This window comes from Lutra lutra, chromosome 9, assembly GCF_902655055.1.
Source record: "Lutra lutra chromosome 9, mLutLut1.2, whole genome shotgun sequence".
Lineage (NCBI taxonomy): Eukaryota > Metazoa > Chordata > Mammalia > Carnivora > Mustelidae > Lutra > Lutra lutra.
The window spans coordinates 97,027,641-97,232,698 of record NC_062286.1 but is presented as its reverse complement, the minus strand read 5'-3'; the positions used below and the strand labels follow the sequence as shown (position 1 = coordinate 97,232,698).

The following is a 205,058-nucleotide window of genomic DNA, read 5'->3' as shown; positions in this document are numbered from 1 at the left end:
AAATACAGAGAACTGGTAGAAGGGGGTGGGGTGGGGAAGCAGAATGGTAAAATGAGAAAAGGGGAATGGGAGATACAGCCTTCTAAGAGGAAAAAAAAAAAAGAACCTTGCTTAAAACTTATTTATTAAATACAACTTTGTTTCAGTGAACTTTCTAAAAACCTAGCACATATTTACTTTTGAAGGTAACAGCCCCGTGACTTAGGTACTGCTATTCTCACTTCCCAGATGAGGACAACTTTTCACACATCTAAATGAGTTTTCAAATGTGCTCAAGGTCACAAGGCTAGTGACAGAAGGAGAATTAAAACCCAAGTGTGACCTGTAGCAGAATCCATGCTACATTTTGCCTCTCTTAGAGTCAACATCCATTACACATTTCCAGGAGCCCAGCAAAGTGCATTTTCTGCATCTAGCTAACTTCAACGCACAAAGAGCTGCTCATCATGAAAATGCGTCTAACCCATCATCTTTTACACATCTGATATCTTTAGCCATGAAGTGAGCTAAAGCAAGCCTACTTTGACTGACACAATAAAGAAAGTTTTGATCCAAAAGGGCAATTCAGGACATTTAATAAAAAAGGTAGGGTGGGGGTTGCAGGGAGAACATGTTCAGGAGCTATAGAAATACCCCCACTTGTCACTAGGAGCAACAGAGGAAGCGTCAGTCTTTTACACTCATACTCATCCCAGTTGTCTGTTGAACTTCCCTTAGTGATTCTGTTAAAAGAAAACAACTCTCAATTCACTTCCCGAGGACATCATGGGCCAGGTTTCCCACAGGCTCACTCCACCTCTAGACACCTAGTGACAAAGGGCCAGTGTAAGAGACTGAATCCCAGAGACTGGAGGGTTGTCCATTCACTGACTACAAACCCACGAAAACATGGGCAAGAGTTCCAGAATCTTCTCTTGGCCCATGTTTCCATTTGTTCCTATTGTCCAGAAGAATGTTAGCCACCTTCTAATGCCTAGGGCAATGCATTATTTTGAATGTCTCTTGGACAACCGGCCTGGCTGAAAATAGAGACTTCTTATCCATCAGGACCTCTCCTCCTCAATTCTCCTTCATTCAGCCTCGGTGAGCTCTAATCTTCCAGCACACTAGAGCTGCCCCAGTTTCTTCTGTTGAGAGAGAAAGAAACAGTTCTCTTATTAATTATCACTAAGGAATTTAAATTCCCTCCCCCTCTTTCCCACTCCACCTCCATCAGGTAGTACTTTGCTTTCTAAAAGAGGGCTAAGTTTGACACAGGAGAATCATCATGTCAGAGGAATAGTGTTTGGGACGGGGAAGCCTTCCAGGAGATCTATTCCAGTCACAAACATGGACATTCCTGCATGTGGATATGTGTGCCCCCTAAGCCTCACTTAGCCTCAGAGGATTTCAGAATTATTTGATTTTCAGAGCATACAGTTGAGGACTCCAGAGAAATCTACTAGAAATGACCTACTGATCTACATCTTAGCCCAGGAGTATATGCATGCTGGTCACTCCTTCTACCCAGCCCTTACTTCTATGCCCCTTCCTTTGTTTTTGCACAGATACACACTGTATTCCCACACTGTACAAAGTGTGGGAAATCTAACATGGATTTTCTGCCCTCAAAGAGCCAAGAACAGGTAGTAACAAAGCGTTACAAGACAAAAAGTGACTAAAGACAAAATAAGAAGTGTGTGTAATAAGAGGTGCCTACAGAATTCAGATGGGGCTACAAGACCTTAGTGGACTAATGTGGCAGCAAAGGCTTTCTAGATGAGGGAGGATAAGAGTATGTCTCAGGGAATTGAATAAGTGCCCAAGGAGTGGGAAGGCATGATGGACAGTATCTTAATCAGCCCACTGACAGTTCTTCCTATTCCTTTACACACATGCAGCTCCTCCGACCAAGAGGAGAAGTCTAATGCCCACCTTGACCTGCCCACCAGCAGACCCTGTGACCTGCTCTAACCAATAGAATGAGATGGAATGATATTTTGAGACTTCTGGGAGCACAGGCCTTAAAAGCACTAGCAACTTCCCCTTCCTCCTTCCTCCTTCATGGAGCCCAGCTGCCATCCTGTAGGAAGGTTCTGGCTGGCCTACTGAATGATTAGCAGCCACACAAAGAGAGGTCCTTGAAGATAAGAGGTCATCATGGTGGTTCCACATGAATAGGCCCAGCTGGCACTCTATGGAGAAGTGCCTAGTAAGTCCTGCCCAAATTCCTGACTCATGGAATTGTGAAAAATAATAAATTGTTGTAGTTTTAAGCTGCTAAATTCTAGGGTGGTTGGTCAAGCAGTCAAGATAAAGGGGCCTATTCAAGTGATGAGATGCATTCCCATGAAAGGACGGCACAAATAAAAGGAAATAAATGCTCATGATATTTGGAGAGCCCTAAATCAAGTACACCAGTCTGGCTAGAGCAGGCACTTCAGATTATCAACTAGAAGAACAGACTGATAAACTGAGTCCAGATACCTTTAATGTAGGAAGGGGAGCTTCAAGACTATTCACCAACACTCTCTGTAGCAAATGCGGTCAGTGTCCTATCAGTAGACCCTTGCCCTTAACTTCAGTTCCTACCAGCTCAATATCCAACTCCAGCACTTGTGTTGCATTGCCTAGGTGCTTTTTTTTTTTTTTTTTTTTTTTTTTTGGTCCCTGAAGCCCACTCTGCCTATGCAACAGGCCAAACAAGTGCTGGGGAAATAATGCCTATGAAAACTAACCCTCAGCTAATGACTGATGGGGGTTGATGTATCAATACTCCAGCTCAGGTGGACTTACTCTATGACAGGTGTTCTATACCGCTTCCCAGAATCGCCTCAATAGAATTAAATCCCAGTTGCTCACAATGGTAATTTGCTTTAAAGTGCACTTTAATGACTGCCTTCCCTTTCCTGTCTGTCAAACCCACTCCTCAACTGGCATTTCCTCAGATCACTTCCCAATAAAATGCTTGCTTTGGGGGAAACCCAAACTAAGACACAGTTTTACATTTAAGAATAATAAAGTCGGGGTATGGATTTACTTTGGGTTAAGTGCTATAGCAAAGTGAACCAAAATATGCACTGTTTCAAACGAAATAGGTATTTTATTTCACTCCTTGTAACAATCCAGGTGGAACTACAGACTCTGCTCCAAGGAGTCATCTTTTTTTTTTTTTAAGATTTTATTTATTTGACAGAGAGAGACATAGCAAGAGAGGGAACACAAAGGGGGGTGGTGGAAGAGGGAGAAGCAGGCTTCCTGCTGAGCAGGGAGCCCTATGCAGGGTCCATCCCAGGATCCTGGGATCATGACCTGAGCCAAAGGCAGACGCTTAAAGACTGAGCTACCCAGGCTCCCCTCCAATGAGTCATCTTATGAACCCAGGTCATTGGGGGAGCTTTGTCATCCTCTATGTGCGGCTTCCATTAGCATCATTTCCAGCCAGCAAGAAAGAACAGGAAGGTGCAAGTATGAGATGACAATTACTCCCATCACTTCTGCTTGCATTTCATGGGTAAGAACTTAGTCATGTGGGTTTACACAACTGCGAGGGAGGCTGGGCAGGCATGGCCTTTCAAGAAGAGAGTAAATCGGTGGTGAGAAGTGGCCGACAGGAGTCCCTGACACAGGGAGATTAGGTGATTGCCCAAGTGCACACAGCCAGTATAACAGTGGACAAATAGAACCCATAAGCCTCTGCCCAACATTTTTTCCCTTATCCCCCAATGTTGATTCCAACCAGACTGTGGCAGGTCTCAAATGTCATGCTGATGAGTCTGATATTCTGCAGGATCCATCTCCTCTCCTCACAGAGTCAGCAAACCAGAATAAATCTTTGGAACCCCTCTCAAGTTCAGTCTACACTAGACTGCTGGATTGAACTTTCTAGCCAAAGCAGATGGCTCAGAGTATCCACAGTCCCCACTGTCTATGACCCTCTTGAAAGAGTGTGCCAGACTCACACTTAACCCATGTTGCCCCTTGGTACACATTTGCTTAAAAAAAAAAAAAAAGAAAAGAAAAGAAATAATAACGACCGTCTTCCTCAACTTTAGTTTACTGCCATACTCCTGAACAGTCTTTAAAAAACATACACATCTACAATGGGAATGGTGTGAACGTTGTCCTTAGAGTTAGGTGAAGGTCAACCTGTCAATTGTAATCATGATTCCTGGGGGGAGCGGAAGGAGAAGAAAGAACCATGAAGCTGGTTGACATCTACGATGACCAGAGACATTTTACAGTCATCTTTGAGGAACTGGGACTTGTTTCTGTGGCTTGCAATTATCCATAGGCCAATACTTTTGAACCCAGTATCCAGGATCCCAGCGCAGCTTATTTAAGTATTAAAACAGGAGAGAATGAGAGGAGACAGGTTTATCTAAGTGAATCCTGTTCATAACTTTTACATACTAACCTATATTTTTCAAACTCAGTTTTTAATGGATTTGGGTCTAAGATGGCCACATATGTAGAAATTGTCTTTCTTAAAAGGAAAATCCAGAATCATTCATTCTTTCAAATGAAATGAAAGAATTTGTTTATTGGGAGAATTTTTTTTAATGTCTCTACACTGTTCTTTTCCCTCAAATTAAAAACAAAGTCTTTTTATCCTTGAGGAAGATAGTAACTTTTAAAATCATTATTGTGCTCCTTGTCCATTCTGTAACTTTTCACAAGAAAGAAGGTTTCTTTCTTTCATGATTAGGTTGGAAATACCCAGGGTATGTGTCATTTAAGTTACTGAATATCACCTAATACCATATTTCTCATATTTTTATTGCAAGTATATGTGAGTAGCAGTTACCTTTGATTTGAACTCTACAAAGTAAAGTGATACTCTGGATTATTTTTGCCAATAATTTCTGGTTGTGTTCAGCAAACCTCCCTCCAATGCAGACCTCCGTCTCATTTAAGAAACTGTGCTGAAAATGTGTGTCTAAACATCAAGAAGCCAAGCATTTATCAAGATAATCCTTCCAAACTCATCAACTTCAACGGCATCCAGACGGCTTTTCTGGAGAGAGCTCATTAGTTTATAAGAAGAAGAAGAGGGGCACCTGGGTGGCTCAGTGGGTTAGGCCACTGCCTTCAGCTCAGGTCATGATCTCAGGGTCCTGGGATCGAGCCCCGCATCGGGCTCTCTGCTCAGCAGGGAGCCTGCTTCCTCCTCTCTCTCTGCCTGCCTCTCTGCCTGCTTGTGATCTCTGTCTGTCAAATAAATAAATAAATAAAAATCTTTTAAAAAAAAAAAAAGAAGAAGAAGAAGAAGAGGAGGAGGAGGGGGGAGGGGAGGGGGAGGAGGAGGGGGGAGAGGGGAGGGGGGAGAGAGGAGGGGGGAGAGGGGAGGGGGGAGAGGGGAGGGGGGAGAGGGGAGGGGGGAGGGGAGGGGGGAGGGGAGGGGGGAGGGGAGGGGGAGGAGGAGTGGGAGTGGGAGGAGAAGAAGAAGAAAAGGAGGAGCAGGAGGAGGAAGAGGAGAAGAAGGAGAGGGAGAAGGAGGAGAAGAAAAAGAGAGACAAAGAAAGAAAGCCAGCCTCAAAATTTCAGTGGTCTGTGGCTTTACTTACATAGGTAAAAACATAATCAAAGTTCCCTGCCTTACTGTTTAATAGCCATTTTCTGCCCATCTACTGCCTTGAAAAATAGTCAAACAAATGTAAAGAAGATAAATATCAAGCATAAACGAACTACTGCCAAAGGGGATAGGTTGTGTGCATAAAAATGAGTAACATCAGAACAGCAGATTAAGAAACTGAATATGTTGGTGTTTAAAATTAGAATGGTTCCCAATTGAATTGATAATGTTCCATTTAAGAAAAGAAATGTTTTCAAATCACTCTGCTGACTGGAAGTCTGAATCAAAGTCAGAAATTAATAAAAAGATGCAGACAGAGACCCCTAACCATAAATAACAGAGACGATTTGTATGCTTTTAAAGCTTGCAAGGCCCAGGGAAAAAACCTAATGAAATGCAAAAAGAAATTTTTTTTTTAATAGAAATGAATGTGCTTCGTTGAAATGCTATTGTTGCATTCTTGTGACACAATGACTTGTTTTCTGGAAAAGTAATTCTTCAATTGAGCCAGGCAAGCATTGTATTCATTGTAAAGTTGTATATTTAGACCTGTAGTCTGAAGGGCTTGCCTGTATTTAAAGCTTAGTGCTACCCCAGGCTCATTAGAGTACAAGGACAAAGCTCGATCATATTGCTGCTTGGACACTACTCAGAACTTCAGGGTAATTTTCAGTGGCTTCAAGTACTTGATTGTCAGCAGCACAGGAAATAGAAAACATATTGAATGGGTGAGGTGTATACATCAAACGTGTAGGAATGTATAGACAGAGATAAGGATCCCGGTCGAACATCCTGTTATAGTGAAGTCGAAGCGGAACAATTCCAGGGTAAACACAGACTTGTCGTCAAAAGAGCTGCAACATACAGGTTGCAAAAATTAGAGCAGTCTGAGCCTCATTCAAGATCAAATGGTTCTTCCCTAGACTTAATGTCAGGAATAGGGTTCTGCTATGGATGGCAGAAAGATAAAGGAACATAATCGCAGCTGTGAAATCTTCACTGTAGAGACAGGAATGGCAAAGGAAAAGTGTCTAAATTCAGGTCTGTATTTGACAACATTATGGCATCATTGTACAAGTGCTTCATTCCAAACTGAGGCCAACTCAACATGTTAGCTTTTGTGGGAAGTTGGTATCAGAATGCGGGTGGAAGGCACGGGCTAGGGGCAGGGTGAGGGTAGGATGGAGGAATGGGGAGAAGTCAGTTAAGGGCTATAGGCAGCCAAAATAATTCAACTCTGCTTTTTGGTAATTCAATTTGTCTTTTATGTATTTATTTTTGGAATAAATAATACCTGCATGAAGGGAAAAATTGAAAGGTACAAGAGGCAATCCAGTGAAAAGTTGGTCTCCCTCTCACCCACCTACCAAGTTCCTCTTCCAGGAGAGATTTGCATACATAGGTGCAATTTCAATCCATGATATTAAAAAAAGCAGCCCCCTACCTCAAGCCCTCCCAACACCCAAATCTTCTTCCCTTCAGGCAGTTCTTCACTCAGTACCCCTCCCCAACAGGTCTATTAATCTCAGGGTCTTTGATACACGACCTGCCGACACCGCGATGACCCAGCCGTTTTTCTTTTCTTTTTTTCTCTCTCTTTTTTTAAAGGGGTAGGGTTATTACTTAATGATAATGACTCATTGTACACATTGTCGTCTGCTGATGTTTAAAAGATAAGAAGACATTTGTCTGGGCGGACGCCTGAGGCCCTCGCAGGACGCGGGGAGACCGTGCCAAAACGTTTCCAAACTGAATAGTCATTGGGCTGCCAGATAATTCAGAAACTATTTGTATGAGCTGTTTATCAAATTATTAACCGCACAGATGTTGTTTGGCTGAAGAGCAGCTGAATCCCCTCTCTGGCAGCCGCGGAGACAAAGGTCTCCAGGAATAATTGGAGATGTGCATGGAATATTAAATTAATTTACTGCTCTTAATTCTTATGCAAATTCTGACCTCCGATGGCGCCTATCAATTACCCCGCGCGCAGTGAAAGCGAAGGCGACAGTTTCTTTTCTTCTCTTTGCTTTTTTTTTTTAAGAACTCGAAAAAGGAAATATTTGCAATAAGCAAGAGGTAGGAGCACCGCGTAACTGGAATTATTTAATTGTTTTCAGGGATGTCCGTGGAGGATAAAACCCCAGGACGCAGGGGAGGGAGCGGTGCGGAGGGCGGAGGAATTTGTTGGTTTGACTGTACACCCCGCGGACAGTGGAAAACTACAGCGAAGAGCAGGGACCGGTCATGGCAAAGAACATATTGCCCTGCAGGCGGTCTCCGGCCTTGGTGATCCAGAGAGCTGAGCGTTGGCGCTTGGCTACTTCGTGGCGAGCGATTCGGTCTAAATACCGCGCGCTTGGCAGTCAGGCTAGGAAGCGCCTTTGCGCTGCTTTCCTCGACCACAACCTGCAAAGTCTCCTTTTGAGCTCTTGCATCCCTTTACTTATCTTTTAGGGGTTTTGACCATCTTTACATCCCCGCTCTCAAAAAAAAAAAAAAAAAAAAAAAAAAAAAAAAAAAAATTCTTTGTTTGAAAAAACAAACCACAGCTCTGCGCGCTCACGTTCAACTCCTATGGAAATCCCGTGTAGGCCGAAATGCGATTTAATTGTCTCTTGCGTGGAGAAGTGACACCCACTCTTTTCTCAGAATTGAGCAAACGCCCGGGCTTTGTCTGCGCTTCTGGCTTAAACTCTGTGCGGTTTCCAAGTCCCAGTGGTGGGTTGTAAAACTGGGGTCTCTGAGTCTTTCATCATCCTTTTAATAAGGAAAACCAAATCGGGCGCATAATGTCATCAGCCCCGGCTCGACCTCGCCGGGACCTCGGCAGCCCGATGATGTCGCCTGCGGCCCCCGGCGCAGTCACGACGCGCCTCCTTTCAGCTCCTCGCGGCCCCCACAAAAGCCAGACAACAATATCAATTAATCATGCAGCCGGCAAACAAGGAGATTTATCCCGCGACAAACAGCCCCACCGAGAGCCGCTGAATAGGTGTGATTAGCATGTGAAAAGGCGAGCAAAACTCCGCGGTTCAACAGCTAAAGAGCAATTTGATGGGGCTGGGATGGGGAAATTACTTGATTAGCGTCCACCGGAGGAGAGCACGGTAGCTGCCCCTCGGCCGGGAATCCTACAGGGGAACAAAACGCGCTGGTAAAGGCGGCGAGGTGGAGGGAGAAGGGGCGAGGGAGGGTGGCGCGGGGTCCTGCTCAGCAGAGTCGAGATCGGGGATGGGGGCGGGAATAGTGAGCAAAGGGGATGACATTCTACCCACGGCCAGAGCCCGAGGCCGAAGATTACAGGAGCTGCGACAACCGGTTCTCTCCGCCCTCATCTAGGGCTCCCAGACCTGGACGGAGAGAACGCAAGGCTTTCTAGTCAGTGCTGGAGGCCGACCTTGAACGCGCTGCCACAGCTCTGGTTGGAAAGAAAGTGAGAGAGGTGCGTGAGGAGGAAAGGCCCACCCACGCGGCCCCAAGAATCCCCTTTGTGGACCCCAAGGCGCAGCTAGCCGCGGCAGCGGCCTTCGCCTGCTCTGGGGCTCCAGCACCGGGACAGAGTCGCGATGACTGAGGCGCTGCGGTTCCACCGATAGCTCTGCGGTTCCATTCTCGCCCGCAGGAAAGACTGGAGCGGGCAAGACATGTTTTCCGGCTCCTCCGAATTTGCGCACCCTGTTCCTGCCTTCTCGAAAAGCTGCGACGTTTGGGCTTGGCATTTAATTAAAAAAGCGTTCCTTGGCTGCGCGCCCACCGGGAGGCAGTGGGAAGTTGGGAGAGAACTCGCTGAGAGCGAGGGGCCGGAGCAAAGAGCGACGCGGGGTGGGGACGCCAGGGTAGGGCCTTAGGGTAGGGACCTGGATGGAGCAGGCTCCGGGGCTCTCCCTAGGCTCCCGGGGGGGTGGGGGGGGCAACCCGGGGCCGGCCTTGGATCCAGACTCGCAGGGCCAGAGCTGGCGGTTGGGAAACCGTGCATCGGGGTCTCGTCCTAGGCTCGGGGGGGGGGGGGGGGGGGGGAGGGGAGGCAGCCTTTCAAAAACCCGAGGCTCAACCCGGCCAAGGGTTTGGTGTGGGCACGCACACTTGGGGCTCGGGGACTGCTCTTTTATTTGCTGGGGAGAAGACTGAAAGGGATGAAATGCTAAAGGATAGCGCGGCTCAGGCTCCGCAGGGCAAGGCCAAGGCCAAGTGGAGGGTGCGGCATGCTCAGACCAGCATCACCCCATCTAGGGTAGGCGCCCGCGCCTTCTCCTCAACCCCAGACACTGTCCCGGAGCTAATGTCTGCGCCAAACCCAGCAAGAGGAATTTAGTTTCTCACTCGACGCGCCAGTAACCTTCGCTCTGGACGCATGCCCACAACCCCTGCTCCCTGGCTCCTCCCAGTGCCTGGGAAGGGAAAAGGCTCCCACCCAGTCCCCCAAAGGCCCAGACTATCTCCCTCCGGGGCTCGGGATCCACTAAAGGGTCCTTCCAGCTCACGCCCGGAATCGGGGTGCACAGGTGAGTCCCCGGGATGCGGCCTTCAATTTACCTGAGGGAGAATCTAATTCGGCCTTCGTGAAGTACATTAGCACAAATGTAATAAAGACTTCAAAAGACAGACTCGCCAAAGCCTGGGCCGTCTTAAATTCTCCCAGCCCCTTGGCACAAATAAAACAAGCACCAAGGAGTCAAATCTTGTTTTACACAAAAGGGTGGGGGGTGGAACGCTCCCATCGAGCAGAATTGTCACCCAGTTGAACAGTGTCTATTAAACCGCAGCTCGTGGCCATCTCAAAAAGCTTAATTCGTCCTGAAACGTCTCTGGCGGCGGGTGTGCAGCGAACTCAAGCTCGTCTCTCCCCCTTTCTCCGTGTTCCTCCCTCCTTCTCTCCCTCTGGACTCCTCGCTGAAGCCACAGAGAGGCTCCCTTCTGTTTCTGTCCCCAGTCGGAGCCCTTGAGCCACAGCTCCCGGCTTGGCACGGGGGCTGAGGTCAGGCGGCTGTCGGGGTGGGGGTGGGAGGGCGGCGGGGAGAGCGGTGCGGCGGCCCGCCTGTCTGCAGCGCGCACGGTTAAGCAGAGCGCGGCGGCAGTGGCACGCTCCAGGTGCGATCCCAAGACCCGCGAACCTGGAGGGCGCACACCGCGAATGCGAACCCCAGACCCTAGGCTATCTCCGGACGCCAAAGCCCTGCAGCAGCGCGGCGGCACGCACGTAAATCTGTGCCTTGTGCACCCGCCCACCTCTCTCTGCCCATCACTAACTCGCGGTGTCCCGAAGCGCTTTCTCCGGGCAGCTGGGGCTGTTCATTTTAATCCCAAAGCCAAGTGGTTGAACCATCCCTAAATTGGCGGGCGGAGGGGGCGGTGGCAGGAAACCGGGTGGCTAAATGCCTTTGCCTGCGGGGTGGCAGAGTTGTTCCCACCAATAGCGGCAGCTCGGGGCTGGCTTTGTAGTTATTTTTACAAGTTCTGCCCGGTGCCCATCATGTTGCCCTGAAAAGCAAGAGAGGCCGCTGCAATTTATTCCAATGGGCGGTTTTTAAGAAGCTGGCAATTTGAACCGGCTGGGTGTTATTTAGTGCAATATGAAATCAAATGATCCTATTTCTCAAATAACAGTGTCTGTGAGGAGAAGTGAATCCTCTGAAAGGGTAATTGTCTGCTGATAGTGTTTCCCATTATACCCGATCTTGGCCTAAATGGTGTTCGGCAGCAGGGCTGAGAGCGAGGGGTGAAATCAATGCGCGAACTCGCCCTCGGGAGGCAGGAAAAAGGCAGCACCGCTCGCGTCCTGGCAGGTTGAATGAACAATGTCACCCCATGCGCCACCGATTTCGACGTCATTTTGCAGGTGTCCGACATCAGGATGTCCGACATCACAGGAGTGATCTTGTGGATGAAAGAAAACGACTCTTCCTCCTTTTTGCAACTTTGGGAGTCGTTAGAAATTGGAGCCGGCCCTCTCCCTCACAGCGTAGTGTCGTTTAGTCACCCTACAGACTAACAAAACAATCTGGGAAACCTAGCTTGGCGCCCCTCATCACAACACGTTCCTCGAGTCCCTCTTTCCAAGGACACACTTATGTCTAGGACTTTCCCAGTCCGATTTGTGGAACCCAGATTTAATTCTTGGGAAAGGCATTGTGTCCATGAGGCGTCTGTCATTTACGTGGTAGGTGGCACTTTTTGGAGGAAAAAGTTGGCCCTGAGCTTTCAAATTGTCCTCCGTGGGCCCATCCGCTCTTTTGGGTGGAAACCAGATAAAGAGGTTCTGCTTGTGTCCGAGCAAGGCACAGAGGAAGAACAAGCTTAAGGAATGTTTTAAGAACAGGGATAAAAGCGGCAGTCCACAATCTCGCATCTGGCTTTGGGGCGTGGCAGTACGCGGGGGTCCAGTGCCAGCGTGCAGGGGCTACCTCTCTGCAGAGTGATTCTCAGATACAGAGGCGGTGGCGGGCAGCATCCTTGCCTATGAAACCTCGTTACTTATTACTCAGACACCTTGAGGGGGTGGACTCCTCCTCAGAGTCTTCCAGCCTGGACCAAGAAGAGTTTGGCCGGAACAAAGCCTCCGGGATTACAGGCCTTTCCAAGGACAGTCGCAGGTCAAGGACGAAAGAAGTCTTCTGGGTGTGTTTCCAACACCACACCCCACCGCACTCTTCAAACTTTTTTCCTAAGGAGCATTTTGTGTGTTCCAAATATCCTGGGTTTGTAGGTACAGCCTACCTACACCCTTTGCTAGTTTAGAGTATTTCAGGCTAAGCCTCCTAGAACAGATTTGTGTTTTGTTTGTGCTTAGGCAGGTTCATTTTCATCGTCTCCTTGGGTGTTATATATACATACATACACACACACACACACACACATATATATATATGATTAAAATATATACTATATATTTCTATATTATATACAAATATATGCACATATTACATATGCATATATGTATATATGCATTTATTACACATACATATATTATATAGATAATATACCCCCCATACTGTGACCCTTGTTTACAAGTCCATTTGGTTGCTACTGATTTTCCCCCTTGCTTGGTGCTACTTCCAAATTTTTAAAAGAAGCCAAGGAAGGGTGGTGAATCTGCATATCCAAGGAACGCGGCCTAGGAAGCTCCTATCCCTTTCTTGGAGGGAGGTTCTGCTAGGGCACCTGGGGCCCAAAGCACGGGACACCAGACGCGCCATTCCTGGAGCTCTCCCGGGCCCTCTAGCTGAAGAGAGGCAGGTGGCCTGGTTTCAGCCTGTGGCATCCCCTCCAGGATTCACACTGCCTGGCTGAAAATCCAGCCAGCACCAGTCCTCCTGGAGGTCCGGAGCATGCCTTGGACACCCACCCTCCGGAGCCCTGATTCGGCGTTTTCATTTCAGCGTCTGAACAGTTTCCTAGGGTCTTCTCGGGGACATCCTCGTCTCTCGGGGGGCCTACCCTCCCTGTGCTGAATATGAAGCCCTTCGATGCGACCGCAAAGAGGGGACGCTCGGTCTGGCCCACTGAGGGGGTTCTCCCTCCGGCCCACTGAGGGGCTTCTCCCTCCCGCACTGTCGTCCTCCGCGCAGACTCGACGCTCTGCAATGCAGCAGGAGCAGCCACCTACCTCTCCCGCCGAGGAACTACGCCATGGCTGCGGGGACTGTGCGGGCAGCCGGCCCCTTTACCCCCGCGGGCCCACGCGGGGCGTTCGCCTCCAAACCTCGGCTCACACTTCCAAAGAAAGGGGTAGCCACGCCCGAACGTGCCTGCGGTCCTTTAAGGAGAAGGGAGTGACAGCAAGGAGTCCCTCCAGTAACCTCAAAGGGGCTTAGTTCGGAATCCCGCACCTCCTCCCTAATAAATCAAGCTGGGGACCCCGGAGACTGTTAGCGTCGGTCCGCTTTCCCGAGACTTCGGGCTCTTGCGTGGCTTTATACTCCCTCTCTCCTCCGGACGTGCCTAAACCTAGGCTGGCGTGGACCCCGCCCGGCAGGGGACAGGGCCTGGGTTTGAGGCTGCGGAGGAGAGTGGCTTTGGGGGCTCAACGCGGCCACCACCTTCTCACCTGCAGGGAAATCCTCTCCAAGTCCACGCGCGGGGGGCGGGGGCCTGGCACAGACCCCGCTGGGCCAGGCCCAGAGCTCCCTGTTTCCAGGGGTCTCGGGGTCCCAAGGACTCCATTAACCACTGTGCCAGAGGGATAGGGGATTTAAGAAAGAGATCTTCCCTTGCCTGGGGCCATCGCCCGGCCCCTCCGCGCCTCTGCCGGGAGAAAAGCCAGCCGCTCGCCCAGCTCTTCCGCTCATACCCGAGTTGCCCCGTGTCGGTACCTCCCGCTTTGGCTCTGCTAGCCACCTTTCCCCACAAACCCCAAGCCCGCCGCCCTCCCCTCCCGAGGCCCACTGACCTTGGGAAGGCGCGGACCCGCCGCTTGCCCAGCCTGCCAGGCACTGAGCGAAGGAAGAGCGCGGTTCGCACTCAGCGGAGACCCGCAGGCTCCGCGGCGTCGGCCCTGGCGGGCGACGGAGCTCAGAGCTCCCCTCCCCCACGCCTTATAATTTAATCACACGCGATATTAAATTATCAAGCCGCTCATTAATCGTCACGCGAGTTACTGGGACTCAGCACGCCGCCGCGTGTTTTGACAGCCCAGATCGGTTCCCGGGGTCTTGGTGGGTGTGGGTTTGGGGGGTGGGGGATGTCGAAGAGCTCTCGAGAAACACTTCGAACCCCACGCGGGCTGATGGGGACTTTTGCCTGGAAAAAGATTAGGAAAAGCGCAGGCTGGGCTTCCGAGTTTGGTCGAGGGTTTGTCAAAAACCCAAAGGCATCCCTCCGGGCCCTTTTTCTTAATATTTAGATTTTGATCACGACGATTAAGACAGCCGGCAGCGGATCAATCAACAGCATCTTAATTTTCAGTTTTTCCGGACCGTGAATCTGACCCGAATCTGCATCTTCATTACCTACTGTGGACGGTGTGAAATTAATGCGTTAGAAATACAGATGAAATCATATCACTGAAGTCATTTCAAAGGACAACTTTCCCCCAACTCAAAGAGGCTTTCTGGCCTTTTGCATGCTGTAGATGTCAAGAAAGGAAAAATAAAGGTTTTTTTTTTTTTAATTCATTTCTTAATTTGAGGCTTTCTCTTTAAAAATAAGATTATTTTTCACTCTAACGCCTTGGAAACTGATTTTATTTCCTAGGTTTTCCTCCCCCTTTCCCTATGTCTATTGGGTGGATCTTTTAAAAATGAATACACCGATTAAATAAAAGTTACTAGTATTTGATTCCATAGAATGAAGAAGCAAGCACTCATAAAAAGTTGTCTCAGTGACACAGAGGAGGCTAATAAGTTCTCAGCATTCAGGATGTAACACACCAGCAGAACAATAAACAAAAGAAAGAACATCCCCTGCTCTGGAGGTGGTAATGTGGATATGAATCTGTCAACTAACATATCTTTTTAAAAATATCCAGTTTGAGATTGATCTTTGAGAGAAATATAATTCCCAAATTAAGTCTTTTCCCACCTTAGCAGAAGCAAAGGCTAGTGTGTAGCACTAGCTAACTGGTAGAAAGACCAGTTCCAGCAGCTGTGGATTCAATTAAGTTGGAAAGTAAAGTTTTCTAAACAAACTATAGACCAAATCAAATTATTTCCCTTAAAAAAAAAACCATAAAAATAGATGTCAAAATAAATCAATAAAATATTTTAAAAATAGATGTCAAACCAAAGTAAGTTCTAAATTCTTTTTTTTTTTTAATTTTATTTATTTATTTGACAGAGAGAGATCACAAGTAGGCAGAGAAGCAGGCAGAGAGAGAGAGAGAGGAGGAAGCAGGCTCCCTGCCAAGCAGAGAGCCCGATGCGGGGCTCTATCCCAGGACCCTGAGATCATGACCTGAGCGGAAGGCAGATGCTTAACCCACTGAGCCACCCAGGCACCCCTGTAAATTTGAATTCTTAGCACCTAAATCTCATTTTACCTTTCAACCAGAAAAGTGTGATCAATTTAGTAAGCAAATAAGGACATACACCCTGACCCTGTGGTTGTTTTATTACAGAACATTATCAGTATTATTACTTGTGTCCAAGACATTTTTGAGATATTCTCTCTCTTATTAATCTGTTCTCTGTATTTTTCTACCCTACTCACTAACATACAAAGAGATAGGTATCAAAAACTCAACACACACACACACACACAGAGAGAGAGCTAGGTGAATTTCATAAATCCTAAAGAAGCTAGTGGGGGGGGGGAAGCTATAATACATGGGCTTTTCTTTTTTAAATAAACCAATGGAGAAAAAAATATCATGACTATCTTTATCCAGGCAGTTCATGCCTATGTATGTTCTGCAATGATAGGAACATTTGTTGTTCAGACAGAGAGATCACTTTCTATCCCTGGAGCCCTTTCTTGTTAAAGTGAGCCATTGACAACTGTCTGCTAAAGATCATAGCTGAAGATTTTGTTTTTTAAAACCAGAAACTTTCAACATAGCCTGATTATCCAGACAGTGTAGAATGATGTGTTGGGTAATTGTCTACTTCTCAAATGTGGATCAGGACTACATGAGAAGCTTACAAGAAAATTTAAAACATAATATGTTATTGAATGAGTCATCAAAATTGAGAAAAATTAAATTGTTCCATTCATTTGCTTATTTTTCTTTCTGATACTGCTGTTGCAGTAGTCATCCATTTGACTCTTACAGGAATGCTGTAATGACTGTGGAATGGGAATTTAGTCTTTCCTGTTCATTCTTGGGAGTTACACAACATATTCACGGCACAGAACAGTGAGAGCCCATATTCCTTGACTCCTACTCCAGTGCTCTTTCCAAGCAACATCTGTTTCATGTAGTTAATACACACTTCAAATTTTTCTTCTATGAGCCCTCCCCCATCACTCAATAAAGTCTAACACTTGATTATTCTGAAATTCTCTCAGAATATAACAAATATGGGAAGTACTCTTGACTGGGAGTCAGCTTAGCCCCTAGTTTAGGCTCTGACCTTGGACACATTACTCTATGTAGCTTCAGTTGGATTCTCCCAGAAGCTGACCTTGAGACAAAGATTTGAGGGCAAGTAAATTTTTCAGTAGGTGATCTCGGAAAGCAACACAGTAGTGAAAGCAGGGAAGAGAAACAACAAAAGAAAGTCAACAATGAAGAGTGAATTATCAAGCAAGTTACCATTGTCTGCAACTGGAACTTCATCCTACTAAAGGAGTTATGGAAGCAAAGGAATTGTAGTATCCAGCTCTTGTCAATTATTGGTTGAGAACTGCAGTGGATAGGTATGAATTTCCCATAGCTGAAGACCTATCTCACAAGAAGCACAGCAGACCCTGGCCACTGGAGAAAGCCATGAGGCAAAGAGTTGCAGGTGCTGGTAGTTGGCTGGCTGGCCAGTGTACATGGAAATGGTGAGTGCCATTATATTTTCCAAAAATACCAACTAAACCTACCAGCCCATATGTTCTATAGTGTGGCCTTACCACTCTCCCATAAAAAGATGGAATCTATATTTCCACTCTCTTGAATCTGAGTGAGCCCATGAATGCCTTGACAAATAAAACATAGTGGAAGTAACAGTGTACTAGCTCCAGGCGAGGCCTTAACTCACCTAGCAGCTTTCATTTCCTATTTCTTGGAATGCTGCCTCCTAGACCATTCCTTCTCAGAACGCAGACACTATGCTGAGAGAATTCCAAGGCAACAGAGAGGGATCAGGCTGACATGGTCAAGAGCCTGAGCCAAACTTCCAGCTGATGGTCAGCACCAACCACCATGGGGCATCCAGCCCAAGAGAGCCTTCAGAAGACATATAACTGTAACCATACAAGAGGCCATATGATGGCTGGATTTTATGTCAACTTGGCTTATGCTATAGTACTCAGTTATGTAATCTAACTAATCCAGTTGTTGCTATGAGGTATTTTGTAGGTTTAGTCAACATTTAAAATCAGTCAACTTTATATAAGGAGATTATCCTCAAATATGTGGGTGGGCCTTATCCAATCATGAGGGCCTTAAGAGAAAACTGAAGAGAAGAAATTCTGCCTTAAGACTGCTGCCTCAATTCCTGACTAAGTTTCCAGCCAATTCCTTAAAAAGCAGATTTTAAAAGGTATAGATATATGATTATATAATATGATAAATCACATATTAATTTATATTTATGTTTATATTTATATGATGACTATATTATTTTGATTATATATTATAATTATTATATTTATATAATTTAATTATATTTATATATTTTTCTTCTATAATGTAATTATATAACATATTATGTAATACAATTTATATAATTATTATGATTATAACTAGAATTATTTATATTTATATTAATTTGCATAATGTATTATAGTGATATATACTATTTATAAATTATATAAATTATAAAACCAATTACATATATAAATATGTAATATATAAGTATTTATATGTTATATAAATAGTTCTGTTTCTTTGGAGAGCCCTGAACTGATACAGACTCCAAGCAAGAACCACCCAGCTGAGCCCAGTCAACTCACAGAACCATGAAAGGTAATAAAGAATCATTTATCATGTGACAATAGGTGTCAGAACAGGAACTGACAGAGCCTACTATTTCTGCTTCTCTGGGGGTCTCAGGTTCATAATTCCTATGGTGAATATCTTCTAGAATTATTTTTTAGATCTTTTCAAAATTTCTTGTTCTCAAATTCCCAAGACTCAGTCATGAGCTAGAATATTTTGCTATCATTAAATTTATTAATACTGAGGCAAGGAAAATATGAAGCACCTAATAAAAATGATAATATGGGTGAGTTATTGAGATATAAAAATTGTAGGACTTAGGGACGCCTGGGTGGCTCAGTTGGTTAAGCAGCTGCCTTCGGCTCAGGTCATGATCCCAGCGTCCTGGGATCGAGTCCCACATCGGGCTCCTTGCTCGGCGGGGAGCCTGCTTCTCCCTCTGCCTCTGCCTGCCATTCTGTCTGCCTGTGCTTGCTCTCTCTCCCTCTCTCTCTGATAAATAAATAAAAAAATCTTTAAAAAAAAAAAAAAATTGTAGGACTTAAAGAGGTTATGAAATTAATTAAATAGTTGATAAATTAACATGAAAGAAACTTTATTCTGCTTTTTCTATAAAGTTGCTTAAGTAAACCTTAAATATTTCTGTGGTTTTATGATGAGAGAATTCTTATTTAATGCTTCTGTAAAACACAATGACATTGACCTTGTCTACAGGCTTTCTTATAGCACAAGAGGTAATCATTTTTGTCAGTAATGTGGCCAAAATATTCCAGAGATGTAGCTGAATATCTCAATGGACATAACATGAGGTCAAATTATTCTCCGACTCTTGGAATGCCAGGTGCATTTTCTGAGATTTGGGACATCATGGGAACTCTTTGTATTCCTCTTCTACTATGATAGCAGATAATTCTTTACCTTTCTATCCTTTTATTGCTCAGAGATAATGATGTCACAATTTCCAATGTGTTCATTAGAAATTTATTGTTATAGAGAGAACCAGCTTTGAAATATTCAAGGAAGCTTGAAAAGGTAAGTAATTTAGGGAATGTTGGAGAAGAAATCCCACATGGTATTGAAAATGGGAAAGTGATAGAGAACCTTGACTGTGCTCTAGGGCTTTCTGACAATCTTCCAACATTCAGTTGGCCTGAGGCCCTCTTTTCATACTGCCGCTCCTAGACCACTGAATCATTTCATCCCTTCTTTTTATTTAAAATTCATTTCATTGATTTAGAGTTTCTGCTTGATAATGTAGAGAGCTGGAAAGAGTGTTGTTCCCAACTTACAACAAAACCCAGAAAATCAACAAATACATAACCAGCAAGTAAACAACTCATTTTCTTGAATGCACTGAAGTTCTTACTATCACAAGGCAACCAACTGGCCCAGGACTTAGACTCAGGATGAGACCTCCTTGAGCTCAACCCCGTCCACCTTCCAGCTTCTGAGTACATCCACCAAGTTCTTCTACCCAAATCATGTTGGGGGGAGGGACAGCTGAACAGTTTCTTTTTAAGCAAGGTAGTAGATGACAGCAGCCTTATAATAAGTCTAGAAATCAGTCTTCCTTCTTCAGCTTTCTTCTTTTTTAGAATTGTTTTGGGTATTCTAGATTCTCTGCATATGGATTTTAGAAATGACTTGTCAATTTCTTTTCTTTTCTTTTTTTTTTTTAATTTTGTTTATTTATTTGACAGAGAGAGAGATCACAAGTAGGTAGAGAGGCAGGCAGAGAGAGAGGAGGAAGCAGGCTCCCCGCTGAGCAGAGAGCCCGATGTGGGGCCCGATCCCAGGACTCTGAGACCATGACCTGAGCCGAAGGCAGAGCCCCAACCCACTGAGCCACCCAGGCGCCCCAACTTGTCAATTTCTACAAAAAAAAGCCTGCTGCAATTTTGATTGGAATGCCACTGAATCTATAGATCAGTTTGGGGAGAATGGACATCTTAACAATATTGAGTCTCCTGACCCAAGTTTCTCTCCATTTACTTAGATCTTCTTTAATTTCTCTCAGCAATACTCAGTTTTCCACTGTATAAAACTTCCACATCTTTTGTCATATTTATCCCTAAACATTTCATTCTTATGTTATTATAAATAGTATTTTTAAAAATTTCGATTTCCCATTGCTTGTTGCTGGTATATAGAAATACACAGATTTTTTAAAAATACTGGTCTTTTGGGGAGCCTAGGGGTGGTTCAGTGGGTTAAGCATCTGTCTTCGGCTCAGGTCATGATCCCAAGGTTCTGGGATCGAGCCCCACATCAGGCTCCCTGCTCATCAAGAAGTCTGCTTCTCCCTCTCCCTCTGCTCCTCCCCTGCCCATGCTTGCACTCTCCCTCTCTTGCTCACTCCCTCTCTCTCAAATAACAAATAATCTTACATTTAAAAAAATTATTTTAAAAATTGATCTTTTATCCTACAACCTTAATAACCTCATTTATTAGTTCTCAGCAAACCAGCAGAAACCAGAGGTCAGCCATAGCCTGGTGTCCCTGCTCCCTGTAGCCAGCTAGAGGACATTGATCATGTAGATGACCATGGGTTGACCTCTATTTCTCTGTGGGATCTTGAACAAGAAAACCAACTTTTCTGAGCCTCAGGATAATAATTCTTTACTTGCCACACTACATTAGAATTGATGGGATCACGTATGTTAAAGGCTTACCCAGGGTAAACACTCAGTATATGCCTGATATTCTAAGCCCTGTATGGAAATTTCTTTTTTTCCCCCAAAGATTATTTGAGAGAGAGAGAGAATATGTGTGTGTGCAAGCACGGGGAGGGGCAGAGGGAGAAAAGCTCTGGAGCAGACTGTGTGGAGCCACCCCTGGGGCTCAATCTCATGACTGTGAGATCATGATCTGAGTGTAAACCAAGAGTTGGTCACTTAACCGACTGAGCCACCCAGGTGCCTAGCGGTGTATTGAAATTTCTTGTGTACCTCCAAGTGCTAAGCAGCCTTTAGACCCAGAGTCAGTGCTCAAAAAGTCCTTACTTGCTGCCCTACCATGACATACTCCATCGAGAAGCTAGGTTGTTAGCTAATGTATATGCTATTTCCAAACTGAGCAGATTCTGTCCAAATCCATTTTCCCTTGGGCCCCTGGAAATGATCTTCACAGTTTCTCTACAGCCAAAGGCATCCTGTATCTCTCTACCTGAAGGTGTTCTTTGGTCCCGGGGTTGCCGCAGAGAGTGCACAAAAGATTGGAAACACCAGGAACAAATTCCCATCAGTGAGTGATGGGAGTAGATAAATATTTAAAACCCTACTTCCTCATCCCTCAGTCCGGATGATTCTGTTCTATTTTACATAGTTGCTGTGGTGTCCCAGTTGAATTGAGTAATAGCTGCACATGGTGGTAACCTGCTCATTAAGGAACCTTATTATCTGCTTCCTTCCCTTCCCACTCTTGCATACCCTCTTTCTCAATTGCTTCCTGGGATCACTCAATAAACAAAACAATTGTGTGAAAGAAACCCTTGCCTTGAGATGTGCCTTTGGGACTCACGCTAAAGCACGTCATTTAACAAATGATTAAACTAGTTAGTAGCTGAACTAGAATTAGAACTCCTTTCTCTTGGCTCTAGATTATGTCCTTTCATTTTACTCAGTGTGGGAATATACACTTAAAACACTGATGATACAATGTTGAGCAGCATGTACTTCGATACTAACAATGCAGTACTAACTCTGCCATGCTTGTCTCCTAAGGCTGTTATTACAAAGTAATAGATCTGACTCTCTGTAGTTTCAGGCAGCAACAGAAACAGCTAATGATTGAAGGTGGGGCTCAGGTATAGGTCACGAAAGCCAAAGAGGTATAATTTCTCTAAGAAAATGGAGTAGAAATGGTTTGGACTATTAAAAAAATCTAATGGAAATTGGGGAAAGGAGCCCTAAAATAGTAGAGCACATCTGTAATTATGACTTAATGATGCAAGTTTCAAAAACACTATGGGTATCAGCTGGCAGCACTTATGGGATCACGTTTCCATAAGCATGGCACGTGTACACATCTGATGAATGACCTACTCATAGTGCCACAGTGGGGTGACAGTGGTGTACCAGAAAGATGCCTATCTCTGTGACATTATAAAGCCAGTTTTTAAAAAGTAAATAGTTACTGCATTAAGTGTCACCAAAGTCAATGTCATAGTATATAAAATAAAAGAGGTCCATTGAGTGAGGAGTGATTAAATTGTTTCATGTAATATCTGTAAAGCAAAACATCTTATAGCTATTTAAAAAGAATGGTATGGATCTATATCTATAGCTCTCCATATACTAATACAGAAAGATTTCCAAGTATGTTAAGCAAAAATGCAAGATGCTCAAGTGTGTAATGAATAATACCATTTATATTTTAAATGATATAATAGCTACATAGATAAAACATACAAATATACATGTAGACACGTGTGTTCAGAATTACTCAGGAAATCTGATTTAAAAAGTGGTAGCAGTAGCTGGTTACCTCTGAGAAAAGAAACAGGAGGGTCTGGGGGCAGGGATATTTTCACTCTATATCTTTTCAGTTGAATTTTGCATGACATATTGCTTTAAAAATAATAAAATATAGGAGAACTCTTTTGGAAGCCAGCTATTGCAGAAAGAAACTACACCACTGAATGATTCAGGACCATACAGAAAGAGAGTTTCAGCCAACAGCTATACCAAAGCCTAGATATAAGAGTGAAGCCGTGTTGGACATTTCAGCCTAGCTGAGCTCCTAGTTGAATGCAGCCTAATATGCAACCCAGATCGCCCAGCTAAGCCCAGCCAAGTCACAGATCCATGGGGAATAATAAGTCATTTTTCTTGAAAACACTAAAAAGCACACACATACACACACAGACACGAGAGGAGAAAGTAAAGAAATACATGAGGGGGAAAAAAAGAACATTGAGTGCAAAAGAGTGACTTTTTCAAAGTAGAATTTTAGCTCACTTTCATTGCTGCTAAGCAATAACAAGTGGTTAACTGTGTAAAGACCAGTTGGTGGATGAGGGTATTCTACAGTAGGGGTCCAGTGATACAGTGGAAAGCATACGGATTTAAGACCTCAGCAATCTCTTTAACCCCCGAGCCTCGATGAAACGTGATGATAACACACACTTTGCAGAGCTCTTGTGAGGCTTGAAGAGGATTCCTAAAGATGATTCTGTGGCTAGAAGATAATGGGTATATAATTGTCATTGACTTCTTCAACCACTGCTATCCACCTCAGCTGTATCAGTTACCTGATGCTGCATAACAAATAACAAGGATCATTTATTACCTCATAGTTTCTGTGGACCAGAATTCAAGAGCAGCTTGGCTGGTCGGTTCTCTCTAGTCAGATGTTGGCTAGAGCTGCAGTCATTCAGGAAGTTACACAGGGCTAGAGGATCCACTCTCACTCACTTGCATGGCTGTTAAGTTGGTACTGGCTGTTAGCTGGAAGCTTCAGTTACTCACCCAATGGCCCCTTCCTAAGGACTACTCAGGTGTCTTCACAGTATGGTGGCTGGCTTACCTCAAAGAGAGCCATTTATCCTCAGATGTCACTACCGTCACACAAGTTAGCCTTGATTAAGTGTGAGAGTGTACTATACAAGGGCACAAATTCCTGTTGGAAAGGAACACCGAGGGGCTGCTATGGGTTGAGTTGTGTACCCCCTCCTAAATTCATTATGTTGAAGCCCTAAGCCCCAGTACCTCAGAATGTAACTTTATTTCGAGATAATCTATTTCAAGAGGTAATTAAATTAAAATGAAGTCACTAGGGTGGGACTAATCCAATATACCTGGTGTTCTTATAAAAAGAGATTAGGACATAGGCTGGTACAGAGGGAAGACTGCGTGAAGACATAGGGAGAAGGTAGCCACCTGCAAGCCAAGGAGAGAAGCCTCAGAAGAAACCAGCCCTGCTGAAAACTTGATCTTGGACTTTTAGCCTCCTTCAGACTATGAGATAATAAATTTCCATTGTTTAAGCCATTCATCTGTGGTACTTTGTTATGGCAGTCCCAGCAAACTAATGCAAAGGTCAATGTGGAAGCTAACACCTATATACTGATTATCTTATTGCATTTAGAAAATAATGGCTTCTTCAGACACAAGGCTACATATTGTATAATTCTATTTATATGAAATTTCCAGAATAGGTGAATCTATAGAGACAGAAAATATATGAGCAGTTATTAGGAGTTGAAGTTCCAAGGGAATGAAGACTAACTGCTAATGGGTATAGGGTTTCCTTTGGGGGGGATAAAATGTTCTAGAATTACAGGGTGGTAATGGTTGCACAAGTTTTTGACTATACTAAAAACCACTGAATTGTATACTTTAGAAGGGTGAATTTTATAATATATGAACTATACTGCAATTTTTAAAAAATGGCTTCTTGTTACTATATCTGCCCATCAGTTGGCCTTTTGGGGTAATCTTTTGGCTGGGTTCTCATCCTGGAGCTGGACTGAAGAACACCAAAGAAATATATGCCAGTCTTCCTCCTTGCAGAAGTCTTACGATTGAGTTATGGTAATGAAACACAGTTTTAAAATACTCCCAGTGCATTATTTAAATAGATGCCAAGATTCCTGATTGAGTCCAGCCCAAGAAAACCTACCACAGGGGAGAAGCAACACCTCTGCCATGCCTCCACAGGCCCACTCCAAGATCTGCTCATGCTGCAGTGGCCAGCCCACCCTAGTCATGCTTTACCTCTCATGCTTCAGTTTCCCTGATCCAACAAACACTTGCCATGTGAGGAGCAGTAGAAGGTAGCAGTTGAGAGTTTGTGCTCTGTACTCTATTGTGTAGGTTATAATACCACGCCTCCTCTTATGAGCTGTGTGACCTCAGTTGGATTGTGTACTCTTGATGTGCCCCAGAGTGTTTATATGGAATATGGGGGTAATACTTATAAAGAGCTAGGAATGAGGTAAGCCTCCATTAATGATAGCTATCTGATGGTATTTATTGGCACATGTGTGTGTGTGTGTGTGTGTGTGTGTGCGCACAACCATTAACAAAATGAACCAGTTGCCATCCTCTTTGGTTACATTTAAAAGTCCTAAGAAATTAGTAATGCTCCTTGTCTTCAGGGAGACACTGGAACCATTTGATTACTGGATGGTTTCTATGGGCCAGGACTGTGCTAAGAGCTTCTCAAATGATACCTTATTCACACCTCACAGTAACTCTGTTAAAAAAGAAAAAATCACTATCCTCATTTTTGAAATGAGCCAAATGAAGCACTCAAGATGTTAAGAAATGTGTTCACACAGCTAGTATGAGGCAGGGTCAAGATTTGAACTCAGATCTTCAGATGTTAAAGTGAGTGATCTTTTGAAGATACGGTGCTACATGCCCCCTCCCGAGTCCTTGATTTTTACTCTTGAGAGGTGGTAAGTGAGGATCCCTCCAACTGCTGGGGCTGAAACTGAATCATGGATTGAGATTCCCAACTGAACACCACCTACCAAGTTCTTGGTGATAAGTTCAAGTGACTTGACTTCTCTGAGAGGGCATGTGAAGACTGAAGAAGGAGGATGGGGGAAAGCTTGAGAAATGCCTTCAAGAGACAGACAAATGGTAAGAAGCAAAATGTGGGCCCTTACCTCTGATGACTCTCTCCATCTCCCAAAGGGATATTCTCCTTGCTTTCTGAAGAAGTGATGGTAACTTATGTTTATTGAGAGCTAATTCTACCAGATCTGATTCTAAGTGCATCACCCAGTCACTGAATTTAATCCTCTCAACACACCTGAAGAATTTGGGGTACAGCAAGTTTAAATAATCTGGCCAAATTTGCGTAGCTTGTAAGAGGAGGTGGTACTATACCATGCAGAGGGGGACCTGAACCAAAATCCCCAACCTCTGGATTCTACCACTTCTCGAGGACACAACGGCAAGAGTTTGCTGGAGAGGGGAGGGTGCTCTGTGTGGTAGCCACCATCCAAGAGCCCCAGGAATGAGTGAAGTCAACATTTCTACAAAGACACATGCTATAGATAATTGCAGACAATGAGAAGTGGAATATTCTTCACCCGGCACCTTGTCACCTTATAAACATAAACACATAGCCATCAAATGAAATGGTATTTATTATGCAAAACCTTTTGGTTTCAACCTGTGTGTGAGTTGTAAGAGTAGGCCCAGAGCATCCCTTTGTTTCCAGTCCTTCTAGTTAGGAGTACTTGTTGAACCCTGATGAGAAGTGCATCCAAGTGCAAACAATTATGAAATCCACCAAATGATTTTTGAGGAGAATCACAGCGTTCAAAGATTGTTCACACATGACATCAGCACCTACAGGGCTGCTGCTCATGCAGCCAGGGATCCACAGTGGCAGAGCAGTCCCTGCCTGGCAGAACCAAGCCATTCAGTCCTACAGGGAGAAAAGAATACATACAAGGATTTGGCACTGCAGGTCTACAGCCTCTGAGGATTCTTCTTTGTCAACAAAGGGATAATCCTGAAGACCTCATGAAAGAAAATTCCAAGGACTTCCATGGAAATCATAGGTATGCAAGAGTTGTGAGACCAAGTGAACCCATCTCATTTAAGAAGTCTCTAGCTAGAGGGGCACCTCAGTGTCTCAGTTAGTAAACATCCAACCCTTGGTATCAGCTCAGGTCTTGATCTCAGGGTCCTGAGTTCAAACCCCAAGCTGGGCAGCACACCCAGCACGGAGCCTACTGAAGAAGAAGAAGGAGAAAGAGGAGGAGAAAGTGGTGGAGGAAGAAGAGGAGGGGTAGGAAGAGGGGAAGAAGAAGAAGCGGAAGAAGTCTCTAGTTAGAAACATTTAAATGGGGGCACTTGGGTGGCTCAGTGGGTTAAAGCCTCTGCCTTCGGCTCAGGTCATGATCTCAGGGTCCTGGGATCGAGCCCCGCATCGGGCTCTCTGCTCAGTGGAGAGCCTGTTTCCCTCTCTCTCTCTCTTTGCCTGCCTCTCTGCCTACTTGTGATCTCTGTCTGTCAAATAAATAAATAAAATCTTTAAAAAAAAAGAAACATTTAAATGGTCTGTTATTCTATATCTGTTATTTATCTTTCATAGAACTTGTATATTTTAGAAACCGAAATATTATTAGCTTGGCTTACATAATAAGTAAAATGAGGAAATCTAAGTTTCACTTTGTTTATTGAACTTTTCACTCAATTCTTATTGTTTCAAATTATTGTTATAAATTCCTTTGAGCAAAATTCTCTCAGTAACCTCATGCTCTCCTGTATTAGTTAAGGTTCTCCAGAGAAGCAGAACCTGTAAGATGATAGGTAGATAGATAGATAGATAAAGAAGATAGATATGTAGCTATATGGATAATCTGGAGAAAGAGAGAGAGAGTGATATATTTTAAGGAATTGGCATATACAATGGTAGGGGTTAGCAAGTCCAAGGTCTATAGGGCAGGCCTGTAGTCTGGACATTTCAGCAGAAATTGATGCTGCAGTCTTGAATCCAAAGACAATCTGGAGGCAGGATTCTTTTTTCTGGGACATCAGTCTTTTCTCTTAAGGCCTTCAAGTGATTGAATGAGGCCTTTCCAATTATGGAGGCAATTTGCATTACTCAAAATCTACGGATTTAAATATGAATCACATCTTAAAAATACCTTCACAGCAACATCTAGACTGGTATTTGATCAAACAACTGGACACCATGGCCTAGCAAACTTGACACATAAAATTAATGATCACAGCTCCCCTCTTGACCACCATCACCTCCCACCAAAGGTGGCATCTCACATTCTAGTTCCTACCTTTCTACCTCCCAGTAACTTATGATCTTCCCCTTATCCATCTTGTCACTTTTTCTCTTGATCTGCACTGTCCAACATTGTAGCTGTCCTACTAATCCATGTAATCACATTACATGTCCCATAAAAATTACATTTTAATTAATTAAAATTAAATGAATTTAAAAACTAAATGAAATTAAAAATTCAATTTCTCATTTGCACTAGCTTCATTCAATGGCTCAATAGTCACATGTTGGACGTATTGGACTATATTGGACAGCACAGAATAGAACCTTTCCATTATTGCTGAAAGTCTCATTTAACAGAGCTACTCTAGATGCTTCTTCCTCAGACATTGACTCTTAACCTCAGAGTTCCAGGTTTGCAGTCTCCTTGACCATCTGGAGAGTCCTATAAATCTTCTTCGAGAATGTTGTGGAAAGGCATTTTGATGCACTTGTGTAATATCGTTCTATGACATTCTTGTGTATTAATTAGGCTAAGTAATGCCAGCTGCTGAAACAAACAACACCCAAATATCAATGGCTTAATACAATAAAGGCTTATTTCTTGCCCAAGTCACATCCTCTGCTCTTTGCAGTCATTCTGTTGTCTTCCAGAGCCACGGAGTTCTCCACTGGAATCTCTGCATATAGTGAGCCAACAAACGGAAAATGGGGAAGAGAGTATAGGATATTTGAGGACCATACCTAGAAGCAGTTGCATCGCTTCACATTTCATTGGCCAGACTGCTAGAAAGGATGAGAAATGTAGTGCCAAAGAGAAAAATGAACAGAATGGTGAACGCATAGTGCTATATCACAGCATGTGGAAAAATGCATTCTGTCAGTGAATACTATTCCCCCAAACAATGACACATGTGTATGTAAAAACCTTCCTGCATACATTATATTTTACATATCTCATACAGGAAAACAAAAATATCAGTAGGTATCGATGAATAGCAAATGGTGAGTTTTAAGGCCATATAAAATGGCAGTTAAGAAAGCAAGGTCTTTGCAACTGCAAAAGGTCTGCGTCTGAATTCTAGCACTACTGCTAGCTGGTCAAGAATACATAGTCATTATCATTGTCATCTACCTAAGACGGCATAATCTTAGGCCAGTTGCTTAAGCTCACGGTGCCCTCAAAGGACCGTCATGAGGTTTAAATGAGGCAATAAATACTTATACCAGTGTAAATGCTTAGTGACAAAGGGGTTATATACATACATATATGTGACAGCTTTTTCTCCTACCTTTTCTTTTTTTTTCTCTCTCCTACCTTCTACTTTCAAGTTCTTGCTTCTTACAAACTGAATTTTCTAATAGCATGGGATGCAATGTTTACTATTTCTGTATAGAGATTGAAAAATCAAATATTTTTCCATGTTTGTGTTTGTTGTAGGTTTAGTTGTGCCCCCCCCAATTCATATGCTGAAGTCCTAATTCCTAGTACCTCAGAATGTAACTTCATTTGGAACTAGGGTCATTACAGATATAATAATTAGCTAAGATGAGGTCATACTGGAGGAAGGTGGGCTCCTAACCCAATATGACTAGTGTCTTTATAAAAGGAGACATTTGGAGACATGCACGCACACAGGGAGAAGACCATGGGAAAATGAAGGGAGAGATCATGATGATGCATCTGAGAGCCAAGGAATGGCAAGGATTGCCAACAAACCAGCAGAAGCTAGAAGAGAAGCATGAAACAGATTCTTCCTCATGGCTCTCAGAAGGAGCCAATCCTGCCAACACCTTGATCTCAGACTTACAGCTTCCAGAACTGTGACACAACAAATTTTTGTTGTTTAAGCCATGCTGTGTGCGGTACTTTATTATGGCAGCTGTAGCAAACAAACATAATATCCAAGCAGCTATTGACTCAAATATATAGGATCTATTTTTAAAATGGCATTTAAAAATAAAATTTAAATCATAAAATTCTAATTTCAACATATTTCTAACACCAATTTTCAATTCATCAACCTGTTTTTGAGTTTACAAAATCAGCAGCTTCTTATGGGTCACCCTAGGATCCATGACTGTAAGGATAAAACACTGGCTTTCCTTGCTATTTGTTTAGTGGGGCTCCTGGGGACCAATATTTAGAACTAAATTCACTGATACCACACAGACTTCCAGCTGCGTGACCTTGGCCAAGTCCCTTACCTACCCTAAATCCTTTTCTTCCTCTAGGAAATAAAGGGGTGACTAGATTCTAACTTCTACTTAAGATATTCTGTAGCTTATAGGAAGCCTTGCTGCTCCAGGCAGACTTGCTAGCCTGTAGTCCAGGTAAGTAAACACAGAGCTGCTTACAGAAATCAGCTCTGCTAATATAAAGGGATTTAAGAACAGTATTAAAAGACAGTACTCCGGCAAATTAAATATTCAAAGTGAAGAACACTGCATTTTGTTAAAAGTGTCAACATTTAGAATGCATAATTTTAGCATGAATACTCCAGAAATATTCACTTAGTTTGTTATGTTTTATTATTAATAAAGAAGGTCTTGCATCTAGATTTGTCATGTCCTTAATAAATCAGCTATAAAATGCAAATTATAATTATTTTGAATTATCTATTTACTGTTTACTTATATTTAAGTTTAGGCTCCCCTAAGATGGTCTAAAAAAATTTGAGATGCTTTAATTTAATTTAATTTAATTTAAGTAATTTAAGTAACTGCTTCATCTGCTTACCCTGTGTATTTGCTGAAAATAATTAGTTATATAAATTGAGGGATATTTTTTCCCTTAAAAAAACTTATCTCTGTGAGGGTGAACCTAAATAAAATATGCTAAAAATATGCATAATTTTTGCCAATGTGGTGGGTAAAATGTACTTTGCAGTAAATTCAACAAAAATAAACCTTTGTACATAACCACGGAATCTATTTGGTATAATGATTTACTATAACAAATAAAAAGCATAACATTAGTACTATCCTTAGACCCAGGCAAGAGGACCCCTTCCTTGGTTCTATATATTGCAGGGGCTGTTTTGGTCCTTTTCTGGCCATGCTACTCCATACAAGGCAAAGAGGCCCCAGGGCCAGGGTACATATTTGCCTGGAACTTACACATACACAGGCCCTTCTAGAACATGTTCCAGGTATGTACAACGCTGACATTCTTTTCTTACAGGGGCCCAAGCTCCTTTCCAAGGCCTGTAGAGACCTCTATCTTGGATCATTCCTTCAGGGGTGACTATCTCTGGTTCCTCACCATTAGACTTGATGTGTGGCCAAAAGGAGGCTAAGGTGGGGATTAGGATAGAGTGGGCACTTGTGGGCTATAGGGAACACACACATCCCTGCCCATGGAGGAAGCTCCTCACAGTGGAGGACCAAGCCAGAGGTGGTAAATAAGAGGGTAAGTAGCAGAAGTAAATTCCCCTGTGGCTTTCCTGGTTCTTACGAAGGCACACTGGTCAAGGTAGGAGGAGAGAACATAGTTTATCTACAGCTTGTCAACATAAGTTATAATAGTTTAATACTTCAACAGATAACACGAAGGCCTCCAAGTACTCTTGCCCTGGACCTGGAAAATATGAAGAACAGGCTGAGTAACATCGTAATTTTATATTGCCAACCTTTAAGGGGTCCATCTATCTTGCTAATGATCAATTATTCACCACCTGAAGTCACACCTTGCACATAGGGATAAGTGAAATTAATGGCTGAGAAAAGAAACCAAGTGAAGAATAAGAGACCCAAGAAACTCTATACTGTATTTCCTTTTCTTCTGTTCTGTGGGTTTTGGAAGATGTTTTTCTTCAGGAAGCTTATTCTCCAAGATGATGATGATGACTATAAAGACTGATGCTTACCATGTGCTGGGCCGTCTTATAAACACTACAATACATTAATGAGTTATAACAATGGCATAGGTGGGTCCTGCACTAACAGCCCCCCCCTTTTACAAGAGGAAGTCTGGCCATCAAGAGGGTGATCTGCCTGCAGTCACACAGCTGGGCGAAGGAAAAGCAGGCTCGAGCCCAGGCAGTCTAGCTCCACATCCCTGCTGAAGAATTCTACAGGGCGATTGCCCACCGAGCCACATCTGCACAAATGTCTGCTTCATAAGCATCTAGTTGGCAACTTTTCCCTCCTCACCAACCAGTGATGTCACCTGCAGCATTTCACCATATCCTTGGGTCAGTACAGACTTTCAAGCGAGAGGTTGTTCTACTGTCAGAGCTGAGAGCAGTTTCTTAGCATCCTGGGTTTTATCTTTTTTTGTGTGTGTGTGGTGTTTTGTTTTACTTCTAAGTGTGGTAGGAAAACAAGTTTAGCATAGTGCCTGCACTCAAAAATCCTGGAAGAAGGGAGGGAGAGGTGGTAGGAAAAAGGAGAGAATGCACCTTGGAAAATGAAAGTAGTTTGATGCCAAAGGCAAAACTGATCAGGTGAATTGCTCCCGCCCAGCGGTGCTCCCCCCACTCCTCCAGCCTCTACCAAGGTGGGCAGCATAATCAGGATCGGCTTCTGATTGGCCTTCGGTGGGGCTCCTTGCCTCGGGGAGGGCCAGGGTCTCTCCAGTGAGAATTCTGAAGGGTGAGGGGAAAGGGAGACGCCAGACTACGGGCGGAGAAGTCTGGGAACCGCGCCCACACGCCCACAAGATTCCCAGCAGCACAGTGAGAAAATCCGCCCGCCTTCTTGGAGGCGGCCAGCGCAGCCTCACAAGACGCCCCGCCTCCTCCCCGCCTCTCCGCGGCATCTGCCCCGCCCACCCACGCTGCCCCCGCCCCTACAGGGCCTCGGTCCCGCCCCCTGCACCGAGGCTGGCGCCCTGTTTACCCGCGGTGCATGGTGGGGCCGTCGCCTCCGACAACCCGTCCCCACATCCCGGGTGGCTGTCCCTTGGCGGTGCGGAACGAGCGCGGCGGCGGCATGCTTCCATCTTCCACATCGGCAGCGCCTTTGGCGAGCCCCGAATACTACGAGAGGCTGGGCCGCCTACAGGACCGGCTGCGGGACAGGTACGGCCTACTCGGGGCGGGGGCGGGGAGTGGGCCAGGCCGACGGTCAGCCGGTACCTTAACTCCGGTTCCTTTCCACTCCCCCTGCGGTGTTTCCCTGGGCCTGGATCCACCCGCGACGCCCCCCAAGCTCCAGTGGGGCCTAGAGGACAAAGTTTACCAAATACCGTGCCCCACTGCCCTTACTGGAGGTCTCCCGCCGGAAGATGCGGCTTCATCTTTGAGTTTGCCCAGAAGTGAGAGTGGGAGTTCTCCTGTCTGTCACTCTCAATCAAGCCTTGTGAATTTCTTTGCTACCTTCTCCACGCCTCCTTCCCTGTCTCTCTTCAAATTGTCATCCCACCCTGACAGCTGCACTGCATCAATGGTGACAGGTCCCGGAACGCAGGCGGGAGTGTGTGTGTGTGTGTGTGTGAACATATGCCCTATTTAAAGAGATGAAATTTACAGAAGTCCAGCTTCCAGAGGGTTCATGATACTTTGAGACATGAAAGATGAGAGCCACTGAAAACAACTAGATCTAAGGGCACAGAGAGAAAATTATAAAGCAATTTACTATAAATAACCACATAAAAGATAAGTTGTTGGAACTATTATTTAGCTGCTAAATTAATTGGAGTTGGAAATCTCATTAGTTGACAAGAAAGGAAATAGATATTTGGATCTCTTGATAAAGCGTTTAATGAATGTTAAAAGTTACAAAATCATTTCAGTGAAGAGGAGAGCTTTGTGTGTGACAATTCTAAGATGACAATAATTACATGTCAGGTAAAGGCAGAAGTAAGTGGTTATGAAAAGGAATTATAGTCATCTTATCCTAGATTTAATTCTTGTCAAATATTTATAGAGCATCCACAACATGCCTCCTTAATTGTCCTCACTATATTTTACCCCTTAATCTTTTTCTGTATCCTATTTTCTTTCTGACACACTGTCACTTACCCACTCCAGGAACCTCCTTACCTCCAACTTTTAAAAAAATCACTTCCTGCAGTGCTTTCCCTATGGCAACTATTGATCAACCCACTTCCTAACTTATGTGATCTCTATTTTTTAAAAAAGATTTTATTTATTTATTTGACAGATATAGATCACAAGTAGGCAGAGAGGCAGGCAGAGAGCTGGGGGGGGGAGCAGACTCCCTAGAGAGCAGAGAGCCCGATATGGGGCTCGATCCCAGGACCCTGAGATCATGACCTGAGCTGAAGGCAGAGGCTTTTAACCCACTGAGCCACCCAGGTGCCCCTGTGATCTCTAATTTTTTTTTTTAAAGATTTTATTTATTTATTTGACAGATAGAGATTACAAGCAGGCAGAGAGACAGTCAGAGAGAGGAGGAAGCAGGCTCCCTGCTGAGCAGAGAGCCCGATGTGGGGCTCGATCCCAGGACCCTGGGATCATGACCTGAGCTGAAGGCAGAGGCTTTAACCCACTGAGCCACCCAGGCGCCCCCTGTGATCTCTAATTTTATAGCACTGTACGTAAATGGCTTAAGTGACTTGCTTCCTGCTTAGAGGGAGAATTCCAGGAGGACAGGAACCATATTTAGCTGGATCTTTAGCTGGTAATAGAGCACCTTAGGAGAGGAGATGCTTGACAAATGTTTGTTGAGTGAATGGCAGAAATCCCAAAGCCAATCCATCCAGGGTCCAGGAGTTACGAATGTCTTGTATACAAAACTGTTGCCATACATTGTCACTAAATCATTACAATTTTCTAGTCAACCAGGGAAAGGGAGCAGTGTGGTATTTCAAAGACAGTATTAAGTGTCTGTACATACCTTATAATTAAAAGACAAGACACTGCTCTGTATATCAGCACACCTAAAGTGCTTTTGACTCTGTTCTGTTAGAAGAGTAGCTTAGTTATCACCAGGCCTTTAGGTATTTGTATGTCTTAGCCCATTTGTATGTCTTAGCCCATTTTAAAATGGGTCCAAATGGCATTCTTTTTGAACTAAGCTCATTATGAGTTATCATTTTTGCTTCCTATGCTAGGAACACCTGGGTGCTTCTAGTACTTATGGTACAGTAACTGTGTAATGATTAACACTCACTTTATGTTTAACACTTAATGTTTTAACTGTTAAGTAAGGTGAGTCTGTTGAAATTATATGAATTATATGAAGAATTCAAGTCAAATTTTATATGAAGAATTCAAGTCAAATTTTTTAGCCTATGGTTCTACATTTGGAGTTTTAAAAAAATTTTTAAGTTGGTATAAATCTGTTGCTGTGTGTATTCATCTTTCATTTTATTTCATTTTATTAAATTTTTAAAGAGATTTTATTTATTTATTTGACAGAGAGAGAGAAAGATCACAAGTAGGCAGAGAGGCAGGCAGAGAGAGGGGGAAGCAGGCTCACTGCTGAGCAGAGAGCCCGATGTGGGGCTCGATCCCAGGACCCTGAGATCATGACCTGAGCCAAAGGCAGAGGCTTAACCCACTGAGCCACCCAGGTGCTCCTTATTAAATTTTTTTAAGAGAGGAAGCAGGGAGGGGCAAAGGGAGAGAGAGAATCCCAACCAGGCTCCCCATTGAGTGCAGAGCCTGACACAGGGCTTAGTCTCACTATCCTGAGATCATGACCTGAGCCAAAATCAAGAGTTGGATGGTTAACCAACTGAGCCACCCAGGCACTCTTTATTTTTCATTTTAAATGTCCATAACTAATGCATAGTAAGTACAGAGGCAGATAACTTTGGATGCAGAGAAACTTAGGTTCTGCTCTACAACAGTTGTGCGACCTTGAGCAGGTTGTTCAGCGTCCTGAACCTTGGTTCTGCACCAGAAATGAGGAGCACTGAATTATATGTATAGTAAGGCCACAGATTTGTTTTTTTCTCTAGTAGAGTAATGAGCTTCAAATGAAGAGTTGAAAGCTGTAGTTTTGCAGAGCAAGTAATGAATATCATTGTTTGTATCCTATTTGAGTGTTTCAATGTACCTGCTTTTTTGTTTAGTTTAGTTTTTTTTTTTAACCAATTACGGTGACCATAAGGAGTCTAAAACTTCAGAGTCATTTTAAAGGCTGCATCTCTGGGTCATCACAGCTGCTTTATCAGTCCAGAAATTTCCAGAGGTGGGAAATAAAAGCAATCTGCTCTTTCCTGGCCTTGTTAAAGCTGGCTCATTGCTGGTCTAATATAGCTGGTCTAATAACGGGGTCTTTCCCTTGTAAGTGGTATTTTTCTAGCCCAGATTGTCTCAGCTATAGTCACACATAGATGTACTTATACATTCTTAATTTTTTCCTCTTTGCGTGTGGTGTTTTCTCTGCACTCTGGTGAAATCAATCAGAATCTTAAAGAGCCTGTTGGAGTGACTTGTTACAGTGTGTGTAGTGACACAAGCATGGTAGAAACATGTGAGTGGAATTGACTCTTACAATTACATAAAAACATCCCTTTAAAAGGCCCATTAACCAGCCCCAGTTCTTTCAATGCCAGTATTGATTCAGAGTGAGATATCATAATAGTCCAGAAATTGATTCTGAGATATTAGTTGAGTAAAGCTGAAGTTGGTATTGAGACAAAAACAGAATAACAAGTGGAAAAGGAGAAAAGCAAATCATTTGGCTATGCTCTTAAGGACCACCCATCTGTGTAAACCTTTAATTGGTCCAGGTGAGGGGTGCAGGTGACAGAAACCATGGTCTATGGGTATACAGCCCAGGGCTGCGTGTTTCAGAGATTCTGAAATAGAGGTTTAGTATGTAGGGGTTGCAAGATATTCCTCCCCATAAACCTTTCTCTGGGTTTTCATTGGGGTAAATATATTGTTTTAAGTCTTACATTTAAGATAGAAAGGAAGGACAGCATTCAGAAGCTCTGCAGTGGGGATGAAGAGGTTGTGAAAAGGTCCTGTGTTGAAGAGTTAATGAGATGAACATCATGTTGGTAGTGGAAGGCCAGGAGGTGTTTGTGATTTTTCACCATATGAAGTGCCATAATAGTAAATATGACCAGCAGATGTGTGTATCTGCTGAAGACAGAGCAGGAACAAAGAAGTTCTATGTTCATGATTAAAAAGAATTTGTAGGGTGCCTGGGTGGCTCAGTCATTAAGCGTCTGCCTTTGGCTCAGGTTATGATCTCAGAGTCCTGGGTTCAAGCCCTGCATTGGGCTCTCTGCTCAGTGGGAAGCCTGTTTTTCCCCTCTCCCACTCCCCCTGCTTTTGTTCCCTCTCTTGGTGTGTTTCTCTCTGTCAAATAAATAAAATCTTTAAAAAGAACTTGCTGTACAGGAGGTGATGGATTCCCAAAAGACATTTTGTCCAGAGGTCATAGGTGGATTTTCAAAATTATTTTGAATTAAAGCTTACAGAAAAGTTGCATGTATAGGACAAAGACTTCTAGTATTCTCCTCACCCAGATTGCCCAACTCTTTTTTTTATTTTTTAAGATTTATTTATTTATTTATTTGAGAAAGAGAGAGAGAGAGCATATGTGGACAGAGGAGAGGGAGAAGCTGACTCCCTGCTGAGCAGGGAGCTGGATGCAGGTCTCCATCCCAGGACCCTGGGATCATGACCTGAGCCAAAGGCAGATGCTTAACTAACTGAGCCTCCTAGGTGCTCCCAGATTCCCCAACTCTTAACATTTCTTTATATTATTTCTGTTTTTGTCTGTCTGCCTGTCTAAAATCATTAGACTTTCCTGAACCATTTGAGAACAGCCCCATTCCTCCTAAAAACTCAAGTGTCTATTTCCAAAAACAGTGATGCTCCCTGACATGGATATACCTTATAGCTCTCCCAATGAGGAAGTCAACACTGATTGATACCAGTCCACTGACTCCAATCAAATTTTACCCCATGCTCATTTTTCCAAGTGTCCTAAGACTGTCTTTTTTCTTTATTGGTTCAGGTTCCCATCTGTGTACCCATTTGCCATGTCTCTTCAGTCTCCCCCAGTCTGGAGGTATTCTGTAGTCATTCCTGACAGTTTCTAGAGTACAACTTTCATTCCAGCGGGTGACCCTCTAGCTGTATCTATCTAATGGTTACTCATGACCAGACTCTGATAACACTTTCTTGGCAAGAAAAGCATAGAAGTGAAGCATGACATTGAGGCACAAAGTCATTGACACACTTAAGGGTCTTTCTGTCTTTGTCATTTAATAACAGCTCACTGTCCAGTCATTCTTTCTTCATGAACTAACTATCCTATTAATCATGAAATCTTAGAAGAGGCAAAAGTGGCTAATAAAAATTTCTAACATGGAAGCAATTGTGCCATATTTCACTTCTCTTCTAAGTTCACTCTTATTTTTAAATTTTCCTTTATTTAAATTCAGTAAATTAACATACAGTGTATTATTAGTTTCAGAGGTAGAGTTCAGTGATTCATCAGTTGCTTATAATACCCAGTGCTCATTACATCATGTGCCCTTCTTAGTGTCCATCACCCAGTTACCCCATCCCCCCAACCCTGCCCTTCCAGCAACCCTGTTTGTTTTCTATAGTTAAGAGTCTCTTATGGTTTGTCTCCCTCTCTGATTTTGTCTTATTTTATTTTTCCCTCCTTTCCCCTATGGTCCTCTGTTTTGTTTCTTGAATTCCATGTCTGAGCGAAATCATACGATATTTGTCTTTCTCTGACTGACTTATTTCGCTTAGCATAATACCCTCTAGTTCCAGCCACATCATTGCAAATGTCAAGATTTCATTCTTTTTGATGGCTCAGTAACATTCCATTGTGTGTGTGTGTGTGTGTGTGTGTGTGTGTGTGTGTGTGTGTGTGTGTGTCTTCTTCTTTATACATTCATCAGTCAGTGGACATCTGGACCCTTTCCATACTTTGGTTATGTGGACATGGATGCTATAAACATTGGGATACGGGTGCTTCTTTGGATCACTGTTTGTGTCCTTTGGGTAAATACCTAGTTGTGCAATTGCTGGGTTGTATGGTAGCTCTGTTTTTATTTATTTATTTATTTATTTTTAATTTATTTTCAGCATAACAGTATTCATTGTTTTTGCACCACACCGAGTGCTCCATGCAATCTTTGCCCTCTCTAATACCCACCACCTGGTTCCCCCAACCTCCCACCCCCCACCCCTTCAAACACCTCAGATTGTTTTTCAGAGTCCATAGTCTCTCATGGTTCACCTCCCCTTCCAATTTCCCCCAACTCCCTTTTAAATTTTTGAGGAACCTCCATACTGTTTTCCAGAGTAGCTGTACCAGCTTGCATTCCCACCAACAGTGTAAGAGGGTTCCCCTTTCTCCGCATCCTTGCCAACATCTGATTCCTGAGTTGTTAATTTTAGCTGTTCTGACCAGTGTGTGGTATTTCATTGTGGTTTTGATTTGTATTTCTCTGATGCCAAGTGATGTTGAACATTTTTTCATGTGTCTGTTGGCCATTTGTATGTCTTCTTTGGAGAAATGTTTGCTTATGTCCTCTGCCCATTTCTTGACTGGATTTTTTGTTTTGGAGGTTTTGAGTTTGATAAGTTCTTTATGGATCTTGGATTCTGGCCCTTTATCTGACAAGACATTTGCAAATATCTTCTCCCATTCTGTAGGTTGTTTTTGGTTTTGTCGACTTTTACCTTTGCTGTGTCAAAGCTTTTTATCTTGATGAAGTCCCAGTAGTTCATTTTTGCTTTTGTTTCCCTTGCCTTTGGAGATGTGTCTAGCAAGTAGTTGCTGCAGCTGAGGTCAGGTTGCTGACTGTGTTCTCCTCTAGGATTTTGATGGATTCCTGTCTCACATTTAGGTCTTTGATCCATTTTGAGTTTATTTTTATTTATGGTATAAGAACCTCATACAGGAATTCAGCAAAGTGGCAAGATATAGAATCAATGCACAGAAACCAGTTGCATTTCTCTACACTAATTCTGAGACAGAAGAAAGGGAAATTAAGGAATTGATCCCATTTGCAATTGTACCAAGAACCATAAGATACATAGGAATAAGCCAAACCAAATAGGTAAAGGATGTGTACTCTGAAAACTATAGAATACTTATGAAAGAAACTGAGGAACACACAAAGAAATGGAAAAACATCAATGCTCATGGATTGGGAGAACAAGTATTGTTAAAATATCTATGCTACTCAGAGCAATCTCCATGTTGAGTACAACCCCTATCAAAATACTGACTTTTTTTTCACAGAGCTGGAACAAATAATCCTAAAATTTGTATAAAACCAGAAAAGACACCCAATAGCCAGAGGAACATTGAAGAAGAAAACCAAAGCTAGAGGCATCACAGTTTTGGACTTCAGGTTATATTACAAAACTGTAATCATCAAGGCAGTATGGTACTGGCAAAAAAAAAACAGATCAGTGAAACAGAACAGAGAACCCAGAAATGGACCCTCAGCTCTATGGTCAACTAATCTTCAACTAATTAAGAAAGATTATCCAATGGGACAGTCTCTTCAACAAATGGTGTTGGAAAAATTGGACAGCCACTTACAGAAGAATGAAACTGGACCATTTTTTTACACTTTACATAAAAATAAGTTTACTCTTACTAATGACAATGTAAATATGTGTGTGGTGTTACCACTTAAAAAATGGTGTCTCTACGATTTCTTTTCCTTGGGCTCTTTTTTCCTTTTTTAAACATAGGCACAGCCTAACTAAAGAATAGATTATGTTCAAGCTAAGATTTGGTGTTTGGAGTTTGGACCCCGTTTTCTCCTTAAAAGAATTTGGTTAGATGGTTGTTTCCATTCTAGATTATGCTAAGCAAAGAAATTTACTTAACTTCTAATGTAGCTAACAGAGTAACTTTTGAGGTTTTTTTAAAGGGAAAATATATTTGAAGAAAACACAGAAACTAATAATTAAGAGCTCCCAAATGAGGCATGGGCTCAGCACCTTTCCCTCAACAGGCCACCTGAGGTCACCTTCTGTTGGACTCCTTGTCTTTGATTCACAGTCTTTTTTTTTTTTTTGCCCCTGGCATTTTTCTTGTAGACTTACATAGTTTTTCTTTTGAAATTTAGTTAATGTTAATTTAGATTAGCAATTTGGCTTCAGTTGAAGCTGGTACTTTGGTGGTGGAGCACAACCTCCTGTGGTTACCCCCACCTCATGGCTAAACCCCCCAAGGGCTCTTTCTGGAACTAGGATGGCTAGTCCCATTCAGCTGTTTTACCCCCTAGCCCCTTGGTTTTGACTGTTGCTACCTCCCCTGCTGCTCAGTTTCCCTTACCTCTTAACAGGCTTGGGTGTACAGATGTGCAGGGTAAGCTTTGTCCTCTAACTCACTGGCAGCACTCGCCTGAACAGCACAAGGTAAGTCTTTATTGGGACTAGCTCCAGGTAGTAGCAGTCAGTGACAAATCATGGTGATGTCACAAAGTTATATAAAGAAACTCCTCCAAATTTGAAGTAGTAGTGTTAGGGGACTTGGTCTTCATTAACTGTGAAGGGAGTTAGGTGCACTTTTCAGAGACTTGGCTCTGCCCAGGCTTGTCTGGCTAGGAGCAGAACAAGCCACCAGTCTGCAGTCCAATGTGGATTTGCGAAGTATGTTGTCTTGACCTCGTGGAATCCCCATCTCTCAAATGCCACTATCTCAGAAAAATCTGGCCATAGTATATTTTACATATTTATCTTGTTTATCGTTTGTTCTTCCCTCTAGAAAGTCAGCTGCCTGAGCAGAGGTCTTTGTCTGGCTTGTTACTATGTTAGTCTTTAGGCCTAGAACGGTACCTGATTCATCACGGCACTCAAGAAATACTTGTTGAATGAATGAATCTGCTTTCTAGTCCTTTCTTAGTGCCTTTCTCCCATTTACTTTGAAAATCTTGTTCTTTTTGCTTCATACTGGTATCATTTTGCTTTTTAGATTTCCATGGCAACTGCCAAATATTTTTGTGTCTTGAGTTTCAAACAGCTGGCTTTTTCTGCTTTTTAGAAAGACCAGAGAAGCATTCTCACAAAGGTGTAATTTCAAAAGAGATCATGTTCTAAATCCAACTGCCTATTACTTATCAGTGTAACTTATTCATAAAATCTTTTCTTTGTATATTATAGTGAAAAAAAGAGACTGGACCTGGAAAAGAAGCTTTATGAATATAATCAATCTGATGCATACAGGTAAGATGTGACAGTGATAACAGTCTTTAAGCCAGTTGGCGGGTGTTAATCAATAAAAATGTAACCCTAATGTATGTTACATACATACATAATTGCAGTACTTTTACTGTTCTCTTATGTCTAATGTGTAATCATTTCCAGTAAACACTGAAATTTAATATAACCACTATCAAATGTAGGAATAAATTTTGTTAAAATTTGTGTAAGATAAAAATTGTTTTACTTTCACTGTTTGGTACTTGTGGTATTTCAGGAATCTATTTAGCTTCCTTAGCTGAAGAATAAGATGCATTATATAGTCTTTTTTTTTTTCATTAAATTTTATTTTTTATAAACATATATTTTTATCCCCAGGGGTACAGGTCTGTGAATCGCCAGGTTTACACACTTCACAGCACTCACCATAGCACATACCCTCCCCAATATCCATAACCCCACCCCCCCAATCCCCCTCCCCCCATCAACCCTCAGTTTGTTTTGTGAGATTAAGAGTCACTTATGGTTTGTCTCCCTCCCAATTCCATCTTGTTACATTTATTCTTCTCCAACCCCCTTAATCCCCCATGTTGCATCTCCTCTCCCTCATATCAGGGAGATCATATGATAGTTATCTTTCTCTGATTGACTTATTTTGCTAAGCATGATACCCTCTAGTTCCATCCATGTCGTCGCAAATGGCAAGATTTCATTTCTTTTGATGGCTGCATAGTATTCCATTGTGTATATATACCACATCTTCTTTATCCATTCGTCTGTAGATGGACATCTAGGTTCTTTCCATAGTTTGGGTATTGTAGACATTGCTGCTATAAACATTCGGGTGCACGTGCCCCTTCGGATCACTACGTTTGTATCTTTAGGGTAAATACCCAGCAGTGCAATTGCAGGGTCATAGGGTAGTTCTATTTTCAACATTTTGAGGAACCTCCATGCTGTTTTCCAGAGTGGTTGCACCAGCTTGCATTCCCACCAACAGTGTAGGAGGGTTCCCCTTTCTCCGCATCCTCGCCAGCATCTGTCATTTCCTGACTTGTTAATTTTAGCCATTCTGACTGGTGTGAGGTGATATCTCATGGTGGTTTTGATTTGTATTTCCCTGATGCCGAGTGATATGGAGCACTTTTTCATGTGTCTGTTGGCCATCTGGATGTCTTCTTTGCAGAAATGTCTGTTCATGTCCTCTGCCCATTTCTTGATTGGATTATTTGTTCTTTGGGTGTTGAGTTTGCTAAGTTCTTTATAGGTTTTGGACACTAGCCCTTTATCTGATATGTCATTTGCAAATATCTTCTCCCATTCTGTCAGTTGTCTTTTGGTTTTGTTCACTGTTTCCTTTGCTGTGCAAAAGCTTTTGATCTTGATAAAATCCCAATAGTTCATTTTTGCCCTTGCTTCCCTTGCCTTTGGTGATGTTCCTAGGAAGATGTTGCTGCGGCTGAGGTCGAAGAGGTTGCTGCCTGTGTTCTCCTCAAGGATTTTGATGGATTCCTTTCTCACATTGAGATCCTTCATCCATTTTGAGTCTATTTTCGTGTGTGGTGTGAGGAAATGATCCAATTTCATTTTTCTGCATGTGGCTGTCCAATTTTCCCAACACCATTTATTGAAGAGGCTGTCTTTTTTCCATTGGACATTCCTGCTTTGTCGAAGATGAGTTGACCATAGAGTTGAGGGTCCATTTCTGGGCTCTCTATTCTGTTCCATTGATCTATGTGTCTGTTTTTGTGCCAGTACCATGCTGTCTTGATGATGACAGCTTTGTAATAGAGCTTGAAGTCCGGAATTGTGATGCCACCAACTTTGGCTTTCTTTTTCAATATTCCTTTGGCTATTCGAGGTCTTTTCTGGTTCCATATAAATTTTAGGATGATTTGTTGCATTTCTTTAAAAAAAATGGATGGTACTTTGATAGGAATTGCATTAAATGTGTAGATTGCTTTAGGTAGCATAGACATTTTCACAATATTTATTCTTCCAATCCAGGAGCATGGAACATTTTTCCATTTCTTTGTGTCTTCCTCAATTTCTTTCATGAGTACTTTACAGTTTTCTGTGTATAGATTCTTAGTCTCTTTGGTTAGGTTTATGTAGGTATCTTATAGTTTTGGGTGCAATTGTAAATGGGATGGACTCCTTAATTTCTCTTTCTTCTGTCTTGTTGTTGGTGTAGAGAAATGCAACTGATTTCTGTGCATTGATTTTATATCCTGACACTTTACTGAATTCCTGTACAAGTTCTAGCAGTTTTGGAGTGGAGTCTTTTGGGTTTTCCACATAGAGTATCATATCATCTGCGAAGAGTGATAGTTTGACTTCTTCTTTGCCGATTTGGATGCCTTTAATTTCCTTTTGTTGTCTGATTGCTGAGGCTAGGACTTCTAGTACTATGTTGAATAGCAGTGGTGATAACGGACATCCCTGCCGTGTTCCTGACCTTAGCGGAAAATCTTTCAGTTTTTCTCCATTGAGAATGATATTTACGGTGGGTTTTTCATAGATGGCTTTGATAATATTGAGGTATGTGCCCTCTATCCCTATACTTTGAAGAGTTTTCATCAGGAAGGGATGCTGTACTTTGTCAAATGCTTTTTCAGCATCTATGGAGAGTATCATATGATTCTTGTTCTTTCTTTTATTAATGTGTTGTATCACATTGATTGATTTGCGGATGTTGAACCAACCTTGCAGCCCTGGAATAAATCCCACTTGGTCGTGGTGAATAATCCTTTTAATGTACTGTTGAATCCTATTGGCTAGTATTTTGGCGAGAATTTTTGCATCTGTGTTCATCAAGGATATTGGTCTATAGTTCTCTTTTTTGTTGGGATCCTTGTCTGGTTTTGGGATCAAGGTGATGCTGACCTCATAAAATGAGTGTGGAAGTTTTCCTTCCATTTCTATTTTTTGGAACAGTTTCAGGAGAATAGGAATTAGTTCTTCTTTAAATGTTTGGTAGAATTCCCCCGGGAAGCCATCTGGCCCTGGGCTTTTGTTTGTTTGGAGATTTTTTTTTTTTTTTTTTGGCAGCTTTTAATTTTTTATTTTTTCAGCATAACAGTATTCATTATTTTTGCACCACACGCAGTGCTCCATGCAATCCGTGCCCTCTACAATACCCACCACCTGGTGCCCCCAACCTCCCACCCCCCACCCCTTCAAAATTCTCAGATCGTTTTTCAGAGTCCATAGTCTCTCATGGTTCACCTCCCCTTCCAATTTCCCTCAACTCCCTTCTCCTCTCCATCTCCCCTTGTCCTCCATGCTATTTGTTATGCTCCACAAATAAGTGAAACCATATGATAATTGACTCTCTCTGCTTGACTTATTTCACTCAGCATAATCTCTTCCAGTCCTGTCCATGTTGCTACAAAACTTGGGTATTCATCCTTTCATTTTTCTTTTTTCTTTTTTCTTTTTTTTTTTACAGCTTTATAAACATATATTTTTATCCCCAGGGGTACAGGTCTGCGAATCTCCAGGTTTACACACTTCACAGCATACTACTACTACTACTACACTACTCACCATAGTACATACCCTCCCCAATATCCATAACCCCACCCCCCTCTCCCAACCCCCTCCCCCCATCAACCCTCAGTTTGTTTTGTGAGATTAAGAGTCACTTATGGTTTGTCTCCCTCCCAATCCCATCTTGTTTCATTTACTCTTCTCCTACCCCTTCATCCCCCCATGTTGCATCTCCTCTCCCTCATATCAGGGAGATCATATGATAGTTGTCTTTCTCTGATTGACTTATTTCGCTAAGCATGATACCCTCTAGTTCCATCCACGTCGTCGCAAATGGCAAGATTTCACTTCTTTTGATGGCTGCATAGTATTCCATTGTGTATATATACCACATCTTCTTTATCCATTCGTCTGTAGATGGACATCTAGGTTCTTTCCATAGTTTGGGTATTGTAGACATTGCTGCTATAAACATTCGGGTGCACGTGCCCCTTCGGATCACTACGTTTGTATCTTTAGGGTAAATACCCAGCAGTGCAATTGCAGGGTCATAGGGTAGTTCTATTTTCAACATTTTGAGGAACCTCCATGCTGTTTTCCAGAGTGGTTGCACCAGCTTGCATTCCCACCAACAGTGTAGGAGGGTTCCCCTTTCTCCGCATCCTCGCCAGCATCTGTCATTTCCTGACTTGTTAATTTTAGCCATTCTGACTGGTGTGAGGTGATATCTCATGGTGGTTTTGATTTGTATTTCCCTGATGCCGAGTGATATGGAGCACTTTTTCATGTGTCTGTTGGCCATCTGGATGTCTTCTTTGCAGAAATGTCTGTTCATGTCCTCTGCCCATTTCTTGATTGGATTATTTGTTCTTTGGGTGTTGAGTTTGCTAAGTTCTTTATAGGTTTTGGACACTAGCCCTTTATCTGATATGTCATTTGCAAATATCTTCTCCCATTCTGTCAGTTGTCTTTTGGTTTTGTTCACTGTTTCCTTTGCTGTGCAAAAGCTTTTGATCTTGATAAAATCCCAATAGTTCATTTTTGCCCTTGCTTCCCTTGCCTTTGGTGATGTTCCTAGGAAGATGTTGCTGCGGCTGAGGTCGAAGAGGTTGCTGCCTGTGTTCTCCTCGAGGATTTTGATGGATTCCTTTCTCACGTTGAGATCCTTCATCCATTTTGAGTCTATTTTCGTGTGTGGTGTAAGGAAATGATCCAATTTCATTTTTCTGCATGTGGCTGTCCAATTTTCCCAACACCATTTATTGAAGAGGCTGTCTTTTTTCCATTGGACATTCTTTCCTGCTTTGTCGAAGATGAGTTGACCATAGAGTTGAGGGTCCATTTCTGGGCTCTCTATTCTGTTCCATTGATCTATGTGTCTGTTTTTGTGCCAGTACCATGCTGTCTTGATGATGACAGCTTTGTAATAGAGCTTGAAGTCCGGAATTGTGATGCCACCAACTTTGGCTTTCTTTTTCAATATTCCTTTGGCTATTCGAGGTCTTTTCTGGTTCCATATAAATTTTAGGATGATTTGTTCCATTTCTTTGAAAAAAATGGATGGTACTTTGATAGGAATTGCATTAAATGTGTAGATTGCTTTAGGTAGCATAGACATTTTCACAATATTTATTCTTCCAATCCAGAAGCATGGAACATTTTTCCATTTCTTTGTGTCTTCCTCAATTTCTTTCATGAGTACTTTATAGTTTTCTGAGTATAGATTCTTAGTCTCTTTGGTTAGGTTTATTCCTAGGTATCTTATAGTTTTGGGTGCAATTGTAAATGGGATGGACTCCTTAATTTCTCTTTCTTCTGTCTTGTTGTTGGTGTAGAGAAATGCAACTGATTTCTGTGCATTGATTTTATATCCTGACACTTTACTGAATTCCTGTACAAGTTCTAGCAGTTTTGGAGTGGAGTCCTTTGGGTTTTCCACATATAGTATCATATCTGCAAAGAGTGATAGTTTGACTTCTTCTTTGCCAATTTGGATGCCTTTAATTTCCTTTTGTTGTCTGATTGCTGAGGCTAGGACTTCTAGTACTATGTTGAATAGCAGTGGTGATAAGGGACATCCCTGCCGTGTTCCTGACCTTAGCGGAAAAGCTTTCAGTTTTTCTCCATTGAGAATGATATTTGCGGTGGGTTTTTCATAGATGGCTTTGATAATATTGAGGTATGTGCCCTCTATCCCTATACTTTGAAGAGTTTTGATCAGGAAGGGATGCTGTACTTTGTCAAATGCTTTTTCAGCATCTATGGAGAGTATCATATGGTTCTTGTTCTTTCTTTTATTAATGTGTTGTATCACATTGATTGATTTGCGGATGTTGAACCAACCTTGCAGCCCTGGAATAAATCCCACTTGGTCGTGGTGAATAATCCTTTTAATGTACTGTGAATCCTATTGGCTAATATTTTGGCGAGAATTTTTGCATCTGTGTTCATCAAGGATATTGGTCTGTAGTTCTCTTTTTTGTTGGGATCCTTGTCTGGTTTTGGGATCAAGGTGATGCTGGCCTCATAAAATGAGTTTGGAAGTTTTCCTTCCATTTCTATTTTTTGGAACAGTTTCAGGAGAATAGGAATTAGTTCTTCTTTAAATGTTTGATAGAATTCCCCCGGGAAGCCGTCTGGCCCTGGGCTTTTGTTAGTTTGGAGATTTTTGATGACTGTTTCAATCTCCTTACTGGTTATGGGTCTGTTGAGGATTTCTATTTCTTCCTGGTTCAGTTGTGGTAGTTTATATGTCTCTAGGAATGCATCCATTTCTTCCAGATTGTCAAATTTGTTGGCGTAGTGTTGCTCATAGTATGTTCTTATAATTGTCTGTATTTCTTTGGTGTTCGTTGTGATCTCTCCTCTTTCATTCATGATTTTATTTATTTGGGTTCTTTCTCTTCTCTTTTTGATAAGTTTGGCCAGGGGTTTATCAATCTTATTAATTCTTTCAAAGAACCAGCTCCTAGTTTCGTTGATTTGTTCTATTGTTTTTTTGGTTTCTATTTCATTGATTTCTGCTCTGATCTTTATGATTTCTCTTCTCCTGCTGGGTTTAGGGTTTCTTTCTTGTTCTTTCTCCAGCTCCTTGAGGTGTAGGGTTAGGTTGTGTACCTGAGCCCTTTCTTGTTTCTTGAGAAAGGCTTGTACCGCTATATATTTTCCTCTCAGGACTGCCTTTGTTGTGTCCCACAGATTCTGAACCGTTGTGTTTCATTATCATTTGTTTCCATAAATTTTTTCAATTCTTCTTTAATTTCCTGGTTGACCCATTCATTCTTTAGAAGGATGCTGTTTAGTCTCCATGTATTTGGGTTCTTTCCAAATTTCCTCTTGTTATTCAATTCTAGCTTTAGAGCATTGTGGTCTGAAAATATGCAGGGAATGATCCCAATCTTTTGATACCGGTTGAGACTTGATTTAGGACCAAGAATGTGATCTATTCTGGAGAATGTTCCATGTGCACTAGAGAAGAATGTGTATTCTGTTGCTTTGGGATGAAATGTTCTGAATATATCTGTGATGTCCATCTGGTCCAGTGTGTCATTTAAGGCCTTGATTTCCTTGTTGATCTTTTGCTTGGATGATCTGTCCATTTCAGTGAGGGGAGTGTTAAAATCCCCTACTATTATTGTATTCTTGTCGATGTGTTTCTTTGATTTTGTTATTAATTGGTTTATATAGTTGGCTGCTCCCATGTTAGGGGTATAGATATTTAAAATTGTTAGATCTTCTTGTTGGACAGTTCCTTTGAGTATGATATAGTGTCCTTCCTCATCTCTTATTATAGTCTTTGGCTTAAAATCTAATTGATCTGCTATAAGGATTGCCACTCCTGCTTTCTTCTGTTGTCCATTAGCATGGTAAATTCTTTTCCACCCCCTCACTTTAAACCTGGAGGTGTCTTCGGGTTTAAGATGAGTTTCTTGTAGGCAACATATAGATGGGTTTTGTTTTTTTATCCATTCTGATACCCTGTGTCTTTTGATTGGGGCATTTAGCCCATTCACATTCAGGGTAAGTATTGAGAGATATGAATTTAGTGCCATTGTATTGCCTGTAAGGTGACTGTTATTGTATATTGTCTCTGTTTCTTTCTGATCTACTACTTTGAGGGTCTCTCTTTGCTTAGAGGACCCCTTTCAATATTTCCTGTAAAGCTGGTTTGGTATTTGCAAATTCTTTCATTTTTTGTTTGTCCTGGAAGCTTTTAATCTCTCCTTCTATTTTCAATGATAGCCTAGCTGGATATAGTATTCTTGGCTGCATGTTTTTCTCGTTTAGTACTCTGAATATATCATGCCAGCTCTTTCTGGCCTGCCAGGTCTCTGTGGATAAGTCTGCTGCCAATCTAATATTTTTACCATTGTACGTTACAGACTTCTTTTCCCGGGCTGCTTTCAGGATCTTTTCTTTGTCACTAAGACTTGTCAATTTTTCTATTAGGTGACGGGGTGTGGACCTATTCTTATTGATTTTGAGGGGGGTTCTCTGAACCTCCTGGATTTTGATGCTTGTTCCCTTTGCCATATTGGGGAAATTCTCTCCAATATACCTTCTGCTCCCCTCTCTGTTTCCTCTTCTTCTGGAATCCCAATTATTCTAATGTTGTTTCGTCTTATGGTGTCACTTATCTCTCGAATTCTCCCCTCGTGGTCCAGTAGCTGTTTGTCCCTCTTTTGCTCAGCTTCTTTATTCTCTGTCATTTGGTCTTCTATATCGCTAATTCTTTCTTCTGCCTCATTTATCCTAGCAGTGAGAGCCTCCATTTTTGATTGCACCTCATTAATAGCTTTTTTGATTTCAACTTGGTTAGATTTTAGTTCTTTTATTTCTCCAGAAAGGGCTTTTATATCTCCCGAGAGGGTTGCTTTAATATCTTCCATGCCTTTTTCAAGCCCGGCTAGAACCTTGAGAATCATCATTCTGAACTCTATATCTGACATATTACCAATGTCTGTATTGATTAGGTCCCTAGCCTTTGGTACTGCCTCTTCTTCTTTTTTTTGTTGTGAAATTTTCTGCCTTGTCATTTTGTCCAGATAAGAGTATATGAAGGAGCAAGTAAAATACTAAAAGGGTGGCAACAACCCCAGGAAAATATGCTTTAGCCAAATCAGAAGAGATCCCAAATCGTGAGTGGGGAGAAAGGGGATCAAAAGGGGTTCAGAAAGAAAAAAAAAAAACGAAACTATTAAAAAAAGAAAGTCGATAAAAAATATAAAAAGGAAAAAATATATATATATATTAGATAAACTATTTAAAAAACGTTAAAAAAAGAAAACGGTAAAAGTTTAAAAAATTTAGCAGAAGAAGAGAAAAAAAAATTGAAAAAGAGAAAAAAAAATTAAATTAACTGCAAGGCTAAAGAATCATGGGGAGAAAGCCATTAGTTCCCTGCTTTGCTTTCTTCTCCTATGGAATTCCGCCGCTCTTCTTGGTATTGAAACTACACTCCTTGGTAGGTGAACTTGGTCCTGGCTGGGTTTCCCTTTGATCTTCTGGGGGAGGGGCCTGTTGTAGTGATTCTCAAGCGTCTTTGCCCCAGGCAGAGTTGCACCGCCCTTACCCGGGGCGGGCTGAGTAATCCGCTCGGGTTTGCTGGGTTTGCTTTCGGGAGGTTTTGTTCCCTGAGTGCTTTCCGTAGAGTTCCGGAGGATGGGAGTGAAGATGGCGGCCTCTCGGTCTCCGGCCCGGAGGAGCCGAGAGCCCGGGGCCCCACTCCTCAGTGCACCCTCAGAGAACAGCGCCCAATGACTCCCGTCACCCTGGCCTCCGGCTGCTCTCCGAGCTGACCGAGCCTGCGACCGGTTCAAGGCAACCCCGAGTTTAGAGCTCACTCCTCGGCTCTCTCTGTAGCCGGCTTCCCTGTTCTAATACCGGTAAGCTCTGTGACACTCAGACACCCCCGATCCTTCTGTGACCCTGTGGGACATGAGGCCACGCTGACCCCGCCCAGGCTTCACCCCAGTTAAGCCTCTGGAGCGATGTCCCTCAGCGGAACAGGCTTTTAAAAGTCCCGATTTTGTGCTCTGTTGCTCCGCCGCTCGCCGGGAGCCGGCCCCTCCCTTGCGGTCTATCTTCCCGTCGCTTTGGATTCACTTCTCCGCCAGTCCTACCTTGCAGAAAGTGGTTGATTTTCTGTTTCTGGAATTGCTGTTCTTCTTCTCTTCAATCTCCCGTTGGATTTATAGGTGTTTGCAATCTTTAGATAAGCTATTTAGCTGATCTCCCGCTACCTGAAGTAGTCTCAGCTGCTACTTCTCCGCCATCTTGACTCCTCCTCCTCAGCCTAGTCTTTTTTTTCTTTTTTAATCACAGTTTAAACACATTGAGCCTGCATATTGATTAAGGCATAATGACTGTAGCTGGCTTTTCAACCAACTGTTGAAAGCATGATGTCTCATTTGTTCATGGATATTTGACAATGCCTGTGAAAATTATTATGAGCAATGGATAAAATACTGGTTTATTCTAATATGAGGAGCCAACTTTTAATATTTTTAATTCTGTTTTACAGAAACTGAACTTCATCCTTAAGCCAAGTGTGTGGTATTACCTCCAATGTTATTCATATGAAAAGTTTCTGGCTATGATAGCACTGATTTTGTGATTTAGTCACATGATAATATGAGTGAGAAATGAAAACATGTCATTCAGAAGCGACAGAAAACCTTAAAACCAAACCGCCCATCAGGTGCATTTGTTTCTTCATATGGTTTTGGGATTTAGTGGACTTCCAAGGATACCAGTCACAGTGGACAGCGATATGTCCCCATTATTTTTAAAAGAGATGAAAAGCCAGTGAGATGGTGCAAGAAATAGCAATGGTTGTAGATGCGATGGCCTCAGAAGTGGGCCCAAGTCTGAGAGCATCTGTGGCAGCTGCCATTTTGTAGCCCTGCAGCTAAGGCGGTGGCCAAAGGGATGGAGACTTTTCCTGCAGCCTATTCCTGGCTTTCTGGGGATCTTTTTCAAGCTATCAGTTGGTCAAGTTGGTTCCCCTCTCTTACTTAGCCTCTCATTTCCTGGAAGACAGAGGGAATGATTTGCTAAAAATGTACTTTTTTTGGACTGCCTGACAGAATAAAAATCCAAACTGTCTAACATGGCTGTTTCAATCTTGTCCCTCCTCCCTGTCCAGAAGGCAGAGCCTGAGACAGGGTTTTGTGTGTAGATGATAGTTTATTTTAGGAAGTGGTCATATAAAACTGGTGAGCTGAGCTGAGAAGAATGAAGTAGGAGCCAGTCAGTGCTGTGGGCATCTGGGGCTCCGTCCTTCTAGACCTTTAGAGGAGGCTTATAGCCTGCTTTTCTGCTCCTCAAGGGAAGGAAGGGGAGCTGTTTACCTGCTGGTAACCCTGCATTGGGCAGGGCTCCCCCAAGGAGTGTTAATGCCTTCTCCATTCATGTTGCAAACTCAGAGGAATAGCTCTGGGAAAGCAAGATACCAGATGCAGCCGAGACAGGTGCTACCAGGTGGCTGCAGCCATGACTGGCAGAGGAAGAGCTGGGCCTAGAGGATGTGAGGAGGGCCTGCAGAGTATCTAGCATGACAGCTTACCAGACCCTCTGTTATCTGCCCCTGGGTAATCTTCATCATCACCCTTTCTTACCAGCCTCCACTGACATGTTACGCAGAATCTTCAGTGTCTGAAGCACGACAGGAGTTTTGTAGTATCGAGTAAGCAAGTGGGCTTTGTTGCTTCGTGCTTCCATTCAGTCTGAGGCCTACCAGCTCGTAGTCATGTGACATTAGGACAGGTCCTTCAACACCTTGTACATCCATTTCTTCATCTGTCACACGGGGGGTAATAATAGTTATGAGAACTTAACAGAGCTTTAAAGCAGTGTCTGACCCAGTGTAAGAGGCAGTAATTTATTATTTGTTTCTTTGGGCCAATTTTACTGTTGTTCTTCTTAATTACTGCCTTTGCGCTTTCCAACATGCTGTTTTCCCTGCTTTGAGTGTTTCCCCTCATCTTCTCACCCTGGCTTTCCCCAATTTTGGGTTAACTCATCCATCCTTTATCATGTCTAAGCTAAAAATTGATTTCCACTGGGAAGGCCTTCCTGACCCCTTCAGCTAGGTCAGGTTGTCCAGTCTGTAAGAGTGCCTGGTAGTTTCCCTCTTAGCATTCATAACACTGTATTGGACTCTCTAATTTCTTGTTTTCCCTGTTGACTGGCTGAGTGGCTTTCCTAGTCACAGCACTGAACACATGAATGACTACATGGCTAGGCAGGTGACTTCTGTGGTCAGCATTGAAGGGTAATGCGGGGGCAGGAATGAAACTAGACTTTGGGTGAAGAAGGCATGGTTACTGTTGTACCCTCTCCAGCTGTACACTGGCCACCATCAGCAGCTTCACCAAGTGCCTGCCTGTGAAGGACAACGCTTTAGGTTCCACCTGCGTTACTGTCGCTTATGTCACAGGTGGCAGACATGAGCAGCAGTAAAACCAATCTTAAGGTTTTTGTTCGAAGAAAAAATGGGGACAGCCAACCAAAGTCAAAGCACAGAATTATTAGCACAATAAAGAATTTCTTGAAAATTTTTGACCTAAGCTTAGAGGTTTAAGGTCTGTTACTGATTAATTTTTAATATCTCTAGCATCTTTGCAAATCTGTTTTTGAGGGTGAATGTTTTTGTGATTTTCAACTTAGTTTTCCTTTATAGAAGAATGTTGAAAAATTGTGAGCACTGAGTCATATATAGAATTGTCAAGTCACTATATTGTACACCTGAAACTAATACAACACTGTAAGTTAACTATATGGGATTTAAAATAAAAAAAGAATGTTGAATTATTGTATTGAACTAACAATAGAAATGCTTCATACCAGGTACTCTTATCATGTAAAACTTGTGAAGAAGAAAGAACTAGAGCAAGCAATGTTGGTTCTGTGGGAAGAGTAGTGTGCCCTTTGTTCTACACTTTGGATGAGAGTCTCTAAAGGTTTTTTTTCACAATTTGAGTTAGATTATAGCCCATATATTATCATAAAATATTTTTAAAATATAATATATTGTGATAGCTCCTAATTAAAATTTTTAATATTCTCTAAATGAGAGCCTTTGGGGTATTTTTAAATTTTGGATTAATGTTTATGGATTGTGGTTTATGGTTTTATTCTATTTCCATCTAAGCAGGTAGTTTTGAAATGGTCTGTCATAAGGAGAATGCTAATGGGCTTTTTATCCGACCATGGCCACATAGACGCTACTCTTGAAATCACATTTAATTTTGAGAAAGAAATCCATATAAATCTTTATTGTGTGAATGTTATAATGTAGTCTTGTATACATTTCTCAGGAGAGTTATGCCTGGATGTGATACTCAGTGATGTTGCATTAATGTCTTCTCTCTAAAAATGGATGTACATTCTGCCCTTAGCTTTCCGTGTTTGGGTAAAATATCTCCAAATACATTGTCTCATTAACAATTTTGTTAAAGAAAATTCTCCTCCTTTGATTTGCCAGAGTCTAACTGCATTATTTAAAAATTTGCCTTTATTTTTCTAGAGTTAAGCTAAAGTATGTTAAACTAAAGAAATACCTGAAGGAAATATGTGAATCAGAAAAGAAGGCTCATACTCGAAACCGAGAATATTTAAAGCAGTTTGAGCATGTCCAAGCTCATGTTGGACACTTCACCACAAATACAGAGAAGCTTCAAGAACTGAAGGTAACATCTTGTTTTGTGCTATATTTCTTTCTCTGTCTCTCTCTCTCTTTTGCTAAAATTAGAAGGAAGTAATAGCAGTAAATGTCAGATCAGTGGTGGTCACTAATGTTCAGATGTTCATCCGTAAGATTAACTGCACATTTTCTCTGTGGATTACTGTGTGGCCAGATTTTGATTGGGGAACTTGAAATTGCATTTTCTCAGATTTCTGTTTTAGCTGAGGAATTAATGGAATATCTGTACTTTGTTACACTACACTAATAATTACCTTGTGCAGGCACAGGCACTAGCCACTACCTGGCACAGACCTGGCACATGGTATTTGTTGGCCTCATGATTGAATTTGAGTAGCATTAGAGATTCCTCTAGAGACTACCTCCTTTTAATTTTTTTTATGTTTTTTTCTTTTTTCTTTTTTCCTTGATCAACTTTTAAATAAATTTTATTTAAATTCTAGTTAGTGAATGTGCAGTGCAATATTGATTACAGGAGTAGAATTCAGTGATTCATCACTTATATACAACATCCAATGCTCATCACAGCAGGTACCCTCCTTAGTACCCATCATCCATCCAGCCATTCCCCCACCCACCTCCTTCCATCAACCCTCAGTTTGTTCTCTGTTGTTAAGAATCTCTTATGGGGGGACGCCTGGGTGGCTCAGTTGGTTGGACGACTGCCTTCGGCTCAGGGCATGATCCTGGGAGTCCCGGGATCGAGTCCCGCATCGGGCTCCCAGCTCCATGGGGAGTCTGCTTCTCTCTCTGACCTTCTCCTTGCTCATGCTCTCTCTCACTGCCTCTCTCTCAAATAAATAAAATCTTTAAAAAAAAAAAAAAAAAAAGAATCTCTTATGGGAATAGTGGGAACAAATTAAAAATGAAAGTTGTATCTATGAAAAAAAAAAAAAGAGTCTCTTATGGTTTGTTTCCCTCTCTCTTACCCCCATCCCCATATGTTCATCTGTTTTGTTTGTTAAATTCCACATGTGAGTGAAATCATAAAGCATTTTTCTTTCTCTATCTGACTTATTTTGCTTTGTAATACATTCTAGCTCCACCTATGTCATTAGAGATGGCAAGATTTCATTCTTTTTGGGGACTACCTCCTTCTTTAAAGGCTTCTTTTTCTGGGGTCTGGTCAGGCAGTGTGTTGGGAAGAGCCTGAGGGTAGAACTGGCCCTGTGGATTTCACCTTTATGCTCCTCCCTGTGTGACCCAGAGCGACTCTTGTCTGTGGCCTTCTCTCATTCTGGGGCCCCATTCCCCTAAGGTACTGGGCAAACTTTGGCTCCACAAATTATGCCAAGTGTGGAGGGCTAGGCCTTTTTTCTCACCATTTGTGCTGGCCAAGGGCTGTTGCTCAGTTTAACCCAATTGAATACCAGTATTTCCCTTTCTTTTTTTCCCTCTAGGAGTTTCCCCTACTGAGCCTTCATTTCAAGTACACAGAAAAATGAAAAGTATTATTATAATGAACATTCACGCAGTGTCCTGAATGTTTTTGTCCTCCTGAAATTCGTATTTTGAAATCCTAACACCCAAATGTGATGGTATTTGTAGCTGGGGCCTTTGAGAGGTGCTCCTGTCATGAGGGTAGAGGTCCCATGGATGACATAGGATGCCTTCTGAAAGAAGCTCCAGAGAGCTCCCTAGCTCCTTCTGCTGTGTGAGGATGCAGTGAGAGGGTGGTGGCTCTGAATGAGGAAGAGGGCCCTCACCAGAATGCAACCACATTGGTGCCTTGAATCTTAAATTTACTAGCCTCCAGCAAAACTGTGAGCAATACATTTCTGATGTTTATAAGTCACCTAGTCAGTGGTGTTTTGTTATGGCTGCCTGAATGGACTAGGGAATCTCACATGCTGTCTCCCCAGATGCAATTTTAGTTGTAAATATTTCACCATATTCGTTGTTTGTGTGTGTGTGTGTGTGTGTGTGTATACATATTTTCCTGAGCCATTGAAAGTATGCTGTGGACACCATGACATTTCTCCCTTAAATACTTGAGTGTAGATCTCTTAAGAACAAGGAAAGTCTCCTACATAATCATACTACCTTTATCACACCTAAGAAAATTAATAATGCCATTTAATATCTACCTGATATTTAAATTTCTACAGTTCCCTCCAAAATTCTCTTTATTTTTCCAGACCAGGAGCCAAATAGGGTTTGCACATTACATTTGGTTATTCTGTCTTTTTTGGTCTGTAAGTCTAATTTAGTCTCCTACTGCTCTTTTTTTCCCCCCGTGACACTGGCTTTTTAAAGAAGATAGTCTAATTGCCTATAGAATGATTTGAATTTGACTAGTTTTTCCTTTGAGGTATCATTTAACTGAGAATTTGGATTGGACCAGCACTGCCCAGTAGAACTTTCTGTAGTGGGGCACCTGGGTGGCTCAGTGGGTTAAAGCCTCTGCCTTCAGCTCAGGTCATGATCTCAGGGTCCTGGGATAGAGCCCCACATCAGGCTTTCTGCTCAGCAGGGAGCCTACTTCCTCCTCTCTCTATGCCTGCCTCTCTGCCTACTTGTGATCTCTGTCTGTCAAATAAATAAATAAAAAATCTTCCGAAAAAAAAAGAAAACTTTCTGTAGTGATAGAAATGTTCTCTATCTGTACTGTTGCTGTCTAATGCAGTAGCCACTAGCCACACATGGTTACTGAACACTTAAAATTGGCTTGTGACACTGAGGATGAAGTTTTTTTAACTTTGTTAATTTTAATTAGTTAAATTTAAGTAGTCATAGCTGAGGTTACATACTTCCTATTGCAGCCCATCAGGAGGCTCATGAGTTGTGATATCAGGTGGTCTGACCCAAGTGAGGTTGAATTTGATGCATTGGTTAAGATGGCAATCTCTAAATCTCTCTATTATATAGTACCTTTTTTCCCTTTGCAACTGAACAGATAATCTATGAAGTGATAGTTTGACATCTTGGAAATGTCTTGTTCCTCAACAGCCTTTTACTTAGTGGTTTTAGGATCCATCAGCGAGGCCTGAATCAGTTATGGTGGAGGTTGTGAAATGGTGACTTTCTAATTCAATCTTCTACTTTATTAGCTGGAATTCTTCTATAGAGAAAAGCTTTTTTTGCCTTTTTTTTTCTTTTTAAGTATCAACATGGACTTTTAAATTTTTATTTTGTCAGTGTACTATCAGTCACTATAATTAGTGCTTTTGTTGTTCATATTTTCCCAAATTTTGCCTGGGAGAGTCTCTTCAAATTGGCTTCTTTGTCCTTTTGACCTGATCCCATTAATTCTGAGCTTTCTTTGCTTTGGGGCACAAGGTTTACCAGGTTTACCAGATATGTCCCTGCCTCAGACATAGAATTAGCTTCTTTTCCAAGGAGCTGCGGTTCCTTTTAGTGGGGAAGGGTATTTAAAAACCAAGATCTGGAGGTTAGATGTGCTCAAGCAATAGCAAGTGTTAGCTGCAGCAGCACGCCAGGTTTTCTTCTCAACATTCAAAAAGCAGTTGTTAGTATCAACTATGTAAATCTCTTTGCTGTTCAGAGATTCCATAGAGAAAATAAAAGCAGTGGACAAAGCGGGGAATTTTTGCCTTCCCAATGGAAAAAATGAAATAATAGAAATTTGCCTTTTATTTTCACATTGATGCTTTACTTCATTGTTGATTTCATAATATAGCCAAATGTGAGAGGGAGGAATTTAAAAGTGAGAATGATCCTTTGTTAATATTTTCATATCAAGAGCAGTTGAATCTTGGGTAAGAAATGCCTTTTGCAAACAATCTTTGACAGCATAGAAGAGCAGACCATGTAGCTACAATTGGGAAAGATGTGAGTTCCATGGAGAATTGTACTTTGGGAGTCACCCTGAGTCCAAAGCTGACTGTTTGAACTGTGCCCATGAAGCCAGGTAGTGATATTTGAAACTCAGCCAATGACACCGCTTAACCTCAGCAAACTGTATAATAGTAAGCAGAGTTTCAGAGAAGGAAATGTTTGTCCTTGCTGTCTTCCCCCTTCCTTTCTGCCTCTTCCTTTTATCCTGATGTCCAGTGGTAGTCTTAGGAAGGCCAGAACGACTTGTCTCCTCTTAAACCCTTCCCGCTCTGGTATCAGATCTTTACTTCCTCTGCTGGCTCACCACGGGTAAGTCTTAGGAGAGAGGTATTCTGATGGAGGGTATTGCCCAAGCACCCCAAAATGCCAAAGATATTTTCCCTTGAATAGAATAAAGTTAATGCAAATGAATTAATAATTGGTAGAGTTCCAGAATGTGAAACAAAATGAAGCAGTGTGTAAGAAGTGGTCATTTGGCCCAAATTGTATTAAGTGCCTTTCTCCCTCTTTGTAGGACTCTGTCCACTTTATTATATAATGTTAAAATCTTTTAAAATGGGATAAAGGCTAAAAAAATACCCTTTCAACTGATTTTATGAATTATACTCTTTTATTTGGGGCCTGTGATCTTTTTCAGGGCTTTTAAAGACTCTTGATCTGTCACGTAGATTTGAAAATATAGTGTTATGGCAGGTTTGCTACTTGTCAGATAAAGAGGCTGACTAAACTCTGTTCAAGCATATAAATATTAGTAGTAGTGTGAGGATCATGTCCTCTCATTCTTTCTGCCCGTCCTTGAGCCTCTGCTCCCTGCATTAGTGCTTTTGTAGAAGAGCCCCAGTTGGTCCTTAGAGCAGTTTTCCTTGGATGCCCTTTGCCCTTATCTCAAGTTGGATTCTCCTGAAGTGGACCCTGAGACAAGTATTCAAATGTAAGTGGTTTATCTGGGGAGGGATGATCAGTAGGGAGGATCGGTAGGCAGGTAGGCAGATGAGACAGGGAAGGACAGGTGGCTGGAACAGGGTGTATCACTAAGCCAACTACTATAGTTGGTATCTGGAACTTAACCCCACAGGGAAACCCTGGTGAGTGGTTCAGGGCATTTGGAATATGCACACATGGCTCCTGATTAAGGACTGATGGGGAAGAGAAGCAGTGAGGGGAAATTAACTATGAGCTCCTTGGGCACAGAAACAGAGATGTTGGGACTTAGGCACACCGAAAAGTGTCCCACGGGCATGTGTGGAGCTTGGCCAGCTCTGTTTCAGCCTGCCCTATTCAAGTACAGGCATGGGACTGGCATATCAGGGCACTCAAGGGGGAGTCCTCGGTTGAGGAGAGTCATCATCTGGTTCCGTCTCTCATCTGCCTGAAAGCCTTGAGTGCTTGCTCAGCCTTTTACGACAAAGCCCAGATGCTGCTTTCTGCCTGCATACCATCCTGCAGCTCAATCTTATGACCCTTAAGACATGAGCACATGCACACGTGTGCACACACACGTTTCTTCTTGCTGTCCCTCTCACGCAAATACACAGACATGTGCACACTTTCTCTTCCCCATGAACCCCCCTCCACCTCCTTCCTCTATCCCCATCTCTGCCTCCTATCTCTGCTCGCTCCCCTCCCCACACGCAGCTCTGCCCACTCCTGTCCCTCCATAACCCCCATGCAATCCCTCACCCCCATGTCTTCCCACCATTCCTCTCCATCTTTATCTCCCACACATGTGTGCTTTCTCTCTCTCTCTTACACACATGTACTCACTCACACAAACCCACTGAATTTTAAACATACGGAGCACTGTGTTTCCTTGAAAGCACTGCATTATCTTCTATCTTCTTCAAGTAGAAGGCCTCTTCCCCTCTGTCCTGTCTTATGTCTGTGCAATAATTATCTCTGTAAGCACTTCCTTTGTGGGATTGTTTACATGTTTTCCCACCTCACTGTGGGCTCCTCATCTTATTTTTATTTCAATGCTGTCAGTATCTGACCTAGAATGTGGCACATAATAAGCACTCAGCGTTGAGGAGCACCTCCCTAGACTTGAAGCACTCAGTGAGCATTGAGACTCCCCCACCTTGACTGAAAATTGATTCTTCTGTATTTTACATCTTTCTCTCTTATGGACCATGAACAACTAAGGGAGAGCTAATACGGTATTGGTTCTGTCCTGTGTTATACCTTCCCAGGAGCATTTCTGTTTAATAGTAGAAGCACTCTAAAGACATAATATCACCATTTAAAGATGTGATTCTTGCTAAAAAATCAGTTCTTGGGTGACATGTGCATACTGGGGATAAAGTTTGAAGAGAACAAATCTTTGCACTCTCATTTGATTCCTACTGAGCATTGTAACAACCACTGTCGACAGGGCATGGCCTTCAGGCTCCTGGAAAACAGCCTGTAGTTTATCCTGTCTTTTATCAACCAGAGTGTCTTACTTGTTAATACGCATTGGTTGCATATAAGTAAGTGTTCCTCTGTACCTTTTTGTAAGAACTCCTCATTCACGAGGAAGCCCATATACTGGGGAAAAAAAAAAAAAAAAAAAAAAAAAAAACAGAAGAGAAAACAAAAGATTGTGAATCGTAGTCCTGAGGGTCAAATCAGACAAGTTTGTGTAACTCTCTGTATCCATTTTTTTTTTTTTTTTTTCAACTCTAACATGAGGAGCCTGGGCCAGTAGATTTTAAATGTCTGCTCAGTTCTGTAACCAAGAATATTTACATAATCCCAAAGACCACTGAAAAAAGGAAGCCTGTTTAAGTAAAAGGTAGTGGTGGCACTTTCAGGGAAGTGCTAATGTGATGAGGATAAACTGAAGTAATTGGGGATACAGAAGAAAAGAAGGAAAGAATGGAAAATGAGACCTGTCATGAGCATGGATATGTATCCTAGAGACCTAAAAGACCCGCCAGGACCTCCATCTCCTCTTCCCACCACCCCAGACCATCACCAACAGATTTCATCAGTTGAGCTGAGATGAAATGTATTACACACAGTAAGGAAGTGAGTAAAAAAGTCCTCTTAAATGGAGGTGGGTAGCATCCAGACCAGTGCTGTGAAACAAGATGGTAACGGACAGAACAAGTTACCTGATACATTGATCCGTGCTCTTGGTTTTATTAAAACAGATTTCTGTAGGGGAATTGGGGGAAGAGGGGACTGTCCTTAGAGAGGCTGTGGATTGGCAGATGCTACCGGGACATGAGAACTTTGGCCCCCAAAGCAGCAAATCTGACAGTGAAGAATCTAGGCCACACAAAGGAAGAACAGGAACCTGATGCAGCACCCAGACAGAAAAGATGCAATAGAAGCCCTGATGTATTTTGGAAATATAATGGGACCTGATCAGAGAAGAAATAGGGACTAAAACATGAAAGACTATTGGTTGGAAAACTAGGACACATGCTATACTGTCTCATCAGACACTGTTAGCTGTGGAAGCTTTGGAAAGATTCATCTATACAGATTTCCAAACTTCAAAAACTGTTAAACATAGTACAGCCTTTTTTTAATATGCAGATAGATTAGGAGGTGGGGCTTGAAAACCCTTGTTCTCCAGTGTTCAGAAGGTAGATTTGGTGGATAGTAACAAAATGTCCTATATAAATAAAAGGCAAAGAAAGGGAGCATTTGTAGGTGCAAGTCTGTGGTCCTAGGGGATGTAGAGTTAGAGTTTGTATCAGTTATCTATTTATCATAGCAACTTTTGATCTCAAATACATTGTTCATTTTTTATTTGCCTCACTAATTTAGAAAAGTACCTATAATTCTGTAAATTTTTTGGAATGCCTGAGAACAGTGTAAATTGGACTTAGTGAAGAGATTTACCTTGTTCTTTATAAAGCCCGAATGCAGTTATCAGTTTTTGCTGCAGCCAAATGAATTAAATAAAACTCACGTTTCCATGAGAAAGTACTCTGCCTTTGGAAGTTATGGCTCTGAAATGATCCCATAACAAGGAAATCACATACAATGCCTGTTGCATGTTTATAACTGATCTCAAAGAACCTAAGAAAATATTTGTAGCCACAGGAATGAAGAATTTTTGTTTAACCTCTAATTAGTTAATAAAGCTTGATGTTTATTTTGTTTATTTTGTAATCCACCCCCATCCCTTTTTAAAGATACTTTCCCTTAGATTCTGTAAAGTATGCCTGTTGAAAGCTCTTGGGGTTAAAAAATAAATATCTCTGAGTCCAAAGGAGTAGATATAGAACAGAGAGACATAAATTGTATTATCTTAATTGCCTTATTTCTTTATCCTTTCTTGGTTTATCGTATGTACGGCCTTATAAAACTTTTATTTAATTAGGAATCTCTTCAGATTATTACTGTCATCTATCATGTGAATATCATTCTGAGAGAGAAAAAAATTCCCTGCTTAACTGTTATTAGAAATGGACCGGTGTATAATACTCTTTAAGATATTTTGAAGGAAACAAATCACTTTTCATCACTGTTTCTTTCTATGTCAAAACAAAGCTGAGGCCAATTTCATGTTCACACTGAGAACTAAGGAAACAGTTTTCTAATTTGATTATCTCACAGGTGTATTTTCTTTTTCTCTCATAGTTGTATTTCTAATTGCAGCGCATCACGGCCTAATTTAGAAAATGTTCTGATACTTATCTGTGATGGACCACCATCAGTGAATTTCTTAAGGCCTTAATTACTAACATGCTGAATCAAAGCCTTGCTTTTAAGAAAAAGTCATTTTATGATGGAATCACTTTCATCAATTATAATTGATAATGAAGAGACATCTTTATGTAGTTATTAGTGCCAGAGCAAACTTCATTCCTATGGTGCTGATCATTGATGTCTACTGTATATTTTTATTCATAGAAAATAGAATTCATTTCAAGTTGATGATCTAGCAAATAAAATACTCTGTTGCTGTGACTATTAGGACCATGATGCTAATGTAGATATCATACAGATAAGAAGTCAGTAGGATTGATTTCTTTCCCTATAGGACAAAAGTTTTCAGAGTAAACACTGTCTAATGCTTTTATAATAAGGTAACTGGATTTTTTCTGAGAGCTTAAAATGCCAAGGTTTTATTCCCTGCGTTGATGAAAGACAGTGAGAATACGTCAAATCTTACTTAAGAACATACTGCATTTTATAGAACTCAACTTTTGACATTTTATTTGTGAAATCATCTATTTTCTAAGATAAGTTGAATTTCTTGGCGACATCAGCTTTTACTTTCTACTTCAATGTTCTTTTTATGCTCTAAAGACAGAAAACTAAGGTGGATACTGGTTGTCATAAGAGCCACCACAAAACCAAAACTTTGTTTATGTTTAGAATGAATATGAGGCTCAAATGAAGAAGGTGCAGCTGCTGTCAAAAGAGAGCCCAGGAACAAGAGGAGAACCAAAAGATGAAGACAGAAGAAAGGTAATAAGTTAAAATAATAAACCTCTGTTGACAGAGGATTTCTGCAGTATTCCTCTTTTACAGTAGTGTTTAAAATAAAATCATCTTATTACAAAGATCTTTTTGATTAACCCTTAAGTATTATTTAAAGACTTTTCCTTATAGTATTGCCTTAATGTCTAATTCAATTAAATGTGCTGAAAGGCCGTCACAGCAGGTTTAAAAGAGACAGATTCCCAAGAAAACCTTAGAGTTGTTAGCAGATGAAATTATGTTTGTCTTAAGAATGCTTTTTAGCCGCTTTTTTTCTTAGTTCCAGAAATATTTTAAGTAAAAGGTAAACAAAATGCTGCCTTTTGCTTCCCTTCTTTGTATATATAATTTTGTACATTTTAACCTTTTCACAGAGGAAGTGGAAAGAAAAGATTGCATATCTAAGCAACAGACAAAAAGACTGGCAAGGAATACTTAAATAAATTCTGCTATGTATCTGCCGTAATGCAGGCTTCTAATCCTGCACCCTATCTCCATATAAATGATTCTGTTCAAGACCATAGATGTTTTCTTCACTAAAAGCAGTAAAGCTCTTTTAGATGAAATGTCTAAAAACATCTTGTAATAACTTGGAGCATGCTGGCAAGAGTAGTCACTTGTGACTATGTGTGAAACCCCCTCAGCCAGTCGATATTGTAATAAGCAAAAATGGTAGCATCACTCCATTATTCAGAGAAGCCAACAGCGTGCTTGTTCCTTAGGCTGCAGCATTCATTAAGAAAAGCTTACTGGGCTGAAAGCTGGAAACAGATGATAACGGGATATGATTTTCATATTTAATGCTTTCCTTGGAAGAGTATGTGTGCTACAGATTGATAGAAGAACCAACTGCTACTTTACTAAAAGACTTTCAGGTTTGCCCTATAGCTACCGATGGAATCATTCAGCCAAGAAATTAACTTTTTCTCCTTTTACCTGCTTTATATATCTGCTAAGCAGGCTGCCTGGCTGCCAGTAAATGTTATTATGCAGTTAACTGTTTGGTATTTAAGACTCTTATCAGAAAAGAAACAGAGGCCACACTATTTTGTTTTTATAGTAGGAGGAAGGTTTTAGTTTTCCTTTTTTCCATGCATTAGCAGGCATTAATCTGAGTTTATAGGAAGTTTTAGTTTTCCTTCCCAAAGATTAAAAAGTTAAAAAACCTAGAATTTAGAGCATTCTTTAAACCGTAAGATACAAAACACCAAATCCCAGCAACCTTGACCTATATAAAAAGTCCTTTAATGATAAATGATTTCTGTGCCATTAGATGTGCACCAAATGTGGTATGATGTGATAGACTTCTAAGTCATTCAGGCAGTTTTTCTGTTTGACATTGGGTCATGAAATAATTGGTGTGTTTTTAATCTATAAACTGGTTTGTTCTTTCTAGGCCATTCCTGATAAACACATTCTTAGTACAGCAGTGTCAATGGCACTTAAGTAAAATGGGAGACTTTTTTTTTTCTATTTACACTACTGATTCCTTACCTTACATACAGTTATGTAGTCTCCTTTTAAGTTATATTTAAAATTAGGACAAGAGACATGCACCTGACAACCCCTTAAAGATGTTACATATAATAATTAGAAGAGAAGTAGTTCCCTTTATACTGAAAAGTGTCATCTCCTTAAAAGCTTTGATTGTTGACTGTACGTAAGAATCACTTAGGTAACATTTTGAGAAATTTATATCTTGCCTTTTTCAATTTACTATTGATGTTCCATCAATTAAAAGGTAAATTCATTTCAGTAAAATGATGTGTTACTCCTTCTTCTATACTAATTCCAGAACAGTTCCTTATCATATGAGCTACTTTCCCCCCCCACCCCAGTGGAAATCCACACATCTCTTCTTTAGACAGTCAAATGAATTCGTCTGTTCCCCGAGTTGTCAGTCTTCGGGGATGGGCTGGAAGCACACAGTATAGTGTTACTGGTTAAAGTCAATAAACAGGTTTTGAGCAAGAGATTTGTGTGAGGAGCCATGGTAGATCTCCCTATGAATTCCACAGTGTTTCCCTTCAAGGAGATATCCTTTCTACGGCACAGGGTAGTATGTGATAAAGGCCAGTGACATGAGGTAGGCATGTGCTTCATGAAAAAATAAAGGTATGCTTCCACTGACATGAGTAGCCCAAGGCTTGATGGAGAAGGTGGTGATTGGCCTACTGTGCAGGATGGGAAGGATGTCAGTCAGTGGGAATATGGTAGACATTCTAAGCTTCGGAGATGTTATGAGTAAAGGAGCAGTAGCAGGAAAGCCCAGTGGTTAGTTGTTTGGCCTGGCTAACATCTAATGTTCTTGTAGAGAAGTGGTAGACAATGAACTTGGAAAGTTACATTATGGAGCTAAATATATTTCAGTAAAATCATGAATTAGGTCATCCTTCATACACTATTTCAAGAATAATTCTTTATCATATGAGTTACATTTTTTTTTCCCAGTGGAAATATCTCTTCTTTAGACAGTCAAATGAGTTTGTCTCTGTTCCCAAAGTTGTTCATCTTCAGGGACTGGCAGTTAATTATTATTTGTACCAGGTTAAGATTTGAGATTTCCTCCTGGAATTTTGTATATGTGTACGTGGGAGTAGGTGTGTGTGTCTGTCTGTGTGTGTTGTGGGCAGGTGAAGGCAGGACTTGTGGACAGAGCAGTGTAATCCCCAGTGCGCAGGTGAGGGAAGATGCCAGCCGTGCAGGAGGTACTAGGGGAAGGAGTTGGTAGAACTGAAGAAATTAGGGTTTGTTCAGACAGGAAGAGTTAAGAACTGAAATTGGGGCTACCACTGAAGTGGAAAGCACTAATGAAGGGGAGAGGATTTATCAAATCGGTGATAATTCTGAATTATAAAAAGGTATGTCTTTTAGATGGTTGTGTACCTTTCAACCGTCGGAATAACTTGGATATTCTACTAAGAAAAGTCATGAAGTAGTGGTTGTCCATCTTCTCAAGGTAAAACTCTAGCTCAGTTTCATACTAAGACATCCAAAGTCTTGATGCATCCAGTGGCTATTCTTCAGGGTCATGTGTTCTCTCTTTTTTTTTTTTTTTAAGATTTTGTTTATTTATTTGACAGAGAGACAGTGAGAGAGAGAGAACACAAGCAGGAGGAGTGGGAGAGTGAGAAGCAGGCTCCCCGCAGAGCAGGGAGCCTGACGTGGGGCTCCACCCTGGGACCCTGGGATCATGACCTGAGCCAAAGGCAGAAACTTAATGACCGAGCCACCCGGGCAACCCAGGGTCATGCATTCTCTTAAGAGAATTAGTGATTGGTCTACTCATTCCCCAAACTTGTTACCAGTATTAGTTTACTTAGCAAACTTTTGTTTCTTGGTTAACAGCAAAAAGACAAATTTCAAGTCCCCATTTGAATCCTCACAGATTTTACTATAATTTAATAATCCTTTTCCTGTATTATACATTGCATTTTTTTAGTTTTTTGGGGGGTAAATTCTAATTCTTTTGGTCTTGAGGCATGTTCTTATTGCTCAGTTTCTTTTTTTAAAAAAGATTTTATTAATTTATTTGACAGAGAGAGATCACAAATAGGCAGAGAGGCAGGCAGAGTGGGGGCGGGGGGAGCAGGCTCCTTGCTGAGCAGAGAGCCCAATGTGGGGCTTGATCCCAGGACCCCGAGATCATGACCTGAGCTGAAGGCAGAGGCTTAACCCACTGAGCCACCCAAGTGCCCCTCTAGTTGTTCAGTTTTTCTTATGAGTGGTGACCAAAGAATATAAATAAAAACATATTATACCATGAGAGATGGAGATGGCATTTATGAATATAAATTCAAGTATAAATTTGGGGTTGTGAAGTTTCTTTGAGCTATTGTCCTATGAAACATATTCTACTAAAAGTAGACATGAACTGAATACTTCACAGCAGGATTATACTGTGCATGGCCTGGGTGGAGAGACATGGAGGACCAGGAAATTTCATCATAGGGCGTAAGTTCAAATTGGGAAGTTCCATTTCACCATCGTAAACCTTCCTGCAAGGGTCATATGGAGAAATGGTTATACAGGTTGTTACTTCTACTTCTGATACTAATAATAACAATGGGTAATGATCATTGCACACTTACTCTGTGCCAGCTGCTAGATGAAGCACTTTATATTCATCAGCTCATTTAATCTTCTCAACAATCCTGGAAGTAGATGCTGTTGTTGTCTTCATTTTATGGGAAGTCTCAGAGAGGTTAATTAACTTGCCTAAGACTACACAGTGAGGTGGAGCCACAACTCAAAACCAGAACATTTTGCTTTGGCATCCATGCTATTAGCTATCTTGCTGTCCCGTCATCTAGGTTGGTATGGGTGAGATGCTCTTCCAAAGTTGGGAGAAATTCCTGATCCAGATGAAAACACCCTAACCACATCACGCAAAATATTTCAGTTACCCGTTTACCTAACCTTGGGAGAGTAAAATAGTCTCAGTATTCCAGCTGCATCAGGTGAGCCAAGGAAAGCGGAGTGCCTGTCTCTGAACTGTTCATGTTTCCATTAAAAGGAGCATCTGCTTGAGTTGGCTTGGTGGAGCTCTACTGAAGAAGAACTTCCAAGTCAGAAGACAGATGTGCACCTGGTGCCGTGTTGGAGCCATGTCAGGAGAGGTGGTAGAGCTGTGGTTGGGAGTAGCCCTGCTGCAGGGGAGGCACCAGACAGGGAAGGCGCCCCCATGTTTCATAGTGGGAATGGTTCCACTCCCAGAGGGCAGACTGCATCTCCCGGGATCTGAGCAGTTTTTATAAGACCAAGGCAGCCACTGTGGGGCCTGGGCTCATCTCCAAGGGGTAAAGTGATCAGTGTCATGGAGGAGACCACGATTGAAATAAACTTCATGGCAAGGGGAAAGGCATCATAAGACTATCCCGAAGTACCCATATTTAAAGAGGAAATAACTTAGGTTGGAATCTCCTGGAAGCAGATCCTGAGATAAGGATTGGAATGTAGGTGGATTATTTGGGAGGTGGTCCCAAGAACCTCAGATAGAGGAGAGAGGAAAGCCACACAGCTAGTGGTATGTGACTGAGTAGGTTATCACTATGAGCAACTGGAACTTGGTCCCATCAGTGAAGCTTGGACGACTGTGTTGCATACACCTCAATGTCTTCACACCTGGGAGCAGGAAAGAGAGGGGTTTATTCCTTAATGCCTCTCTGTCACTGACTGAATGTTGTGTCTGGCTCCTCTCCTGGCTGCTGTACCTCAGTGAGGGGAGCTCCCAGCCCAGGAGGAGCTGTGGGCATGTACTAGGATGGTGAAGTTCCTGCGGAAACAATTCTGGCCCTGTCATATCTGCTACTGGAAAGAGCAGTGCAGGGAAGGGGATAAAAGGGTCGGGTTATTGCTCTAATTTATCTATATAAGCCCCAATTTCTTATCCTTAGGGACCCACAGTGCTTCGTTCACCGGCAGTCTCCTTGAACCACTGCTCAATTAGAAAGAGTGCAAGAATCTCTAAAAAGTAGGGCACTGAGTGCTTGCCCGGGTTTGTTGTACCTTGTTTGGGATGGTGACCCACCCTCAGCTCTTGCCGTCATCGAAGTTGTGACTATATTTGACCTAGGGCAATGACAAGTCCAAAGGTTTTCAGCTGGACCTCTTCGATCTGAATAGTTTTTTTTTATTTGTATGTGTTTCTAGTCGTAAAACAATTAACAATTAAACTGAATTACACAAATAGTTTTTTCAAATCCTGGCCCTAAAACTAGATATGCAGATCTTTTTTCAGGAGAGGCTAGAAATGCTCTTCTCTCCAGGCTTACTAGACTGTGAGCTCCTGCACGGTAGAGTCTAGACCCCATCCACTGCTCTACCTAGTGAGTGGTAGCAGCCTGCCAGTCCACAGTGAGAAACAGGAGAGAGACAATTCTCCTTGCGCAAGATGTGTGCCCCATTCCACTGGATTTCAAAGACAGGTAAAGTTTGAACTCTCCATATCCTACTTTTTTTGAGGATACCTCCCAAGTGGGCAATATGGCTCAGATTAACAGCTGACACTTACATTGGTCTTACTTTCAGGGGCTGTTCTAAGAATTTATATTATATGTCTATAAATATATGTGAATATACAGACATACACATACTCATTACAACAACTTTACAAAGTAAGGTTAATTTTTTTTTTAAAGATTTTTAATTTTATTTATTTGACAGAGAGAGATCACAAGTAGGCAGAGAGGCAGGCAGAGGGGGAGGGGGGAACAGGCACCCTGCTAAGCAGAGAGCCCGATACGGGGCTCCATCCCAGGACCCCGAGATCGTGACCTGAGCTGAAGGCAGAGGCTTTAACCCACTGAGCCACCCAGGCACCCCAAGATTTATTTTTATACCCATTTTACAGGTTAGGAGATGGAGGCCCCCCAAAATTAAGGATCACTTAACTGGTCAGTGGCAGAGCCTTAACTAATAAATATATCAACTTGCTTCTCAGTTACCGGAAGAAAGGTTTCACTTAGGACAGTGGGGGGAAAAAGCCTCTCTAGGAGGGACTTAGCCTCTTTCTCACAGTCAAGAATGAAAATAGCCATATTTTTTAAACTTTCCTTTTGTGGAGACATTTGGCTACACAACTATCTTCCTTTGCTCTCTCTGTGGTATAATTATGTGACAAGTGTGTTATATGTCAAAGACTTTTACAAGTAAGAAAAGTGCACATGTATGTACATATCTTGTGGAGTGACAGAGAAAAGAAAAAGTAAAGGAAACAGGGAAAAGGAAACAGAAGTTGACTTAGCAAGAGGAAGATAAATTTTTGTGGAAAACACTGTTTCTTTTCTCCCTTTGATAGTACAAGGGATTACAGAAATCTCCACAGGAGAACAAATACTGACTTCTTATTCTTTAAAAGATTTTCCAAACTTCATATACTTATATTCTATGAAATACTGTGTTATTAGAAAAAATAGTCTTTTTCATGTAGTCTGAAAAAAATGAATCAACGCTACAACTTTTTTGGAAAGGAACCTGGCAGTAATTATCACAATTAAATATATAGTTGAAAAAAAAAAAAATAAATAAATAAATATATAGTTGACCTTGAACAACATGGCTTTGAGTTGTACAAGTCCACTCATATGCAGATTTTTAAAAATAAATTTATGTACAGTACTATAAATGTACTTTCCTTGTGATTTTCTTTTCTCTGGCTTGTGTTATTTTAACAATGCAGCATATAACACATGTAACATACAAAAATATGTGCTAATCTACTGTTTATGTTATAGAAAAGGCTTCTGGTCAGAGGTCAGTCAATATTAGTTTAGTGTTAGTAGTCTAGTAGTCTAGTCTAGTAATCTAGTCAGTACAAGTAGTTAAAGTTTTGAGTGAGTCAGAAGTTATATACAGATTTTTGACTGTGTGGGGGGTTGGCTGTACACATATGCTTTTTGCCAGCCATCCAACTTTTGGTAATCTATCCTCAAGAAATAGAAGCTCTAGGGGCACTTGGGTGATTCAGCTGGTCAAACATATGACTAGTGATTTCTGCTCAGATCATGATCTCATGGGTCGTGGGATTCAGCCCCAAGTTGGCCTCTGTGCTCAGCAAGGAGTTTGCTTGAGAATCTCTCTCTCCCTCTTCCTCTGCCTCTCCCACACTGCTTGCATGCACACATGCTCTTGCTCTCAAATAAATTAATTAAAAAAAGAAATAGAAGCTCTAGTTGATTTAATAATGCTAATACAGTAAAAAAAAAAAAAAAAAAAAAAAAGATTGAGGAAGGGATGAGCGTTTTAGGAAGAAAGACCCTGCCTGTGGATGGGATTGCTCTTTTAATTGTAGTGTGTGAGTTGCCTCTGTCTTCACTCACATCTCTCAAAATTAGAAACTGGAGGTGGTACTCTGCCTTTCTAATGTAGTTCTGCACATTTCTTTTTGAACAGGAACCTCTAAGAAGCATAGTTATATCTTGAGCCACCCTGTATGGGCAAATACAGGGCATATTACGAAAGGGCTATTGTCTTGATATTCTCAGATACTTGTTAAGCTTCTCTTCTTGAAAAATCATTGCTTTGTACTGTTTTATTCAAGGCACTTGTGTAGGCCTGCAGATAATGGGGGAAAGGATGGTGCTGGTGTGTGTATTTTTTGAAGATCAGCGATTGGTAGCATTTAGGAATGCTAAATTTTGGTTGAAGTTTCTGTCTGCTTTTCTCCTACTTTTCCCATTTACTGTACATAGACTCGATTTATTTTTTAGGTAGAGGTTCCATTTAGAGTCTATTTTAGTACGTCTGATTTTGTACTGGTTGAATTTAGTAGGAAATTAGTTGTAGACTTATAATTTATTATTAGAGATTTTTGTATTTGTTTGTTTTTCAAAAAAGCTGTGGTTCAGGAACACAGTTTGAGTCTCACTGATTTCATTTAGTCTCACTTATTGTAGCACAAGAGATGGGCATTGGAGTCCTCCTGTGAAGGTCTGAATCCTGTGATCAAGAGCAAATTGTTCAACCTTGCTAACTAAGTCCCATAAGAGCAGGGAAATGGTAATCATTGTTGTGAGGATGAAAAAAGGTAATGAATAGAAATCTGCTTGACACCCAGTAAGTGCTTGACAAATGTTCACTGATCCTGCTACCGCTCTCACCATTGTCCCCATCATCTCCATCTTTGGTCTCCACCAGGCTAGCCATTATTTTGTACTGACTTCTTGCCACTCATCTAGGATGCTGTAGACACCATATCTGGGGATGGAGAGGCTACCTATGAATTAAAGAAATGGGGACATAAAGACACTGGGGGATGACAACTTGTAATCAATTGATGTTGCAGTAGTGATTTGCCCAACAAAATTACTTACAGAACATACCTTTGAAGCCCAAATTTAATGGATCCATTTTAAAATTAAGACAGTTCCAACAACTACTAGATTTAATGGCTAGAGATGCCTCTTTGTGGCCTGTTATAAAAATTTGATTGTGAAAAAAAAATTTGATTGTGCCCCTTGATTGTGGCAAAATGAAAGAAGTGGTAAGTATTGGCATGATGTCTTAGGTCAGGTGACCATAACAAAATGTCACAGACTGAGGGCTTAAATAATAGAAATTCATTTTCAGGTGCCTGGGTGGCTCAGTTGTTGGGCGTCTGCCTTCGGCTCAGGTCATGATCCCAGGGACCTGGAAAAGAGCCCTGCATTGGGCTCCCTGCTAGGCGGAGATCCTCCTTCACTCTCTCCCACTCTCCCTGCCTGTGTTCCTTCTCTCATTGTCTCTCTCTCTGTCAAAAAATAAATAAAATCTTTAAAAAAATTATTTTCTCACAATTCTGGAAGCTAAAAGTCTAGGGTCAGGGTGCCAGCAGAGTTGGTTTCTGATAGGGCCTCTCTCTCTTTGGGTTGCAGATGACTGCCCCTTTTCTGTGTCCTCACATAGCCTCTCTACTTTGTGTATTTGTGTGGAGAAGGATCTCTGGTATCTCCTCCTCTTACAAGGACACATCCGATTGGATTAGTGCCCTGCCTTATGAACTCATTTAACCTTAATCACCCTTACCTTAAAGGTCCCATCTTTGAATAGTCACACTGGGAATTAGGGCTTCAACATAAGAATTTGGGGAGGGGGACACGCAATTCTGTTTATAACATAGTAAAGTAAAATAGTTCCTTCAGGATTGTTATTTGTACATTTTAAAAAAGATTTTATTTGAGAGAGTAAGTAAGAGAGAAAGCACGTGAGCAAGGGCAGAGGTTCAGGGAGAAGCAGATTCCTCTGCTGAGTAGGGAGCCCAACGTGGGACTTGATCCCAGTACCCTGGGATCATGGCCTGAGCCAAAGGCAGATGCTTAACCAACTGAGACACCCAGGTGTCCCTGTATGTAAATTTGTATTAAAGGATTTTTAAAAATCTCAGTGTGACTGGGACGCCCGGGTGGCTCAGTCAGGTAAGTGCCTGCCTTTAACTCAGGTCATGATCCCAGGGTCCTGGGATCAAGTTGCGTGTCTGGCTCCTTGCTGATCAGGGAACCTGCTTCTCCCTCTGCCTGCTGTTCCCCCTGCTTGTGTGCTCGCTCTCTCCCTCTCTGTCTGATAAATGAATAAATATAATCTTTAAAAAGAAATCCCAATGTGGAGTGCCTGGGTGGCTCAGTGGGTTAAGCTTCTGCCTTCGGCTCAGGTCATGGTCTCAGGGTCCTGGGATGGAGCCCTGTATCAGGCACTCTGCTCAGCAGGGAGCCTGCTTACTCTCTCCTCTCCCTCGTCCCCAGTGCTTTGCCTACTTGTGATCTCTCTCTTTCTCTCTGTCAAATAAATAAAATCTTTTTTAAAAATCTCAATATGACTTAAAGATTTGCTTACATAGAAATTAAAAGTATCACTGTACTGTGCAAAAGCTGGAAATTGGTCTGATAGCTCCATTTTCATTCTGCATTCATCCTGATACTTCTCAGTTGCCTCATCTATGAAAAAAATAATAATATAGTAAGAAAAAAATTAAGATTTCCTCAGCATTTTATAAGATGTGAAGTATAACATAAATATATTTTTTTAAGTACAATAATGGTTAAGATCTACCTGCTTTGAGTACTGTATTTAGTAATTATTAACTAAGTCATCATTATAGTAATTCATTTAAAATTTTTTAATTTAAATTCAACTTAGTTAACATGTAGTATATTATTAGTTTCAGGGGTAGAATTAATGTGATTCATCAGTTGCACATGCCACCCAGTGTTCATTCCATCAAGTGCCCTCCTTAATGCCCATCACCCAGTTACCCCATCCCCCACCCACCTCCCCTCCAACAATCCTGTTTTGGTTTGCCTTCCTGTTTTAATCTTACTTTATTTTTCATCATTACAATAATTCTAAAGTTGTTGATCTCTCCCTGTATATGCCTCTCCCATTACCCCCAGCAAAGATGAAGTCCTGGTTTAAATGTTACCTTCTGTTCACTCATGAGTATTTTCAGCCATATTCATTTGTTTTGCTATCACTTTCTGCAACTCCTAAAATTTTTAGAGAAACTACAGGTGTATAAAGATTTACCTCAAGCACTGAGCTACAGAAAGTAATAGGAAGGCAGAGAAACTTTGATCATTATGTCAGATCCTTAAATACTGATACACGCCCCTTCTTTTGGCAATAATGTCTCTCTCTCAAAACCTTTTCCATTCCTAATATTATTCCAGTGTCAACAATAATGTGAAGCACAGCATTCTCTCTTCAGCTTCCCTGGCTTAGAAAATGCTTGTGAGACACATAACAATGTTAGAATTTTAAGATTAAAGACCACCCTATTTCCTGTTGCTAAGCAAACAAAATGACAGACTATTTTAAAAAAGAAAGGAGGCACCTGTCTCAATGCCTGATCTCAGCGAAGGGAAAGCTGCCAACATGCGGAAGCACAGCTTGTATTTTCCTGGAGCCACTATTTTACTTTGCAAATGCTGAGCCAGTTCAAATGAAAGGTTGCCTGATAGCAAGCAGCAGTTAATTTTTACAGGTTTCTTGTAATTTTTTTTGGTTATAAAAGTTTGCATAATCGCTGGTAGAAATGTAAAATGGTGCAGTAGATAAGTGGTTGCCCAGGGCTGGGGACTGGTCAGGGAGAATGGGGAATGATTGCTAAAGGGTACAGGGTTTCCTTTGGGAATGATGAAATGTTCTAAAATTGATTGTGATGGCTACACACCTGTGATTATATGGAAACCCCTGAATTGTATGCTTTAATAAAAGGATGAGTTTTATGGTCTGTGAATTATAGTTCAATAAACTTATTTTTAATGGTTTAGGTCAAGTTAAATTTGTTAAATTGGAAAAAGGAACAGTTGAGCAGAGCAATATTCATTTTCCGGGCATAATCTGACACAAACACATTTTGGTTAGTTTCTTTTTCCTATGTTAGATTTATCTTTATGTAGGTATAAGCATACTGAATATATAATTTTGGATTTTTTTTTCACTTGTCATATCTAAGCATTTTCCTTGTTACACCATAGTCTTCATTTATCTCATTTTTGTGACTTCATAATCTTGCCCTATTTTATGCAGTTTGTTTCTTACTTTCATGATTGTAAATATGCTGCAAATGAACTTGTCACACAGTTTTTTTGTTTTTTTTTTTTTCCTATTAGGCTTATTTCCTTCAGGAGTTTACCTGTAAAATTACAGAATCAAAGGCAATATAGGTATTTAGGACTTTTGATACTTGATTCTTTCCTGTTTGCTATCAGAGGATTTTGCCTATTTATTTTGCTACCAACAATATAGGAATTTCTATTTCATATAACCTTCATCAATACTGGGGATTTTTTATTGTTATTTTTGTTTTATTTATTTTTTAATTGAAATATATTTAACATATATTTTATACATTTAAGGTATATAACAGGTTAATTTGATACATTTATATATTGTAATATGATTGCCGTTGTGATAATTAGCACCTTTCTGTCATTACGTAATTACCATTTCCTTTCAGTGGTTGGGATAATTGAGTTCTAGTCTCTGAGCAAGTTTGATGATTGTAATATTGTCTATATTCACTATATTGTATATTAGGTCTCTAGGACTTACTTACTACTCATTGCATGTTTGTACCCTTAAATGGTATCCCCAACACCCCACATCCCAGGGGTTATTTTTTAAGTAAACTTTTTATTCTAGAATAATTTTAGATTTGCAGAAATGTTGGAGACAGTACAGTTTCCTTGGATCCCTCACCCAGTTCACACAGTTATCAACAACCTATGTTACAGTGCCACATTTGTCAAATCTAAAAAAGCTACTTAGGTATATTATTATTAACCAAACTCTGGACTTCATATTTCACCAGTTTTTCCATCACTGTCCTTTTTCTGTTCTAGGACAAAATCCAGAATTGGGTATAATAATTTTAATTTCTAAAATTTAATATTATGGTTTTAAAGTGACATTGTGTTGTTGTCAGTCTGTTTTTTAAAATTTTTTTTTGTTTTTTTTTTAAAGGTCAAGTTTTGTTTGTTTGTTTAGATTTATTTATTTATTTGAGAGAGAGTGAGAGCATGAGCAGGGGGAGGGACAGAAGGAGAGGGAGAGAGGATCATAAGCAGACTCCAAACTGACCTGAGCTAAAACCAAAAGTCAGACACTTAACCAACTGAGCCACCCAGGTGCCCCAAGAGGTCACGTTTCTAAGGGAATATTTCTAATTATTCTGCTTGATAGTGGGAAGATTGGGGGTTAACTCCCATCCCAATAAACTTGCTTTATCAGAGTATTACTCCTGTTACTGAAAAACTAGAAGCATAGTTCTGTGGTCTTCCTGCCAAAAGTGCATAATCCAAACATGAAACATGAGGAAACTTAAGTCAAACACACATTGAGAGATAGTCTGCAAAGTAGCCAGCCTGTATTCTTTTTTTTTTTTAAAGATTTATTTATTTATTTGATGGAGAGAGAGAGATCACAAGCAGGCAGAGAGGCAGGCAGAGAGAGAGGGGGAGAAGCAGGCTCCCTGCTGAGCAGAGAGCCCGATGCGGGGCTCAATCCCAGGACCCTGAGATCATGACCTGAGCCGAAGGCAGAGGCTTAACCCACTGAGCCACCCAGGCGCCCCATCAGCCCGTATTCTTAAAAAATGTCAAGGTCAAGAATGACAAAGACTAAAGAGCTGTTCCAGATTAAAGGAGACTCAAGAAACATGACTCTAGATTGGATCCTGAACCTAGGAGAAAAGGTAGCTATATAAAGACATTATTAGGCCAAGTGACAAAATTTGAATGTGGACTGTGGGATAGAAAATAGCATTTTATCAATGTTAAGTTTCCTGATTTTAATCATTGAACTGTGTCTATTCATGAAGGAGGATGTCCCTATGGATAGGAAATACACACTGAATTGTTTTGGGGAGAGGGACTAGTTATCTCCAATTTATCCTCAAATGGTTCAGGAAAAAATTTTGCATATGTGTGTCTGTGTGTGTATAAACATTCACATATATGTAGAGGGAGAGAGAATGATAAATGGGCAAAATATAAACAATTGATAAATCTAGTTAAAAGATATAAGGGGAGTTTTTCTTATGATTCCTGCAACATTGAAATTATATCAGAAACTAAACCTTCCTCCCCCCAAAACAACAACTAGAGATATAGCAGCAAAAACTTCCTATTGGGTCTCAAGAGATCCTCAAATGTAAGTTGTCTCTTTTGGTTCTACAGGTGAACAGATGTACCAACCCACAGATTTTGATTTTGTGCATAATTAAGGGCCACCTTTTCATAACTCCTGATTTATTATAGTCTACTAAAATGCAATGTTCTTATTAATATCAGTAATTAGTGTATTTGTTGAGGACCCACAGTTCCATATTCCAAAAAGTCTGGAATGCTTGGCAAAATTGGCACTTTATAACCATTTGCTGTTGTAGAGATTTATAATTTTTCCTGTGTTTAGGAAGTACCCTTTGTTTTTTGTTTTGTTTTGTTTTTTTTAAAGATTTTATTTATTTATTTGATAGAGAGAGAGAGATTACAAGTAGGCAGAGCAGCAGGCAGAGAGAGAGGGGGAAGCAAGCTCCCCGCTGAGCAGAGAGCCCGATGCCGGGCTCGATCCCAGGACCCTGAGATCATGACCTGAGCTGAAGGCAGAGGCTTAACCCACTGAGCCACCCAGGTGCCCCGGAAGTACCCTTTGTTAACAGTACTATCTTGAATTGTTGTTGTTGCTGTTTTTCACTTAAAACTGTGGTTCTAGGAGCATTTACTATAAGTTAAATCATGATTACATGCTGCTTTTGTTGATTGTGTGGGTTACTATTTAGATATTGCAGTTTTTCTCTGTTTCTTGGCTCTTGGGGTTCTTTGTTCAGTGGGAATGGACTTGGAGTCTTTGGCCTTTTAGTAGGTCAGAGGACTTAGAGAATTACTGGTTGAAAGGGTTAGTTAGTCAGGGGCACTTCCTTTGGCCCTCCCTAGGTGGCTTTCTCATATCTAAGACTTGCCCACTCCTTTGCTTTACATTTTGGCCTTATCAGACCAACGAAGAGGGAGGTGTGTACTCCCTGTGTTGGGTTAATAACCACTCAAATATTGGTTCATGAACACTCCCTAAGTGGGTCTTGAAAGTGAAAAATCAAAGGCCTCCCCAGTTCACAAATCTGATTATTGATTTGCCTCAAGTTTCACTAAGTGGCCTCAGCATATGGCCAGCTAAAGTTCTTCACAGTAGCCCATCACTTGAAGCCATGTATTTGAAAATGTTTTTTGAGCACATGAAAAATGATAGTAGTTGTTCGATTAAGACAATGGTAATAGGTGATTTTCACCTGTTTTAAAATTTGTCTTCTTATATCAGCTTCTCAATTACAAAAGGAATAGAAGACACTAATATTTATACCACTGAATCAGGATGTTGATTACTATAATTTTGCTGTTTAACCAACCCATTTGAAACATTCTTAATAATGGCATGATGGCTTCTTTGGATGGTGAAATGGCAATATCCTATAAGTCAGCCTTGACCCAATAATTTCAATTCCAGAAAGCTGTCTTGTTAATGTACTCCCATGTTTGCCTAGAGGCATACGCTCAATGATAATCACTATAACTTGGTTTAGAATGGTAGATGGTGGGAAACAAACCAAGGTCCATCAAAACAAGACTGGTTAAATAAATTATGGTATGTTTATAGAATAGGATAATATTCAGCTGCTGAAATTACAATGTAGTCTTGTTTCCGGTCCAACGTATAAGAAATTTGGAAGTCACCACACCACCCTAACAAGTAAAAAGCTGAACAAACCACAAAATCAGCAACTCTTAGATCTCTCAGAGAAGTGAGGTTATAGAGCAATCCACTGCCTCTAAATTTGGAGAGACCAACAGGGAATACAGAGAATCAGTTTATTAGAGCAGAGCTGAAACCACTACAATAACCAGGGCCAGGTTGGAGAAATGAACTGTAATTGACAAATTGCCAGAGGCTCAGCATAGACAAGCCTGAGATAAAAATTCCAGGGAGGGGCACCTGGGTGGCTCAGTGGGTTAAAGCCTCTGCCTTTGGCTCAGGTCATGGTCCCAGTGTTCTGGGATTGAGCCCCACATCGGGCTCTGTGCTCTGCGGGGAGCCTGCTTCCCCCTCTCTCTCTATCTGTCTGCCTCTCTGCCTACTTGTGATCTCTGTCTGTCAAATAAATAAATAAAATCTTTAAAAATTCCAGGGAGATCAAGTCATAGTCCTTCTTTCCCTACTTCTGTGTTTTAACTCCAGGGAGCATTAACAGGTCCGCACAGTGAATATCAGAGAAAAATCCCCCTGTAATTCAGGGATTTCCCCTGAAAAGTAACTGTTTTTAAATATGTGAGAGAGTTCTGTTCTTAACAAGATCTGCCCTCAGGAGAAACTGACCAGAGCCTAAGTGACCTGAGGCAAGGGAAATACCAACCTCAGAAGGCTAGTCTATCTAGCCTTCTATGTGAAGAAAGGGAAATAATCAATTCCAGCCCCTTCTAGCCTTGAACTTTTAAAACTACTCTTTAAAAATGTCTTTAAGAAAGTCAGTAGACTGTAGAGGTATGGATAGTTCTGGGCTCTGAATTCTGTTCCATTGATCTATCTATCTCTCTCTATATATATCTGTATGCCAGTAGAGTCTACAATTACCCTAGTTTTGTAGTAAGGTTTGAAAGTGGGAAATATTACATCTCCAAGTTTGCTCTTTTTTTGGAAAATTGTTTTGCTTATTCTGGGCTCCTTGTATTTCCATATGAATTTTAGTGGCCAATTTCTGTAAAACTGCCAGTTGGGATTTTGATAAAGATTGCATTGAATATATAGATCAATTTGGGAGTAAGATTGGTCATCTTAACTACGTAACTCTTATGTTCCTTGAACACAGAATGTCTTTCCATTTACTTAAGCCTTCTTTAATTTCTTTCATCAGTGTTCTATAGTTTTCAGTGTACAAGTCTTGTACTTATTTTTAAATTTATTCTGGGGTGCCTGGGTGTTTCAATCATTAAGCATCTGCCTTCGACACAAGGTCATGATCTCAGGATCCTGGGTTCAAGCCCCACATTGGACTCCCTTCTCAATGGGAGGCCTGCTTCTCCCTCTCCCACTCCCCCTGTTTATGTTCCCTCTCATGCTGTGTCTCTCTCTGTCAAATAAATAAAATCTTTAAAAACAAATAAATAAATGTGTTCTTTTTTTATGCTATTGTGTATAAAATTGTTTTCTGATTTCAGTTTCAAATAGTTAATTGCTAATATATAGAAATACATTTCTATTTGTATATTGATGTTGTATCCTGCAACTTTGCTGAACTTAGTACCTCTAATTGTTTCTTGTGATTCTTTAGGTTTTTCTTTATATGAGATCGTGTTATCAGCCAATAGAGAGAGTTTTACTTCTTCCTTTGAAATCTAGATGCCTTCCATTTCTTTTTCTTGACAGTACTGTTCTGCCTAGAATCTGTATGTCTTGTTTAATAGAAATGGTGAACACAGACATGCTTGTGTTAATCCTGATCTTAGGGAGAAACCTTTTAGTCTTTCACCATTAACTATGATGTTAACTATGTGTTTCCCGTAGATGCACTTTATCATGTTGAGGGAGTTCCCTTTTATTCCTAGTTTGTATAGTGCTTTTTGTCATGAACATGTATTTGATTTTGTCAAATGCTTTTTCTTTGTCTATGGAGATAACCTTTTGGGTTTTTTTCCCTTTAGTAAGATAGCATGTTATATTACTTGATTTTCATAAGCTGAACAAACTTTTATTCCTGGCATAAATCCTACACCGTCATGGTGTATAATTCCTTTATGTGTTGCTGAATTCAGTTCGCTAGTATTTTGTTGAGAATTTTAACATCTAGGGGCAGCTGGGTGGCTCAGTGGGTTAAAGCCTCTGCCTTCAGCTCAGGTCATGATCTCAGGGTCCTGGGATTAAGCCCTGCATCGGGGCTCTCTGCTCAGTGGGGAGCCTGCTTCTTCCACTCTCTGTCTCTGCCTGCCTGACTGCCTACTTGTAATCTCTGTCTAATAAATAAATAAAATCTTTAAAAAAGAAAGAATTTTAACATCTGTATTCATAAGAAATATTGGTTTGTAGTTTTCCTTTTTTGAGACATCTTTGTCTGGTTTTGGTGTTAGGGACTGGCCTCATAGAATGAGTTGAGGAGTATTTCTTCCTTGCCTGTTTTTAGAAGAGTTTGTGAAGGACTGGTGTTAACTCTTTAAACCTCTGGTAGGATTAACCAATGAAGCCTTCTGGTCCTGGACTTTTCTTTGTGAGAATTTTTTTTTTTTTAACTGCTAGTTCAATTTCTTGCTACACGTCTATTCAGATTTTTTCTTTCTTCTTGAGTCAGTTTTAGTAGTGTGTGTCTTTCTAAGAATTTGTCCAGGGGTGTCCGGGTGGTTTGGTGGGTTAAGCCTCTGCCTTTGGCTCAGGTCATGATCTCAGGGTCGTGGGATCAAGTCCTGCATCAGACTCTCTGCTCAGCAGGGAGCCTGCTTCCCGCCCTCCCCCTCTGCCTGCTTGTGATCTCTGTCAAATAAATAGACAAAATCTTAAAAAAAAGAATTTGTCCAACTCATCTAGGTTGTCTAATTTGTTGGCATATCATCATGCATAGTAGTCCCTTAAAATCCTCTTTATATCTATAAAGTTGGTAACAAAGTACTCACTTTAATTTCTGATTTTGATAACTAAATTCTTTTTTTTTTCTTAGTCTAGCTAGAGGTATGTCAATCTTTTGATCTTTTCAAAGAATCAACTTTTGGTTTTGTTGATTATCACTATTGTTTTTCTCGTGTCTAATTTGTTTACTTCTCTGCTGATCTTTATTATTTCCTTCCTTCTGCTTTCTTTGGATTTAATTGGCTCTTCTTTTTTTAATTTCTTTTTTTGAAATATTTTATCTGGGACGCCTGGGTGGCTCAGTTGGTTAAGCAGCTGCCTTCGGCTCAGGTCATGATCCCAGTGTCCTGGGATCGAGTCCCACATCAGGCTCCTTGCTCATCAGGGAGCCTGCTTCTCCCTCTGCCTGCCATTCTGTCTGCCTGTGCTTGCTCTCTCTCCCTCTCTCTCTCTGACAAATAAATAAATAAAATCTTAAAAAAAAAATTTTATCTGTTAGAGAGAGAGAGAGTGCGTGCACACCCACGTGTACACTGAATATGGGAGGGAGCAGAGGGAGAGGGGAAGAGAGAATATCAAGCAGACCGTGCTCAGTACAGAACCCAACATGGCACTCAATCCCACCACCTTTGAGCCAAAATCAAGAGTTGGATGCTCAACTGATTGAGCCACCCAGGTGCCCCTTCTTTGTTTAATTTCTTAACATGAAAAGCTAGTCTATTGCTTAGAGTTCTTTCTTCTTTTTTAATATAGGCTTTTACAATTATGAATTTTCCTCTAAATGCTGCTTCTTGTAGGTCTTAGTATGTTGTATTTTCATTTAACTCAAACTCTTTTCTTATTTGCCTCGTAATTTCTTCTTTGACCCATTAGTTATTTAGGAGTGTGTTTTGTAATTTCCATGCATTTTTGAATTTGCCAAATTTCCTTCTTTTACGGACTTCTAATTTTATTCTATTGTCATTGGAGAACATACTTTAAATTCCTTTAAATGCATTGAGACTTGATTTATTACCTAAAATATGGGTCTATCCAATAGAAAGTTCAATGTGCACATGAGAATATGGATTCTGCTGGTGGTAGGTGGAGGTTTCTGTATACGTCCATTAGGTCTAATTGGTGTATAATTGTTCAAATCTTCTATTTCCTTGTTGATCTTCTATCTAATTGTCTAGATCATCTGCCTATTTTGTCTGATATTAGTATAACTACTTTAGCTTTTTTTTGGTTACTATCTATATAGTGTATTTTTTTCATTAAGCTCTGTTCATATATCATTTTCCTTTCCTGTTCTTTCAACCTGTTTGTGTCTTTGAATTTAAAATGAGTCTCTTTAGATAGTATATAGTTTGGTCATGGCTTTTTAAAAATCTACTCTGCCGGGTCTCTGACTTTAATTGTAGCGTTTAATCCATTTAAATTTAATGTGATTACTAAAAAGATGGGATTTAGGGGCACCTGGTGGGTCAGTTGTTTAAGCATCCAACTCTTTGTTTTTTGTAATATTCATTTTATTTATTTATTTATTTTAATTTTATTTTATTTTTTCAGTGTTCCAAGATGCATTGTTTATGCACCACACCCAGTGCTCCATGCAATATGTGTCCTCCTTAATACCCACCAACAGGCTCACCCATCGCCCCACCCCACCCCCCAAGAATCCAACTCTTGATTTTGGCTCAGATCATGATCTCAGGGTCCTAAGATTGAGCCTCACACTGGGCTGTATGCTCAGTGGAGCATCTTCTTAAGATTCTCTCTCTCTCCCTCTCCTTCTGCCCCTCCCCCCACTTACCCTCTCTCCCTCTCTCTCACTCTCTCAAATAAATAAATAAATCTTAAAAAATAATAATAAAAAGGTAAGATTTGATTCTGCAACTTTGTACTTTGTTTTCTATACATATTTTTTGTTCCTTTAACCTTCCATACGGCTTTCTTTTGCATTAAACATATATTTTCTAGTGTGCTCTTTTAATTCCCTGTCATTTCTGTTACTGTGGATTTCCTGGTGTTGTAATTAATAGCTTATAATAATCTAGTTCAGACTAATACTAACTTAACTTTAATAGCTTGCCAAAACTTGGCTCCATTCTTCTCCCACTCCTTTTGTGGTATAATTGTAGTACAAACTATGTCTTTATATCTTATATGCTGCTCATCCACATATATTTATAATTATTGCTTGATGCAGTTGTCTTTTAAATCATATAGGAGAAAAAAAGAGTTACAAAAATACATTTATGCTACCTTTTATGTTTACCAGTGTAGTTACCCTTATTAGTGCTATTTATTTCTCTTTTTTTTTCCTTTTTTTAATTTAAGTATAGTTGACACACAATGTTGCATTAGTTACATTGGTTTCAGATGTACAACATAGTGATTCAACAGCCCCATATATTATGCTATACTCATATCCACAAGTACAGCTACTGTCTTTCACCATACAATGCTATTACAACATAATTGAGTATATTCCCTATGCCGAACCTTTCATCCATACGACCTATCCATTCTGTAACTGGAAACCTGTACTTCCCACTGCCCTTCACCCATTTTACCCATCCCTCCATCCCCTTCCTTCTGGCAACCATCAATTTATACTCTATATTTAAAAATCTATTTCTGGGGCACCTGAGTGGCTCAGTGGGTTAAGCCACTGCCTTCGGCTCAGGTCATGATCTCAGGGTCCTAGGATCAAGCCCCGGATCCGGCTCTCTGCTCAGCGGGGAGCCTGCTTCCTCCTCTCTCTCTGCCTGCCTCTCTGCCTGCTTGTGATCTCTCTCTGTCAAATAAATAAATAAAATCTTCAAAAAAAAAATCTATTTCTGCTTTTTTAAAAATTTACTTGTTTGTGCATTTGTATCTTATATTCCACGTATGAGTGAAATCATATGGTATTTGTTTTTCTCTGATTTATTTCACTTAGCATTATACCCTCTAGGTTCGATCAATGATGTTGCAAATGGCAAAATCTAATTTTTTATGGCCAAGTAATATTCCATAGTGTGTATATACACACACACACACACACACACACACACACAAACACACTGCATCTTCTTTATCCATTTATCCACACACACACCACATCTTCTTTATCCATTTATCTATCAATAGACACTTAGGTTGCTTCCATATCTTGGCTACTGTAAATAATGGTAAAATAAACATAGGGTTGCTATGTTTTTGTTTTCTTTGAGTAAATACCCAGTAGTGGAATTACTTTAGCATATGGAATTTCTATTTTTAACTTTTTGAGGAATTAGCCTACTATTTTCCACAGCTGCACCAATTTACATTTCTACCAACAGTGCACAAGGGTTTCTTTTTCTCCATATCCTCACTTGTTGGTGAGATTTTTGATTGGTTTTGGTTTTTGTTTCTAGCCATTCTGACAGGTATGAGGTGTTAGCTCATTGTGGTTTTGATTTGCATTTTCCCTGATTATTAGTGATGTTAAGCATCTTTTCATGTATTTGTTGACCATCTGTATGTCTTCTTTGGAAAAAATGTCTGTTAGGTCCTCTGCCCGTTTTAAATCAGATTATTTGGTTTCTTGGTGTTGAGTTGTAGAAGTTTTTTTATATATTTTGGATATTAACCCCTTTATCAGATATATCATTTACAAATCATCTTCACCCATTCAGTAGTTTGCCTTTGTTTTTTATTGATGATTTCCTTTACTGTGCAAAAGCGGGTATAGGCCCAATAGTTTCCTTTTACTTTTTGTTTACCTTGCCTGAGGAGGCAGACATACCTAGAAAACTCTTGCTAAGGTTCATGGCAAAGAGATTACTGCCTGTATTTTCTAGAAGTTTTATGGTTTCAGGGAGGGACAGTATATTTGAAGAGAAGCAAACCAAGATTCTGTTTCAGTTGTGTGTGTAACATTTTCTCTGTCTTAAAATTTGAGCCTCAGATTTTTCCATCCACAGAGGAGTGATGCAAATACATCTCCCCATTTATTCTGTAGGGCTCTGTGAACTAAAGGTTATTAAGTACGTAGAGATGCTTTGGCCCCTTTAGAAGAAAGGCACTTAACTTCCTCAAGGCTTCATTATTATTACTTCCAGTTTTACTTCCCACTCTGTGTCCTTGATCAAGCCACTGAACCAGTTGCTTCTGTTGCTCCACCCAACACCCCCCACCTTTTTTCCAGCCCCCTCTCTTTTTAAGGAAGAGACAATGCTCATTCTCCCCCCATAGACATGACAGTAAATTTATTCTTATTTCATTTTATTTAAACTTATTTTATTTAAATTCAATAAGTTAACATATAGTTAGTTTCAGATGTAGAGATCAGTAGAGATCAGTAATTCATCAGTTGCATATAACATGACAGTAAATTTAAATTGCTTTACATGTGTTTAAAATTACTTGAAGATGTTCAGGAAAATCTGCTGTTATTTGCAGTTTGACTGGCAATTAGGATTATTTTGTACAGATGGAGTATATTTTAATGTAATCCCGGGTGTGATTATTTGAAGTTTTTTTTAATTAGGCATAATACTAGAAATAGAGTTTTGAAACCTCCTATAGTCCTTTGTATGTATCTCTCCCTCCTTCCTTCTCTCTTTCTTCTTTTTTTGTCTAGTATCTAGCTCTATTAAATCCAAGCTTCTCTGTGAAAAGTGGTTAGAACCTTCAGCTTTTTAAAAAATTGTGATAAAATATATATAACATAAAATTTACCATTTTAACCATGTTCAAGGGTACAATTCAGTGGAATTAAGTACTTTCACATAGTTGTGCAATGTGTACGTCCATTTTTGAAAAATGCAGACTCCACAGTTGCTGGACAATATTTGTTTTGTGGACCAATATTGTTATTAAAATTAACTAATATGGACTGTACTGTGTTTCTGACATTTTGTGGAAGCTGTGAGTTTTATAAAACAAGGTCGGTGTTGATTTCAGTGGTCATACATCCTTTTCCTCATTTCATTTCAGAGAATAACCTAAACAACCTATTTGTTTATCCACAGGATGTTTAATTCACATCTCTTTTGGTGTTGCAGGTTGCAAGGCAGGCGGGAATTAACTTGGGGACAGCCATGTCAAGAGGATTGTATCAACCAGCAACAATCTTTATGGGCCGCCAAATGTCAGCTGTCTCAAGCATTGGAGGTTTCAGTACAGAGCAGAAATCTCCCCAGCCCACAAAGAACTTTTCAATTCCTGACCCACATTCACACCGACAGACAGCCCAGAGCGGTAATGTGACAGACAGCTATGTAGTACAAACTAATAGTGACACACAGCGCTTAAATAAGTCTGACAAAATAGATGGAAAGACATCTCTTCAGACTGGTGAGGAAACGCCAGTCACAGCCAGCACATTGTCTGAGGAGGAACAAACTCATTGCTTGCAGATAGGAAGTAACACACGTCACGGCGAGAGTAGTTTATCTGAAGGCAAAAAGTCTGCTGAACTCCATTCCCCGTTACGGGAAAGATTAAGTCCAGAGAACAGAACCACGGATTTAAAGTGTGACAGTTCCAGCAGATCAGCAGGATCAGAGGGAGAAATACTGACACAGGAACATATTGAAGTCAAGGAAGAAAGAGCCAGACCGCCAGTCTCTCCGATATCAGTCTCAGAATACTGTGCGTTTGAAAATAAGTGTTCTCAAGAGAAGGATTCTGCTTGGGAAGGTTTCTCAGGTGGGGTGAGAGGCTGAGCTTGTTTGCTGATTTTTGTTGGTGTTTAGTTTCGGGGGTGGTAGTGTTCTTATGTAAGAAAAACATACACTCTTTAATTTTTTCTCTGTCAAAAAAGCAAACCAGTGACTTGGCCAACAAATTCCATTCTAATGAATTCTTGAATATAGGCATGGAAATATTTTTGCAAGCTAATTTGCTGACTTTAAAGCCCACTGTGATATTTTTATTGACTTTTCATGTACTACAGTTAGTTGTGGATTGTTTCTACATGTATTTAGCTGAGTAATTCTACCTGTGAGGCAGAACATGTTTACCTCGCTTCTCCCAGAAGTTAGTGATCGGTAATCTATGCGTATCTCCTCTTACAGATCATCTTCCTCCCAGGGAACCAGAGTCACAGAAACCCTTCAGAAAAATGCAGGAAGAGCAGGAGGAGAAAAGTTTGAGCAGCAGCAGCAGTGACCTCACAGTCTCTGTAAGTGAAGATGATCTCATTTTCAAGAGTCCAGAACCACAGCCAAATCCGAGTGACAAGATGGAAGGAGAAGATGGAATAGAGGCCTTAAAATTAATCCACTCTGAGCAAGAAAGAGATGCCCTATCCACCAAAAAACATAATTGTATTTTGCAAAACCTAAGCTCTCCTGATTCAAAAAAGGAATCCTCCACTAACTCACCAACAAGAGAGTAAGCCATTCAATTTTTCTTTTTTTTACTGTTCTGTTTTTAATTATAGACATTTTTAGAGACTATTCCACTGAATGTATTATTGAATCCTCAGCCATGGATGGATAAGTTCCTTAAGTCTCATAAACAGTCTTTTAGATAAGGTCTGATTTTTCTTTTCTTTTTTTTAATGAAATAGCTTTAAAAGTCTGAATATCATTGAATTATGGTGATTGGCAGTTTTTAATTATATCCAAACAATCTCTAGTTAATTTTAAGTCATTCCTCCCACACCCTGCCTTACAGCCTTTTAGAAAAGAAATCATTTTTGAAGTTGTGTTTAACACAGGTGACAAATAGTTAAACTTAGTAGGAGTTCATCTTTAGAGGCTAAGAACTTTGTATCGGATTAATTTGCTTAATCCTTTTATTCCTTGCCATGGTATCATATGGTTAAGTATGAGTTTACAAGTTCTGTTACAAGTATTTCTAAGTCAGCTTTCCTTTTCTGAATGTAAAAATGAGGACACTGGAATCTTTAATGTTAAATAGTAACAACATCCATGTTATGCATTCTGAGCACTTAGAATATTCACCTTATCGGGGCGCCTGGATGACTCAGTCGGTTGAGAGTCTGACTTTTGGTTTCGGCTCAGGTCATGGGATAGAGCTGTCTTAGCATTGGGCTCTGTGCTTAGTAGGGAGTCTGCTTGAAAAATTCATTCCCTCTGCCCCTTCCCCCATTCATGCATGCACATTCTCTCTCTCTAAATAAGTCTTTAAAAAATAATATCTAACTCATTGGGACGCCTGGATGGCTCAGTTGGTTGGACGAATGCTTTTGGCTCAGGTCATGATCCCGGAGTCCCGGGATCGAGTCCCGCATCGGGCTCCCAGCTCCACGGGGAGTCTGCTTCTCCCTCTGACCTTCTCCTCGCTCATGCTCTCTCTCACTGCCTCTCTCTCAAATAAATAAATAAAATATTTTAAAAAATAATAATATCTAACTCATAAAAGCTGATTTATGATTTTTACTACTGACTTGTATAGAGAGCATAGAAACTGTTAGAAAACCAATTCTGCGATAAAAAGTAGCATCACATCTCTTGTAGGGATAGAAGGAACCTAAGTAAACAACCTAAGGTAGATCTCATCTTTTAAAAACAGGGAAACCAAGGCCAGGAACATAGGAATGACATTTGAGCCATTCCGGGAGACCTATACAGCCTACCTCCCCAGCCTCCATGCTACCTCCAGGGCTTTCTTTTATACCGCAATGGTGTCACTCTTTCTTTTCAAGCATCTCAGCAACAGTGAAAAACTAAGTAGGCATTCTTGCCTATCAGGGTATATATTCTCTTTTAGAGCACTGTTATCCTTTTCAACATAGTGCTTTTTACCACTCATAATCTACTTATGTGAAAAAGTTTAATTATAGTCTGATTGGCCTCAAGCTGGCATTCAAGAAATATTTACTAAGAGCACCCCGAAGTACAAAGTACTTGCACTATGGATGGAAGAACTGACAAGTTTCCTGTCCTGGTTTGTTGTTGCAAAGGCAAGCCAAATGGGTTTGTCTAGTCATAATACTTCTCTCCCATCAAAGGTATTACATCATACATCATCAGAAACTTTATTACTAGAGATAAAATGATCTATTTTGGGTTTTGTATTCACAGGCTTCTTTTTATAGCAACTCATTGGCCAAGTTGGTACTTTGGTAGGCTAACCAGGGGGCTAGTGTACTTACTCAGGATTCATTCTTTTTTTGAGATGAAAAACATTGAGTATGTGTGTATACATAAACAATGTCAAAAACATTGAGTATATGCATGGAATTAAGAGCATTCTATCTCTCTTTCTCCTATATGAATGCCTTTTTCCTGTGACCTTAAAGCCAAGCTCCTTGGAATATGGGGATATGGTTTTCCAAAATTTATTGGGAAATATGGGCACTTGGGGAATTTTTATATATTTGCCTTAAAAGAACGCCCCCAGAATGGAAGGTCATTCAGCACTGGTTGATATTTGTGCTATCAGATTTGAGCCTATTGATTTTTTGTGGTGCAAGTACTCCCCATGAATACGCTGAAAGTGGTTTTATTTTTTTTTTTTATTTTTTTTAAGGATTTTATTTATTTATTTGACAGAGATCACAAGTAGGCAGAGAGGCAGGCAGAGAGAGAGAGGAGGAAGCAGGCTCCCTGCTGAGCAGAGAGCCCGATGCGGGGCTCTATCCCACGACCTGGGATCATGACCTGAGCTGAAGGCAGAGGCTTTAACCTACTGAGCCACCCAGGCACCCCAAAAGTGGTTTTAAATGATGCTGGTTAACCTGCTGAGATTCCCACTGCTTTTGAGGCTCTACTTTGTCTTTCTTATTATTTAGCTTGAGCTACTCTTCTTTGCTCTAAGGGTTAATTATTAATCTGGGGTTATAATCATATTTATAGAGCTGACACTGTGACCTCAAAGGTTCATTACCTCGGTCTACTTTAGGGTCTTTTGGGGGCTTAGAGAAAAGTCATTTGAATGAATTTTAGTTAACAAAGATGAGGAGGTGGGACAAAGGCAGACACATAGGAAGATACAAACAGAAAACCATTACCTCTGATGATGATAGTTCTGATGTTTTAGCACATCTCTGTGCCAACTGAATTGCTGTGTTTGGACATAAAACTTGGTCTTTAGCTTCCTGGCAGTAAAGGTGAAAAGAGGAGTACAGTATGCTGAATAGTTTCCATCTGAGGGGAAAAATGAAGCCAAGGATGATTTTTGTGTTATTTGGTTTTTGTTTTGTTCAGAAAAAAATTGAATGGCTCTTTTGAAATATAGTTCACATACCATACAATCCACCCATTTGAAGTGTACAATTCAAGGGTTTGGTGTATATTACATTACTGATTTGTAAAAATTGTGCTATAATATAAAAAATATTTAAAAAGTACCACCTTAAGCATATAATTTAGTGTCAGCACCATATCGTGCAACCATCACCACTATTTCCAAAAGTTGTTCCTCACCCCAAATATAAACTCCATAATCAGGAAGCAGTGACTCTCCATTCTTTCCTCCTCCCAGTCTCTGGTAACCTCTAATCTACTTTCTGTCTATGAATTTGTCAATTCTGTTGGTAATTATACAATATTTGACCTTTTGTGTCTGGCTTATTTCAGTTAGCATAAGGTCTTTGAAGTTCATACAGGTTGTTGCAAATATCAGAACTTCTTTCTATTTTATGGCTAAGTAATATTCCAGCATATGGATATACCACATTTTATATATCCACTCATCTGTTGATGGACACTTGGGTTGCCACTACCTAAAAGCCAAGTGTTTTTGAGAAGCTTCATAACCCAATCCCATGGCTACTTCCAGATATTGAATTCTGGATTCCTTCATCACAGGTTATAATTAACCCTTCTCATAAGAAAGCATACTAAATGAACTGAGGGGAAAAAAAAAATGTCCAAAAGAATCTTGCTATTCTTTAAGAGTAAATAGTTTGCTGCAAACGTTGGTACAAAGCTCCATGATTTAAAACACCAGAAATTTATTACTTTTCACGTATCAGGTGGTTTGGCCCAGTGTCATTTGGGGCCATAGGGATAATTTGGCCATGAGCCCCTCTTCATCCAGGAGAGTAGTTCACCCTGTCACCTGGTGGTGGTAGCAGAGTTCCCAAGACAGCAAGACAGCAAGCCCCAGGGCCCAAGTGCTTTTAGAATGTCTGCCTGAGCCACATTCATTCCTATCCTATGGCTAAAGAAAGTCACAGGCCCCAGCCCAGATTCAACAGGTGAAAAAGTAAAGAGATCACCTCTTGATGGAAATAAGTGGCAGAGTCACATTATAAAAAGTGTGTGTAGTGGAGGAGACACACAGGAAAGGGCAGTTTATGGTCATTTTTTGCAAGCCACCACAGTACCTTAGGACAAATTCAAAGGAAGATAAACTCAGTGTGAGTTCAAAGGGCAGGAAAAGTTTTGCACAGGTGTTCATGCAGCATCTTGAAGGCTGTTGAGGCTTTGAGTAAGAAGGCAGTAGAAAGAGGCGAGTTAGATATGGAGGAAGAGTGCAGAAAGGCACATAGATGGAGAAAGCACAGAGGGCAAGGGAGGGCAGAGCCTAGGGTGTGACTGAGGCTCACTGAACAGGACTCCTTAAAGAAAAGGTTTAAAATGGTGCCTGACATGTGGCCAGGAACAGGCCTAGAATCAGGTTAATGAATTCAGAGTTCATTTTCTACCTTTTGCACAACTGCTGAAGGGTAGTATGGTGTGTAACTTCACTTAGGAAGATTAATCTGACATGATTAGTCTCATCAGAAAACTAATCATCCACAATGAGGTAGGCAGAATTCTGAGGTGGTTCCCAAGAGTCCTGCCTCCTGGGTGCACTCTGTCTCATCCATTTGCCTTGAGTGTGGGTGGGACTGTGCATCTGATGGATTTCCCTCCCACAATTAGTCTATATTATATGATAGACATGAGGATTTTGCAAATATGATAAAGTCCCAAATCAGTTGCTTTTGAGCTAATCAAAAAGGAACTATCCAGAGTGGGCCTGACCTAAGCAGATCAGCCTTTACAAGGGCTTGGGTCTTATGAAGTCAGAGATTCAAAGCTGCTGGATACTCTCCTATTTGCCTTGAAAGAGCAAACTTGCCATTTGCGAAGAAGGCCAGAAGGCAAGAAACAGTTCACAGGAGGTTCATTTGCCAACAACCAGTGAGCTTGGAGGAAACCCAAAGTTAGACAAGATTGCAGACCTGGCCACTGCCTTGATTTCTGCTTGGTGAGACTGAGTGAAAGACTCCACTAGCCTAGGGGTGCCTGGGTGTCTTATTTGGTTAAGCACCTACCTTTGGTTTCAGCTCAGGTCATGATCTCAGGGTCATGAGATCCAGGCCTGTGTTGGCCTCTGTGCTCAGGGAGAATCTGCTTGAGATTCTCTCTCTCCCTCTGCAACTTGCCCCGCTTATGTGCTCACTCTCTCTCTCTCTCTCATTATGCTTATGGTACTATATTTAGGTATAATATCACCTAGATTTTCTCTTATGTTATCTTCTAGAAATAGTTTACATTTAGATCTGTGATCCATTTTGGGTTAATTTTTGTGAATGGCAAAAGATCAGTTTCCAGATTCATTTTGTCTTTTTGCTTGTAGTTGTCTTATTTGTTCCAGTACCATCTGTTCATAAGACTGTCCTTTTTCCATTGAAGAGTTGAGTAGTTTATTTGTGTAGATCTGTTTCTGGACTTTCTATTCTATTGAACAGATCCACTGATCTGTCACCAGTACTAATACCGTCTTCATTATAGTAGTTTTGTAGTAAATCTTGAAGTCATCTAGTATTAGTCCTCTGACCTTGCTCTTCTTCAGTATTGTATTGGCTCCTATAGGTCTTCTGCTTTTCATATAGACTTTAGAATCAGTTTTTCATTATCCAGAAAAATAACTTGCTAAGATTTTGATTGATATTGTATTGAACCCGGAGTTGGATTCAAAGGGACACCTGGCTAGCTCAGTCAATAGAGCATGTAGTTTTGGATCTCAGGTTCGTGATTTCCAGGCCCACATTGGGTGTGGAGCCTACTTTAAAACAAGAAGGAAGGAGGTAGGTAAGTGGAAGGAAGGAAGGAAAGAGGGAGAGGGGGGCAGGGAGGGTGGGAGAGATGGAAAGAAGGGAGAGAGAAAGGGGGGAAGAGAAAAGGAGAGAAATAAAAGATACAGACTTAGGAATTCAAGTTGAGAAAAACTGATATCTTAAAAATCTTGAGACTTCCTATGCCTGAACATGGATATCTCTTCATTTATTTGATCTTTGGTTTTTTTCATCAGTTTTGTAGTTTTCTTCTGGTAGTTCTTCTACGTATATACTGTTTATTTATTCTTAAGTATTTTTCCTCTTTGGTGCTAATTTAAATATTTGTGTTTTTAATGTCAAAATCCAGTTGTTCATTGCTGCTATATAAGAAAGCAGTTGACTTTAAAAAGTTTACATTCAACTTAATTAAATTACTGTATTATTATTTCAGAGGTAGAAGTCAGTGATTCAACAGTTGTATATAACACCCAGTGCTCATTACTTTAAGTGCCCTTCTTAATGTCCATTACCCAGTTACCCCATCGCCCCACCCACTTCCCCTCCAGCAGCCCTCAGCTTGTTCCTATAGTTAAGAATCTCTTATGGTTTGTCCCCCTCTCTGTTTTAATATTTTATTTTTCATGCCCTTCCCCATATTCATATATTTTATTTCTTAAATTTCACAGATGAGTGAAATCATATGGTATTTGTCTTTCTCTGACTGACTTATTTCAGTTAACATAATAACCTCTAGTTCCACCCACATCACTGCAAATGGCAACATTACATTCTTTTTGATGGCTGAGTAATAGTCCATTGTGTGTGTGTGTGTGTGTGTGTGTGTGTGTGTGTGTGTGTGTGTGTGTGTCTATACCACATCTTTTTTGTCCATTCATCTGTCTATGGACATCTGGGCTCTTTCCATAGTTTAACTATTGTGGACATGGCTGCTATAACCAATCGGGTGCAGGTGCCCCTTTGAATCACTTTGTTTGTATCCCTTGCATGAATTCCTAGTGGTGCAATTGCTGGGTAGTAGGGGAACTCAATTTTTAACTTTTTGAGGAACCTCCATACTGTTTTCCAGAGTGACTGCACCAGTTTGCATTCCACCAACAATGTAAGAGGGTTCTCCACATCCTCACCAACATCTGTTATTTCCTTAGTTGTTAATTTTAGCCATTCTAACCAGTGTAAGGTGGTATCTCATTGTGGTTTTGATTTGTATTTCCCCAATATCAAATGATGCTGAGCATTTTTTCATGTGTCTCTTGGCTATTTGCATGTCTTCTTTGGAGAAATGTCTGTTTATGTCTTCTGCCGATTTCTTGACTGGTTTTCTGTTTTTTGGGTGTTGAGTTTGATAAGTTCTTTATAGATTTTAGATGCTAGTATTTTATCTGATAAAACATTCGCAAATATCTTCTCCCATCCCGTAGGTTGCCTTTTGGTTTTGTTTCCTTTGCTGAGAAAGCAGCTGACGTTTATATATTAACCTTATATCCTGCAACATTCCTATAATTATTATTAGCTCCAGGAGTTTTTGTTGTTGATTCTTTAGGATTTTCAACATACATAAACATGTCATCTGTGAATAATAGTTTTATTTCTTTTTTCTCAATCTATATGCCTTTTATTTTCTTTCTTATTGCATTAGCTAAGAATTCTAGTACAGTGTTGAACAGGAGTAGTGAGAGGAGCCATTCTTGCCGTGTTGCTGATCTTATGGGGAAAGCGTCTGGTTCTTTGACATTAAATATAATGTGAGCTGTAGGTTTTTGTTCTTGATCTGTTGAAGAATATCTGTTCTTACCAAGTTGGAGAAATTTCCCTTTATTCTTGGTTCACTGAAAGTTTTTATCATGAATGGGTGTTGACTTTTGTTATATGCTTTTTCTGCACCTAATGGTACAATCATACCATTTTTCTTCTTTACCTTGGGATGTGATGGATTACATTCATTGATTTTCAAGATTTTTTTTAATTTTTTTTTATTTATTTTATTTTATTTATTTGACAGACAGATCATAAGTAGGCAGAGAGAGAGAGGAGGAGGAGGCAGGCTCCCCGCCGAGCAGAGAGCCCAATGCGGGACTCGATCCCAGGACCCTGAGATCATGACCTGAGCCGAAGGCAGAGGCTTTAAACCACTGAGCCACCCAGGCGCCCACATTCATTGATTTTCAAATAATTGAACCAGCCTTCTGTACCTGGTATAAAATCCAACTGGTCATGATGTGTAATTTTTTTAACACATTCTTAGATCAAGTTTGTCAATACTTTTTTAAAAGATTTTTTATTTCTTTATTTAACAGAGAGAGATCACAAGTAGTCAGAGAGGCAGGCAGAGAGAAGGGGGGTGGGAAGCAGACTCCCTGCTGAGCAGAGAGCCTGATGCGGGGCTCAATCCCAGGACCCTGAGATCACGACCTGAGCCCAAGGCAGAGGCTTAACTCACTGAGCCATCCATGCGGCCCCAATATTTTTTTTTAAGATTTTATTTACTTAGTAGAGAGAAAGAGCACAAGCAGGAGGAGTGGGAGGCAGAGAGAGAGGGAGAGGGAGAAGCAGGACCCCATGCAGAGCAGGGAGCCCAGCCCAGGGGCTCAATCATAGGAACCTGAGATCATGACCTGAGTGAAGGCAGACACTTAACAGACTAGAGCCACCCAGGTGCCCAGTTTGCCAATAATTTTTGAGAATTTTGCATTTATGTTCATGAGAGATAGTGATCTATAGTTTCCTTTCTTATAATGTCTTTATCTAGTTTTGGTGTAAGGGTAATTCTAGCCTTACATAATGAGTTAGGAGTATTCTTTGGCTTCTATCCTCTGAAGAAGATTCTGTAGAGAGTTGGTATAATTCTTCTTTAATGTTTGGCAGAATTTGCCAGTGAACTAATCTGCCCCTGGTACTTTCTGTTTTAAAAGATTATCAATTACTAATTCAATTTCTTTCACATATATAGTTCTATTAACGATTGTCGGTTTCTCTTTATGTAAGGTTTGGTAGATTGTGTTCTTCTAGGAATTGGTTCATTTCATCTTTATCAAATTTGTGAGTATAGAGTTATTTATACTGTTCCTTTATTATCTCTTTAATGCACACAGAATCAATAATGATTGTCTGCCATTCATTCAAACATTTGAATATTTTCTTTTTTTCCCTGTGGTTAGCCTTATATTATGGGTTGAATGTTTGTGTCTCCCAAAATTCATATGTTGAGGGGTTCCTGGGTGGCTCAGTCAGTTAAGTATCCGCCTTCCACTTAAGTCATGGTCCCAGGTTCCTAGGTTTGAGCCCGGTGCTAGGCTCCCTATTCATTTGGGAGCCTGCTTCTCCCTCTCCTTCTGCTTGCTGCTCCCCTGCTTCTGCTCTCTTTGTCTCTGTCTAGCAAATAAATAAATAAAAACTTTATTAAAAAAATTCATAAGCACTGGAAATTGAAGCTCCAGTGCTGCAAGTGTGACTATATTTAGAGATATGGCCTATGAAGAGGTCATCTAGGTTAAATGAGGTCATAAAAAAGAGGCTTTAATCCTATAAGACTGGAGCCCTTACAAGAAGAGGAAGAGAAACCTGGATAGATGTTTATCCATTTTGTTGGCTTTTCTTTTTTCAAAGAAACAGTTTTTTGTTTTGTTGATTTCCTCTATTGTTTTCCTGTTTTCAATTTCATTGATTTCTTCTGTAAATTTTATTATTTCTTTTCTTCTGCTTACTTTGGAAAATCTCTTCTTTTTTTTCTAGTTTTCTAAGATGGAAGCTTAGATTGATGATTTTAGACCTTTCTTCTTTTCTAATATATGTGTTCAGTGCTGTAAATTTCCCGTAAGCCCTGCTTTTGGTACATCCCACAAATTTTGATAATTTATGCTTTCATTTTCACTTGGTCGAAATATTATTTAATTTCTCCTGAAACATCTTCTTTGACCCATGTGTTCTTCAGAAATGTGTACTTTTAATGTCCAAATATTTTGAGATATCCTAACTATGTTTCTGTTATTGATCTTTAGTTCAATTCCACTGTGGTCTGAGGGCGTACTTTCTATGAATTCTGTTCTTTTAACTTCTTTGGGGTGTGTTTAATGACCCAGAATATGGTTTGCCTTGGCAAATGTTCCATGTGAGCTTGAGAAGAATGTGTATTTTGCTGTTGTTAAGTGACATATCCTATAAATATGTCAGTTGGATCCAGTTGACTAATGGTGCCCTTCATATCAGCTATATTCTTGCTGCTTGTTTACCTGCTGGATATGCCAAGTTACAGACAGAGGTGTGTTGAAGTATTCAATTGTAATGATTGATTTACCTGTTTCTCCTTGCAGTTCTATCAGTTTTGCCTATGTATTTTGGTTCTCTTTTGTTGGGTACATACACATTAGGGGTTTTGTGATATTCCTAGGTGTAGTTTTTTGAATATTTATCCTGCTTCATGTTCTCTGATCTTCCTGAGTCTGTAGTTTGGTGTCTGTCATTAACTTTGGAGAATTCTTGCCCATTATTACTTCAAATATTTCTTCTGTTCCTTTCTCTCTTCTTCTGATACTCCCATTATTTGAATGTTACACCCTTTGTAATTACCTCACAGTGCTTGGATATTCTGTTCCTTTTTCTTTTTTTTTTTTTTTTCATTGTTCTTTCTCTTTGTATTTCATTTTGGGAGGTTTGTACTAACGTTATCTTCTGGCTCATTGATTCTTTCCTTAGCTAAGTACAGTCTGCTTGTGAGCCCATCACTGATATTTTGTTTTGAATTGGATGTTTATGTTTTTGGTTTTGAAATTAAGCAGACCATTTTAAATTAATTATTATTTTTAAATCCTTGTATGAAGGAATCAAATTGTTGTTCTTATAATTATAGTACCCTAATTGAAAATCATGTTCTATTATTCTATTTTGATTCAACCAGAATATTTTGAATGCCTCTTAGGCCCAAAGCTCTGTATTGTGCAGTATGGGATTGTGGCAACTTAAAATATGGCCACAAATTCTTTTTTTTTTTTTTAATTTTTAATTTTTTAATAAACATATAATGTATTATTAGCCCCAGCGGTACAGGTCTGTGAATCACCAGGTTTACACACTTCACAGCACTGCCATAGCACATATCCTCCCCAATGTCTGTAACCCCACCACCCTCTCCCGACCCCCCTCCCCCCAGCAACCCTCAGTTTGTTTTGTGAGATTAAGAGTCTCTTATGGTTATCGGGATCTCTCCCGATCCCATCTTGTTTCATTTATTCTTTTCCTACCTCCCAAACCCCCCACATTGCATCTCCACTTCCTCAAATCAGGGAGATCATATGATAGTTGTCTTTCTCTGATTGACTTATTTTGCAAGCATAATACCCTCTAGTTAAAACCATGTCGTCACAAATGGCAAGATTTCATTTCTTTTGATGGCTGAATAGTATTCCATTATATATATATACCACTTCTTTATCCATTCATCTGTTGATGGACATCTAGGTTCTTTCCATAGTTTGGCTATTCTGGACATTGTTGCTATAAACATTTGGGTGCCTGTCCCTACATTTGTATCTTTAGGGTAAATACCCAGTAGTGCAATTGCAGGGTCATAGGGTAGCTCTATTTTCAACTTTTTGAGGAAACTCCATGCTGTTTTCTCGAGTGGTTGCATCAGCTTGCATTCCCACTGACAGTGTAGGAGGGTTCCCCTTTCTCCGCATCCTTGCCAGCATCTGTCATTTCCTGACTTGTTCATTTTAGCCATTCTGACTGGTGTGAGGTGGTATCTCATTGTGGTTTTATTTGTATTTCCCTGATGCTGAGAGATGTGGAGTACTTTTTCATGTGTCTGTTGGCCATATGGACGTCTTCTTTGCAGAAATGTCTGTTCATGTCCTCTGCCCATTTCTCGATTGGATTATTTGTTCTTTGGGTGTTGAGTTTGCTAAGCTCTTTAAAGATTTTGGACACTAGCCCTTTATCTGATATGTCATTTGCAAATATCTTCTCCCATTCTGTCAGTTGTCTTTTGGTTTTGTTAACTGTTTCCTTTGCTGTGCAAAAGCTTTTGATCTTGATGGAATCCCAATAGTTCATTTTTGCTCTTGCTTCCCTTGCCTTTGGCGACGTTCCTAGGAAGAAGTTGCTGTGGCTGAGGTCGAAGAGGTTGCTGCCTGTGTTCTCCTCAAGGATTTTGATGGATTCCTTTCTCACATTGAGGTCCTTCATCCATTTTGAGTCTATTTTCGTGTGAGGAAATGGTCCAGTTTCATTTTTCTGCATGTGGCTGTCCAGTTTTTCCAACACCATTTATTGAAGAGGCTGTCTTTTTTCCATTGGACATTCTTTCCTGCTTTGTCGAAGATTAGTTGACCATAGAGTTGAGGGTCTATTTCTGGGCTCTCTATTCTGTTCCATTGATCTATGTGTCTGTTTTTGTGCCAGTACCATACTGTCTTGATGATGACAGCTTTGTAATAGAGCTTGAAGTCTGGAATTGTGATGCCACCAACTTTGGCTTTCTTTTTCAATATTCCTTTGGCTATTCAAGGTCTTTTCTGGTTCCATATAAATTTTAGGATTATTTGTTCCATTTCTTTGAAAAAATGGATGGGATTTTGATAAGGATTGCATTAAATGTGTAGATTGCTTTAGGTAGCATAGACATTTTCACAATATTTGTTCTTCCAATCTATGAGCACAAAACCAATTTTTGTATTTTGTTTTTGTATTCTGCACCTTTACTGAGTCATCAGAATATAAATGCATTTTAAATCATATAACCTGAAAACAGCCCAAGCTTGACCGATATCCAAGGTCAGGAAGATAACAGGAATCAACAAAGGAATCTGAGACAGGCTGCAGGGAAGAACAGGAGAATTAAGAAGTTGTGTTGTAGGTGCCAAGTGGGGTGTTTCAGGTGGTGTTTAGAAAGATTAAGTAACCTTCCCAGGTCACAAAGCTAGTCAGAGGTACAGCTAGCATCCATACACATAGATGCCAGAATTCATGCTCAATTTCTGTGCTTTATCACCCAAATCACAGTCATAATGACAATGATATCCTTTAATAGCACCAACTCTGTGCCAGGCACTGTTATAACACCATTGTAATCCATTTATTCCTAGTTTTTTTAAAGATTTTATTTATTTATTTGACAGACAGAGATCACAAGTAGGCAGAGAGGCAGGCAGAGAGAGAGAGAGGAGGAAGCAGGCTCCCTGCCGAGCAGAGAGCCCGATGTGGGGCTCGATCCCAGGACCCCGGGATTATGACCTGAGTCGAAGGCAGAGGCCTTAACCCACTGAGCCACCCAGGCGCCCCCATTTATTCCTATTATTATCACCATTTTACAGAGGAGGAAGCAGACACAGAGAGGATATATTCAAAGTTACAAATCTCAGTGCATTTTGAACTCGGCTGCCTAGGTCCACAGTCTGCAGTCCTAACTAGTATGCTGGACTGTTTCCCAGTAACACTCTCCTGTCTAAATAACTGGAGTGTCATCAAGGATAATATTTCATAAGGTTGAATAAAGAAGCTCAGGAAGCAAATTAGATTCTTTAATTAGAAAAAGAAAAGAAAACTAATCTGTGGCAATTTGACCTTTTGCTCTGTACACATTGATTTTTGTGCCTTCAAGTTTCAAATGAGCTGCTGAAGTGCTATGCCTTTCCTCACACTTGAACAAAGGACCTGTAAAGTTGCTTTGTTTTTTTCTCCCCGTGGAGTATGACTGAAAGCAAAATGTAATGCTGCCTTTTACATTAAGTCAAATGAAGCCTTGGTTTCTCAAGGACATAAAAATGTGATCACATAGATCGAATCTCATCCAATGATACTAATTTAGCACATCTTCAAAGTTAAACATAGGAAGGAAGTTTTTGTATCTGAGAAAGTTTTGCTACTGGAAATCACATTTTCAGGAATTCTAAGTTATAACTGTGTTCCTTTAGAACTTACCCTAAATTCACTTAAAGAGGAGCTGGAAAATTCAGCATTGCTTCAGATGGGATGATACCTTCAGATATCTCAGTTGCTTTTTTTCTTCACTACTGCCACTTGTTTTTCAGGACATGACCTCTAACCCTCAGTGCAGGTGGCCTCCTGAGTTTTTTCTTGCCACCCCACAGATTCTGCCCTTTGTTCCCAAAGTAAGGTTGTGTGTTACACTTTTGGGAAAATAACCCAGTGCCAGCAGGTGGGGCCATCGGTATATCTTTTTCATGTTCTACTTGGCACGTCATTCTCCAGTTTTGCTTATGCCTCTTGTTTTTAGCTAATCTATTTTGATCTGAAAAATCTGAGACTTCCTTTATGCCTACTTTGGTTAAAATTTGAAAAGTCCAGAATCAGATTTCCAAGAGGGCAGTAATTCTAATACCTGATCATTAGCAAAACAGGCAGTAATCACAGTCATTGTTACTTGCTGTCTGTGCAGGAGATTTTAAAAAAAAAAAACAAACAAAAAACAAATAAACAAATAACTCCATTGGCCATCTTGAACCTGATTCCTTAGTCTTTGCCAGCCATCCCACCCTATCCACTGGCCTGGGTAAGAAGAGGTGAGTGACGTATAGGGAACACAGGCTTGGGAATATTGAGAAGCACTTGTGAAGTTATAGCCTGAAGAACTTCTTTAAACATTTTTCACAAGACAGGTCTATCAGTGAAGATTCCAAAAATATTTGTTTGATTACTTATTCCAGTTCTTAAATGCTCATGTGTATATTTATGTTTTCATTCCTCTCAAGTCAATTTGCAAAGCTAGAAATAGATCCATTTTCTAAGTTTTCAAATGTGTGGGCCTATTTTGTATTTTAGAATTTCTACTGTGTCAATAATTATGCTCCTTTTCTCATTCATAATTTTATGTCTGCCCTACTTTTTTAATCAATTAACCCTGCATGAGATTTGTCTATTTTGTTGATTTCTTCAAATCAGATTTGATCCCACAGATTGCTTTTTTAAAAAATTGCATTCATTTCTATTATTATCTTTACTATTCCTTTATTTCTTTCCTTGGTTTTCTTATGTGGTTCTTTTGCCAAGGCTTTAAATTTCCCTGAATACTGTTTGACTTGCACCCCGCTGGTTATCAATGTCAGTTTTAAATATTTTAATTTAGGGATGCCTGGGTGGCTCAGTGGGTTAAGCATCTGCCTTCGGCTCAGGTCATGATCTCGGGGTCCTGGGATCGAGCCCCGCATCGGGCTCTCTGCTCAGCAGGGAGCCTGCTTCCTCCTCTCTCTCTGCCTGCCTCTCTGTCTACTTGTGATCTCTCTCTCTGTCAAATAAATAAATAAAATCTAAAAAAAAATAAAAAATAAAAAAATAAATAAAATCTTTTTTTTTTTAAGTTTTTTTTTTTTTTAAAGATTTTATTTATTTATTTGACAGACAGAGATCACAAGTAGGCAGAGAGAGATAGGAGGAAGCAGACTCTCCACTGAGCAGAGAGCCCAATGCGGGGCTCGATCCCAGGACCTGGGATCATGACCTGAGCCGAAGGCAGAGGCTTTAACCTACTGAGCCACCCAGATGCCCCTAAATAAATAAAATCTTAAAAAAAATATATTTTAATTTAATTATCTTAATGTTTGTAAATAAGTATTAAACTTTCTTCTTTGACACAGGCATTATTTAGAAGTTTTTTTTTTAAGTTCTTAAACATTGAGAGAAAGAAGGATCATCTTTTTATTTTAGATATCCAGTTTTATCACATTTTTAGCAAAGACTGTATTCTGAACAGCATCTGCTCTTGGCCTTTGTTGATTGGTCACAATAATGGACAGTTTTTATAAATGCTCATGTGTGCTTGAAAAGAATGTATATTCAACTCTTTGTTAGATGTAGAGTTCTATATGTTTCCATTAGCTCAAACTTATTAATTACATAGTTCTAACCTATGTATCCACTAATTTTTGATCTACAAGTTTCTGACCTCTCAAAATCTATTGTTAGTATTTTTACATTCTGGACAATATTTTACATTCCAGTATTTTACATTCCTGGACAATATCAGTACCTTAGACACTGTACCCCCATTTATTCCCTGTGGGTCTATTTTCTTTTGGTTTTTAATCACTGTCTTGTTTTTCTCAAATCTCTAGTAATTTTTTTTTAAGATTTTATTTATTTATTTGACAGAGATCACAAGTAGGCAGAGAAGCAGGCAGAGAGAGAGAGAGGAGGAAGCAGGCTCCCTGCTGAGCAGAGAGCCTGATGTGGGGCTCGATCCCAGGATCCTGGGATCAGGACCTGAGCCAAAGGCAGAGGCTTTAACCCACTGAGCCACCCAGGCGCTCCTCTAGTAATTTTTGAGTGGCTATTATATAGGAGCATTTTCAAAGTGATTTCAGACCTGGGAAGTTCTCCTCCTCTGAAGAGGCAGAATGCTTCTGGCAGGTATCTGGGGCAGAAGCAATCCTGGATTCTTTCATCCAGCTATGAGGATTTTGATGGTTTGGAGCCAGACTTTGGTCCCTTTGACCACCAGACTATTGTTTCACCCTTATCTGCAGGAAGTAGCCCTTTGAAGTTCCAGTTCAGAGTGTGGGTGATTTATTAGGGTTCCCTTCTTTAGTATTACGGTTCCCTTCTTTAGTAAACCTGAACATCAGTTTTTATTCTCTAACTCTGGAGTGTTGTCTAAAGCTCTGTCCAGCTTTTCAGGCTTTCAGCCTCCTGTTCTGGAATTGGCACATGCCCTTCAAAGAAAAGTTGCCCCACATATTAGGTTCATTTCTCTGAATTTCCTTTTTTCTACATTTTGATCCTGTAATTCTTCATTACCTATCTCTCTAATGCTATCAAGGAGATTTTTCAAATAAATATATGTTTTTGTTCTTGATGTAAGGCTTCACCTCTATTACCTAGGATACCATTAGGAGAAGCTAAAGTCCTTGTCAAATGCACTTCTAAAAATAAATGTTATTATTGAAGTATAGCATATACATCAGAAAGTGAACAAATCATAATATTCTGTTTGATTACTTACCACAGAGTGAACACCCCTGTTAGCCCTGACCTGTCAAGAGATGGTATCAGCACCCAAAGCCGACTCTGTGTCCCCTCTCCCTTATCCCTCCTCATTGCTTCCACTGACTTCTGCTTCTTTTCTGAAGACCAGGAAACCAGATATGATTTGGCCCCTTTCAATTTTAATTATGAAATGCATTGCTTTGGCCAAGGCCTTCCTAATTTGGTTTGAGTTTTCCCCTTTATTAATTAATTTATTATTATTTTATTTATTTATTTATTGCCTTTTCCCCTTTAAATCTGTTACATGGAAGGTTTTCTCCCCTTCCATTTTATCTTTTTTCCCCTGTATGAGCCCTCTCAAGTCTTCTAACAATTTGTCTCTTTAGATTGCACACAATACTTTCTTGTTTCTCTGTGTGCAGTTACTAGAGAGCCTTCCAAACTCATGACTGTCGGCTGATATGTAGAATATGCTATTTCAGAATGTTATGTTTTATACACATTGACAAAGAATCATCCAGAATATGAAACTGTTGTCTTACTTTTATTTCTCCCATCAGGCTAATGCTATCTCTAATCCCCTTTCTTTAACTAAAGATGATCTTAAGAAACAAATCAGGAATCCATTTATTCGGTTAAAATGTTCTCTTGCTCTCTGCCTGCTGTAGACATGTTGTGAAATCACAGGAGGAATGGCAGAACTATGACCTCTGTGATTGTCATCTTGTATCTCCTTTTGGCTAGTATTACAATTGACTAATTGAACTTAACTTCTGGTTCTCACCTTCTTCATCAGATTAATTTTTTTCAGCTAAAGAACCTGGTACAGGGGCTGGCCCATGTTGGCATTTGATACTTGGTTAAAGGGAACCTGACATGATGTTTCTAGAAGTCAAGATGCAGGAACATACATGAAATGAAACAGGAATGGTCAGGTTTTTTGTTTGTTTGTTTGTTTGTTTTAAGTTAGAAATGAACTTGGCTTCTGTCTCTCTTACTTTTGACTCTTGGCAATTTGGTAAATTTAGTTTCTAGCATCAAAGAATCCAAATCATGACAAAATGGGTATTTTGTTTTACTTAACTCTTTTCCTTGAGAAGTGTTGGGTATAATGCAGTCACTGTAAGTACAGTTTGTACTTAACATCAGTATATAAGTCACTGCAGAGCCCCAGAAATCTGAGAGTTCACCCAGGAAATTATCATCCATATATGTATGACCAGAAGGTTTCCTAAAAAATGAGGTACTTTCTAGAAAAAAAGATACACGCATACCTCGATTTTATTGTGCTTCACTTTATTGCGCTTCAGATTCTGCATTTTTTACAAATTGGAAGTTCAAGACTTTACTGGGAAGTAACTGCTGATGTGGTAGAAATAACAAGGGAACTAGAATCAGAAGTGGAGCCTGAAGATGTGGCTGAGTTGCTACAATCTCATGATCAAACTTTAAAGATAAAAAGTTGCTTCTTATGGATGAGCAAAGAGTGGTTTCTCGAGATGGCATCTACTCCTGGTGAAGATGCTGTGAAGATTGTTGAAATGACAACAGAGGTGTTAGCATAGTACATAAATTTAGTTGATAAATCAGTAGCAGGGTTTGAGAAGATTGACTCCTGTTTTGAGACAAGTTCTCGTGTGGGTGAAATGCTATCAAATAGCATTGTCTACTACAGAGGAATCATTCTTTTTTTTTTTTTTTAAGATTTTATTTATTTGACAGAGAGAAATCACAAGTAAGCAGAGAGGCAGGCAGAGAGAGAGGAGGAAGCAGGCTCCCTGCTGAGCAGAAAGCCCGATGCGGGGCTCGAACCCAGGACCTGGGATCATGACCTGAGCCGAAGGCAGCGGCTTAACCCACTGAGCCGGAATCATTCTTGAAATGCTTTGAAATGCTATCAAATAGCATTGCCTACTACGGAGGAATCATTCATGAAAGGAAGAGTCAATTAATGCATCAGACTTCATTGTTTTCTTTTAAGAAATTGCCACAGCCACCCAAGGCTTCAGCAACCACTACCTCGATCAGTCAATAGCCATCTACATTAAGGCTAGACTCTCCATCAGCAAAAAGATATGACTCACTGAGAGCTCTGAGGATGGTTAGCATTTTTTAGCCATATTTTAAAATTAAGTTATTTACATTGCCTTTTTAGACATATTGCTATTGCACACTTAATAGACCACTACAATATAGTATAAACATAACTTTAATATGTACTGGAAAATGAGAATATTCTTTTGACTCACTCTATTGTGATACTTGCTTTATTGCAATACTCACTTTATTGAGATACTCTCTTTATTCTGGTGGTCCACAATATCTCTGAGGTATGCCTGTAATCAGGGCTGAAAAGTTATCATAAAGGAAAATCAGAGACTAATCAGCTGTAGGAGTCTCTCTGAAGCAAGAACGTGTGACCAGGTAGAACAGGGTCAGCCTGCAGCCCAGGAAGGGGAAGGCTCCAGGCAGAGTGGGGTAGTTCCATATCTATTACTGAGATGGAGAGAGAGGCACTGAATCCAGGGGATAATAACTTGGGAGGTGTACCCTGGAGTGGGGCAGTGGTGTTTTACCACACTTCACCTGGCCTACCTGAATTCTGTAATATTTTGAGGATTAGGCTTAAGGTGGTTCTACAAACTTGATATGCTAATATTTATAATAATAATGATAATTTCTATTTTGTGCCAACCACTTTGTACACATTAGCTCATTCATGACAGCAGTCCTATGCAGTAGAGGTGTCATTACCTGCATTTTACTGATAAGGGACCCAGAATATCTTCAGGGACTGCGTTCCAGTGCCATCTGCACTCAGGAAGGGCAGGTGAGCCAGGCCGGCTTTCCTACTTTTATGGCTCCAGAGCTCCCTCTTCTGTGGTTCTCCCATAGTGTTCCTAAGTGTGGCTTCTTACTTTCTCAAATCTCTCACCTCTTTCCCCTCTTCCACTTTAAGTGGAAGGATTCTTTCTTTCTTATTATCTCAGTTCAGCTCAACTTAGAGCTCACTTCTAGCACTTTCTTCTTGGGCTAAACTCTCCACTATATGGGCATTTAGACCAGAGAAGTCCTAGAGTCTAGGGCCTGCGACACTGCTGCTCCTACCCCCACTGCAGCTCTCTTCTCACCCTTGAAACTGGACCTGCAGACCCCCTTCCAGATGGGCTGCTGTCCTTCCAGTGTGAACCCTGCTGATGTGGAGGCTCTCATGTTCTGGGGGACATCATATGTCCCTTTGCTGTCCCTCCCCTTCCTTCTGCACAGTTGCAGGTATAATGGGTTGGGTTGCTATCAGGAGTTAAGTCATACTCCCTCACATTCTGTTATCTGATTTTGTAATAGATGTAACCCATGAGTTTTTGGTTTGCTCTCCTAATTGTTCTCTTTCATTTTATAAGGGAATTCTGAGAGATTTTTAAAAAAGACTATGCTGAGGGGCGCCTGGGTGGCTCAGTGAGTTAAGCCTCTGCCTTCGGCTTAGGTCATGATCTCAGGGTCCTGGAATCGAGCCCCGCATCGGGCTCTCTGCTCAGCTGTGAGCCTGCTTCCCCCTCTCTCTGCCTTCCTCTCTGCCTACTTGTGATCTCTCTCTCTCTCTGTCAAATAAATAAATAAAATCTTAAAAAAAAAAAGAAAGACTATGCTGATACTATTTTCTTTTTACCATTTGATACTTCAGCAAATTACAGCATTTTGTGGGAGCTCTCCCTATGGAGTGGTAAGGTGCCATGCCCCAGCTCTCTGGGAGTCAACCAAGAGATGGAGGGGGAGGGGAGGAAAGGAGGGTGGAGACAGAGAAGGAAGGCTAGTGAGATAATGTAGCAGACCAACACTTCTGCCAAGGAGGGAACAGCAGTCAGACCAAATCCTACTAGGAGTGTAGCTAAACTAGACCTTTTTCAATACAAATTTGAGATCTGAAAGTAGTTTATAATGAGTGGGACAAATTTCCCATGGTTTCAGATGTTGGAGAGTAAACTCTGGGAGTCATGTCCTGGTTGTTTAAGACTCAAATAAGGTAGGAGAGACTGGAGCATGGCCAAGTTTCCAAGAAATTAGGGGTAATAGCAAAGGGCCTCGGGGAGAGGTCACATGTAGCCGCGGCCATTAGTAGGCCCAGCTGAGCCTGAAGTCATCCCAGCCCAGACTGTCGGTGGAAGTATAGAAGCTTCCAAGTAGTTAGAGTCTCCTGAATTCCAGGTCACCCCTAGATGTTCAAGCTTAGGTCCCAGACCATGGAGCAGACAAGCCACTTGCACTGCTCTCTGTCCAAATTCCCAGTCCATAAAAGCATGAGCATAGCAGGTTGTTGGTTTTTGTTTTACACCAGTGAATTTGGGTTAACTTGCAACACAGCACTAGATAACCAGAAGACTGGTGGTGATTGGTTCGGCTGGTTGAAGGAAATTAGCCATTCCAGACCATGGGTGGGGGTGTGGGGTGTGGGGGCGTGGGCTAAAGTGTGAGCAAAGGCCCAGAGAAAAGCCAGCACAGCACAGGTCAAGGGAACTGTTAGTGACTCCCACTGAAAGTGGCTCCTGTGGCAGAGTATAGCACCTACTACATGTCAAGGGCACACATTCAAGAGCTGCAAGGGTCTTTTATTTCTTCCAGTTCCAGGGACAGTTTCTTCTTCCCTCCCCTCCAGGGACAGCCCCTGGTCTTATGTCCTATGGCCAGCCGCTCCAAGAACAGGATCCTGCTCTTGCTCATATTTATAAAAAGGAGATGTGGCGGGGGCCAGGGTAACAGGGGCAGGATTGTCATTTTAAGATACCTCCTTAAATTCTTTTCAATCAAATATGAATCTGAATTACTGAAAAGTAATCCATCAGGCGCCAGTTGAGCGGCCGACTCTTGATTTGGGCTCAGGTCATGATCTCAGGATCGTGGGGTCGAGCCTCACTTCAGACTCCACACTTCAGGCTCCACATCAGACTCTGCTCAAAAGGCGGTCTGTGCGAGGCTCTCTCCCTCCCTCTCCTTTTGCACCTCCCCCGACGTTCACACACCGTCTCTTTCTCTCTCTCTCTCTCTCAAGTAAATGAATCTTTAAAAAAAGAAGAAAAGACATCCATAAGAGTTGTGTTTTTTTTCAAAGTTAGTTTTTTGCCTTTTTGAACATTCATCTATAAATTATCTTGATATATCAAGTTGCTGCTGGCTACAAATACCAGAAATGCTGTTTAAAACTGCCTTAAATAATAAATGTACTTATTATTTCTGGAAGTCCAGGAATGAAGCAGGCCCTGGGGTTGGTTGCTACTGCCCTTCGCTTTTGTCCTCAGAGACCCAGGTCCTTTCCCTTTCCTTGCCCTGTCATCCTCAGTGCTGGCCTCATCCTAAGGCCAGGAGCATAATGGCGGCAGCAGTGCTATTAATGGACTGAATTATGTCCATTCAAAAGTCATGTTGAAGCCTTTGCCCCCAATGTGATAGTATGTGGTGATGGAGTCTTTAGGAGGTGTTAGGGTTAGATGAAGTCATGAGGGTAAGGCCCTCATGATGGGACTAAACCCTTACAAGAAGTGACATGAGAGAGCTCTCCCTGTCTCTCTGCCATGTGAGGACACAGTGATAAGGCTTCTGTACAAGCCACAAAAGGGTCCTCACCAGGAACCAAGTCAAACAGCATCATGATCTTAGACTTCCTAGCCTCTAGAACTGTGAAAAATAAATATGCTATTTGAGCCACCCAGTCCATGGTATTTTATTATAGCAGCCCAAACTAATGAATACAAGTACCAAGAACCTCATCTTGACACCACAAAGATAAAGAGATACCAAAGATAGAAAGACACTTACTCTTCTCCAGTCTCTTTGTTAGCAGCAAGGAACGCCTTCAGTAGACATCCCCTAACATCTCATTCACTAAAATTCAGTCACATATCCATTCCTAAGCCAATCACTAGCAAGGATTTTTATAACAGACTGAGATGAGAGAAACCTGTACTGTAAGGCACCAGATAATTAATATTTCAGGCTTTGCTTCTCTTCTTCCCACCCCCATCCCTTTTCTCCCCCTTCTTCTTTTTAAATCTTAGCTCAAGGGTTGTATAAAAGCAGGCTGTGTCTGGATTCTATCACCACTGGCTTAGACTAATTGTGATTTACTCCTGAACTGGTGTTACTTGAGGGGGAGGTTGATTACTGAACAAAACTGAGATTCTGTGAAAGGAAAGAAAGGAGCTGGACATTGAATAGGCAACCACAGTGTTGTTACACTTGATTAAAATAAGAGTTTGTGGATACGGGAAATAGGCATAGGAGCTGTGTCCAAGGCAGAACTCAAATTTTTTTTATAATGAATAAGTACTACTTTTATAATGAGAAAAATAATTAAAATAATTATAATTATAATTATAATTATAACTAATTAATTTCCAAAAAATAACTAAACTGAAAACAAGCCCTCAAAACTACCTTTTTAAAAAATTCTAAAGTTAGATTGAGGTTACACAATTCTATGAGTATATTAATAAAAAACATTGAATATATACTTTAAATGATTTCTATGTTATATGAATTATATTGTAGTAAAGCTGTTTTTTTTTTTTTTAATCTTCCAAATTCCAGAGGTTTAAAATACATGACTTAAAAGTCATGTCTTAGAGCTCTGTGGTGTTTGCGCTGTGCAGGCAAGGGCACCTTTGTTTATATGGCTGGTTTCATAGCTTTCACTGATGGCCTTGAAAATCTTCCTATAGTGGGGATGCTTTTAATGACCACTTTTTTGGACATACGTATTAAATATCCTTCAGGCCGTAGAAAGTATTTTGTATTTTATAATCAAATGCTTAGCTTGCTTATAATAAAGATAAAAATAATACAGGGATGCCTGGGTGGCACAGTTGATTAAGCGTCTGACTCTTGGTCTCAGCTCAGGTCATGATTTCAGGGTCCTGAGATCGAGCCCCACGTTCAGCACGGAGTCTGCTTGGGATTCTTTCCCTCTTCCTCCACCTCCCTCTCTGCCCTTCACACCATGCTCACACTCTCTCTCACTAAAATAAGTATAATCCTTAAAAAAATAAACTGATGCAGAAGCAAGAAATTACTTGAATATTTTTGTCCTTTTAATGTATTTTAAACCTTATTTACTCTTTGTGTCCATTAGGACTCTTTCTGTTGTTCAGTATTTATGTATTTTAAATCGTTCTAAGTCAAAGGGAACTCTATTGGCATATAGCAAGAAGTCCAGGGGTAGAAAGTCTGCAGGCTGGCTTCACCCAACACTCAGATGATGCTACTAGGCTCTGACTCCTCTTTTTCTTGGTTCCATTTCTCTTGGATTGGCTCAGTTCTCAGGCCCTGCATCCTGGTGGCCTTTGCCCTGGCATGCTGAGCCAGAGTCTTTCATTGGCTCTGATCTTGTCATTGGCTCTGACCTCCTCCACAGTCACTGTAGCAAGGGGAGAGCACCACTGGCTTACACCTGGACCCCATGCTTCACCCTGAGCCCCGTCTGAGGTGGGTGGGTTAGGATGGCGGAGTGGTAGTTCATCAGAGCAAAACTTAGATGTTCCAAGCTGTTGGGCAGCAAACCGCCACACTTCCTTCTCTTCATTCCTGACTTCACTTCTGCATGTTGTTGCCTATTTTATTCCTTCTCCTTCAGTTCCTTATGGCCCATTTTTCTTTTTATTCTCTTTAACTTATATTTCTTATAGGCTTCTGGAAAAAACAAATGCATTTTAAGGTGGGATTTGAAAAAGAACATTTGAGGGGTGCCTGGGTGGCTCAGTGCGTTAGGCCACTGCCTTCGGCTCAGGTCATGATCTCAGGGTCCTGGGATCGAGCCCCGCATCGGGCTCTCTGCTCAGCAGGGAGCCTGCTTCCTCCTCTCTCTCTGCCTGCCTCTCTGCCTACTTGTGATCTCTGTCTGTCAAATAAATAAAGAAAATCTTAAAAAAAAAAGAAAAAGAAAAAGAACATTTGAGCCTGATAGCTGAATGGGAAAATTTCCCTTCAGTGAGAACTTTTGTTACGAATTTTATCTGGACAGGACAAGCAGATAAGACAAGGAAAAACTCAAAAGTTAAGCGAAAAGCAAAACTTTGATAAGTTTATTTGTATTCTTATACTTAATCTCACCATTTTGTGTCCTAGTTGGGAAACTGACACCATTGCCTTAACCTACAGGAGAGATGTGAGGAGCAGTTTTGAATCCTGTCTTTTATGGCTTTCAGTTAGCTAACTTTTTTTCTATTTTCCTTTGTCAGTATAAATTTATCTTAATTTGCTTGTCATACTGAAGGACAGGAAGTGTGTTTGAATCTGCGGCTTAAAACAATGCTGTTTGATTTTTTTGTTGCGGTGACGCTCAGATATATTTCAGCACAATTATTCTGCAGTTAAGTAAAATGATCTTTTCCAAGTTGGTAGGGGAATGAATTTTTGTAATTTTGAGAACTTTCTCAAAATCATTTTACTAAAACTTTGGTACCTGCTACTGCCTGCCTACTTGAAGATAAAATTTGTAAGAGTAGCAGATGAATAATAATGAACTGTGTGAGAACAGCTGATCTTGTTAGCTTTGACAGATTGTTTTTTTAATCATGGGTGTATGTACTCATGGTTTGATTTTTATATTGCATACATATATTAATTGCTTATAAAAATGTTTCCAATGTATATGATGAAATTAAATATATCAGTATTTCATGCTGTTTTGCAAAAAAGTTCTGTGTGTTCCAAGTGTTGTGCCACCTTAAACATTGGGAAGCACCACTTTCTAGGACAAGTGAATCCCTGAAAGAATTTCTGGGATGGAATCATGGGGCCAACGGTCCTTACTGATAAGCTGTGTTATGTATTATTACAAGGACATGCTCTAGACATGGTGGTTTGGGAGCATTATTACATCTGTAATCATGAGCACACTTGGAATTGGTTCCCACAGTTTTGAAAAGTATACTTAGCAGGAATCAGGGATGTGCTCGCCCAACACCCCTGAACTCTGACACTGAGGAGATAAGCCTTTTTACGTGGTTGCCAGGGTCTACCCAGGAGGGCCAGTTGGCTTTGCTTGTTTTCTTGCATGCATCCTGCCTCTCCTCCACAATTAACCCATTTATTCATTAATAAGTATGAGCTGGCATCTTCCACTTTCTCATTTCCTATTTTCTCTTTTTGTCTTTGGCTTTCTCTGAGCAGCTTCTTAGGTGAATGCACATTTGCATAATTAATTGACTCAGCTTCTTCATTGTCATATAGGATTGAGCCTGTGAGGGGCCAGCAGCAAACCAGCACCATCTTTGCAGCAGTCCTGCATTTGTCTTCTATCTTACTTGCCCAGCAGAAGGCAAGTGTTAATAGCCAAGGGTTCAGTCTCCTTCTGGCAGGTGCCCCCCCCAACCCAGGGAAGTGCCACTCCCATTTCATTGTTATCACGTCATCCAGAACTTAGAGTCAGAATCCTGAGAGGGAATTGGCCTACTTGTCTGAGCTCTGCCACAGTGAGGGTGACTACACTTGACCCCATTCCTATTCGTCAGTTATTGGCCTCCAAGGAGACTCACCTATCCCACACAAGTGACATCTTAACTTATTACAGAGTCTGAATCTGGCAAGAGCCCTCCATAAGCCCGCCCACCACCCCATCATGTCCTCTCCTTTCCCTTCACCCTGGGTCCCCTCACATGCTGTAACCCTTGCCAGCCCAGTCTAAGGCTCCTCACCTTCCCTTTTAACACATGCACACACTCACATGTGGACACACGGATGCACATGTACGTATGGAGACAGGCGGACATGTAACAGCACAGCAGAAATCTGATGTTTTGTTTTATGGTCCTCTACCAGGCATTAAGGCCCAGCGAAGATGGCTCCACCCTGACAATACAGATGCCCTTTTACCAAAAGCATCCCCTAGAGCTTAGTTATAGAACTGATTGTGATAATGTCTAATATGCAAAAGTTTATTATGTTTATAATATTTTTAACAGATTTTATTTATTAATGGGGAGAGAGCGCACGCAAGCGATTGCGCACACAAGGAGGGGCAACAGGAAACAGAGAAAGAGGGAGAAGCAGGCTCCCCACGTAGAAGGGAGCCAGATGCTGGGTTCAGTCCCAGGACCCTGGGATCATGACCTGAGCTGAAGGCAGACACTTAACCGACTGAGCCCCCCAGGGACCCCTATGTTCATAATATTTCTGAAACTCTTCCAAAATGCAGGGCCTGATTGTATTCCACTTTTGAAAGGCTTAAAGTTTCATGATAGTAAGAGAGTCACCCTCTGTGTTCTTTTTTGCAGCAGACATTCAAAGCCCTAAATCTGTTGTGTGTGCCTCAGACTGGGGAGCCACAGCCAGGACCCTAATGATGACACCCCTTTAGTGACATGTCAATGCTGATTTAAAAGAAACCCAGGGAGCAAGAGTAGATATTTCTGTTCTTTACCCTTCTAGCAAGGATTTTTATCAACGGGATAATGTTAAGTTTGGGATCCATAGCTTAATCAAGGAGAAAATGGACAGGAGTACTTAACGCATTTCACAAAGCCCGTCTGCAGCCATAAGTCATGATTCTCAGCTACTAAAAACTCTTTATAGGTTCCGGCTGCTTATCTCTGTTTAAGGGTAGAGAAAACAGCCATTACAAATTCTCTCAGGCTGTCCAGTGCCTCACTAATAAGGAACTTCGAGGGGAAAAACAAAGGTGGCATGGGAGAGGGAGAAGTTCTGCGAATTAAAGTGGAACAGAATGATGAGGTCTGTTTTGAGGCCGAAGTGGGGGAAAAGGCAAGGGTTTTGCTTGTGAGCCTCTGGTACAATACAGAGGACCTTAACACAGACGGATGGTACCCTACAAAATGTAGCCCATAATTCAAACTGTCAGCTTAATCACACTGTTTCCAGGTAAAGAGAAGGAGCCCTTGTTTCCTGGGTAAAGAGAAGGAGCGTTGTTTGCTGACCCCTGGTCCTCAGCCTGCCGCAGACCGCCCCACTCTGTTGGCCTTTGTGTCGCTGTCCCCTCCTTCCCTCCTTTTTGGTATTGTGCTCCCTTCAAGTGGCCCCCTGGAAGGGACCACCCAGGGGGCTGCACAATGGGGACCGAGGTAGCCACCAAAACATAGGTTTTGTAAGACAGCCCGTTTAAAGAAAAATACTGTTTAACTATGTATGTGTTTGTCCTTTCTACCACTGTTTTGTGTGGCAAACAAAACCGCATATACAAACTTCACTGTGACGGCGCATACAGCTGTTCCAGCCATCGGGTGTCAGGCTTGAGATAGTCGCTTCCAGTTTATTTTCCCAGGACAGTAATTCTTGATGCGGTTTATATTTACACGTTTGGATTTATGGTCAGGAAATTTGATATCAAAGCAAACAAATTGCACTGGCTTTATGAAACTATTTTATCAATAGTCCTCAGAGTTGGCGGTTTGGCATTGCTCTCGGATGAAATTTGTCTGTAATGCTACTTAACAAAGGCTTGCAGCCCGGAATTCGGTTCTCAATAGCCATTTACACCTCTGTAAAAGGATTAGCTCTGGCTGATTGTTACACTGTTTAAATCTTAATTTGCATCTTTATGGAGGTAGAGCTTCTAGAGACCTCTCTGGTTCTCTGTTGTATTTGTGTACCTATGGGTGGGAGGTCACTGGAGGTTTTCTCTTATTGGTGAAGGTGCTAAATTGCTTCAGGATGACCAGTAAGCTACACAAATTGAATTAGCGTCGCAGGTTTTGACTGACGACAGTCGGCTCTGGTTCGTTAGTTAGATTTTGTAGCAGTCGTGGTCTGAGTGTTTGGTACATGAATGTGCACTCCGTTAGTTCTGTTTAAACTTAAGAATCCTTGGGGTTCTTAGGAGGATTTTAAACGTTCACTGTAGTCAACAAATGCCCATGGGAATGAAATGTAAAACAACCAGAACTGGACAAAATGATGGTTGTAAAAAGTAATCTTTTCTATCGAGACCATGTGTTCTTAGCTTAAAGATCAAAGCCTTCTCACATTTAGGAAGGAAGGTGGGTCAGACCAATGAGGAGGAAGAAGTTGAGTTTCCCAGGCCAGTGTTACTATAGGCACTGGAATTGGAAACAAAAGCCGGTTGTATTGCCCCTTTTCCACCTTTCTGGGTATAATTTATTCCTAAATTACACACTCCTAACCTGTGGACCACCTCTTCAAATGATGCCTTTCCATTGTTGCTCATTTTGGAATGCAGATTTCCTTCCCTAAAACTTTGTTCTAGATGTGACCTGCTCGGTGCTTTGTGATCTTTCGGTTGCATTAAAAACACAGTAAACATATACCATGAGTGTTTTGAAAGTAACTGTTGTGTTGTAAGCCACTCATTACCATTTATGGCCATCAATTACCATACTCTTCTGAGACTGTTGTTGCCTAGAGAGGATAGAAATTGAAGGTTGAGCCTGTAGTGCTGCAGCTGCAACACTTGAGTTCTGAGTCCCTGCAAAGCTGACACCCACAGGTGTGGGAGACAGCTACCGACAGAGCTAAGGAATAGCTGACACTCGGTAGCCCTCATGCAGGGTTTTTATTTTTGTTGATGTTTTTGTTTTGCCAAAAAGTAATTCTCAGTTTGCAATACTGACAGACAAAGCATAGCGCTTTTTCTCTCTTCTTTTTTAGAAAATGTGTATATTAATTTGAGTGTTTTCATTAGCCTGGGATGGAGTTGTTTTCTTTCACATCATCTCCAAAATCCTGTGTGACTAAGAAATGAAAATGAAGCTAGGAAACAATTGCTTTCAATTTGACACCCCCCAAATTTTTTGCAGTATATGCTTCAACCATTGCTGGGTAAAATAAAATACACCTCTTTAAAATTCCATTTGTGTTTGTAGTGATTCCTGGTCAACCAGCAAGTTTGTCCATTTGCTTCACAGAGAACAAACTGGCCCGGTGTGTTGATGCTAGGCCAGTCCACACATTCCCAGGAAAGACTGGACCCAGCCTCATCAGACCCATATCTCTCCAATAGGAATTATTTTGGTTGGAATGCAAATGGAAGACACAAAAGCTGAGATCTTGAATTCCAACACAGGCAGTGTTTCTATAAGATGTAGTCTTTAATCTTTAGCTCCGAAGTGTTTGAATTCTTGAGTAGAGTTATTTTTAGCAAAGGACTGACGGATATTTTGTCAACTAAAACCAGGTAAAGCTATTAGAAATCCTCAGCGCAGACCAGAGAAGCTCCTGAGTTTATCTAGAGTAGACCCAAGTGCTGTGCAGACAGTACTTCTTACTGATCACTTGTTGCCTAGCCCTGGAATTGCTGGGCTAGTTTAACAACCACCATGTAAAAATGAACTGTTGGAATAAGTGGGTCATGAATTTCTCTAATCTGGGTTTGAATCTTGGCCTGTCATTCAACACACAGTGTTGTTAAGTGTGTCTTCAGTGTCATGCTGAGTGCTGTGTGAAACTTAAAATAAGATAAAAATCCACAAGTCCAGTGGCTCTTTCCAACAAGCTTTTGGTTTTGTAGAGCAGACTAAGCAGACAGGGCGTAACTAGAGGGCAGTTCCATACGATGAAGAATGCTTTCTATATAGTGAGGGCTAAGGGAAGTCAGGGATAAGAAAGAGCCCTGAATGAGCTAGTCAGAGAGGGGCCTAGACAAGCATGAGATGAGCTAGTCAAAGGGAGCCCGGCATTTGGATTGCTCAAATTGGAAAAGGACCAGGGTTATGTCACCAGACAGTTGGGTGTCATAAAGCACTGGCACACCAGGCTGGAGGGTGGGGGAGATGGCAGTGGCAGCAAGGTACATTGTTGGTAGAGAATTTAGAAACAATAGCCCAAAACTGTCTGCTTTCTCCTACCACCATTGTTAAGAATGACAAATATAAAATACTCCTCCCTGGCGGGAGGTTGTTCCCACCACAACACTCCACACACAGCCTGCCTGGGCACACCAGTATCCCCATGTGTCTGCTGACTTCCACAAGCATGCCTCCATTCTAGAGGAGCTACAGAAACATCGAGCCATGGTCCTTGTTCTGGGTGTACCACCCAGTTCAGGGAGTCAGACTAAAGGCATTCTAAGCTGAAGAGCCCACGCTTGCAGGTGGCCTCTGTTTGTCTAGCATAGGATTTAACATTCTTTTGAATTAATGGCCACATTTGCAAATTTGGGAGATGTCCTATGAAAATAAACCTTGCAATGGTGGATTTCTGGCTTCTGTTAAACACTAGGAAGATCATAGTCTCTGAGAACCACAGTGGGAGCCGTGAGTGACTATCCCTTTGCTGGAAGTGTAACCCCAAGCCTTCCACAGTACCCCCCCATCAGCCCCCACCTTGAGCGCTTGCTCTCTCCCCTGCCACCACCACTGGTGCTCTCACATTTCTGTGCTTTCCCCTTGCCGAAGAGAGTACAAGCTCAGTCTCTTGGTTGGCTTGGGGACTCTGGTTTCTCCTTTCACAAATAGCAGCAGTCCATGGCTGCCAGGCTAACCTTCTCAAAAACGCGGCTTTTAGGAAACCAGCCATAGCTCAGAAATCTGAAAGGTTTATGGCTGTTTTCTCACCAGAGTTTTACATCAAATATTATTTCCCATTTCAGTTGCCCCTTGAACAACAGGTTTGAACTGCACAGGTCCACTTATATGCAGCTTTTTATCAATAAATACGGTATTATAGGGGTGCCTGGGTGGCTCAGTGGGTTAAAGCCTCTGCCTTCCGCTCAGGTCATGACCTCAGGGTCCTGGGATCAAGCCCCATATTGGGCTCCTTGCTCAGTGGGGAGCTTGCTTCTCCCTCCCCCCTGCTACTCCCCCAGCTTGGGCTTTCTCTCACTCTCTGTCAAACAAATAAACCTTAAAAAATTATATTTAAAAAAAAAATGGTATTATAAATGTGTTTTCTCTTCCTTATGATTTTCTTAATGATTTTTTTCTTTTCTCTAGCTTTATTATAAGACTATAGCATATAATACATATGCAAAATGTGTGTTAACCAACTATGTTGGGGGCTGGGAGCAATCAAAATTTATATATGGGGGCACCTGGATGGTGCAGTCAGTTAAACATCTGACTTTTGCTGTTGACTCAAGTCGTGATCTCAGGGTTGTGAGGTCAAGCCCTGTGTGGGACTCCATGCTCAGTATGGAGTCTGCTTGAGATTCTCCCTCCATCTCTCTCTGCCCCTCCCACTTGTGCATTCTCTCTCTCTCTCTCTTTCTCAAATAAATCTTTAAAAACAAACAAACAAAAGTTATGTGTGGCATTTTGACTGTATTGGGCAGGGGCAAGGGGGTTGGTGCCTATAATGCCTGTGTTCTTCAGGAGTCATCTGTACTATCCTTTCACCATCAACAGCAACCCCTATCTGGCCAAACTTGTCTTCTTGCTGGTCCCCACACCCCTCTTTCCTGGCATTTCCTGACACCATGGTCTGTGCTGCTTGGAAGCCTGAAGTGTTATCTCCCCTCTGTCTAAATGCTACCTGGCAGAGGCATTCACCATTCCTGATTGTCTGCCCACTGATTGTGAGCTTCCCTTTACATCTCTAAAATTGGCACTGGTGGGCTTGTCTTCCCCTTCTGAAGAGCAAGTGTTATTATGTGAATCTAGTGGATGCAAGATAAAGCCTTTCAGGAAAAATTAGGACCCAGATTTTGCCCAGAAAACGTATTCATAAGTACTTTAAGTGATATGGGCCAGGAGTCTAGAAGATTTTCTGCAGCAGAGCTCAGGAGTAAAGTTCCCAACTTAGGGTCTTGCCCACAGGGACTAAGAATCCAAACTCAGAGTCTAAACAGGATGTCAGAACTTGGCAAGGAGCTGGGGCACTGACAGTGTGACCCAGAGCCCAGAATAGGTCCCAGATACAGGGGGTCGTTTTTATTTCCTGCCCAGGGTAAAAGCCTGCATCAGAGTAGGGAGATAGGGGGGGAGGGAGGGGGACTATGCCTGCAGTTGTCTCACCCTCCCATACGACAGAGCACATCTCCTTTATCCCTGTGATGTCAGGCATAGGGCTATCAAATGGATCCAGTAACTTAACCAACTATGGAAGTAATTACAAATTAGTAATACTTTGCTAATTAACATATTGCTTCAGGAGTTGCTTCATTTTGGAGGGGGGGTGTAATATATCAAACATTCCCAACTGTGATCATCTCCTTTAAAGTAGAAGTACTATTTTGTTTTTGATTCCTCTCCCAATAGCTTTTTAGAAACATATTTCCCCAAAATAGACATTTTTGAAAAGGAAGTTACTAGCCAATCTCTTTGGAGGCTAATTGTACCATGACAGACCTAACTAGAAACAGTAGCCAAATTATTAGACTTGGCTGGTCCCCAGTGTCCTGGAAGTAGATAATGAAGGCTCAGTCCCTCTTCCCACACCTTCCTGTTCTTACTAAGAATAAAGAAAATTTTATTTTAGTGGGATCCAAGTGGAGAAATAATAGTCATTTTTCTGCATTCAGAAATAGAGGACATAACCTATACTTCAGCCAGCAGTTAGCAATTTCTTAGCGGTGACAATTTAAGTAAATTTCACATGAGTTGTAGAGCTCTAACTTTGTTATGATTGACAATATAAAATTAGCCTTTTCCACTGTTAAGATTATCTAGCATTCCTATCAGTCAGATGCAATGTGGAATGAGATTGCACAGCTGTAGACTGAAACAATGTTGAAGTCTTCAAAGGGTTAAAAGTTGCTTCCTCTGATGGATTTAAAACTGCTACATACACACAAACAAGTTTTTCAAACTGCCCCATTTTACATTTTTGTCAAGAGACAGTCTAGTTGCTGCATTTTTATGTCTAGATTATATTACAGATATATTTCAGTAAACCACAAGGAACCACCATAGATTCTAGAAGCAGGGGGTCTGTGCTTAAATAAACATCTCATGCAGCACCTGTTTTATTTTATAGGATCTATAATCACAGTGACATTTTGGAAGAAGACCTTGAAACCTGCAGAGCAGCTGTCCTTCACCAGCTTCCGAGACCCTTATCTGCGGGTGACAGCAGTGAAAAGCAAGTCAGGTATTAATAGCTGCTGGGGTGCAATAGCCATTCTGTTTGGAAACATCATCCAAGATGTTTCCAAATGTGAAGGGTTACAGAGTTGCAGACTCCGAGCTCACCCAGTGGTGACCGGGGTAGATGCTTGTAGTCATCAGTTTAACCTTTTTACCAACTGTAAATCACAATACTCTTACTTCTTTGTAAATGTATCTGTTCCTGTTAATTGGATATATCTACTCAGTGTCTGCTCATAGCAGTGTTTTAAGGGCTTGTGGGGGTGCAGGGCAGGGAGTGCAGGTAGCCTTTGTCTGGCATATTAGCATACTTTGAGAACAACCCAGGATATGATCCAGTATAACCACCACCTTGAGGGATGCATTCCTCAATGTCCAAGGTCATGCTAGTCACACAGGTCTCTAATTTGTAGGTGTGGTCACTGGACTAGCAGCATCAACAAAACCTGGGAGTTTATTAGAAACACGTGTTCTGGGGCACCTGGGTCACTCAGTCAGTAAAGCATTTGCCTTCAGCTCCCGAAGGGTCCTGGAACTGAGCCCCCCATCAGACTCCCTGCTCAGTGGGTAGCCCACTTCCACCTCCCCATCTGCCTGCTGCTCTGCCTACTTGTGTGCCCCCACAAATAAATGAAATTGTTAATTTTTTTTTTTTTTTAATAAAAGAAAGAAACATGTGTTCTCAGGCCCCACCTCAGACCCCCTTAATCAGGAATCTGGAGGTGGGGTTTGGCTATCTGGATTTTAATAAACTCTTAAGAGAACTCTGCTTCTTCAAGTTTGAGAGCCACCATTCCAAAGATATGCCTTAAATGGTCACAAATCTGGGATGAGAGGAAGTTAATTATTTGCAGGGTAGTTGGTGCATATGAACCATACATAATGCTTGTACATTTTTCCTAAGCCAATGAGAAATCCATCCCATACACTCTACCCACCTTTTAGGCAATGTGGGTTTCTGTTCATGGCCTCAGAAGTTTTGTGACAGTGGGCTACTTACTGAGTTCATAAAATTACAAATATGTAATGTGCGTGACGGTTTGTCCAATACTGTCATCTGGTAGGTACCTAATTCATGTGGCATAAATGTTGCCAGTATTCTAATTCTGATTTGTATTTTGGGGATTGACTGTATTTCCTCTTATAAAAATATGTCCTACCATTTACTAGTAGAAAACAGATTATTGCTCAGGCCTTGTCAGCAGATGGGTGTCTGTGAAAGCCCATCTGCAAGGACCTAGTGTGACTGAGAGCACAGGGCGGGCTTTTGGGGTCTGGTTATCTTAGCTCCAACATCTTTTTCTCTACCTTTAATGTGCCATGTTCACTGTTTTTTGTTCACTACTTTCTTTAGAGTAGAATTCAGCGTAAGTGTAGTATGTATTGGATCCCATTAAGGCATGAGAAGTCAGGGTAATAGTCTCTAAAAGGGCCTTATTGCAAAAGAAGCAAACAAACAAACAAACTTGACCAATTGAATGGTTCCATTTCACAGACCACAGTGAGCTTCCTAAGTCCTGAGTGCGTTTCCTTTACCCTCTGCATCTCCACTAGTGATCCCCAAACTATGGGAAATGTTGGAAATGACCTTCCTAGCCAGTAGCTTTTCAGCCTAAAGTAGTAAAGGCAAAATAATCCTCCTCCGTGTATTTATCATGTGAAATGAAAGAGCAGTCTTAAAATACTCCTTTACAAGGTGGTAGAAGAAGCTGCCTGGAAGGAGTCTTTCTGTGCTCTATGGGTTGTTCAGTGCGCGCGTGTCGTGAGGCTTTTGACTGGGCCCCTATTTCTTTCTCACTGCCTTTTATATCTGTTGATATACTGTTCAGCATAAACCACAGTTGTGGCATGTGGCATGAAGCATATATGCATTTATAATTCTGTGTGCGAACTGACTTGTAGACTGAATGATTCATTGTTTGACTCTCTTAACCTCGGCTGCCAAACTGTGATTGTGGGTGAGAAGATATAATATCTACATCTACTAGACTAACGTTTGTTATAGTTTCTCAACATGCATGATAGAGCATTGATTTCCATTATGAAAGGTTGCATTTTACGTGACTATTGATCTACAGTTGTGTATAAATCAGCCTTCCCTAAGAATCATCCTTCTTTATGACGAACACAAATTTTAAAATTAATATCTGGAGCTTTCAAGACTGTTTGGTTACCACAATCATTTTTTAAAGCCAGATAAAGAAGTCAGGAATGGTTACTAATGTCAGTGTTATGTTCTGTTACAATTAGAATTGTCGCATGTACTGTGGGAATAGTGTGTAACACACACTGATTGTCACTGTTTTGCTGTCTAGCCTTGGAAAAAGTGCCAAGTTTTATAGGACCTGTGAGAGACAAGTAGGTTTTTAAATACACGTTCTTTCTAACGGTTTTAACCATGACATCAGGCTTCCCACTGTCCTCCTTGCTCTAACGACTCCCCTACATCTCTCAACACCCAATAGTTATTGCTGGGTGCGCCCCTAAGTGAAATACTCCTGCTTTTTTGGTGATCTCCCCTGGATCAAACTAGTCAATTTGATAAACCATCCCAGAGACGCAGATTTGGAAAGAATGATCTGCTTTTGTTCCTTGATTGCTAATGATTCTGATGTCACAGAAGTCTAAGCCAGGCAGAGTGGGACGCCTCTAGCAAGTTAGGAACTCCTTAAAGCCTGTTGAATATAGCCATGTTTGGTGTGGCTGAAGTCCTGCTTGTGCCCCTGACCAAACCATGGCAATCAACCTCTTTAATCTCATCTGTAGAATAGGACACCTGCCCCATGGCCTATGCTAAAATGTAATGTGAAGACTTCCAAATTCCTGCCCATAAAGTGAAGCATCAAGAAAAGATGAAGAACAGAAAAGAAAAAAGAACAAGACCATTACTATCATCATTATTGATTTTTGTTATATCAAGGATTAAGTGTTCAAAGACCTTCATTTGAAAGAAAGGCTTTTTATTATGTAGAGGACTAAGTCACTATTTTAAATAATTATGAAATATGATTCGTGTCATTTGGGGTACATGATAAAAAATTTTGTTCATCAATACCTTTGGGAAAAATTTTTTTAAAGATTTTATTTATTTATTTGACAGAAATCACAAGCAGGCAGAGAGGCAGGCAGAGAAAGAGAGAGAGTAGGAAGCAGGCTCCCTGCTGAGCAGAGAGCCCGATGTGGGGCTTGATCCCAGGACTCCGAGATCATGACCTGAGCTGAAGGCAGAGGCTTTATTTAATCCACTGAGCCACCTAGGCACCTGGGAAAACATATTTTAAGATAAAAATGATCACTTAGTAAGTAGTTTTATCTTATATGATGAGCCATCATGCAATTAATTAATTGTCTCTCTTAGTGGCTACTCTCAAATATAGTTTCCCAATTTTGCTCTCAAACTCACACTGAAAAACTGAGTCAGCTTTATATTGTTTGGATTACAGCATATAAAAACATCTTTATTTTATTCTGACTGTGTTCAGAATAAAAATCAAGATGTTTATTAATTTACCTGCATTTAAAACTTTGATCAATTACCAATCTGCTATAAATCAGTTGTGGTTAGGAAGCATAGGTGCATTTGTGTTCATTGCAGTTTTCTGACTGGAAGCCATTCTAAATATATGAAATTAATTATAGATTCAAGGTTCTTCCTTTGTTGTATTTTTAACTAGAGGAGTATATCATTTAACTGACACCAAACTTTGTTTTCTCTCTGTGGCACCGACATTAGAAATCTCCAACAAAAGTGCATGAAAGAAAAAAAAAAAAAAAAACAAAAACATGTTTAAGGCCTTTGTACCACTTTGCAAATTTTCTGATTTGGTGTATTTATGTAGGACCACGGACAACACTTCATGCAAAAACAGCCATGGCTCTTGCATTCCTTGCCCAATTGATCCTGAAAGAAAAGCCCGTTTTTGTGCCTTAAGTCTTGGCTTAGCTTTCCAAAGTCATAGATTCTAGATGTTGTAACTCCTTCAGTAGTTCATTTGCTGTTTGGCCTCATGCAAGTTGATTAGTGGTTTTGTCCTTTTGTGAAGTTTGTACAGTAATTGTAGGAAACATTAGCTAGTTCTTCATCCCAGGACCCGAAGGATGGTTATAATTGGTGGGGTTATTAGTAGCCAGAGTCTTGCCTTGGCTTTGCCTCTGCAGAAATCATGTGTGTCAATCACCTAAGAGACTGGTCTCTGATTGTTCAATCCTTCCCAACTAATTTAATTAATGTAATTCATCCGAATTCAACTTATTTTCAGGTTTAATTCAACCTAACTAAACATGCTGTCAGACCAGAAACACAGTTGATTTACTCATTATAAGAAATGGAACAGCGGAATAGACTAGAATTTGCTCATGTCCTGTGAGTACATTTTCCCAGTAGGGAAATCTATTGTGAAACCAAATGCAGATGGATGTTCCTTCATTTGTATAGAATCAGAACAAAGGAACTGGGTGGCATTATGACTTCAGTGAAGTCTGGAAGAAGTGAAGAAATTCAAATTGCTGAAGGGGCTTTCTGCCAAACCGGCCAGAAACTTTGGAATCATCTTGGGAAGTTTTTAAAGAAGTTCACAGATCCCCATGACACATCCTACTTTAAGCATGTCTTGGTTAAGTCAAGCAAAGATGATAACAATTAAGATTCATTAAAGAAAGGTCTCAATTGTACATAGACTTACTTTCCCCCCCCAAACATTTTATTATGAAAATTTCCAAATATAAAGAAAAATAAAGGAAACTGTACAGTGAGCCCTATATCCACCCCTCAGATCTACCATTGACATGTTATTACACACCTGTATGTCTGTCTTTCCATCCTTCCATCCATCTCTCAATCTCAATCTCTTATTTTCATGCATTTACAAGTAGTTACAGGCATTAATACACTGGGTTGTTTTTTTTTTTTTTAACTTTCTACTTTGAAATTTTAAAAAATTCACAAGAGCAAATATAACAACATAATGAAATCCCATGTATTTATAACTGTGTTCTACCAATTGTCAACATTTTTTTAGTCTTTTTCCTCCCCTGCACTTTTTTCTTGAGTCATTTAAAACAGAAAACATATTTCCTTTATAAATACAAATACCTTTCTAACAGTAAGCATTTAATACATTACTGTGTAACAAGATTCCTTATTTAATACCTATTCTTTGCCAATTGGCCTTGATTGTCTCAAAGTCTTTTATATTTGATTTGTTTGAAAAAGGATCCACATGATGCTACCCATGAACTGGTGGTTCAATCCAGATACAAGATGACAAGACAATGTCTTTGGTGGTGGTCCCTCTGTTACACATCCGCAGGCAGCATGGGATGGCTGGGTTCAAGTGTTGGCACACTGATGCCTTTACTAGGACATTTACCACTAGGCAGTTTTCACAAAATTATCATTTCTTGGATGCATTCATTAATTTGGACTTACAGAATGGTGACTAATTTATTCATTTGTTGTACATTTATTAGTTGGAAGAATTTTGCCCATCAACTTCTTGGTAATCCTGAAATGCATTTTTTTGACTTAAAGGGTGGAACAAATGATTCTGTCCCTTTACTTACCAATTTTCAGAATAAGTTGTTGCCCTAGCAACCTCCAAAAGTTTGTTGGTTGGTTGGTTTATATTATTAATTGTGGTAAAAACACACACAGCAAGAAAACAAAACAAAACAAAACACACACAGCAAAAGTTACCATCTTAACCATTTTCTTAAAGATTTCATTTATTTGTTTGAGAGCAAGAGAGAGAGAGAATGAGAGTAAGGGAGAGAGAGCATGAGTGGGGGGAGGGATGGAAGGAGAAGCAGACCCCTTGCTGAGCAGGGATCCCAATGCAGGGCTTGATCCCAGGACCCTGGACTGTGACCTGAGCTGAAGGCAGATGCTTAACTGACTGAGCCACTCAGATGCTCCCCATCTTAACCAATTTCAAGTATTCAGTAGCACTGAGGGCATTCACATTGTTGGGCACCAGATCCCCAGTACTTTTTCATCTTAAAAAACTGAAACTCTATACCCATTAAACAGCTCTCCATTTCTCCCTCCCTCCAAGCCCCTGGCAAGCACCATTCTGCTGTTTCCATGAATTTGACCATTTTAGGTACCTTATGTAAATCGAATCCTCCAGTATTTGCCTTTTTGTGACTAGCTTATTTACTTTAGCATAATGTCCTTAAGATTTATGCATATTGCCACACGTGGTAAGACTTGCTTCCTTTTTTAAGGCTAAATCCAAAGGTTCTTATTCTTTTCAAAGCTTCCTTACTCTGTCGGTTATTTTTTTTAAATGAACTCATGATTTTCGTATATCTGCTGCAATGTCCATTGCAGTCATTGTTCTTTTTGGTGTTCACATTGTCTCATCTGGGGCCAGTGGGATCCCCTTCACAGTAGCCTGTGAGGCCTTAGACATGACTCAGTAGTCTCTGAGAGCTTCCTCTGTGATGCCAAGGTATTCCAGGCTCATCTTGTCCATCTCCTACCCCAGAGGTGTACTAAATGCCATGGTCTGGGCATATAATTTAGGCTCACTTTTAACTCTTTCCTAATATTATCTTAATGCTTTTTAATTACAAGTAGACCATAGTAAGAGTATAACAAGAATAAACTGTTGTTGAGCATAAAATGTGATCGGTTTTTTTAACCACATGTGAGAGGAGCTTGACCATCTATGCCGTGATTTGAAACCATGGCTATATACTAGAACCACTCTGTCTGTGAGCCTTAAAAAAGTCCTAAAAGCCAGACCACACCCCAGTCCAATAGATCCTTTAGGGGTGGCACCAGACACTTAGATTTTGCAAAGCTCCCCAGGTAGTTCCTCTATGCAATCAAAGTTGGGAATGCTCATTTAGCAGTGAACTTATAACCAAAGTAAATGGGGGAAAAAAAAAAAGATACCTGACCCTGGAAATTATCTTAGTCCTGAATATACTAGGTTCCAGACTTTTCTGGATAAACTGTCCTTTGCTGACTTGACTGTGGCACCTCTAAAAATGAAGGAATCTCCTAGGTAATACAGTTCAGCCAATCTTTAATGTGTCTCCCCTTTCTGTTTTATAGATCTGAACAAGCAGCAGCAGCAGCCTTATTGAGGGCACACTTGGGTCAGCGTGTTGCCACCTTGCAAGAATATGATAATTCTATCAGAGAAGAGGTAGCTAAGCCATCTGAAGTTTTCCCAGTCAAAAATATGGACCAGATGACAAGGGTCAGTAATATTTACTTTTTTAAAAAATAAGTTTAAAGTTTATGCAAAGGATTATTTGTAGAAATAGTCACATTCTTGACAATGGTTAAAATATTTTTTAAAAATATTCTATAATAAGTGAGTTTTTGTGGTTGGTTTTCTTGCACGTTAGGCCTTTTGCGCAGAGTTTTGTGTAGGAATCTCAGCTTCCTCCATACAGTTAATTCAGATCCTGGAGGTGACCTAATTAGACACAACAAGCACAACATTTTTCGAAGAACTTAGAAGCATTTTATAGCATTCTGGTTTTCTTTCTCCACTCCATACTTTAAAAATACTGAACAGTCATAAATGTTAATTCAGCAAATACATATTGATCCATCTCTGTACACAGGTACCAGACCAGATCCATTGGAGAGAAAGAAATAAGTAAAAATGTGGCATCTCCTTCTGGGGAATGGCATATTGGGATGTGTGCAATAAGAGAATAGCAAAGGCTATGGGCCTTCAGAAAAAGGAGCCAAGCCATCCAGAGATCCAATGAGAGCAGACTTTACAGCAGAGGGAGTAGAGAGGTATGAGATGACCCTTAAAAGAGAGACAGAATTTTAATAGACTGAGTGCAGGTGGGTGTATCAGGAAGGTGATGGCACGGGCAACAGGGAAGTGCTGTTGAGAGCCAAAGAACAGACCCAGGAAGTAGAACCGAGCTCTGGTCCTTCTGGCTGGAGGGCAGGCTCCAGGCTGGGGTGGTAGGCGAGAAGGTCCTGGGTGGTCATGGGCCCTGTGTGCAGCATCCATCCAGCACAAGTGGGGAGTTTGTTTTGGTTTAGCAGACCCGGAAAGCCCTAAGAGTTTTTTAAGCAAGGAATCGCCTGAGGGAGAGTGTGAAGATGCTGAACAGATGGAGAAGATCCCCAAGGAAAGCAAGAGAGAACCCAGAAGCCCAGGTCTAGATCATGCCCAGTGTAGTCTTCATGATTCTCTAGAAGGCCATCTATTCAGAGAGATGGCACTTCTTCTAAGTTTAATGTCTTGTCACTGTGTCTTGTTTCAAAGTGTGTTTTCTCATCTTCAATGTAGGGTCTTCTGGCTTTGATCTTTTCTTAAGTTCGTATTTATATCATGTTCAGGGTTCAAGGATTTGACACATGCTCCCTCCTGGAGGCAAGCCTTGCCACCTCAGCACTGAAGTCATACACCGCTGTCACTGTGCAGTTGAGTCTCTGCCATCACTCCCTTCCCCTTTCAGAGTACCTTCAGTCCTTCAAGCCCCCCGTTCCTTGCTTCTATCTTAACTAAAGTAAAAAGAGAGGAGAAGGATTTTTTTAAGGATTTCAAACATACACACATAGAATGATGTAATGAACCTAATAGTCCCATGCCTTTCCAAGTGCATGTGTGTTGTTACCATTGCACCAGATTTGTTTCAAACCTCACCGTCTGCTTCCTTCTTCCTACCAAACCTGCCATCACCTTATGCCTCCCCTCCCTCCTCCTACTTGCTTCCTTCTGAAGTCACTATTGCAGTTACAGATACAGCTCCATGTTTCTCTCATGGATCCCATTTCCCTTTTCACAGATAATCTTGGATGTATCCCCCTGCAAACATTTGCATTTTGCTGCATTTTGTGTGATTCGGTAAATAAAGAACGATATTCTTTAGGAAAAACAGAACCTGTGTTTCTTAGGTCCATTCCATACTTGTTGATAAATGTGGTTTTTTTTTTTTACATTTTTTTTTAATTTTTATTAATTTTATTTTTTATAAACATATAATATATTTTTATCCCCAGGGGTACAGGTCTGTGAATCACCAGGTTTACACACTTCACAGCACTCACCATTGCACATACCCTCCCCAGTGTCCATAATCCCACCCCCCCTCCCAACCCCCCTCCCCCCATCAACCCTCAGTTTGTTTTGTGAGATTAAGAGTCACTTATGGTTTGTCTCCCTCCCAATTCCATCTTGTTTCATTTACTCTTCTCCTACCCCCTTAACCCCCCATGTTGCATCTTGTCATCATCAAGACAGCATGGTACTGGCACAAAAACAGACACATAGATCAATGGAACAGAATAGAGAGCCCAGAAATAGACCCTCAACTCTATGGTCAACTCATCTTCGACAAAGCAGGAAAGAATGTCCAATGGAAAAAAGACAGCCTCTTCAATAAATGGTGTTGGGAAAATTGGACAGCCACATGCAGAAAAATGAAATTGGATCATTTCCTTACACCACACACGAAAATAGACTCAAAATGGATGAAGGATCTCAATGTGAGAAAGGAATCCATCAAAATCCTTGAGGAGAACACAGGCAACAACCTCTTCGACCTCAGTCGCAGCAACATCTTCCTAGGAACATCGCCAAAAGCAAGGGAAGCAAGGGCAAAAATGAACTATTGGGATTTTATCAAGATCAAAAGCTTTTGCACAGCAAAGGAAACAGTTAACAAAACCAAAAGACAACTGACAGAATGGGAGAAGATATTTGCAAATGACATATCAGATAAAGGGCTAGTGTCCAAAACCTATAAAGAACTTAGCAAACTCAACACCCAAAGAACAAATAATCCAATCAAGAAATGGGCAGAGGACATGAACAGACATTTCTGCAAAGAAGACATCCAGATGGCCAATAGACACATGAAAAAGTGCTCCACATCACTCGGCATCAGGGAAATACAAATCAAAACCACAATGAGATACCACCTCACACCAGTCAGAATGGCTAAAATGAACAAGTCAGGAAATGACAGATGCTGACGAGGATGCAGAGAAAGGGGAACCCTCCTACACTGTTGGTGGGAATGCAAGCTGGTGCAACCACTCTGGAAAACAGCATGGAGGTTCCTCAAAATGTTGAAAATAGAACTACCCTATGACCCAGCAATTGCACTGCTGGGTATTTACCCTAAAGATACAAACGTAGTGGTCCAAAGGGGCACGTGCACTCGAATGTTTATAGCAGCAATGTCTACAATAGCCAAACTATGGAAAGAACCTAGATGTCCATCAACAGACGAATGGATAAAGAAGATGTGGTATATATACACAATGGAATACTATGCAGCCATCAAAAGAAATGAAATCTTGCCATTTGCGACGACGTGGATGGAACTAGAGGGTATCATGCTTAGCGAAATAAGTCAATCGGAGATAAATGTGGTTCTTAAGAAGAATTTTGTTCTCAGGTTTTGTTGTCCCTTTTATTCAGTACTATTTTATAACAACATTGTTTCCCATTCATTCCATTCACTGCAAGGACTTCACATTTCACCCACATCAAGGGTGACAGAAGTATTGGTATACTTCCCTTCCCTATGTAATCATCTTGTTATTTAAGTTGTTGATAGTAGAACACATATTCCAAGTTCCAGACTACCAGTTCACTCATAATTTTTCAAATAATGACTCCAGTATTAATGGGAAGGGAGCTGCTTGATTAAAAACTTAGAAACCAAATGATATTCTGCCTCCCCTAGTACACTTTTTGTTCCTTTTTAAATCATTGTTATCTCATCTTTGTGACAATCATAAAAGCTACCAACAAATTAATGATGAAATCTACCTTAAAAGTAGAAGTAAGTGAGAAGTTTCTGTTAGTTTGGGACTGAAGAAATGCAAAGCCCTAAAGAGCCGTGTTACCAAAATGACATGAGCAAGACAAGCCTTGTGAACTTTACAACAAAATGCTTTTGTGAATTCTAGGACTGCTTTGTTTTACACAGTCATCCTGTCACAATGAGCAAAATTTGAAGTGTCTTTGAGTTGTTTCTCTGCATTGAAACAATATACATATTTAGTATACGGGTTAAATATTTCTCCATAGATAAAAATCACAAAACTAAGAGATTTTCAAAATTTAAAAAGCTCTACTAGAAATTACTTGGTGAAGAATCTAATGAAGCTCAGAAATATTTACTTTGATCTCTTGGGTAAATGGCTAATTAAACAGCCACATGTAAATGATGTTTACCTGTGGGTCCCTTTGCTATCAGCTGGAGTCAATCCTGTCTCTTGAGTAAATACATCATTAAAGCCGCGGAAACTCAGATTATGTCCCCTCGAGACCAGATAAGATCCACAGCACCTGCATAACCTATTAGGTAATTACATAATTGAGCTGCATGCTTTTAAATCAGAAAAATTTGTAATTACTTTATGTGGAAAAAAGAGTGAGTTGGGTGCTTCATTAAAACACTAAGTGCCTTAATACTCCTTTTTTCCTATGTGATGCCTCTTTCTACTGGGAGAACTCCTCCAGGCAAAGCAGAGTGGCTTGCTGGTGTCACCCGCAGAGCAGGTCAGTCATGTCCCCCACCACACATGCACTGTCAGAGAGACATGTGACTGGTCACAGAAATCCCTTCACCTCTCCCTAAATGATGGACAGGATTTTTTATCTTATCTCTTGAATACATGTTTGCTGGCTCATATGAATACTTTCCTGTTTCTTTTAATTGCTACATAGATAAAAACCCCCTTTCCCATAACCTTTCCTCTTCCCCTCCTATAACTTAGATATAACCTAAGAGCATTTTGCTTTAACTGGTGAAAAATTACTTCCGGTGTGCAAGAGGAGTGTCCTTGAGGAAGATCAATTAAATCTGTGTATTAGGAGAAAATGTCACCTGATGTTTTTTTAATTTTCTTGTTTTTTTTAATCTGCATTAATAGCACTGATTTATGTATAGAAGAGAATTTAATTTTACTAAATGCTTTCACATTTACCTTCTCTTTATATTTGTAGCACCCATCACAGAAACCGGCCTCTTTTATGGGTAGCATACGTTTAAAAAAAAAAAAAAAAAAACTTGCAGAAAAAAAAAAAAAATCTCCAAATTTGGAATATTGAGATAAGCAAAAAGAATAAAAGATAATTTTCCATTGGAATTGCAGTATGTGGTTTTTAATATTTAATATATTGACAAACATGGTTGGTACAAAGCTGCTTTTTTTCCCACTTGTCACAAGTAGAGTTCTTTCATATCATCCCATGTTCTTCTACATCATTTCAAATGGCTGTACAGAGATCCCCGTATGGATACTCCAATCTCTTTTGTTTTTAATTGTTCCTCTAGTAAAAAATATTTCAAAGAACATCTGGGCCATTCAATTTTTACAGCTGTCCACACTATTCCCTTAGGATGAATTTCTAAATGTGGAATTGTGAGGTCAGAAGGTACGTGCATCTCTCACACTGTAGATATGCACCAGTATGTCTCACTCTGGAAGGGTCATCAGTTACAAGGAATGAATGAAAATGTGATTTCCCTGAGTTTTTTATGAAACTGGATACTATTGACTTTTTTTTTTTTTTTTGAGCAAGATTGAGAAGTACAAATGACATCCAATTTTTTTTTTGTTCATTTGACCTTTATATTACAATTGAGGTCAAATTTTCCCCTACCTATTTGTTAGTCATTTGTATTTCTTCTTTAATAATTTGCAGGTTCATGTTCTTTGCTCATCTTTCTATTAGGTTAGTAATTTTTTTCTTATTGACTTGTAAGAACTTTTTTTTCCCTATAAATTGGTGCAATTTGTTGCAATATTTTGAACAGTTTGATTTCCTCCTTTCACTTATTTTAATGGTGTTTAGGACATAATGTCTTTTCCAGTAATACACTCATCTATCTATCTATGCATGTGAATATCACACTTGATTGTTTCTGGATATAAATTAAGAGATGACTCTCCGGGTTCTAGACCTAGCAGGATCCATACTGAAACTGAACTTTGAGGAAAATTCTAGCACATTGAACCAATAACTCTAGGTGTCCTGCTGAGTATAATTCACGGGATGATTTATCTTTTATGAGATCTGAAATGTGGGGGCGCCTGTGGGTGGCTCCTTCGTTAAGCAGCTGCCTTCAACTCAGGTCATGATCCCAGGGTCCTGGGATCTGAGCACTGCATAGGGCTCCCTGCTCTGCACCCTCTGCCACTCCCCCTGCTTGTCTTCCCTCTCTTGCTGTCTCTCTCTCTCTCTTTGTCAAATAAATAAATAATCTTTTTAAAAAATAAAAAGTAAGATCTGAAATGTAGAGATATCACCACCAGTCATTCTACGAACAGTGTGTGCCTTGGCATTGAATTTCCCTTTTGCCTGGCTCTGGGGAAGGCAGAAAAGTGAGAGACTAGCTTATTGATATTGACTTAAGCATCAGACTTAAACAGTGACAGTCTCCATCGCCCTCCTGGGCTCAAAATATATGCAATCAAAGAGAGCCTTTATTAGCTAACAGATAAGTTGACACCCAAGCATAGTCCATTCATAGGCACCATCAGGAAGCCGATAGGAAAAGTTGTTGTCTGGTGGCATTTTTCACATAGAGAGCTCCGATTTGCAGAGCCCATTCAGTCCCAGTATGAGCTGTGTAAAGCAGCTTGTTCACTCTTCTCTGGGCTTTTGTTCCTGTGCAGGTATGGGTTAGTGTTGTAGCCTGTAGTTAGTGTTGTAGCTCCTTCAAGTTGGGGGCTTCCTTAAAAATACGCCTTTCTAAAAGGTCTGCAAACAATACAGCTTGAGAATGTATTACAGATGTTTCGCCCAACTCTACCAAACTTGTTTTTGACTCAAAACCTTCTGACTATTCCTTATCTGAGGCTGGTGTTTCTTACTGTGCTGCTTATCATTATTCCCTGCTTGTTGGGGACTTATATTGTGGATTCCTTTACAGATGACCCACTGGGCACCTCTGCAGTTCTCTGTTGGCTCCATGGTCCACTAAAGCCAAGCCAGCCATTCTCCTATAGTAATTTGACCTTCTATCAAAATCCTTATAGGTAGACAAAACTCATCTTTGAGAAATTATCTATAGAATTATCTTAGAAGATGAGTCCTTTTATAAAATGTCTCTATCAAAAAAGTAAGAGAAGTCCTAGAGGAAGGAGTATTGAGGAGTGAAGATCATTTATCTTCATTTGTGAAATACACAAAATAAATAAAGACCTGCAGTATGCCCACCGCTCTACTTACCTCACCCTAGTCAAAACAAAAAAGAAAAGAGGGCTCAGTGTAGAACTGTCCTCAGGGCTCATATGGGTATTAAGCATAGAAAGACTTATTATTAGAAAGACATTCAATATTAATATAGCATTTTATTTTGAGGACCAGTTGGAACCCAGCTACAGCAAAAGAAGGTCTCCTATGAAAAGGGATGCACAAAGCTTTGAGATAAATTGTGTGTCATCATTGAGGCCCTAATAAGTAATCTGAGTCACTGGCAACCCCAGTTTCTGTTGTCTGCAAATTCTACAGCACAAAGTGCAGGAAGTTGCAACAGTCCTTGAATAATTTTATTCTTGAGATATATGTGAAGACAGGCCATTATGAAGTCATGCCAAGAAATTATTAGTTACAGCTATTGCGTAAGGTAAGATGTGGAAGAAATACATCTTTGAGGGATATTCAGATGTTTGGAGTATTTTACTATCAGAAGAAGAAAGCTACAGCTTTCTTTTTTTTTTTTCTTCAAGATTTTTACTTATTTAGTTCAACACAGAGAGATCACAAGTAGGCATAGAGGCAGGCAAAGCAGGCTCCCTGCTGAGCAGAGAGCCCAATGTGGGGCTCAATCCCAGGACCCTGAGACCATGACCTGGGCCAAAGGCAGAGGCTTAACTCACTGAGCCACCCAGGCGCCCCAAAACTACAGCTGTCAATATAGACTCTGGGCCAATTCTCTTTGTTCATATTCTTCTTCTTCTTCTTCTTTTTTTTTTTAGATATTTTATTTATTTATTTGACAGAGATCACAAGTAGGCAGAGAGGCAGGCAGGGGGTGGGGGAAGCAGGCTCTCTGCTAAGCAGAGAGCCCAGTGCGCGGCTTGATCCCAGGACCCCAAGATCATGACCTGAGCCAAAAGCAGAAGCTTAACCCACTGAGCCACCCAGGCACCCCTTTCTGTTCACATTCTGAAATGCTTTTCACATAGCCAGGATTATTGGGCACAGAGAATTGGAGCTTAACTCTCTGTGGGAACAGACTAGATCAGAATGGGCGGAGATCTAGAAATGAGACATGCCAGACTGGTCCAGAGACCATACTGACAATTGAAAGATGGCAGTTCAAGGACGTGGTCCTCCTACTCTTCATACCTCTCTTCCTGGACAGATTCTGGAAGCAGATGCGGTACAGTGGTCCATGTGGGCAGCTGGGATTGGGGCATTGTGGCAGCCAGTGACGGGAACCAGCCCTAGCCCAGGCTTCAGAGGCAGGACTTTATACCCGAATCCTAGTCTGCAGGGATGCTGTGCAGATCACCCCAGGACAGAGTTATCACCATTGGAGTAAGATTCAGGACTAATTTCAACAAATGGAGGAAAGCACCTGGTTATTAGAAGTGGACCACAGACAGGTCTTGGCTGCAAGTATAACTTGATGCCACATCCCTTGACCAAGGAGGCTAGAACTCCTTTATTCCCCTCCAGTCAGCTGCTGAAGCCCCTAGAATGGGTGCAAATTCAAGAGGCCAGCTAGTCCTAGGGAGGGTAAGAGCCTTGCAGGGATGTCAAGGCCCATGGCAGTGACCTCAAACTATGTTCCAGGCAAACTCAACAAGGCTAGATCTTCCATATTCTGCCTCAGTAATTCTCCCTGTCAAGGCATCTTCACCTGCTTTCATATTAATCACAAGGAAAGATTATTGTCTTCCCTCTTCTTCCCCAGATAATTACGGTGTTACACTGCTTTGTGCTTAGACTAAAGATAGGACCTGTAATGTTCTGTCCGGACCCACTCTTCATATTAACTTGTAGAGTCTCATGTTTGTTTCCCATGGATTGGGTTGGACACTGCCCTGTCGTCAGATACCAGTGATAGGTCAGCACCACCATCTAGGTTTTCTCTGTGAAAAGCCTGGGCAAATCACCACTTACAAGTAGGAACTGAGAGAGAAACCTACACTCTAGAAGGACGCGATGTCTTCATTGGTTACCTCTTGTTACCAGTGTATTCGTATTTCTCAGGAGGAGAGTACTGACCTGGAAATGAATAGACGAGAGTATTAACTTGTCCTGTTAATTGCCATTTGTTCTCTACCTCTCAAGTTGACTGTGATGAAATCTGTGCTCACCTGCCTGCCCACGAGACATGAGGTGATATGGGTAACACAGTTCAGGGCCCTTTGAAAACAGATAGGCAGTGTGGCAGGCCAGTTTCCTGAGCTCCCAGCAGACTGAGGGGCAAAGTGCAGAGTTTCTTTATCCTTAATTAAAGATGATGATTTAGAATAAGGTTAGTTCTCTTTTTGCTTTCATGTATCCTCCTCAGCCATGAAGTTTTTCTGCAGTCTTCCCATTTGGGGAAGTTCAGGGTCATTTCTAGAAAGATAGGGATACCTCAAGGTCACATTCTTCCAGATCTCTTTCTCATTCCAAATCAACCATCTTCCGTGCCTGAAAAATAGATTCATGCAGTGAAAGATAAATCTTGGATAAACCAGCCCAGATTAATGGAGGTGGTCACATCTCATATACATACTTTACGAGTCAAAGAACACTTCTGCATTCCATAAGTCCTCAAAGAAGGTATCACAAGTGCAAGTATTGTAAAGAAATTATGCTGGAAAATAATCAGATGTTGTCTCATCTTGAAGATATTTTAATTTCAGTTAAATGTCAGGAAGCAAATTAAACCCCAAGTAAAGCTTAACCTAACATTACTTTTGAAGGCTGGGTTTTTGAGACCAAGGGTAATGTGGTTAGAGTTTGTTTTTATTTCTTTGTGCTTTCTTTTAAACACTCTAGGCAACAGCATTATTGAAAAAAGCCCTTACAGATGAGTGTGACGATAGGTCAGCTATTCACAGTAATGAATCATCTTGCAGCTTGCCATCTATTCTGAATGACAATAGTGGAATAAAGGAAGCCAAACCCGCTCAGTGGCTCAACAGTGTTCGTACAAAGGAACAAGGTAACTATTGCTATAAATTCTGTCCACAGAAAACATGCATTCAGAGTCAACCCAACACCCTCTTTCTCAGGGTATTGCCTATAAAATTAAGCTGACTAGAGAATACTTCTGATTTTAATATGCATGATATGTTCTTTGTTTTATACCACCTCTTAGGAAATATATTTGTTTTCATTTAGTCTAACAGGAATGGAAGACCTAACCATAGGTCTGCAGTTCTGCTGAATATCCAATAAGGGTTTTTTTTTTTTTTTTTTAGATTTTATTTATTTATTTGAAAGAGAGATGGAGCACAAGGGGGATAGGGAGAAGCAGACTCCCCACTGAGCAGGAAGCCCAGTGTGGGTCTGGATCCCAGGACACAGGGCTCCATCCCAGGGCCCTGAGACCATAACCTGACCCAAAGTTAGAGGTTTAACTGACTGAGCCACCCAGGCACCCCTCCAATAAGTTTTTGTAAGTAATGAAATGTTAGCAAAATGAATCTCTTGGCAGTAGATCATTTTGATCATGTCACAAAGATGAAGGTGATTCCATTAAAATGATTCCGTAAAATACTCTGAAGTTTTTTATATCACTTAATAAAATCTACTCATAATTTGTAAACATTCTTTTTAATTATAATGGAACCTTATAAAAGTTTTAACAGATGACTAAGAATCAATGAGTTTATGCTCCCCAAATTTAAGAGGCAATTTTTAGTATCTGGGAATTGTGATTATTTTAGTAGTACTGTTAAGGCATGCCAGGAAACTGCTGTAATGTCATTTCTGAGAGCCATAAGTTGCTCAGGATATGCTTAGAAGTCGATATACATGCACAGGATTTGGAGCTCACTTGTTCTAAGACCTATTTGAATTTGAAAGATGTTGCACTATAGTATTTTGCTTCAAGGCAACATAGAGATACCTTAGATTTAGAACAGGTTTCCTTTTGGGCACCTAGGTGGCTCTGTCAGTTAAGCCTCTGCTTTGGGCTCAAATCATGATCCCAGGGTTCTGGGATTGGGCCCATTTCTCTCTCTCCCTCTGCTCCTCCCCCGCTGCTCACGCTCTCTCCAGCTCTCTCAAATAAATAAATAATCTTAAAAAAGAATAGGCTTCCTTTTAGAAATGGTACAATTTCAGACAAAAAAATAAACTAACCCACAGAAAGGGACAGGGTGAGTCAATGAAAATAAAAGGAACGGCAGTTAAAAAAAAAAAAAAAGGCAAACAAAGGTCCACTCCATAAATATAACCTTGAGATACACTTTTATCATCGCATGTTTTGTTTTTAGAAGTTTCCAGTGGCTGTGGAGATGAGAGCAGGGAAGAAAGCATGGCAGCGAAGATCCCAATCACAGGTAAAGTTACAGTGACCTGAGAGTTTCAAAAGGAATTCAGCCTTATCATGTAATTGGAATCTTCTAGGTTAGTGGTTTGTGAACTCCACTAAGAGCAAGGATATTCAGCCGCTGCATACTGGAGCAGGTGATTAATCGTAAGAGCAGAACATGTGAACTTACGTTGACATAAACTAAGGTGGAAAATACTTCATAATCATGTCATATATTTACACGTGTGAGCACCCCCGCCCCACAGCCTTTCAGCACCTGCGTCTGGGTGACAAGGTCAGTCTCCATGGGGAACACCCAGTTATTATACGGCAAACTACAGATGTTTCTGTTGTGACTCTTTTCTTGCCTGTGATAATTGAATGTGTATCATTAAAATAAGAGCAAGGGTGGGGGGAGTGCCAGACAAGAAGCTTGCCCTGTACCTCTGATAACTTAAAACTAACCAAAATAGGAGGTGATTAGCTCGTCTGATAATTTAGCAATTTTAGCAGTAAGGTTTCATCAAGACCTATTAATATTTCTGCACGTATATTAGGCTTGTTTAGATGCAATCTGAATATTATCACTTTTTTTTAGTTTTAGAACATCAACAGCAGCAATTAGTATTCTGAACAGCGTTCTATTTGTCGTACATCTAAATTTACTAGTACCTTATTTTGTAAAGTGGTGTACTACTTCATTAGAAATTCAAAGGTCTGACTTTAAATATTTATACAAGTAAATACACCATTGCACCGAGGTACTGAGGCATGCATCTGCATATTTGGTAGTTTCGTTGTTTATAAGCAGAAAAGAATGGCTTTCTTTTATGGCAGTGCAATTCATGGCCTGATGATTAATTTTTTAAACCCATGTTTCTGTGATGAACTCTGGTTTTGAAAAAGGAGTTTATAGTAGAGCAATTATTGTATATATTCTGCATCAGATAGTATTTCACTCCAAAATACACAGGTTTTCTTTTCAACATTTTCCCAGTAATATAGTTTATTGCATTTTTATTCTTCATTTTGAGAAAACTCTGTTAGGGTCTCTTCTTTATTTTCTTTTTATGAATAGAAGTGTAGATGATCCCAAGCTGCAAATAACCAAGAAGTTATTTGGATGCTTTTCCTTTGCAGTTTACCTTTGAATGCAGAAGTATCTAATCACCTCTGAATTTGTTTCAGTGAAAATGACAAAAGCTAATTGGGTGGAAACCAGGAGATGACCCAGTTGCCCATTCTTACTTCTCCAGTATTCTTTCCAATCATCCCTTGCCAGTAGACGACTCTCCCCCAAATTAATCCAGATGGCATTTTCCACAGACTTTTAGAGTAGAAGAGAGTTAAGTACTGGACTTTCACATTTTTCTCCTCCTTGTGCAGAAAGAGGTGTAATGAGCCTAACAAGGATTATTTGCCATTAGGATCTTCAAAGAAATTGCAATTCCAACAACCTGCCATTGACCCATCAGTAGTTGGCAGTTTAAAAAAAAAGTACTTTGTGCTTCTTGTATGCCAAAGTAGTAGACATATAAACTAACATGGGAAATACATAAGAAGAAAAAAAAAAACTAACATGGGAAAATACATAAAACATATAAACTAACATGGGAAAATACATAAAACATATAAACTAACATGGGAAATACATAAGAAGAAAAAAAAAACTTTCAAAGCCAGTGACTTTGTTTGAGTCTTGCCATTTCTGTCCTGGCTACCAACTCTCTTCTGTGCTCCCCACCCACCAGATCTCCCATGAAGTTAATGTTTGAGGGCCTCAGACACCTTGGCCCTGCTTAATACTGTTGTTGCACACGTCACTGAAGTTACAATCTTAAGTTCTTTTTTCCCCCCACTTTTTTGCAAGATATAATTGTCATATAACATTGTATTAGTTCAATCTCCAAGTTTTTGATCATCATATTTTTATTTTTTTAGAGATTTTATTTATTTATCTGACACAGAGAGATAATGGGAGAGAGAGAGAGAGAGCACAAGCAGAGGGAGTGGCAGGCAGAGGGAAAGGGAGAAACAGGCTCCCAGCTGAGCAAGGAGCCCAATATGGGGCTTGATCCCAGGATCCTGGGATCATGACCTGAGCGGAAGGCAGCCGCTTAACTGACTGAGCCACCCAGGTGCCCCAACTATCATCTTTTTACTAAGTCTTTGTGTCTTTTGTCATAATTACTTGGAGATTTGGCCCTCGGTAGAGTTAGGGCAGATGTATCATCTGATTTAAGATAGAGTTCGCCTCTCCATTCATAATAATTTTTTGAGGTTTTTCTGTTGTATGAGCTGCATTCCTTTTAGAGTATTCCAAAGAAGGAATATTCCAGAGGCTATCCTCTGGGAGTTGAGGAGATATGGTGGCTGTCCCTGGGCTTTGGCATCAGCCATTTATGTCACCTCTTTACTCCCTGCTCTGTTTCCTCATCCCTCTGAGCATTTCTATTGGGAAAGCAGACATATTACCTGGCAAGGTTGTCTTAAAGTTGAAATGAGATCATGTGTGTGAAAGTGCCAAGCACTCACTACACACTCAATATATGAATGCTACCTCCAGAACTGCAGTAGGCACTTGGGACCAAGACCCACCCAAGCCCTGTGCTGCCATAATTCCTCATAGACAGTACTTCCCAGTAGTACCACTAAATTAATTTCTTCAAGAAATTTACACTTGAAAACTCAATGGATGGTTTGAATCTATAAGGATTTTTACCTTATCAAAAAGGAATCTTGAGGAGAGTTTCATGATATTTTAGGAACTTCTAATTACTCCCATGAAAAAACCATTTAAGAGGATGATGAAGTGATTGCTGGAGGTCTTCTTGGTGAAGGCCGCATGTCTCTGCTTGTGAGTTCTCATGTACCACATGCCTGACATATCCACAGTTGAGGAAATTGCAGGGTACCTGATCACCAAGCGAGTGTTCCCGTGGTGTGCTCTAACAAATGTTGCTGGGCTGATGCAACATTTCCCCCCATCTGTTCTGTGCAGTACTCCACCCAGAAGATACTTTGAGGAACATGTATTTTGGGACCAAACCCTACATGACCCCTATTTCCCTCTCTAGCCAGCACAGTGTGCCGAGGCATATTAAAGAACTTTTAGAATTTCCAATAAATGAAACATTTAAAAGTGTGAGCTTGGAGTTTCATATAACTTATCTCCTATCTGAAAATGGAATCCTTCCTATAAATGGCCAACAAAGTTAATATTCTGTGGGACACGTTTTGGGAAATGTAAATATACACACATACACATGGAATGTTTATTAAAACCTTAAGTCCAGGGGCACCTGGGTGGCTCAGTTAACTAAACGTCTGACTCTTGATTTCAGCTCAGGTCATGTTCTTAGGGTTGGGAGATAGAGCCCCACGTTGGGCTCCATGCTAGGCATGGAGCCTGCTTAGAATTCTCTATTTCCCTCTCCCCCTACCCCTCTCCCCCTTTCTAAAACAAACAAACAAACAAACAAACAAAAGCCTTAAGTCTAATGAGGGCACCAGTATTCTCAATAGTCTAAATTTATCTTCAACATTTTCCTGTGGTTCTCTTTTGTGGGAACATCCCTCATAGATGAGATTACTTTATGATATTATATTATAATATTTAGTGTAACTAAATCCAGATGACGTCACGACTGAAAGCTATATGTTAAAGCTGCTCCCTGAACTGACAACCAGCAGGTTACAGTAGTAACTTGTGAAAGTCCAAAGTGCTCCTCTTCCGAATGTGTCCTCTGTGTGACATTATGTGCTTTACAGCCATCTCAGGAGAGACGTAGTAAAGAGAAAGGCTGAGGTGAAATGTAGGACAGGCCCCAGGAAGCTGGGCAGGATGGGTGGGAGGCCCTGAACTTACACCGTTTTCAGAATGATGAGGGTCCTGGGTAAGTTTAACTCAAAAAGAGCACAAAAGCTATCTGTAAATATTTGTGGGGCTGCTACATACCAACATTTATCAAGCGTAACTGCATAGTGTAACTCAGTTTGTGAGTGTTGCAAGGAAGGAATTCACAGTGGAGTTGTAGAAGAACTTTCTAGCTCTTCATTCCAGCAAAAACAAGGTGTCTTTCAGCTGCTAGCTGGTTGCACTATGGCAGGAACCCACTCTAGAGGGGCGCCATGGAAGGAATTCTTGTTTCTGGGAACCCCAGCATGCCTTCAAATGCTGGGAGTCTGTGATTCGCAGTCCGTAGCAAAGGAATCAAATGCGCCAACATTCTCATTTCTCTTTTTTCCCTTTATTTGCTTATCATTCCCAAACATGGGTTTTCCTGGCAGAGGGGCTCATCTTTAACAAATTTGCTCTGAAAGGCATCTGCTTTGTTAATCATCATTTGGGAGAGTGTAAGTTTCATAGCTTCGGCTCCCACAATCTGTGCTAGAATTGACACAGAAATCCTTCAATACACACCCACCCACCCACCCACACGCACACACAGTCTTTATGATCTCCCATTGTTAACACAGTCTACTCCTTTTATTAGTCTGGCTCTTCACACTTAAGAATCCAGGTACAAATCAAATATTAATTTGAATGACTAAGAACATGTGGTTTTCTGTGTAAAATAAATAAATATATCATATGCATGTATGCTATACCTTTACTTGGGCTGCTTCCTGGAAATACCAGGACAGCAAAAGCCCATGACCCTGCCCTCACTAAGCCTCCATCCTGTCTGATCTTCATAACAGTCCTGTGGGGTAAACATCAGTAACTCATTCTATAGATAGTCCAGCAGAAACCTAGAAAGGTTAAGATTCCTGCTCAAGGCCATATAGTTAGTGTGTTGGGTTTGGAACTCAAACTTCAAGATTTAAGCCTTGACCTCCTTCCATTCCACCACCCTTCCCCTTTCATTTGACAGGAGAGACAGTCACATCAGGATGTCTGGACCAGTGAAATGTCAGTGTGTATCCCCATGAAAGATGAGCTCTGTGAGGATGCTTGGAGAGCTGTGATGAACAAAGCCATACCTTTCCTTTCCCTTGTGTCAGGCCTAGAGAGGTGGGCAGCTCACAAGGATTTCCAAGTACAGATTGTACCAGAGGTTTGCCCTTCATAAAGAAGGGCAAGCCTGAGTGCAGTTAGGCCTGAGACCGTGTGCAAGTAGGAGGCTGTTCAGGTCAGTGTTTCCTTGAAACACGTAGGCCAGGATTAAGGCAACACTTAATCTAGCTGATAAGAGAAAGTCTCCCTCTGAACTACTTCTACCCCCAAGTAAAATTTCCCACACTGGTGATTTTTTTTGTATTCACACTAAATTTACCTTTGAGAGGGTAAGTTTTCATTTTAGCCAGTGATGTAGCTTATGCTAAATGTCATAAAAACCCATCACCTAACACAGTATCCGCACATAGTGGCCACTCATTTTGTCAAACGAATGAATAAAAATGAGAGTATTAAGGAGTTTCCTTAATGCTTGTTGATTCAGGCCGGAATACTATCTCTTTCAGTCATTCACTCCACCAGTACTTTTCCCACCCCACGTGCCCATCCTGGCAAAACTCATCTCCTTAAGCTCCATGTGAAAAGGCCTCTCAGCTTTTATCTCAAGAGGATTAAGCCTCTAAGAATGTCCATTCAGCCTCTCATTCTTTTGACACCAATTCTCTTGGTCAAGCTGTGTTGAAAGTGGTTGCCTGACTGTGCCATTTCTCACTGATATTCTTTGGAAGCTGAAATATTCAAGGTCATACTAAGGTACGTCCATTTAAAAGCTTTGTGGGAGGTCAGCATCGATTTGAAGGTTGCCACTTAGGGTTCTGGGCAGTGCTTCCCCAAACATGATTACTTGAGTTTTTCATCACACCGCAAAAGGTCTGAGAACCTACAACAGCCAGGTTGTCATTGGCTACTAGATTTATCCTGGGAGAAAAGACTGCAGTGACAACTTTTGGCAGCCAGAGAACAGCGGCACAGCCCCTCCACTACCCAGACTTTTCTAAGACCGTATCTCACTTGTCCTGTCCCAGAAATGCACAAGAATTATGTAAAGACATGTCACCTGCGGTACCTGGGACTGGGAACCCCCAACTCGTGCAAAACCAGGGGAGCCACCATGTGCTGCTGGACTGTCCCCTGCAGTCCACACGGTCCTGTCTCTGTTGGGGAGTGCGGTCAGGCTGCTGGGGTCTCACCGGTGGGGCCCATTGCCTACTGCTTGCTCCAGCAAAGCAGTCCTCACTCATGGCATTAAGGGTGGCCATGGTGACTTAAAGTGGTCAGTAAAGAATGAAAGCCATCTTTCTGAAGAGTGATCTTGGTTGGAGACTCCTGTGTTCAAGGAAATCAGTTCCTAAGTGCCTAGAGAAATTCTCCTCAGTGGCTGTGCAGTAATATCCCATGCCCCAGCCACACCCTTGACCAGTCCCATCAAAACTCTGGGGGTGGGGCCCAGGCATCAGTCTTCTAGATACCTGGTGACTCCCCGGGTATGAGAACCACGAAGCAGGAGGTCTCAAGATGAGAGAACCCTTGTGGGTCATGTTGTGACATACCCTCATTTTACACAAGACCCAAGTGAAGAGAGAGAAAAGGGATTGAGCTTTGACTATTTCAGTAAAATTGGGGCTCAGGGAGTGTATTATTTTCCCAGGGCTGCTATAACAAGTACCACAAACTTAAAACAACAGAAATGTATTCTCTCACAGTTCTGGATGCCAGAAGCCTAAAATCAGAATGTCAGCAGGGCTGTGCTCCTTCTAAAGGCTCGAGGGCAGAATCCTTCTGTGCCTGTTCCAGCTTCTGGTGGCCCCTCACGTGTGGCAGGACCACTCCAGTCTCTGCCTATGTTCACATTGCCTTCTTTCCTGTGTCTCTGTTCTCTCCTTTTCCTACCAGGACCCCAGTCATTGGATTTAAGGCCCACCATAAATCTACGGTGATTTCATTTTAAGGTCCATAACTAATGACATTGGCAAAGAACCTGTTTCCAAAGATCACATTCTGAGGTTCTGGGTGGTCATAAACCTGGGAGATGGTGGAGACACTTGGCAACCCACTACAGTGGATAAGGAGGGATTTCTGCATATTTTACGTTTCTAGCACCCAAGTCATCTTATACAGTGATTATTCCTGGCCCTGCTATAAATAATGATAATGATAGTATTACTGTCTTTATTTAGGATTCTTCTCCTATAAATCATTGCATGCAAAGCTGCTAAAAATCCCGTTTTGCATGCCTATTAAATACAGCTTCCTGATCAGATTACTCCATCTTCGGAAAGTTGAAACTTCCATGACTTTCAGAGTTGAACAATCACTTCCCAGGACTGAATGGTGTTAAGTGGCAGGCACTAGTGCTATAAATTTACATGTGAAGTAACACCCCCAGAAGTGTGTTGGTTTGGTTTTGAAATATTGTTAAAAGGGGTTTACAATCCTGCCATTTATTTTCAGGTGTAATTGTTGAATTGCTCCATGGAAATTAAGAATGTGGTGTATATACTTGTTTTTTGAAGCAGTTTCAGGCGACTCTTCTGGATTAGGCATTTCGTCTCTTCTGTATGCATCGACCCTCTCCTTGGTGATAGATTTACGGGCCCAGGATGACTGGTTGAGTGGGGTTTATTGCAGAAAATCTGGACATGAAAAGCGATTCTCGTTTTGGATCCAACCTGTGTGTTTCACCTTACCATCCACTCACAGCCTTTAATTTTAAAAATCCTAAATATAGATGAGTTTTCTGTATTCTCTGACCATGGAACCACCCATATCCTAATATTCTTTCATTCTCATTTGAGCAGATTATTAGACAAATGATTTCTGGATTTTAAGCGATAGTCTTTATCTTTAGAATTAATTTTAGAACTACATCCCATAATTTTTATTTTCTTTTGCAAAAATGGGTTTGCCACAATCAGCCACATATCTAGCACAGTGTGGGGGAAAATTGCTTGGGTATAGACATATGTGAAGGGTAATAGCACTGGGAAACTCAGCGGACAGAAAATACTTTTCAAATTTCATTTTAAAATTACTGCACACTTCATAGAGGAATCATAATTATCCTCCTGTACTCGAGGATACCCAGCGCTTTTTCGGTTCAAGGTCGTTTTTTCCTAGCCAGAGTGATAGTATTGTTTGCATCCCCCTTTGTTATTCCTTTTCCGGGCCCAGCTCTTCCCTTTTTTCATGAGGGATTTCTGCAAAAGCTCTGCCTTGGAGACACCCCTTCGAGGCTGGTGAACCCCATGTTTATCTGGCTCTTGTAAAGGGTTGTTAAAAGCACTTGTTCATCAGATATTTTCTTTTTCCCTTTATTTGTAGATTTAGAAGTATTTTAGCAGGTGTACATTTGCATATAAAAGAGAACGAAAGATAAGAAGTTGAGGCTTTTTCTCTCTCCCCTTCTCACCAACATCATCTCTCCTCCGTCCCTTTATTCAGCATGTTTCCTCTTTCTTTCCCTGGCTGTTCCATTTTCTAGACACAAAGTGTATATCAAAAAGAAAAACACAATCTCAGTGATCCCTCACCCACTTTTCAGGAAGACAGATGACTGGGTTCAGCCAGCTTATGTAACAAAGTAGGGAAAGATGTATTTATTGTTGTGTCACTGGTAGGGACTTAGTAGCCAGGGATAGATTTTTAACCCCCTTGTCTTACTTTATGTTTTAAACTCCACTGTTTTCTACTTTTTAAATGAAATGTTGACGTAGATTTGAGTATATAATGGACACTTAACTGAGAGATCCAGAACGGAACGCTTGAGCACGCGTATTTGTTTGTGTGGACACCAGAACATTCTTTTCAAAAAGAGTTGTATTCTTTAGAAATATTTGTTTTATCGAATTATTTGCACTACTCAATAATTTTCTGAGAGTCTGACAATACTAATAGGAGGAAGAATTTCTCTGGAGTTCTAAGACACAGGCTGGAAAGTGAAGCCTTAAGGGGCCACCCAGGTCTCCAGTTTGCAGACTTCAGTTAATTTGCAGTTGAGAAAACTCAAGTCTTTTTTTTTTTTTTTTTTAATTTTACCCATCTATCTGAAAGAGAAAGAGCACATGAACAGGGGAAAGGGGCAAAAGGAGAGGGAGAAGCAGATTCCCTGCTGAGCAGAGAGCCTGATGCAGGGCTCCATCCAAGGACCCTGAGACCACGACCTGAGCAGAAAGCAGATATTCAACCGACTGAGCCATTCAGGTGCCCCTGAAGTCTTTTTCCTGGGAACCACATGAGCTTTGCCCCTACCTTGTGTAAACATACTAACTTGAACCTCTAGATTGTTACTTTTGCTTCTTTGTTCAATCATTAAATAACTATGAATTCTCAGGGCAACACAGTGCAACTTTTAACAGCCTGATTCTTTACTGATCCTTCCTTCCTTTTAGAAAAGCCTGGGCCTGAGTTGCCATAAACCTCATGCCTGTGGCTTTGCCTTTTTGCTTTATAAAGCTGACATCCTAGTCTTCTAAGCCATTCCAGGAGGATATCTGAATTATTGGAGACCCCTAGCAAAAACTGCACCCTTTCCTCCAAAGACTGTGCAGCCTGGTCCCTTTGATACAGATGGCTATTTAATAATCACACAGCTCTTGCAGCGTCCCCCCACCACCCCAACCCCACCCCCCCACCCACCCCCCGCCCATAATCAACTTTCAACTGAGGAAGCTTTTCCTGACCTCGAACTTATATCCCTTGACTGAAGTTTTTCTCTAAGGGTTCTTGTGTTTATACAGTGAACACAGAAAAACTTGCTCACCACCTTCAAGTTCTAAGGTTACAGGTATGTTCTGTTTGGCCTGTGCAGGGTTTTATTTTTTAAAAGAGATAGAATTCTGGCCAGAAGTCTGTCCCTCTTTCACACCTGACAGCAGTTGACTGTCACCAGATAACAACTGTCCTCTCTGGATGAGACATGAGCTCTCCAGTCTGCTGTAGGGCTCCCCTTCCCACCACTCCCACCATGCCAGAGTCCCTTATGTGTGGTACCTGCTTGGCCCTAGTAAGCACCTGCATTTACAGTCCTGCCCTATCCTGTCTGTTTGCAGCATCTGTGTACCTGAACCCTTCTTCCCCTATTTCAACCCAGGCTATGCAGCCTTTAGCCTCTCCTGATTATTTTTTTTTTTTCACCAAACCATTTTTGGGCAAGCTCCCAGTCCTTCATATGTTGTTTATTGCAGCTCTACTGGCTAAAATAAGGGTGTAGACATTCCATGGGAGAGTGACTCCCCTCTCTGAGCACCTGATCCCCAACACAGACCTCCTGATGACCAAAAGCACAGTCTGTTCCAACTCCTCTAGCTGTTTTGGGGTCTCTGGTCCGTTCTCCATTAGTGTTTATTCCTCCAAGTGAATGCATTTAATCCTTTTTTTAAGCTTCACTTTGCCATTAAACCATTGAAGGAATCATGCATGGGGATGGGTCAGGTGATGTGCCCAGCAGTCGTCAGCTTGATTTTGCTGCAACCCTCTATCACTCAGGTCAGGGCAGCTGCAGATAAAATGTGTCCGGGTGGGCTTCAGTGACTTATTAGAGAAGGCCCATAGAAGGTTTAAGGATCAAATACCAGTGAGGATCCATGGTTGGGAAGGGGGTTGGGCTCTGGTTGAATGGAACAGGAGACATGAGCTCTCTCTCTCAAAGCAGACTTGGAGCAGCCTTGAAGGGAAAGGCTACAGCCCAGTTACAGAGCCCAAGTCCCTTAAGAAGGAAGGAAGGGTAAATTTAAAAGTCCTCATCACAAGAAAAAAAATATGTAACTATTAAGGTGATGGATGGTAACTACACTTACTGTGGTGATCATTTCACAGTGCATGCAAATGCTGAATCATTATGTGGTATACTTGAAACTAATATGATGTTGTAGGTCAGTTATACCTCAATTTAAAAAAAGAAGGAAAGGAAACCAGGACAGAAACTATGTAGAACATGGAAATGGCTGATCTTTCCAGAATAGTTAAATGCTAAGAGTGAACTCACTTTACATTTCTCCCTTGGTAGACTTAGACCAGTAACAATATCAGTACTGTTTAATATTTGGATGGAACATTTAATCCCCCCAAATCTGAAATTACTTTCAACTACTAGCTTGCCATTTTTCACAAAAAACCTCTCCTGAAAATAAAAGGCACATGTCTTCCTGTTCTCTGAGAATCAGGAGGAGAGCCAGCTCACTGGAGTGAAATGATTTACCTTAAGATAATAAAGGAGAGGAACCCCAGTCCCAGCCTCCAGCTGGCAGGAGCCTCTGTGTTTTCTTATTGTTAAATGTGTGTCTTTGCTTATCTCTTCCTTGACCAATTAAGTGTAATTGAATGCAGAAATAGCATAGGGTCATTATGCTCTGGACTTAGATCCTAAATGCTAGAAAGTTTTTATAAAATAAAAACAAAACAGTACATTTTCCCCTCCTTTACAGTGATGTTTTACCTACTTAGAATCCAGAGGCTCTGTCTTTGATTTTATTAATATCTCACCTCTCTCCAAATAACCTTACAACTCTGAAATAATATGGACATTAGGATTAATTGGAGAGTATTATGATGCCATCCTATTGGAGCTATCCTAGGACAATGAGACTAATCAACAGCAAGAAACACTTTCCGTCCCAGGCCAGCATGCATGCATGCGCACATGTGCACGTGCACACACACACACTCTCTCTCTCTCTCTCTCACACACACACACACACACACACATTCTGCAGGCACTGTATCTGGTGTTTACTGTATTAAATTTTTCACAAATCTGGTTCCAATGCGCCAAACTGATTTCACAATCCAGCAGTGTTTAAAAATGTTGCCTTAGAAGTTAATTATTTTCAGAGTTAAGAGTCCTTGATCTGTACGTATTTTAATTATATGTCATTTAGCATTCCAAAATACGATGTTCATTTTCAATACTTATTTTTATCTTGATTGATTCTCAGTAGGGCAAGAGAAGTTATATTCTTACTCTTCAGTGTGACAGTAGTTTTAATCCAGTAATAAGGGGCTCATGGTTAAGTTCTTAAATGGAGCCAGCAAACGCAGGAATGCAAGCCCCTGGTGCTGACAGCAGGAATCCTTTTATTTTTGTGGCTGCATTGAAGATACAGCCGTGGATCCTTTTTTGTTATGTCTGTGCTATCGGTTTCATTCAGGTATCCTGGAGACGTGAGGTGATAGGGAAGGTTATGTCACTCCCATCCTTTACGTAGCTTTTATTCGTCGTTGTTCCCAACAGTCTTCCCACGGTAACTTGCGGCAGACATGATTAGAAGCCCTGCAGGGCCTCCTGTCCTGTGGACCTGGGCCAGGTCCCGGCTGCTGCTGATCCCTCTGGGGCATCTGGCTTTGCTCCATCCCTACATCCCTAAGCCTTGGTTTGATTTTCTCAGCTGTGGGCCTCTTCACACATCCTGTGGCTGCTGGTCTTCCTGGCCCTCCTGCCCTCACCCAGCCTTTCCCTGGCCCTCGTTGCCCTCTAGAGCCAGGAGTGCCCCAGAGGGACTGTGAGACCAAGGCAATCAGTGCTGGACTCTTGAATGTGTTCCTCTAGTGACTTCTGCAAGGCCCAGAGAAGAGAGAAACCATTTTACTAGGATGTGGAGCCTTAACCACAGCTGCACTCAAAATAATGACTGGAATTTGGCCACTTCAGATAAACTCCTACAACAGGTCTTTGAATCTTGAAACCTGGGTTCAACTAAATTGTTTTTTGTTTGTTTTCAGAATTTCTAAAAAGGTGACAGTTCAAAAAATAATTTGCATGCATTTGAACAGTGTTAACATCATAGGAAGAATTTAAGAAACTTCTCTCTGGGTTGTAGAATATTCTGTATTGGGGTGCCTGGGTAGCTCAGTTGGTTAAGTGTCTGCCTTTGGATCATGTCATGATCCCAGAGTCCCAGGATTGAGCCCCATATCAGGCTTCCTGGTCAGTGAGGAGTCTGCTTCTCCCTCCGTCCCTTGCCCCTCACCCCACGCTCTCACACTTTCGCTCACTCTTTCTCAAATAAATAAAATCTTTTTTAGAAAGAATATTTTGTATTTATGTCTTTTTTTCCCACAACTAAAACAGTTAATAATAATTTATCAGTATCATCAACTATCCAATCAGTGTTCTAATGTTTTTTACAGGTTTTTTTTTCTTTAGTCAGTATCCAGACTTTACCAACACTCTACATTTGTCTGGATGGCCAGCTAAGTCACTATCCCAGAAGGGGATTCAATTCATAGTCATACTGAGACAATAGGCATAAACCTGAATTGTCATGGACAAATTGGGATGTCTGGTCACTCTACTTTTTTTTTAAACCGTGATAAAAAAGATACATAACATTAAATTTACCATCTTAACCAAGTTAAGTGTACAATTCAGTAGTATTCAATACAGTCACATTGTTGTGTGACAGCTGCCTGAAACTTTGTCATCTTATAGAACTGAACTGCTATACCCACCAAACACTGATTTCCCCTTCCCCTTCTCCCCTGCCCTAGTGACCACCTTTCCACTTGCTGTTTCTATCATTTTGACTACTTTCAATAGTCAGTGTCCAGAATGTCATATGTCCAGAATCATACAGTATTTGTTCTTTTCAGACTGCTTATTTTACTTAGCATTGTGCCCTCAAAGTTCATCTGTATTGTAGCATGTGTTGGGATTTCCTTCTTTTTAAAGGCTCTTAATATTCAGTTGTATGTCTATGCTGCATTTTGCTTATCATCTCTTGATGGACATTTGGGTGCCTTCTGTTTCTTGGCTGCAGTCAACACGGGTGTGCCAATATCTCTTCAAGACCCTGCTTTCAGTTCTTTTGAATATATACTCAGAAGTAGGATTGCTGGATCATGTGGCAGTTCTATTTGTAACTTGTTGGGAAACCTCGATAGTATTTTCCAGAATGGTGGCACCTTCTCAAAAACACTTACGCCAGTAGTGCACAGGGTTCTAACTCTTTTGCATCCTTGATAATGCTTGTTATTTTCCGTTCTTTTGATAGTAGCCATCCTGATGGGTCAGATGTGATTATCTCATTGTGTTTTTCATTTCCATTTCCCTAATGATTGTGATTTTGAGCATCTTTTCTTGTGTTTATTGGCCATTTGTATGTCTTCTTTGGAGAAACATCTGTTCAGGTTCTTTCCCCACCTTTTTCTGGGTGGTGTCAAGTGGTTGGAGTTCCTTATGTATTCTGGATATTAACCGCTAATCAGGTACGTTATTTCAATCATTGTCTCACATTCTGTAGGCTGCCTTTTCGCTGTGTTCATTTTTTTTTTCTTTGACATGCAACGGTTTATAAGTTTGTTAGAGTTCCATTTGTCCACTTTTAATTTTGTCAACTCGGTTTCACCATGGTATCATCCAAGAAGTCATTGCCAAGTCCAATGTCCTGAAACTTTTCTGCTATGTTTTCTTCCAGGGATTTAATAGTCTTAGGTCTTGTGTTTAATCTGTAATCCATTTCGAATTGATTTTTGTGTGGTGTAAGGCAGGGGTCCAAATTCATTCTTTTGCATGTGGATATCCACTTATCTGTGTCTTTTTTTAAATCTGTAGAAACAAAAGCCTACCAGTTGCTGAAGCAGGCTACCCTGCAGGATAATATAAATCACACTGAAGACAGATTCCAAAAGGCAGATGTTTCTGTGTTACAGCTATCAGGTAAGCAGGGCATACTCAGCACCTGAAGCCAGTGTCCGGGGGATCTGGGCTGGCAGCCAGTGCTGTGTTCAGGCAAGGGCAGTCATCCTTGGAAGGTTTCTGGGGATTGCTCTGTAACAAGTTGTCACCAGGTCAGACTAAACCAGTACTTTTTCAGTTCTTAATGAATAACAGTTTAGAAGTCTCCCCTCCTAGATATGTGCTGGCTCCTAGCATGGCAACGACGAGCTAAAAAGACCCTCAGATTCTACCTGGGAGGTCGTGATAGTAACTCCACTGGATATACCCCAAATTCCTTCCCTTCCCTACATTTCCCAGTTTCTTAATCATCAATGGGAACATCATGCCGGGCCACCTTCCCTCCCCAGAATGTTGGAGGACTTGGAGCTCTTTAAATGAATACTCTAAATCACAGTAAAACTAAATTTTAAGCTTAAATATAGTTCCTTCAACATAGGATTTTTTTTTAAAGATTTTATTTATTTATTTGGTAGACAGAGAGATCACAAGTAGGCAGAGAGGCAGGCAGAGACAGAGGAAGGAAAGCAGACTCCCTGCTGATCAAAGAGCCTGATGCGGGGCTCCATCCCAGGACCCTGGGATCATGACCTGAGCTGAAGGCAGAGGCTTTAACCCACTGAGCCACCCAGGCACCCCTTGTTGGAACTGTAATTTTCTTTGTTTTCATACATTCTGTTATTGTATTTTTATTGTTCTTAGTGGTTTTTCTCTTATTACACCTTTTATTTTTTAGTATGAGTCGTCTCAGCTCCCTTTGAGAAAGTAAATGCATTAAAGTATGTTTTAATGACTTTCTTATTTTTATATAAACAATCATGTCTTAATTTCACCTACCAGAATAGTGATTTTTTTTTTTTAATCACATAATTCCCAATCCACATCCGGGTTTCCCAATTGTCTCATGAGACAGACTGGTTTTTTTGGAGGGACGTATTACAGTGGTTCAGATTTCACGGTCTGTCTTTGGGGAGCTATTTCCTAGATAATATTAGTGTTAGAATCAGTTGCTGCAAAGTTCAGTTATTTTGGTTATTTTGAGGATGCAGTGAGTCACTGCGGGTTAAATACCCAGCACAACACCTGTTAGAGAAAAGTCCTCGAAGAGTGTTGGTAGTAGTGACCTCATCTCCACAAACATGAGACCATCCTGTCTGTTGCTGTAGAAAGCAGGACCCCTGCCTTGGTGGAGGTCTTCAGCACTTTGGAAAGATACAACACTTGTGAACCCTCAACTGGGCTTTTCATCACCTTCTTCACATTTGAATCACAGAATTAGAGGGCAGAGGGATCTTAGAAAGTATTCCTCTAACTCTTCATGTTACAAATGGGGCCTCAAGAGAGTGAGGCCTCTCTCAGAGCAGTACAGCCCATCAGCAAACAACACGTTTGGAAGATGACTCCACAAATCTGTTTGTGGTAAGTATATTTGCTATAGTTCATTGGACAGGTTCAAAGGATAAGTAAATTTGACATAAATTATAGCATGTATATCAAATGGCTTGGTACTATTTATATAGTAATAACTAATATATCCATTGATTAACCTATTCGTAAGTGAAGTGATAGGTTGTATCATTAGGCACCCCTACATTCAGTTTCCTTGCCCTACCCTCAAAATGATGCTGTGTGCTTTGCAAGTGTCCAGATTTTCTAGCACTGGTATCACAGAAGTGTTTCTTATGGTCCTGGCTTTCGTTGTAGTTAGATGCTGCTTCTGGCATTTGCTTTACTTTTGGTTATGATTACTTTTTCACATTCACACCCACTCTGATCCCAGGAACTTCTCTGAGCTCCAAAGAAAAGCAGGAAGTGGGCTGGGAGGGCAGAGGGAAATGGAAGCCATGCATCCCTGTTAGACTTCACAAGTTTGTTACAGGTAGTAGGAGGGGTGTGATCCCTGAACTCTAAGTGTGGAAGAAGTGCAGATTTCAGTTATTTTTTGTGTCAGATGTCTTAGGCTGTCTCTCTGGACCTGTCACTAAGGCAAGCCACTTAAACCTTGTGCCTTTGTTCTCATGTCTGAAAAGACCTCTTCTTTTTAAGCATGTGGGGACTCTCTTCAGGCAAATGTGGACACCTTGTTAAGCACATCACTTGGCTATGGAGATTCTGTGAGGCGAGCAAGTTACAGGTCAGAAGCTCGGTCAATGCGTTTCCCAGCGATGCCCGTGCACTCTCCATCATGATACCAGTGACCACCAGTTCAGAATGAGACTGGTAGCCGACACCTCCAAGGCACCCAGGAGGTGGGGGTGGGGACGATCTGGTTCCCCCTCTCCAGGGAAGAGGTAGATTGTGCATCTTCCCATCAACCTTTTCATGCTGGGTAAAGAGTGGCCTTGATGGCTTTCAATGGAGATGGGAAAAGAGGATTTGGCAGAGGGGTAACTGTCACCCTGGGGCATCAGTGATTTCTGAGACCTGGTTCCCAGCACCCATCGTTTTGGTGATCTCTCACTGCCCGTGTCCACATGTTACAACAAGGTGGATTATCAGTGCTTAGTGCCAGGGAAGAGATCCATGTGTGTACTTGTGTGTCTTGGTCATTTAAAATAGAGCTCTTTGAGTGATTTTTACTTTTTGTGGCTTCTGTTTGTCCCAGAAACATCCCACACACACACACGCTTCCTTTCAGTATGCTGCCAACATGTTCCTTGCCTCAGAAGCTCCCTTGCCTTCTGTGGCTTGAACAGCATCTTCCCCATCAACGTTTGTTTCACCAAAGTTATTGTGCGGCTGCTGCTCCATTCAGTGCGTTTCTTCGCTGTGTGGCGACCGGCGCTCACTCTCCACTTTTGTGCTTATCACAGGTTTGAAAATTGGCAGTGGGACGTTCAAGACAAAGACAACTAACAAAATCGTGTCGGAGGCTAGTTTTTCATCAAGCAAAGGAAGTCCTTTGTCAAGGTAAAGTCGTGAAAGCCTTTCTGAACAGCGTCGACAAGATGAGAAATGTCACTCCGTAATGAATGAAACTCTGGCTGCATATTATTTTGTTGTGTGACTCGAGGGAAGGTTACGGTTTGGGGTTTTGTTGATCTGAAATAACAGCAGAAACTTCAGTCTACCTTTGAAAATATTTGCACCAGAGCCAAGCATTGTTTTGCAGCTGTTGTTTCATTGGTTTAAGACTCAATTGACACCTCAGTGAACCACAAATTAGCGTCTACAGCTGCTCGCAGTAGGGCTGCTTAGAGACCACACAATGAAGGGTGTCGGAAAAGGGCAGAGAGAAAACATCGGGCCTTAAAAGAAATAAAGTGGCCTGTTTCTTCTTCCTGAGGCGGCTGACATATATACTGGCAATTGCCTGGGATTTGTTTTCGTATTCCTCTTTTTCACCAAGCCTTTGGGCTGGGTTACCCTTTCCTTTCCTGCAACTTCCCTGCTTATTGTCCATAAAGAACAAAATTTATACTTTCACATCTGTGGAAAATGTAGCCCTTCTCGTAAGTTTTCCAGGCAGCAATACATGAGTTGGTGAGTTGTGTGCTGGATTTGTCTCCAACATGAAATACTGACCATGCAGTAGCGTTGGGTCAAAAAGAATTTATCAGTGGGGACAGAAGCAGTTGTCTGAGGAGATACCTACCGTTTTGGCTTTGGGCTGCATGTTGCTTAAAACTGCACAAATTTCCTTTTGTGATAACAGTTCTGATTTAAGCAATGACCTTTAGATGATTGTGTTACTTTTTAATTAACTTCTTACCCTGATGAAATTTTAAAACAGAAACTTTACATATCTAATGTCATATATGGTGTCCCATAAGATAAAGTGATTTGATCCAGAAATCTAGTATTTTTAAAAATGCTTTCACTTTTATTTTGAAAAACATTGTAAAAACAAAAAAAATTGTGATATTTTTAGGACTCAGAATATCTTGAAACGACATTGATTTTCTAAAATTAGATCGTTCATTTAGAAACCTGACAAGTTCAATTTTAGAAAATCACTCCTGTAGTTCTCAGAAATTAGCATCTATAATGCCTGGGTTTTCATCCTTGTTTTTGAAGGAAGTGGGAGGAAATGAATCATGGAACAGGAAGAGTGCTAAAGTGTTATATTTTTTGGGTTATACTGTAAATTCAATTCTGGGTCTTCTAAAGGAAATGTTAAAGGTAGTGAGTTCTACAGGTAGTTTCAGGGCATCCTATTACCTTTTGGCTCAATAATGTATCCTATAATTCTTAAAGATTGTTAGAAGTGGCACGCATTGCTTGGAGCACTGGGTGTGGTGCAAAAACAATGAATTCTGTTACGCTGAAAAGAAATTTTAAAAAGTTTGTTAGAAGTGCTCTTTTCTATTATATCTTAAGGGCACAAAAAAGCTCAATTCTTCTTTAACTTGTCTTTATAGGTATACACACCTGAGGCAGTTTTAAAATACATTTAGAAAGCAGCTGGGCCCCGAGAACATTACCTCAGTCTTGTGTCTGTATGTCACTAAAGTAAATTCACACTTTCTTCCCCCTTCATTCTGAAGCAAGGACGTATCGTTCCTACGTGAAATTATTTTTCTAAATAAATTACAAATCATCTTATCACCCCCCCCCCTTTAAGAAGGGGGGAAAAATGTCTTCAAGGTATCTTTGATTCTAGACCCTTGATAATAATCCAGTGATGAAAAGGTCTGGATGTTGAGTGTGTGGGTTCGGTGTGCTGTTTGTCATGGTGTGGTTGCTGTGCTGGGTTTCGTGGTATTAGTACAGCACCCTGGGCTTTGGAGAGCTCTAGGTTTGTGGTTTGTGCCTGGATTCACTGAAATTTCTTAGAGGCTTACATTTAAGGATCCCACTTACTACAGTCACTCCTCGTGCTTTATTGCTTTTACAAGTGGTCTCGAAACCCAGTACTTGAGAATAAACATAACAGTGCGGTGCTGCTGTAGCACTTTTAAAAATTCTTCTTTGCTCTATTTTGTCAGTGAGCTGATGAGCAACCTCAAAAAAAAAAAAAAAAAAAAAAAAAAAAGACCCTGCTGGACCTTAAAAAAAAAAAAATGGCTTCCTCTGATGTCCTAGAGACAATAATTATGATGTGCTAGTTAAGCCCAAACTACAGCTGAGGGATTTTACTTTAAAGCAGCGGCTTGGGTGCAAAAATGCATTTATAGCTCTTTGTCTGCACCTCATTATGTGTGGGCCTGATTCATTAAGTAATTGGTTTGCAGTTGTTTACATGAGTATTAAGGCCTTCTTTTCAGCCGCCTTTGAGAGATACATTGTGCAAATGTTGCCTGTGATGAATGCAGAATGAGGGCCAGAGGGTCCGTCCTATTGGCTAAACAGTGCACTCTGTTGAAAAGCCAGAGAAAGGGATTGGGTGCTGCTTTGCATAGCAATGACTTTCTTAATAAGCGTTACAGATTAATACACACAAGCTATAAAAGATGCAAAGAGATACTCTTAGCACATTTATACATGCTCATTTCATTGTGATGGTGGTGGGATCCGGGTGCTTTCATATTCCGTTTTTCAGAGCAGCAGCTTCAGTGCATGAGCCGTAATAGAATCCGATGTTTATTGTATTATAAATCATGGGCAAGTAGGCAGATCGGCAACAGTTTATTATTAAAGATTCTTTCAGTGTAAATCTTTTTCTACCATTGTATTTGCTTCAGCAAAATCATTTTGTGGTTGAGTGGGGATGAAAGGCATAATGTACGAAGGAGTGAGTCCTAATAGGAAGCCGTTCTCTGAGTAAAGACCACTTGTTCCCTTTTGTTCAGGGGTGCATGCCAGAGCTTCCTCTCCTCTGCAAACATTGTCTTGCTTTACCTTCCCCAGGAAGCAGTTTTCACACTCCGGGATCCATTTATTCAATGGAGAGTATATTTTAACAGCTTGCCGTGTATAACTTCAGTTTACTGGCCAGATCGAGATAACATTTTACGGGAAGAAAAGGATGTGTGCTTGCAACATAATTGCCTGGGGGAAAGGTAGCAGAAGTCACCCAGGCGCAGCACCCTGGCAGGGCCACTGTGGGTGGCATTCTGTGCCCACCCTGCAGCCACACGCATGGCCAGTGGAGGGCGCCAGGTTGCAGCTGATGCTCTGGTGGGGACTCTGGGATCTCTCTTCTTGCCTGGTCACTGTGCCATTTTCCCTTGGGCTAATACAAAGATCACAAGGAATCGGTACCAGTGAAATAAAAATGCAGTTTTTCTGGAAGTCCTTTAGGCTCCCCTATTAAAGTCCCCATTCCCCGTCTCTGGCTAAACAAATCTACATTCTCCTTAAATGCTATTGAATAAGCAGCTGCCTAAATATCCTGCATGTTTCTCCTCACAAACCCACATAATTTATTTTTTCTACACAGAGCATGGAAGAGCAGTCCCTTGCTTGACTAGCTGAAGGGAAGGAATTAACAAGTTGACCCCCAGGCAGCTTTACAAAAAAAAAAAAAAAGAAAGAAAGAAAGAAAAAAAAAAGGCATCTGCTGCAGGGTCCCTGTCTAACCATCAGGGGGCGCTCGGACTTTGTCAAATTAAAACTGTGTCTGCTTTCCATCTGCTCTTAAAACTTGAAATTACTATTTACAAAGATTTGTTGGCATACCTGTGGGGTTTTTTCTTTCTGAATTATTTCATGCCTTCTATTTTTCAGAAGTATATGTCTCTTCTAAGGAAAATTCTAGCCGAAGATGCAGTTTGAGATATTTTAATACCAATTCTAGCTAGCAGTCAAATCATTAAAATTAGAATTCAGTCTATAGATCACACCTTTTTTTAAAAATCTCTTTTTTTTAAGATTCTATTTTCTTATTTGACAGAGATCACAAGTAGGCAGAGACACAGGCAGAGAGAAAGGGGGGAAAGCAGGCTCCCTGCTGGGCAGAGATTTTTTTTTTTCCCCTCAGAACCCTGGGATCATGACCTGAGCCAAAGGCAGAGGCTTTAACCCACTGAGCCACCCAGGCACCCCTATAGATCACATCTTCTTACTAGTTATTTTCAGTCTTAAAGTAAGAGCCTAGAACCAGAAGGGCACTTCCCAGTAGGAGACCCTCCCAATTGTCCCCACAACCATACACCCTGCCCTCAGCAGGATCCATCCTAAGAGTCTCATTGCCAGACTCTGCTGACATGACCTCAAAGTCACAGTAACTTGGGTAGTTTGTTAACAGGCTGTGGACACATTTTTCCTTTAAAACAATGATACTGACCATGAGGTTGAAAGTCATTGTGTTACTAATATCGGGATATCCCACAGGACTGGCTGTTTTCCAGATTCCTCTTCCCACGGCCGCAATCAAGTACCAGGTGTCCCATCATCTGCAGTGCCTCCCAGCCTGTTCCCACACACCCTATGCCCACTGGACAGCCTCATGTCATGTCCTCATACAACCTGCTGGGTCATATGCACCAACTTCTAGTCTTGCTCTTTTGCTGGAATGTTTCTGCCACACTCTTTCACCTGGCCAATGCCCTCTAGACTGTCAAGGTTTAACTATTAACCTTCTAAAAGTTTCCTAAGCAGAGGATCTGGTCATACAATATGCCCCTGGTGTGGCACCGTGGCTGGTTCTAGCATCATCTATAACATAGGGGTGGTAGCCATTTGCAGGTCCCTTGCCCCCACTGTGAGCTCCTCACTAGGGCCTGGGGGGCTTTTCTTGGCCACCAGTGCTCAAAAACCATAGAAATTGCTGAGTGAGTGAACATCTGTATATAGCTCTACTGTTCACTCGGGCATTTGTCTTAGATGTTCTCACCTCTGGGCGGCATCATGTACCCTACCACAGGGAACGTTCCACAGAGGTCTCTGCACAAGCATGTGGAAGAGGAAAGGCCATGTGCACATGCACATTTCCCAAGGGAGACTCTTGCAGTCAACTTTGTGTACACTCTGCTCACACACTCTACATTTGGCTTCCAAGAAGCACACTGGGTGTACACATTTTGAGTGGCTTCCTGGGGTCCTTACCTGACTGCCATCCTGTCTGTTGGGGAAAGGATGTCTGGCTCCTGGCCCTGAACTTGACAAGGGCTTGTGGGCTCTTGGCACATGTTGGGGGCTTGGCTGTTGCCCCCTAATTCTGCTGCCATCAATTCTTGGCCCACCCTGAAGTTGCCTTTTTTGGCTGATGTCACAGTTCTTATTTTGCTGTCTGTCTCCCCACTGAAGCATGAGGGGCCCAGGCAGAGGTGAAATGTGTCTTGCTTGTGGCTGCAGCCCTAGCACAGAGCTGATGTGTAGTGTCACCTGTATGGGATTTATGAGAGAGTGAATGAGCGAGTGAGCAAACGAATGAACAACCCATTGCAGAGGAGAGGTTTGGCCCATCTGCGCGTGCCAGGCCCAGCAGAGGCTGTTGCCTGGTCTCTTCCCCGTCCCACCCATCAGACTCCTCAAGGAGGAGACTTCATGCATCTTGGGCCTGTTGCCTTTCAGTCTGTCCCCAGACTTTCCCTTTCCTTAGCCACTGTGCCAGAGGACCTGTCACCTCCACTTAGACCCCATGACTGCACATCACTAAACCAAGCACATGCCCTTGTTCACCCAGAAGCTGTAAATGTGTGGCAGGGCCACTCCCTGAGACCTGCTGCTCCCAGGCTGTTGAGCGTGATTATCTCAAAGTTGACCAGGACACCACAGAGAAGACCTTACTACCCCCATTTTGCATACAGAGAACAGATGCTCAGAGAGGTAGGGAACTTGCCCAGGGCCACACAGGCAGCGGAGTTGAGCATGGGGGCTGGGGATGGGGGGTTGGCAGAGGCTCTCTGGCCCCAGAGCTGGCACTGTCTCCCATCAGCAGTCCAACACTGGGATAGGGACCAGTCCCAACGTAGGTTCTCCCCACCCTACTGTGTGACAATTTTTCACCTTTTCCTGTGGGGAAAGGTCTTTGCAATGCGTGCCTTTGGGAAGTATCCATGAGCCAAGAGGAGCTCTCCCCCACCTCGTTCCCTCCATCTTCTAGCACTGTGTGTCTTGAGACACATCCCACTCAGCCTCCCTGGGCCCCACCACCTAGACAGTGAAAGCGCTGGATTGATAATCAAACCATAAATGCTCTGCTATAATTTAATAATAGATTTCCTAGAAACTCATAGGCTTTCCACAGCTCATTTTTACTCGCTGGTTCCACAAAGCAAAACTTCATGTTTACAATAGACCTTGCCATCTAACTGTGTTGATGTTGACTGTGTTAATCTGATTAAGTAACTATTTCTAGCTACGTTAGCCTTGTACTGCTATAAACTGGACAGTTGGTGCCCATAATTTCAACTATTTCTTTAATACTCTGTGTATTACCATGATTGCATATGTAGTGCCAGGTGCTGCTCTCAGACTGTAACCTATTAAGACCCTGGCCAACCTTAACGTCTCAAGTTTAGCAAGGATGAACACAAAAGTGACTTTGACTTGAGTTCCCCTAATCTGATTTATCAATGACAGGGGAATTGATAAACAATTACTGAAATTCATCACAAATAAGATAGCTTGCTGGGTAGAAAGAGGGAAGCTATGTGATAAGGCCAATATGGCAGAAGGTTAACAATTGAGCATCCCCTTCATGGGTACATGGTGTTTACTGTACCGCTAAGGGGAGAAATTGCCAAACCTACTGGGAAAATCTGCAGCATTTAAAAGTAAAGTCTAAAGTCTAACCATGGGAAATAGTCAAGTCTGCTGTCTTGGATCCCAGGAGTTACCATGAAAACTGCAGGGGAAAGGCAGGCCCTTTGATGGGCTGCAAGTATGGCACACGTCACCCGTGCAACAGGCTTGGTGCACTGTGGCCCCAAGGCAAAGTCCGGGCCTGGCTGCCGCCTGGTCCTGTACAGCCAGGAAGCTAAGAGTGGTTTTTATATTTTTAAATGGTTGGGAGGAATCCAAAGAATAATGTTGCATGACACCTAAAAGTCCTGGGAAATTCAAATTGTAGTGCCTGTCTGTAGCGGTTGAATTGTAACAGCCGTGTCTACCAGTTTACACATTGTTCACAACTGTTGTCATTCCACAACCACAGAAGCGAGCAGTTGTGACTAAGACCAGATGGCCCACAACACCCAAGGCATTTCCTCTCTGGCTCATTATAGCAAACCTCTGCTAACCTGGACATTATAAGATGGAAATGTTACTTGCATTCTCTCAGGGAAGATGAAGCAGTCCGATTCCAAGCATGTGTGACAGGCTATGGTGACCCTATCTCATGGCCTGTAAGACTAACTCTTCCATTTCTTCTGCTTTCCAAACTGAAAATGTTTTGTCTCTAATTTGCTGTAGTAGCTAGACAAATTGGCTATATCTAGTTCCAGGGAATGTTCTCCCACCATGCCCATGGGCCTCATCTGAGCTTTACATGTTAGGTATAGCTCCAAAAGAAATGTTGACCTGAAGAATTGTGCAATTCAGATCAACTTTGGGGTGTCACACACTTTCTGGCATGCAGAGATGGCTTCCTACAGGGAAAAATAATTTCCCCAAAGATGTGGGGATGGAGTAGGAAACACTTAGAAGCATTTTCCACCTTTCTCAGTAGGTGAACCACACGTGTTTAGTTCTGCAACATATTTCTTGCACATTTCCAATAAGAAACTTAAACCTGATTCTGAAATCCCAGAAGCAGAAACCTGCAAATCAAATACTGTGTCAGCACATTTTGGTCAGGTGTCTTTAAGCAGGGCCCTGCTCTTAGTGAGGTTCCTCTTTTCATTCCATACATAATCCCCTAGCACCCACTAAGTACAAAGCACTGGGTTACCCTGAGCCAAAACAGGTAGCGTCTGTGCCCTCACAGAGCTCATATTCTGGAGGGGGCGTGATCACACATGTGTTAGTTATGCAGATGCTTGTGAAATGGCAACTTGGATGAGGACTACTATCGTGTGATGGTGCAGGAGAGGAGCGATGGGGAGGTTGTAGCAGAAGGATCAGAAGTCTGGGGACCAGCCTTGGAGGTACTGTTCAGGATTTAGGGCTTTTGCCAAAAAACAACAGGAAGGCATCAAGGGTCTTTAGCGAGGAAGTGGAGTGATCAGGTTTGTGTTTTGACGAGTTCACTCTTTTTTTTTTAAAGTATTTTATTTATTTATTTGACAGAGAGAGAGAGATCACAAGTAGGCAGAGAGGCAGGCAGAGAGAGAGGGGGAAGCAGGCTCCTCCCTGAGCAGAGAGCCCAATGCGGGTCTCGATCCCAGGACCCTAAGACCATGACCCGAGCTGAAGGCAGAGGCTTAACCCACTGAGCCACCCAGGTGCCCCTAACGAGTTCACTCTTGCTTCCGAGTGGAAAATGGACTGTAGGGGATGCAGTGTTTGTGGCATCACCTTCTAGGGGTGGTTACAAAGTGTAGGCAAAGATGCTGGTGTAGTTGGCTGGGTAGCAGCAGTGCAAAGGGAAGAGCAAGGACTTCACAAAGTACTGGGAGGCCTATTGGCAGGACCTAGGGGCTGATTGGGTGCAGGAGGGCAGAGGAGTGGAAAGGGTTGGGAGGGAGAGGGTCCAGGTGCTGTTGGCTGAGACAGGAGGGGCCTGGCCCAGCAGGGGAAGTGAACCACACTGGCGAGATCGTGAATTTGGTAATGGATGGTCATGTTGACCAAGTATCCAAGTAGAGCTAGCACATGAGCACTGGCCACACTTCTGGAGCACAGAGAAGTGGTGGGGGCCATAGTGCCCTTGTTCTTTCCAAGGGCTCCCCACTACCACACCCTACCACATCCTCCTCCTCCATCACGGCCTGTGAGTTCCACTCCAGCTTTCTAAGCAGGATCCAGGAGGTGCCCTGCAGGCACCCATCACCTACCCTGTGCTCCAAGTTCTCCCAGCCCTTGGCACTCTTGCCCTCTTCCCCTGCAGCTCTTATTACTTGGACTACACCTGGAAAATTAGCCTCTCTGTACCCCACCAGCATTGTCAAATCCACCTCTGACCCCCCATCTGGACCAGTGTCCATATGAAATGGGAAGTAGGTAAACAGTAGACAACACCCAACCCAGTAGTTGCATTTAGTTTGTGTGTGCGTGTGTGAGGGGTGGGGAGGGGGCTAGTACTTCATGTCAGATGGACCCATGTGGATGGTGGCCACCTTCCCTGCCACCTGTGTGACTGCTGGTGAGTGCCAGGCCCTCTTTCATGGCCACAGAGCTGGCTCCTCTGTGTGGGGAAATAGTTGCAGGCAGCTGAGGTCATGGAAGATCATGGAACAGGGACCAAGTTTAAAGGGAGTGATGGCAGATACTGAGCCTAGAAAAATTATACCTGAGTGGAGCTTATTCTACCGGAAAAAAAAAAAAAAAAAAACAAAAACCCAAATCTATAAATTATGGCAGCTCTGGCAAACAGCAGGTTTTTAAGCATAGGTTAACCATAGGGAGGGAGAAGGTGAGTTTACAAGGTTTCCTATATCAGGAGGACTAAGGTCCTAACCTTGAGCAGGGACTGTGCACATTGGGGTCTGTCTTTTCTTCATTCTACTCATCTAAAAGCGTGGACGGAATCTGTTTTAATGAAACAGTCTATAAATCTGAATGCCACTAAATACCTTGGCACGTTGCTCGGTATTAGATGCCATAGACACTAGCAGTTTGTGCGTGGGACACCTAGAAGCCTACACACTGGTGTCCAGAATACTTCTACTTCTCAAGTATTTTACTTCTGGCTTGTCTCAAAGTGCCAAAACTTTGCCCGTTCTTGTTTTTGAGAGGGCTGTCAACAGGAAGTCAGTGCTCTGCCTCACTGCCTGTGGGCTCCTTGTCCAGTGCTACAAGCAGTGCCCACAGGAGCAGTCTGACCCGGTCTCTGCAGAACCAGCAGGGAACACACTCAGGGACCCTGTGATGCTGTCACAACAGCGACCCACCCACCATGGCAAATACCTCTGGCCACCATAGTCCTGACATTTTCTTCTTGCTCTTAAGACTTGGAGAATATGGGGTCCTGGGATCAAGCCCGACATTAGGCTCCCTGCTCAGCAAGGAGCCTGCTTCTCCTTCTCCCTCTGCCGCTCCCCCTGCTCATTCTCTATCTTTCTCTCTGTATGTTTGTCTCCAACAAATAAACAAAATCTTAAAAACAAAACAAAACATAACAAAAAACGTGGGGAGCATGCATAAAATGCCCCGCCTTTCAGTGCATCACACGGACTTCACTCATGTGCTCATTGCAAAAATATCAGTCCGATAGGACTATTTTTTCAGGACTGAGGCTATTTCTTTATTTTTCAGGTACGAAAACGAAAAGAAACTACCTATCACTTTAGAGTCTAAAGGTAAGAGAATTCATTTTGTGTTTTATCGAGAGTTGTTGGGCACTTTTTATCTGTTTTCTGAACCCTCACGTAAGGGCTATGAAGGTGCCTGTGATCACAGGGGGCCCTTGCAGCCCTCCCCAGGGTGGCATAGTCTCTGAGGGGATCGGAGGGTCTGCTCGAGGCACAGTTCTTCAGTGACAGGGCTGGGACCTGACCACACACGGGGGTGCCACTGGGCCACAGAGGCTTAGCGTTCTCATTCACAAGTATGAATTTGCAGGGTATCCTGGCCTCCACATGCAACTGATTGCCAACATTGGTAGATTCTACCTGTGAAATATTTTTTGCCTCTGTCCCCAGCCTCACAGCTAATGCCCCACAAGTACCCACTGCTCATGATATGACAGGGCTCCTTCACTGGTTTCCTCACATCTAGCCCCTCACCAAGTCCTGAATGCCTTCCACCTGGCCACCAGCATCTAAAACTTCACTGAGCCTTCTTACCTTCCTCGTTAAAAATTGCTAGTGCCCCCCACTAGGTGCAGGATAGAGTCTCTAACTTTATCCCTTTGTGGTCTGGCCCTTCCTTACTTTCCAGCTGTGTTCCTTCCAAGGTCTTGTCCTCTTTGGGTCAGGTCACAACCACCTTTTTCCAAATATAAGGCATACCTTGGAGGTATTACAGATTTGGTTCTAGACCACTGCAATAAAGCCAAATAAAAATTTTGGTCTCCCAGTGCCTATAAAATTGTATTTACACTATACTATAGTTTCTTGAGTGTACAATAGCATTATGTCTACAAAAATGTTAATCAGCATTAATTTAAAATACTTTAAAAATAATTAAATTTTATTGCTAAAATATAATTAAATTTTATTGCTAAAAGATGCTAATCATCATCTGAGCTTCAGCAAGACATAATCACTGATCACAGGTCCTTCTATGAAGTATAATGATAATAGAAAGGTTTAAAATAATGAGGAAATTACCAAAATGTGACACAAAGACACAAAGTGAACAATTGCTGTTGAAAAATGGCGCCAATAGATTTGCCTGATGGAGGGTTGACACAGACCTTGAATTTGTAAAAAACCCAATCTCTGCGAAGCATAGGAAAATGCAGTGTGCCTGGATACCACACTTGTACCTCTGTGCCTTTGCTCATGCGGTTCTTCCCTTTTCCTTAGCACCTTGAGTTCTTATTCAGCTTGAACCCCCAGCTCACAGGGAGACTCTCCCCCACCTTGCAGGCCAGCACTATGGCATGTCCCCTGTGGAGCTTGGGCTTGCTCTGCTCATGTCAGCTTAGACCCCCTTCCTGAGTGGCCTGTGATCGAGAGCATGGGTCCAACAACCTGGGTGGGACTGGTAGCTTGAGCACCCTGTAATGCTGCGATTGGGACCAGTCTCCACCTGTTTGCTCAGTAGGTGGAGGCATTCCAAGGTTGGAAAAGGGTGAAATGGGACTGGATGTAAGAAGTCCTCACAGAATGGCAGTGAGTACAGCAGAGATATCAGTGGTCATGGAGATGGTCAGTGTAGCAAACTCTGTCCCCCCCGCACATCCTGTCCGGCCAACTTGGAGATCACAGTGCAGTTCACAGGCACGCTTGTGGCCTTTGATGGCCGTAGGCAGTGCTTATCTGCCTGAGGGCTTTGTCTGGCCGTGGGAGCATGCCCAGCCCCCACAGGGCCGCCCAGAGTGCCAGGGAGTGGATGTCCTACTTGAGAATAACCCTCAATGAGAAGAGGAAGTTGGTCAGTAAATAACCCCAGCTCCTTACTCTTTGTTGAGACAGTTTAAGAGGAGTTCTGGTTTCTCAGAGGGTGCCCTATAGGATGGGGCCCCCTTGTGCCCTGCCCACCCCCTCATGAACACACCCTCCGTTGCCTTCCTTTCTTCCTGCGTCGCTCTTCCAGCCTCTCCCGTGATTCCCAGGATCACCTCCCAAGTAAACCATGTGCACGCACAACCTGGTCTCAGCACACACCTCACTGCTCTTCTTCCCCTGTGCCTTCCCTTCTCCCCTCTGCTCTTGTGGAGACCAGAGGGGATCAAAGGGCAGGAGCAGCTGAGCTGAGGCAGTCCCAGACCTGACGAAACACCCAGCTAACCCTGCTTCCATGGTAATCCTGGCCTTAAAGCCCCATCCTGCAGCAAGGAGCTGGGCACAACAAAAAGGAAGGAAATATTCTGTAGTATTTTCCATAGAACACACTGAAATGTGTGAATGAGTGCTGTACTGACACGCATTCCAGATGCATCTGTCAGGTTCGTCCCTCCTTGTCCCTAGTAGGTCTTTTGCAGGCCAGTGGTGTGGTCCAATTAAACTATTTGGCTGATGAAGTCCAGCTGTTCAGATGGAGAGATACTTTAACTGTCTGGTTTTTTCTTCCAGCCTTCTGGGGTGAGTCTGATGACAGTAACTCAGAAATTGAAGCTGCTTTACGTCCTAGAAACCATAACACATCTGCTGATGATTTTGATGATTTTTATGACTAATAAGCAGTAACAACTGTTGGAAATAAAGTCATTAAACAAACTAAAACCCTGTGTTTGTATGTGATATCCTAAATAAACATGTGTTTTTAAGCTAATTGTTTGATGGGAAAACTTGGGACCACATTGCTACTGGAGCAAAATTTTGTGCATAAACATAAACTAGCATATTCATTTGAGGTGCTATCAAAAAACAAAGTGATGAATGAAATGCCCATCAAAATTCAAGTTGGGGGACTCCTGGGTGGCTCAGTTGGTTAGGCGGCTGCCTTCGGCTCAGGTCATGATCCTAGCGTCCTGGGATCAAGTCCCACATCGGGCTCCTTGCTCAGCAGGAAGCCTGCTTCTCCCTGTGCCTCTGCCTGCCTCTCTGTCTGCCTGTGCTTGCTCTCTCTGACAAAAAAAAAAAAAAAAAAAAGTTTTTCTTTGTATAAATTGACAAGCTGATGCAAAAATTCATATGGAAATCCAAGGGAACTAGAATAACTAAAACAGTCTTGAAAAAGAACACCAGAATTGGAGTACTCACACTTCCCAATTTTGGAACTTACTTTAAAACTGTAGTAATTGAGACAGTGTGGGACTGGCATAGACATATAGATCAATGAAATATCAATTCATATATAATCTAGAATTGATGATCCAGAAATAAATCCTAACATCTATGGTCACTTAATCCTTGACAAAGACACCAATCCATTTGATGGGAAGAAAATGATCTTTTCCACAAAGTGTGCTGGGACAACTAGATAGCCACCTGCAAAAGAATGAAGTTCACACTCTGTACAAAATTAACTCAAAGTGGAGCAAGGACCTAAATGTAAGAGCTAAACTATAAAACTCATAGAAGAAAACATAGGTGTGAATCTTTGTGACCTTGCATTAGGCAATGGTTTCTTTGTTATGACATCAAAAGCCCTTAACAGAGAAAAACAGATATATTGTACTTCACCAAAATCAAAACTTTTTTTCGCAGGAAGGCAAAAAGAATGGGAGAAATATTTGCAAATCATATACTTAAAAAGAGACTTGTATCCAGAGTATATAAAGAATTTTTATAACTCAATAACAAAAAGAAAACTAAGCCAATTAAAAATGAGCAAAGGATCTGAATCGACATTGCTCCAAAGAAAATATACAAGTGACAAATAAGCGTGTGAAAGGATGCTTGACATCATTAGTCATCAGGGAAATGCAAGTCAGAATCACAGGGTATCCTCATTCCCATGTGATGGCTAAAATCATAAAGACAGGTCATACAGGTGTTTGTGAGGATATGGAGAAAACCCCTCACACACTGCTGGTGGGGATGGGAGACGGTGCAACAACGTTAGAAAACACTATCAATTCCACAAAAGGACCAAAACGTGGGAGGCAGTTACCCTAGCCCCTGTGAAGCGCAGTGGGATCTCGGGACAGCTGGCACAGCATCCGGAACTTTTCTCTGGGTATTTGTGTAGCTCCCACCTGGAAAATAGTAGATGAAATCAGTAAATTTCCTCCAACCTTCGACCCAGGAAGTGGAGCGTAATTCTTCTCTCTCCCACCCTCACACCACCTTAACCAAGTGACCATGGTTTAGTATTGCCACTGAGAGGCCATCCACTTGTCACACCACCATGCCGCGGCGGGAAGGACACTTTGCCTGTGTGGCGTTCTCTCCAAAAACTTGTAACCAGAGTCTACTCATGAAAAAAAAAAAAAAAATCGGACAAACTCCAATTGAGGGACATTTCAGTGAAATATCTGGTCTATTCTCAAGACTGTCAAGGTCATGAAAATCAAGAAAAGACAGTGTCACAAACCAGAGGAGACATGATGAAAAAATGCAATGTGAGATCCTAGGTTGGAACCTTAAACCAGAAAAAAAAAAAAAGCATTAATGGGAAATCCAAAGGAAGTTTGGAGTTTAGTTGACAGTAATGTACAGTGTGGGTTTCTTAGTTTCTACAAATGAACCATGGCAACATAAGATCAGGGGGATATAACATTAGAAACCAGAACTTTCTGTATTATATATATTATCTTTGCAACTTTTCTAAACTCTTCTAAATCTAAAATTATTCCATACACAAAAATCCAGCAGTAGGGGCACCTGGGTGGCTCAGTGGGTTAAGCCTCTGCCTTTGGCTCAGGTCATGATCTCAGGGTCCTGGGATCAAGCCCCGCATCAGGCTCTCTGCTCAGCGGGCAGTAAACGTAGACAAGTAAGTGATACCCTTCCAGACTGTCACTATGTGTATAAGTGTTTGTTTTTTACATCATCTTAAACATTTCTATTTTTAATTCTAAATCTTTTTTTTAAAGATTTTATTTATTTATTTGACAGACAGAGATCACAAGTACGCAGAGAGGCAGTCAGAGAGAGAGGAAGGGAAGCAGGCTCCCTGCTGAGCAGAGAGCCCGATGTGGGGCTTGATCCCAGGACCCCAGGATTGAGCTGAAGGCAGAGGCTTAACCCACTGAGCCACCCAGGTGCCCCTCTAATTCTAGATCTTATCAGAAAATAAAACAACCTTTCAGCCAGGACACTAACTAGGTTATTTGTCAGCAGTGTTAACAGAAAGCAAGAGTCATACATCTAAACACCTTTTACTGGAGATCACATGTCATGTGTACAGATGATGATCCAGAAGAAAGCCTCGGTCTGGTGCTAGTCCACCACTTTTCTAACATTTAATCTTACTTCTGAATAGTAGTAGAGTAGGCCTGGGGCCCAACACCTTTAGCAGGCAAAATTTCCAGCTAAATTTAATATTCTTTTTTCGGTTACTTCCTATTTACCTCAAGTGACCCTGATTTAAAATAAATAGGGATAATAAAAAGTTTCCTTTTTATATACGTTTTAGGGAAAAGAGGATAATCAACTTTTTAAAATACACTAAGAAAATAATAGTACAAGGGATAGGAGGGCTTGGCTAAGCTCTGCTCTTCTGTGTTCACCAGACAACACTCTGATCCATTTTGAGGTCTCCAAGGGCTTCAGTTTCTGGAGCGTCACACACAGGCCTGTAGCCGGTCTTGTTTCCCCAGGTAGAGGCAGTGGGACAATGTAAGTTCATAAACTCTTTGTATGAAAAACTCCCCTGTGTTTTCCTCTACCCTCACTCCACTACCACAACTCATATCGCTCCCGACCCCTAATGTATGGGGTTCTCCCACACTAACAAGTTCCCTGACACCGTCCTGCGATGCAATTCGATTCTGACACTACCTGCTCTTAGTGCAGACCTTACAGGTTAAGGGCTCAGTCTCACAAGTCACATACACCAGTCACAAGTAGCATGTCCTTGGGTTACCCACAACTTCCATCAGACTTGGCTAAAAGCTGGATTGCCACAGTCCCTCCTTGGTTCTGATAATTTGCTAGAATGGCTCACAGAATGCAGGGAACACCAAATCCTTTTACTGATTTATCGTAAAAGATATGACAAAGGACACAGATGAGCATCCAGATGGAGGAGATGCAAGGACAACATATGTGGAAAGGTGCACAGAACTTCCCTGCCAGGGAGGCCACTCTCCTGGCACCTCTGTGTGTTCAGCAACCTGGAAGCTTCCAAACCTCATAGTACTGGGAATTATAGAGAGGCTTCATCATGTAAGCATGACAGATTAGGAACCTCACTTCTAGTCCCACCCCCTCTCCAAAGAACATGAGTTCTTTGTTCCAAGCTCCTCATCATGGCTTGGTCTCTCTGGAGATCAGCCCTTAACCTGAAGCGGTCAGGAGCCCACCCAGAGTCACCTCAATAGAACAAAAGACTCCAGTCACCCAGGGCAAGTCCAAGAGTTTTAAGAGCTCTGTGTCAGGAACCAGGGAGCAGAGTCCAGTATATACATTTTCTATTACTTCCCACGGGTCTTCCAATTTCTGGATCAGATTTTGGTGAGCTTGGTTAATGGGAAGACCTGATGGAATCAAGCATCAGAGCTCAATGCTAAGGACTCAACTCTGTGTTGGGGGTAACTGCCCTCCCAGCACCTACCAACCAAGCTTCAGATGTGGCTTTAACATCTGCTCACTAATAAGCCTCTATTGACACTTTTTGCATGTCAGCTCCTAGTGTGCTAGTCGTTGGAAACAATACAAAGATGGATCTAACAGTCTTTAACCTCAGGGTGCTCACACTCCCAACAAGAGAGAAAAAGCCTGAAACGTGGCACATTATGTATAGTATATTATGATAGATGATAGAAAGATAAGCTTACACACACACACAGAGGCTCAGAGGATTGAAAAAACAGTCTCTCCTGGGTTGAGTTCTGGAAGGTGACATTTGTTGGGATGGGGTCGGGCTGGGGGAATAGGGACTGGAGGCAGAGAAATGACACTTGCAAGGCTTAGGGGCACAAAAGAACATATGTAAAGGAAACACAAGCGGAGAGACTAGCACAAGACCCGTGTGCAGCAAGGATGAGCACTGAGTCTGAAGGCAGGCAGGAAGAGAAGGGAGCAGGCATCAAGAGAAGGGAGCAACTCTAGCTGGGAGGCAAAGAATTTGTGTGCATTACCCACAGATGTCAAATGTTAAAAAAAAAAAAAAAAAGAACTAAAACCAGTGAATCACTGAAGTTGTCATTCATAAAACTGTGTTGTGCACATACCGAATGGTTTGCAGGGTGGGAGCCCTGAAACCATAACATGGGATGAGGCTCAGAGGTCTGTTGTTGTCAAGCGACTTATATAGTGTGGCACCAGGGACCGTCTATCCTTCACAGTGATTGGTTATGTTAGAATTTTCCTAAAGGAAAGGGAATTGGTTAGTGGCTACCACATATCAACTTGGGGAAACAGTTGAAGTTTCACTTACGATTTTCAGAGGCATAAGCAAGAGGTGAAGTTCAAGGGAGCCTTTCTCGTCTTAGAAAATGACTTAGTTAAAATTCGCTTGTATGACTAAAGTGGTTTTATCTGCTCAGAATTTTCAAGACTTGTCCTGTGTGTGTGTGTTTAACACAGACAATATGATTGTCTACAAAGAAAATCAAGAGACTCTAAAAGGAAAGTGTTAGAACCAGTAAGCTCAGAAAAGTTGATGGCTTTTCAACGAAAAACAGTATAGCAATATACAGGAAAACCAGTTTGAAAACCTTTGAAAGATGTCATTAACAGTGACAACAAAAATCACATGCACAAAATCTGAAGTTTTTAAGGGATTAAAGATAAATTTTTCAATTCTTTATTTAAACTCTATTTAATTCACATATACTGTGTTAGTTTCAGGGGTAGAATTTGGTGATCCATCAGTTGCATATAATACCCAGTTCTCATTACACCAAGTTCCCTCCTTAATACCCATCACCCAATTACACCAGCATCCCCCCGCCACCTCTCTTCCATCAACACTCAGTTTCTTTCCTATAGTTAAGAGTCTCTTATGGTTTGCCTCCCTATTTTAATATTATTTTGTTTTTTCCTCCCTTCCCCTATGTTCATTTTTTTGTTTGTTAAATTCCATAGTGAGTGAAATCATATGGTATTTCTTTCTCTGACTTACTTTGCTTAGCATAATATCCTCTAGTTTCATCCATGTCATTGCAAATGGCAAGATTTCATTTTTTTAAAGATTTTATTTATTTATTTGACAGACAGAGATCACAAGTAGTCAGAGAAGCAGGGAGAGAGAGGAGGAAGCAGGCTCCCTGCTGAGCAGAGAGCCCGATGCGAGGCTCGATCCCAGGACCCTGAGACCATGACCTGAGCCGAAGGCAGAGGCTTTAACCCACTGAGCCACCCAGGCACCCCAAGATTTCATTTTTTGATGGTGTGTGTGTGTGTGTGTGTGTGTGTACCACATCTTCTTTATCCATTCTTCTATCAATGGACATCTGGTCTCTTTCTATAGTTTGGCTATTGTGGACATGACTCCTATAAACATGGGTACAGTTGCCCCTTCGAATCACTATGTTTGTATTCTTTAGATAAATACCTAGTAGTGCAATTGCTGGGTCTTAGGGTAGCTCTACTTTTAACTTCTTGAGGAACTTGCTTTCTAGAGTGGCTGTACAAGTTTGCATTCCCACCAACAGTGTAAGAGGGCTGGACTTTCTCTGCATTCTCACCAACATCTGTTGTTTCCTGAGTTGTTAATTTTAGTCTTTCTGAACAGTGTGAGGTGGTATCTCATTGTGGTTTTGATTTGCATTTTCCTGATGCGAAGTGATATTCAGCATTTTTCATGTGTCTATTGGCCATTTTATGTCTTTTTTGGAGAAATGTCTATTCACATCTTCTGCCCAATTCTTGACTGGATTTTTTGTTTGTTTGTTTTTTGGTATTGAATTTGGTAAGTTCTTTATAGATTTTGCATATTAGCCCTTTATCTGATATGTCATGTGCAAATATCTTCTCCCATTCTGTAGGTTGTTTCTCTTAGTTTTATTAACTGTTCCTTTGCTGTGCAAAAGCTTTTTATCTTGATGAGGTCCCTATAGTTCAAGTTTGATTTTTTTCCCCTTGCATTTGGGGACATGTCTAGCAAGAAGTTGCTGCAACTAAGGTCAAAGAGGTTGCTGCCTGTGTTCTCCTCTGGGATTTTGATAGATTCCGGTCTCACATTTAGGCCTTTCATCCATTTTGAGTTTATTTTTGTGCATGGTGTAAGAAAGTGGTCCAGTTTTATTCTTCTGCATGTAACTATCCATTTTCCCAACACCATTTGTTGAAGGCTGTCTTTTTTCCATTGGACATTCTTTCCTGCTTTGTGGAAGATTAGTTGACCATAGAGTTGAGGGTCCATTTCTGGGCTCTCTATTCCATTCCACTGTGTCTGTTTTTGTGAATACCATACTGTATTAATGATTACAGCTTTGTTATACAGCTTGAAGTCAGAATTGTGATGCCTCCAGCTTTGGTTTTGCTTTTCAACATTCCTTTCGCTATTTGGGGCCTTATCTGGTTCCATACAAATTTTAGGGTTGTTTGTTCCAGCTCTATGAAAATGCTGATGGTGTTTTGATAGGGATTGCATTGAATGTGTAGATTTCCTTGGGTTAACATAGATATTTTAACAATATTTCTTCTTCTAATCCATGAGGATGAAACGTTTTCCCATTTCTTTGTGTCTTCCTCAATTTCTTTCATAAGTATTCTATAGTTTTCAGAGTACAAATTCTTTACCTCTGGTTAGTTTTATTCCTAGGTATCTTATGGGTTTTGGTGCAATGGTAAATGGAATCAATTCCTTGACTTCCCTTTCTTCTGCCTCACTGTTAGTGTATAGAAATGCAACTGACTTCTGTGCATTGATTTTATATCCTGTGACTTTGCTGAATCCCTAGATCAGTTCTAGTGATTTGGGGGTAGAATTTTTTGCGTTTTCTACATAGAGTATCATGTCATCTGCAAAGAGTGAAAGTTTGACTTCTTCTTTGGCTATTTGGATGCCTTTTATTTATTTTTGTTGTCTGATTGCTGCAGCTAGGTCTTCCAGCACTATATTGAACAACAGTGGTTAAAGTGGACAACTCTGTCATGTTCCTGATCTTAGGGGAAAAGCTCTCAGTTTGAAAGACAAAATTCAAAACATTTATTGACAAGAGAGAATTCAATCTTCCATGGGGGAAAACCCTATATCTTAAAACACACAATTCTGCCCAAATTAATCCAGAAAGCCAATTCCATTTCAATCAAAATCCCAACAGGTCTTTCGCAGAACTTTACAAGATGGTCATAAAACTCAGAAGGAATTTAAAGGGCCAAAATGTCCCAGACAAGTTGGAAAAATAAAAAGGAGGTCTTGTGGTGGCAAACATCAGAATTTATTGTTAAGAGTAGTAATTAGGCCTTGTGGTATTGGCTTGGGGATAGAACCATGGAGCAGAAGGGAGGCCCTATTTATTGAAGAGATTGTCTTTTTTCCAAGGTATATTTTTTCCTGTTTTGTCGAAGATTATTTGACCATAGAGTTGAGGGTCCATATCTGGGCTCTCCACTCTGTTCCACTGGTCTATGTGTCTGTTTTTATGCCAGTACCATGCTGTCTTGGTGATCACAGCTTTGTAGTAAAGCTTGAAATCAGGTAATGTGATGCCCCCAGTTTTATTTTTGTTTTTCAGCATTTCCTTAGTGATTCGGGGTCTCTTCTTGTTCCATACAAATTTTTGGATTATTTGCTCCAGCTCTTTGAAATATACCGGTGGAATTTTGATCGGAATGGCATTAAAAGTAGATTGCTCTAGGCAGCATAAACATTTTAACAATGTTTATTCTTCCGATCCAAGAGCATGGAATGGTCTTCCATCTTTTTGTGTCTTCTTCAATTTCTTTCATGAGTGTTCTGTAGTTCCTCGAGTACAGATCCTTTACCTCTTTGGTTAGGTTTATTCCCAGGTATCTTATGGTTCTTGGTGCTATAGTAAATGGAATCGATTCTCTAATTTGCCTTTCTGCATTTTTATTGTTAGTGTATAAGAAAGCCACTGATTTTTGTACATTGACTTTGTATCCTGCCACATTACTGAATTGCTGTATGAGTTCTAGTAGTTTGGGGGTGGAGTCTTTTGGGTTTTCCATATAAAGAATCATGTCATCTGAGAAGAGAGAGAGTTTGACTTCTTCATTGCCAATTTAGATACCTTTTATTTCTCTTTGTTGTCTGATTGCTGCTGCTAGGACTTCTAATACTATGTTGAACAAGAGTGGTGAGAGTGGGCATCCTTGTCGTGTTCCTGATCTCAATGGGAAGGCTGCAAGCTTTTTCCCAGTCTCTTCAATAAATGGTGCTGGGATAACTAGACAGCTATATGTAGAAGAATGAAACTCGACCATTCTCTTACACCGTACACAAAGATAAACTCAAAATGGATAAAAGACCTCAACGTGAGGCAGGAATCCATCAGAATCCTAGAGGAGAACATAGGCAGTAATCTCTTCGATATCAGCCACAGCAACTTCTTTCAAGATATGTCTCCAAAGGCAAAGGAAACAAAAGCAAAAATAAACTTTTGGGACTTCATCAAAATCAAAAGCTTCTGCACAGCAAACAGTCAAGAAAACAAAGAGGCAACCCACAAAATGGGAGAAGATATTTGCAAACGACAGTATAGACAAAAGGTTGATATCCAGGATCTATAAAGAACTCCTCAAACTCAACACACACAAAACAGATAATCATATCAAAAAATGGGCAGAAGATATGAACAGACACTTCTCCAATGAAGACATACAAATGGCTATCAGACACATGAAAAAATGTTCATCATCACTAGCCATCGGGGAGATTCAAATTAAAACCACATTGAGATACCACCTTACGCCACTTAGAATGGCCAAAATTAGCAAGACAGGAAACAACATGTGTTGGAGAGGATGTGGAGAAAGGGGAACCCTCTTACACTGTTGGTGGGAATGCAAGTTGGTGCAGCCTCTTTGGAGAACAGTGTGGAGATTCCTCAAGAAATTAAAAATAGAGCTTCCCTATGACCCTGCAATTGCACTACTGGGTATTTACCCCAAAGGTACAGATGTAGTGAAAAGAAGGGCCACCTGTACCCCAATGTTTATAGCAGCAATGGCCACGGTCGCCAAACTGTGGAAAGAACCAAGATGCCCTTCAATGGACGAATGGATAAGGAAGATGTGGTCCATATACACTATGGAGTATTATGCCTCCATCAGAAAGGATGAATACCCAACTTTTGTAGCAACATGGACAGGACTGGAAGAGATTATGCTGAGTGAAATAACTCAAGCAGAGAAAGTCAATTATCATATGGTTTCACTTATTTGTGGAGCATAACAAATAGCATGGAGGACAAGGGGAGATGGAGAGGAGAAGGAAGTTGAGGGAAGTTGGAAAGGGAGGTGAACCATGAGAGACTATGGACTCTGAAAAACAATCTGAGGGTTTTGAAGGGGCGGGGGGTGGGAGGTTGGGGGATCCAGGTGATGGGTATTGGAGAGGGCATGGATTTCATGGAGCACTGGGTGTGGTGCAAAAATAATGAATACTGTTATGCTGAAAATAAAAAAAATTAAATTAAATTAAAAAAAAGAAAGAAAGAAAAAAAGAAGGGAGGCCCTAGTGCTAGCCCCAGACAAGGGAACTGAGTGTGTACAAATTTAGTTTCAGAAGTCAATGAGGTGGTAATAGACTTTTCAATAAATGGTGCTGGACTAATTGGCAATCCACATGGCAAAACACCAAATTAATTATTTTTTATGTGGTAATCATAAAATATTCATTTTTTCATCAGTTTCACTCTCAGAGCCTTGGAACATCTTTAGTGACCCTTTGAAAATTACCTAAAAGAGCATGCTACCACCCTAGTCCTTCTAAACCTCTTTCTTCCCCAGCTGTATTTGCTAAGATTGCTAGTTTGCTAAGACTGAAATATAAGCGCCTTTGTCTTCCTTCCATTGCCATCTCTTCATGGCTGATATCTTCTCTCCTTATGGAGGAAAAAAGAAAAGGCTCTTCTCTCTTCCTGCCTCACTCTTTGCCACCATTAATTAATTCAATTATTCACTTAGGGTACATGTGATGCCATTCCACTTCTCCCAGTACATCTTTCCCCAATCTTTTTTATTGTGATAAAATATATGTAACATAAAATATATCATCTTAACCAATTTTAAGTGTACACTTTAGTGGTATTAAAAACATTCGCAATGTGCAGCTGTCACCACCATCCATCTCCAGAACTCTGTCATCTTGTAAAACTAAAACTCTGAATGCCCCCTCCCTACAACCCCTGGCAACCACCATTTTACTTTCTGTCTCTATGATTTTAACCACTCGAACTACCTCATATAAGTGGAATCATGCAGTTATCTGACTTTCCATGACTGGCTTATTCCACTCTGTATAATGTCCCAAGATTCATCCACACTGTAGCATATGTCAGAATTTCTTTCTTCTTAAGCTGAATAATACTCCATCATATGTATATGCCACATTTGGTTACCCATTCATCTGTCAGTGGACACTTGTGTTGCTCCCATGTTTAAGCTATTGTGAATAATGTTGCTATGAACATGGATGTACAAAGACCTCTTCAAGATCCTGATTTCAGGGATGCCTGGGTGGCTCAGTTAATTAAGCAACTGCCTTCAGCTCAGGTCATGATCTCAGGGTCCTGGGATCAAGCCCCACATCAGGCTCCCTGCTTATTGGGGAGCCTGTTTCTCCATCTCCCTCTGCTGCTCCCCCTGCTTGTGCTCTCTCTCTGTGTCAAATAAATAAATAATATATATATATATATATTTTTTTTTTAAAAAGATCCTGATTTCAGTTCTTCTGGATATATCCCCAGAAGTGGAATTGCTGGATCATATGGATTATCAATTCTATTTTCAATTTTTTTAGGAACTGCCATACTGCTTTTTGGTTTTTGTTCATTCAATGATCATTATAACACCATGCATGTTTTCTACAGTGACTGCACCATTTTACATTCCCAAGGACAGTTCACACATTGAAAGGAAAATATTCTGTATAACCAAAACACTAACTATATGAAAAGACAGATCGTGGGCTAGAAGATGATGTATGTAGGATACATGCCCATCAAAGATCTGTATATAGAATACATAGAGAACCACATATCAATAAAAGAGAATACAACTCGGTAGAAAATAAAGAAGGGATCCGAATGAGGCGTTCATAGAAAGAGAAATTCAAATGCTCAGTAAATTTAAAATTTACTTAGTCTTATTAGTATAGTAAACAGTGAAAGAAAAATAGTACAGTGAGGTGGCATTTCATGCCCAGTAGAGCTACATTTACCATCTTAACCATTTTTCAGGGTACAGTTCCGTGGCATTGAGGACATTCACATTGTTGTGTAGCCATCACTGCCATCCATCTCCAGAACACTTTTCCTCCTGGACAACTGAAACTCTGTGCCTATTAGACACCAACTCCCCAATCCCAGCTCCTATAAAGAAACCGATGTCCAAATCCCATACATGTGATTGGTAGGACCGCCTAAATCACAAAGGGAATGTAGAAAATGCAATTGTTAACTTTTCAGGCTTTGCAGTATAGCAAGCATACCACTAGAAGCTAGAATGGTTACTGAGCACCATTCTACCATGTCTACTGTAAATATCTACCAGTACTGGTCCTGGAATACACTTGGGAAGGATTGTTCTGAATAGGGAAGCCAGGTTCAGGGGCAGATTCTATTGAGTTTGAATGACCAAAATCAACCTCAATGAAGTCTATACCTGGGACCAATCCCTGTAACTCCCAACAGAAGCCTATGCAGGGTTTTCCAACAACAGTGGGAAATCACATTTCTCCTAGCATAAATCCTACTAAGGCCAGTCCTGGCTAAAAGACCTGACATTTGTTGCCACTGGGATTTGGCTATCCTTGAACCTTTCATCTCGGTGAATTGCTTTTCTATTTGTACTTTCTTTTTAAATGGTCAGTTGCCACCGTGTCATCCCAGACTTCTCTCATTATCGTGTATGTGGTTTGCTACTCTCCTCATTTAATTGTATTATTGACTGACAAGATTTGCTTAGGGCCCAACTCTCTATTGGTGACAGCTTATGAATTCCCTTCTCCTTTTCCTCAAGAAAAAATGAGGAAGCCAAACAACTGTGAATCCTAACAGCTTTCATCCAGCTCTCAAGCTTTCGTCCACTTTCAGTATTCCTGTCACTATGGCTGTGTCATCGGCAGAGCGCTTCGGTGACGATCAGATTTCGATGTATCAAACTGGCAAAAACACATTAAAGAAGATTGCAATAATTCCAGCCCCAAATCCAAACAGATAAGGATAATATTACTCAAGAACTTACCCCGAGTGACAGAAACTGAACTCATCCAGTAGAAATACTCATTAGCATTCAGCAGCCAAGATTTCAAGTCTAACCGCTTCTGGTAGTGGTTCTGTATATTTATTTCAGAATCATCTGGAAATCTCTGGCTCCTTAAGGTAGCCCCCTTTAAATCTTTTTGAACGACATGGTGTCGTCATTTGCCTCACTGCACTGATGTTTTCCATTTCCTCAGGCCAGTCCAGCCATTGACACAAAGACTAATATTTGATGACAGATGGCTCTGTGAGCTTCTGGTAAGGCCATATCTCACTTTTGGAAAGCAAGCGATAACTGAGTTCCTCTAGAGCCTTATTTATTATACTATTATTGTGCACAAACTCATTAGTTGTAAAACATTCTGCCAGTCAACCTGATCCTGCTCTTCCCCAGCTGTCACGCTGGCAGCTCAAAGATGGCGACAGATGATACTGATGGACAGTATGGCTGCCATCTCCTGCCTTCCCAAATTTAAAGCTGGATGCTTCTCAACTGAGGGAACGTGCTGGAGAAAAGCACTAGGAAGTCACCCTGCAGTATCCTGTGATTTAATCACCATGGTAGTTTACTAAGTGATATTCATAGGACCCCACTGGCCAGGTTTTCCTAGCACTTGCAAGCATACTTAAGGCAACTGTATGAAATCAACTGAAATCAAATTAAATCCCTCCCTCTGGTGCAACAAGAATGCTGTCAGTCTTACATTCTTGTCCCAGTTCTTGCCAATGACCAGTTCTTTTTCCCTTTCCAGTCTCAATGCTCTTACATTTCTCATAGGCATTTTTGCAATAAATATAAGAAGTAACCATTTATTCAATCACTTGTTTAACAAGAGCATTCACTCTGGAGTACTTGCTATGCCCCAGCCACTGTGCCAGGCCAAATATATGGAGAGATAAATCAAGGACTTCCCTGACTCATGGAAAGAAACTGGGCATCTACATGCAAATGTTTTAGGGTGACATTTTAGCTGTGGTAACAAATAGGCCCCCAAATACAGTGGCTTTGGTAATAGGGAAGTTTATTTCTCTCTCATTAATAGTCCCAGGATTGGCAGGTGGCTCCCCTCTTACATTCAGAAATCCAGGTTCCTTCCATTTTTTTCCTCCATGATCCATAGGTCATCACCCTAGTCTGCATGGTGAAACTGGGTTGCAGACACAAGAGAGGTAGAGAATGGAAGCCATAGGAAAGGAATTTTCTTTTAAGGAACGACATGAGTATTTCTTACATTCCATCAGTGAATGCTTATTTGGCCATACCTAACTATAAAATAGATTGGGAAACAATCTCCAGCTGGACAGACATGTTCACAGGAAGAGAAAATGGATTTTAGTGGAAAACTGGCAGTCTTTCCCACACAATACTATGTGCTAAATATTGTTAGAGGAACATATCAGAGAGGCCAAATCATGAAATGGTTAAATACCCAGGTTCAGGCGTCAGACAAGCTATATTTGAATCCCAGGACACAATACAGTATCATTCACTTAGTAGGTACCCAATAAGTATTAGATAAGGTTATTATTTACCATTCCATGGATATACAGTCAAAAGATTAGATAGACTGCCTATGAGTGGGTCCTATTGGGCTTAGATAAGAAGGTAAACTTTGGCTGAGTCTCAAAGGACCAATAGAAATTGAACAAGTGGGACCTCAGTCATTCTGGGCACACATGTGCCAAAGGAAGTACATGACCAGATAATGTTTTTTTAACCTGTGAGCAATTAAAATTTTCTCCTACCAAGGGAGCTCATATTGGGCTCCTGGGTCTCACATTCTGGCTCCATAGTGACACTGAACCTCAGATCCCCTTGGGAGGATGTGGGAGAAGAGAGATCATCAACATACATCATGAGATTCAGGGGACATGTGTCATATTGGCACTGAAGACAGGCAGCAGAAAAGCCAGAGTTATAATCCAATATGAAACTCATCTTCCATGTTTGGAAGACAAGAATCCAAACCAGGGAAGAAAGGATTCTGGGAAAATGGCAGAATAGGAAGCACCAGGAATCTGTCCCTTACCTAGGCAGGGATTGCACTGGCAAAATCTGGGTGATGTAACTATTTTGGAACTCTGGAGTCTGTTTCAAGGCCAACAACTTCCAGAGGAAGATTTTAATGCCTGTTGCAGTTAATTTTGGTCAATTTCAGCTCCCAACATGGTAGCCCCCAACCCCTCAGCCATATGGCATACAGCTTTAGTCCCTTTTGGGTGGGCAATAAAGACCCCAACCTCCAAAAACTGAGGATCTGGTGCCCTGACTGCTGATTGTTGCTTCTGATCTTGAAGATGCAGAAACATAGGCAGGTGGCCATTGTTGCACTTCTCCTTACAATGTTGCAAGCCCTTCCCCCTCCAGCTGAAGCAACTTCCAGGGAAATCAAAGGCTGTATGCCTTTTCCTCCTCTTTTCATCCCCTTCATCTTGATCCTTCCTTTTTCCCTCTTTTTGAGAGCCAGACAGTTAAAGTCCAAGGATTTCAAAAGGAACCACATATATGAAGGAAATAAAAAGGTCACCATGAGTGGGCCAGGGAAAGGCACAGTCTTTAAAAAAGACCTGAGAACACCTTAATTTTATGCTTTAGGCTGATTCCCAGCAGCAACCCTGAGGAAGAGGAAGAATGTGATTTCCAGAGTTGCTACATTATTAGACTCAAATGTCCATTTTTTAACAAAAAATAAGAAGGCATAGAGGGAAGTTGGCCCATGTAAAGGAAAAAAAAGAAAGCAACAGGAACCATCACCAAGAAAGACCAGATGACAGACTTGCTAGGCAAAAACTTTAAAACAACTGTATTAAAGATGCTCAAAGAACAAAAGAAAGGGAGAAAGTCAAGAAAGAAATGTATAAGAAAAATGGAAATACCAATAAAGAGATAGAAAACCTAAAAACAAATTAAAAAGAAATTATGGAAACGAAAAGTACAATTACTGAAATGAAAAATTCACTAGAGTGAGTCAAAGGTATATCAGAGCATCCAGAAGAAAAAAAAATCTGTGAACTTTAAAAGAGGACAATTAAAATGATCAAATCTGAAGAACAGAGATTAAAAATACTGAAGAAAAGTGAATGGAGCCTAAAGGTCATGTGGGACACCATAAAATGGATCAACATATGCATTATGGGAGTCCCAGAAAGAGAAAAGAGAGAAAGAGGCAGAGAGATTAGTCAAAGAAATAATGCCCCCAAACTTCCCAAGTCTGATGAAAGACATGAATATGAACATCCAAGAATCTTAACAAACTCCAAGTAAGATGAATTTAAAAAGACCTTAGTATAGAAACATTATAATCAAGCTGTTCCAAGACAAAGACAAAGAGAGAATCTTAAGAGCAGCAAGAGAGGATTAATGCACCACCTACAAGTGATGCTCAATCATATTATTAGCAGATTTCCCATCAGATACTTTGAAGGCCGGAAGATTGTGCGCTCTTATATTAAAAGTTCTGAAAGAAAAGAAGTGTCAACCAAGAATCCTATATCTGGCAAAACTGTCCCTCAACAGTGAGGGAGAAATTAATACACTCCTGAAAAACAAAATTAAGAAAGTTCATTACCACTAGACCTGCCCTGCAAGAATGCTAAAAGGAATGCTGCAGGTTGAAATGGAAGGACACTAGACAATAACTTAAAGCTGTATGAAGAAATAAAGATCTCAGTAAAGATAAATACATGAACGATTGTAAAAGCTAGTATTATTTTAACTTTGGTTCATAGCTCCAATTTTTATACTCTACATAGCTTAAGAGACTAATATATTTTCTAAAATTATTAGTTTAGAAGCTACTAGTATAACTTTGGTTTATAATTCCACGTTTTGTTTTCTACATAATCTAAGAGATTGATGCATTAAAAAACTAGTTTATGGTTTTGGACATACAATGCATAAAAATGTAATTTGTAACATCAATAACTGAAAGTGGGTGAGGGGTCTTGTATGCTACTGGGGTTATTCTGGTACAAATTCCAATTGGAATGTTATCATGTTAGGATGTTAAAATGTAATCTCCATGGTAACCACAAAGAAAATAGCTATAGAATATACACTAAAGGAAGTAAAAAGAGTTATATTTCATTGCAAAAAATCAACTAAACAAAAAAGAAGACAATAATGCAGGAAATAAGATACAAAAAAGACAAAGCATATAAAATACATCAAAATGACATAAGTAAATCCCTCATTACCAGTAATTACTTTAAATGTAAGTAGACTAAATTCTCTAATCAAAAGACAAAGATTGGCAGAATGGATTTTAAAAAGAAAACATAATCTACCTCTATGCCATCTACAAAAGACTCACTTTAAATCTAGAGACACAAACAGGTTGCAAGTGAAAATATGGAAAAATATATTCAATGTGAATAGTAACCAAAAGAGAGCAGCTATCAGTAAGCTACACCCCCCCACACACACATATTGTATGATTCCACTTACATAAGGTACTTAGGTCACAGACAGAAAGTGGAGTGGTGTTTATTGAGGGGTTAAGAGAATAGGGAAATGGAATTGTTTGATGAATATAGCCTTCTAGTTTTGTAAGACAAAAAGAGTTCTGGAGATGGATGGTGGTGATGATTGTACAACAATGTGAATGCACTTAATACCACTGAAGTATTCCTTTTAAAAAGATTAAGGGACAACTTGGAGGTTTGTTAAGTGTCTGCCTTCAGCTCAGGTCATGATCCCAGTGCCCTGGATTGAGTCCCACATCAGGCTCCTTACTCATCGGGGAGCCTGCTTCTTCCTCTGCCTGTGACTCTCCCTGCTTGTGCTCTCTCTCTCTGTGTGTCTCTGACAACTAAATAAAATCTTTTCTAAAAATGGCTAAGATGGTAAATTTTATGTTATGTGTTTTTTTACCACAGTTTTATTAAGTGCTACTAAATTTTAAGAAATTTACTTTCATCCAAATTGGATCTTTACAATCCTTATGTCCCAAATGATACTCTGATAGAAAGTGTGCACCATGGTCAGATAGGTCCAGGAAATACTTTATATTATATCTCAATCCATATGATCTTCTTCAGTTCTCAGAGAGGAGCTACAAAAAGGAAACCTTTGTTTTCCCCATTTTCATGGAAGAGTTTGGTCACTACCATTCAACAGTGATCAAGGAGCCAAGAATTTTTTTGAAACATTGTTACTTCTCATATACCCTGTCCCTGCAGTTGCTGGCCTACAGGAAATTTCGCTGGCCATGGTTCTTGATCCCTATCTGTGGCAAACTGTTAATTTAGTGATCCCTACGATGAGTTTCTCTCTCATCTTTGAATCTCACCTGGCTTTATGACTTAAAGCAGAATTGACACAGTGCCAGTTCTAGGTCTAGTACTTATGAAGGTCTGGAAGCTTCCATGTTCACACTTCAAAGGGAATCAGCTGCAGTGTAAGACATCTAACTTCTCTGAAAGCATCAGGCTGTGAGGCAGCCCAAAACAACCACATGAGAGGATCTGAGGAGCAGAACCAATGAAGCTGGCAACAGCAAGTCATTCCATTCAGCTTTCAACCCTTTGAGCACAGGAGGTGATGCTACATGAAGCAGAGATTAGGAGCCTGCCCCTAATACAGGCTGGAAGCAAACAAGCAATTGTTACTTTAAGCCTCCATGTTTCAGGCTGGTTTATTTATGCAGCAAGAGCTGTGCAAAATAGTATGTTTTCCATCTGACTGAGTGGGGTCTTGAGCAGACCAGTGGGGGCTTCTGATACTTTCATTCACCCTTTCACCTTTAGTACCCCCTTTCCCTGATGTTCTATATCCTCTAGCCTGCATCTCTGAAGAATAAGGACATCTCCTACCTCATTACAGTACTACTGTCGTATTTAAGACAACTAACATTTAACTCAACAATGCTGTTCAACATACACTCCACAAGGGGCACCTGGGTGGCTCAGTGGGTTAAGCCTCTGCCTTCAGCTCAGGTCATGATCTCAGGGTCCTGGGATCTAGCCCCGCATCTGACTCTCTAATCAGCAGGGAACCTGCTTTCCCCTCTCTCTCTGCCTGCTTGTGATCTCTGTCTCTGTCAAACAAGTAAATAAAATCTTTAAAAAAAAAAACCATACAGTCCACAATTGAATTTTGCTATTTGTGCCCAAAAAAATTCTTATAGCAAGTTTTTTTTTAAGCTGCGGAAGCTACTTGACACTTACTCACTGCATTTGGTCTTATAGACATGATGAATTCTTGAAATTACTGAAGAAAAAGACCATAACTAGAAATCCCAGTGTGGTTATTATCTGGGCAGTTCTTTGCTCCTCTCAGAATGGGGAGCGACATCTGTTCTACCTTTGTCACAGTCCTAAGTTTTAACAGGAGCTAGCATTTGTGGTGAATGCTATTGTAAACTACTCCTTTCTAGGTTATCTCCCTGATTCAAGTACTTTGGCATACATTATTTTCATTTATGGTCATACATAAACACCTACTGTCCTTAGTACTTGGTATATTGGCTTCTTCATGGCTCTTATCCATGTTCTTATTTTATTTCTTGGTGGATCATTTCTTTCCCTCCACAGTGATTCTAAGCCGTATATTTCCCTTTTGGGAACCCCTACGCCTTTCATGTTTATTTACTCTTTTTGAGTAGAGACAAATCACTCTGGATGATACTTAGAAAGAGTGAGAACTGGTGGTTGGGAAGAAAAGAGGAAGGAAGAACAGTTTTTGCAAAGTGGTATCAAGAGAGTGAAAGTAAATAAACACAGGACCTTCCTGCCTCTGTTGGTGGAAGATATGGTAACACATCTCCAGACACAGGGAGGAGTCCAGAATACAAGAATCTATTAACCCTAGTCATGACACTAAACAGAGTATCTTTCTTGCATGAAGAACCAGACATACAGTTTTATAATTCTTCTTGATTTACACATTATCTAGCCCAAAGCCAAATACATTCACAAGCTTCTTATTGATACTGCATGGAAGGACCCTGAAGGTTCCTGGTGAGCTTCTACTGCCTTTACATCATGTGGGGGAGCTATCTTTTTATTCTAATAGATGCCAGAATGTGTACAAGGACTTTGGAAGGTTTATTCATGATCTCAGTTCTCTAAGGTGGAGTCCCTTTCTTGTGAGTCCTCTATCTGCAGGAAAAGGGACTGTAACCTTTGGCTTGGACAGTTCTCCTCCACCTTCCACCCTAGGAAACCGTCAGAAAACAGAAGGCTACAGGAACTCCACAGACTATCCCTAGGACCCTGGAAGTCAGATGTAAATGTTTGCCTATTTCTTTCTAAGGAAACAGGTCTGCAAGTCCTGGGGAAGGGCTTTAGAGAGAGAAAAGAAGGCAAAATGACAGATTGCAGGCTCTATCTTCTATGTGGTCTCAGGGGAAGAACCACTGATTAAAATGGAAGGTCAACATCGTCCCTGCTGGGCAAACTTGAGATCCTTGAAGAGCCTCTCAGCCCAGTAGGACTCTCAAGCCTGGCTTTGAGTGGACAGAAAGAGACTCAGCGATTCTCCCTCTGAGGCCAGTCTTGGCCTGAACTCATCTTTAAATACAGAGCGTTTGGATCCTTATGCTGCCTGTGATGCCCTGGTCAGGAAAGCATTTGTCACAGCTCCTAGTTTTGTAATTTCCTAAAGATGCCTAAGGTTTAAGTCACCCTGAGCCTCTCTTTGCAGAAAGTGAGAGATGACATTGGCCCACACAAGTCCAGAATAGCTCACTGGGTCCTGTTTACACAACTTATTTACATGGTTTTTCAAGACCATTCCTGGCCCCTCCATGGTAACTCTGCATCCACTTGCCAAGCACAGCAGCCCCTTTTTCTAGGACAGCAGAAAGCTTAATCCTGAAATTGTAAATAGATGTCAGATATTATTATAGCTTCAGTTTGGGATCATAATCCTGTTCCCCCATCTTCATGGTTATGAACAGAGATTCTAAGGTGGCCACATTATCATCGAGGGGTTGGAGTCGGAGGATGCTCCCTGGCCTGTGAAGGGCAGACCACAAGGTCAGGGAAAAGCTCCCTTCACCTTTGTCCCCAACCACCAGCCCTCAGTCCCTGGCTCCCAAACTTTTCCACATAAAACTATTCTGCTAGGGTTTCCCATAGTTATTCCCTTAGAACCCCCACATCCTTATTTGTCAGGTGAGACTCAACAAGGAAAAAACCAACATCCCAAGAAGACTTCTCTGAAACAGAATCAGGTGTAGGCTGGGGAGCCAATAGAGACAACAAACAGAAATTATTTTTGGTCTCACTGGTGTTAAATTAATTAAACAAGGAGGCCACTCAATGAGGTGGCTTTAATGCCTTAGTAGCCTATGTAAGCAAATCAAAACCTAAGCCTATAAATCTCTCAAAGTTTAGAAATCAAAACCTAAGGACAACCAGTTAAAGCCAACTAGACTTTTCCAAATAAGGCAACCACTCAAGCTTCAGCTAATCAAATAATTTCCCTGCTTTGCTTCTGCCTCTTCTCTATGCAAGTCCTTCCCTACCTCCTGTACATGGAGTGTTCCTAACCACTTACTGTTTGGTGCTCCCTGATTCAAATCAATTTTTGCTCAAATTAACATAATTTTTGGTAAGATTTTAAGAAATCCCTACACCCAGTGTGGTGCTTGAATTTGCAACCTGGAGATCAAGAGTTGCATGCTCCACTGACTGAGCCAGCCAGGCACCCCACAAATTAACATAATTTTGATATGAACTGTGGATTTTCTGTGAACATAGAAAATTCCCTACTTGGAGCTTTTCTTGCAGGTTTTGGTTCACCAGAACACCTGGATCTGGACAAATCTGGAGCTGTTCCAGCCTGCCCCCTTAAGCTAAAATGCTTCCCTTTCCTGCTGCATGCCTATGTCCACTGGAAAATTGTCTGGCTTGTTATGCAGTGCAGCTCTGACCTCCCACCCTACTCCTTAGAACATTGATTCCCAAACTTGAGTGGCATCAGAATCATCAGCTTCCCCGGGAGGGAATGTTAACCACATCCACAAAGATTCAGATCCAGGGATCTGGGTGTGGACTGACAACATGCGTTACTTTATCCCTTCCTTCCTTCCTTTCTTTGTTTCTTTCAGATTTTATTTACTTATTTGACAGCGTGCACACGCACACAAGCAGGGGGAGGGACAGAAGAAGAAGGAGAAGCAGACTCCCTGCTGAGTGGGAAACCCTGAGATCAGGACCTGAGTCAAAGGCAGAAGCTTAAAGGGCTGAGCTACCTAGGCACCCAAGAATATGCATTTCTTACAAGTTTCCTGGAGATGCTGTTACTGCTGGTCTGGAGGCCACAGTTTGAGAACAATTTCCTAAAATCTCTGTGGCATCAATTACCTGTTCTCACCTTGTTTTCTTTGCACATCCTCACAATTTGGACAAACCACGTCTCCAAACTATGTGGCATGGTAGAAAAATTCCTTTTTTTCCTGAGTTCATTAGACAAGTTTTTTTCTGAACTAATCCCTGGTGGAACATGGAAAAGAATATAAGAGCTAAGTCACATACTAAAAGTTACCTTCCACCTACAGCTACCACTCAGAGTCAAGCTTTGTGTTGGTTCCCAGTTAAAGGTAATTACAGGTGAATAGAAGAAAAGAATTTCAGGAGTAATAGAGAATTTAAACTTCACTGGCTAATTCAACTGCCTTTTGAACTCATCTTATGAATCATTTATCTTTCCAAGTCCATTTACAAACTGGTTGTTTTTACTGTCAGAAAGCATTTTCCCATACAAACTCTACATAATGGCTAGGAGGGTGGTCAGATGAGCCTTTAAAAGCTTACTCTTTTGGGGACGCCTGGGTGGCTCAGTTGGTTGGGCGGCTGCCTTCGGCTCAGGTCATGATCCCGGCGTCCTGGGATCGAGTCCCACATCGGGCTCCTTGCTTGGCAGGGAGCCTGCTTCTCCCTCTGCCTCTGTCTGCCACTCTGTCTGCCTGTGCTCACTCTCGCTTCTCTCTCTATGACAAATAAATAAATAAAATCTTTAAAAAAAAAAAAAAGCTTACTCTTTTGATTTCGTGGCCAAAAATATTCATTTCATCCAAAAACAAAAGGTAGGAAACCATATTACATTTTGTTCTAAATATCATACGACATTTAAACATATAGAGTACATCAAAAGTCTCCTCTTAATAAGTATTTTTCAATGTGTTATACTACAAATAATTAAGACACAAAATGAAATTAAATGAGATAAAATTTCATTTTACATGGAATATTAGTGCTGAAGGAAAGGACACTTCCACTTTTATTTTAACTAGATGGGGTGCTTCATGGATATCCCAATGGAGCATTTGGAGGAAATTTCAAGAACTTTAGAAATAGACAATTCTGGTTCTTTATTAGACCCAGTTTCATTTCTAAATGTATAAGCTTCCAGGGAATTTTGGAGAAATAGCTGATTCTAGAGCTGGGGCATGGAAAGTTCAAGAAGAGCTGGGAACAACTTCTTGTGACAGAAAGGACTGACTCTGAAAATCATGGAAATATATCAAAAGGATGCAGGAATTATCTTGAAGAGGTTCCCACTGACCAAATTTGAGATAATTTGACCATAAAGATAATTACTGACAGTAATAGGTTATAACCCATAAATAAAATAAGAATCTACCATCTCATGGTTATTATATACACACTGCATATATGTGTGTGTACGGACATAAGCATACATATGCATATTTAAAATTTAGATATTAGAATGTTAATTAATAGTACAAACTTCATATAGAAAGTATATATACACGTACATTATTAGTATATTATGTATAAGTATCTATGTGATGCCTATACATAGTACACATTAGCTGGCATTCTACTATAAAAAAGATCTTTCCCTTCTCTCCCATTTGTTTCTACATAGAATGACAACTAATAAATGTGGCAGAAATGAGGCAATTAGAAATATCACCATTTTGTAGTCATCATATTAATAGTGATGTAAGAATTATCAATGGATGCTAAAACAAGTGTATGAACATTTGATTAAGAATGGTATATCTATGTGGAGAAAGGGGAACCCTCCTACACTGTTGGTGGGAATGCAAGCTGGTGCAACCACTCTGGAAAACAGCATGGAGGTTCCTCAAAAAGTTGAAAATAGGGCTAACCTATGACCCAGCAATTGCACTACTGGGCATTTACCCTAAAGATACAAATATAGTGATCCAAAGGGGCACCTGCACCCAAATGTTTATAGCAGCAATGTCCAGAATAGCCAAACTATGGAAAGAACCTAGATGTCTATCAACAGATGAATGGAAAGAAGATGTGGTATACAATGGAATACTATGCAGCCATCAAAAGAAATGAAATCTTTAGGGTAAATACCCAGCAGTGCAATTGCAGGATGATAGGGTAGTTCTATACCCTAAAGATACAAACGTAGTGATCCGAAGGGGCACGTGCACCCGAATGTTTATAGCAGCAATGTCTACAATAGCCAAACTATGGAAAGAAACTAGATGTCCATCAACAGATGAATGGGTAAAGAAGATGTGGTATATATACACAATGGAATACTATGCAGCCATCAAAAGAAATGAAATCTTGCCATTTGCGACGACGTGGATGGAACTAGAGGGTATCATGCTTAGCGAAATAAGTCAATTGGAGAAAGACAACTATCATATGATCTCCCTGATATGAGGGAGAGGAGATGCAACATGGGGGGTTGAGGGGGTAGGAGAAGAATAAATGAAACAAGATGGGATTGGGAGGGAGACAAACCATAAGTGACTCTTAATCTCACAAAACAAACTGAGGGTTGATGGGGGGAGGGGGTTGGGAGAGGGGGGTGGGGTTATGTATATTGGGGAGGGTATGTGCTATGGTGAGTGCTGTGAAGTGTGTAAACCTGGCGATTCGCAGACCTGTACCCCTGGGGATAAAAATATATGTTTATAAAGCTGTAAAAAAAAAAAAAAAGAAAAAAGAAAGGATGAATACCCAAGTTTTGTAGCAACATGGACGGGACTGGAAGAGATTATGCTGAGTGAAATAAGTCAAGCAGAGAGAGTCAATTATCATATGGTTTCACTTATTTGTGGAGCATAACAAATAGCATGGAGGTCAAGGGGAGATGGAGAGGAGAAGGGAGTTGAGGGAAATTGGAAGGGGAGGTGAACCATGAGAGCCTATGGACTCTGAAAAACGATCTTAGAATTTTGAAGGGGTGGGGGGTGGGAGGTTGGGGGCACCAGGTGGTGGGTATTGTAGAGGGCACGGATTGCATGGAGCACTGGGTGTGGTGCAAAAATAATGAATACTGTTATGCTGAAAAAATAAAAAAATTAAAAATAAAAAAAAAAAGAAATGAAATCTTGCCATTTGCGATGACATGGATGGAACTAGAGGGTATTATGCTTAGCGAAATAAGTCAATCAGAGAAAGACAACTATCATATGATCTCCCTGATGTGAGGAAGGGGAGATGCAACATGAGGGGGTTGGGGATAGGAAAAGAATAAATGAAACAAGATGGGATCGGGAGGGAGAAAAACCATAAGAGACTCTTAATCTCACAAAACAAACTGAGGGTTGCCAGGAAGAGGGGGGTAGGGAGAGGGTGGTGGGGTTATGGACATTGGGGAGGGTATGTGCTATGGTGAGTGCTGTGAAGTGTGTAAACCTGGCAATTCACAGACCTGTACCCCTGGGGCTAATAATACATTATATGTTAATTTAAAAATTATTTAAAAAAAGAATGGTATATCTCTTCTCAAAATGTTCATTCTCCAATAACTAATTAGTTACAAAGGGAAAATAGTAACTCTATAATGGAGAAACTTGAGATCAGTATTAACATCACCAACAATGGGACACATTGACCTCAGATGCACCAAGAAGAAAGCAGTGTCAATTCTGGATTTTTCCTCCCAACATGTGTAATCCAAAACTAATCATGAGGAAAAATCAGACAAGCCCACACTAAGGTACATTCTATGGAATGACTAGCCTGTATTTCAAAAAAATGTTAAGGTCAAGGAAGACAAAGAAGGAATTAGGAACAGTCCCAGACTGAAGGAGGCTAAAGAGTTGTACCAACCAAATGCAAATATGTGATCCAGAATTATGTCCCAATCCAGAAAAAAATCTGCCATGGAGGACACTATTAGGACAGAGGGTAAAAATTGAACAATGAATGTTTATAGTTAATAATATTAAACTTAAAGCACCGATCTATAGATGAATGGATAAAATGATGTGATATATACACATACAATGGAACAATTATTGGTCATTAGAGCATGAAATCTTGCCATTTGTGACAACATAGATGGACCTGGAGGCCATGACACTAAGTGAAATAAGTCAGACAGTAAAAGACAAATATCATGCAATTTCACTTATATGTATAATCCAAAAAAAAAAAAAAACCCGAAAGTATAAAGAACCAAAAAACAGATTTTTAAATACAAAGAACAAACTGGTATTGCCAGAGGGGAGACAGTTGGGCAAGTGAGTGAAATAGGTAAAGGGGGTTAGGGGGTACAAACTTCCAGTTATAAAATAAGTCAAGGATATGAAAACCACTGCATTAGGGATAAAGTCACTAACATTATAATACCATTGTATGGTGACAGATGATGATTATACTTATCATGGTGAACACAGTAATGTATAAAATTGTCAGATCACTGTGTTGTATACTTGAAACTAATATAATATTGTACGTCGACCATACTTCCCTAATAAAAAAAAATAAAAGTACTGTCAGTACTTTTCCTGACTTTGATCATTGTCTAAGAGAATTTCTTTGTTTTTATTTATTTTCCTAAAGGTTTTATTTATTTATTTTTCAGAGAGAGAGACAGCATGAGCAGGGGGAGCAGCAGGCAGAAGGAGAACGGGCTCCCCGCTGAGCAAGGAGCCCAAGGCGGGACTCAATCCCAGGACCCTGGGATCATGACCTGAGCCAAAGGCAGATGCCTAACTGACTGAGCCACCCAGATGTCCCACAAATTTCTTTGTTTTGAGAAAAAGCACTTGGATATCAAGGGGTAAAGAAACACGATATCTGTAAGTTGTATTCAAAGCGATCAGAAAGAAAGTGCATGCAAGAGAGAGAAAGAATACTAAAACATATGTGGCAAAATATGGACCAGTCATGAATCTGAATAAAGAGTAAATGACCTCAATGTGAGGCAGGAATCTCTCAAAATCCTGGAGGAGAACATAGGCAATAACCTCTTTGACATGGACCACAGCAACTTTTTTCAAGACATGTCTCCCAAGGCAAAGGAAACAAAAGCGAAAATGAACTTTTGGGACTTCATTAAGATAAAAAGTTTCTGCACAGCAAAGGAAACAATGAACAAAACAAAGAGGCAACCCATTGAATGGGAGAAGATATTTGCAAACAACACTATAGACAAAGGGCTGATATCCAAGATCTATAAAGAATGCCTCAAACTCAACACCCAAAAACCAGATAATCACATCAAAAAATGGGCAGAAGACATGAACAGACACTTCTCCAAAGAAAGCATACAAATGGCTAAGAGACTAATGAAAAAATGTTCATCATCATAATCCATGGGGGAAATTCAAATCAAAACCACATTGAGATACCACCTTACAACAGTTAGAATGGCCAAAATTAACAAGACAAGAAACAACAAGTGTTGGAGGGCTTGTGGAGAAAAGGGAACCCTCTTACACTGTTGGTGTGAATGAAAGTTGGTGGAGCCACTTTGGAAAACAGTGTGGAGATTCCTTAAGAAATTAAAAATAGAGCTACCCTAGGGCCCTGCAATTGTACAACTGGGTATTCACCCCAAAGATACAGATGTAGTGATAAGAAGGGCCATGGGCCACATGTACCCTAATGTTCATAGCAGCAATGGCCACAATTGCCAAACTGTGGAAAGAGCCAAGATGCCCTTCAACAGAGGAATGGATATATACAATGGAATATTACACCTCCATCAGAAAGGATGAATACTCAACTTTTGTATCAACATGGACAGGACTGGAGGAGATTATGCTGAGTGAAGTAAGTCAAGCGAAAAAGTCAATTATATGGTTTCACTTACTTGTGGAACACAAAAAATAACATGGAGAACATTAGAAGAAGGAAAGGAAAAGTGAATTGGGTGAAATCGGAGAGGGAAATGAACCATGAGAGACTGTGGACAATAAAAAACAAACTGAGGGTTTTGGAAGGGAGTGGGGTGGGAGGATGGGTGAACCTGGTGGTGGGTATTAAGGAGGGCACGTATTGCATGGAGGACTGGGTGTGGTGCATAAACAATGAATCTTGGAACACTGAAAAATAAAATTAAGTTTAAAATATAAGGGTTGAAGGAAAGGGGACAAGATAAAGATAATATTCATATTATTTACAGATCGAGACATGTATAAATATGAGAACAGTACCCTAAGGAAGAGGAGAGAGGTGAGGCATGGAGCCACTGTTTTTGTTATAAAAGTTTAGGACTATTTGATTTCATAAACTACATGCATGTATTACTTAAATAAATTTTTAAAATAATTTAAATGTCAAAAAAAGAGTAAATGTGATTCTTTGTATTATTCTTGAAACTTTTCTGAGAGTTTGAGATTATTTCAAAATGAAAAAAGTTTTTAAAAATGTAAGTTTCCTTGTTTCCTCATACTGGGCACTACTAACTCTTATTTGTTCTCAGAGGACAATGTCAGGATCATCCTCTCACTTCCAAATGGGATAAACATTATAAGGTGTTTTATTAGATGGCAAAGCAATTTTTTTTGCCTCCCCCTGGGGCATTGTTTGTACTCCTTCTGTCTTGAATCTTTCTAGCTTTGAGTGCACATTCTTGCCTAGTCTCTCAGGAGACTCTCTTTCTCTTGGTCCAAATGAGGGTCTTGGGCCTGGAGTAGGAAGGAAGTTTTAACAAATGGAAGGTTAGTGTTCAGACCTCACACTCTGTTTATGCTGCCCAGAGACATCCCCTGGTCTGACTTCTGGGCACTGCCAAGGTCCAATCTATTGGTCAACTAACATTGATTAAGACTCTTGGAATTCAGAGGTTGAGGAAGCCAAAGGGGGAAATGGGGAGGTCTAGACTCTAAACCAGTATTAGTAGAAAAGTGAGCAACCTTCATCTGAAGGAAGGCTCTGGCTTTACCTCTGTTCTCAGAAGATCAGTGTTGCAAAGAGGGGACAGAGATGGGATGTGTCATACTTGGTCAGCTGCAGCTGTTCAATTGGCCTGCATACCAGCTTTGCCAGCTTGCCACGAGCCAAGCAGCTGAGCAGGAGGAGTAGAACCAGGTGGAGAAGAAAGGGAGAATAGTTGTGGCAATTAGGCCCCACTGCAGCGAGCAGCTTGTATCCAAGTTAGAATGGTCCTGACCATACAGTTATTATCCACAGAAACTGTTTTCTCTCTGGATCAAGCCAAATGGACCCCATGGAGATGCTCCTGACTCTTAGAGGACCTCTTGGCCATCCATCTTAGGCTACTATGCCAATTCTTGGCCTCCAAGACCCAAGAACCAAGAACCAAGAACAATGGTTCCAGAGGTCCTTCATGCCTTCTCTGCCCCACCACCATGTACATAGTCCCTGGGAAGTATTTATACCCAGTGAGGGGAAGAGTTTGGAATGTGCTCAGGAGCATATGCTATACAATTTCACATCCCCTTTAATGAACACGTTCTATTTGTTATTTCTCATTTTGGATAATCTCTTTTCTTATTTTGATTGTTATTTCAACACTACCCTATTTATCATATTTTAAAAATCTACTAAATGTAGACATATAAACACAGAAGAAAATAAACACTATACCCTTTGCTTCCCAAACAAGCAGTGGAAATTTTACCTTCATTTGTTTTTAGTTTCCCTATGAAATCTTTAATTGTCCAAGTAACATATGAGTAGGTTCTCACTCTATAATATTCAAACCATAAATAGGTGAGTATCCTTAGAGATGCTTTGCTGTGCATTTACAAATATGCCCTTACATTTAGGAATTTTAAATTTCTTGTTTCTGGTTACAAAAGTGTTGCAGTTGACAAAATATTGCTACCTAAGAGTCTACCTTGGTCTTTTTAAATTGCTATAGTATTCCTTTATATCGATATACCCCTTTTAGCTAACCATTTCTCCCTTCTCCTTTTTACCACAGAGTGCTGCCTTGAAATGTTCTGTACCTACCTCTTCAGCTCCCATGAAGAGTTTAGATCAAAAATGATCATCTGAGACTCAGCCTCCCCTCCTCCTTGCTGTTCCAACAGTCACTAAAGAACTCTGGTGAGAACCTATAAAAGCCAACTCACTAATCAACAAAAAGAACAAGGTGTTGATAAACCTTCTTCTCTAAAATTGTTCTTTTCCCAAAAAAAAAAAAAAAAAGAAATTCTGCCTCTTGAACCCTTATCAGTGAGAACGTAGCATCTGTCTTGCTCTGAGGATGAGCACTGTGGGTCACTTTGACAACGGCCTCCACCTCCACCCTATACAACAGTACCATTTACCTCAATTTTGTAGTTTCCAAGTAAATAGGATCCTGGGCCCTCTTCTCAGTCCAGGCTAATAATAAACTTCATACACAACCTGGCTTTGCTTTAAGCTTATCAAAATACTGCTCTATTCAGATTGCCTAAACTCCTCTTTTCCCTAATCCTAGAATATCCCTGCCTATTCCTTTGTTGGTTAGGGGCTCCTCCATTGTAGCATGCTATCAAATCTAATTTTGTTGAACTTTAGATTTGTCCCTGATGGGCTGTAGCTGCTAGACTCCATCACTGGCTGCCACATGATTCACCACTCTCTCTTGCTTCCATCCTGCTTCTGTGCCTTGACCCTCAAGCACTCCTACTCTGGCCTTTGGCTGCCTGGTCCCTGGCTCCCACATCCACCAGGCTCGACTCTGGTTGTGGTTTGTTTAGAGGATAAGGAAGGAGAAAGGCCCCTGGAGATCATGCCAGATTCTTGTGAACCTAGCAATGCCTCAAAGAGTGCGTAGTATCTAGCTGTTGTGGGGTTAAGTGTGCCTAGAGCCCTTGGCTTCTCATGACACTGGAAGACAAATATGCCTCTATATTTCTATATTTTTAAATTTTACATACAAAAGTTTAATATTTTATATATAGTCAAATCATTAGTGTTCCTTTTTTTTAATGTCCACTATTCTATTTATTCTGATCCTAGAAAGTTCTCTTTTCAGTTACCTATTGATATGTAGCAAACCACTCTAAAACTTAATAGCTTAAAACAATGATTTATTATTTCTCATAGTTCTTTGGGTTGATGGGATCAACTTGGTTGTGCTTTCGTGGGATCTTGCATGTGGTAACCCCATGGTCAAAACTGGTGTCATCTGAATGCTTACCAGGACTGGATGTCCAGGATGGCTACTTCACTCTGTCTGGCACCTGGACTGAGATGACTGGGTTAAAAAAAAGGCCATTTTTCATTTGAAAGAAACACATAAAAAATAAGAATACAGAATGAGTGAAAGAAATGGGAAATTATATATCTGACAAGTATCAAAAGAAAGCTAGTATAGCTGTATGAATGTTAAACAAATTAGATTTTCATGACACAAAGCATTTCTCAAAATAAAGAATCACTTCGTAAGGATATACCACTGTAACAATCTGAACAATCTAAAACTGAATGCCCCTAATAACATAGCCTCAAAATATATAAAGGAAAAAAATTGACGAAACTACAAAGAGAAATATATAAAATCACCCATTAGTGGGTAATTTTAACAAGCTATTTTCAGTAATGGATAGATCAAACACACCAAAAGAATAATGAAAGATATAAAGGATTTGAACACAATTAGCAGGCTTTATCTGACTTGTACAGAATACTGCACCCCTCTGCTGCAGGAGACACATTAATAAACATTAATTGCATCCTCAGCCACAGAGCAAGTTTCAACAAATACAGAATGATTGGTACAATAGCAGACTTCATAGCTGCATTTAAAGAGTTTAGCTGCGTTGGGCATAGTTGTTCTTCCTTCTTGAAACATGTTCTTCTCTTGGCCTCTAGGACACAGTCTCTTGATTTCTTTCTCATTTCACTGACAGCTTTTTCTCAGTCTCCTCTGAGATTTTTCCTCATCTTTTTGATCTCTAAATATTAAAGATTTTTTTTTATTTATTTATTTGACAGACAGAGACCACAAGTAGGCAGAGAGGCAGGGAGAAGAGAGGAAGGGAAGCAGGCTCCCTGCTGAGCAGAGAGCCCGATGCGGGACTCGATCCTAGGACCCTGAGATCATGACCTGAGCCGAAGGCAGCAGCTTAACCCACTGAGCCACCCAGGCACCCCTGATCTCTAAATATTGAAGTTCCCTGGAGGCTCAGTGCTCACAACTCTTCCCTTCCTTTTTAATACTAGCCCAAAGTAATTACATCCATATTTATGACTTTAAATAACACATATATACTGCTGACTTCCAAATTAAAGTCTCCAGCCCAAATTCTTGCCCCAGGTTTCAGACTGATAGATCCACCTGCCTACTAACTTCTCAACTTGGAGGTCTAATCAGCATATCACATTCAACATGTCCAAATCTGAGTTCTTGATTTCTCCCCAAACCTGCTCTTCTAGCATTCTTCCCATCTCAGTAAATGACCACTCCATTCTTCCAAATATTCAGGCTTAAATCCTTGGCATTTCCTGTATCTTCTCTCTCTCTCTCTCTCTTATCGCACAATAACAAATCCTGTCATCTTTCTTCTTATGGCCTCTGCTACTACCACCCTCAGCCATGCCATCATTATTCCCCAACCAGACTAATACTGTCCTAACAGGTTATTTCAATTATGTATTACTGTGTAATGAACAATGTCCACATTAATGGCTTAAAGCAACACCAGTTTATTTATTATTTCTCATGATTCTGTGGGTTGACCAGGCAGTCCCACAGCTTCATATGGTATCAGCTGGGGTATAGGATGGCTAGGATTAATATGACCTCACTCTTGCGGCTAGCAGCTTGTGATGATAGCCCAGTTGGGAGCTCAGCAGGCGCTATTAGCCCTTGGCCTCCACACTGGCCTCAGCTCCTCTACACGGACCTCAGCTCTCCATGTAACTACTTAGGCTGCCGCACAACACGGGTTCTATGAGGGAGCTGCCCTGACAGGCAAATGGAGATTTCTTAAATCATAGCCTTGGAACTTAGACAGAATTACCGCTGTGCATTCCTTTAGTCAAGGCAGTCACAGGACCAGCCAGATTCAAGTAATGAGAAATAAACTCCACCTCTGGATGGGAAGAGCAGCAAAGAATCTGTGGTCATTTTTTAACCCCTATAGTTCTGCCTGCTTCCATTTTTCCCATCCCATAATTCTCCACATAACTTCATGACTTTGTTCTTTGAAAACATGTCAGACCATGTCACTCCTATTCTAAAAACTCCTTAGAAACTTCTTCTCTTGTCCAGACTAAAACTGAAGTACTTCATCATGGTTTCATGGTTTCATCTGACCCTTGCTCCCCCTCCCAGCTCTCATCTGCTACCCACCTCATTCAAGCCACATTAGTCCCTGATGTTTCTCAAAATCCCCAGTTACGTTTCTGTCTGGGGGCATTTGCATTGGCTGTTCCCTCTGCCTACATCCCACGGATCTTTGCCTGGTTCACTCACTCCTTTACTTTATGCAGATGTCTAATCAAAACTTTTCATCCTGAGGGCCTCCCTCTCTAGAATAAGAAAAACTAATCTATGACATTAAAAGTTAGGGGGAGGTACCTCTGGGTGGAGGTGGAATCGCCTGGAGGACCACAAGGGAACATTCAGAGGGCATGAAAATGTTCTGTACTTTATTTGGGATGATGATTCCCATGTGGATATTGTTTCTGTTATCTATTGCTGTGTAA

The 205,058-nt window shown here is 41.1% G+C and overlaps 1 protein-coding gene and 1 long non-coding RNA gene across 4 annotated transcripts; one reads left to right on the top strand and one right to left on the bottom strand.

Moving 5' to 3' along the window:
• Positions 1 to 34: 34 nt before the first annotated feature.
• On the bottom strand, positions 35 to 14,038 carry LOC125109468 (uncharacterized). Its single transcript, XR_007130239.1, has 3 exons — positions 13,941 to 14,038; positions 13,158 to 13,307; positions 35 to 1,127 (listed from the first exon to the last, which is right to left on the bottom strand). It is a non-coding gene; the product is annotated as an uncharacterized LOC125109468 (long non-coding RNA).
• Positions 14,039 to 32,372: 18,334 nt separating this feature from the next.
• KIZ (kizuna centrosomal protein) lies at positions 32,373 to 171,522 on the top strand. 3 transcript variants are annotated; one of them, XM_047745724.1, is made up of 14 exons: positions 32,373 to 32,806; positions 41,807 to 41,869; positions 54,867 to 55,029; positions 64,161 to 64,253; positions 87,860 to 88,055; positions 88,874 to 89,192; positions 122,590 to 122,703; positions 129,763 to 129,910; positions 139,652 to 139,817; positions 141,097 to 141,162; positions 155,642 to 155,746; positions 158,578 to 158,674; positions 168,947 to 168,990; positions 171,373 to 171,522. In XM_047745724.1, the coding sequence occupies exons 1-14, from the start codon at positions 32,634 to 32,636 to the stop codon at positions 171,474 to 171,476; spliced, it is 1,851 nt and encodes a 616-aa protein (XP_047601680.1). In that variant the 5' UTR covers positions 32,373 to 32,633; the 3' UTR covers positions 171,477 to 171,522. The 3 variants fall into 3 exon arrangements, with proteins under 3 accessions (XP_047601680.1, XP_047601679.1, XP_047601678.1); XM_047745722.1 differs by having other exon boundaries at positions 32,377 to 32,806; positions 87,860 to 88,505; XM_047745723.1 differs by lacking the exon at positions 64,161 to 64,253 and having other exon boundaries at positions 32,374 to 32,806; positions 87,860 to 88,505.
• The last annotated feature ends 33,536 nt before the right edge of the window (positions 171,523 to 205,058 follow it).

Coding starts and splice junctions, on each gene's coding strand:
- KIZ (XM_047745722.1), top strand. CDS start 32,634: ATGGTGGGGCCGTCGCCTCCGACAACCCGTCCCCACATCCCGGGTGGC. Junction 55,030..64,160: donor AGAAGCTTCAAGAACTGAAG/GTAACATCTTGT, acceptor GTTTATGTTTAG/AATGAATATGAGGCTCAAAT. Junction 141,163..155,641: donor AGCGAAGATCCCAATCACAG/GTAAAGTTACAG, acceptor TTAAATCTGTAG/AAACAAAAGCCTACCAGTTG.